This window comes from Mesoplodon densirostris, chromosome 11, assembly GCF_025265405.1.
Source record: "Mesoplodon densirostris isolate mMesDen1 chromosome 11, mMesDen1 primary haplotype, whole genome shotgun sequence".
Lineage (NCBI taxonomy): Eukaryota > Metazoa > Chordata > Mammalia > Artiodactyla > Ziphiidae > Mesoplodon > Mesoplodon densirostris.
In genome coordinates this window covers 102,431,089-102,719,446 of record NC_082671.1, presented here as the reverse complement: position 1 = coordinate 102,719,446, position 288,358 = coordinate 102,431,089, and the positions used below count along the sequence as shown (strand labels likewise).

Genomic DNA, 288,358 nt, shown 5'->3' with positions numbered 1-288,358 from the left:
CTTTGCACCTGGAAGAGGAAAGCTCCAGAAACTCTTATCAGTGGAAAAGGGGAAAAGGCAGGACTTAAAGCTGCATCATAATCATTCTTGTTCACTGTGCTTTTCCTGGTAACTTCCTGGTAACTGACTCTCCCCGCCCTCAACATCTTTTGTCCTTAGCTGAAGGTGGTATTTGCGGTGAGGCCTTCAGCCATTTGGGGGAGTTACTCAGTTTTCCTGGGTCTCTCACATGTAGACATGTTGTTAAACTTTGTTCGATTTTCTCCTGTTAATCTGTCTCATGTCAATTTAATTCTTAGACCAGCCAGAAGAACGTAGAAGGGAAGAAGAAAAATGTCTTCCTCCCCGACACCTTCACCCTACAAATACACACATACTCCTGCCAACACTGTTTTAAGGACAGTGCTTCTCAAACTCTCTGAGGTGAAGAACCAGTTTTTCTTTTCTCAAACCATCATGAACTCACATTTTATAAACCACAACAAAACAGAATAACTAGACAAATGGAAAAAAAGACATGCATAATGGGACTTCCCTGGCGGTCCAGTGGTTAAGACTCCACGCTTCCACTTCAGGGGGCACAGGTTCCAGCCCTGGCTGGGGAACTAAAATCCCGCATGCCACACGGTGTGGCCAAAAAAACCCAAAGAAACAAAAAACGGCATGCAAAATGCCTCAATAGGGACTTCCTGGTGATGCAGTGGTTAAGAATCCACCTGCCAATGCAGGGTACACAGGTTCAATCCCTGGTCCAGGAAGATGTCACATGCCACGGAGCAAATAAGCCCACGTGCCACAACTACTGAGCCCGCGTGCTGCAACTACTGAAGCCCGCATGCCTAGAGCCTGCGTTCCACAACAAGAGAAGCCATCGCAATGAGAAGCCAGTGCACCACAATGAAGAGTAGTCCCTGCTTGCTGCAACTAGAGAAAGCCCGCGCGCAGCAACGAAGACCCAACGCAGCCAAAAATAAATAAATTAATTAAAAAAAAAAAGACAACCCTCAGCATGGGAAAAAAATATTAAAAAAAAAAAATTCCTGTTAGTCACCAGCTTCTGTTAACGCTATGGGGCACGGTTCATCATTAAAAAAAAAAAAAAAAAAAAGCACATTGATACAGATAGAAAAATAGATAGATGATAGAAAGGAAAGAAAGAGAGGAAGGAAGGAAGGAGTGGGGGAGGAGGGCAGGCAAGCCAATGTGGCAAAATGTTGATAATACGCATATTTAAGCAGACCTCTTCCTATCCCTGCATGGCCTGGGTGCAAATGGAGACTCCTATACCATGTGCCCAGATATTTAAAGTTACACAAGTAATAAAATATGTTCTATCTTTTACTTTGCCAGTAGGTCTTCCTAATGACCTAGAAGCCAAGTTCAGATTTAGAATTCACAAACTCCTACAAGTTAGAGCGTGGCACTGTAAGGACAGCCAACCCCTAGTCTCCTGGCCTGCAGCCAGTCCCCTTCCCTTCCCCCCACGCCCCACGCCCATCTTGCACCATAAGGGACCCTATGCATATGCATGTGTGGCGCCTCAGTTCACGCATTCAAGCACCATCTGTGAGGTGGCAGAATATGCCACCCCCAAAATTTGCCACGTTGGCATAAGGATTATTTTGAGCTGAAGGCAATTTAGAAGAAGCAGATAGAAAATAAGCTCCCTACCCTTCCTCTATTTGCCTAAAAGCAGGACATAAATCTTCAAAGGTGTCCCTCTTCCCCTCTCTACCAGGAAGAACAAAAGTTAATCACCAGAGATAACTTTAGATCCTATATACCTGAAGATGGCACCACAGGAATCTACATAACAAACTTTACTAACCAGCTTTTATCTGCCCTTAGTTTCCTATATATTTGCTGTCCCTAGAGACTCAAGGTCCTTTTCCTTTTTTTTTGCAATACGCGGGCCTCTCACTGTTGTGGCCTCTCCCATTGCAGAGCACAGGCTCCGGACGCGCAGGCTCAGCGGCCATGGCTCACGGGCCCAGCTGCTCCGCGGCATGTGGGATCTTCCCGGACCGGGGCACGAACCCATGTCCCCTGCATCGGCAGGCGGACCCTCAACCACTGCGCCACCAGGGAAGCCCAGGTCCTTTTCCTTTATCTCATCACTTCTATAAAAATTTATCGTTCCTTTGCTAAGATACTATATAAACTCAAGTTCTAACTAAATCTTTGGATTATTCATTTTTCCCTGGGTACCTCCCATGTATACATGAAGTATACTTATTAGTACATTTGTTTTATTTTCTCTTATGAATCTGTCTTTTGTTGTGGGGGTCCTAGCCAAGGACTTAGAAGGGTAGCGGGAAACTGCTTTTTCCTCCCTATATATCCATGTCACAGCTCCTTCTTGGCCCAAGGGGTGTGCATAGTGGATGTGACCTAACATCAGGAAAGCAGATCCCAAAATAAATGAAAGTAGCAGGAATTCCAGGGTCTAGGATACCTGAAGCATATGGAATAAAAGTGAGGGGCTGGGGGTGGGAGATGAGCTCCAGATGGGGTGCCTTTTGACCTAGAACACTCCTCATCTCTTGGTGAGGAGTGAGGCTGGAGGAGTAAAGAGGCCTCCAAAGTGTGGGGCAGAATTGGATCTAGGTGAAGGGATATGTATTTTCAGTGAACTTATTCTCTCAGTTTTTAACATTGTGGCAAATGTTCCCCCACTTTTCTAAAAACACATTTGAGATGATTCAGGAAAAACAGTTTTGTATCCTGTTCTTTTTACATATCATTCTAACAATTATAGGGGAGAAGTTTTTAGCCAAGACCCCTGGAATAAAAGGGAGATTAACAAGAGAAAAACCAAAGAAGTTTATTAATATGTATACCTCATGTAGACATGGGAGATACCCAGGAGAAAATGAGTAACTCTCCAAGGTAGCTTAGAATTCAGGCTTAATTACCATTCTAATGGGGAAAGGGGAGGAGGAATGTAGGCCTCTTATGGGAGAATAAATGAATGTAGAAAAGATAAATTCTTAGAAGAATAGATGGGAGGTAGGATAGTTGGTGACAGAGTTTGGGGGTGGTGTTGACTTCTAGTATTTTCGGTGATAACAGTCAATTGTCCCTGGTTGATGAAACTCCTGGGGAGGGGATCTATGACAGTTGAGTTACCTTTGGAGGTTCCACCTTCAGGCAGATAAGGGGAGTTCAGAGAAAGCCCCTCCTTATATTTACTGTTTTTCCAGGGTCTACAGCTCAAAATAATCAATATACCAAAGTGTTATATTCTGAGGTGGCATGTCCTGAACTCAGTGTCAGTGTCCACTTGGAATTTCCAATTGACAAAACTCAGGCATGTGGTTACATCTGACTTCTAAGGGAGCTCAGAAATGCAGTCTGACAGTCTGCCCAGGAAAAGACAGAAATAATGTGACTCAACCTATCCAAACTCTTCTATATACTAACAGAGTAGATATCTGGAAGTTGTACAAGTAATTTATGGTTTCAGCTTGACAGTGGATGAAAGCATGAGGCCTCTAGGGGTCTCTGTGTCCTGGAGAACTCCATGAACCTCAACTTGGCTCAGTGTGGCCATGGAACTCTTAGAAGTCTCCTTCAGTCTCCAACCTCCATACATTCCTAAGAGATCGAAAACCCTTCTGAGGAGTCTATACTGCTACCCATCCCTTTCAAATGTACTTCATGACATCAGTTCTGTTAGACCTGGTGTTTTAGCCAATTTGGTGGGAATCACTGTATATGTCTCCAGGACTGTCACATATTCACTCAATTCTCCATTAATTCCAAAACATGATGGAGGAGTCCATTATTGTCTTCCTAAGGAAAGCCTCAGTGAAATCAGGTGGATTTCAGAGCATCCCCTCTGGCTAGGAAAACCCTTGGGTAAGCCCTTTGCATTCCCTCATCATCATCTCAGCAACCATCACTTAACTGGCATCCAATATTATGTATGTTAGATCAAACTAGATGGAATTGCTTTCAGGTTTGACAAGTCATTTTATTATGTGACTCTCTTTTTTTTTTTTTTTTTTGTGGTACGCGGGCCTCTCACCGCTGCGGCCTCTCCCACTGCGGAGGCTCCGGACGCGCAGGCTCAGCGGTCATGGCTCACGGGCCCAGCCGCTCCGCGGCATGTGGGATCCTCCCGGACCAGGGCACGAACCCGCGTCCCCTGCATTGGCAGGTGGACTCTCAACCACTGAGCCACCAGGGAAGCCCCTCTCTAACTTTTTAACTGAAGTTTTTATTGCAATAATTATAGATTCACATGCAGGTGTGAGCAATAATACAGAGAGTCCCTTGTGCACTCTTCCTAGTTTTTCCCAATGGTAACATTTTGCAAAACTATAGTGTAAATCACAGCCAGGAAGGACACTGACTTGAATGCAATCCACCAATCTATTCTCCTCATCCTGGGTCCTTAACCTCTAGCAACCACCAATCTGTCCTCCATTTATAAAATTTTATCTTTCAAAAGTGTTATATAAATAGAATCGTATAGTATGTAACCTTTTGGGGTTTTAATTTTTTTCCCTCAGGGTAATTCCCTGGCGATTCATACAAGTTTTTGAGTATATTAATAATTCCCTTTTTTATTGCTGAGTAGTACATTATGGTATGTATATACCAGTTTGTTTACTCACCTTTTGAAGGACATCTGGACTGACTACAGTTTTTAGCTATTACAAATAAAGCTGCTATGAACCTCCATGTACAGGCTTCTTCCATTTTTTATAGTTCTACTTTTTAGAGAAATATTGTGACTGAACCAATCTATTTACTCTCATACCCTGAAAAGTCCTGGTGCCCTTAATAACTACCTCCATTCCCACTTTTTTTTCAGCACCACCCTGGCATATAGCTTCACCTCTGAATACTGCTGGCTTTACCTTCTTCATGTCTTCTGTTGCCAGAAATTTATTCAGGAGTCCAGATTTACTCTGTGCCTAATACTCTTGGACTTGAATCTTGGATCTACGTTCTCTTTCTAGCCACCTTTTTGTAGATCTTGAAAATTTTTTGTCTTACCCACTCTAACCCTCAGTTCCTTGTGGACCCCCAAGGTCCTTACCCTGGGCTAGTTCTCCCCAGGGGAGGACGTTTACCTCACATTTGCTATGCAGAAATTTCCACTCTAGCCTATATATGGACACTCAGGAGACACCACTTTGCAACTGGAAGCAATACTGTCCCTTTCATGTGAGGTTACCATGCGCCCTCAGCAGACACTGAATCTGCTGGTGCCTTGATCTTAAGACTTCACAGCCTCCAGAACTGTGAGAAATAAATGTTTGTTGTTTATAAGCCACCCGATTTATGGTATTTTCTTATAGCTGCCTGAATGGACTAACACATCAAGAAAGAAAAGAAAGGAAAGGAATGGACTTGGACCTTTTTTCTATAGCCCAGAGCAGAGCTGATCTAAGCCACTCGAGGTCATTCCCTAGAAATCAACAATTACATTCTTCTAGGACATGGCCATCCGTAATCTATCATCCCAGGAGAAAACATTTGTGGTTTCTGTACTACTTTTCCTGAATTCCAAATGATAGCTTCCATCAGACCAAATCAAGAACGGAAGAAATTCGCTTTGTTAGAAGGGTATAAGTTTCTATTCTAAGTCATTTTTCACCTTATGCTCAAAGGACTTTCACTGGAAATGGGGTTTCTCTAATTTTTCTGAGAGAACATCTGGAAAGATAATTCAAAACCGAGACTGTCAAAATATCACTGCCAAAGTGTGCATCATTTTGGACAGCGTTTTAATTCACTGTAGTCGGCCTGTGCCCCTGGGAGCTGAGCTTTGTGCTCGAAGTCGTAATAAGATTATCTGCCTTTCTCAGTCCCTGTGTTATCAATCAATCCTGTGGTTGATGAAGTTACATAAAATAATCATATAAGCCTTTGATGCAATGATGATGATGACAGAAAAGCAGTGAAATAAAATAAGGCCAGCACAAATTAATCCCCCTGTGTAAAATTTAAAGCTAGAGAAGTTGTAAACTTAGGACACTGTCATTAAATATCAGGATTTATCACTTATACCCAAACACTGGATTATAGCCATTCTATAAGGCAAATATTTCAAGAATCTCAGGTTTAAAGTTATCTTAAACGTTATTAGTTGCAGAGATAATAAACTGACCATGGGCCAAATGTGCAGACATGTTGTGTGTCCCACAGTGTTTCCCCCCCACTGCCCCCCATGGAACTGGATAGCACATTTAAAAATCAGGAGGTCATACAAGTGAGAATTCCCAGCTTCTCTTGAAAAATAGAAAAATTTCTCAACACAGGACTCAGATTCCTGCATGGAAACTCTTGATGCGAATAACAACTGATTGTGCTCTATAGACGGAATATTCACAGATCCCATTACTCCCTATTATATCTCCAACTTGCGGGCCAAAAGCCTGCTACTGTTGATCACAATGCTGTAACTATTTCACCTGGAGGTAAGGGAGACGTGAAGTACTTCTTCCACTTGGCCTCTTCTTTTGGCCTAGCCTCTGTAGGCATCTGACTGTGGGAGCCTGATGTGGCTGACAGCCTCCTCCCTACTTGATGCTTGGGTCCTCACATAACCTCTTCAATCTATGTATAGTCATAGGGAATTCACCCTCCCTGAGGCAGCCAACTCCATCTTTAGTCAGCTCTGAACATTAGAAAGCTCTTAATATTGAACAGAAATGTATCTTCCTACAGTCTTCACTAGTCCTAGTGCAATTCCTGGAGCCGCACACCACACAGAACACTAACAAATACCAAATGATGCAATGAATTTTGCAAAGCACTTAGCCCAGAGCCTGGCATATAGTAGGTGCTCAGTAAGTGCTGGTGTCCTTCTCTGCTCCATTTTTATTTTTTATTTAATTTTTTAATAATATTTATTTATTTTATTTCATTTTTTGGCTGTGTTGGGTCTCAGTTGCGGCACGCAGGCTCTTTGTTGTGGCGCGGGGCTTCTCTCTAGTTGTGGCGCGCAGGCTCCAGAGCGCGTGGGCTCAGTAGTTGCGGCGCGTGGGCTTAGTTGCCCACCGCCCCACCCCCCGGCATGTGGGACCTTAGCTCCCCAACCAGGGATTGAACCCAAGTCCCCTGCATTAGAAGGTGTGTTCTTAACCACTGGACCCCTAGGGAAGTCCCTCTCTGCTCCATTTTTAAATTTAACAACTATTTGACAAACATTTGTTGAGTGCCTACTATATGTCAGGCACTCTACTGGGAGCCAACAATAAAAAGATGAATAAAACACAGTCCCTGAATCCTAGAAACTAACAACCTAGTAGGCTGAGATTGATCTGTGTGCATCCTTTTACAAAGCTGGGTTAGAAATATGTAAAGGACTCCCAAATTAGAGTAGGACATTCTACTTGATTTTTGTGGGGAAGTAGGGGTGTCCAGGTGTGTAGTTTGAAAATTATTTGTCTAGTACCTAAAGGCTGGCATGTACTTTGGGAGCAAAACCACACTGCCCCTGCCTCAGTGACAATATATAGTAAATTTGGCTTTGTATAGGAGAATTAAAGACCAAAGGAGTCTTAGTATCAGTTGGAACATGCCTCACTAATACTTTCATTTAAAAATCTTAGAAGGGCCTCCCTGGTGGCGTAGTGGTTGAGAGTCTGCCTGCCAATGCAGGGGACACGGGTTCGTGCCCGGTCCGGGAAGATCCCACATGCCGCGGAGCGGCTGGGCCTGTGGGCCATGGCCGTTGAGCCTGCGCGTCCGGAGCCTGTGCTCCGCAGCGGGAGAGGCCACAGCAGTGAGAGACCCGCGTACCACAAAAAAAAAAAAAAAAAGATTACCCTCAGTAATGTCAGTGGGTCTCATTCATGCAGTTGAAGGCCTCAGTGCAAAATCTGAGATTTTGGAATTGCCAGACCCCATAATCATGTGAGCCAAATCCTTAAAATAAATCTTTTTTACGTGTTTAAAAATATACAAAAAATAATACCCTATTGTTTCTGTTTCTCTGGAGAACCCTGACTAATACAGCAGCCTTCTGAATACTCACATTGATGTCATGCTCAATTTTTATAGTATATTAAAGTAGCTTGCTTCATGACCAACAAACTAGAAGTATATGTTCACTTCTGCACTGTCAAATCCATTTGATAAGCACACAGTCATGATCTACATTATCTGCCCTTTGCAATTAGTTCTTGATCATCACTGCATAGGAAATCTTCCACAACTTGCCATTCAGTTTTCAGTCACACATTGTTTAGATTCCAATATTCTATTTTTCATTAAGACAGACACCACGTTTTCTTCTGTAATAACTTTTCTTACTACATTATTGATTACAATGGATACTTCCTTTTCTTCTTTTCCCTGTTACTTACAAGGACAGCTTCTACTCTTTTCAAAGAGTGAAATTAAACCTAAATTTCAAAATAACAAAAATGCACACAGCAGATATGGTAGTGATGAGTGGGAGCTCCGAGACACATATAATGATCAGAACTGTCTTTGCCACCAAATGAGGTGTCTCTGCCCTTATAAAAAAGTGTTCTGTTTTTCAGAGCTCTTTGGATTTTGTAATTGCAGAGGAAGGACACTGGACCTGGACCTGCCTCCTGCTGAAAAGTCACACATTTTGAAACGTTCTTGTCCGTGTTTGACTGAGCTACAAGACAGAGTATTCTCTGGAAAGAGAACTCTCCCTGCCACCCCATTTGGTTACATATGGGACAGTAATAAGGCGGCGGTGATCTCATCCTCCTGGCTTGACTTCCTCGGCGGAGCTTCCAGAGCAGTGGAAGTCAGAGCCTTGGGATCCATCGGGCAGAGCTGACTGACGACTTGGCCTTGGCTCTCAGTTCTTTGCTGGCCCAGCATTTTAAATCCTGGTCCAGCTGGCACCCCAGAGGAATCCCTTGTTCTGCTAATATCAAACCCTACAAAAGCTTCCCTCACTCTGTGCGGGCGTCTACTCCCCAGCTGCTGGTCCCCAGGGAAGATGCTTTCTTGGTTCATCAAATCTATGCCACTTGTTGGGAACACGGGGAGATGGAGGAACTGATGGCCAAGGAAATCTGCACGCCTGAATTCTGCTCTAGAGTGAAATATATGCACAGAAAATGATGCTGGTCAATGAAGCCCGAGCCCAAGTGCACAGCCTTGTGACCCAGCATAGACCACATATAACTTGGTTGAATGTATTTTTGCCCAGACTAGCCTGAGTCCTTAGGCCTTTCGTCTTAGCCTCTGGCCCTATCAAGGAAAAGACATCCAGAGCCAACAGCTTGGACAGACTCTTTACTATTAGGGGTGAAATAAGGGGATGTGGGGGGAGTGAGAGGCGCTGTGAATATCTCCTGGTCAACAGCATCCCTGATTTTTATTCTTTGACCTGTTATCCCATAGACATAACTTCTAGATCCATCTTTCCCGGCCTTATGGGATGAAAAGTATCCAAAGAATCAGTGTCAGCAGAACATTTTCCCCCAAACAGACCAATTTAAACCCTTTCAAAAAGACTATACTTTCTAGAAACCTGCCTCAGTCACTCTTCTTGCCCTTGATCCTATTCTTGAGGGAAGAGCAAAGGTAGCAGTGATGGTGGAACTCTGAGATTCTCAGGGCCAGCATGGTGGATGTTTTACAAAGTGATGGTTGAATGAATGAAAATGGAACAAGATTTCTCATAATCACAGTCAGCCTCTACCTCAGAATTAGCATAGAGGTTGCTGCTCAAGCCATTTGCTTACTTACCACCCTGGAGGAAAATAGTAATCTTGGGCTAACGGCTACCTGAGGCAGAAAGAGATGTAAATGCAGTAGATATGGCACTTGGAAGCAAGGAGTCCAAACAAATCCCAACTTCCTCTCCACTTGTGTTTCTCTCTTCACTTTGGGAAGTGAATCAAAGAGGCTGATGACATCGGCACTGCCAAATACATATCAGATCTTAACACATACTCTGTAATAGAGGTCACCCTTTACTAAGGAGGAACAACCCTACAAAATATTTATTCTCATCCCCCTTTCTGAATTAAAATCTTGACCTGATGTACTTGGCTGCTTGTGTTGTTTTCAGAAGAGTCTAGACTGGAAATCTAATTATATTGCATATTAGAACACTAGCAAAACCTATCTTCCTTTATAGGCTATATCCTTATGGCCTAGATTCATCTTCATATCCATTACTTGACCCATCTTTTTTTTTTTTTTTTTTCTTTCCTTTTTTTTTATTTTACAAATTTAATCAGTTATACATATACATATGTTCCCATATCCCCTCCCTTTTGCGTCTCCCTCCCACCCTCCCTATCCCACCCCTCCAGGTGGTCAGAGAGAACCGAGCTGATCTCCCTGTGCTATGCGGCTGCTTCCCACTAGCTATCTACCTTACGTTTGGTAGTGTATATATGTCCATGCCGCTCTTTCACTTTGTCACAGCTTACCCTTCCCCCTCCCCATATCCTCAAGTCCATGCTCTAGTAGGTCTGTGTCTTTATTCCTGTCTTACCCCTATGTTCTTGATGACAATTTTTTCTTAAATTCCATATATATGTGTCAGCATACAGTATTTGTCTTTCTCTTTCTGACTTACTTCACTCTGTATGACAGACTCTAGGTCCATCCACCTCATTACAAATAGCTCAATTTCATTTCTTTTTATGGCTGAATAATATTCCATTGTATATATGTGCCACATCTTCTTTATCCATTCATCCGATGATGGACACTTAGGTTGTTTCCATCTCCGGGCTATTGTAAATAGGGCTGCTATGAACATTTTGGTACATGTCTCTTTTTGAATTATGGTTTTCTCAGGGTATATGCACAGTAGGGGGATTGCTGGGTCATATGGTAGTTCTATTTGTAGTTTTTTAAGGAACCTCCATACCGTTCTCCATAGTGGCTGTACCAATTCACATTCCCACCAGCAGTGCAAGAGTGTTCCCTTTTTTCCACACCCTCTCCAGCATTTATTGTTTCTAGATTTTTTGATGATGGCCATTCAGACTGGTGTGAGATGAAATCTCATTGTAGTTTTGATTTGCATTTCTCTAATGAGTAAAGATGTTGAGCATCCTTTCATGTGTTTGTTGGCTGTCTGTATATCTTCTGTGGAGAAATGTCTATTTAGGTCTTCTGCCCATTTTTGGATTGGGTTGTTTGTTTTTTTGCTATTGAGCTGCATGAGCTGCTTATAAATTTTGGAGATTAATCCTTTGTCAGTTGCTTCATTTGCAAATATTTTCTCCCATTCTGAGGGTTGTCTTTTCGTCTTGTTTATGGTTTCCTTTGCTGTGCAAAAGCTCTTAAGTTTCATTAGGTCCCATGTGTTTATTTTTGTCTTTATTTCCATTTCTCTAGGAGGTGGGTCAAAAAGGATCTTGCTGTGATTTATGTCATAGAGTGTTCTGCCTATGTTTTCCTCTAGGAGTTTGATAGTGTCTGGCCTTACATTTAGGTCTTTAATCCATTTTGAGCTAATTTTTGTGTATGGTGTTAGGGAGTGATCTAATCTCATACTTTTACATGTCCCTGTCCAATTTTCCCAGCACCACTTATTGAAGAGACTGTCCTTTCTCCACTGTACATTCCTGCCTCCTTTATCAAAGATAAGGTGACCATATGTCCGTGGGTTTATCTCTGGGCTTTCTATCCTGTTCCATTGATCTATCTTTCTGTTTTTGTGCCAGTACCATACTGTCTTGATTACTGTAGCTTTGTAGTATAGTCTGAAGTCAGGGAGCCTGATTCCTCCAGCTCCATTTTTCGTTCTCAAGATTGCTTTGGCTATTCGGGGTCTTTTGTGTTTCCATACAAATTGTGAAATTTTTTGTTCTAGTTCTGTGAAAAATGCCATTGGTAGTTTGATAGGAATTGCATTGAATCTGTAGATTGCTTTGGGTAATAGAGACATTTTCACAATGTTGATTCTTCCAATCCAAGAACATGGTACATCTCTCCATCTATTTGTATCATCTTTAATTTCTTTCATCAGTGTCTTATAATTTTCTGCATACAGGTCTTTTGTCTCCTTAGGTAGGTTTATTCCTAGATATTTTATTCTTTTTGTTGCAATGGTAAATGGGAGTATTTCCTTGATTTCACTTTCAGATTTTTCATCATTAGTATATAGGAATGCCAGAGATTTCTGTGCATTAATTTTGTATCCTGCAACTTTACCAAATTCATTGATTAGCTCTAGTAGTTTTCTGGTAGCATCTTTAGGATTCTCTATGTATAGTATCATGTCATCTGCAAACAGTGACAGCTTTACTTCTTGTTTTCCGATTTGGATTCCTTTTATTTCCTTTTCTTCCCTGATTGCTGTGGCTAAAACTTCCAAAACTATGTTGAATAAGAGTGGTGAGAGTGGGCAACCTTGTCTTGTTCCTGATCTTAGTGGAAATGGTTTCAGTTTTTCACCATTGAGGACGATGCTGGCTGTGGGTTTGTCATATATGGCCTTTATTATGTTGAGGAAAGTTCCCTCTATGCCTACTTTCTGCAGGGTTTTTATCAGAAATGGGTGTTGAATTTTGTCAAAAGCTTTCTCTGCATCTATTGAGATGATCATATGGTTTTTCTCCTTCAGTTTGTTAATATGGTGTATCACGTTGATTGATTTGCGTATATTGAAGAATCCTTGCATTCCTGGAATAAACCCCACTTGATCATGGTGTATGATCCTTTTAATGTGCTGTTGGATTCTGTTTGCTAGTATTTTGTTGAGGATTTTTGCATCTATGTTCATCAGTGATATTGGCCTGTAGTTTTCTTTCTTTGTGACATCCTTGTCTGGTTTTGGTATCAAGGTGATGGTGGCCTCGTAGAATGAGTTTGGGAGTGTTCCTCCCTCTGCTATATTTTGGAAGAGTTTGAGAAGGATAGGTGTTAGCTCTTCTCTAAATGTTTGATAGAATTCGCCTGTGAAGCCATCTGGTCCTGGGCTTTTGTTTGTTGGAAGATTTTTTATCACAGTTTCAATTTCAGTGCTTGTGATTGGTCTAATCATATATTCTATTTCTTCCTGATTCAGTCTTGGCAGGTTGTGCATTTCTAAGAATTTGTCCATTTCTACCAGGTTGTCCATTTTATTGGCATAGAGTTGCTTATAGTAATCTCTCATGATCTTTTGTATTTCTGCAGTGTCAGTTGTTACTTCTCCTTTTTCATTTCTAATTCTATTGATTTGAGTCTTCTCCCTTTTTTTCTTGATGAGTCTGGCTAATGGTTTATCAATTTTGTTTATCTTCTCAAAGAACCAGCTTTTAGTTTTATTGATCTTTGCTATCGTTTCCTTCATTTCTTTTTCATTTATTTCTGATCTGATTTTTATGATTTCTTTCCTTCTGCTAACTTTGGGATGTTTTTGTTCTTCTTTCTCTAATTGCTTTAGGTGCAAGGTTAGGTTGTTTATTCGAGATATTTCCTGTTTCTTAAGGTGGGATTGTATTGCCATAAACTTCCCTCTTAGAACTGCTTTTGCTGCATCCCATAGGTTTTGGGTCGTCGTGTCTCCATTGTCATTTGTTTCTAGGTATTTTTTAATTTCCTCTTTGATTTCTTCAGTGATCACTTCGTTATTAAGTAGTGTATTGTTTAGCCTCCATGTGTTTGTATGTTTTACAGCTCTTTTCCTGTAATTGATATCTAGTCTCATAGCATTGTGGTCGGAAAAGGTACTTGATACAATTTCAATTTTCTTAAATTTACCAAGGCTTGATTTGTGACCCAAGATATGATCTATCCTGGAGAATGTTCCATGAGCGCTTGAGAAAAATGTGTATTCTGTTGTTTTTGGATGGAATGTCCTATAAATATCAATTAAGTCCATCTTGTTTAATGTATCATTTAAAGCTTGTGTTTCCTTATTTATTTTCATTTTGGATGACCTGTCCATTGGTGAAAGTGGGGTGTTAAAGTCCCCTACTATGATTGTGTTACTGTCGATTTCTCCTTTTATGGCTGTTAATATTTCCCTTATGTATTGAGGTGCTCCTATGTTTGGTGCATAAATATTTACAATTGTTATATCTTCTTCTTGGATTGATCCCTTGATCATTATGTAGTGTCCTTCTTTGTCTCTTCTAGTAGTCTTTATTTTAAAGTCTATTTTGTCTGATATGAGAATTGCTACTCCAGCTTTCTTTTGGTTTCCATTTGCATGGAATATCTTTTTCCATCCCCTTACTTTCAGTCTGTATGTGTCTCTAGGTCTGAAGTGGGTCTCTTGTAGACAGCATATATATGGGTCTTATTTTTGTATCCATTCAGCCAGTCTGTGTCTTTTGGTGGGAGCATTTAGTCCATTTACATTTAAGGTAATTATTGATATGTATGTTCCTATTCCCATTTTCTTAATTGTTTTGGGTTCGTTATTGTAGTTCTTTTCCTTCTGTTGTGTTTCTTGCCTAGAGAAGTTCCTTTAGCATTTGTTGTAAAGCTGGTTTGGTGGTGCTGAACTCTCTCAGCTTTTGCTTGTCTGTAAACGTTTTAATTTCTCCATCAAATCTGAATGAGATCCTTGCTGGGTAGAGTAATCTTGGTTGCAGGTTTTTCTCCTTCATCACTTTAAGTATGTCCTGCCACTCCCTTCTGGCTTGTAGAGTTTCTGCTGAGAGATCAGCTGTTATCCTGATGGGGATTCCCTTGTGTGTTATTTGTTGTTTTTGCCTTGCTGCTTTTAATATGATTTCTTTGTGTTTAATTTTTGACAGTTTGATTAATATGTGTCTTGGTGTATTTCTCCTTGGGTTTATTCTGTATGGGACTCTCTGTGCCTCCTGGACTTGATTAACTATTTCCTTTCCCATATTAGGGAAGTTTTCAACTATAATCTCTTCAAATATTTTCTCAGTCCCTTTCTTTTTCTCTTCTTCTTCTGGAACCCCTATAATTCGAATGTTGGTGCGTTTAATGTTGTCCCAGAGGTCTCTGAGACTGTCCTCTGTTCTTTTCATTCTTTTTTCTTTATTTTGCTGTGCAGCAGTTATTTCCACTATTTTATCTTCCACCTCATTTATCCGTTCTTCTGCCTCAGTTATTCTGCTATTGATCCCATCTAGAGTATTTTTTATTTCATTTATTGTGTTTTTAATCGATGCTTGATTCGTCTTTAGTTCTTCTAGGTCCTTGTTAACTGTTTCTTGCATTTTGTCTATTCTATTTCCAAGATTTTGGATCATCTTTACCATCATTATTCTGAATTCTTTTTCAGATAGAGTGCCTATTACCTCTTCATTTGTTAGGTCTGGTGGGTTTTTATCTTGCTCCTTCTCCTGCTGTGTGTTTTTCTGTCTTCTCATTTTGCTTATGTTACTGTGTTTGGGGTCTCCTTTTTGCAGGCTGCAGGTTCGTAGTTCCCGTTGTTTTTGGTGTCTGTCCCCAGTGGCTAAGGTTGGTTTAGTGGGTTGTGTAGGCTTCTTGGTGGAGGGGACTACTGCCTGTGTTCTGGTGGATGAGGCTGGATCTTGTCTTTCTGGTGGGCAGGTCCACGTCTGGTGGTGTGTTTTGGGGTGTTTGCGGACTTTTTATGATTTGAGGCAGCCTCTCTGCTAATGGGTGGCGTTGTGTTCCTGTCTTGCTAGTTGTTTGGCAAAGGGTGTCCAGCACTGTAGCTTGCTGGTCGTTGAGTGAAGCTGGGTGCTGGTGTTGAGATGGAGATCTCTGGAAGATTTTCGCCGTTTGATATTATGTGGAGCTGGGAGGTCTCTTGTGGACCAGTGTCCTGAAGTTCGCTCTCCCCCCTCAGAGACACAGCACTGACTCCTGGCTACTCAATTTGGGATGATTTGTTGTCTATTCATGTATTCCACAGATGCAGGGTACATGAAGTTGATTGTGGAGCTTTAATCCGCTGCTTCTGAGGCTGCTGGGAGAGGTTTCCCTTTCTCTTCTTTGTTCTCACAGCTCCTGGGTCTCAGCTTTGGATTTGGCCCCGCCTCTGCGTGTAGGTCGCCGGAGGGCGTCTGTTCTTCGCTCAGACAGGACAGGGTTAAAGGAGCAGCCTCTTCGGGGACTCTGGCTCACTCAGGCCGGGCGGGAGGGAGGGGCACGGAGTGCGGGGCGAGCCTGCAGCGGCAGAGGTCGGCGTGACGTTGCACCAGCCCGAGGCGCGCCGTGCGTTCTCCCAGGGAAGCCGCCCCTGGATCCCGGGACCCCGGCAGTGGCGGGCTGCACAGGCTCCCGGAAGGGCGGTGTGGACAGTGACCTGCGCTCGCACACAGGCTTCTTGGCGGCGGCAGCAGCAGCCCCAGCGTCCCACGCCCGTCTCTGGGCTCCGCGCTTTCAGCCGCGACTCGCGCCCGTCTCTGGAGCTCCTTTACGCGGCGCTCTTAATCCCCTCTCCTCGCGCACCAGGAAACCAAGAGGGAAGAAAAAGTCTCCTGCCTCTTCGGCAGCTCCAGAGTTTTCCCGGACTCCCTCCCGGCTAGCTGTGGCACATCAGCCCCCTTCAGGCTGAGTTCTCGCCGCCAGCCCCAGTCCTCTCCCTGCGCTCTGACCAAAGCCCGAGCCTCAGCTCCAGCGCCGCCCGCCTCGGCGGGGGAGCAGACAAGCCTCTCGGGCTGGTGAGTGCCGCTCGGCACCGCTCCTCTGTGCGGGAATCTCTCTGCTTTGCCCTACCCAGGTATGTGGGGAGTTTCTTGCCTTTTGGGAGGTCTGGGGTCTTCTGCCAGCGTTCAGTAGGTGTTCTGTAGGAGTTGTTCCACGTGTAGCTGTATTTCTGGTGTATCTGAAATCCCCAGCCGGGGAGTAAGCAGGGAGCCTGCGATCCGGCGCTTTGAAGTTTTCCCCGGAGTAGAGTCGAGGCGGCGAGGAGGAGCGACGGGAGGTGGGGTGGGTGGGGAGAGGTGTGCGGGGTTGGAGGAAAGTGGGGTAGCGACGTTGGCGATGGGAGAAGGGGCCGGGCCGGGGAAGCGTGGCGAACTGCAAAGTTTGCCGTGCCCCGCTGCCCGCAACCCGCTCGCGGCGCCGCGCCCGCTCGCCTCCCTCGCCGTCTGCTGCCAGCCGGCTGCCCTCGGGGTCAGCCCCGCCGAGGGGTGGGCTCTGGGCCGGGTGGGGGCGGGGCGGGGCAGGGCGGGGCGGGCTCAAAGCTTCCGGGCAGGTGGCGACAGCCCCGCGCGATCCTCTGGGCTCCGGCGGCTGGGCCGGGCTCGGCCGGGCTCAGCAGCTCTCGCGTCGCCACTGCTGCCGCCCGCGCTCGGGCAGGAGCCCCAGCGCCTTGTTGACGATTAGCCGCGAGCGCCAGCTCGGGCTGGGTGTGTGAACGTGTGTGTGTGAGTGTGTTGGCCAAGTCTTCCCTGCGCGGCGACAGCGCGGCTTGGGCTCCCCGCCCGGCAGCTTGCGGGCTCCCCCTCCGCCGCCGCTGCCGCCTCGCTCCCGCTCTCGGTCGCGGTCTGGGCTCCGGCGCGTCTTCCCCGCTGCCGCCGAGCTCGGTTCGCGTTCAGCAAGGAGCGTAGCTCCGCCTCACCTCGCCGCTGGGAGCCCAGGCTCCGTCTGACGCCGCGCGCCGCGATCCCAACGCGCCCTCCGTCCCTGGTTCCCTCCTCTTCCTCCTCCCCCTCCCTCCGCCCTCTCGCTCGCCCTCTTGACCCATCTTAATGAAAGGCTCTGAATGAGTCTGGGAGAAAGTTCATTCTGATACGTAGTCTCATAGGTGTTCAGACTCAGACCTATTCTCAAGTCTCACTGGAAACTCACTGGTAACATGCAAAGCCATTTGTTGATTGAAATACTATCACTGAGTAGCCACTGTAATTAATGATTAGTACTATCACCAATTAGTGAAATACTACCACTGATACTCTTTTGTCAATTATCTCATGATAATAGTCTGAAACACCACCCTTTATACAGTTAATACAAAATCCATTTTTGGTATTTATGCAAGCAAAGGCTTAACACCTTCCACAAATTACAAGTTCAAAAAAGAAATGCTTTAATTTCAGTTCTTTACCTAGATGCAAAAAAAATTGCCAGAATTTGCTTAAGCTTAATTCAATATTGTTAAACCCGTTTTACAGATGAGGAAACTGTACAGATGAGACACAAAGAGGTACCATAAAATGCTCAAGGTCACATAAACAGTAAAGCTAGCATTTGAACTTAGAGAATTTGCTGACAGAAACTATGTTCTCAACTATTATGTAAAACTCCCTCTCACTAATACCCTCCCTTTCCAAGGCCCTAAGGCCTTCCATGATCTGGCCTAAGAGACCTCTCTGGTCTCATTTACTCCCATGCTCACTCCACTCCAGTCACACTGGCCTCCTTGCTGCTCCTTGAATATTTCTAATACACTCCCACCTCAGGGCCTTTGAAACTGCTGCTTTCCTCCACTCGCAATCCTGTGTCCCCACGTAGCCTCGTGGCTCTCCTCCTCACTTCATTTGGTGTCTATTCAAATGTTACCCCAACAAAGCAGCCTTCCCTGGACTCCCTTTTCATAAATGAATCCCCTTTGCCCCCTGCCTCTTCACTCTCTATTCTTTTAATCTGCCTTATGTACCTTCAGAGCACTTACTAAATATTATAGTTACCCGTTTATTTATTGTCTATCTTCCCCAGTCAGAATGTAAGCTCACAGGGCAGAGAATTTGATTGTTGTGTTCACTGCTGTGTTACTGGCCCCTAGAATGGGCCTGGCACACACTAAATACTCAATAAATATTTGCTGAGTGAAAGAATAAAGGAAGGAAAGACAGAGCGGAGGAAAACGAAGCAATTCATTAAGATTATGATGCTGGTTGTGTAATCAGTATTTCTAACCTCAATCATAGCACCATATGATGTTCATGATATTCTCACATGTAACTCAAAAGATTTCTTCGTGTCATTTCCCAAAGCAAATGAGGATTCCACCTCTAACTTTCAAAGTGCCTGGGAATGGGGATAATACAAATTAGTTCCTTGATTATCATTGTATTCACAAACTCTAATATTTATTAAGCACTTAATAGGGTCCAGACACTGAATTAAGCACTCTACATGGCTTATTTCATTTTATTGTCACAACAGGGCTTTTGATTTTTAGTATCGAAGTATGCACAGTGTTTACATATGTAAGCCCTGGGGTCAGCCTACCCAGATTTAAATCATGGATCCACCACTGACTTGCTGTTTGGCTTTTTTTATCATCAGTAAGAGGACATAATACAATATTAACTGTACATAACTATTAGGGTTGCCTTGAGGCTTATGTGAGATCATGCAGATGAAGCACTTGGCATAGATTCTGGCACATAGCAAACATTCCAACATCTTAGCTATTACTATCCCCATCTTCCAGATCAGAAAACCAAGGCTGAAAGCAATTAAGTAATTTGCCCATGGTCACAAACAGCTAAGAAGTTGCACTGGGATTTAAACTTGGCTCTGTTTAACAGGAAAGATTTTTTTTTTTGACAAACCATCTTTTCTGCCTCTCTTAGTCTAGCTCCGTGTTCGAAGGGCCCCAGTGAAGTAAGTGAAGTGTAGAAAACTTTATGAACTTGACTAACATTCTCTTTTAAGGTATTAGAGGTAGATATTTGAGAACTTACACAGGGCATTATTATGCGTTTGTAAGTATTGATGGAACTAGGCTGAGTGATGGTGACCTTGAGAGCTGTAGATATTTACACACCTGTCTAGAAAAAGTTGATCACGATTGACTGACTAGTTAACATGAAAAGGAAAATAATGCTTCTAGAAGAAAATTTAGGAGACTACCCTTATGATTTGGGACTAGGCAAAGATTTCTTGAGACACAGTAGCTGTAAATAAAATGATGAATTGGACTATATAAAATTAGGAATTTCTTTTCACCAAAAGACACCATTGAGAGAATGAAAAGAGAAGCCACAGAGTGGGAGAAGATATTTGCAATACTCACAGCTGACAAAGGGTTATTATCCAGAATGTGTAACCCTACAAACCAATATGAAAAAGCCAGGTGACTCAATAGAAAAGTGAGGAATAGACACAGAGAGGTACTCCACAAAAAGTGTCATCGCAATGGCCAATAAACCGATGTTTATTTGTTTCTACATCTACCAAGCATGTGGCATTCTCAACTAACATCCAAGGATCTGAAAATCCAGAAAAGACAAGTGTGGTGTGGATGCTGACAGAGAACAGAGTGTAAATAAGACAGGATTCGTGTCTACAGGGATTACTTCATTAAAATACACAACATAGTAAAGTGCAAGGCATCCTGCGTAAAGCTAAGATTTAAAGCTCATGGTGGTAGCATAGCTTAATTCTGAATAAAAGGAACAAGGAGGCTTCAGAGGAGGTGACACTGAACTGTGCCCTGGTGGATGCTCAGATGTGTGGGTTGAAGTGTCCTTCCCCACTTGAAGGCACCTTGCAGGTGGCGCTGTCAACAGTAGAGGGAGAAGGAGAACAATAGGACAAGTCTGAGCAATTCTCCCATAGTGGCGCCATTTCAAGGATCGGTAAGACGAGGGACTAAAACGACAGAGCTCGCTTTGCAAGCACTCAAAGAGCAAAGTGTTCAAAAGGCAGTTTCTCTTTCATTAACTGACTCCATCCACCAGTGGAAGAGACCCTGCCCCTGTTCTGGTTCCTACTCTCTGCAACCCTCTGACCAATTTCTAGCCAGGCTTCAGCTTGCAGGCCCCTGAGAGATTCCTCTCGGTTGTTCCACATTTTCTTCAGCGGTCAGGGTTGATCTGATAGCCCTACAACCCGTTTGGGTTTCATTTCTACATCTTTAGTGACGTCACTTTTGTAGGTCGTCAGCCTTTGGCCTCTGGAAGCTTCAGGAGAGGTAGAATGTGCACTATTTCAGTTAACTTACCCTGGGTGTGGGACACAAAGTCCTGCCCCTTTAAAAGGTTTCCAGTGTTAGGCTTCCAGAAATAATGAAAATACTGTCAACTGGTCGGCAGGAATTTCAAAGCAGCCCTTTTGTCTTTGGTGCAAAGGCACTAGGGTCGGCCTCCTGTGCTGCCAGTCATTCCAGCTTAAGGCACGAGAGCTTTACTGTTCTTCTCCAGAAAACAGTGAAACCCTCCTGGAGCCATCTGATAAAGGGATTTTGGAAGAAAAAACTGGATGACTTTCCAGTGAAAAGAAATCATTTCCAAGTGGGCCTTAAATGAGATTGCAGGGACACCATCCTTCACATAGAGCCAAGCACACGTATGGAGACTCACTGTCATGTTTCACTCCAATTCATTTGGTTGCAAGGATTTGGGTAGATTATTTTACTCTTTTGGTATTTCCTTTTCGGAGGAGTTATTATAAATTGTCTATAAATAACAACAACTCCCTTACCTAAAATTTCCTTATAGTCCTATGTAGGGCAGTTGGAAGCAGGGGAGAACTATAAGACTTAACAAAGATTTGAACTGAATTCCTGAGGAAAAAGGAAAACTGAAAAAGTTAAAGTGGCTTTAAGTTCAACGAACTTCCAAAGCCAATTAGAAAACAGCACGTGGGAAATATTAGTGGATGGCTACAATACTCACAGTAGAGTGAGCAGCAATTCAGACTTAAACCACCAGGCTGTGTGCACAGTCTTTAGATGTGTGGCTTCCAAACTGTGTTCCCTGGAGGCCTATCGTTTTCCTAGTGTTCCAGAGAGACAGAGGTGTCTCTGGGGTAGGGGTACTGAACTCAGCCATCAGCCCTGAGTTCAGTACCCCTGACTCTGAGCCCTTATGACCCACTTCAACCACCATGATGCAGGCTTGTATCTGTTTACATACTGCTGTTCCCTGTAAGAGCTGTTTGGAAAAAAAATATATATATATATAGATATATAGATATATATATATATATATATTCAAGAGAAGGGGACGGGGGAGAAGAGTTAGGAAATCATTATTATGGATCATTTCCCTTAGCTTCTTCTAAGAGTCTCTCAAATGAATCCCTAGCAATTCAATCCAGTGCCCCTTAAACTGTGAGCACCACCCTTAGACATGGGCAAGCAGGGCACCTTGCCACAAAGTGGGCCTCATGTTTTAGAGGGCTTTCCTCAAAAATTTCTAAGTCCCAGGGCTTCCCTGGTGGTGCAGTGGTGGAGAGTCCGCCTGTCAATGCAGGGGACATGGGTTCGAGCCCTGGTCCGGGAGGATCCCACATGCCATGGAGCAACTAAGCCCGTGCGCCACAACTACTGAGCCTGTGCTCTAGAGCCCGCGTGCCACAACTACTGAAGCCCGCACGCCTAGAGTCTGTGCTCCACAACAAGAAAGGCCGCCACAATGAGAGGCCCATGCGCTGCAGCAAAGAGTGGCCCCTGCTCCCTGCAGCTGGAGAGAGCCCACGTGCAGCAACGAAGACCCAACACAGCAAAAAATAAATAAATAAAATTTTAAAAAACATTTCTAAGTCCCCTTCAGTGCCTGGGACTAGCTGGGTCCAGCAGTGCCATCCAGGCAAGTTACTTCCTAGCCTGCATGGTTCCTGGTCCCTGTTTCTCCTCTTCAGAGTGCTCTCTGAAACTCTACCTGGTATGAGTGGTCAACCAGTTGTCCCAAGGAACTCTGAAGCTTGCCCCTGTGGGGTTTTTCTGGGATCACATGGCCAAGCCCCGGTTCCAGGAGTGCAGACTGACAAGCAGATGGTTCCTACTGGCCAATGCAGTATTTATTTCACAAGATAGCTTAGGATTGGGTTGTCAGAGTAGTGCTGACATTCTGATTTGGGGTTACTGACACTCACAAAAGACTTAAGAAAGAATCAGGGCTTTGGACAACTGATAGTCCACTGCTCATCTTTGGACTTGAGCTGCATCTGCGGGCCTGTGCATTGGCTCTTGAGTGTCCATGCTCCAACTACAGTGCCATCTCTGGTCTCGAGCACCCAAGGGTATTGACAGTGGTAGCAGAAATCCTTTACCTCTAACCTTTGCTGCTGGCAGCCACCCCACTCCTTTTGCAGGCGACGTGCCACATACCAGGGAGTCCTCAGGAGTGAGCACACCTGTCTCCTCCAAGGCCTTTGAGATCACTGCTGTGCAGTAGCAGCAGGCCTTCTGATCAATGCCCTTTCTTTCCTCTGATTGATATGGTGACATCGTGTTCTCCCAGGTAGGTCTTAAGGCCTGCCAGATGAGGGATGGACATTCCTTGAGTAAATGGATCTGGGCTCTTCCCACAGGCTCCACAGGCTCCTCTCCCATCCTCACTGAAGGGGATGGTGTGGAAGTTCAGAGTGTGTTCAATGTTAAAAGAGATAACATTCTAGGAATGCAGTGATTATGGCCTAAAGAGTTCAAAAGACGTCATGGTTGGAATACGAGCTATTTTACATTTAAGGTATAAAATCCTGAACAATAAATGTAACATGAGCAGACAATGAATTATTGTTCACATTTTCCTGCATCCCCTGGACAAGACTTGCATTTGTGATCATGATCAATGATAATGATCCCTGAGAGAATCCGAGAGGATCACGGGAAGCCAGTATGACAGGCAGCATGATGGACGCTGCCACAGCAGGAGGAATGATACAACCAGTGCGAAATAACTGATCTTAGGGAACTGCAGGAGCAAAAAGACCTATATTGTTTCTACAGAAATAGCTTGCGAAAGCCACGACATTTGAGTAACAACTGTGTTGCTACCTTTTTCTTGCAGTGGAAGATATAAATTAGCTGGGAACAGCATATTTAACGAGAAAGAGCATGAAGAGATAGTTCCTGGACCTCAACAGGAACAGATGGGGCCTGGATATTACAAAGAATCTTTCATCCACTGATTGGATAGAAGACAGTTATGAGTATCTCTACTCCGCCCATTTTCTAAATCGTCAGTTAATCATCTTTCATGGGCCCATGAGCTTTGCATCTTCCAAACTGCCAAAGAGTGCTCTTTCTAAAATGCAAATCGAATCAAGTTTTTCCTGCTTACAACCCTTCAATATCTAGGGAACCAAACTGAAATTTTTTGGCTTGACGCATAATTTCCTTCATAATTTGTCTCTTAGCCTCATCTTCTGTAAAACCCCAATAGCTACTCTATGTTCTAATCACACAATTGGCAATTTTCAAAATCCTCAGTGCTCTTAAACGTTCTACCCTTTCTTGGGATTCCCTTACCATTAACTGTCTTCCTAAATGATTCCTACATGTCTGGCAAGACCCACTCAGGCTCTCACCGCCCCCCACACGATGTCTCCTTTCCCCCCACCTCTCCCAGGCTGAAGGAAAGCAAGGGGCCAGTGTAGCTAGAGAGAAGTGGGGGAGGGAGGGAGGATGAGTTGAGGTCAGAGGGTGTGGGGTACAGTTCCCAAAGCTCCTTAGAGGATTTTATTCGGAGACAGATGTGAAGCCATCAGATGCCTGCCCCCCCAGTGAATTGCACCTCCCAATATTCACATCCTTAAGTAGTCCCTTCTCATCCTAAACGTAGGCTGGCTGTATGATTCAGTTTAACACAACAAGGCAGAAGTGACAGTGTGTCAGTTCTGAGCTTAAGTCACCAGAAAGCATGGAAGCTTTTGCTTTTGTGCTTTGGAAATCCCTGGGCACCGTGTAAGACATTCAGCTACCTGCTGGAGAGACCATGTGAGCAGGCCATATGAAAAATGGAGAGGCCGGAGACTGTATGGTGAGAGGAAGAGACCCAGCCATCAGTAGCCCAGCTGAGTCCAGCTTCCAGCTGTCCCTGCCAAGGAACCAGACATGTGAATGAAGCATCTTGGATATTCTAGCCCCATCCACAGATGAGTGAAGGTCCCAGTCAATCTATACAAGCATGGAAAAACAACAAAAAGGTTATACCAAGCCACTAAATTAACTGATAACTGAACCGGGACTCAACAGGTGAGAACGGGTCTTGGCATCAAGTATCGACGACAAGATGTTGCGTGGGGGGTGTGCAGCAAGTGTCACTGGCAAGCCCCACACCTGGCATCAGGAAGCAGGACTCTTGGACCCAATGGGCAGGTAAGGTGCAATCCTAGGCATCCAGCAAGACTGTACCCACGCTTGTTGTTGGCCGAGCCACACTTTCCCACTCCCTATCGTGCTCACCCCATCCATCCCATACTTGACCGAGAGAGGGGAGGCATCACACCAGTTCAGTGTGACATCTACCCACAGCTGTGCCAGGCGGCAAGGCAAGGCGACCATCCAGCTGGCAAGAAGCTGAGGACAGGAGGCCGATACCTGATTAGATGGTATGACAGAAATGGCTGAAGCTGATTACCAGTTAGTCCTTTGCTCTTCTGGTCAAGGGCACAGATTCTATCCCAGCTAGTTTGGCTCTATTCCATGGCCACTGGCTAAACCTTTCATCCCAGCCAGCTGTCCAAATTGGACTCCCTCCATTAGTCTTGGAAAAAATAGGACAAGACACCATATTTTTTTGTTTTGTTTTTTATAAATTTATTTATTTATTTTTGGCTGGATTGGGTCTTCGTTGCTGCGTGCAGCTTTCTCTAGTTGGGGCGAGCAGGGGCTACTCTTCGTTGCGGTGCACCGGCTTCTCATTGTGGTGGCTTCTCTTGTTGCAGAGCTCGGGCTCTAGGCACGTGGGCTTCAGTAGTTGTGACACACGGGCTCAGTAGTTGTGGCTCGCGGGCTCTAGAGCGCAGGCTCAGTAGTTGTGGCGCACAGGCTTAGTTGCTTCACAGCATGTGGGATCTTCCCGGACCAGGGCTCGAACCCGTGTTCCCTGCATTGGCAGGCGTATTCTTAACCACTGTACCACCAGGTAAGCCCAAGACACCATGTTTAACTCACAAGCTTTCTCAGGAAAATGCTGTGCTGTGAGTCCATATAACAGTAGCATCATCAGAAAAATAACTGGGTTCTGCAATTCATCCACTCATCTCCTTCCTTCCTACATCCAAGCCTAAAGCTGTTCCTCTATTTGAATTCCCTATATCTAGTAATGGGATTACCAGTCTTCACCCAGGCCCTCAGGTTTAAACTTTGACATTATTTTGAAGTCTCTCTTCTTTCCACCTACCACACCCAATCTACACCTTGGTATCACTTCTGCACAACTCTTAGCTCACTCTTTTTATTCCCATAGTCCTAGTTTAGGTCTATGTAACCTACGTGAAGGGTTCCAGGAACTTCTTAACTGGTATTGCAACTTCTACTTTTTCCTTCCCTCCAATCCGTCTTTTATATCTTTGCAAGAATAATCTTCCTAAAGTCTGTTCTGAGCATGTCATTTTTCAGCTCACAATCCATCAATGATTCTCTGATTCCTGCAACAGGGCTGCAAACTCAAACACCTTCAGGTGATTTAAGTGTAAGATGTGCCTGAATGTTTAGGTTGACAGGGAGCTGTGGAGGCTTGCTGCCAGGTGGAGAGAATGGATCCTGCTAAAGACATTTACATTCCATATTTCTAGAACAACTGCTCTGACCAAACGAACCACAAAATTCCACAAAATAAAGGGCGGGCTCTTTAGTCTGATATTTGAAGCTTTCCGTGACTAGATTCCAACCTACTTTTCTAGGCCCAGAGCATTACTGTCAGTGTGTAGTTCAGAGATGGTACTTATATGGCACAGGGCCGTTATTCTCCCAATCCTGGTCCATGGTAGATATTGCCACTGATCATGGTCCTCTTTCCTGCTGGGCTCAGATTCAGGCTCAGGATCCTCCTTAACACAACACTCCAGAGAGCAGCTATGAGCCAGGAGGGCTTAGTGTGCCATTTAAGACCTATATGCCATTGTGTGCAACTCATGTCTGATCAGTTCCAGCTCCGGCTGAATCCCCTTGTTCACTGTACCGTACTTATCATGCAGACTAGACAATTTGAGAATTTTGAAATAAACAGCCTGATCAGCTGTTTTCCTCTGGCCCACACTCTGGGTTACCTCAGAGGCTGACATGCTCTAGGCTCAATCCCATTTTAGGTGAGCTGCCCTCTGGTCACTACAGGTCATGGCAGGAGACCGGTTCTGATCCTGGTAGTTTGCTCTAGAGAGGTTTAGATGAGGACCCCATCTTAGCAAAAGCAGATTTCTTAGAAAGTCTCCCATCCCCATGCCCCACTTCTAGCCTTGCAGTGGCAGTTGATCTCAGAGACCCCCTCCCTGCTGACACTGTTGTTTCAGATGGACTTCCTCACAGCAAGGCTGGTCCACAGGATTTTGCCTGTTCATAGGTCATTTGTTAATGTTGTGTCTATAGATTCAGTCTCCCTAGAAGCATCGTAATCTAGGTTGCCCATTGGATTTAGATCAGTGGTATGTGTGGCTTGTGGGAGAAGTTTATGGGACAGTGTCCATACAGAGTCCAAGATTTCCCCACTGAAAAGTTTATTCTATTCTGTAACCCTTGCTTCTATGACTTGGGGTCTGCTTCCCCTTTTCCTATTTAATCGGGGCCTGTGTGTTCCAAAGAGCCCAATTTTCCTCTTTGTTTGACAAGATGTTTATATTTTCTTCTAAAGCAACTGACTTTATTCTTTGTCCTAAAGGAGAAAGTAAGACAGATGCTAATAATATCACACAGACTCACTCAAAAACCCAAGGGAGGAAAAGTAGAAGAACAATTTATTTTACAACATACTTAATGGAGCTAGTCTGTCTTCATTTATGATCCTCTTGAGAGGCCTTCAGCCTGGTACCTGCTGTAGTGGACATCACACGTATCGTGCTCTAACAACAGGCTTGGAAATAGCAAAATTGGACATGAAAAAGGAGTCCTGCCTCACACGTCACCCTAAATGCTACTCTGCTTGCCCAGATGGGCTAATATGCCTCCTGCAAAGCCTTCAAATTATTAGGTCCCTGGGGCAACCACAGCTAACAACGCAGAAGGTTTGAAGGTGAATGTGTAGGGTGGTCAAATTGCAACGGGGAGCCAGGACCCCCATTCTCCCCATGGCCTTAACCCACTGAGTGTCTTATGCTCTTCAAAGTTCCTGTTTTATTCTTTTCTTTTGTTCGTTTTTTCCTTAGGAATAAACTCTGATATGGATTGAATGTTTGTATCCCCCCGCCCCCTCCCCTGTCCATATGTTGATCCTCAGTGTGGTAGTAATTGGAGGTGGGGCCTTTGGGAGGTATTAGGTCATGTGGGTGGAGCCCTCAGGAATGGGGTTAGTGCCCTTACAAGAAGAGACACAAGAGAGATGATCCCTCTTTCTGCCATGTGAGGACACAGTACGAACACAACCACCTGCAAGGCAGGAGGAGTTGCCCTCCTGAGACACTGAATCTGCTAGCACCTTCATCTTGGACTCCCAGCCTCCAGAGCTGTGAGAAATAAACGTCTGTTGTTTATAAGCCACTCAACCTATGGCAACTTCTATAGCAGCCTGAGCTAAGACAAACTCCCACAAGAATTAGTTATATCTGAAGAGAAGAAAGAGGTAAAATCCATGCTAAGGACCACCTGCCAAAGTACCTCTCCCAGGGAGAGTGATTATTTCCTTCTATCCCACCCGTACAAAAGGAGGAAGGAGGCAATCCATGGTGAGGATTCCAACCCCACAACGCCCCCTGGAACAGGGATTTGTCAAAGTTGGGGTTTTATCGTTCATAAAGACAAAGGTGCTGTAACAGGGTGGGGTGGGGGTTTCTGGAGAAGGCAGAACTTGATGACCCCCTAGGAAAATGAACCCTCATAACCACTCACGTTTCACCAAAAGCTTGTCCACCACTGAGAATTCGCCTCAACTGTGACGAAAGGGTCAGTCCAGGCCTGGGTAGCTAGGCCTCCCATCTGATCCCTGCCCCAGCTCAGGGGACATACACTGTCCCCTGGGCCTGGGGCCAGGTGGAGAAGGTCCTTCAGCCTTGAGGTCTCCAGTGCACATGGAGTTGCATTTTATGAAAACTCATGGAGGATTTTAAATTTATTTTTTATTTTTTATTAACCATTTTATCAGTTTAATAGAGACAGTCGCTTTTTTGTGGAGAGGAAAATATAATTTTACCAAAAAAGGACACTTTGTCATCCTTACTCCCACCTAGCCACCCCCACAACTCTTTGTTTGATCATCAACCGGGTGACTCCAGATTAATGTAACGCACCACCCAGTGAGGAGCCATGCCTGAAATAGCCTCCCAGCTGAGAATCTGCGTGCGGGCTAAGGATGATGCCAGCGCTGGTAAGGGGTGACAGGGACCTGTGCTATGTAACAGAATGTTTCACGAAACAACGAACTAGTAACTGTGCTGGAAAACTGACAAAGTTATGTCCCTCTCCTAACCGTCCTAAGGATTTTAGGGTTTTTTCATAGTTAAAATTTTATTAGGAAATAGGAATACTCAGGAAGACTGAAAAAAATCACAAGATATGATGAAGAATTAATTAGGAAAAAGCAGACAGAGAAGCCTGTGACAAATAGTAGCATATACAACTTCTCTCATGGCACCAATAGTCAATCTCCTGATACTTCTAGTTTTCTCAAAGCCATGTTTTATTTCTATCATTGTTCAATGTATTTCTTGGCAAATATTTAGGTGTTTTACTCATTGTCTTATATAAAGTTAACAGTACATCTCCTGTGTTCTGTCTTGTCTTTTTCCTAGGTCCTGCTTTAAATGGCAGGCCAGGGTGTAGGGTGTTTGATGTTCTCTGAGTTACCAGGAGTTCTGGGCTGTAAATAAATCATGAATGCACCACATCATTCATGAATTATACATCTTTGCTTGTGCTTTCTATAGAACACTATGCATCAAAATCAAATCCAAAGTACTGAAATTTTAGGTGGTTTAGAACATTAAAATAGCTGGTTATTCAGCCTTGCAAAAAGATTTTTTAAGAAAAAATCTATGTCTACGTAAAAATTCTTACCAGCTGGAAAAAGCACAGCCTTCCCTACACTTACCAACACCACGGTGATGCATTAGGTCACAGAGGACATGAAGGGGTTTAAAAACACAGAGTCCTAACGTCACACGGTATATATTTCAATTTTTTAAATTAAAAATAGTACTTTCCGTAACGTGCATCCTTTTAAGTCTTTGGGCTTGCAGTCCAGTTACACGGCTAATACAATATTTTCTCCTCTTTCACAAATGGAGCACAGTCTGTCCCCAACTTACTAAGAACCCAACTTAGAAGTTCCAAAGCTTCATTCAGAGGTTGTTTGGTTGGAACAGATTAAACACATTTTCCCAGAAAAAGAAGATGAGTGGTTCTGTCCCCATGCAAGCTCACAACCTGTTAACTCACAAGATACCAGCAATATGGACCTAACGATAATCTAGAAAGTGATCAACAGATAGAAACATATTTCTATGGAAAACTGTGCTCAGTTATTCAACTTGGGATAGGAAGAACAGATTTCCTGTCATTCCTCCTTTGCTCCTGCTTTCCTTAGCTGTTATGTCACATAGACCTGAGGCTGTTCCACCCAGGCCAGGGCTGGGAAGAGTGGCAAAATGGCAAAAAGAGGGTCAGTATATAAGGGTGCACCCATGTGGAAGGTTGATTCTTAATTCTAGGGCTCTTTGAATTCAAAATTATGTTTCATGTGTGTTTCATGCATGTGTGCACGTACCAATGTGTGTTTTCTAGAAAGATAGTCTTTTCCTTTTGTTAGATTCTTAGAAGGATCTCAGACCCTCAGACTCAAAAAAAAAAAAAAAAAATTAAGAAGCACTACTCTAGCAGATATAAACAAAGAATGGAATGAGATTTCTTGCCAGCACTGTTCCTCCATCCTAGGTAATCTCCCAAGACATTTAGAGTAAGTGAAAAGGCTGGTAAATAACTCCTTCCCTAAGTACCCAAGTGCGCTCCATCCTCACTCCCAGCAAACCTGGGTGTCCCAGAAACCTTCCCCCAGCCCCACTCCCCCAGGTCCAATTACTTAAAGAGTTAATTCCTGGCCCAGTAGGGGACCTCCAGGGACCACTGTCTGTTCTCATTGGCTCATGCCTTGGCCACACCTGTGGTTAAATATTTTAATATCAACCCTGGCTCTCCCACTCACTCACAGTATTGACTTGGAGATAAACTGCTTTACTTAACAGCTTCAGTTTCCTTCTCGGTGAAATGAGGGATGCAAATACCACCTAGCTTGCTGATATGATATGAGGATTAAATAAGAGAGTGTAAATTAAGAGTAAGGGCCCCATAAAGATGAGGTACCATCACCTCCTTATTATTTAGTGGTTATTATTATTGACATGCTCTAGAAAATACTTCACTGACTGAGAGGTGAAAACTAATGACCTCAATCTACTAACTCAAAAATTCTGCGACTCTGTGGCAGACATATTTCCATGCCTCTGATATCAGAAATTGATGTGCCATCAGCTATTCCCTTCAGAAGGAAACATTCTCTGTAACCTATGCTTTTCCATTGCTAATAATTTCATATGCATTTGCACCTTAGGCAGGGTCGGCCAATTAGAAGACTCATGAATACTGTTCGTGCTCCAAGAGTGCAGGTTTGGGAATACCCTGATTGTGTCCAGATGGTTTTGGCTGTTCTATGGAATGATCTAGCTGATGAACTATGTCATCAGCATTGAAACAAGAAATTTTCAGCCGGGAAAAAGAGAACTCAAATCCTTCTTTCCATAGCTTTGTAATTTGCATACCCCAATCTGGGGGCTTCTATAGAAAACTGGAATGATCTTGTCCTCCAGCGCACTCCGTACGTTTGGCAATGTCCCCACTGCTGCGACTCCCATGCACTGCTGCCGGCAGCATTCCTGCATCAGCATCTACATTTCCTGATGGAACAACTGTCTCCGTTTAGGTGCCCTGTTTCTTATACAATTGCCCCCCCCCCAATTCTATATAATTCCATATCCAGGAAGCTCTAATTACCTTTCACAGCCTAAGTAAGGACCCTAGACAAACTCCCTCCTCCCTTGCGACAGGGTTCAACATATAACACCTTGACATATCATCTGTTTTTAAGCTGAAGGAGTTTGAGATATGGCATGTGCAAGAAAGACTTTTGACCTTCCCTTGAAGCAGGACATAAAACTCTACGTGAGGTGACCTCCCTAAACCCAGAGGAAAGGAACCTCCTTATCTCTAAGACACTAAGTGGAATCTGAACGAACAGGCCTTGTTGTTTCCCCAGTTGACTACATTTATTAGCTCATAGCTTTTTTATTCTGTCACATTTTCCCACCACTCTCCCGTCTTCATGAAACCTAGCATCAAAGCAAATGTGAGGGTGTGTGAGAAGGAGAGTGAGTGAGCTCGCAACTGCATGAGGCATCTTGCATGAGAAGAATAGAAACTATGTGTGAGAGGTGAAGACAGGAACAGAAAGGAAGGAAAGAAGGAAGAAGGGAAGGGAAGAGACGTCATTTCTACAGTATCTAGCATTCGAATAGAAGCAGCAGGCCATCACATTAGAGTGAGGACCACACCCGGTCTCGGGGCTCTGGGTTCCTTTGCCCTGCAGGGTTTCAGCTGGTGAAGGCTGAAGTACAATGCCATCTGGGTAGTGAGCCTGGACTCAGGTCTGTGGGGACGTCCTGGAATGCTCTCACTAGGCTTCAATGCCAGAAGAGCAGCTTGGTGAGCAAATGCTTCTTTCACAGGATCACAAGAGATTGGTCCGTCAGAATGATGCCAACAAGCTGATTTGGGAAGGCTCCAATTTTTTTTTTTTTCGGTACGCGGGCCTCTCACTGTTGCGGCCTCTCCCGTTGCGGAGCACAGGCTCTGGAGGCGCAGGCTCAGCGGCCATGGCTCACGGGCCCAGCCGCTCCATGGCATGTGCGATCTTCCCGGACTGGGGCACGAACCCGTGTCCCCTCCATCGGCAGGCGGACTCTCAACCACTGCGCCACCAGGGGAGCCCCCGTAGGCTCCAATTTTTTATATGGACAGCCCCCCCCCAAACACACACACACACACACACACACTTGGGGTAGCTTACCCATTAATTCTGCTCTTCCATGATCATGTTATTCCCAAGAAAGAAGGCAGGCAGAGCAAAGTCTATCTAACTAGTGGGGAAGGAATCATTGAAATAAAGGGATCATACTTCCCAGAAGATGTTGTAGGACTTGGAAACTATCTCAAGTTTGGGGCCAAAAGTATTCTTAAATTTTGCAGATGTGTAGTATATCTTAGGTTAACCTTGGTCAGAGTGTAACTCATTTAGAGAGAGACATGAGAGACAAACTGCAAAATTTCCCTAAAAATGGAAACTTAAAGATTCTGGTTAACTGAATAAAACTATGATCTCAATGAATAAGAATGGCAAAGTAGAAGACAAAAGAAAATGAAGAAAAAAGAGAAAAAGAATCAGGGACTAGTAGGGGACAAAGCACACCTGTATTTGGGGAAGACAGGTTGTCAGGAAGGAGAGGAAGTTGAAACTGGGGGCTTTGGTGGTTCTGCTTCAAGACGATGAATAGCCCTGAGCCTGACGCCTCTTCGGAGTGTCTGTGCCAATGAGGACAGTAGAGCCTACAGGGAGTCTCAAACTTGAGAGGTAGGTGGCTTACTGAAAATGTAAATTCTAGGGTCCCAAGGCTGTGGTCCTGATTTGTAGTCTTATGTGGGATCCAGGCATCTGCACTTAAACATGCTCTCCAAGCTGATTCTGATATAGATGGTCCATAGGTCACGTTCCAGGAAACACAGACAAAGTTCAGATTCTTTTTTAATGATTAAAAGAAAAACAAGTTACAAATGCAAACACAAGCACTTCCTCCAGGTCACAAGGTGAAATTCCAGGCCCCTTCAGGGCCTGTCTCTGGGTCCTACCCTAACTGTCCACCCATCCCTGTGACCTCTCCTTTTATGGGCTCCCCAAGCCTACTAGCTGCTTGGATGGTAAGGAAGGCTCTGCCTGAATCTGAAGACTATTTTCTCTCATGCAAACAGTTTTTCTAGAACACTGTATTACTATTCCTTTCCATGGAGGGGTAGGAAATCAGTGAATGTGATGGTCATTTTTCTAGGTTCAGAAAGGCAGAAACCAGTGGACCAGTACTCGAATATAAGCAGCAGCTTAATTTTTGTGCAAGAACTGCAACTTTTAAAAAACATTAAAAGAAAAAGTTCCCCAAGCAGTTGAAATGTAATTACTTATACCAACATTTTCCATGTAGTAAGTTAAAATGATGGAGAAAAGGTCACCATAATGATAAAGAAAGGCTATTCACAAGGCTGCAGGACACCCAAATGGCCCCTTTCCAATCCTAAGGGGACGGGAGACAGACAACCTGCCTAATGCAACTGGTGCTCAGAATGTGTTTGTAAGGATGAAGCCATTTCCCTTTTTTGTCAAGTCATTTTCTTTAATTACTATTTTTCATTTATATACCCAAAGAAATGAATGGGTCTGAAGGTTATTTAATTCCTCAGGTATTTCTGTTGCCTCAGAATTGCAGCTGAAATCCAAAGCTGAGACCGATAGCTAAGGAGTACTACAAGTTCTAAAAAGAGCGACGTTGGACACAGCTATTCAGGATTTGTTACGAGTGACCAAATGTGATTTTGTGGCCCTTAGCCTAACACCCACCTCCGGCTTGTCTAAGAGAAGGCCAGGGATTTGTTGGAGGAAAGAGGCTTTCTTTGAATAGATTTGTCAGGAGAATGGGCTCTGGAATATTCCTCTACCTCCAGTCAGGTGAAGGAAGCAGTCAAGAGTGTGGTGTCTGCCACAAAGGGAAAGGGACAGCTCACCTAGTCCCCAGCTAGATGCTCAACGAGGTGCCCCAGTTCTCCTACCAGAGCCGAGAACCTATATGTGACCACAGGAGTTTGGGTGTGTGCCTGATGAAGACAGAGGTGGCCCCTGTTGGCCTCTTGACGGCGGGGCAAGGAGAGTGGCCTGATCTTCTAGGTGTCAATGGGAGCAAGGGGGCGGGGGACAAGTGAGGGAAGACTGAATGGTGTTTTCTAGAGGGCCAAGTGGACACTAGGAAAAGCCGCTGAGCAGAAGAGCTGAGGGGGAACTACCCCAAGGGTGCATGACACGCAGCAGAGGACAGGGCAGAGTGGAATGACGGACGTGGGCACGGGGAGTGTCCTTCAAAGAGCTGACAGACGGTCCTCACAAGAAAACCGAGCCAGCATTTGGGCTTTTTTCCACGAGAGAAAAGGCACTCAACAGCCCAGAGAGGTCCTCAAACAGCACTGGAGAAAGAGCATTTCGCCCCTTGTCCTATCACCCTTCCTCCCTCCACCCTTTGCTCCAGATGTGGAAGAGTCGACAGCATCCTGGGGAGGACATGAAGCAAGGACCACAGTCCCCTCCCGAAATACAGGGTTCTGCACACAGGCTGGGCATGGGCAGGGGAGAGGGAAGGAGCTTTGAACTAGAGGAAGAGAGCAGAAGTTTGGTGTTTTAAAAATAAATTTATGGGCCTCCCTGGTGGCGCAGTGGTTAAGAGTCCGCCTGCCGATGCAGGGGATACGGGTTCGTGCCCCGGTCTGGGAGGATCCCATATGCCGCAGAGCGGCTGGGCCCGTGGGCCATGGCCGCTGGGCCTGCGCATCCGGAGCCTGTGCTCCGCAACGGGAGAGGCCACAACAGTGAGAGGCCCGCATACCGCAAAAAAAAAAGAAAAGAAAAAAAATAAATAAATAAATTTATTTATCTATTTTTGGCTGTGTTGGGTCTTCATTGCTGCTCATGGGCTTTCTCTAGTGGGTGCGAGAAGGGGCTACTCTTCATCACGGTGCACGGACTTCTCATTGCAGTGGCCTCTCGTTGCAGAGCACGGGCTCTAGAGCACAGGCTCAGTAATTGTGGTGCATGGGCTTAGTTGCTCTGTGGCATGTGGAATCCTCCTGGACCAGGGCTCGAACCCGTGTCCCCTGCACTGGCAGGAGGTTTCTTAACCACTGCGCCACCAGGGAAGCTCTCCCAGAGCTCTCCCACTGCTCTCCCAGAGAGCAGACGTTTGACACTAGATTGATCTGGATTTCCTAATTACTGAAATAATAGTGTCCTAATACTTGGAAGTGACAGGTAAAGCTAAGGGATCTGCCTGAGATATTGTCCAAATCAGAGAAAGGAGAACCAATAGGATGTTTGATGGTAGTAAGAGAGGAAAAACAAGACAAACAAACACTGGACATTTCCTGATGGAATTTTCTTGAGTCCTCCTTATTTATTAAGCCGGATACCTTTGCAATGTGCACAGGCTATAAGGGATAGAAACATGAGTAAGACTACTGCAGTCACCAGAAAACTTGGACAAGTGCGGCTGGATTCCTGACTGAGAGAAGAATTTGCGTTTGCCCTCCGTGACTTTGCAGCCTCCCCCAGGCTAAGAGGAGTGCTCCTTTGCCTCAGGGAGGTTTGTGTTTCAGGGCAGAAAGCAGAAATACAGGAAGGCAATCTGTCCTTCTGTCTTTTGCAAAAGGTGGTATGACTTGTGAAGATATTCGGTATCCATTAAGGAGAGGCAGAACAAAAGGAGGGTCTTTGAGGGTCAAGAGAGGGGAAGAATATCCCTCAAGTGGAAAGGAAATAGACTTCAGCTGGAGCCGTAGGTAGCAGGAGACTGCCGCTCCTCCAGCAGCACCATAAATGGGAGGACAGAGCTTCGAGGAGAAGAGTAGACCATGGAGAGAGGGTACGTCCCAGCCAGCAGGCTCCAGTCAAGGAATAGTGAAGACTTGGATAATGAAACCAAATGATGAGCTCAGTGGGATACCATGTGAGCTTCATAAATTCTCATTCATACCTAGGGAAGACTGAATTCTCTGCTGACCTGGAGGTATTGGGACTTGGAGTCCGATATAATATGATCTTTGAATTGCCATTTATTGATCATCAGTATTTGGAGTTGTAAATTCATATCCACTACATGAGGAAAAAAAAAAACCCCAACCTGTAAGTATCTAGATAAATGCCACAAGAGAGGTATATGGTAAGAGGCTGAGAAAAGATCCCTCAAGGAAGGGGTCACCAGCAAGTTACTTTATGGAGCAGATAAGATTTGAAATAAGCCTTGGATGATATGTAGGATTCAAATGACAACAGAGGCAAAGCACTTTACTGCAGTTATCCATAGAAGATGCTACATAGGGAGATCAGGGAGGAGAATCGGAATTGGGTGGGGCTTGAATGGGAATCTGAGGATTTGTATTTATTTTGGCAGCAACAGGGAAACACTGACAGTTTCAGAGCTGAGCTTTAGAAAAAAATCAACCTGGCAGAGAGATATGGGGTGGTAGCAGGAGAAAGTGATCGAGGTGGGATGGGAAACAGGAGGTTATTGCTGAAACCCAAGCGGGAGGTCATGAAGGCCCGTGGCACAGCAGACAGTAGGAACCTTCAATTATAGGAAGGGCTGTGTAAGATACTGAGGAGGTGGATCGTAGACCTGCATGGGCGTGAGACAGAAGATTTCTAAGCGTCAAGCCCAGCTGATAGGAAAATCATAACGCCATGGTGGGACCGGGAAATAGTAGGAGAGAGGTGATTTACAACTGACAAGTTCTGAACTTGAGTTTAACCTGAAAACTGAATTTACCATTAGGTAGAGACGTTAGGAGTGTAGAAGGGTTTAGAGGTGAAGGGTTAACGGTGCCTTCGTAGCACGGTGGCCTGTCTCCATGGCTGGGACTTCCCTCCGTGGAGATCTCAGAAGGATTTGCGGGAGGGGGTGGGGCAGCCCGTGGCAATGAAGGCACAGAACCCTGCAATGCAGAGCTGGGCCAAGAACGTGGCTCTGTCCAGAGAGTGGACCTGAGAAGCACTGGTTTTAAAGAATCGTTCGGTTGACTCGAGACTTTCTCCCATTTTCCCCAATGATCTTTCTACCTCTGGGCCCCTTTGACTTTCCCAGCACCTTTCAAGCTTTCTGTCCCATGGACTTTTCTCTAAAATAGGATACATATACATATACCTGACAGCCAAACAGACTTCCTAAGTTTGGAGAGGCTCTGCTACTTTCAACTGGGTGGACCTGGGGAGCATTTCTTAATCCCACTTGGTCTCAATTTGCTTTACCTCCCACCCCCCATGTTTTTAAATAGAAAAATACAAATTAGTAGGTTTTTTGGTAGAGAAGAAATGAGATAATGTATAATAAAGCACCAGATAGAGTGACTGGTAAATATTAAAGCCTCAACAAATGTTAGTTCCCTTCTCTTCTGCCCAGCACCTGTCAGTAGTAATTCCTAATAGAGATGAGGACCCCTGGTAGGGAGCACTGAATTCCACACAGAAGAATGCACGGAGACCCACACCCCTATTCAGCTCCATAAATGGCAACTCCGTCCTTTTAGTTGCTCAGGTCAAACCTTGAAATCATCGTGAATCCCTTTTTCCCTCTCACATCCAACATGCATCCCTGAGCAAGTTATATTTTATTGGTCTGTTTACTCTTTTAATGTCTGTCTCTCCGCTAGGAAATAAGCCCCATGAGGGCTGGAGCTGGTCTGCACACAGTGGCCTGCACCCCAGAGGCTCTTAAGACGAGGTGAATGAATGCATGTGAATGAAGTGGGAAGGGGAGACCGGCTGCTTCAAGCAAACAAAAGAAAATCTGGCTGTAGATGCCTCCAGCTTCTTATGACGTAGCATATTTCTTATCAGGGAAGAATAGACTTGTATATTGCTCCCTTCCAACTTAAGGAGACTGATGTGCCAAAGAGTTTGATCTTTTTCAAGGAAAGGCTAATTCCCCAGCTTCTATGGGTATTCTGTGCTACTAACGGGCAGATATACTTAGAGAATGGCCTTTTGTTTAGCAGAGAGCCTTAATGAGGTTAAGGATTTACCAAGGGAGGCTTGCGTGGGTTCAGAGCAGTGAAGTGGAGAATAAAACTGTTTACATTAAAAGGACCAGAGTATTAGTTTCCTAGGGCTGTCATAACGAAGTAAAAGAGACCCGGTGCCTTAAACAAAAGAAATTAAATTTCTCACAGTTCTGAAGGCTAGGAGTTCAAGATCAAGATGTCAGCAGGGTTGGTTTCTTCTGAAGCCTCTCTTTGGCTTGTAGATGGCCATTTTCTCCCTCTGTCATCACATGGTCCTTCCTTTGTGTTTGTGTCCTAATCTCCTCTTCTTATAAGGACACTAGTCATATTGGGTTAGGGCCCACTTTAATGACCTCATTTTAACTTAATTACCTCTTTAAAGACCCTATCTCCTTCTATGACTGGCTTATTTCACTTGCATGAGGTCCTCCAGTTTCATCCATATGAACCTGGATTTGGTCATTGCATGTGGTAGAATTTCCTTCTTTTTATTTATTTATCTAAAAAACTTTTTTTGGCTGCACCTCGCGGCTTGTGGGATCTTAGTTCCCCGACCAGGGATTGAACCTGGGCCCTTGGCAGTGAAAGCACAGAGTCCTAACCATTGGATCACCCGGGAATTCCCAGAATTTCCTTCTTTTTAAAGGCTGAATAATATTCCATTGTACGTGTACACTACATTTTCTTTATCTATTCATCCATCAATAGACATTTAGATTGCTTCTATATTTCGGATATTGTGAATAATGTTGCAATAGACATGGGAGTGCAGATATCTCTTTGAGATTCAGATGCCAATTCTTTTGGATATATACTCAGAAGTGAGATTGCTGGATCATATGGTAGTTCTATTTTTAATTTTTTTGAGGAGGCTCCATACTGTTTTCCATAACAGCTGCACCATTTTACATTCCCACCAACAACATACAAGGGTTTCAACTTCTCCACATCCTCATCAACACTTGTTGTCTTTTGTGTTTCTGATGATATCCATCCTAATAGGTGTGAAGTGATACCTCATTATGATCCCAAGCTCATAGAAGCAGAGAGTAGAATGGCACCAGGGGTTGGGGGGAGGAGGAAATGGGGAGTTGTTGCTCAATATGGGTATAAAGTTTCAGTCATGCAAGATGAATAAATTCCAGAGATCTGCTGTACAACACAGTGCCGGTAGCTACCAATACTGTAATGCACACTGAAACATTTGTTGAGTGTAGATCTCAGATTAAGTGTTCTACAGACACATACAAAAGGAAAGAGACAGGGGGAAACTGTGAGAGGTGATGGATATGTTTATTACCTGGCTTGTGGTGATGCTTTCATGCATATTGGCTTATGTTCAAACCCATCAAATTATCTACATTAAATATGTGCAGATTTTTTTAATATATATTGATTACTCAGGGTTAGGACTTCAACATATGAATTTTGGTGGGGGACACAATTCAGCCACAACAAACAGGTAGAACACAGAGGTTGGAAAGCTGGGAATGAGAGAGGGATGAGGGAACACAGAAGCCGCATCCCATGGAGGGAGGCCAGGGATCCTGCGGAAGGAGGCAGATGGTGTTGGGGAGTCTGCTAGGTGTCTGCCAAAAGCCATCTTCTCTTCTTCCAGAGGAACAGAGTTCAGTTGTGCATATGACTGCCTGGCTAGAAGCTGTGTTTCCTAGTCACCCTTGTGGCTAGGTGTGGTCCTCTGACGATGGAATGAGAGCAGAAGTGACCTACGCAGCTTCTGTTCACTTGTTTAGAAAGAATGGGACTGCCCTGCATTTCTACTCTGTCCTATCTGTGAATGGTAACACAGACTTGTCTACAGCCCAGCTTTGACTGCACAGTCAAGGACAAGGCCCTAGGGGAAGGCAGGGAAACAAGATGAAACAAGAGCTCGGAACCCTGTGTGACTGTGAGGAGTCAGCTGTTACAGGAGAGTGACATAAACGTCTACAGCATTAGCCTCTGTACTTTGGAGAACGATATAGCAGCTCTGCCTTTACCCTAAGTGACGCAGACAGCAAAGTATCTTCCATGGCCCCAGGACCAGTGCATTTTTTAAAACTCTTGTTATGAAAACTTTACAACAGATAAAAAACAGCAAAAATGGAAAAATTAACCCATGGATCCATCTAGTTTTAGACTTTATCAATTTTTTCCCACATTTACTTCATCTATTTTTGTCCAAAGGGTTTTAAGAAGAGTCATGGTTCATTTTAAATGTTTTGCTGTACTGTCCAGCATTGTAAAACTATTTCAAAAGTTATTTCAAACTTTTGTACATGTTTGCTACACAAGAACTTGTTGTATCAGTGAGGAAATCAAAGAAAAATGTGTGACTTTTTCCCTTGTAAGGTGCCAATGGATGGAGAAAGGCCAAGAACCATAGGAAGTGGAATGTGAGGTGGACTGACAGTTCAGCAGGACTAGGAAATCTGAGCAAGAAGCAAGCACAGCAGTCAAGCCCGCTGGGGTTTGCAGAAATCTTGGGAAAGGCACTGAACTCTCCATAGTATGTTGGATAGGTACTCAAGCCATTTTTGTTTAACCAGTAAATACGAAAGCAACTAAATACATAGACTAGAGGACTTAGGAACACCAAGATGACAATTGGCATATGCTTAGTATATACGTGAATGAAGAGATGAATGAGAGAATGAACCTAGTATATGAACTAGAGAGTGTCCTAGTGGGTACAATACCAACTTTGGTATTTAAACTGTAGAGGGCCATTTCAGACCAAGATGAAAGAAAAACATGGGGCAGATCTGTATGACTTCTCTCGGTCTTCAGACCCTTGATCAGAATTTTATCTGGTGCTCCATTATCTGGGCCTGAAATGAACCTTCCTTTGTCTTTGCCTTTGCAATCACTGACTCTCAGCTCTTGTCTCCATCCCTCTCACAATTAAAAAGGGGGGAAGATATCCAGGAGGCTGGTATTCCACTTGCTTGTGAGGTGTTCAATTTGCCTTATTTGACCATATTTTTTTCCCAATGAGGACTAAATAAATAATCTACCATTAGCTCTGAGAAGCAATCCCACCAGACCATGAGTGTTTTTATTTCTTGATCACTTACCAAACCAAAAGTGTGCATCTTGTCTCCGATGCAAAAAGCCAGGATGAAATATCCAAATGAAGTACAATGTGTCCAAGAGGCAAGTGGAGGCCAGATAACAAGGGTGCTGGTTTTTAAGTTTTTTCATCATGATTTTCAAGCTTTCCTAATTGGGGCTACAAGTCCATACTCAGGTGGTCTGTTTTATCCGATTTTGAAATCTTAAACCTATTTCCTCCTCTTACAGAAACCCTAGTTTCTGAGATAGCACTCATCTGCATATGCATCTCAAGGTGGGGATGCCAAAGGCTTGTGATGGGGTTTCCTAATGTGTGAGATAAGCTGCCCTAATGAAAATTAATGGTAAAAACTAAAAACTTAGATGGGTATTGTGTTGTCACCATGTCCATGAATTGGGTTGGGGGACTGTATGAAAATAGAATAGTTTTAGTTTGGCTGCAATTTATAGGTCATATTTGGCAGGAAGTTTCTCAAGTTCAGTTATTCAAATCTCACTTCTATTTAAACCAGTCTCTAGATCCTGTGTGGCAGATCAGAATAGTCTGAATTCTATTCACACAGAATTCTCGGTAAAAATCTCTGGAGAAAGGACCGTTTCAGGATTATCTGATTCTACAGGGATCTGTGTCTTTTATTGACCCTATTTTGCAAGTCTGTAGAAAATGAAGTTAAATTGTGAAAGGCTGATGGTGATGCAAATAATTCAAGTTTTAGAAATACCAGTGAACTTTATCCAATGAAGGTGCATCAATTTCCACTCTATGGAAGATGTGTTTTGTATCTATCAGCAAATTCAGTTCAGTGTTCCTGATTGCCTATATACGTGCTTTTCCTTTAGATTTTCCTTTGAACCAGATTTTGCTTCTCACTGGTTTCCTCATTAAAATAATGAGTGAAATAAAATCTTTGACACATATTTTATATTTGTATGAGAGTCATAATTTTTGAAAATTATCTTTTGGCACCCTGATTCTCTAGCAACTGAGTTCATCTCCAAAAGTGGGGCTGGCAAGGGGTGAGGGGAGAACCCTGAGTTTCTGACTGAGCATGTACCCAGAAGAGACTAGGTGAACGAGCTAATAAAAAGGGAAAAATAATGTTTACCCTCATTCCTGGACACAGAGGCTCTAGATTTGAGTTTATTTCAGTATAGTTATAAAATCATATGCTTGCACAGCTAAATTTGAGGACTGCTGTGATTATCCTTTTTTTTTTTTTTTTGGTTTTGTTTTTTGACCCTACATGTTTAATTCACTTATGTAAGAAAAACAATGGTAATAACAGATGTTGTGCTGGCCTCAGAGAAATAGGATGGAAAACTGAACACCACTGGATATCTCTCTTTCTCTGCCTCCACCACTCTCTTTCTCTCTTCTCCCAGAACTTATGTCTTTACCGGTTCCTATGTTAATTTCACTCTTAGGCTGGCTTCTCCACAAGTTGTGGACAGGCTGCTAGCAACCTAGCATCCCTTATTCAAACCCTTTGTGGAAAAAAACAAGAGTGCCATTAACATAAGTCTTTTTTCAAAACTGCCGGCAGGAGAAGGAGCGTTCTAACTTGGGAAGGAGGGTGGAATTTTTCACAGGGCTTCAGCAGGCAGGGTCAGCTGAAGTTCAGCTATTTTCAAGAATATTTGTTCAAAGATGGTTCTCAGGAAAGGGAGGAACTATTCCGACTAATTAGCAGCCATTGTCTGGACAATTTGGATTTTACCAAGAGGAGTGGGAGAACAGTGAGGGGCTGAGGTCACGTGCAAGCAGGGGTACAAGCTACAGTTGACAAGGACATTGAGGGCCATGGAGGGAACTTTTCAGTTCTTCAGAGCTCCTTTTTTCCTATAAAAATAAGACAGATCTGCCCTATGAACTTAGTTACTGATGAAAAAAATAAAGATTTAGGGGAAGGAAATATCTGTCCTTATCATTAATATTTTGCTCAAAGAACAAGTTGGCTACACACCATGAGCTTTAAAGTCAAAATCCACAGATCTGAACCCTGACTTCCCACTGACTTGCTCCGTGACCTTGGGCAAATACTTAACCTCAATAAGCCCCCGTTTTCTCATTTAGGAAATGAAGAACATCTACTTCAGAATTTAAACGGAGTGTGCGTATGAAGAGCACATCATTGTGTCTGGAATGTGTTCAATAATTATAATTTTTTGTGATGGAGATGAGGGTGATATTATGAAGGTACCAAAACTTACTCATATGTTTTAAACGCCCCCCCATTACTATTTTTAAAATAGAATTTTAGGATTAGAAGGGAACTCACAGGTCACCTCAGCCAGTGGTCAAGCCTCTCCAAAGAGATCGCAAGGACCCCAGAAGGAGGGGAGTGGGGTGGAGATTCATGGGTAGAACAGAGCGAACCTCTGCCCTGCAGAGGAGGGTAAGTGAACTAGGGATAAGGGAATCCTCGTTTTAGAGTTGGGTCCAGGCTCGCTCTTTGTCTCTGTGTGTGCGTGTGTGTGTGTGTGTTTCCATGTGCATCTGTGTGTCTGGATCTAAGTATGTTCATGGGATGTGATGAGTAAACAGTATGTGACATCAAGAAATTATCAACATTGACACTGATTACAGATGCTGGCGAATTAGCAATGTAGAAAGGGGAAATAAAATTTAGCTTAGCTGGGAAAAAGTAATGCTAATTACAGTCATTTACATGAGCCCCTTACCATTTATGCGAATTATCGTGCAACACAATCATAATTATGTGCATCATTAAATATGTGCCCAGTTAACTTTCATGTAAGTTGTCTTGATTAGAATCATCATCTCTGCTCTGCTTAGACATCTGTTCGGAGATACACTGTTTAAAGTCCTGCTACTTCAGGGGTATCCAGAGCGACCCGACTCCCTGGAGCTCCAGAACCGCCTGCCAGGTCCTACTGATAGTTACTCTCATTGGAGAAAACAGTTCTCTCCATCAGATCCCAGTGCAGGAGGAGGCACGAGATCTTTTCCCCTCTTCTTCCCCACCAGCAGGTCTTCAGAGGGCCCAGGGAGCTCACCTCTCACAGCTGAGGGGACCCACACAAGTGACGGAAACGCACACACACGGCAAGAGACGACAGATACAGAGAGAAACAAAGACACGCAGACCAAGACAAGAAGAGAGTCAGAGGGAGGCGGATATAAATAGTGGGGCAGAGGTACAAACAGTCTGTTCGGTGAGGAGAGTGGATTCAGAGACCTTCACAGGACAGGCTGTTTTTCTCTGATACTTCATGAGAAAAACATAGTTCCCACAAGCAGACCCAGCCAATTGTGGGACCTTTCATTGCCCTGGATGGTGAAGATGCAGGAAGAGGGGGATGAAAAGAAAAGGGGAGGCAGAGAGAAGAGAGGGAGATACAGCAACAGAGAGATGGGGAAAGACAGACATAGAGGAGTGGGAGAAGGGGAAAAGGGATGTGAGGAGTTGTACGTCTGTCGGACAGTGGGTCAGTACCCATCCGGTCAAAGGCTGTGGAGACAGAGAGACACAGGGGACACACTCATGTCCTCTTTTTGTTGTGATAAAATTCTCAAGTCCTTAATGAGCTCTGCAGATATAATCATTAACTGGGCATCTACCATGTAACTGGAACCTGGCTAAGAGCTTCTACCTGTATTGACACATTCAGTCCTCAAAATGACACCATCGTGATGCCATATTATGGAAAAGGAAGCTGAGGCATGTAACTTGCCCAGAGTCACCCAGGTAGTGAGTGAGACTCAAATCCTCCCATCTGGCTCCAGATCCTTTGTTCTCAACCACAACATAACACCAGCAAAGCCAGTTACATAATAAATCATAGTTAAGGGATCCCTGACTTAAAAGCATTCTTGTTTAATTAAAATTTATTTTAAATTTGCTTAATATGCAAGTCAATCAACATTCCCAGAATAAAATGTTTTAATTTCCATGAAGACTTCAACATTTTCTCAGTTCAGCAAGAGAAGCAAGGGCAGAATTCCAGTGTTGTGGTTGACAGAGAAATAGAAGCCTCCAGGGATTTAGTGACTTCATGATTTCCATATAGTGGGACGGGGCGGATTCCAGTGTCCCACCTCTGTACCTTTGGATTCTGTTGCTTTATTGAAAGACCTTGAAGGGACTGGAATTTGGTCCCTCAGTGACTCCAATTTCCCCCGTGGAAACTTATGCAAAATATCTCCATCAGATTCCAGCTTTCTAATCTGTTAATAAGTAATGATAATTTTTAAAAGAAATCATTTGGTTATCATCCTTGGAGATTAACTGGATAATTAATTTTAGCGAAGTGCTTATGAAATATAAAGTGCTTCAAAGTCTTAAGGATTTATGCTCCCATGTTCTCATTAGGCCTCTAGGGCAGAATGTCTCTGCAAAATGAGAAGCTGATTATGAATGCCCCTCATCAGGGCTGATTCTCACTAAATTGCACCAACCCCCAGCAGAGAACTCATCAGGTAGGCAGATGACTATCAGGGTCATTTTTACTTCGCAGACCGAAACTCTGAGCACTGAAATGCAAATCAAAGGGAACTGGCAAGAAAGGGAACTCGATTCTTGGTTACACAGTTGCAGGGCATCCATGCGCCACATTGATTTTTCAGTAGGGGAATCTTTGGGGGCCAGTAGTGGTGCAAAAGGCTTCTAATGTCCATAGAACACTTGCCAACACAAGGATGGGGGGATATTGGTACGACTTGAGCCCATGCTTCTTTTCGTAGCTGTTGACTTCTGCAACTTGACAAAATTAACATTTAAAAAGGGCAAGAAGGTGACAGCGCCTGTTACTGATTAAAAGCATGAACTTCGGAGTCATACAGCCTGGCTTTGAACCTGGAATAACTATTCACTAGCTGCATGTTCATGGCTTAGCCATTACTTCTATGCAAATAACTCCTAAATCCAACTTGTATTATTATGTAAAAATGACTAAGCTAGAACCTTTAGAGAACATGGTAACTGTAGGGACTGAGCCAGAAAGATATGTCCACATTCTAATCACCGGAACCTGTGAGTATTATCTTATCATGGCAAACACTGTAATTAAGTTAAGGATTTTGCAAGGAGGCATTTATCCTGGGTTATCCAGGTGGGTTCCACATCCATTGACAAGTGCCCTCGCTGAGTGAGGCAGACGGATATCTGGCAGATAGAAGAGGAGGTGGCGGCAATGTGAGCCTGGAGGCAGAGACTGGAGTAATATGGCCACAAACCAGGGAACTCCTGGACCCACCAGCAGCTGGAAGAAGCAAAGGACAGATTCTCCCCTAGAGTTTTCAGAGAGGGCACAGCCCTGCCAATACCTGGATTTCAGACTTCTTTCTGATCTCCAAAGCTGTGAGAGGACACATTTCTGTTGTTCTAAGCCACCCAGTTTATGGTAATTTGTTACAGCAGCTACAGGAAACTAATTCAGTGGTTAATTGGGATGAGGGGAGCAAGTAAGAGGGTAAAGCCTGAGATAGCTGTCAGGTTTTGCTCTGGGTGACTGTGATAGAAGATGGTATCCTTCACCTAGACTGGAAACAGAAAAGCAGGTCTTAAGGAAGTTGGTGAATTCAGTTTTGGACATTCAGACTGCTAGAACAATCTTCAATGGGGTCTCTTCCACTCCTACACGTTTTGCAGAGTATGCTAAGAATGCAAGGCCCTGACTGCTCTTTACCTGAGTCATTTTTCAGGCTTGTTTTTGCCCTGAGTAACCTTGAGGGAGTCTTTCCAGGACAAGGAGCAGGCTTGCTCACCGCTTGCAATAAAACAGCAGGTTCGGGCCTCCCTGGTGGCGCAGTGGTTGAGAGTCCGCCTGCCGATGCAGGGGATACGGGTTCGTGCCCCGGTCTGGGAGGATCCCGTATGCCGCGGAGCGGCTGGGCCCGTGAGCCATGGCCGCTGGGCCTGCGCATCCGGAGCCTGTGCTCCGCAACGGGAGAGGCCACAACAGTGAGAGGCCCGCATACCGCAAAAAAAAAAACAAAAACAAAAAAAACCCAGCAGGCTCCTCAAGCTCAGTGTCCCCTTCCTGTAGCGCCATCCACTGTGTGTGCAAGCCTCCATCTGGCCCTCTGTTTCACCCCGTGGGACTTGGGGTGCCAAGGGCAACGGACGTCAACATGCTGATGCTTATGCTGCTTGCTCTGCTATGAGGAATAAGAACTTCTGTCGCTGAACCAAGAGTCTTACTTCTTTTGCCTGCATCCATGAAACAGTAATAGGCTAATTTACTGGCTTGAAAGTAGGGTAAAACCAACCTCAACTGGAGCCCAAGTTAAGGGTCTGTGAGTCTTCCTGGAAATATCAGGTGGGGGTCTGCATCTCACCAAAGACACTTGCGCTACAGATAACAGATTTGGAAATCATTAGCTGAGAGGCCTTGGTCAAAGCTATAAATCAGAATCATGCCACTCAGGAAAACTGTATGAGGTGGGAGGTGAAGGGATGAGAACAACAGGAAAGGAAGGAAACCTGAAGGACACGGACACTTACGGGACAAGGAGGAGGACATTCGAAACGTAGACGGAAATGATGCAAGTGTCTTCCTGCTCACTCAGCCTCTGGATCTTAGTAACTGTTTACTCATCTTTGACTCCTTCCTCTGCATTCTTCTGCATCCACTCCATTGTCAATTTCAGTTAGTATTTTTTTTTTTTTTTTTTTTTTTGGCCCTGCTGTGTGGCATGTGGGATCTTAGTTCCCCAACCAGGGATCAAACCCATGCCCCCTGCAGTGGAAGCACAGAGTCTTAACCACCACTGGACAGCCAGGGAAGTCCCAATTCCAGTTAATCTTTGAATCGCACTTTGTCCCACACCCATCCATTTTTTTCCCATTCCTAGCTGACGTTCTAGTTTAGACTCCACATCTACTGCACACATTCTTTGCAATAACCTCCTAATTGGTCTCTGCTTTCTGTTATACCCACGACAATCCATCCTACAGTGCTGCTAGATTAATTTTCTTAAAATATCACTTGGATTGACTCCCTCTCACTGGTTAGAAACCGTCCATAGTTCCCCAGGATGTCTGAGATTCCTGTTTTCTCTACCCATTGTTCTGGGATTCTCATCACAGGAACAGGAATTGGTGTCAGAAGGAATAAAATTTAATTGTAGAGAGAAGAAGCAAAACGATAGAGGGAGTAAGAAAAATGAAAAGGACACAGGTGAGCAGGGATCATCTTTGTGGGGTATTGGATGTCTTGTTCAGGGGTAAGCAAGGTATGACCTGTGGGCCAAATCCAGCCTGCCACCTGTTATTATAATAAAAGTTTATTAGAACACAGCCACATCCATCATTTACACATTGTCTATGGCTGCTTTTGTGCAACAACTGCAGAGTTGAGTAGTTGTGACAAAGACTATCTGGCCTTCTATAGAAAAAGTTTGCCAACCCCTAGTCTAGTTACAGCTGCAATATGCGAGGGGTTTTAGACCTCAAGGAATGTAGAAAGGGATATTTTAAGAAGTAATGCTAAGGATTACCAATTGGATGAATCTCTGTGGACAGTCTTTCAAAGATTCCAGTAAAAATTTGCATGACTTTTAACACTGGATTTTTTCTTTCAATGTCTTCTCAGAGACTGAGCCACAAGACAGTCCCAATTAGATCCCCTTTGTGTACTGATTCCTTGGAATCTTTGTTTACACTGTTAATCTCGCTCCTGAAATTTCTCCCCACATTTCCAGGTCTACTTTATTCCTTTAAATTCCTTCCTTCAAATTCCAACTCAAGTTCTGTCTCCTTTGATAAGCTTTCTCTGTCCTTCATGGAACTCAGTAAATTTACCTCACATGCCAATAGCTGCCTTTGATTAATGCTCCCCCCAATTCAATCCTTACAGTATACACCTGTGTATTTTTGGTTAATCTTTTCATGGTTGGGCTATCTCCATGTTAAATCAATAACTTATTGAAGTCAAGGACTGTGTCTCATATATCATTCTATCACTCACAATTTCCGGAAAAGGGACTTGAATAAAGTTGTTTGATAAATTTGCTTATAAATAGTGAAATCATGAGAAACACCAGAAAACAGATTTTCCAACTTCCAAGTCCTACAGAAATGCTGTGCTCAAATATTTTCACACATTAATGTCTGGGTCATTTAAAAAGTTTTAACTGGATTTATTATGTAAAATCCTAGACCTTGTAATGAGAACGTGAGGGTGACTGGGCTATGAGCGTCACCTCACTTATTCCTAGGCTTGATCTGGTGTTCCTTTGCTTCTTAACCCCTACCTAAGCATCGCCTCCTGAAGCCACCTGCTCAACGAGGGGGCTTTTCTCAGACAGGAGGACGGTTCCATGGTCACATGTGTAGCAGCCTTCTATTACAACAATCTATGACCATGGTGAGTGTGGTCTAATGTTCTAATTTTCTGTGTTAGGGCACACATCTCCTATAGTTGTTCCATATATTTTTTTTATTTAAAAACCTTTCTTATTGGGTTTCCCTGGTGGCGCAGTGGTTGAGAGTCCGCCTGCTGATGCAGGGGACACGGGTTCGGGCCCCGGTCTGGGAAGATCCCACATGCCGCAGAGTGGCTAGGCCTGTGAGCCATGGCTGCTGAGCCTGCGTGTCCAGAGCCTGTGCTCTGCAATGGGAGAGGCCACAACAGTGAGAGGCCCGCATACCACAAAACAAACAAACAAACAAACAAAAAACCTTTCTTATTGAAGTAAAACATAATGTATAAAAATGCACATATCATAAATGTACAGCTCAGTGACTATCACACTGAACATCCTGTGTAACCAGCTCCCAGATCAAGAAATAGAATATTATCCATCCCCAAAAGACAGTCTCTTCAGCAAGTGGTGTTGGGAAAGTTGGACAGCTGCATGTGAATCAACGAAGTTAGAACATACCCTCTCAGCATACACAAAAATAAACTCAAAATGGCTTAAAGACTTAAACATAAGGCAGGACACCATAAATCTCCTAGAAGAGATGAGGCAAAACATTCTCTGATATAAATTGTACCAAAGTTTTCTTAGGTCAGTCTCCCAAGGCAATAGAAATAAAAATGAAAATAAACAGATGGGACCTAATCAAACTTACAAGTTTTGCACAGCAAAGGAAATCATAAACAAAACAAAAAGACAACCTACAGAATGGGAGAAAATATTTGCAAACAATGCGACTGACAAGGGCTTAATTTCCAAAATATACAAACAGCTCATACAACTCAACAACAAAAAAATAAACAACCCAATCAAGAAAAGGGCAGAAGACCTAAAACAGACATTTCTCCAAAGAAGGCAGACAGATGGCCAACAGGCACATGAAAAGATGCTCAACATCACTGATTATTAGAGAAATGCAAATGAAAACTACAATGAGGTACCACTTCACACCAGTCAGAATGGCTATCATTTAAAAGTCTACAAATAAATGCTGGAGAGGGTGTGGAGAAAAGTGAACCCTCCTACACTGTTGGTGGGAATGTAAGTTGGTGCAGCCATGATGGAAAACAGTATGGAGGGTCCTCAGAAAATTAAAAATAGAGTTGCCACAGGATCCAGCAATCCCACACCTCAGCATATATCTGGACAAAACTATAATTCAGAAAGATACACGCACCCCTATGTTCATAGCAGCACTATTTACAATAGCCAAGACATGGAAACAACCTAAATGTCCAAGAGATGAATGGATACAAAAGATGTGGTACATATATACAACAGAATACTACTCAGCCATAAAAAAGAATGAAATCATTCTACTTGCAGAAACATGGATGCAACTATAGATGATCATACTGAGTGAAGTCAGACAGAAAGAGAAAGACAAATGCCATACGATATCACCTACATGTGGAATCTAAAATATGGCACAAATGAACCTATCTATGAAATAGAAACAGACTCACAGACACAGAGAACAGACTGGTGGTTGCCAAGGGTGGGGAGGTTAGGGGAGGGATGGGGTCAGCAGATGTGAGCTGTTATATATGGAATGGATAAACAAGGTTACACTGCAGAGCACAGAGAACTATATTCAGTATCCTATGATAAACCATAATGGAAAAGAATATTAAAAAAAGAATATGTGTGTGTGTGTATATATATATATATATATGTATAACTGAATCACTTTTCTGTATAGCAGAAATTAACACAACATTGTCATCAACTATACTTCAAAAAAAGAAGCCAGAAGTAGCTGGCTTCTTTTGTCTGTGATTCATCCACAGTGTTGTGTGCATGTGGTAGGCTGTTTCTTCCCATTGCTTTGCAATGAATAAATCAATTGGGGTATATTTATACAATGGAATTCTACCCATTTCGTTTTCATTAACAATATTTTACACTGGAAATCTCAAGAGCTCAGCTGTTGAAAGTGAAGTCCAGTGCTGCACTGAACACAGTGTTATTGTGTGTGTCAAGACTCTTGAATCTTAAAATTCACAAAAGCTTAATGGCCTCAGTGTCTTGCATAAGGATAATATTATAGGCACTAGATCAGCTTCTGAGCCAGGAAAACTTGCTTTGCTTCATATCTGTTATTAGCTTTGTGACAAAATAACAGTCTCTTAAATTCCATTGTTAAACATCATTGCTGATCTTAGAACTGTATTCACATGGCAACATTTTTTCAAAATAAAAACAGAGCAAACAAAAACGTCAGCATTTACATTAAAGTGACTTGATTTATTACCTCTGAAATTTTTCTTCTCTTCATGCTTTACACAGCTGTGAAAACATGTTACTTTTAATGCCAAAAAGTGTACTACATTTAGTTTACTTTGATATGTGTTCAGTCCCCCTCCACCAGAACACACACACCCCTCACTCTCACTGACTGCGGGGTTTTAGCTACAGCACCACTAGGTAGGTTAAGCTTCACTGTGGCAGTCTTCTGTTGATACTGCAGGAATTAATACTGTTTGGAAGAAATCCAAAACCCATATTATAGGAGAATTCACGATGTTATGGTACCCCTTCATAACAGTGCTTGCATAAAAAGTACATTTTTAAAAACTCAGGGATACTGAGGTATAACTTACATATAGTAAAATTTACCGTCTTTAGTCTACAGCTGTATAAGTTCCAACCAGCACCACAATCAAGATAACAGAGCAGCCCATCATCCCCAAAAGTCCCTTCATGCCCCTCTGTACTCAACTCCTACACCTAGCTCTCATAATCTCTAGCACTCACTGATCTCATAAAAATATATAAAACACTTATTTTCCCCTCTTTTGTCAGACACAGATAAGCAGGGTAGGGGCTGGCTCCCTGTCACCTCCCCCATCTTGGCACACAGCCCTTCCCCTGCCCCAGCCACACTGCCTTATCCAGTGCCTTGTCCTCTCCATGCTCCCACCCACTAATCTTACCCCGTCGCTCCTTTTATCTAGAACCCTCTTCTCTTTCTTCTGCACCTAGTCAACTCCTACTCATCCTTGAGATCTCAGCTTCAACATCATTTCTTCAGAGAAGTCTTTCCTATCTAGTTTCAATCCCTCTGCATTGCACTGTGCACATGTGAAGCAGTGATTTTACATTTGTTTACGTACTATTTGATTAATGTCTACCTTGCCATTAAACTGTGCGTCCATGAGGGCAGGGGCTGGGTTTTACTCCTGACCGTATGCTGAGCGTACAGCGCATTAGTAAATACTCAATAAAGACTAAGGAAACGAGGACACACTTTGAAGCCAGCACTGTTCTACATGTTCACTTTTGATTCTTTCAAAGGTACAATAAGATCAATATTATTATTTGTTTTACTGATGTGAGGACCTTAAATCAAAAATCCTTTGACTTTCCTCCCTCCAAAGGGTGGCGCCTAATTCCCCTCCCACTAAACATAAGCTGACTCAGTGACTCACTTCTAATGAATAGAATACAGCAGAAGTGACAGTGTCATAAAAGGCATTGCACTTTCTCCATGCTCTCTCTGGTGTCGCTCCCTCTGGGGGGAGCCAGCTGCCATGTCATTCAGACACATCAGCAGCCCTACGGGGAGGCCCACACAGTGAGGAACTGAGGCCTCCTGCCAACAGCCGCATCAGTGAGTGAAGTGGACCCTTCAGCCCCAGTCAGTGAGTCTTCAGGTGACTGCAGCCCTGGCCAACATCTTCACTACAACCTTATGAAAGACCCTGAGCCAGAACCACCCAGCTAACCCACTCCCAGACTCCTGACCCACAGAAACTATATGAGAGAATAAATGTTTGCTGTTTCAAGTTACTAAGTTTGAGGATAATATTGTTGTCACACAACAATAGATAACTGAAAGAACCAAAGAGGGAAGTAAAGTACAGCAAGCTTAAGTAATTTGTTCAAGGTGATGTAACTAGTAAGTGGCAGATCCAGGAGCCAAACACAGGTGGTGGGGCTCTAAAGCCCCTGATCTCTGTACCACACCATGCTGCCTCCTAAAGATGCTTAGCGTGGCAAATGCAAAATCATCTGACTGTGCTATTATAAAATCTTTGCAGACTGGTTCATGTTACAGTTTCAGGAGGTTGCTTTCTGGATTTCCAAAGAAGCTGCTGACTGGAAGAATTTCTGAGAGAATGCTGGGTAAAAAGGCAATTCTAATGAAGAAGTGTACTGTACTATTTAAAGAATTTCTGTGAAGACATTTTGTTGGAAGAGTAGATTGAAGCAAGTTTGTTATAAAGTAACTTTTTAGAGATAAAAAACATTTTTCTTTAGCTCATTATTATAGTATTATAAAAGAGTTTTCAGAGTGTGAATGGATTATATACAGTGCTCAATTTAAAATATATTCAGTATATTTTTGTGTTCAATATTATGTATTATACAACTTTAATATATGTATATATTCAAATATTTATATTTAATATTTATGAAGGAATTACTGAAACGCATTATTTCTCTGAGATTTCTTAGTTACTATTCCAAAGGCCCAAATCTTGGAGTAGGCACAGATTTCTTCAACAGGACACAAAATGCACCAGTCTTAAACACACAACCTTCATTAGCTATCGTAAGCTATTTACATGCCTGGTGCCCAGAAGCCTTCCAGTCTCTGCTGATGAGACCTAATATCTCCATCCCCTCACCCTGGAACGACTCAATTCCCCTTCTCCTTCTGTTCCTTCCATTTTCCTAATCAAATTAATAAAACGGTCCTTTCATCTAGTCACTCCACTAAGCAGTATCATTAGTTCCCTCCTCAGGAATATTAGACTCCTTGAGCTAATTTAAGTAGGGGAATCTCCTGGCACCCAAAAGCAGGAATATTGCTGGGCCTTGGCAAGCTCTAACTGGAGAGCTCTCTCTCCATCTCTTGTCTATGATTCCAACTTCATGTCTGTGCAGTAGGTTTAATGGAAGAATCTCTATTCAGTGGCAAAGAACGTGGAACACTTTGGTTCTCCAAATAACTTTGCTTTTTTAGAGTCTCAGTTTACCCCGGAAGTAGAAAAAAATCTAATAATGTCAAGTAACAGCACTTGGGTCTCTCTGGATAAACTAACCCATTCCAGTGAGTGCTTTTAGAGCTGATTAGTAAAACCTCAGTCTCCTGTTCAGTTCACATACCTTCTTTCCAAGGACAGTTCAGCTGTTTGTGATGTGGAGGCATCGGCCTTTCCACTCCTCTTTGTGGGCCTGCTTCTTTGTTCATGGGGTGAGTGGATCCTGGGGAGAGGGTTCAGCCATGTGAGCATGCAAGCGCTGGCACACTGGTGGTAATGATAAGGATACCAGGCAGTTTCAGTTGGTCTTTGTTGCTACTTTACCTGACACTGGCGATAAAAGCTGGCAATGTCTGTGGTAGGGAACAAGTTTTAGGAGACCCAATAAATAACTCCCTTCCCATTGGGAGGCATACATGGGAGTCAGGCTGAAGGAGACAGAAACACCACAGTAACTCCCTATGATGCCTATACTTGACCCTAGGGCCTACAGTGCTAAATGGAACAGGCAGGTGAATGCTCCACCTTTGAATCAGACAGATGGACCCAGGCATGGTTCCTAACAGTGCTGATTCCTGTTCCAGGCCTGTGGGGAGATGCTGACCCTGCTTCCTTTCTCTTAACCAAGAGAAAGACAGGGAGTGCTGAGCCAGGCACACGCAGTTCCTCCACCCAAACTCACCAATCAGGTAAGTCCCTTTGCCTCCCTGGAGGGTAGTGAGTGAGACAAGAAGCCAAGAGAAATCTCAACCAAGGTAAAAAACAATCCAAATGTACAGATATGAATAGGAATATATTTTTATTTGATTTTATAAGCAGCATAATGAAAAATATGGAAGGATACCTGGTAGGTGATTCATAGGATTACCTGGTTTGGGGGGAAGCATCTGGGGGACAATGTGAAAGAAGTGGGGAAGAGAGTAGGGAGATAAGTAAGACAGGAAAAGAAAACTAACCACTAAATATAGTATGTATGCAGATGGTCGACAAGCACAGGACAAGACGCTCAACATGGCCAATTATTAGAGAAATGAAAATCAAAACTCCTGCTGCACACCGGTCAGAACGGCTCTCCTTAAAAAGTCTACAAATAAGAAATGCTGGAGAGGGTGTGGAGAACAGGGAACCCTCCTACACCGTGGGTGGGAATGTAAGTTGGTGCAGCCACTATGGAGAACAGTATGGAGGGTCCTCAGAAAACTAAGAAGAGAGCTGCCATAGGATCCAGCTATCCCACACCTCAGCATATATCTGGACAAAACTATAATTCAAAAAGGTATACACCCCTGTGTTCATAGCAGCACAATTCACAGTAGCCAAGACATGGAAACAACCCAAATGTCCATCGACAGATGAATGGATAAAGAAGATGTGGTACATATATACAATGGAATACTACTCGGCCATAAAAAAGAATGAAATCATTCTACTTGCAGAAACATAGAATGCAACTAGAGATTATCATACTGAGTGAAGTCAGTCAGAAAGAGAAGGACAAACACCACATGGTATCACTTATATATGGAATCTAAAATATGACACAAATGAACCTATCTATGAAATAGAAACAGACTCACAGACATAAAGACCAGACCCGTGGTTGCCAAGGGGGAGGCAGGTGGGGGAGGGACACAGTGGGAGTTCGGGGTTAGCAGACTATTATATATAGAATGGATAAACAACAAGGTCGTACTGTACAGCACAGGGAGCTATATTCAATATCCTGTGATAAACCATAATGGAAAAGAATATAAAAAAAAGAATGTATATATATGTATAACTGAATCACTTGGCTGTACAGCAGAAATTAACATAACACTGTAAATCAACTATACTCCAATAAATAGTATGTATGGTGTGATCACATTAATATATATTATTGCATTAAGGAGTGATATTCAAAGTACTTCAACCTCTGTAGCATGGTTAATACTTCACCAATTAAAGTGGACACCATAGAACTGGGGCAAGATCCCACCAAACTCCCCTGCTGAACCAGATATTAACCTGAATCCAAGGGCGCCTAGGATAGGGATTAGGAGACCAGGGTGGTAGGATGGGATGCGGGGGAGAGGGTAGTAGACTTGGGAGGCTGAAGACAGTAGCTATTTACCAAACCAATTCAGAAGAATGTCAAAGTGTTGACAACACGTGTAGCTCTATCAGTGCTTTCCAGTTGATAATATACTTACTCGTAAGTTAAGATCAAATTCTTAAAATATAACAGGAAAGTTTTCTTTCTATGGTATGTTATCTAATTCAGCTGGCAACAGGCACGATTCACATGAAGAAAACCTGCAAACAAACCCTGGGTATTGAAGGATCCACTTCAAAGGCTAGCGGAGGGGACTTCCCTGGTGGTCCAGTGGTTAAGACTCCGTGCTCCCAATGCAGGGGGCCTGGGTTTGATTGCTGCAGGGAACTAGATTCTGCATGCATGCCGCAACTAAGAGTCTGCATGCCACAACTAAGGAGTATGCATGCCACAACTAAGAGTTTGCATGCCACAACTAAGAAGTCCGCATGTCACAACTAAAGATCCTGCATGCTGCAACGAAGATCCCATGTGCTGCAACTAAGACCCGGAGCAGCCAATTCACCAAAGCTGTGGATTAGGGCCTTGGTTCTTCTCAGGCTGCTTGAGCTTCCTTACAGCACTGCTGGTTGGGTTCTAAGAGCAAGAGTTTCAAGAGAACCAGGAGGTTGCCTTTTATAATCTAAGAGGTCATACACAGTGTCACTCATTATAGTCTTCTGGGCAGGGCAGTCACAAGGCCTCATCCAGGTTTAAGGAGAGGAGACTTAGATTCTACCATTCCATCAGAGGAGTGTCAAGGTCATACTCAGAGAATATGACAAGGGAAATATGGGAGAAAATACAATCTGCCACAATGAATTTCTACTATATCTGTGATATCTGTGGTCCATGCTGGCATGAGTCCCAAAGGTTTCTGCTGTTTTTCCATGTAGGGAACAGGTTATCAAGTATAACTGAAGAACTGGAGGAAGGAGGGAAAAGTTTAAAATTTATGGGTGGGACGTCCCTGGTAGTCCAGTGGTTAAGGCTCCACGCTCCCAATGCAGGGGGCCTGGGTTCGATCCCTGGTCAGGGAACTAGATCCCACCTGTTGCAACTAAGAGGCTGCATGCCGCAAACAAAAGATTTCCGCATGCTGCAATTAAAAGATCCTGCATACCACAACTAAAGATCCTGCACGTGTCAACGAAGATCCTGTGTGCCGTAACTAAGACCCAGTGCAGCCAAATAAATAAATATTTTTTTAAAGTTTGTGGCAACCAAAGGAAGAAATAAAGCTAATATTTATTAAGTTCCTACTTAATAATGTGGCAGGCATTTGCGAGGCACTTCTCATCAGATGTCTTTACTGATCTTCACCACAGTTACATGAGGTAGGTTGTGTTATTACTACTTCATAGATGAGGACATTGAGGTAGAAGAGGTATTTAGCAACTTGTCCAAAGTTACACAAATAGTAACTGATAGAGCCAAGATGGCAATACTGGTCTGCTTGACTTCAAATACTATGTTCTTTCTACTACACTGTGCCTCAAAGTTTAGAACAGAAATACAATCTTCAAACTGTCCCAATTTTGTCTTCACTATATAGTTAATTTCGTTTCTTCTAATACATATATAAGAGATCTCCTTTTTCACTTCTCAAAAGGGTTAGAGTAAAATATTGCAAATAAGAGAAATATATAAATGGACTTTTTCCCCCTAAATAACCAACAAAGTCTTCTCAAAGAGCACATTAGATAACTTCCTTATCAAGTTATGCCCAAGGTATCATTTGATAATGATCTTGTAGGCATTACCATCTGGGGGATTGTATACGAAACCCTAACTAATTATTAAGACTAATTATATTGCGAGTTAATGTAAATTTTAAGACATACAGTACAAATTAGAAGAGATCAGTATGGGAGTTTATTAAGTACAAAATGATGTGTAAATTGTGACAGAAACACAAGTGAAGCCCAGGAAGTTTTGCACAAATGTACTTTAGAAATATGTATTAAGGCTAAATATACCATGGGGTCCCTTTTTTAAAGAAAATGGACATTTCTGTGGCCGCAGAAAGGATTTCCCTATAGTGGGGGACAGATAATGGAAACCTCCCTGAGTAGTTCAAGAAGCACAGCCAATTACTAACTAGGTGTGTTTAATCTGGGCACAAGAACCTTGGTTGCTATAATCAGGGAGGTTTTCACCCAGATCTTATTCATAATAAGATCTGGCATTGGTGATTGGTGATTTTACTTGGGGCTAAATATCAATACAAAAATCCAAAGGAGTTGGTGTAAATGACAGAGACTGCAAGAACTATGCATATTTACCATGTTGTTAACCTAAGCATAAATGCGATTCAACCATAATACAGCATGTCTACATAAGGCTATAGGGAGGCTTTCGGCACAGACTTGGGAATGAAATTTCCTACTGAGAGCTACTCTTTAAAATGAACAAATGATTGTTTAGAACAGGAACATGCTAAGTCACCTGAAGGAAAGAGAATGGCTTCCAGGCTGGTAGGACTCTGCAGTGATTTAGTATTTTAAGAAAAAACTGGGTTCATGGGAGCTTAGGTAGTGCTGGAAACAAACAAAAATGGAGTCACTGAGGCAAATGTTGGTTGGATCTATGTGATCACCGCTCAGGAGAAGGGAGCCTTAGTCAGTCTTTCCATTGGTTCATTCCTATTCATTCATTCACTCATTCATTTATTCACCGAGTGCCTACTTGGCCAGGTACTATCCCACATGCTGGAAATATGGAAGTGAAAAAGTCAAAGTCCTCATGGAGTTTACATTCTTGTGGGGAAAGCAGTCAATACAAAAAATAAACACACATACTAATAACATCAGATATGTGCTTCAAAAAGAGCTTAACAAGGTAGGCAGATAGAGAACAAGGGAGGTCATGGGGAAGGAATATGGTATTATTTTAGATTGAAAGGTCAAGAAAGGTTATCTCTAAGGAGGTGACATGAAAGCAGAAGTACCTGAATAAATTGAGGAAGTGAGCCATATGCAGGTCGGAGGGGAAGACTTTTATGCAGACAGAACAGCAAATGGAAAACTCAGAGGCTGGAATGAACTTGTGCGTTCACGGGACAGAAAGAAGGCCAGTTTGGGTACTCATTCGTGCTGTTTGCCAGATGTTCTGGTTCTCTCTCATTCCAGGCACAAGGTAGAACTGCACTACCTGGTTCTTCTGTGGATGGGTAGGACAATGTGACGAATTCTGGACAGTGAGTCATGAGCAGAAATGACACGTGCCAGTTCCGAACAGAGCCAATGCAAGACCCTCTAGATCTCTTTTTTCTCTCTCCCTGGTGTGATGATTGGTAACACTCAAGACAGTGACTGCTCCACCAGCCTTGAATTAGGAGTGAGGAAGAAAACAGTGTGGGATCAGAAGCCCGAGAAGCCTGACCTTTAATAGGCATGAATGTGAGCAAGAAATCAATTCGTACTGTGTCAAGGCTCTTGAGATCTGGAGTTATTTGTTACCTCAGTATGGCATAACTTGTCCTGACTGATAGTGTAACTGGTGGGGAGAAAGCTAGAGGGAGAGTATCAGGGGTAAGCAGGGGAACAGATCATGTACAGCCCCGTAGACTATGATAAATTTGGATTTCATTCTGTGTGAAGGAAAAACCTTCGGAAGACTTTGAGCAGAGGAATGACATGACAGGATTTGCATTTTAAAAAGAATCATTCAATTATGTAGGGGAAGTCCTTGTTCATGGTAAATACTTACTGAGGTATTTAGGGATACAACTTGCTTTCAAATGGTTCAGTAAAGTGTGTGTGTGTGTGTGTGTGTGTGCATGCGTGCGCATATGCACGCATGCACAAAGGGTAAAATGGTAATTGGTGAATCTAGATGAAGGATTTGTGGGCGTTTGTTGTGCTTTTTTTCCCAACTTTTTTTGTGGAGTTAAAAGATGTGAAATAAGAAGCTGGGGGAAATCACTCTAGGATAAAGTCCAAGGTGTGACAGAGGCAAAGAAGGCCATGAGGAGGCTGGAGCAGGTCAGAGATGAAGTGACTCGGGCTGGAAAGGCAACTGCGAGCAATGGGTGGGTTTGAAATCCACTTTATTTGTGGGGCCAGCGGGATTTGCCAATTGGCTGTGGGATGTGAAGGAAAGACTGGAGGCAAGATGTCTCTGAGGTTTTGGTTTTGAATGAGTGGGAGACTGGTGATACCATTAACTAAGATGGGACAGCGGGGGAAAGGCCAGGTTTAGGGGATGGGAACTAGGGATCCCGTTGTGGACACGTTAAGGGTAAGCATCCACATGGAGACTGGGTTGGCAGCTGGATAAACGAGCTGGGAGTTGAGAGAAGAGGTTGGCTGGAAATACAAAATCTGGAATCATCAGCATGTAGTGGAACCGTTATAGACCTGGACAGAATCCCACAGGAAGCAAGTGTACGTGTAGAAGGCCAGGACCGAGCACCGGGGAACTGCAGCATAACTGGCTGGGAGGAGTTAATTTGATTTCTCTTGTTCTGATTCCATGCTTACTGAGCAACCACCTGATTATTACTTCCCACAGGAAGTAATAACACAGGTCCATACATAAAGGAAAGACTGGTCAGATGGACTTGGAATATTCTAGTTCCTGGAACAGTTCTTATTGTAAATAAATTGATCACGCTCACAAGTTTGGTTTGACTCAGACCCTGAGACGGAGCCATTCTCAACGTGCTGACAAGATCTGATGGTGAGTCTGCATAAGAGGAAGCCAGACCCAGGACTGAAAATTCCATGAGGAAATGAATGCCACACTGCTTGCTGGCACTTCCTTGGCTCACAGTAGCCTGCTAAGGGAGAATGTTGCCAGAATTGTTGAGAAAACCCCTAGCCAATTATAGTTAAGAGAATATTCCCTCTTTTGACTGTATCCTTTCTTCCACTGTAAAAGCACGGATCCATCACTGTGTATCTCACATCATTTTTCTTCCATTCTGATCTTGTGTTTCCTTAGGCCAGGATCCTTATTACTTTATTACTATTTGGGGTGCAGTCTATGTGTTTGCTCTAAATCTATTTTTTAAAATTCTATCTCATTTGAATAGGTAGTATTCAAGTGGTTCAAAAATCAAAATGCCATAAGGTATACACTGAGAAATCACCTTTTCACCTCTTCCTATGCATGTTCCCCCCCAAAGTCACTGCCCCTATCCCATTTAGTTTGTGGATCCATCTAGAGTTTAGGTTGTTACCAATCTCTTGCTGTTTACAGAACTGCAAAGTATATATATATATACATATATATATATATACTTTTTCCAACTATATATATATATATATATATATATGGGGATATATATATATATATCCCTTTCCAACTGTAGTTTTTGTTTTCTCTGCTGTGCTGTGATGATAAGAAAAACATATATTCTATTCCTTTTGGGAGGAGATGAGTAATTTCTGATAAAAGTTCAGGCTCGGGACTTCCCTGATGGTACAGTGGTTAAGAATCGCCTGCCAATGCAGGAGACACGGGTTCGAGCCCTGGTCCGGGAAGATCCCACATGCATCCCACGGGCAGAGCAACTAAGCCTGTGCGCCACAACTACTGAGCCTGCACTCTAGAGCCTGCGAGCCACAACTACTGATTCTGTGTGTCACAACTACTGAAGCCCGCGCGCCTAGAGCCCGTGCTCCGCAACGAGAAGCCACCGCAATGAGAAGCTCACGCACCGCAACGAAGAGTAGCCCCTGCTCACCGCAACTAGAGAAAGCCCGCACACAGCAACAAAGACCCAATGCAGCCAAAAATAAATAAATAAATAAGTAAATTTATTAAAAAAAAAAAAGTTCAGGCTCAAATTGCATTCCTCTTCCCTGTCCCTTTTAGTCTAAAACATGCATACCCTAACATTTCCAGTGTAACATGGTTAAACAGCTCCCTGGCTAAAGCAGTTCAGAGATATTCAACTATTCAATGCCTATTGTTTTGGGAATAAAAATGGCTTGTGCTGGCCCAGTGAGAAAAAAACAAGGAGTTCATAAAAGTTATTGGGGAAAATGTGTTTGTGGGAGGTGGACTGACATGTAACTTCAGAAAACAATAATAAAAACCTCAGCTGAGAAGTTGTCCTCTTTTCTCTCCCATGGTGTTGCAGATTGTTTTCCAAAGATAGCTGCCTCAATATATCTCATCCCACATGCTCTTCTTATAATGTGTCATTGACACTTTCCATTGAGTGGTGGGGCCTGTGTTCCCTCCCCTTGAACTTCAGCTGACCTGCATGACTGCCTCACCCAACAGAATACAGGGAAGGCTGTTCAGCTAAATCCAGGCAACTCTCAGAACCATGAGAGGTAATAATACAGTGATTCCAATCAAGTAAATTTTGAGGTTATTCATTATGCAGGATAAAAACAGGAACATGGTCTTGACTTTTAATCATTCTTACATTTTCTTTGCTCTTGATTCTTTAATTTTTATTTAGATTTTACTTTAATTTCATCTATTTTTTGTCGCAGGTCACCTCAAATCCTTTGTGTAAGTGGGTTTAAGTATAACATAATTACATTTTTGAAGTGCTCTTTTATCTAACCCAGTAATATAAACTCCCTAGTGTTATTCTGTAAATGACAAGGATGACCCATGAAAGCTTTATCACCATTTTTGAGGATTTTTTTAATTAAAAGAAAAATGATTGCTTTGTGCAGATTTGTTCTACATTTTTTGCTTCTTTCCCCCTCAAACAGATCCTTTTCCATGAAAGTTTGATAGAAATAATTAGGACCTCATCCATGAGGACCAGAGTTTCTCAACAGACATTTATTGGCTACTACCGTGTGCCAGATATTAGATGAGGTGCCAAACACAAAAAGACCCACTCCCAGATTACAAAGTGGCTCCTGGGCTAGTGATTATTTACAGTTATAAAATGTCTACCATATGCAAGGCACAGGCATACATGGAAAAGTCTCTGAATGCCTTCAATGATGAAGTATTTAAAACAACAACAAAAAAATTAAGCAAAGCTATCAAGTGACCTGACAAGCAATTTAAAAAAGTGAATGGAAAAAATTATACAACAATTTTACAGTACGTTTATATATCTATGAAATCTGTATAAGAAATAGAGCTAATACATTCTCTCCATAGTCACAGAAGTGAAATAATGTTATCACATATGGCATAAACCTTACACAAATGAAATTATATTTAATATAAAAGATCATGAGATCTGCATGATGGAATATTACAGTTCTTAAATACATTATTAGTCATCGCTTTTTCAAGTTTAACTGTAATGAAATTTTAATCAGCTTTCCTAAATTTAATCTTGATCCAAGTGTTGTCACTATCTACTACCCATTAACCTTTGAGGAAAGGTGCATGAAGGTAGGAACCATATCTATTTGTTTACCATGGTATACTCAGCATCTGGCACATAGTAGGCACTCAATAAGAATCTGCTGAATTAGTAAACTGGAAACACATAATTAGATCAAAGATAACAGTTTTACTCAACAAGCACTTCCGAATACTTGGTATGAACACAGCACTGCCTGGGGTGTTACAGAGAACTACTAGAAGTAGAAGACACTGTGCTTATTCACAGCTAGGTGCACAGTATTATTTGCATTTATAAACCTTTAAGATAAAATATAAACGTTAAAAAATTCATATTAGAAATAAATACAGTCGTCTCTCGGGATCCAAGGGGGACTGGTTCCAGAACATTCCCCCCCTCCCGAGGATACCAAAATCCTCCTGTGGGTGCTCAAGTCCCTTATATAAAATGGCACAGTGTTTGCATGTAACCTGTGCACATGGTCTTGTGTACTTTAAATCATCTCTAGGTTACTTATAATACCTAATACAATGTAAATGCTATATAAATAGTTGCCAGTGCACCTGGCAAATTAAAGTTTTGCTTTTTGGAACTTTCTGGAATGTTTTTTCCTGAATATATTCAATCCACAGTTGGTTGAATCCACAGATGGAGAACCCAAGGACTGGAGAGCCAACTGTAATTCTCATATTATTATTATTACTTTTTAACATCTTTAGTGGAGTATAACTGCTTTACAGTGTTGTGTTAGTTTCTGCTGTATAACAAAGTGAATCAGCCATATGCATACGTATATCCCCATATCCCCTCCCTCTTGCATTACTACTGAACTCTGGCTACGCACCAAATACAAGAAAACTCAGCAAATACATGAATTAGTTTTGCAAGCTCTTAGAGGGCAGGAGAAAATGATAGTATGAATTTCATATCCTTTCTGGAATTAACTTTCAACTAAAGAAATGAAAATAAGTTTACAATGCACAAAGCCATATTTATGGTGACATACTCATTGGTATATGAATGGGGAAAAAAATCTATCCAAGCTCTAAACAAGGGGCCACAAAAAAGTAAAAACCGGGCCTCCCTGGTGGCTCAGTGGTTGAGAGTCCGCCTGCCGATGCAGGGGATACGGGTTCGTGCCCCGGTCTGGGAGGATCCCACATGCCGCGGAGCGGCTGGGCCCGTGAGCCATGGCCGCTGGGCCTGCGCGTCCGGAGCCTGCGCGTCCGGAGCCTGTGCTCCGCAACGGGGGAGGCCACAACAGTGAGAGGCCCGCGTACCGCAAAAAAAAAAAAAAAAAAAAAAAAGTAAAAACCAATTTTACTCACACACTGTTTGAGAAAAAGAAAATGAGCCTTTTACTCACTGCTATAGAAATTATGAGTAGGGAAAATAAATCATTTTAAATAAAGCAAATAATGTTTTATATTATAAACAATTAAAGTAGGATGGCATTTCAAGACCACATCCAAATCTGAGATTAAATTACTCTATTAACTAGGTACAGAAAGGCAAGGGAGAAGGGATGAAGAGTGAAAAAAGATACAGAAAAGTAAAAAGGGGCTATAAGGAAATACCTTCTCCCAAACGCAGAGACTAACACACAGCAGAGACACAGGGATACTGAGGGGGAAAAAAGATACACTTACTCAGATCTTGGCTTCACCCATCCAGGATTCCTCCTCAGAATTGTGCCATAATGTAGTCTCTAATATTTGTGTCTGAATGTGTGCTGGCCTTGTGTACTTCTAAAGACTTTTTAAGTTACGCTGTTTTCCTAACTAAACTGAATTAACTTGAAAATCAGTGGTCACATGCCTGCCTTGCTTTATGGCTTGAGCTGGATTAAAACTTTGGTTAATAAAAAGCGTCCAATTTTATAGTTCCTCTTCTGAATCTTGATCATAAATTTCCTGAGGTTGTCTCTTAATATTGATTACCAAGTCAATGGTTAAAATGTTTGTCAAACACTGAAGAACTGAAGTTAGTAACTGGTATTTACCAGCAACTGATTCCAAACCTGTCTGGTTGCTTATCATGGGTTGATTGGTTTGCAGTGCATGGAGAGCTCTTATATATATTTGTGGAAAGCTGTAATTTCCTTTCTTAGACTTACACAAGATTTTGGGAATGCCTAAAACTGCATTAGCTATTATCATACTAACCATGGTTTCTTCTGATTGCTGGCATTTTTTGGCATAGCTGAGAAGATAGTAATGCAACAAGATCTCAAAATTACCACCCACTGGCAAAACACAACCAGCTGGTACAGATGAGAAACAGTAACTCTGGGAAGTACACATCTCTAGTGACTTATCTCTCACTGGTAATATGCTCCCTTTTCTAGCATTTTTTGTGACCTGTAAATGTTCATAAGAAATTTCTTTTCTAGTATTTTCTGTTGAGTTAGCAGAATTCCTCTCAATAAATGGTTCATGGTCGTCCATTATCCTGGCTTTGTCTGGAGAGAAACATCTCAGTGTTGCATCTGTCTGGTATGTATCTGTTAGTGTCACTGTTGGTGTTGAACACAATATATTTGTTTCTAATTCTACACTTGGAACTACCAAATTTGAATATGCTTTTAAATATGTTTGAGTTTTTGCCAGTTCATCTTTGTTCTTTACAACTGTGTCCTGAGATGGCCTTTGTATTGAGCCATTAACAATTTCTGGTAAGTCATTACTTTCTCTACTATTCTTATAAATAAGAGGACTTGAAGTACAATTTTGGTCACTGGCTTGTGTCACATAATTTAGATCAAGGTCTTTAAATAATTGCCGAAGCATTTTAAATGCCCCACGTAAAGCATCCTCATGTTGTTCAACAAGACCCTGCACTGGACCACAAAGAACTACACAGTGTGGTGTAAACGAACATGTGCTAATCAAGCCAAGATGAACATACCTTTTGGATCTAAGAATAAAGGGCTTACAAAACTTCACCATAGCAGTGTTAGAGAGTTCATACTGAGAAGAGGCCTGTGGTAGTACAAAGGGAGCGAGACCAGTGACTCTCTGGATAAGAGAAAGTTCTTCAGATGATAAACACTCCACCACGGATATGCCATTCAGTCCTGCACAATAAATTACTAAGTCTGGTTGTTTCACAGTAGATAGGAGCAATTTTACATTCTGCTTCTGTAAATATTTCATTATTGCTTTTGTCCTTTCTGTAATCCAAAATTGAGATGTCCGAAACTGTGCTTCTGAATTTAGAATAAACTCTGACCCAGAAGTTGAAAAAAGAGGCTGAATGGTTTCTATTACTATCACTATTCTTATGTCACCGTCTGCTGGACAGTACACAGAAAAGTCTCTGGGAAGCACAAGCCCAGCTATGATCCTGGAATCGGAAACAGGAAGGCCGGTGACACCAACTTTCAACTCGACAAAACAGTCATCCACTAACTCAAGTACTTCTTCAAACCCACTTTCACAAGCTGTACACTTGAAAAAGTAGTCACACATCAACTGTGATACAAAGTTGTGATTATTTCTTCCCACTCTTCCACAAAAGTATGCTCCTAAGAGCATCTCTAAAGAGCTCCTACACAATGGTCTCTCTTTGGTGGATGAAGAAAAGATGGACAGAAAGTGTCTACTTAAGTAATGGTCCATAACGTAGTCTAATATTTGTGTCTGAAATGTTAGAAGAGCTTGGGAAATAAACTTCCACTGACAACACTTTTTCCAGTGCCTTCCATGGGTTTGAATATTTTCAGAAAAGAAAGAATCCTTTTCCTTGTCTGTGATTGCATGAAGTTCTCTGAGTAAATGGCAAAGATAGATAATAAATGTTTTAGCACCATCTCCTGTTTTTCTTAGATGACTGGAAACACATGCCACCATCATCCTGTACAAGAAAGAAATAAAGCAACTCAGATTCTCAGAGGGCTGCCTAAATCAAGTTGAAACCATGTTTTTACAGCTACAGGCATAAAACGAGAATACTGTCTCTGTGATATCCTTAGTTTTAGTTTTTTCCTTTTTAAAATTACTTTGTTCTACTTCAAGATTCTAGGGGTTGGGTCGAGCAGGAAGGAAAGGAGTAAGACATGCTCTCGGCAGTTGTTAATGATTCGACGTCTGGGAATGTTCCCGCGGGCAGCGGGCAGCGCGCTCTAACTCAGCGTACACTTGTCTCGTCCAAGGTCAGTTCTTCCAGGAGCATAACCTCAGGGACAAGATTCAGAGAGATGGCCTGAGGGCTGGAGTGCGGGACCTGAGTACCTGGTTATAGGATGCTCTAACGGTCTGGAGCGTGACACGCAAGTACCTGGCTATGGGATGCTCTAAGTGTAGCGCCTTCAGGAGGCGGCCGCCATCCCGGCTGAGCAGCACCTCGCCAGTGGGCTTGGTACACAGAACTTGCCGTCCTTCGGGCCCCAAGCAGCAGCTCACGACGGTTTCTAGCACTTCCGCCACCTGCAACGCCGCCCTCACAGATCCCGCAGCAGCCATGGCCCTTCAGCCTCCGACGGCTTCGGGTCGCCGCCTGTGGAAGCCCAGGACGACCAGGAGCGAGGCGCAGGCGGAAGCGGAAGAGGCGGGGAGGAGGGCGGAAGCCGGTGCCGCTCGGTTTCCTGGTTGGGTGAGGGTCTGCCTTCCCGCCCGCTCAGCGGGAGAGCCGCGCTGTTCTGCCAGTGGGAGCTAGCGGTCCAAAAGCCCGCGAAGATGGGAAAGAGGTCGGGGCTCCTCGGGAGCTGTCCCCGGACAAGGAAACCGCAAGCCCTTCTCCCCATCCTGGGTGAATTCATTCCTCTCTCTTGGAGGCTTCAGCTGCCACCAGATCCCTCCGTCTCCCAGGAACTCGGCACGAGAGCGGAGGGACTGGGCACCGCGGCTAGAGCTCGGTTCGTTCCCGACCGCCCTCAAAAGTTCACTGTTTCGTAACAAAAACCTCTGCCTTGGACTCGTGCATATCCTGGCCACACTCTGCATCAGTGGTTCTCTTTCGGGTTGCAGGACAGATGAGGAGGCCCTGGCCACGGTCACGAGCTGCAGGCTTCGTGCTTTCTGCTGGGGGCTTTGCCACATTTCCTGGGCTTAGGTATCACTATGAAACCCACCACAGTTTAATTTTTCTTTAGCAGAGGTGATAGATGTGAACACTTAGCCACATTGGTAATCAATAGGATGCTTTAAAAACACAGTGACCCAAGATTATTGGACACAATCCGACGGCAGAAAAAAACATACTATTAAGCAGAAACAACATACTGTTTCGTATACTGACACACACATACCCTCTCTCTTAAGGATGAAATGGTTAAGAGCATAGGCTTAATATTTAGACCTGGGTTTGCTGTGCCATGTACTTATCTGTGACATTCTTTTGTCTCCGCTTTTCTCATCTTAAAAAAAAATGGTGATAATAGATACGTAAAAAATAAAATAAAATCAAGGTTTTAAGGAGGGTGAGAATGTTTACAAGGCGGTTTGTTTTTGCATGGTGCCTCGTAGGTACTAAGCACTCAACAAGTACAACATACTCAACAAATTACTGTGACGTGTCACCACTGTAGGGGCCCACTATCTCCACAAGAAAGGGGTATTTTTCAAGGTGCAAGAGTTGATTATCATAACACAATACAGGACACCTATTAGAGTGTGGTCAACATTAGTAAAATTATTTACCTTATAGATGTTTCACTGAGGTTGAATGGTGAGGGCCTGTTTTCCCTACCCCTTATTCCTATGCATAGGACAGAGGAAGCCTGTCAGCCCTCCCCTTCCCCCCGCAGTAAGGCAGAACCAACTCACTATTAACCAGAAGGAACTGGATCCTGAGGGGTGCAAATATGGGAGGGGAGGATGATGGAGGAAAAGAGGAAAACTAAAGAGGAATGATTTCTTGGAACATATGTGATTTTGACTCAGTATGGACTAATAGGTCATTTGCGGGGGGAAAAACTTTTTCATGTGGGTTTTGTATATATGCTTGTGTAATGGCAAGTTTTTCTTTTTTTAGGCAGCACCACGCGGCTTGTGGGATCTTAGTTCCCCAACCAGGGATTGAACCCGGGCCCCAGCAGTGAAAGCACCAAGTCCTAACCACTGGACAGCAGGGAATTCCCAAGGTTCTTTCGTTTTTACCCATCACAAAGGGGTTACTTGATTCGAGCAGTGGACTATTACAAACATTTAGAAGTAAAGTCAGAGTTCTATTTAAGTGTACAGTGGAAAGATAATGGACATTGAAGTCAGACATGGATTCAAACTTGGGCTCACTGTCACTCTTACTATGTAGCTTTTAGAATCATTTAACTTCTCTGAGCCTCAGAATCTTCATCTATAAAATGTAACTTCCACTCATCTGAAGGTTATTATGAGTATTCAAGAAGAATGAATATGAAGCATCACGTAAAGCATACATTAAGGATTCTAGCTGTTAAATCCCTTCCAAGCCCTTCACCATCCTTCACAACTACCCCCCAAACAAAATTTTTAATTAAAGAATTAAGACGAAATAATCTAGTCGCCATGTTATACTCAGTCGTTTGATCAGTTTGCTCTTTTTAAAAATTTTATTTAGAATGCCTACTTGTCAAAGTTAGCATCATTTTACAGATTAGAAAAATTCAATTATTTTGTCTCTGCAAATGTTTATAATAGGTTAGGAATAACAGATTAGAAATGTAATATGTTACAAAACAGTTGCCTATGACTATCTGTACATTTACTATGCACCTTAAGGAAAAGAATTTGACAGTGTGCTGTACTTACACTGCAGATAACATCCTTTTATTCTATTTTACAAAACTGACCAGTGGTAGTATTTGAATTTATAAATGGCCATTAAATAGGATATTTAACTTAAATGAATAGTTAGCATGCTAAAAAGTGAAAATTTTCAACTGAAGTTCTGTGGCTCATCAGTTCAAATGTTTCATGGCATTTTTTCTTTAAATAAATTTCAATATTGTAATACTAAAATAATTTTACATAATAAATGCAGAAAGATAAAATTTTCTAAATATTTTAGAAAGTATATTCACATTCATTTTGTCATGGGTTTCTTGTGGTTCTTCTAAATATGTTAATCATATTAAGGAGACACTGGTCCTATACAATTTTAACAGTCCATCTTCAATTAAAAACTGTAACGAAACAAACAGTATGTTAAGAGTAACAAAAAGCAAATTAAATATACTAAATTCACACTACAGGTAAACACAATGAAAGCAAATTACATAATAGTGGCAGGTTATATACATTTTAAGGAATCTTTTTTTTTCATAAATTTATTTTTATTTATTTTTGGCTGCGTTGGGTCTTTGTTGCTGTGCACAGGCTTTCTCTAGTTGCAGCAAGTGGGGGCTACTCTTCGTTGCGGTGGCTTCTCTTGTTGCAGAGCATGGGCTCTAGGCGCATGGGCTTAGTTGCTCTGTGGCATGTGGGATCTTCCGGGACCAGGGCTTGAACCCGTGTCCCCTGCATTGGCAGGCAGATTCTTAACCACTGCGCCACCAGGGAAGCTGAAGAATCTCTTTTTCCATGTAGTCAAATAAGATAGAGGTTGAAATGTAAACTTAGTGATTTGTGTGGGGTTCCCCCCTGACCCCGCTATGGTTCAATTTGGAAAATTTGGTATAAATGCTAATTTTAATATTTTATTTCTATACATTTAACATAATTCAAAATAATCTGCAGCATCATGTATGGCTCATTATCAATGTATGTCAAACAAAAAAACCCCCAAATATATTCATTGCTCACTAGAAATGCTAAACACTGGAAAAAATGGAATTTTATACATTTTTCCTAAATATTTGACTAAGATATTCTTCAGAAAGTTAAAACTGCCTTCTCCACATAATTTTGTGTGTATATGGCACAAGTTGACACCCTAAAACAGTGTGAATTCCATCAAAAAGGCACTGTTTACAATACGCAGAATAATCTGACAAGTCTACTTCAATGATGTCTGAAAGTGAAGGATATATTTGAGAGAGGTGAATAGACAAACCCTTATAAAAGTACAGCATTACTGTTTAAATATGCTATAGCTATATAAAAGGAAATAAAGTGACAGAGAAATGACCCTTTTGTGATAATTAAGACTACAAACACTTTGAATCATATTATAGTTCTGTAACACAAAAATGACAAAAAGTATTTTCTTAAAGGCACAAAAGCGTGAATACTGAATGAGGGTTTTATTTTAAAAAGCCAATTGTTTCAATGGAATGGTAACGAAGATTACACTGTATAAGTAATACAAAAAAGTACTGACATGAAATATAAGTAAAATATCTATTGCTGAAACTTATTTCACATGCCCTATTTATCATCTTTTCCCAGGCCAGCTACGTCTCACTAAATGGTAGATAACTGAAGGCATAGTATATTTAACAACTAAAACAGAAATGCACACATCAATAATTATTACTCATTTAAATTTTCAAGTGAAAAAATAAAATTTTTGATCAAATGAAAAAAAAACTGGTCATAGGTCTTAAATCCTAAAAACCACCATGAGGCTCTCAGACAACTGGGAACTGTAAATCACAATTTTTATGAATCCATTGTGAAGGAAGATTAATCTCAGGTGGAGAACATTCAAAGTCAACTACATATATGGCTAAATACAAAGTTAATTATGTGTTTTAAAGTATTCACATACTAAGCCTAGTATAAGCACTGATCTAAAACTAAGCCACCAATTCCTGAGTTTTGTGTTCAATTCACAGAAAGGAACTCACACAAATAAAAGCATAAGAAGACTATTAGATTAGATATATGCTTTTAGTGTATAAGAAACAGTCATGAGTAGCCCTGCTCTTTCTCATGAAATAGTTTTTGACTCCTTGAGTAATAAGAGCCCATAACACATTTGCCCTAACAAGAAAATATACAAAAGTAAATAACTACCTCTCCAGTCTTAGAAGATAACCATACAAATAAAACACTGTTTAGACCAAATGAAAGTAACATACAAGTGGATAAGACTAAAGTCCCAAAGGGGAGTTGCCAACAAAAAATATAAGTTTTCAGGGTTTAATAATGAAATTATTTTGTGATCAGCCAATCAACTTATATAAATTAATACTAATTTAAACCATAATAAAGGATCAAGTCGTACAGTATTTACAAAATATATATCAATGAATAGGCAGTAGAGCATAACATTGGTAACAGAAAGTGAGTATAAAAATTATATCAACAAGTATGAAATACAAACAAAAACCCACCTATTCTAGTGTAGTCATATTATACCTATACTTATACTGGGTGTAGGTATATGTTATTTATGTATAATCTATTTAAAAAATGTTTTCACACATACATATGGAATACATTGTTTTGCCAAAAATACATGGGAAATAGCTCTTCATAAAATCTAAGGATGTTTAAGATAGCTATATTGGTTGGGTGGAAAAAAGCAGGCCCTTTTAATCATTTTCAATTTTCTTAATTTAGCAACCATTCCTTGATTTTATACTCACATGGCATAAACATTTGATTATATTTTTAGTTGTATCTCTCAGTCTCTTCTTAGTCGAAGGCAAGTGTAGCCAGAGCAATTATTCTCCCTGACCTTCATTTTCGTTTCAAAATCTACTTTCAGAATTCTAAGATGCATAAAGGAAAAACATTAAACTGAAAAAAATATTTAGGAAAAATGTTTGCCTGAGCCTGAACAAAAGGAATCTTGAGGAATTGTGGTTTTGCCACAGACTGCAGTTACTGAGAACAGAGGAGGATAACAGAGAATTAAACTTGAATTAAACTTGATGCTCTTCTTAGAGGCTCAACTTATTGCACATTTTGAAGAAACCACTTTTAACATACACATAAACACCACCACACGAAGTGTCTCCTCATCGTCCTTCTCTTTTTGGCTTTTGAAGTAAAATATTGGTTATATATATTTTTTCTATTCAACTGTTTCACTGAACACACTAGAATCTAAATGAAAGCTAAATTATGTTTTTCATAATGAAAAATCATGACTATCAGCATTTCATACGCCCTATAATTCCATCTCTAAAATTTGGCCTATGTTATTGGACCAACTGAGTTTTTAAAAAAAAAAAAAAAGAAAGAAGGACTGCAATCAAGTTTGACCACACTTTTTTCAGCAAGTGCTTAAGGGGGTGTTATACAGGTATGATAGGAAATATATAATCAGTAGATCCGAGTACCAGGGTTTTTTTTGTTGATATACACATACATATATTTATACCTGTATCTATAAATATTAAATTCTAGGGGTTAAAAAAAATCTTGTGTAAACTTTTGATAAAGCAGTTTGCCACCTTGTCTCTCAAATCAATTTTGACCACAATTTTTTTTTTTTTTGCTGTTTCTAAGAAGACAATTGAGTTGAATGCTTTAGAAATGATTTTTTTAACAGTACAGTGCATTGAACTATTTATGTCTATTATCCCATCATTTCCCATTCTGTAATTCCTTACTGACAGAAGTTTTGTGCCGGTTTTATGAAGAAAATAGATTGCTACACATATATTTATAAGATTGCTAGCATTTTTGTTATGAATGACATTAATGCTATATATTTCATAACACAAACATACCACAGACTACAAAGACTACTGTAAGGTATACATAAGACACAATTGTATATACATGTGGATTTATTATACTCACATGTAGACACACTCTCACAAAAGCTAGAAATGTTCTGGCACTTAACACATAGTTCACTTTAATAACCAAATAGAATAGCTCTTATTTCAGGGTTAAGGATAGAAGGTAGGAAAAGTCAACAGTTCTACATATATTTCTAAGGTTTTCTGTTTTAGAAATATTGTGATGTTTTAATAAAGACCAAAGCAACTTCCACATTGGTCCCAGGCCAAACATGATCATTCCAGTTCATTGATTCAATGGTAAAGAACTTCTACTTAAACATGAAGTTTATTATGACTTGAAGCAAAATCAGGAGAAAAATGATGAAGTAGTCTTTTTGTTGCAGAAAATAATCCGTGGCAGGTGTGCTTGAAATTAAATGATTTCGAAGAGCCATAATATTTCTACAAAAATAAGCAACAATAAATTTAATAATTATTTACCAAAAATGTTAGCAAAGAAATCACAATTTGATATATGGTCACAGAATTCATTGTATAAAATTCAATTGTATAAAGTTCAATCAATTACTACCACCTGAACAGGGAGCTGATTATGCTTTGTGGAAACACTATTAGGTCTTGCCTAATCTATACTCTGCACTGTACTAAATATATTACTTAATGATGTGTGTTACTCATAATTTTTAAAGTTTGATGACTTTAAAATATATCACTTTCTTTGTTATCACAGTGGTTTTAAAACAAAAATTTTGCTTCTTAGTTGGCCCACTAAGGTTCTTTTATCTTTCTTTAGGAGACAAAGGCAGAGTTGGAGAAAAATCCTTAATTCACCAGGAAAAAAATAATTAATACAACAAATTTTGTGACATTCCTAACTTGAAGAATGCTCTGTAGGCATTTCATATGCTAACAAAAATAAAATGTTAATTTAGTCATAAAATGAGCTTACATTATCCTCATGCCACTCTAAAACACTTTTGGCTAAAAAGAGCTGATTAGTGAAGACGTTTTTCTTTTTCTGACTTCTTCTATTAAAGTGTTTTACGAGTACAGAGAAAGAAAGGAGGCAAATATGAACAAGTAGGCTCGTTAATTTATAAATATAATTAAGTTAGGAAACTCGAGCACTTTATATAAGGGCTAATGATACCAAGATGCAGAAGACACGCTGCCTGCTCTAAAGAAGCTCATGGTCCAAGTGGGGCAGGGTGCAGTGAGGTAAACAGACACACACAATTAGCAACCCTGTAGCGCAGTAAGCACTCAAAAAGGCTATGTATAGGGAGCCATACAAGCCAAGTGGAAGGATTAATAACTACAGGGCAGAGTGATTAGAAATGTTACAAAAAGGGTGACATTTGAGTTATATTCTGGAGGATAAACAGGGATTTTCTTGAGGGGCAAGGTGGGAGGAAGGGCAATCTAAAAAGCGGATGCAGTGTGGGTAAAGACCCAAAGACGGGAGAGCACAGTATATTCTGGAGCTGTGAGGAGTTTCATAGGACTAGAGCATGGGTAAGTGTAGAGGAATGGCAGGAAATGAGGCTGTAGATGAAAACAGCAATTAAATGTAAGCCACAGATCACCAAGAACAGAAAAAAATATCTTAAAAAAAAATCCTCCACGACATCTAGCGCTGAGTGCTGAATACACAAAAGAAGGTTGGCTAATATTAAAAAAACTTAACATCTGATATAGCAATAAGAGACAACCGATCTGAACTCGTGCTAGCCTTACCAGTGGAGCAGGATCAGGACCCCTTCCCTCCCAAGGAACTTCCCTAGGTGTTATGACCGTTAGTTGCTGGATCTTGCAGAGGTGAGTGAGAGGATGGGTCTGGGAGTGCACAGGGAACACTTGAAGGTCTCAGGGGAGTGGCTATTTGCCCACTGTTATGGAAGTGTTTCAATATTTTAACAACTGGTGCATTCCAATTAAAATCAGCCATGTACAAAGGAGACTGGCTTTCTCAGGAACCACCCCACTTCCGCATTCAACCCAGCTACATTCCTAGTATGCTACAGCAGTAAGATGAAGAGATTCCAATTCCAGTCTCACAGATGAGACAAAACAACCTCCCCATCTCTCCCAAATATTTTAGTGCTGAAGGAATTTCCTAAGTTTCAGTAATCAGGTGACAGACACAAAGGTTCTATTTTAGCTTAGCAATGTTATAAAAATGTAAAGTTTGCATATGATTTCCTACATAACAGGATTCTTAACTCCTCTAGACTCAAATGAATAGTCACTGTCGTATATATTACCTTTTAATTTCTTCCTGTGTTTGTTTTATAGATTCAATGGAAGTTTGAATGTCTCCCAGTTCTATCCCTTTTTTTCTTCTTGCACTTGGTTTTACTGATTGAGCTAAAAAGACATTTAGAATAAACTTGGTGAAAACAGTGAACATATTTAATTATAAACAATCTAAATTTCAGATTAATGATTCTCATGTAATAATTTTCCTAGGCATTATTTTTATGGCTTAGAGACTAACATACTACTCCTAATACTTGGCATTTTTGAAGTTTCAATCACATTTCAAAACTAGAACACTATAGATATATTTAAAGTAACCACGAATTAGTTAAATTTTGGATTGAATCAGCTTTATTTTTTTAACCAATTAAAATAGACAAAAATATTTCTTTAAAAATACATATATTAACTTGGGGGAGGTATTACTCTCTTCTGCCTCTTGTCTATTTGCCTACATCTGAAGAAGTCAGCTTTTTAAGCTCCCTTTTCAGTTTTTTATTAATTGTTAATGTTACCTTTATTCCTATAGTCACCCAAACTTTAAACCTTTTCAATTGGTTTTAATATCTCTTCTACAAATTTTTATTGTCAACCAACAAAGTGTATGGTATTTTTTAAAATCCCTTCTCATACCCATTCCTTCCTTTCCATTTTTGTTCAGAGCTTAACCTCTCTCCAGATCTCAGCTTTCTCATTTGTAAACTTGGGCTAATAATACTACTCAAACTTCACATGGTTGTAGGAAGGTATGTTTAACCTCCAGTTAAATTAAATTAAATAAATTAAATACTCAGTAAATGTCAGCTGATACATTATAGGTAATATAGTGGAGTGGATAAGAGAATGAATTAAGGAGCCAAAATATCTGCATATATAACATATATATATATATATATATATATATATACTGCCTTATGGGGTATACGACCTTGGGCAGGTTAACCCGTGTCTCACTTTCCTCTTCTGTGAAATGGGAACAACAGTATAACTAATACTCCTTTTGAGCACAACAGTACCATGTGACTCCTACTTTTAGAACTTTATTCATTTTATTCCTCTTTTATTCCAGTATCTTGTCCACTCACCAGCATCCCTCAAGCCTAGATTGCTATAAACCATTAGAAATCCTCATAATTCATCAGGGTTCCTTTCCTCTAAGGACCTTCCCTCAAGCTGAATTCAGCCCCCTTTGCTTTCAACTCTTTACTATTTGTCAACTACTAGTTTCTTAGCATTTACCATTTATTCACCTCTAGTATTATCTCTGTAAACCTGAGTTCCCCAGCTTAGTGTGAACTTAGTAGAGACTACGGTTTTAAGAAAACTTTACTTTCTTATAATGTCTCAGACATTACCTTAATCCTTGACTATATCTCAGTGTAGTTCAAGACAGTTTATACATTATCTGACTTCAACAAGAATGGCACACTAGTAAATTTAGTTCATAATTTGATATAGTTATATTTTTACTTCTGTGACTTCTAAACACCACAATAATTTATTATGAAAATAAAACACTTTTCTGAAGCATGGAACTGAGACCAAAACTCAAGAACTGCTGCCTGCGTTGAATCTAGGAAACCATCAACAATTTTTCAGAAGCTAACAAGGCATAAGACCTAGCACGGCAGTGTGGCTCTTGATTTGCAGGTTTCCCCTTTTTTCATTTCCTACGCCTTTACCCTGTGGCCTGGTTTTGAAATTTATAATCTAAAATAGCTTTTCTTGTACATCATCCCTGCCCCCACCAAAACTTACAAATCTCCTTGAGTTAATACGAAAAACCATTTTCTTATATCAAACATAGTATAGTAATATACTTTTAAAAATTTAGACTCTTATACTCAATAGTCTACAATAAATATTTTTACCTTCACTTCCAGATGAGTCCTGAATATCAGGTTCTGGGGAGGAATAGCCTTTTGCCACTTTCTTCTGTTGCCTGGTTGGCTTATGTTTCATTTTTGGGACACTAACCTGAAAAAAAAAATCATGCTATTATGTGAATTTGCACTGAATTTTGTAATTAAAGACAATGCTGTACAACTGTCAAAACTGTTCATGGGCACAGTACTTAGAAATAAAAAAAAAGATGAAGTAGTCTAATTAAGACTTAACAAATATGACACACTTATACAAATTGTTTAATTTTAATAAGAAACATTAATTTGGCACAAACATCAAAGAGTATAAGAAAATATACAATGAAGAGTTTCCTTCCCACTCCTGACCCATATCCACCCAGTCTCTCCCCCACTAAAAAGGTACTCAATGCTATTAGTTTGTATATCCTTCAAGAGACATTTTTATGCACACACAAATAAGAATATAGATACCTCGCTTTTCTAACTGCATCTAGTTGAATGTTAAAAATAGTGCTCTTTTAAGATCATACTTATCTTGTTCCCAACATAAGAAACATTCTCAGTGAATGATGTTGGGTTTCCAATAAAATCATTTAGATTGCTTACTTTTAATAATATCTGGATAATGTAGAAAGCATCTTATAATAAATGGAAATGATGTTATTATCTTTTCAGAGCATAATTTAAACTTACTGAAAACATCTGAGTAAATGTACAAAATTCAAAAGTATATTTAACCGTCCATTAGGATTAAATTTTCCTTAGGGAAAAAAAACCAAATGCAAGAGAAGAAACTAGAAACAGAAGGGCAAGGTAATTTACATGCTTAGAAAAACAGGGAACCAGTGGTCATAAGTCTTTAACTCTGTTCTTACCTGTTTATTGTTCTAAATAGGAATTATCCCCAGTTAACTATTCCTTGAAATAATTTTGCAAAATCTTACTCATGGGCTTAAAATGAAAATTTGTATAATTTTATTACAGAAAGTAAATAAAAAGCCAGGTTCTAGATTCAGCCTACACTGTGCCCTGCTACTTCAAGTCATGGAAACTTAAGATTTTCTAACATTTAGAATCCAAATCCACATTCTTAGAACAGGTTCAAACTGGAGATTGATAAAGCCTGGTGAGAAGTTAGCTAAAATGAGAAGGGGAGTCGGTACACAAAGGTTTAATGTGATCAGTAAACTCTACTGTTAGGAGGAAATTTGGATGCCCTATGTGTCTCTATCATGATAGTGTTGTTAAAGGAAGAAACAAAATTTAAAAATTTTTTAAAGTTTCTAAATTGTGATAACGTGTGTATATGTATACACACACACAAGATAAATTTTGCCATTTTAACCATTTTAAGTGTACAATTCAGTTGTATTACATACATTCATAATATTTTGCAACCATCACCACTACTTCCAAAACACATCCATTATCCCAAAGACAGACTCTGTAACAATTAAGCAATAACTCCTTATTCGCTTCTCTCCTCAGTCCCTAGTAACCTCTAATCTTTCTATGAATTTGCTTATTCTAGATATTTTATATAAGTAGAATCAAACAGTATTTATCCTTTTGTGTTCCACTTATTTCACTTAGCATAATATTTTCAAAGTTAATCCATGTTGTAGCATGTAGCAGAACTTCATTCCTTATCATGGCTGCATAATAGTCCACTGTAAATATATACCACATTTTCTTTATCCATCTGTTGATGGACACTTGAATTGTTTCTACACTTTGGCCACTGGGAATAATGCTGCAATGATCACTGGTGTACAAGTATACATCTGACCCTGTTTTCAATTCTTCTGTAGTGGAATTGCTGGATCATATGGCAATTCTGTGTTTAGCTTTTTGAGGAACCACCAAATCATTCTCCACAGCAGCTGCACCATTTTATATTCCCACCAGCAATATACGAGGGTTTCAATTTCTCCACATCCTCACCAACACTTATTTTCTATTTTTAAAATTATTATCATTCTAGTAGGTGTGAAGTAGTACCTGACCTCCTTGTGGTTTTGATTTGCATTTCCCTTATGACTAATGATACTGAGCATCTTTTCATGTGTTTGTTGGACATGTGTGTATCTTCTCTGAAGAAATGTCTATTCAAGCCCTTTGTTCATTTTTTACTTGGAATGTTTGTCTTTGGTTGTTCAGTAAGGAGTTCTGTAGATATTCTGGATATTAAACCCTTACCAGATAAATGACTGCAAATATTCTCTCATGTTGTCTTTCACTTTGATAATGTCCTTTGATACACACAAGTGTTTAATTTTGATGACGTTCAATTTATCTATTTCTTCTTGTTGTGCCACATACCTTTAGTGTCATATCTAAGAATACGGTGCTAAATAAAGGGTCATGAAGATTTATCCCTGTTTTCTTCTAAGAGGTTTATGGTTTTAGCTCTTATTTCAGGCTGTGGGTCCCCTTGGAATTAATTTTTGTACACGGTTTGAGGTAGGGGATCCAACTTCATTCTTTTTTTTTTTTTTTGCGGTAAGCGGGCCTCTCACTGTTGTGGCCTCTCCCGTTGCGGAGCACAGGCTCCGGACGCGCAGGCTCAGCGGCCATGGCTCACGGGCCCAGCCGCTCCGCGGCATGTGGGATCCTCCCGGACCGGGGCACGAACCCGTATCCCCTGCATCGGCAGGCGGACTCTCAACCACTGCGCCACCAGGGAAGCCCCAACTTCATTCTTTTATGTGTGGAAATCCAGCACCATTTGTTAAAGAAGCTCTTCTTTTCCCATTGAGTAGACTCGACAACTCTGTCAATGGTATCATTTTTTCAGATTCCACATATAAGTGATATCATATGATATTTGTCTTTCTCTGTTTGACTTACTTCACTTAATAGGATTATCTCTAGGTCCATCCATGTTGCTTCAAATGGCATTATTTCATTCTTCTTGTGGCTAAGTAGTATTCCATTGTGTATATACACCATATCTTCTTTATCCATGTATCTGTTTTGTTTGGAGGTTTTTGATGACTGGTCCAATCTCTTCATTTGTTACAGGTCTGTTGAAATTTTCTATTTCTTTTTGAGTAAGGTTATGTAACATATGTGTTTCTAGAAATTTGTCGATTTCATCTAGGTTACCTAATTTGTTGGCATACAAATATTCATAATATTCTCTTATAATCCTTTTTATTTCTGTAAGGTCAGTAGTAATGTCCTCACTTTCATTTCTCCTTTTAGTTATTTTCGTCTTCTTGCTGTTTTTCTTTCTTAGTCTAGCTAAATGTTTGTCAACTTTGCTGACCTTTTCAAAGAACTAACTTTTAGTTTCATTGATTCTATGTTTTTCTATTCTCTATTTTGTTTATTTCCATTCCAAATTTCCTTCTGCTGGCTTTGGGTTTAGTTTTTCCCTTCTTTTTCTAGATCCTCATTGTTAAGTTAGGTTATTGACTGGACGTCTTTCTTCTTTTTTAATGTAGGTATTCACAGCTGTATATTTCCTTTTGAGCACTGCCTTTGCTGCATCTTATAAGTTTTGGTATGTTGTGGTTTTTGTTTTTGTTTTTTTCATTCATCTAAGTGTTTTCTAATTTCCCTTATGATTTCTTCTTTGATTCATTGGTTGTTTAGAGTGTCCTGTTTAATTTCCACATATTTGTAAATTTCCCAAGTTTCTTTCTGTTATTGATTTCTAGCTTCATTCCAATGTGGCTGGAAAAGATACTGTGCATGATTTTAATTTTTAAAAAATTTATTTAGATATGTTATGTGGCTTAACATATGTTCTATCCTGGAGAATGTTCCATGTTTACTTGAGAAGAATGTATATTTGTTGTTGTTGGGTAGAATATTCTATATATGTATCTGTTAGGATTAGTTGGTTTATTGTGTGGGTCAAGACTTCTGTTTCCTTATTGATCTTCTATCTAGATGTTCTATTCGTTATTGAGAGTGATACTGAAGTGTTCATCTATTGTTGTAGAATGGTCTATTTTTTCCTTCATTTGGTCAATGTTTGCATCATACATTTTGGGGCTTCATAGATTGGTACATATATAGTGATAAACTGACTCTTTTATCAATACATAATGTCTTTTTTTGTCTCTTGTAATAGTTTCTGACTTGAAGTCTATTTTGTCCAATATTAGTATAGCCATCCCAGCTCTCTTTTGGTTACTATTTGCATGGAGTAACTTTTTCTGTCCTTCCATTTTACTCTATTTGTGTCTTTGGATCTAAAGTGAATCTCTTGTAGACAGCATATAATTGGATCATGTTTGTCTTAATCCATTCTGCCAATCTGCCTTTTGAATAGAGAGTTTAATCAATTTACACTTAAGGTAATTACTGATAAGGAAGAAATTCTGCCATTTTGCTGTTTTCTGTATGTCCTATACCTTTTTATGACCTTCATTTTTTTCATTACTACTTTCGTGTTTAATTGGTATATTTTGGAATGAATTGTTTTGATTCCTTTCTTATTTCCTCTTGTATATGTGTTTTAGATATTTTCTTTGTGGTTATCATGAGAATGAGATTTATGCCTAAATTTATTACAATCTAGCTTGAATTGATACCAACTTAATTTCAATAGCACACAAAAACTTGGTTGCTAAACAGCTCCATTGTCCCTCCCTATATGTTTTTGTTGTCACAAATTACATCTTTATGCACCGTATGCTCAATAACATAGATTTATAATTATTTTTCATTCATTTAATCTTTCAAATTTTGTAAAAAATAAGAAGTGTAGTTGTAAACTAAAACTACAATAACACTGGCTTTTATATTTGCCCATCCATTTATCTCTACTGAAAATCTTTATTTCTTCATACAGGTTTGAGTTTCATTTCAACCTGAAGGACTATTTTAGCATTTCTTATATGGAAGGTCTACTGGAAATGACCTCACTCATCTGGAAATGTCTTAATTTCTCCCTCATTTTTGAAGGACAGTTTTGCCGTATATAGAATTCTTGTTTGACAAGTTTTTTCTTCCAGCACTTTAAATATGTCATCTCATGCCTTTGGCCTCCATGGTTTCTAGTGAGAAATTGGCTATTATTCCTATCAAGGATCGCTTATATGTGACAAGTTGCTTCTCTCTTGCTGCTTTCAAGATTCTTTTTGTCTTTGACTTTTGACAGTTTGCTTATAATGTCTTGATGTGGGGGTCTCTTTGAGTTTATCCTATTTAAGAGTTTGTTGAACTTCTTGGATTTATAGACTCATATCTCTCATTAAATTTGGGGATTTGGTGGACTTTCTTCTTTAAATATTCTTTTGCCTCTTTCTCTTCTTCTCTTTCTGGGACTCCCTTAATGTATATGATGATCCACTTGATGGTGCCCTATAGGTCCCTTAGGCTCTGTTCACTTTCTTCATTCCTTTCTTTCTGTTCCTCAGACTAGATAATTTCAATTGTCCAATCTCGGAGTTAGCTGATTCTTGCATTCCACCTTCTCCAAATCTGCTGTTGAATATCTTAGTGAATATTTCATTTCAGTTATTGTATTTTTGAGCTCCAGAATTTGTTTGGTTTCATTGTATAATTTCTCTTTATTGATATTCTGATTTTGTCTATATACCTTTTTCTTGATCTCCTTTAGTTCTTTGTCCCTGTTTTCTTTAACTCTTTAAACATACTTAAGATAATTGTTTTAAAGTCTTTGGTAAGTCTGGTATCTGGACTTTATCGGGAATGGTTTCTGTCAACTTACATTGTTCCTTTTAATGGGTTTGTATTTCCCTGTTTCTATGTATGCTTTTTTTTTTTTTTTTTTTTTTTTGCGGTATGTGGGCCTCTCACTGTTGTGGCCTCTCCCGTTGCAGAGCACAGGCTCCGGACGCACAGGCTCAGCGGCCATGGCTCACAGTCCCAGCCGCTCCGCAGAATGTGGGATCTTCCCAGACCGGGGCACAAACCCGTGTCCCCTGCATCGGCAGGCGGACTCTCAACCACTGCGCCACCAGGGGAGCCCTCTATGTATGCTTTTTAATTCTTTGTTGAAAACTACACATCTAAATATTATAAGGTGGTAACTCTGGAAATCAGATTTTCCACTTTCTCCAGGGTGTGCTGCTTTCTGTATTGTTGAAGGCTATTGTACTCCATCTGTTCAGTGAATTTCCCAAACTATATTTGCAAAGACTTTTCTCCTTGTTGTGCATGGTCACTGAAGCCTGTGTTCCTCAGCTTGTGTTTAGCTAGTATTTTGACATAGATTTCCTTGAACACCAGTAGCTAAACAAACAAGACACAAAAACACAAAAAAAAACCCCAAACCCAAACTCTCCTAGTCTTAGCAGACAGGCTCTGTGTAGGGGCACTCCTTCAACATTTCAAGCCTAGAAATTAGCTTAAGGTGAAAGGTGAGGGTTTTTGCAGGTCTTCTCTGAGCATAAGCATCTTGCTTTGGGCATTTTCATGGCTTTCTAGATTCTCCTGTATACATGGGGCTTTTCAACGTCCTAGTTTCCCAAAGAATCTCTCCCTAGCTTTTTCTCCTGGGCCTTACGTGGCCTATTGTGTGTTTTGCCCCAGGTATCTGCAGGTTGTTAGTTTGGCTTGTACTATTTTCAAGCAATGCCTGCAGCCTTTCTGGCTCAGCTCTGAGTTAGAAAAAAAAAAAAAGATGCACGCCCTGCATAAATCCTTCAGGTAGCCCCCAGACAGGTTACAAAAGACATACACAGCCCTGCGCACAACTTTCTGGAGGGGTCGACCTCAGTGCACCCCCCTTATGGAGAGGTCGGCTCCTGGCACTTCCCACTTCTGGAGAGGTCATTGGGGCTGAAGCCAGGCAGGACTTTGGGGGCACTCAGAAGCCTTCTGATGGAGCTCTGCATTTGAAGCCTGGATGCAGGAATTTTCAGAAGAGCATGGTGCTGTGCATGATGGCTATTTGGCTTGAAAGACAGACCCCTGAGTCACAAAGGACACTATGATGCCACCCATGGATTTCCCCATATGCTGCACTGACACACAGCACGGTGTCCTCCTTTACAGAGAGGAGAGTTCAGAGGATTCTTCTCTCGCTGCCATCACTGAGATGTTATAGGCCACTGCTTTCAAGTAGACTGAAGCTGGGGGCGCCTTCAAGATGGTGAAGGAGTAAGACATGGAGATCACCTTCCTCCCCACAAATACATCAAAACTACATCTACATGTGGAACAACTCCTATAGAAAACCTACGGAACGCTGGCAGAAGATCACAGACTTCCCAAAAGATGCCCTCAAGCGACCTACATGCAGAGGCGGGGCCAAATCCAAAGCTGAACCCCAGGAGCTGTGCAAATAAAGAAGAGAAATGGAAATTTCTCCCAGCAGCCTCAGGAGCAACAGATTAAATCTCCACAATCAACTTGATGTACCCTGCATCTGTGGAATACCTAAATAGGCAACGAATCATCCCAAAATTGAGGCGGTGGACTTCGGGAGCAACTGTAGACTTGGGGTTTGCTTTCTGCATCTAATTTGTTTCTGGTTTTATGTTTATCTTAGTTTAGTGTTTAGAGCTTATAATCATTGGTAGATTTGCTTACTGATTTGATTGATCTCTTCTGTGTTTTATTTTCTTATATATATATATATTTTTTTTTTCCTTTTTCTCTTTTTGTGAGTGTGTATGTGTATGCTTCTTTGTGTGATATTGTCTGTATAGCTTTCTTTTGCCATTTGTCCTAGGGTTCTGACTGTCCGTTTTTTGTTTGTTTGTTTTTTAGTGTAGTCTTCAGCACTTGTTATCATTGGAGGATCTGTTTTTTGGTTTGGTTGCTCTCTTTTCTTTCTCTCTCTTTTTAAAATTACTTTTAAATATTTAATATATTTTTTTAAATAACTTTATTTATTTATTTATTTATTTATTTATCTATCTATCTATCTACCTATCCCTTTTCTTCCGAGCCGTGGGGCTGATAGGGTCTTGGTGCTCTGGCCAGGTGTCAGAGCTGAGCCTCTGAGGTGGCAGAGCTGAGTTCAGGACATTGGTCCCCCAGAGACCTCCTGGCCCCACATAATATCAAGTGATGAAAACTCTCCCAGAGATCTCCATATCAGCGCTAAGACCCAGCTCCACTCAATGACCAGCAAGCTACAGTGCTGGACATGCTATATCAAACAACTATCAAGACGGGAACACAAACACATGCATTAGTAGAGAGGCTGCCTAAAATCATAAGTTCACAGACACCCTAAAACACACCACCAGATGTAGTCCTGCCCACCAGAAAGACAAAATCCAGCTTCATCCACCAGAACACAGGCACCAGTCCCCTCCACCAGGAAGCCTACACAACCCACTGAACCAACCTTACGTACTGGGAACAGACACCAAAAACAATGGGAACTACGAACCTGCAGCCTGCAAAATGGAGACCCCAAACACAGTAAGCTAAGCAAAATGAAAAGACAGAGAAACACACAGTACATGAAGGAGCAAGGTAAAAACCCACCAGACCAAACAACTGAAGAGGAAATAAGCAGTCTACCTGAAAAAGAATTCACAGTAATGATAGTAAACATAATCCAAAATCCTGGAAATAGAATGCGGAAAATAAAAGAACGTTTAACAAGGACCTAGATGAACTAAAGAGCAAATAAACAAGGATGAATAACACAATAAATGAAATTAAAAATTCTCTAGAAGGAATCAATAGCAGAATAACTGAGGCAGAAGAATGCATAAGTGACCTGGAACATAAAATAGTGGAAATAACTACCACAGAGCAGAAAAAAGAAAAAAGAATGAAAAGAATTGAGGACAGTCTCAGAGACCTCTGGGACAACATTAAACACACCAACATTCGAATTATAGGGGTTCCAGGAGAAGAAGAGAAAAAAAAGGGACTGAGAAAATATTTGAAGAGATTATAGTTGAAAACTTCCCTAATATGGGTAAGGAAATAATCATTCAAGTCCAGAAAGCGCAGAGAGTCCCATACAGGATAAATCCAAGGAGAAACAGGCCAAGACACATAATAATCAAACTATCAAAAATTAAATACAAAGAAAAAATATTGAAAGCAGCAAGGGAAAAGCAACAAATAACAAACAAGGGAATCCCCATAAGATTAAAAGCTGATTTCTCAGCAGAAACTCTACAAGCCAGAAGGGAGTGGCAGGACGTGTTTAAAGTGATGAAAGGGGAAAACCTACAATCAAGATTCCTCTACCCAGCAAGGATCTCATTCAGATTCGACGGAGAAATCAAAACCTTTATAGACAAGCAAAAGCTAAGAGAATTCAGCACCACCAAACCAGCTTTACAACAAATGCAAAAGGACCTTTTCTAGGCATAAAACACAAGACAAGGAAAATACCTACAAAAACAAACAGAAAAAAATTAAGAAAATGGTAATAGGAATATATATATCGATAATTACCTTCAATGTAAATGGATTAAATGCTCCAACCAAAAGATACAGACTGGCTGAATGGATACAAAAACAAGACCCATATATATACTGTCTACAAGGGACCCACTTCAGACCTAGAGACACATACAGACTGAAAGTGAGGGGATGGAAAAGGATATTCCATGCAAATGGAAATCAAAAGAAAGCTGGAGTAGCAATTCTTTTATCAGACAAAATAGACTTTAAAATAAAGACTATTACAAGAGACAAAGAAGGACACTACATAATGATCAAGGGATCAGTCCAAGAAGAAGATATAACAATTGTAAATATTTATGCATGCAACATAGAAGCACCTCAATACATAAGGCAAATGCTAACAGCCATAAAAGGGAATAACGACAGTAACACAATCATAGTAGGGGACTCTAACACCCCACTTTCACCAATGGACAGATCATCCAAATGAAAATAAATAAGGAAACACAAGCTTTAAATGATACATTAAACAAGATGGACTTAATTGATATTTATAGGACATTCCATCCGAAACAACAGAATACACATTTTTCTCAAGTGCTCATGGAACATTCTCCAGGATAGATCATATCTTGGTTCAAAAATCAAGCCTTGGTAAATTTAAGAAAATTGAAATTGTATCAAGTATCTTTTCCAACCACAACGTTATGACACTAGATATCAATTACAGGAAAACATCCGTAAAAAATACAAGGATATTCAGGCTAAACAACACACTACTAAATAACCAAGAGATCACTGAAGAAATCAAAGAAGAAATAAAAAAATACCTAGAAATAAATGACAATAAAAACACGATGACCCAAAACCTATAGGATAGAGCAAAAGCAGTTCTAAGAGGGAAGTTTATAGCAACACAACCCTACCTTAAGAAATATGAAACATCTCAAATAAACAACCTAACCTTACACATAAAGCAATTAGAGAAAGAAGAACAAAAAAACTCCAAAGTTAGCCGAAGGAAAGAAATCATACAGATCAGATCAGAAATAAATGAAAAAGAAATGAAGGAAACGATAGCAAAGATCAATAAAACTAAAAGCTGGTTCTTTGAGAAGATAAACAAAATTGATAAATCATTAGCCAGAGACATCAAGAAAAAAAGGGAGGGGCCTCCCTGGTGGCGCAGTGGTTGAGAGTCCGCCTGCCGATGCAGGGGATACGGGTTCGTGCCCCGGTCTGGGAGGATCCCATATGCCGCGGAGCTGCTGGGCCCGTGAGCCATGGCCGCTGGGCCTGCGCGTCCGGAGCCTGTGCTCCGCAACGGGAGAGGCCACAACAGTGAGAGGCCCGCATACCGCAAAAAAAAAAAAAGAAAAAAAGGGAGAAGATTCAAATCAACAGAATTAGAAATGAAAAAGGAGAAGTAACAACTGACACTGCAGAAATACAAAGGATACTGAGAGATTACTACAAGCAACTCTATGCCAATAAAATGGACAACCTGGAAGAAACGGACAAATTGTTAAGAAAGCACAACCATCCAAGACTGAACCAGGAAGAAGTAGAAAATACAAACAGACCAATCATAAGCACTGAAATTGAAACTGTGATTAAAAATTTTCCAACAAACAAAAGCCCAGGACCAGATGGCTTCAAAGGTGAATTCTATCAAACATTTAGAGAAGAGCTAACACCCATCCTCCTCAAACTCTTCCAAAATATAGCAGAGAGAGGAACACTCCCAAACTCATTCTATGAGGCCACCATAACCCTGATACCAAAACCAGACAACGATGCCAGAAAAAAAGAAAACTACAGGCCAATATCACTGATGAACATAGATGCAAAAATCCTCAATAAAATACTAGCAAACAGAATCCAACAGCACATTAAAAGGCTCATACACCACGATCAAGTGGGGTTTATCCCAGGAATGCAAGGATTCTTCAATACATGCAAATCAATCAATGTGATACACCACATTAACAAATTGAAGGAGAAAAACCATATGATCATCTCAATAGATGCAGAAAAAGCTTTCAACAAAATTCAACACCCATTTATGATAAAAACCCTCCAGAAAGTAGGCATAGAGGGAACTTACCTCAACATAATAAAGGCCATGTATGACAAACCCACAGCCCGCATTATTCTCAATGGCGAAAAACTGAAACCATTTCATCTAAGATCAGGAACAAGACAAGGTTTTCCACTCTCACCACTATTACTCAGTGGAAGTTTTAGCCACAGCAATCAGAGAAGAAAAAGATATAAAAGGAATCCAAATCGGAAGAAAAGAAGTAAAGCTGTCATTGTTTGCAGATGACATGATACTATTCATAGAAGATCCTAAAGATGTTACCAGAAAACTACTAGAGCTAATTAATGAATTTGGTAAAGTAGCAGGATACAAAATTAATGCCAAGAAATCTCTTGCTTTCCTATACACTAATGATGAAGAATCTGAAAGAGAAAATAAGGAAACACTCCCATTTACCATTGCAACAAAAAGAATAAAATACCTAGGAATAAACCTACCTAAGGAGACAAAAGACCTGTATGCAGAAACTATAAGACACTGATGAAAGAAATTAAAGATGATACAAACAGATGGAGAGATATACCTTGTTCTTGGATTGGAAGAATCAACATTGTGAAAATGACTATACTACCCAAAGCAATCTACAGATTCAAGGCAACCCCTATCAAACTACCAATGGCATTTTTCACAGAACTAGAACAGAAAAGTTCATAATTTGTATGGAAACACAAAAGACCCCGAATAGCCGAAGCAATCTTGAGAAAGAAAAACGCAGCTGGAGGAATAAGGCTCTCTGACTTCAGACTATACTACAAAGCTACAGTAATTAAGACAATATGGTACTGGCACAAAAACAGAAATACAGATCAATGGAACAGGATAGAAAGCCCAGAGATAAACCCAAGCACATATGATCACCTTATCTTTGATAAACGAGGCAAGAGTATATAATGGAGAAAAGACAGCCTCTTCAATAAGTGGTGCTGGGAAAACTGGACAGCTAAATGTAAAAGAATGAAAATAGAATATTCCCTAACACCATACACAAAAATAAACTCAAAATGGATTAAAGACCTAAACGTAAGGCAAGACACTGTAAAACTCTAGTGGAAAACATAAGAACACTCCATGACATAAATCACAGCAAGACCCTTTTTGACCCATCTCCTAGAGAAATGGAAATAAAAACAAAAATAAACAAACGGGACCTAATGAAACTTAAAAGATTTTGCACAGCAAAGGAAACCATAAACAAGACAAACAGACAACCCTTAGGATGGAAGAAAATATTTACAAACAAAGCAACCAACAAAGGATTAATCTCCAAAATATACAAGCAGCTCATGCAGCTCAATATCAAAAAACAAAAACAAATAACCCAATCCAAAAATGGGCAGAAGGGCCTCCCTGGTGGCGCAGTGGTTAAGAGTCCGCCTGCCGATGCAGGGGATACAGGTTCGTGCCCCGGTCTGGGAGGATCCCATATGCCGCGGAGCGGCTGGGCCCGTGAGCCATGGCCGCTGGGCCTGCGCATCCGGAGCCTGTGCTCCGCAACGGGAGAGGCCACAACAGTGAGAGGCCCGCATACCACAAAAAGAAAAAAAAAAAAAAATGGGCAGAAGACCTAAATAGACATTTCTCCAAAGAAGATATACAGATTGCCAACAAACACATGAAAAAATGCTCAAAATCACTAATCATTAGAGAATTGCAAATCAAAACTACAATGAGGTATCACCTCACACCGGTCAGAATGGCCATTATCAAAAAATCTACAAACAATAAATGCTGGAGAGGGTGTGGAGAAAAGGGAACCCTCTTTCACTGTTGGTGGGAATGTAAATTGATACAGCCACTATGGAGAACAGTACGAAGGTTCCTTAAAAAACTAAAAATAGAACTACCATATGACCCAGCAATCCCACTACTGGGCATATGCCCTGAGAAAACCATAATTCAAAAAGAGACATATACCACAATGTTCATTGCAGCACTATTTACAACAGCCAGGTCATCGAAGCAACCTAAATGCCCATCGACAGATGAATGGATAAAGAAGAAGTGGTACATATATACAATGGAATATTACTCAGCCATAAAAAGGAACGAAACAGAGTTATTTGTAGTGAGGTGGATGGACCTAGAGTCTGTCATACAGAGTGAAGTAAGTCAGAAAGAGAAAAACAAATACCGTATGCTAACACATATATATGGAATCTTAAAAAAAAAAAAAAAAAAGGTTTTGAAGAACCTAGGGGCAGGACAGGAATAAAGACGCAGACCTACAGAACAGACTTGAGGACACCGGTTGGGGGAAGGGTAAGCTGGGACGAAGTGAGAGAGTGGAATGGACTTATATATACTACCAAATGTAAAATAGATAGCTAGTGGGAAGCAGCTGCATAGCACAGGGAGATCAGCTTGGTGCTTTGTGTCCACCTGGAGGGGTGGGATAGGGAGGGTGGGAGGGAGATGCAAGTGGGAGGAGATATGGGGATTATGTATATGTATAGCTGATTCACTGTTATACAGCAGAAACTAACACACCATTGTAAAGCAATTATACTCCAATAAAGATGTTTTAAAAAAAGACATACACAACAATTTGTTAACAAGGTCTACTCTACTTCCTCTGGAACCAGGGCTCACACTGGGAATATGGGGACCCTTCAAGACTGCCACTGCACCAGGGAGGCATTAGGACAAGAGCAAGTAAAAATGCCATGAAGCCTTCTCGCTGCTTTGAAGTCACCTGATTCTTGATTCAGCTCTCACTTAGTTGCTGCAAACCTCTGACTCTTTTCCAGAGTTCAGGAAAATTTGGTTATGACAGTTTCTGCTTGATTTTTTATGCTTCTTTGGGGGCACAATAGCTTGGAGCTGCCTACTGTATCATTTTTCTGACCTGAAATTTTAAATTGTGGAGCCAAATTTTAAAGGTTGGTAACCAAAGATACTACGAATTTTAAAAATTCATATGCAGAGCAGGATCTAGTTACTTTTTTATTACATACCATTGGAGTGCGATGTTTCACTTTGGTCTGGATAACACCATCTTTTTCGTACTGTATCATATCGTTCAGTGGATCCCACGGTCGAGTACTACATAAATGAAAAAAGACCACTTGTTTAATGACTAAGCAAAATGCTCAGAAACTTTAAAAAAAACTTTCTACTCTATGATTAGATTTTCATTGGTAATTATAAACTTAGCTGTAAGATTAAGATATGTCATATATAATCTTCTGATCCTCAGCTTATTTTATAGGCTAACTACTATCATGGACTCTAATTTATAATGAATGGAACATCAAGGGTAAAATCTCACACATACTGCTTAATTTAAAAACTATTCATACTAACAATAAAAAAAAAGTAGAAATGAAGGCAAAAAACTATGAGATACTGTTTGTAATATAATTTTTAATTACTTACTCTGCAAACTTGTAATGCCATTCTCCTGTGAGTGAGTCAAGTTCAAATAACTTGCAAGTCCATTCTTCATTTTTTGTTTTCCGATCCCTGGCAGCTTGTCTTTGAGCTTCTTCTAAAACATACTTTTCTTGAGTAGCTTCTGTTTGGTCTTTGGCATTTATGGCTCGAGTTACCCGCTGCCAGAGTCTAATACATGTGAAAAAATAATATTGAAAAAAACAACAGAAAACCAAATCTGCATGGAATAGGCTTGACTCCCCTTGAGAGAAAATGATGCCCATGTGGGTTTTTGGCTTTGAGAAAGCTTATGCTTGGATGCTTAGAAACAAGTCAAGATATAAAAAGTGATGCCTTGAATAGAGTGAGACAGTGGAGAGCAATTTTTTTCTTGGCCAGAGAAATTCATTACATGGGTTCTTAAACATATGGAAGTGAATGTGCTGACCCACAATGGTAGAAATGTAATGAAGGCTCAAGAATCTACATTTTTAACAAGCTCCCCAGATGATTCTTGTACATACTGTTTAGGATCCACTGGCCTCAAAGATTCAGAAGTATACTGCCATAATTCTCAACCTTGGGTGTAGGATTTGTCAGGGAATTAAAAAAAATCAGAAGCTCCGGGAGTGGGCCCAAGTATTGCTTTTTTTTTTTTTTTTAAATGTTTCCCAGGTCATTTTAATGTGCAGCCAGTGTTGAGAACCATTGATTTAGCAGAAAAAAAATACTGAGGTAAAATCTTTTCCCCTACTAAAGTTTAGTTTTTTACTAGATATTTAAAAATATAGGGGCTTCCCTGGTGGCGCAGTGGTTGAGAGTCCGCCTGCCAATGCAGGGGACACGGGTTTGTGCCCCCGTCTGGGAAGATCCCACATGCTGCGGAGCGGCTGGGCCCGTGAGCCATGGCCACTGAGCCTGCGCGTACGGAGCCTGTGCTCCGCAATGGGAGAGGCCACAACAGTGAGAGGCCAGTGTACCGCAAAAAAAAAAAAAAAAAAAAAATATATATATATATATATATATATATATATATATATATATGTATGTGTGTATTCTACCCATCTGGGAAGATAGCATGTGGGGCTCAAAGAATAAAGGCCAGGGAATCAGATAGACTTGGGTTTAATCCTAGATCTGCCAGTTCTTGGCTGGTGAACTTAAAGTTACTTATCTTGTCTAAGACTCATTTTCCTCATCTTTAAAATACATTAAATTATACCCACATCTCAAAAACTGTCGTATGCCTTGGCAAAGTTTCACTCTGGATGGAGAGCATCACGTGGTTATAGCTGAAACAGAATTTTTAGAACTGGTGTGTACGTAATCTTCCATCTTTGAAAACCTCAATTTTGAGCATAGAAGGAAAGTGCACGTAGACTTGAATCCTCATGTGAAGAGAATGATATGCATGTGGAAACATGTAGTGAGAACTAAACTGCATAATGTGTATAAAGTACCTAGTAGAGTGTCTTTTACACAGCAACCCCTTTCTCCTAACACAAGGAAAGAAATAGAAGAATACGATTGGGCAATATGTATACAATATTTTTGGTGTGAAAGTATAGGAGATCCAGGAAGAATTTCATGATTTAAGAACATAAGTTATGGCCTTAATTAGTCCCCAACTAATATAAGTCCTCTAGAAGCCTGCACATCCAGTGGCGTGATTTCTGTATTTTAGAAAATAAAACAGAAGTAGATTTTGTACCACTTCGCCTAAAGTTCTACATGCCTAACCCAGGTTAGAAAACAGCTGCCAGATAAAAACCAAGAATCGTTAGTCCCACAATTTTATGCAAACAAAGAAGTTTTTCTTCTTCTTCTTCTCTCTCTCTCTTTTTTTTTTTTTTTAAATAAGCCCTGGAGCAGATAAGAAGAGAAAGGAAAAAATAGGAAGTTTTAGTTTAGAGCTGCAGAAGAGCAGCATGATTTGTGTTATAATTATTTGACATTCACATACACCAAAACAAAACCTTGTCACATCCCACAAATGTTGAACTATTTTGCTGAATTAAAAACAGAGAAAAGTGACCATACTGTTGAGGCATTACAAAAAATACTCTGATTTTCATGAAGTGAGCTGAAAAGTGGTATACTTACTTCTCTGATTCAAAATCTCCTTGCTCTTCAAATTTTACAGTGTGCCTTATTAATCTCCACTGCTTAATGTCTGGTGTTGGATTCCAGAAAACCTCTGAATTATCAGTCTTTTTGTCAATAATAAAAACTTCACTATCCTATATTTAAAGAAATTAAAAATTAATGTAGAGAATTATCTATATTTAAAATGGAATTTTGTAGTTTAGTAATATAATAATAATTTCTTCCTGACAATCCCACAGTGAAACACGTTTTTAAAACAAATATAACTAGCACTTTTCTAAAAGCCCCAAATCTCTTGTCATTCTTATAAAAACATTAAGATTAAATATCTAGTACTTTTCATTTAAAAACTTGGTTGAATGCAGAGGAAGTTTGTGAGATTTCAGAAGTTTCACTTAATAAACAAATTTTAGACAATTACATGCAAAAAGCCTCAACAACTGTCTCTGAATTGTCAAAGTAGAGCATAGTGTTTGCTATAGCTACAATGAGGGATGCTGTAGACCATCTACGTAGTCAATATATGTAGAAAAACCTAACAGCCTTTCTTAGCATTAAAAATCGTAGCACAATCTTATAAATTTCATGTTAAAAAATAGTTTTATCTTTTTTTCCAAATGATATTCAGATAGAAGTAAATTTAAAAAATAACAGAGCATTGTAGCCTCTTAACAGTTGAGTCTCTAGGCCCATCTTCATTTTCTCATCATATTTCTCATCGTTTTCTGATTATAATGCAGAAAAAAGCATATACCGGTGTTTACAGTGAGAGTGCATTTGGCAGTAGCATGATATGATCCTTTTTATTAACATAATAAGCTCCTCTTAACAAAATTATATAAATATGAATTTAGGTCAGCAGAGAAGTAAATAAAAGCCATTGCTCTCAAAAATCACTGTATCTTTTCCATGGTCCTCAAAAGGAAATATAACCCTAATTGGAAATGCCTCTCCTGGTGAGAGGCAGTATACTGTTGTGTGTAAAAGCACGGCATTGGAGCCAGAGTGCCTGGGCGGAAATCTTACTTCACTACTTTGAACAAATTATTTAAACTCTCTGTGCCTCAGTGTCCTCCTCTGTAAAATGGGGACAATAATAATGCTCATCTCATAGGGTTATTATACTAAATATTAAATGAGTTAATATGAGTAACATTTTTAAACAATGCAGTACATAGTAAGTGATATATAAGTGTTAGCTACTTTTACTGATTTAAAGTTTTGGAAAGATCAAATATTACATTAAACTAAATACTATTGATGCAGAGCAATACCAAAATATTTTTTAAATTGAAACTTATGTTGAATACTGGTGCTTTTAGAAATGGGATAAGTGAACTTATAAAATTTGATTTTTAATTTTTTCCCACAGAATAGAATTCTTTTTGTAAAGCTACAATATAAAAATACTTACCCAATGTCCTTCCAAAGTAGCTAGGACTTCTTTTCCCAATTTTAGTTTCCCTGATATTTGATTAACACAGTCACTACTACCTAGAAATGGCTTTTAAAAGAAAAAATGTTGAAGAAACATTTTACTTTTAACTTATATTTACATACAATGTAGACAAAAAAAAAACCCAAAAAAGTAACTGTATAGTTACAGTGCTGTTAAAAGCACAAATGGTGAAATGCTGACTCAAATTTTAGTCAGAAATATTCAATAAAAAGAAATTTAAATTTGTTGCTGTGGAAAAAATAGATAAAAATAGACTATGTGAAGCCCAAATAAACATATTAAGAAAGATCACACTGAAATAACTGACTGGTGTCCTGTTCTCTCTCCTGATTCAAGACGGCACTCTATCAATGTTGCAATATTTTAAGCAGTAACAACTCAGTAAACATAAGGGACTTAACTCATCTATTGAATAGCAACTCTTCCTTTTAAAACAAAACAATAAAACAATACCCAATCAAAAAAAACTTCTGAAAATTAAATTAGAAGAAATATATTTTGAGTTACTATATTGCCTTACTGATGTTTCTCCTCACTGACAAAATTCTGATGCTCCAATCTAATCTTTAAAGGTGTCATAAATTACTTAAGACCTCTTCAGTCATGATTTTCAAATATCATTATCACCACACAAGCAAAAAATCTGCTAAGAAGAAAAAAAAAATCAAAGGGCATTGAATCAAATAATACTTAAAGAGATCCTTTTTATTAGAGCAAAGTTGCTGATTAGCTGGATATCAACATAGGAGCAATTTAGTCATAAGTATTAAATAATTCATAGAAATATTTTTATCTAAACGTAATGTACTATCCTACACCAACAATGACACTGTGAAAAGGTCTTAAATTTCCCTTTTACGCTGAGGCAGACAGAATTTTCCAAAGATGGCCTCAATTATAGCTACCCTTCCTCCTTCAGCCCACATGTTCTTCCTCAATGAGACCTTGTCACCCTCTCACTGAGAAGTGGGGTCTGCATCCCTCCCCTTTGAATTTAGGTGGGTTTGTAACTCTTCAACTAGTAGAGAATGGTGGAAATGATGTAATTTGATTTCTGAGTCTAGGTCATGTACAGCAATGCAGCTTCTGCCTTGCTCACAAGGACACTTGTCCTTGGAACCCTGAGCTGCCAAGTAAGAAGTCTGACTACCTTAAAGTTCCCATGATGTGAGGAAGACAAACCACATGAAAAAGTCATGTTTACAGGTGCTCAGATCTGCAGTCCTAGTCTTTCAGTCATCCCAACATGTGATGACTTACATGTCATCAGACATGTAAGTGATGGCTTATATGTCATCAGACATGTAAGTGATGACCTACATGTCACCAGACATGTAAGTGATGACTTACATGTCATCAGATATGTAAGCGATGAGCCTTCAGATGTTTCCAGGCCCCAACTGTTGAGTCTCTCACAGCCTGAAAGTCTTCCTAACTGTTGCCCCAGCCATTATGTAGCAGAGATAAGCCATCCCCAATATGCTCTGTCCAAATTCCTGGCCCACAGGACTCCTAAGGAACAGAACGTAGCTGTTTCTAAGCTCGTGAGTTTTAGAGTAAATTGTTAGGCGGAAATAGTAAATAATAAAACTGTTAGTGTACACAGCATAGCTCAAGCTGATACATACTTTTCTTGGGGGGGGGTACATACTTTTTGGTATTCTATAAAGCAATGTTTCAATTTACTAAGAAATTTCCATTCATCCTCTTCTTACATCTCCTATTATAGTACCAACAGTTTTATTAATTAAAATTAAAAACAACAGATCATGGCTTTCTGTTGATTTGGATCTTCCAAGGCTCCCTTTCATGAATTCTATGCTCTTATATTTAGTTTTTAATTAGAAACTAAATCGTGCTTTTTGTTCAATATACATCGTATAGCTCTTCTTTACTTAGATGATACCTCCTATCATTCTCTACTAACCTTTAGTTTGAATTCAAGTATTGCACTGTATCCAGTTTTTTGACATGTAATATTGACTGTTCCACCAAGCTCCAGTGTCATTGTGCCATAAAGAATTCCTAAAGAAAAAAAACAAATTTGACAAAAGGTTAAAGAGAGAGAGAGAGAGACTGGCTAATAACAAGTAGAACTTTATAATCTAATCTTCTAGGAGAAACAAATAATTCAAGAGGATTCTGTCCTACTCAATTACAATCTATAATATATACATAAAGTTGGTTCTGTAGGATTTGAATAGATAACAGTTGATCCACATTTTTTCCAGAGTCTATATTTACAAATTAATATTATCACTAAAATATATTAGTAATCCCAAAATCAATACCCACAGCATTTTTGCAGTCATTCATGGACGTGTGCACATGTGCAGAGTGGTGAAATATTTGAGTTGTCCAATGTGCACACTGAAGCTGAAGTCAAACAAGGTGAGACTCTTGACTTCTGGCTTCATTACTCATGTAGTAAACAAGTGTCTTTTCTGCAGTATATTTAGTGCCACATTTTTGTGCTTTTTGTTGGTGATTTTACTATTTACAATGGCCCCCAAATAAGTGCTATCTGGTGTTCCTAAGCACAGAAGGTTGTGATGTACTTTATGGAGAAAATATGTATGTTAAAGCTTGGTTCAGGCATGAGTTATAGTGCTGTTGGCTGTTAGTTCAATGCTAATGAATCAAAAGTATATATGTAATATGGTGTCTTTAAAAAGAAACAAAGTTATGCTTTGATTGGTTGATGAAAATGCCATGACGAGAGGCTCACAGGAACCTAACCATGTGTTTCCTCTAGGAGCAACAGTTTAGTATTCATTAATTCAGTGTCTGTGGTGACTTTATAGGACATAAGTACTACAAATAACAAGAATCAACTGTATAAGTAAGATAAATTTAAAAATCTCTGTATTTTGGTTCTTGACTAAAAACAGTTGGGGAACTTCTGAGTTTGACGAATTAAACAGGCTGTGTGTGTGTGTGTGTGTGTGTGTGTGTGTGTGCGCGCGCGCGCGCGCGCGCGCACGCATATCTGTTCTTGGACTAAACTTTTTTTTCCCCAATGTTCATCATTCCCATAGTTTGTATATTTTTACTATGTATACATAGAAACCATATAAACTCATTTTGCACACAATCATACTATATATATCTTTCTCTAATTTGATTTTTAAACTCAACATTTTAGATAGGATTTAAAACTTTTTCAAATTTTTTAATATAATTTTTAAAGGTTACTTTCCATTTACAGTTATTACAAAATCTTGGCTATATTCCCCGTGTCATACAGTACACATCCTTGAGCCTTGAGCCTATCTTACCCATAGTTTGTACCTCCTAGTCCTCCACACATATAATGCACCCCCCTCCCCACTGGTAACCACTAGTGTGTTCTCTATATCTGTGAATCTGCTTTTTTGTTATATTCACAAGTTCATTGTATTTTTTAGATTCCATGTATTGAATATAAGTGAATCATACAGTATTTGTCTTTTTCTGACTTATTTCACTTAGCATAATGCCCTCCAAGTTGGACTAAAATCTTAAGGCAGCCTTTAATATGCAAATGCACAATGTTAATTTTCAAGAGAGGAACAGACTATGCAATGCTTCTCATATTTATTTGGCTATGGAATTCTTATTTTATAAAACAATTTGAGACTAGTGATTTGGAAAACACATCTTAGAAAATACACGAAGGTAGAACATAATCATTTCCTCATTCACAAGGGGTTATGATCTCTCCTTTTTTCCGTGCAATAAAAACACTGCTATGAAAAAAAAAATTTCCCTGTTGCTATTTGCATATGGCATTAGGCATCTCTCTACGTGAAATATCATTTTATTTATTCTAAATTATTTAAAATTTAAAAGTATATTTCTCATCAATTCATTTCAGGATTTCAGATATTTCACTTCATGTCTATTTCAAGAACCACACATGAAGCTCAAAGAATTACCTAGCCTGAGGCCACAAGTTGGCAGTCTTGCACAGTGGATGGGAGGCAACAAGCCTACAGTTTAGTCTCAGCATTCTTACTAACTAGCTGGTCTGGCTTTAGATAAGATTCTTAACCCTCCTGTTTTTTTCATCTGTGAAATGAGGTCATATTAAATAATTTCTATGTTTTCATAAATCAGTTCCTAAAATAGAGGATAATTACCCTAAAAAGTTATTTTTAAGAAATGGGTTGGAAAGAAGGGTAAAGATAATGACCAAGCTGAGTGTTTAAGATGATGCCATATAGCATAGCAGTGCAGACTGCAGAGCTGTGTGATCTCAGGCAAATTAACCTCTTTCTGCTTATCTTCCTCGTTCATAAAACAGGGAGAATATTACCTACTTTATAAGGCTGCTGGAATGATTAAATGAGTTTATAAATGTAAAGTGCACAGAATAGTTGGGTGCCTGGCCTGTTTTAAATGATAGTTATTATTTAATACCTTTATCTGTATACTAAATAATGGGGAAAAAGCATAATACATTAATTTTTAACAAACTGCCAAACTAGGATGAGAAAAAATTTAAGGAACTTGTTACAATGAAAAGCAGTGCATTAAAATTTTAAAAAGGGGTGGTGGTGCAAGAAGATAAAAATCACTTTTGAGGATTCTGAAATAGCGAGCAGTTTCACCAAATTTTACAACTCGCAGATAAGGCAAATGAAATTCCATTATTATAAATCAGCCTCTTCCAAATAAAGTATGTGTCACAAAAAAATCCACTGTGGTGAATTAATTCATCATAGAAATATTCAGCAGATGATAACAGTGATCTCAAGTATCTGTAAACCAAGGACACTTTCAAACAAAAGGCTGACTCCATCAATGTCAAAACATAAATTACAGTCAAATATACTTACTTAAAAAGAAGGTTTAAAAAAAACCTAACTCAAGTATGGAAAATATTTACCTTTACAATGAGCATATGGCATTGTCATTGAATAATCTTCGCCTCTATTCAAGAAAGTTAACCGTGCTTCTCCTTCTAATATTGCAGATAATGAGTTTCCTGAAATAAATATTGTTTTTTAAGTTTCACAAAAATAATTCAGCCAATTCAAAACAAACAAAACATATTTAGGACACTTATCAGATATCTACAGTGGAATGTCTTAAAAATGTCTCAGTCTCAATGTGTCCAAACATATATTTGTTGTCTTATACCCCAAACATATTCAATCCATGTTCCTATTCTTACAAAACGAGTACTTTTAAAAGGTACTCGTTATATGTTTGTTGTGTTATTTTACATGAGGCTCTTAAAAAAAATCTTAAACATATAGAACATGCAGTAAAACACTGTTTCACTGTATAGCTTAATATGCCCTTTTCTGAATAAAAACATTATTTCTTATCTGTAAGACACATTACTTCGTTAACTCCCAAGCTTTAAGTACATATAATTGATATAATACTATGGTTAATTTAGAAAAAATTTAAAATATGCATAACCCACCAAAATGCAATTGATGATAAAATTTCATGGTATTTTCTTCTAGCTTTTCACATACATATATATATATAAATATATATATTTCCCCCATTGAGAGCTTTATTGAAGTATAATTTACATACAGTAAGTGACCCATTTTAATGGTGCATTTTGATAGTCTTAGCAATTGTATCCAGTCACGTAACCTCCACCAGCACAATCCCTGCTCTTTGGCAGTCAATCCTTTCCTCCAGCCCAAGGAAACCACTGGTCTGGTTTCTATCACTATAGTTTGGCCTATTTTAGAATTTTGTATAGATGGCATCATAGAATATGTAGTTTACTGTGTCTGATTTCTTTCATTTAGCAAAATATTTTTCAGATTCATCCATGTTATTGTATCATTTCATGCCACTCTAACAATACTGAAAAATCTAATGTATGAACATAGTATATCTCTCCATTTACTTGTCTTCTTTAATTTTCCTCAGCAATGTTTTGTAGTTTTCAGTGTACAGGTCCTTTATATCTTTCATTAAATTTACTCTTAAATATTTTATTTTTAAGATACTATTGTAATCAGAGTTGTTTTTTAAATTCCATTCTGCAAGTGTTCATTTCTAGTATATAGAAATACAATTGATTTTTGTATTTTGATCATGTATCCTACAACCTTAAGAAATTCACTCCTTAGTTCTAGTAGTATGGTGGTATATTTTTGAGGATTTTCTATATAGATCAGGTATGTATGTGGTTTAACTTCTTCCTTTCTAATCTGTATGCTTGTCCTTTAACTTGCCTACTGAATTGGCTAGGACTTCTAACAGACTTTCATACAGAAGGGGTGAGAGTGAATATGCTTGCCTTGTACCTGACCTTAAGTAAAAATTATTCTATTTTCAACATAAGAGTATTAAGTTGGCTATTTATTTTTCATAGATACCTTTAATCTAGTCCTAGTTTGTTGAGAGCTTTTATCATGAATGGATATTGAATTTTGTCAAATGCTTTTTCTGAATCTATTAAAATGATATGATTTTCCTTTATTCTATTAATATGAATTACACTGATTGACTTTCAGATGATATGCCAACCTCTTATTTGTGAGATAAACCCTACTTGATCATGATATATTATCTTTTAAATATATTGATCATGACATGTATCATTTTTAGATATCCAGTTATGTGTGTGTATTACCGTTTATATATATTGATTCGTTACTAATTTGTTAAGGATTTTTGCAGGTATATTCAAGAAAGATATTGATCTACAGTTTTCTGACAATGTCTGGTTTGGGGATTAGTGTAATGCTGGCCTCATAAAACAGCTGAAAAGTGTTTCCTCCTCTTCTATCTTCTGTAAGAAGCTGTACAGAATTGGTATTATTTCTTCCTTAAATATTTACAAGAACTCAAAATATCTGGGCCTGGACTATATCTTTTTTATAATTTTTTAAAAAATTAACTTATTTTTGGCTGCATTAGGTCTTCGTTGCTGTGTGTGGGCTTTCTCTAGTTGCAGTGAGTGGGGGCTACTCTTTGTTGCAGTGCTCTGGCTTCTCATTGCAGCAGCTTGTTTTGTTGTGGAGCACGGGCTCTAGGTGTGCAGGCTTCAGTAGTTGTGGCTCGCGGGCTCTAGAGCACAGGCTCAGTAGTTGTGGTGCACGGGCTTAGTTGCTCCACGGCATGTGGGATCTTCCCAGACCAGGGCTAGAACCCGTGTCCCCTGCATTGGCAGGCGGATTCTTAACCACTGTGCCACCAGGGAAGCCCTGGACTATATCTTTGAAGGAAGATTTTAAATTACTAATTCAATTTCTTTCACTGATTTAAGGCTATTATAATTTTACATTTCTTCTTGGGTCGGTTTTGGTAATTTGTGTTTTTTAAGGGATTTGCCTGTTTCATCCAAGCTGCCAAATTTATTGTCATAAAATTATCCATAATATTTCCTTATCATCCTTTCAGTGTCTGTAGGATCCGTAGTGATTCTGCTCATTTTATTCCTGATTTGTATTCTTTATCTTGATCAGTCTAAAAGCAACTCTTGGGTTCCCTGATTTTCTCAATTGTTTGTCCACTTTCTACACTGATGTCTGCTCATTATTATTTCCTTTCTTCTACCTACTTGAAATTTGATTACCTTTTTCTAACTTCATAGGGTAAAAATTAGATCACTGATTTGGTTCTTTCTTTTTTTCTAATTTAAAGTTAAAAATCTCCCTCTAAGCACCCCTTTTGCTGTATCCCACAAATTTTGATATGCTGCATTTTCATATCATCTAGTCTTGAATATTTCCTAATTTCTCTTGTGATTTCTTCTTTGACCCATGAATTATTTAGCAGTGTGTTATTTAATTTCTAAATATTTGGAGTTTACCTCGATATCTTGTTATTAATTTCTAATTCTATTTCATTAAGGTTGCAGAACATATTCTGTATGATTTCCATCTTTTGAAATTTATGGAGAGTTGTTTTATGGTCAAACATGTGATCTATACCAGTGAAAAACCATATGTGTACTTGAACACAATGTGTATTCTGTAACCATTGCCTGTAATGTTCTAGAAATATCAGTTAAGGTAAGGTGTTGATAGTTTTTTTCAGGTCTATATGTCTTTGCTTATATTTCATCTAGTTGTCTTATCATCTGCTGAGGAGACAGTGTTAATCTAAATATGATTTTGGAATTGCCTATTTCTCCCCTTAATTCTGTTTTTGCTTCATGTATTTTGAGGTTCTATGATTTGATATACATTTGTGATTATTATGCTTTCCTGATGTACTAAACCTTTTATCATTATGAAATACTCCTTTTTTATCTCTTTAATACTTTTTGTCTTAAAATTTTATTAATATAGCCATTCAATCATACTTGAACTTAATGTTCACATAGTTAAGCTTTTAATTTTTCCTATCCATATACTTTCAACCTATTTGTGTCTTTACACTTAAAGTGGATCTATCCTTGCTGTTTTATTCAATCTGACGATCTGTCTTTAAATTGGATTATTTTGACCATTAACACTGATATAATTACGATGGGTTTTTTTATCTGCCATGTTACTGTGCATTTTCTATTGTTCCTCTCTGATTTTTATTCCTTGATCAAGCTTTCCTGCTACTTTAAAAAATAATTTGAATTTTTTTTTTAGAATTTCACTTCAATAATCTTATTGGCTTTTTACTTATGCTTGTCATTATTGTGTGGATGTGTGTATGCTCATGTGCACACGCACATGCTCTAAAATAGTGTTTCTCAACAGTGGCACTACTGCTATTTTGGGCTGGATAATTCTTTGTTGTGGTGGGTTGTCCTGTGCACTGTAGGATATTTAGCAGCACCCCTGGCCTCAACCTACTGGATATACCAGTTGGAAAACCAAAATGTCTCTGGCCATTGCCAAATGTCTCCTGGGCCCCTAAGTTGAAGACCAGTGCTTTAGGGGTTACAAATATTTATCTTTAAAATTTCACACACCACTTACAATTAAATTAACCACTTTTATAAAATGTAGAAACTTTGCAATCTGTATGTCCACTCTCCTTTAAGCCTTTATGCTATAGTTATATCTGCATATGCTAAAAAATTCACAAGACAATGTTAACATTTTTTGTTTTGAATAGTAATATATATTATAAACAAATTGAGAAGAAAAAGTAAGAAAAAATGTCTTTTGTATTTACTAGATACTTATCATTTCTTACAATCTTCTGTCCATCCTGAGGATCTGAGTTTTTATCTAGTATCATTTACCTTTAGCTTGAAGAACTTTATTTAGCTTTTCTTGTGGTATGACTCTTCTGGCAACAAATTCTTTTAGTTTTATTTTATCTGAAAATGACTTTATTCTTGAAGAATATTTTCCTTCAACACTATAGAGATGTTCCATTTTCCTGAGTTCTTCACAGATTCTAACAAGAAGTTGGCCATTACAGAATCATTATTTCCCTGAATGTATTATATTGCTTTTCTCTTTTTGTTTTCAAGATTTGTCTTTGATCTTTGGCTTTAAATAGTATGAGTACATTGTGTCTTGGCTTAGCCATCTTTTTTTTCCCCTAACCACTAGACTGCCAGGAAATTCCCTGTATTGCCTTCTCTAGGATATTGATGGATTCTCACTCCACCAGTTTTCTAGAACTCGAAGTTAAAGAAGTGGGAGTTGTCAACTTCCCTGGTGGTCCAGTGGTTAAGACTGCACTTCCACTACAGGGGGCATGGGCTCGATCCCTGGTTGGTGAACCAAGATCCCACATGCATTGGTTTAGCCATCTTAATGTTTATTCTGCTTGGTATTCTTTGAGCATCTTGAATGTGTAAATTTATACCTTTTGTTAAATTTGGAAAACTTTTGCATCAACTCATTTTTTTAACATCTTTATTGAAGTATAATTGCTTCACATGGTGTGTTAGTGTCTGCTTTATAACAAAGTGAATCAGCTATACATATACATATATCCCCATATCTCCTCCCTCTTGCGTCTCCCTCCCACTCTCCCTATCCCACCCCTCTAGGCGGTCACAAAGTACCAAGCTGATCTCCCTGTGCTATGTGGCTGCTTCCCACTAGCTATCTATTTTACATTTGGTAGTGTATATATGTCCATGCCACTCTCTCACTTCGTCCCAGCTTACCCTTCCCCCTCCCCGTGTCCTCAAGTCCATTCTCTACGTCTGCATCTTTATTCCTGTTCTGCCCCTAGTTTCTTCAGAACCAATTTTTTTTGTTTGTTTAGATTCCATATATATGTGTTAGCATATGGTATTTGTTTTTCTCTTTCTGACTTACTTCACTCTGTATGACAGACTCTAGGTCTATCCATCTCATTACAAATAACTCAATTTCATTTCTTTTTATGGTTGAGTAATATTCCATTGTATATATGTGCCACATCTTCTATATCCATTCATCTGTCGATGGACACTTAGGTTGCTTCCATGTCCTGGCTATTGTAAATAGAGCTGCAATGAACATTGTGGTACATGACTCTTTTTGAATTACGGTTTTCTCAGGGTATATGCCCAGTAGGGGGATTGCTGGGTTGTATGGTAGTTCTATTTTTAGTTTTTTAAGGAGCCTCCGTACTGTTCTCCATAGTGGCTGTATCAATTTACATTCCCACCAACAGTGCAAGAGGGTTCCCTTTCTCCACACACTCTCCAGCATTTATTGTTTGTAGATTTTTTGATGATGGCCATTCTGACTGGTGTGAGGTGATAGCTCATTGTAGTTCTGATTTGCATTTCTCTAATGATTAGTGATGTTGAGCATCATCAATTCATTTTTTTCCTGTTCCATTTTCTCTCCCCTTCTGGGACTCCAGTAACACATATGTTAGACCATGTAATATTATATAACAGATATCTGAGGCTCTGTTCATTTTTTTTTAATTAGTTTCTGCTTTATAACAAAGTGAATCAGTCATACATATACTCTGTTCATTTTTAAGAATAATTTTTCTCTGTGTTTTCCACATTGGATTTCTATTTATCTATTTACAAGTTCACTTATTTTCTTCTCTATCATCTCCACTCTGCTGTAAAGTTCACTCTATAAATTTTTAATTTAAAATACTGAATTCTTCAGTTCTAGAATTTCTATTTAATTTTTGAAATATATCTATTTCTACTTTTCTTCTAAGCTGTACAATTTTTTCATTCGCTGTGACCATATTTTCTTTTACTTATTTAAGGGCACTTATTTTAGCCACTTAAAAATCCTTGTGTGCTACTTCCAACAGTACATCCTGGGATTTGTCTCAGTTGATTTTCTTTTCCTTTGAGAATATGTTCAATTTTCCTGGGTCTTTAAGTTAGGTAATTTTATATTCGATTCTGGACATTATAAATGTTGAGTTGTAGAGACTCTGAATTCTATTATTTTTCTCCAATGAAAGTTGTTCTTTTGTCTTAGCATGCAATTATTCAGTTGGACTCAAATTACGAACTTTGGTTTTTTTTTTTTTTTGGGTGGCAGTTTTGTTCTGGATTTAGCCAGAGAGGTAGGCAGAGAGAATTCAGGATCCCCTCTCTGGCCCTTTTACTTTTCAGGTTCCTGTTCTTTGTCCAGTGGCCACAGTTTCTCCAAATTTAGTGTTTGGTTCCCCAGGTCAGAAAGGCTGCAACGTTTCCACCAGTTTACCCTGCTAACTGTACCTGACCTGAGGCTGAAAGTCATGGAAACGAGGATTCATTCTGTATAATTTCTGTTGTATGACTATGGACTTCCCACTAAATTGTCCTGCAATTGCTCTCTTTAATGTTCTCACGTATTAATAGCTGCTTTCTGTATTAGGGCCAGATGTCCAGAGGAGAAGGACTGGTCTAGTAGGACCTTATTCAGACATTGTTGTTTACATATATTTTTAACACAGTAAAACCACATAGATTTTTGTATCCAAATTTATACATGTATTGGTATACCATAAAATCATTTCTCTCTTATTATATAGTATTCATAACCATACTATATCTTAAAATAACTGAATGTTCTCTTATTTTAAAGGAAATACTTGCTCTTTGTGGGAAAGTTGAAAAATCCAACGATAATTACCCATAATTCCATCATTCAGGTTAATCATGAAATCTTGATATAATTCCTTGCATCTTTTTTTCCTATACATGAATGTATACACGTTTTAAAGCAGAGTTGACTCAGAGAATATATGTACTCTGCTTTTCACTTAACATTATATCATAAGCCATTTCAGATTTTAGTGTACATTAGAATTACCTGAGGAGATTGTAAAAATGTATATTCTTGGGCTTCCCTGGTGGCACAGTGGTTAAGAATCTGCCTGCCAATGCAGGGGACAGGGGTTCGAGCCCTGGTCTGGGAAGATCCCACATACCACAGAGCAACTAAGCCCATGCACCACAACTACTGAGTCTGCGTTCTAGAGCCCACGAGCCACAACTACTGAGCCTGCATGCCGCAACTACTGAAGCCTGTGTGCCTAGAGTCCGTGCTATGAAACAAGAGAGGCCACCACAGTGAGAAGCCCACGCGTCACAACAAAGAGTAGCCCCCGCTCACCACAACTAGAGAAAAGCCCGCGTGCAGCAACAAAGACCCAATGCAACCAAAAATAAAATAAATAATATAAATAAATTTATATTAAAAAAGAATATACTTGAGCCCAGTGATTTTGATTTGGTAAGTCAAGATTGGGATTCAGGATTCCAAAATTTTAACTGATACTCTGATTATGAAATTGATGGTTTATGCATACCATTTGAAAAACAAGAGCAGTTCTCCCAAATGATGATAAATTATTCAACCCATAGCAAAGTGACTAAGTACCTATATTTTATCTGCTCTGCAGAATATCAGAAAGCCATTTAAAAATGAATGGTTCTTAGGGCAAAGACTAGTGGTACAAGAAAAAAACAGATCCATAGATCCAAGAAGATAGCCCTTGAAATAGAAAATAATGGCATTAAAAACCAGTGATAAATACACCAAATACTAAGAAAATTTATTGACTTTTGGGAAGAGGAAGTTGTGATCTTGCTTTACTTCATACACACTATATACAAAGAAATAAATTTCAGGCAAACTAAAGAGCAGTGAAAGCATAAAAATATGAGAACATGTAAGTGAATTATCATATAAGCTGAAGTGAGAAAGGGTTTTCTAATTGTGACATCAAAAGCAAAAACCATCAAAGGAAAAACTGATAATTTAGTACATCAAAATGTCAAGAGACTATTTGTTAAGAGGAATAACTCTACCCAGATGTCATTAAATTTAACTTAATTTAGATTCAAGAAAATGAACTAATTCCTAAAACAATATAAACTATCAAACTCTCCTAGCAAGAAGTTTCTATATGGGCAAGTCAATAACCAAAGAAGAAATGAGGAAGTTACCAAAAAATTGTCCCTACAAAGTTTGAATTTAGTAAATTCTTTCAAATTATAAAGGAACAGATAGTTCTGATATACACAACTGTATGTACTATAACATAGAAAAAAGAAGGCCAGCTGCTGAAGTAATTGCAGAAGGTGAGCTATGTATCTGGTATTCAATAAAAATTCTACATGGGTAGAACACATATTCACAAAAGCCATTTAAACTACAGTCAGGGTAGGGGCATGGAGGGATGGAGGGTTCAGTGGGGAGGGAATAACCCAAATACACGTAACCTTCAGAAGAAAATGGTCACCCTCTGAAACAAGCAAAATATAAAACCAGGCAAAAAAATCAAAACCAAAACCCAAACAAAGCAAGCATCAACGGATGATTTGTTTGTTTGAATTGTCACAGATTTTAGATTAAGGTTTCCTACTATACATATTTATTTTCCCTTGTACTTAAAAAAGTTTTTGTTAGTATGTTACTTGATCCAAGGTTAAATATCATTACTGACTGACCCTGGACTAAGTATTCTAACTGTATTTGGATTCTTTCTCCTTTTTTCAAAGACTAAATAAAAAGATCAACCCCTTAGGTACTTTGAGATGAAACTAAAAGCCTTAGTAGAGTTAAAGGCAAAAAACAAAAAACAAAAAACTAAACATTATGGCCTAAAATGGTTAGCTGTAGTGGGCAATCATTATTCTGTCTTTTGATAAGTGGTGTTTGTGGTAAATTTACACGTACGTGATGAACACTTACATAACATGAATCATATCTCTGTTTATGAATGAGCAAAGAAAAACGACAGAAAAAGAAAGGTCATTATCCAAGTAAAAATGATAAAATGACACATAAATTCCTTGCTGAAAACAGCCCAAGACCTTGTCTGTATAAAAGCTCACCAGGAAATACTACCTCCCAGAAAAGCATATAGATTGAGACACGGGTAAACTCACCATAGAACTTGGACTTAGCCAGGATACTACCACTAAGGCAAAATCCATCTTTTCGGTTACTAACATAAAAGGCAGATATTGGTGGATGATGGGACACCTATTGAATATAGGAAAAATACATTAAAATATAATAATATAAGCATATTATTGTGATATTATCAAAAGTTCAAGTCTTAAAAGCATACTCTAATAATGAATTAAAAGAAACATTTGGTAAGTAGTAAAATTAAATATTGATGATTGTAGTAACCAATCTCCAAGATGTATCTGAAGGAAACCCACCTCCTGGTATTCACACCGTAAGGTGAGCTTCTCTTACACTGTACCAAAGTTAGTTTGTGTGGAAGTAATAGTATATCACTTCTGAAATTAGGTTGTAATGCAGCATGTACCTTGGTGTGTGTGTGTGTGTGTCTCTCTCTCGAAGATCATTAGCTCTGAAAGGCCAGCTTCCATGTTATGAACAACTCTGTGGAGAGGTCCATGTGACAAGGAACTGAGTTCTCTTGTCAAAAGCCATGTGATGAGCTTGGAAGCAGAATCCTCCAGCCCAGGTAAGCCTTCAGATGATTGCAAAGCTGGCTGACATCTTGACCTCAACCTCAGGAGAGATCCCGAGCCAGACCACCCAGCTAAACAGTTCTCAGATTCCTGAACATCACTGCATGAGATAATAAATGCTTTTTGTCTTAAGCCATTAAGTTTTTTTTTTTTTTTTTTTTTTTTTCTTTTTGCGGTATGCGGGCCTCTCACTGTTGTGGCCTCTCCCGTTGCGGAGCACAGGCTCCGGATGCGCAGGCCCAGCGGCCATGGCTCACGGGCCCAGCCGCTCCGCGGCATATGGGATCCTCCCAGACTGGGGCACGAACCCGTATCCCCTGCATCGGCAGGCGGACTCTCAACCACTGCGCCACCAGGGAGGCCCAGCCATTAAGTTTTGAATTTGTTATATAGCAAGGAATAACTAATACAGTGGCTATTCTTCATGTAGATTACTGAACAGACTGTAGGAAACTAACAAAAGCTTTAACAAATATTTTAATAATTAATATTGCAAAATGTATACATCATGTTTTCTGAAATGAGACAAAACTAAAATCAAACGACTCTCAAGCTTCTCAACTTAGTGAAGAATTATAGTGAACTAAAATAAAAGACAGTATAATCATTAATTTAAAAAAATTAATACAGATAAGTGGTTTCAATCTGAGGAGTATATCAAAATCTCTTGGGAAGAGGAAGGTTTTTCAAATAACGCATCGTCTTCTCATCCTCCTTACATTCTGTATATGAAAGGTAAGCAGGTCAGGATTTGTTTAGATGAAGAATAGCTGGGAAGATATAATAGGGTGGAAGAATTAAATTTAAAAATAATGAGGCAAAAAGTGCAATATCAGATTATCTAATTGTGAATCTGTGGAGGGCTTAAAAAGGCATGTAATCTGAGATAAATTTAGAAAGATATGGAGGACCCTGAATGTCAGAGAAATGGGTGTAAATTTGATTTAGGAACTGGGGAACCACTGAAGTATTTGGTCCAAAAAAAGGAGAGGGGGCGGAGCAATAAAAATAAAGATTTATTTTTTATTGTAGATTCCACGACTGTAGGAGAGTATGTAGCTTAAGAGTGTGGTATTTAGTAGTAGTCAGTACCAAGAGGTTAAAATCTTACCAAATGTTCGCTAATAAGAAAGGTTATAATCAACAGTGAGTTTACTGAGTTAACATTTTCTATAAAAAAATCTGAATAACTTCCAAATCAGTTTTATTTCTATAACATGGATTTCTAATACCTGTTCAGCAATATAAAAAGTTTTGCTGTTTGTTCTGGGATGAATCCACAAACAACGGAAAGTCTCACCAAGTATAGGATTATAAGGTTTCTTTAGTCCCTGGTAAAAAACATACAAGTTTCAAATTATAAACATGGAAAATTCAAAGTATTAACTTCAACCAGTCAAGATAGGCTTAACTGTATCATCTGGGAACTGTCCTTATAAAATTTCCCAGTAGTGACATGAAATAAAATTAAATGACTTCAATCATAATACAGGTCTAAATAACCAATATTTTGCAATTCTGCTAACTGAAAGAGGTCCTGCAATACAATTATTAATAAATAATCTAAAGATAATATAAAGAATAAAGAACACATATAAGGCTATAGAAAGTAAAACAAACATTACCTTTGGCTTTTTATAGAATCCTGACAAATACCATTTTACTACTTTCTTCAAACGGAAATAAGGATTTTCTTCAAGAGCAGCCCTAAAAAACAAAATGATATATGCAAAAATTTTACAGAATGTATCACAAATTCTCCCTCATATTAATCAAGTCAACAATTGAATATGAGATATGATTGGAAAACATAATTCATTTTCAAAATAGATGGCAAAAACAACCACATAAATCAGTTTGCAAGAATCACTTTTCATAATCCGGTTACTTTTCTCCCCATTTTTAACGCCATCTTTAGCCTTCAACCTCCCCTATGTGCTACCAACTGATTTTCCAGAGTGAACTAACTGTACAAATATAACAGATAATCAAAGAATAATTTTCATTTTAAAACAGGTGTTTTCAAAAGCCATGACTCACCTGTCCCCTTGCCCTTCTGCTAATGCTATGAACATTGCAAAACACTGATTGTGTTTTTCAGGTGAATTCTGAGTTTATATATATATATGTATATATGGCAATTTATTTATATTACTCCCTTCAAGCATGTCTGAAGGTCCAATGTGGTGATTTTTGAAGATGAAGTGTGAGATGGAAGAGGCTAGGCCTAGGCTCACCGACAACTGTGCCAAGTTGAAAATACTGAACTTTTCGGGAGTTAACATCCCTCTGATTGCTCTCTTCTTTTCTTGGTTTAAATTCTCTTACTACACAATTTATTTACAGTTTCACATGTATGTAGAATGCACAGTTCAAAACTCAAAGCAATATAAAGAAGTACACAGTCTTGCTATTGCCCCATCTCTCCATACTCTTCCTACTTAACCTCCCATAGGCAACTTTTTTTTTTAGCTGCTTCTTTTTTTTTTGGCCGCACCACGTGGCATATGGGATCTTAGTGCCCTGACCAGGGATCAACCAGGGATCTAACCCGCGCCCCCTGCAGTGGAAGCGCAGAGTATTAACCACTGGACTGCCAGGGAAGTCCCTAGTTGCTTCTGTTTATATAGTTTTCTTGAAGTATAAAGAATCAAATATAAATATGTAGTCTTTTTTTTCTTTGGCTGTGTTGGGTCTTCATTGTGGTGCATGGGCTTCTCAGTGCGATGGCTTCTCTTGTTGCGGAGCACGGGCTTTAAGCGCACGGACTTCAGTAGCTGCAGCACGGGGGCTCAGTAGTTGTGGCTCGTGGGCTCTCGAGCGCAGGCTCAGTAGCTGTGGCTCACAGGCTTAGTCGCTCTGCGGCATGTGGGATCTTCCTGGACCAGGGATCGAACCGTATCCTCTGCACTGGCAGGTGGATTCTTAACCACTGTGCCACCAGGGAAGTCCCAAATATGTAGTCTTTTTCTTAAAAAAAGGGGAACAAACTAAATGCATTCTTCTGTACCTTGCTTTTTTACACACACACACACACACACACACACACACACACACACACACACACTCCTGAAGATCCCTCCAAATCAGTTTATAGAGTTTTTCCTTAGTGTGGATGTACCATACATTACTTAACCAGTCAACTGTGGCTGGACACTTGAGTTATCTAACCTTTTGCTCTTCCAAACCCTGCTGCAACAATTTTGTATATATGTCATTTTGTACATGTGGAATTGTATCTGTAGGAGATATTCCCAGAAGCAGGATTACTGAATCAAAGGATTGAATGCATTTATAATTTTGGTAGATACTGCCAGATGCCTTTCTAATGCACTGTGCTAGTTTGTATGACCCAGCAGCAGTCTATGAGTGCCACACAACCTTGGCAACAGTGTGTGTTGCCAGAAGTGCAACCTTTCAACTTGGGAAAATGGTCATCTCTCAAGATCTTACCATGATTCACAGGAACCTGCCTCATATCCTGAGGGAAATACATTTCTAGATAGATAAAAGAAAGCAGAACTGGGGTATAAAAACATCTAGATTTTTGGTCAAAGTGATGGATGGAAAATAGATCTTATTGGTTTGAATTTGCACTTTTCTTATTTTAAGTGAAGTTTACATGTTTAAGGACTATTTTTATTACTTCATTTATTTATTTATTTATTTTATTAGTTTCTGCTTTATAACAAAGTGAATCAAATCAGTCATACATATACATCTGTTCCCACATCCCTTCCCTCATGCATCTCCCTCCCTTATTACTTCATTTTGAAACTGCTTGGTCATTTCCTCCACTCCTTTTTCTATTAGGTTATTGATCATTTTCATTCACTATGAATTTCTTTTCATTCACTAAAATAAAAAGAGCCCTTTTTATTTTAGGGAGCTTAACACTTCATTTATGACTTAATTTGCAAAAATCTCCCACAGTTTACGAATTATCCTTTGAATCAGCTTGTTTTTTCTTTTTTTTTTTTTTTGCAATGTTCATTAATGCAACTAATAGACTAATAATGCAACGAATAAACTGAATACAGGTATTTATGCAGAATCTAAAAATCAGGTCACAGGGCCGGAACCTAGTATCTTAGAAAACACAGCGCCTTGAAACTGCTGCTGGAATGGGGGCAGCCAGTGAAACCTGGAAAAGTATGATTGTCCAAGAAACTGCTGGGAAAGAGGTAGGCAGCTCCTCCTCCACCTCCCTTATGCCTGCCTTCTTCAGAATTACTCCCAGGATCAGCTGGCAGGAAGAAAAGCAAAGGTGAGAGTGGGGATTTATGCCATGTGCCAGCAATTAGTAGGATGTTCCAGTTGTGATAAGCTGCACACGCCTCACTGCATGCAGAGAGGATAAGCACAAACGAAAGCAGAAGCCCCAGGACGGGACCTGAAGGAGGACTTCGGTGGGGGAGAACCAAGAATGCCAGCCAGCTCTCCCTGTGCTAGGTCAATGCACAGGTCAGGGAGCCTGTGATGGTAGTGCTGCCAAGGCAGGGGCAGAATTCCTGTCTTCCTCAAGCTTGTGATTTCTCCAGTTGACCTCATAGATGGAAACAGTACAGCAAAGTATTAAACCTGCTTCTTATTAAGGTCAACTACAGAAGTGGTGGAGAAGAGAGAGTGCTATCTCATTTGAGCCTGATTTTGGTACAGCATTACCACTGAAATCAGCACTCTGGAAAAACTCGAAAACCAGGAAGTATCTTTTATGTTAAGAAATGAGAATTTACTTACTCAGATAGGAAATCTGCATGATAGTAGTAATCTGAAAGTTTATCCAGGAAAGAACGGGGTTCCAAAATAAATGTAGGCAGAACCACCCTGGATAGGTCCATGCCAGGACGGACTTGTTTCAGTAGTGTCCAGATAAGGCTTTTGTTTTCTTCTGACACAGTTTCTGTTTGAGAAGCCTCACCTGCCTTTAGCAATTAACAAAAAATACTGAAATACTATATTTATTTCAGACACATAAATATGTAGGTAAGACAGCTAATACTGAAAATATGAATCTTCTCTAAGACTATTCGAAGCAATCTTAAAATGTGAAAATAACCCATTAGGTAATAAGTCAACACCTATAAAATTTAGTAAAACGGTAGTCGCAAGAGACACTAAATAAAGTGAATGATATATACAAAGAATCCATTACAAAAAACATTATACTCTATTATTTTATACTATGTTTACTTCTATGCATTAGCAATAACAAGAAAGTTATAAATTCATGTTTCCCTACAATTTACTTTGTACCTGGCAATAACATCAAGGAGTATCTTATTTCAAAAGCAAACCTGAAGAAGATGTAAACTCTAAATTTAATAGAATATATTGGTATTTTGTGAGTATATGTGTTTGTTTATAAATCTTGATATATTCATGTGTATGCAACTTTTAAAATAAAATAGGTATTATATAAATACTATTCTCTTTCAGGAAAATAAGCAATAGGTCATACAAATATCTTCAATTTCATCTGTAAATTTCCAAGAATTAGAAAACCAAAATCTCTGAAAATCACAGACTGTTACCTCTCCGAGTTCTTCATGGCTCTGTTCAGTGTAGGTAGTCTCCTTTAAAGGCTCAACAGGCTCAGGTTCAATGTATGAGTCATCTTGCCTTTCTGATGTATCTGTGTCACTTTCTTCACTTTTCCCCATCACCTCATTGTCAGACTCATCATGCTCTTGATCATTTTCTTTATCAGATTTATCAGAATACATATCTTGGTCCTTAAAATGCTGTCGTTCAATTTCACTATCATTTAACCTTAAGAGAAAGAATTATTAGGAGGAAGGATAAAGGAGGTTAAGAATATTTAATTTATAAATAAGAAGGATATGTAACACTTACTGAGAATTTACTATGTGCAGGGTACCATTCTAAGTGTTTTATATAGTTTAACTCATTTAATCATAAAATAGCCCTATAAGTAAAATTATTACTCTCACTTCACAGATTAATAAATGGAGGCACAGAGAAATTAAATTAAAACCTAGAAAATGCTAAAAGATGACACTCTGAGCTCTTTGCCTCTCTATCCTTTAGGTCTAAAATTTTCCAAAAGCAAAACTTTAGACTATTTCTTGCTAGATTTTTTTCTTAGTTTTACAAACATCATCACTTGAATCAACCTAACACTTCTGGCCTAAAGAAAAACTTCAAGCCAAGACCACTAGATTCTCAAGTGAACGCAAATGAATTATGACTTTCTACCTGTAAAGGTCTCCAAAGTCACTCATAATAAGTCCAAAAATAAAAGGAGAAATGTATAAGGTAATTATATCGATTTAATATTGGACTGAGGACTTCCCTGGTGGCACAGTGGTTAGGAATCTGCCTGTCAATGCTGGAGACATGGGTTTGATCCCTGGTTCGGGGGTTCGGGAAGATCCCACATGCCACAGAGCAACGAAGCCTATGCGCCACAACTACTGAGCCTGCATTCTAGAGCCCGCGAGCCACAACTACTGAGCCCCTGTGCCACAACTACTGAGCCTGCACCCTAGAGCCCGTGCTCCGCAACTACTGAAGACTGCGCACCTAGAGCCCGTGCTCCGCAGCGAGAGGCCACCACAATGAGAAGCCTGCGCACCACAACGAAGAGCAGCCCCCGCTCACCGCAGCTAGAGAAGGCCCGCGCGCAGCAACGAAGACCCAATGGAGCCAAAAGGAAGAAAAAAAAACAACTGGATAGGCTTAACCTTGAAAAAAAAACTCTATGGAGAACTGGAAATGGAAATTTCAGCTTAAAGAAATGAACCTATGGCCTAAAATTGTTAAGCTGCCATACCCAACCTTATTCTTACTTACAAGACTAGGGTTACTAATCTGCACAAAAAGGAAACGATTTTTTTAAAAAAATCACTTCCAGAATCAAAAATTTTTTTAGAAATTTCTCATTTAAGAAAGTATCTGTGGGTTTCGTTTGGTATAAAAAATTTGTAAAGTACTTTACAAATGAATACATGGTGCCGTTATATATAATAATTGACATTTTAACAATGCTGAGATAAGTTTAATAAAGCAGAGTAGTCCTATTTGATTCTCTTTTAGTCTCTATTTTTCCAAAATCTTCTTATGTTTGGATTTTAATCAGAGAACTTGTAACAGATATTCATTTTTTAGAATACTTATTTTCTTTTTTTTTCCTTTACAATCATATATTGCTGTCTTTGCTTTCTTACCATCTAGTCTCTCCTTAATCCCTCACAATCTGGTTTTTATTTTCTATTTTATTTTGATTTATCCTCTCTCCCCTTTGGTAACCTGTCCAGTTTCAAGACTTCATCATCATTTCAATTTGATGATTTCTGTTTGATGATTTCCCATGCATGCAAGAATAAGCTTCAGATTCATGTTTTTAAATGCTTGGTTGACCACATCTATATATACTGGGACCACTGCATCCTCAACATGTCCAATATTTAATATATTATCTCCCAAATATGGTCCTTTTAAAAAATTTTTATCATCTTCCCAGTCACTCGGGCTTAAAACTTGGTAATCTTTTTTTAACTTTACCCGTTTCCTGTCTCTTACATCCAAGGAGATTCTAAGTCTGGAAGGTAGGCTCCCATCCTTCCTCATCTCTGCATCATCAGTTCCTAGCTCATTTTCTGTCATATATCCAAATGAACGTGTTGATATGTTGATTCTACTTAATGGTAAAATCTGTTATATTGATCCTCTCCCTGATTCCCTAGCTGGATATATGTTTTCATCCTCTAAATTCTCCTGATCCTATATTACCTTAAGACATCTCTCCTTTGGTTGTTTATGTCATTCTTTTCTTTCTACTATTTATAGTTGCCTGGCATTTTATCGCTTTCAAGCAAAGCAAAACAAAACATCTCTCTAGGATTACATAGCTAGTAAACTGTTATACTGGATTCAAATTTAGGATCATATCTGATTCATTTTCCTATTCACAATGTGGTGAATTACAAAGAAAAGTGTATGGTGTCTTACACAGAAAAGAGACTCAAAATTTTGTAATGAATAAATACGTGAAGCAGATGAATTTTAAGATCCCCAAATAAGAGCATTTTAGGATTACCTGGTATTCTATAATACCAGGGGAAAAGGCCCCAACAAAAATCCATTCCTATATCAGTGCACCTCCCTCCCCCTCATCCTATCTCATTCAGACTCCTACACTAGGATAAAATAAAGCTCCAGATTATAGATCTGCAAAGAAAGGATGTAAAAGATAAGGTAATGGTGGTTTTATTTATTTATTTATTTATTTGGGTGGTTTTAAAAGAGAGTAAAGAAAAAGAGTCAAACAAAAGGATAGGAAAAAAAAAAAAAGTTCAGCTCCGCTTACAGGGAAGCGAGGAGAGAAGCAATCTAACTTTGAGGAGGGTAACGTCAATGCTGACAGAAATAAGTGGCTGCAGAGAAGCTGAGGGCTGGAGCCAGGGAGGAAAAGGGGAAGTCTATTTTTCCTGCAAAGCAACAGAAGAGATCTGAACCTCAACCTTCGTTTCCTTGAAGAAAATTTTTTTTAGTATTAACTACAATGAATGCTTCAGGGGGAAAAAAAAAACCACAAATAGGATACAGTTCCAATTTGAAACACAATATAATAGGAGAATTCCACAAATACCAGGTAGAATAAGTCAGGTCCATTATAGAAAAAACAAAAAAGTGCTATAGAACAACAGTAGAAGGACGGATTACATCTCATTTTTATGAGGAAAAGAAAGGCTTCGCATATGATATAATACTTGAGATTGAGATTGGCCTTGAAGAAAACACAGGAGTATGACAGAAGAAGAGAGCAAGGAGGACTAGAGGTCATTCTTAATTGAGGGAACACCAGGCACAAAGACAAGGTAGTTAGCATGGTTGTATTTAGGAAAGAACAAATAATTCATATTAGCTGGAATCAAGGAAATAACTTTCTACACCTCACCATAGCAACTCAACAAATTTTAAACCAGGCCATAGGGGTGTAAAGACACCTAAGTTTCAATCCTAGATACAATACAAAAATTCTAGGCCTGCCAACTAACCTAGTGAATAACATAGTCTCGAAAATAATCACCAAATTAGTAGCAATATCTACTTACTGGAAGTTATCACCACTGTGGAGACTGTTAGCACGTAATAAGCCATACAAAGTCACATGTGTGCTCTCTGATGAGAAGCTCAGGTCATGTTCCTTTCCTTCCCTGATCATTGTACGTTTAAGAAGACTAGAACATTTCAAAGCCAACTCCAAAGCATCCATCCAGCACCTTCCTAGAAGAAGACAGATTCATAAACAGTATAATTCAATAAACTAGAAAAACTAGCATCTATCTTAATTTAACACTGTTAACTTTTAAACATCCTATTATTTCTCTCAGAAACATGCACTGTAAAAGTTAATTAGAATATAAAAATCTGCCAGGATGTCTTAATGCAATTTTTCAGTTTAATAAGTGCTTTTTACATTCTAAATATCTAGAAACCACTGGTAAATAAATAACATTGATGTACATTAGAAAATACATCTAATCTAAAATAAATGTACTTTATTTTTAAAAGCTTCAAACATTAACATGTAGAATAACTGAAGGTACCAAAAAGGTACATGAAATGTAACTAACGGATTATGTTTCTACTATAAACCAACTATCTAAAATAATATTTTGTTGTTGACAGGATATCTATCCCAGGTTTAGCACCCAAATTTTAAGTCAGAAAAATGCCTAATACTGTTATTAACTGCCATATTAATTAGTAGAAATATTAATAACTTAATTTTGTGTGTGTGTGGTTGACTCCCTCTATGTATTTTAATTTTTGTTTATATTCAACTATAGTTGATTTACAATGTTGTGTTTCAGGTGCACAGCAAAGTGATCCAGTTATACATATACATATATCTATTCTTTCTGAAATTTTTTTTCCCGTTTAGGTTATTACAGAATATTGAGCAGAGTTCCCTGTGCTCAACAGCGCTCAGCAGTAGGTCCTTGTTGGTTATCTATTGTAAATATAATCGTGTGTATATGTCAATCCCCAAACTCCCAATTTATCCCTCCCCCAATAACTTTATTTTTTTAATTAAGATTTAGAACAGTACTAGCAGAAAAAAAATGTTAATTGCTCTTAAAAGTCATATACATTTGTTTCAAGATATGGTGGCAATATCAGCCACATAAATCATTTTCATAATGAAAGCTCATGCCTATGATATTTTGATTTAAAAAATAATCATCTAGTGAAAGTAAAGTTTAGAAGGTTACATGATTCCCTAGGCTAAGCTAGTCTACACTATAAAACATAAAAGTGAAGAAAAAATCCATTATCAATTATTAAAGTTTTAAAGTTACCTTGCTTTCATACAAATTATACCCTCCCTATATTTATTTCAGGAATTAAGTATTAAGTAATAAAGTACAGAATAGAAGTTTGTGTTTGAATGTCTTATGCAAAAAAACAAAAACAAAATAATGTATACAGTGTCATGTTAATATTTAATGATAAAATATAAATAGTATTAAATGTACTTCTAAAATGACAAAACTTAATGAGTTACCACAGAGAATACTAATCAAGTCAAAAAGGTGTTAATATGTCAATAAAGGATGAAGTTTATCCAGGCTGCTAGTTTATCACTCAATTATATGATGCTTCCTTCCTATTAGATTTCCCCATTTGTCAACCAAGTTGATGATATATTTAGTGTTCTAGGCAATTTATGATTATAATACCTCTGCTGCAAATTCCATACTAAACGCAGATTTCCCAAAGGAAAATGCAGTGATCTATAAAAGTATAGATCTATAAAAATATATAGTATATTTTTAAGTGACCCTTAAAAATAAGGACCATAATTCAATCCATCATTTGTATTTACCATCTGACTCTGAAGTAGCTCGGATGATCAGATAACTGCTAGGTAAGGGCTGAGTTATGGATCCAACTGCTTCACCTTTTGGACCCTTAAAAGCAGAATAAACAAAATAAATGGTGTACAGTATTACGAGATCTCAATTTTATATTATTCATTATTATCTGTAATAATCGAAGTGAGGCGTGGATTATAATTTTTAAAAACAAACAAGCTTTAATTTCATGCTTCTTGAGAAAGCAAATGTTAAGTACTGAGGAAAGCTTTCCTCTTTCACAAAATTTACCTCCTTACCAGAAAACTGAACTTATAGTTAACATTAAGCATTATCTCTGCATATTGTTCACATATTAAAGAGAAACCTAAAATTTCCCATACGAGACCAAATTTTAATTTAACAGAGAATTTCCATACCACAGAAACTATTAGATAAGAAATACTAAATTTCTGGAAGCCTAAAGAAACAGCTGGAAACTTGTAAGAAAAAGAGAAATGAATTTTTACTAGGTCCAGGGAAAAATAATTTTTTAAGTTGTCAGATCAAAGAACAAAATGGATTTTAAAAAGCATAAACTTTAGGAAGTAACGATGAACATTTAAAGTGAAAAAAGTAGAAACAAATCAATACGATTTTAACAATCCTATAAAATCCCTTGGGTATTTTCAAATGGCTTTGTAATTTATGGTCTAGTTCCTAGAACCAGTATAGAGTAGGACCTTGAGTCAGACTGCCTGGGTTTCAATCTTGATTCCATACTAGAAAAATTACTTAAGTAACCTCTTTAGGCCTCAATCTCTTTATCTGGGTAATGGGGGAAATTTGTATCCTCCTTATCTCATACCTTACAGGTACGAGAATTAAAAAAAGGTTCCATATAACATGCTTTAAAGAGTCCCTGACACAAAGTAAAGATTTATAAACATTACTCTTTCCTAAGCATAGACACTGACTTTAAAGCTGCTTAAACAATGTCCTAAGTAGGTTTTGCTTGTGAAGATATTCTGATGTTTATATAATTGTACAAATTTCCCTCCCGCCAATATCTGGAATGAAATAACTTGACATTATAAGTATCTTCTAATGATTTAAAAATTCATTACAATTCTTACAATGCCTAAAAATAGTAGTAAAGAATAAATAATATACATATAAAAGATTTTGAAAGTAATTTTTTTTCACTTCAGAATGACATGATACAGAAATACCAGAGGTTTCATGGGTTAAATTCTTTCCCCTGTGGGAAGTATATAATCTCAGAATAAAACTAACTCTGTAATCCTAAATTTATGCCTGCTATGATTCCAGACTACTGAAATAAAGGTTAACAGTCCAGGTCTTTTCCTAGGTGTCTGTATATTGCCTAATTAAGCAATACCCAACAAATTAAAAAGCTGAAGCACTTTTAGTTCTAATCTCAATTAGGTTGTTTACCTAAAGGAGGAGTCCTAAAACTTTATTCAAGTGTAATTGACTTTAGAAACTAAAACAAGGATCACTTTGTAAAAACTTAAGCTAGATTCATTTATTCAGTTAGCATGTACTGCCTGTCTACTGTTTGTAGAATTCCTTAGTATAACAGTTTATCAAATAGAGCATTTCTATTTTCTTGATTGTTTGTTTTTAAAACAAGGAGTGACCACGGTAATGCTTTTTAGTTATAAAAGCGTTAGAGCTCCATCTTCAAAGAAAGCTGCCTCTCAAAAATATGTAGGACTGCTTCTGCTTATAGGCTTCCTATCACATATTTATATCACTACAGGAAAGGCCACCAAAATAAATGGAAGCTTCTGTTCTAGGGAGTCTGACCATTTGATAAAGAGAAAAACACTCACAGTAAACAGGATACAGTATTACAAAGCAAAGCTGGTAATTGCAAAGTAAAAGAACAGTACAAACAATCCCTACAGACAAGAGATAATAAGGTACAATATAAATTAGGGGAGGATTTTCTGGAGACGTTTTTAAGTTAGATCTTAAAGGTAAACTAAGCATTTTGGTGCACATTTCATCGTGGGTAGAAACAGAAAGAGGAATAATGTGATTGAAGACAAAAACAAATTTATAAGTTCCGGCAGAGGAGAGCCATCATTAATCATTCATTGATTTATCTCAGTTCTACTTACAGATTGTCCTCTTTACCTCTCACCTATATAACAAGTGCTTACTTACCTTCACTGCCCAAATGGACTGCTCCAAAGGATGGAAAAGTTTAAAACAAAAGCCATCCTTTTTTGATGGACGCTCAATGATCTCACAGGCATTCAGAAGGACTGTTCCTACCCATTGACCATTTTTTTGGGTTTTATAGATCAGTAGCACACCAGGTTTCAACACACACCACAATTTGGTCCAGCTCTTTAGAGTACCACGAATCTACAAAAATATAAGTTTATTTAAGAAATAAACCTTCGTTTCTCTGCTTCACAAGATACTAACCAAACAGAGGCAAATAGGGTATTTTAATCTAAAATTTCCATAAAGTGTACACTTTAAATTCACTAGATGTATGTTTGTTAAGCTACTAAATAGCAAGCACTGGAAATAAATGTGAAAACAGCATGACTCCTGTTTCTGAGGAACTTAAATTCTAGTGGGAGACTGCATCAACGATTTCAAAACAATGTACCAAGTAGAATGGTTTTCCTAACCTTCCTGGCCAGGTCAGGGGCCATTAAAATATACTTTCCTAGTACCAAGATCTGGAGCTTAAAGACTTAGTAAGTAGAGCCAATATAAGTCAGAAGGTGTTTTCAGAATTATATCGAAGAAGACCCCCGCATTACTTGAACTATCAAGGAAACTATCACTAGACTCCTATTTTAGTAAGAAAACTTCCATGACAGATCCCATAAGGATTTTAGGTTGGAGGTTGTACCTACCCTTGGGGAAGGTGAAAAGCTTTCAGTGCTGGGGTGATTTTTAGGTGAAAGCCAGGTACTAAAACTTCCTGGGAGTCAGGGTCTTACAAGACCGTTCTCAAAGGTAGCATTAGTCTAAAATATTCCTACCAAATATCCTACAGATAAGAATGATAAAGAGGATGGAGTGACTAAGATGATAGAAAATAAAAATAAGTGGAAATAACCAGAGGCTAAAAGCATAAGGAATAGAAATAGCAATATGTATGTTGTTCTGCAAATTAATGCTTTCCAAATGGTAACTTCTACACTAACTTCATATCTTCTCCAAAATGCAAATATACCAAGTCTACAATAATACTAAATGATAATTTGAACGGCAAACAAAATATTCCTTTACAGCACATCAATGAGACCAGCGGTCCCCAACCTTTCTGGCACCAGGGACTGGTTTCGTGGAAGACAATTTTTCCACAAGGAGGGGGGATGGTTCAGGTGATGGGGGAGCAGCAGATGAAGCTTCGCTCGCTGGCCCGCCGCTCACCTCCGGCTGTGCGGCCCGGTTCCTAACAGGCCGCCAACCGGTACTAGTCCGTGGTCTGGGGTTGAGGACCCCTGGATTAGACTATATCATGTCACACAAATCAAAATGCCTTTTTAAAAGAACTGCTATCCATATTTGATGTTACTGTCAAGAGAGACAACATTAAGGTTTCTTCTCTCCATTAAGACTGGAACATAGATCCTCTGGGATACAACTAATAGTTTCTTCATCAGTGAAAAACAATCAACCTAGGAGATGTTTTTGTCTTGCAGGCTTTTAGGTGCACTCTGGGCTTTCCTATTCCAGTTGGTAAATATCCAGCCTTTGAATTCAAGAGTCAATACAAACTGACCTTCAACCAATCAGCCATAACAATAACAGAGGGATCCGTGATTGTACTGAGTAACTCCTTTGTGGCTCTTTTCTTTTCTTCTCGGTAATTTTTCTTTTGTACCTATTTTACAGAAATAATAGAAAAATTAAAAATACATTAGAAATAGGCAATTTCTCTCCAATTTTTTAGCTCCATAGAATGTAAAAAATTTTACACTCTAAAATAAAATTCTAAACCTCTTTTAGAATTCTAGCATCTTAGGACAGACTTTTTTTTAAGAGCTGGTAGAAATTTTTAGAAAAGCAAGGTTAGAATCTAGTTTTTCTGATCACTAGTCCAATTCTCTGTATATTTTTAAAGAAGTTTACGTTTTTAAAATTACACAGTACATGAATACAAACTCATGGTAAAAATTTCAAACAACACAAAGCTAAAAGCCGTTTTTATTATACCCTCTCCTATTCCGATTCCCAGAATCGATCACTGTTAACCTTCAGGAAAACACTATCCTTTCAGGCCTCTTCTATGTACACAACCTATAGAAATATACAGCTTTTGTGTTTGTTTTTGTTTTTTTGAACACATAAAAAAGGTTCTCCTATTCAATATTTTTTGGAGCATTTCAATTCTCTTTCCATTCCATGTCTACCTCATTCTTTTAACTGCTACACAGGATTTCTAGTATGAATAAAATAATAAGGGGTAACATTTACGGGAGACACTCTGCGTACCAGTCACTGTTGTAAGCACTTTACATGTATTACCTCATTTAATACTCACAATAACCTTGGGAAGTAGGACTATCATTATCCTTATTTTACAGATGAGAAAACTGAGGCACAGAGAGTAAATTGCCCAGGATCACACAGTTAGTAATTCATGGAGGCAGAATTCAAGTAAAGGCAGCCTGGCTCTAAAACACATGCTTTTAAGCACCATGCTATACTGCTTCTATACTTTTTCTTAATATATTCTCTTACTGATGGAAATCTACTCTGTTGTCAGTTTTTCATATCCCAAACAATGCTGTAGTTATTTAGGACTGGCAATTTTTCTCTCTTTTCTGACACTAATATATAAGATATAAATAACTAAGAAACCACAACACTGAAACTAATTCATTCAAATTATCAAAGTTTTACCCTTCATAAGTCACTCCTGAGATAATTTGGGAAAGTAGCACTGAAAAATCTTATTACTTATTGCTTTGTTGTTGTTCACGAAGGGGAGAAGATAACCTATCAGTGACTTTTTATAAACTAAAACACAAAATTTTCCTAGTTGCATTTAATGGTGAAGAGACTACATACACACAAGAAATTTTAATAATTATACAGTCAAAAAGTTTTGACTTTGGTCTTTGTTAATATGCATATCTGAATTAACAGATTTCATATAGGATTGTAAATGCACATACGTATAGGATCAGATATGGAAAAAAAGAGGGGCAAAACAGACTATATGGGAATCAAGAATCAATTGGAAAGCATGTGTTCCTTAAACTCCAGGATCTGTGGCCATTCTGGAAGGCAGCCCCAGTATTATCTATTTCTTAGGAGAAGCTGGATATCTGGACTTATAATTGTTGGCTCAAATTTTTAAAACACTGTGTAGGTCAAACAAAATATATATTACCTGTGGGCCAAATTCAGCCCATGATTTAGCAGTCAGTAAACTCAAATTTCAAAGGGCAGCAGAATTTCCCGTTATGTTCCATAACACAGTGGCGTGCTTGACTCAAGTACAGCAGTGCAAAGATATCCAGTCCTCAGCACCCGCACCCCAGCTGAGGGCCAGAATAGCACTGGGACAGTCATCAAAGAGTCTCTTCAGTTGATTCCAGCATGCCATACAAACATTAACATTTTTTTTCTTCCTTTAGGATTACAAATATTTATTTCTTTATCTTATTTCATAACTGTGGAAACTAACCTTGAGAGATTCTTTTTTTGTAAGCTTGCTTGAAGCTGAACTATCCTTCTCCGAGCCATTATAAAGTTTAGATTCAGACTGAAATCACATGGAAATGAAGAAAAGAGAAATAATTAAAACCGTCACTTATTCTACACACACATACGGCACATAAAAACTAATGTTAAAACTATGTTTGTGACATTCTTCCCATTCATTGCTGTGATTTAGGCAAAGGTCAATTTTCAAATACCAATTTTCCCTTTACAGTATTTGGGTTTGAAAACTAATCCACATTAAAGCCACAAAAAGACAAAAAAAAAACACTTATCAATAAATTAATTTACAATGTGAGGTTAAATAAGATCATTTGTAAATCTTTGCATTCTATTTTTCAGGGTATTTCTGAAAAATACAATTATTTACTTATTCTTAGAACAAATGTATCCAAAGCAGTGTAATTTTTTAAGTTGAAATATTCTAAAAAACAAAAAACTTCTAGCAAGTTGCTGTACACATTGCCCTATTGCTACTCCTTCTCCAAAGGGAATAAATACAAACATCTTCAGAAACTAGTACTGAAACACCCTAAGTTGTACAGTGTTTAAAAATCAATATTCCTAGCACCTACTTCTTCCTAACTATCCAGTGCCCGTAAATTATTATTAATGTCTTAAACTTGTTTCCAGACTTTGTTTATACTTGATATTTCAATTTGATCCTCATAGCAACCTTGAAAAATAGGCATAACAAGTGGTTTTATCTCCATTTTACAAGTCATGAAAGGGAGGCTCAGGGATGTTGGTTTTCTAAACAATCCATCAACAGCAGGGATCAGAACCTGGGTCTCCTAATCCAGGACTCTTTCAAGGAGACTACTTTCTTCCACCAGAGTAGAAGAATATAGAACTATAAGCTGTTTCTATAATTCCTGGAACAATTAAATTAAACATATTCCTCCACTGTTCTATGATTTTCATTTTTACCTGTTGTTAGACATGGGAGAAGGTACTTAAAGTTTGTAGCATTACTCCCAGTGCCAGGAAAGTATATGGGGCTTGATCCAAATGGTAGCTTTCAAGTGTTTAATGGCCAGATCTACATAATATCACTAGATGTGATCAAGGATGAAAAACTTTGGGTACAAACTCCCTCACTCAATTTTAAGATCCATGAGGACAGGGACCATGTTTATTCATCAATTGTAGCCAGCTATCACCTAGGGAAAAGGAAGGGCTCAATAAGTACCTTTAGAATTAATAAAATGAAAATGAAACTAGCATTTGCAGCTCACCTCTCCTAAAAATGCCTCCGCTACTTAGTACAAAATACGAATTATTATGTTGATGGTAATAACTGGCTGAACTGGAAGGGAACTGCAAACTACACTCAATGTAGAAGGTGGGGATTAACCTAATTAAATTTTTGTTGAAGTTACTCCTTTGAGAACTGGACTTGAAACATCATATTGCTTACTCCCATGATGACAGGATATGTTGTGATACTAAAACCATTCCACAAAAGTCCTCAAGCCAAACAGGTCTCTGTCCTTTCCTTGCTGTTGGAAACTCAAAGGTGACATGGCTACTGTCAGAGGAATATAATGGTTTCTATTTCCCACAGCTTAATAGGAAAATGTGTATTATAATGTACTTTTTAGATACTATTAAGTTAAGAATGCTAATAATATTAGCTTAAAAGCTAATGAAAATGGGACTTCCCTGGTGGCGCAGTGGTTGAGAGTCCACCTGCCGATGCAGGGGACAAGGTTCGTGCCCTGGTCCGGAAAGATCCCACATGCCGCGGAGCAGCTGGACCCGTGAGCCATGGCCGAGCCTGTGCATCCGGAGCCTGTGCTCCGCAACGGGAGAGGCCACAACAGTGAGAGGCCCACGTACCGCCAAAAAAAAGTTAATGAAAATGAATGACTGTTTAACTCTTTACCAAGTACTATGTAAATACTTTATATGTTCTGCTTCATTTAATCCTCAAAGCAACCTTATGAGAGAGTTGTAGTTCCTCCTTTTGCTACTAAAGCAACTAAGACTAACAGATTAAATAACTTCCCAAAGTCAGTCATAAGTAGACGATCTGGGATTTGTACTCTGGTGTGCCTAATTCTCAGTCTCATGCTCTTAGCCATCTCATCACATTTATTTCTCACCTTTTAAAACTGTTCATATAGAATCTTAGACTCAAATTTAAGACTTATCTTTATGAACAACAGGAAATCTATTTCCCTAGACATGACAAGATCTGGCTTGGAGATTCCTAAACGATTCCAGTATATAAGGGACCAGCAGACCAGATGGCTGTCACATGAGCTTGGTAAACTACAGCACACATACTTCAAGGAATCCTTGCCATACTGTGCAGCTAGTTCTGAAAAAAAGAAAAAAAAAGGATCCAGTGACCAAGTTCTATAGTCTTTTTCATGAAATACTACCAAAGTTTTCTGAATCAACAAGTTACCTTTTAAATACCAAGAATCATAAACTGGTTTTTTGTTGGAAATATTTTACTAAACTAAGTTTCCTCCTTTTATAAACTTACTGACCACTATTTTAATGGTGATACCTTATGGGCTGTGCAACTATGGAAAGTTATTCAATCTCTTCCAGTCTTAATTGATCATTTATAAAATAAGGATATTCCTATCAAGTCATAAGGTCGCTTTGAGGGGTAAATGAGGTAGTGTGCATGATGTATTTAACACAGTACTTGGTATACTGTGTTTCAGGTTTGTGACTATCCTCTAGATTGCAAGTGTTGACAAAAATATGACCTTTAGGTAAATGGAACACTAACATATGAGAATACTTTTGACTTGCTTTGAAAACTATAAAATACTGCAGATATAAGGAATAGTAACAATAATGATAAGTTACTATGACTCTATCAGATATTTTGATTTGGAAAAAAAATTTTTTTTTAATGTCCAAGGAAATATATTTTTTACAGCAAGAGGTAGATGATTTAGCAAACCTACAGGTAAGCAGACTGATGGCTGGAGAATCAAGTCAAGATCTCGGCTCAGAAACCCCTTATCCTTGTAACAGCATTCCTTTTATCCCACTAGAAATACTATTCATGCTGGCAATTCCTTGCATTGAGATGGACAATTAAAACTATATTTAAAAATGCTAAAAGGAAGATGGGATGATCTGATTAACTGATTTCTCCAATTCACTCATTTACAGGATGCATGAGAAACAGGAACTGCCTTTATTTTTAGAGTGGCGGGGGTTGGGGGGAAAGAAGGATACTGCAAGTTCAGTGACCACCGTGACAGTACTGATACTTGCTGCATCAAATTCATAAAAGTACAAGGTTAACATTATTAATGGTTTCAGTTATGCAGATCGATCATAGAAGGAATAACAAGATTTTGCTTCCCAAAGTGACTGAGGTAAGAACAAAATCTTCAGAATTCCATGAGAATAAGGTTTGATGATAAATGTATAAATTTTAGGATTGTTCTGAAAAACAACAGAGTGGAATATATGCTAAAATTTATAAGGACAAACTAGTGACTATGTATCTCTTAAGCTAACAGAATAAACCAAGGTTAAACCTAAGGTAAGATAGAATCAATAAGATTCAGCTCTTGGAAAATAACACAATGAGTACAATTCTACTTACACCAAATAGTTACCATGTCAAGAAGCCTATTCATTCACTGTAGTTCTTTATTCAAAGTAAGAAAAACGAATTCTCAAACACCTATTATTAATCAAGTACTTCATGAGGCACTTAACAGCATCACAACCTGAGAGTTAGATCTTACCTCTTTTGTACAGATAAGAAAACTGAAGCCACTTTGAATTCTAGCTCTACCATTTTGACCCTTGAGAGTTATTTAACTTCTCTAAGCTTCGGTTTGTTCACTAATAAAATGGGGCCAATAATACCTGTCTTCTAGTATCCTTAAGAGAGTTAAAAAGACACTTAGCAAGCTCTTAGTACAAAATAGCTATTAATGTCATTATAATTAGCATCTAAGAAGTCACAGGTATTATATGACGGTCAAGATTCAAGCTCACTTTTTTGACTCTAAAGCAGTGGATGATTGCTGTGCAGTAGAACTTTCTGAATAACAGAAATATTCTACATCTGAGTAGTCCAATATGGTAGCCACTAGCTATAAGTGGCTAGTGAGCTATTGAGATGTGGCTAGTGTAAATGAGGAACCAAATTTCTAATTTTATTTAATTTTAATTTAAGGTTCATACACAACTAGGTGCTATTGTACTCAAGGTGCAGCCTGTGTTTCCTTTTATTTGTTAATGCACACTGCTTCATTAAGGTATGTAAACTTGCTTTTCAGGCTCCCTGCCCCCCCCCACCCCTCCTGCCCTCCCTCACCCTCCCATTTAGAGACTACATGTAGATGGCTGTGGTAGGTAGATCTGGAGTTTAGGGTTCTGAGTAGGAATACCACTGTTCCATACATTCACCAATTCTGGTATTAACTGCTTGAAAATAGGTTTTTTAAATTCCATAAATTTCATTGTATTTCTAACCATGGCAGAACCAAGATAAATCATCTCCTCATTAATTATGCATCTCATATGAAACGATAAAGGTATTTCTCATGCATACATTATATACATACAAAGTTCTACTAAATTTTCACCTTATGTACTTATATACATGTAACTACAGGATGGACCTTTATGTAATGAATACTTGAAAAGTTAAGTGTCAATAAAATCTGTGTAAAGCATATCACGGAATATGATAAAAAAATATATCATGGAATCCTCTCAACCACTCACAAGAACAGGAACAAAATATGTAGGGTTTTACAAGCCAAGCCTACTGCTGAGAATAGCAGAGAATTTACTAGCTTAAGAAATAGATTTTCGGACTTCCCTGGTGGCACAGTGGTTAAGAATCTGCCTGCCAGTACACGGGACACGGGTTTGAGTCCTGGTCTGGGAAGATCCCACATGCTGCAGAGCAACAAAGCCCGTGTGCCACAACTACTGAGCCTGCACTCTAGAGCCCACGAGCCACAACTACTGAGCCCATGAGCCACAACTACTGAAGCCCGCATGCCTAGAGCCTGTGCTCTGCAACGAGAAGCCACCGCAAGGAGAAGCCCACGCACCGCAACAAAGAGCAGCCCCCGCTCACCGCAACTAGAGAAAGCCTGCGCGCAGCAACAAAGACCCAATGCAGCCATAAATAAATTAATTAATTAACTAATTAATTAAAAAAAAGAAATAGATTTTCTTACAGTCATTGAAGTTTGATTCCACAAACATAAAAGCTTCTCCTGCTACTAAACCTGACCAGAAATAACAGTCAAAAGTCAAATCCATTGACGAATTATAGAAAATCTAGTGAATTACAAACCCATAGGAAAGTCAATGCATCATACAATGCTTTTCAAATTTGAATAGTACTCTTAAAGAAAAAATTCTCAACAGACATAAGAATATGTACAAGTATCTCATTTGAAAATTACTAATTTAGGGAACTATGTCTTATTCTAAGAAAGTGCCTTTCAATTGCACACTATTATAGCAAGAGATGTTCGGCCTTTAACTGGTAAAATGTACATGTTTTCATTGTCATTTGAATGAACCCAAAACACTTACAAATTAAAAAACAAAACAAAACAAAAAACCCAATGAACCCTGACTATCTCTATTTCTCTACATGGAACCCTCAGACTTCAGTCTGAGATATACTGCTATAGCAGACATACCAGAACAATATCACTCAGGAGAGAACCCTGGTTACCAATAGGCTATATTTCCAAGTAACCAACAGAATCTAAATCAGCCCCAGGGAACTTTCCTTTTTTCATATATACTACATGGTTTAGATATACCAACATAAAAACATCCCATAAAAATCTGATAGGATTTCAGTGTTAGTTCACTCGTCTTAAACATTAGAAAAATGTTGTGGTCTTAAATATTAGAAAAATGTTGTGATCATATATTTGAGGACAACAATATGCTTACCTTGCTCTTTGACATAGAAAGGGAAGATTCATCTTTGTTTTGAGAAATGTCTTCCTTTCCTCTTTCAAACCCTTTAAAAACATAGTCATTATTTCAGTATTCCACATTTGAACACATATAGGCATTAAAAAGCAAATGCACATAAGTTATTCAATTTCAAATATACACTATACAATATTTGATATACATCAGTGCAAGAAGCCTAGACTCAAAATACAGTTTTAAACTATTATAGTTTAAAGACTACTAAGGGATCATGTCTAGTATAGTAATTCTTTAGAATAAATCAAGGCTTACAGAGGCACTGGTGTCTTTCCCTGAACCCATCAACATAAGCTAAATATCTCTTTTCTCTGCTCATTCACTTGGCATGAATTCAGGACTCATGGAACTTTTATTTCAGTTAGCTGTTTTCTAACAAAGAACCAACCCAATATACTTTTCACACCTCTTGCCAAACTGGAAAACAACTCCAGAATGGGTGATAAAAGAATACTAGGGAAATAAATCTGAATTGAGGGACAGACTTTAAAAAAAATCTAATAATGTGTTTATTGTGAGAATTAAATGAGCATGCATAGAAAGCAATTAGCATAGTATTTGCAGACAGTATGTATTCAATTAACATTGACCCTTAATATTATCATTGTCACTGACTATTGTTATATAAATTCTAAAAGGATAAATCTAAAACATGAGTGCATTGGGATATATGCACAAATCTTTCCTATCATGTAACACATTAATATAGCACTATCAAAAGCAATTAACAAGTTAATGTTGTAAGGGTACAATTAGAGAAACGTTAATGCTGAGATTTGTGTGGCAGGCATAAGAGGGGCGGTACTCATTTTAATGAAGTTCTTTCTACTTTTGAGGACAAGTAATATTAACTCTTCCCTACAACTATTTGTTCTGAGTCCAATAAAAGCCTATATAAAAATATAATCATTCATAAAACAGCGTTTGAAAAGTTATCAGTAGTATCAGTGCCTGAAGCATTTAAAAATCATTTCTAGCATATCAATGAGACCATTTATTCTGTATTTGATTTATATTAGCTAAAACAAATCCATTCCATTTTCTTAATTCAGAGATTTTGCTAATTTTTTTTTTTTTTTTTTTTTGTAATATGAAGAAGGAATCTTTTTATTTTCTTTTCCATCTCTGGTAAGCAGAAAGATCAGGCAATCCTAAAACCAAGGAGGGAAAAAAAGAAACCTGTTTCATAAATCTAACATGGAATTTTAAAGGAAAACTTACCGAGATTTGAAACTTTAGTGTAAAGCAAACCAAAGTTACATAATTCAGTTTAAAAATTCTAAAATATTTATTCAGAGTAATAAACATTTTGTAATAAGTAATTCTTAATTCTAATGCATTAACACAAATTATTTCAAAGATCTTGTAAATACATGTACAAGAGAACAAAGATTTTCTAAAAGTATATATTATGAATGGAAAAAAGATGATGTTTTTCTTTATTCTCATAAGAACTGAATTTTACTTTAATTTCTCTAGTTTGGTTTTGGTTTCAGCTCCATCTAGGTCAATCCATTTATTAGACTAAGAAAAATGCCCACTTCACTGTGTCTACATTCACATATTATTTTAAAAACAGAACAGTAAATTAAAACAAAGTGGAAGTTACAAATCTGAATAGACTTTTTTTGAACATGCAAATATGTCCTGCAGAAAGTTTCAAATGTTGGAAAAGGACACATACGAAAGCAAGATGAAACTAAACAAAAAAACAAAAAAAAGGGCACTCATAAACATAGGTTGTATATTATGTCAGACCAATAAATGAATCCCATTTTAAAAGATTTTCTATACCTCAAACTGGCAAATCAAATCATTATTTTAAAAGCTGGCCCTGATGACTTCCAAGTTATTTAAAATTACAGCGGATAAAGCAAAAGGCTAAGTCTGGTCCAATACTTTTGAGTTTCAGCTAAGTGCAAATAAGCAGATGAGTAGCTTAAAGTGCAATGACCACATAAAAGTGTTCAAAAGCCTTAAACAGAAAATACTGCCATACTGTACACTAAGTTTTCAAGGCTAATTCCAAGGTAGGCAAAGCAAAAAGCAACACATGAAGGACTCTTTCTTTAGACTGGATAAAGGTGGCTTCCTAAAAACATGAAAAATAATCGTTATCTTAAAATGTCAGCAAAAGTATTATATTTGTTAGAAGCCAAAAAGGGCTCAGCCAAAATACTTCTTAGACTTTTATTTGTTTTCCATATATAGAGATTTAAAATTACTTAAAAATTACTCCTTTATTTCTTAAAAATGTGATATCATAGATAAAATCCTGACGCCTACAATACATTATTGACCATTTTCAATAATGCAGAACAGTTTCAGATCATGACTTTTTACCAAGTTTGCTTATTAGCGATATTAGGTAGTAAATTCTCTTCCCACTATCTTCCTCACTGCTACCATGAAATAGAAACCTACATTCCCCACCCAAATGGCTAAGATCAAAAGGACTAAGACCATGCAAATACAGGTTAGGTTAGAATACAGAACAACCGGAACACTATTCACTACTGGTGGGACTACAAATAGCATAGTCACTTTGGAAAACTATTTGACAGTATCTCCTAAAGCTGAAAGTACTCATATTCTAAGACAGAACACTTCTGATCCTAGTTATACCCAACAGAGATGAGTGTGTTCATGTTCATTAAAAGACAGGTACAAAAATGTTCACAGCAGTTTTATCCATAATAGCAAAATCTGGAGCCAACTCAAATGACTATTAATACTAGAATAAATGAATATATTATATTCACACAATGGAATGAAACACAGCAATGAAAAAGAACCAATTACCAATACACAAAACAACAAACAGAATAATGAGTAGAAAAAGCCACCTCTCCCCATCAAAAAAAAAAAGCACATAGGGCTTCCCTGGTGGCGCAGTGGTTGAGAGTCCGCCTGCCGATGCAGGGGACACGGGTTCATGCCCCAGTCCGGGAAGATCCCACATGCCGTGGAGCAGCTGGGCCCGTGAGCCATGGCCGCTGAGCCTGCACGTCCGGAGCCTGTGCTCCGCAACGGGAGAGGCCACAACAGTGAGAGGCCCACGTACCGCAAAAAAACAAAAAAAACAAAACAAAAACCAAAAAAACAACAACAAAAAGCACATATCATATACCATATGATTCTATTTATATAAAGATCAGGAACTAGCAAACCTAATCTATGGTGCTAGAGGTTGGAACAGTGATTTATCTTTTTTGTAGGAGGAACTGACTGGGGGGGGCATGAGAGGGTCTTCTGGGCAAGTGGGAAATGGTTACACATATCGATATATAACTAAAAATTCAAAAAGTTGTGTACTTAACTATGTGTAAGTTATGCCTCAATAAAAAAATTTTTTTAATTCAGATATCCTTCCCTATTCTTCTAGTTTATTAGACCTCTCCTGCTATGACATCCTTTCTTACTTAGTCTATATCCCATTAACATATCCTGCTCTGGGCTAATTCTGATTCATTCATCAACAATGATGATTATTATGGGGATAATTAACATAATAATATTTATGAAAACAACAATAAAGCAACCAATATCCACTTGTAGGAACACTTGTGATTTTAAGACACTAGGCTAGATGGTTTACTACTTCTAATCTTTAAAACAATGCACCCCGCTAACTATTAGGAATATTCTATATAATTGAAAAAATTGAGGCTCACAGGAATTAAGTAACTTGACAAATGTCAATAAGTGACAGTATCAGAGCTAATTCAAACCTAGGTCTAACTTTAAAATTCATGCTGTTTCTAGAATGCCAGGGTGTGTCTCAAGATCCAAGGCCAACGTCTTCTGGGAGCCTTGCTTAGATTGTGTAGGCATAGAGTTCAGCTGTCTCCTCTGAGACACAGCACTTGGTACATTTGTACTACCATATTTATCACAATGTATTTCAATTATTTGTTTTCATGTTCATGTCACATACTTGACTGTGAGTTCCTTAAAAGAAGGGTTTAATTCTTATTCATCCTTTCAAATACAAAGTTTGATAAACTGATCCAAAAATTAATAAAAAATGGACTCTTTTACTTGTAGTGGCTTTTTAAAATAGGTGAAATATAGCACACCTTCAGAAAAATGCATAAAATGTAAAGGCATAATTTAATGTATACAGTGACTATCTGCATAAGCGCCACCCAAATCAAGAAATACAGAATTGTCAACATCCCATAAGAATTACTCACCACCCGCCCCATGCCATTCTTGATCACAATCTATTCTTCTTTCCCTCAAAGGTAACTACCTTGACTTTTGCGATTATTATTTACCAGCATGTCACAGCAGGTATTTCATTCATTGTCATTGCTGATTAGAATCCTACTGCATGACTATATCACTATTTATCCATCCATTGTTTGGGCTGTTTCTAGCTTGTCCCTCTTACAAACACTGGTGATATGAATATTCTTGGAAATGTATCTTAGTAGACATATATATCCATGAATATCTCTAGGGTTTAAACCTAGAAGCAGAACTCCTAGGTCAGAGTATATGTGGGTCTTCAACTTTAAGAATACCATATTGTTTACCAATTTGCTTATTTTTCCATTAGCACTGTGTGTGAGTTCTCCTTTCTCCATATCCATGGTAACACATCAATATTGACAGATTTTTAATATCTTTGCCAATCTGTTGGGTGTGTGTATCAATAGTAAATCAATGAGATTTTAGTTTGTGTGTCCCTGATTACTAATGATATTGAGCACTATCTCATGTTAATTACCATTTTAATTTTCTCTTTGTGAAGAGCCCAGATCTTTTGCACATTAAAAAAAAAACTCATTGTCTATCTACATTAAAAAAAAACCTCATTGTCTATCTTTTTCTTAATTTATACAGGAATTCTTAATGTTTTCCAATTATTGGTTCTTTGCCAGTTATATTTATTACAAATATCTCCCCATTCTACGGCTTCTCTTTTAATTCTCTGCACAGTCTCTTTGATGAACAGCTCTTGATCTTAATGTTGTCAAATTTAGCAATCTCATTCTTTTAACAGTTAGTGCTTTTTGGTCTTAAGAAAGTCTCCCCTAAATCTGTGGTCATGAAGATATTTTCCAATAATGTAGTAGTAAACAGAGTTTACTTTCTCTTACTAATTCAGTGGACTATGATTCCTGAATAAATTAGCACTCTGCCCCTAATTCTAATTTGTTAACAGAATACAAGTGTTATCAGCATTGATAAGGTATAACCTTTTTATATACTTCAGTAAAATTTGGTTCATTAATGTTTAGATATAATACAGAAAGATTTATGCTGCTTTAATCTTGTTAAAATGAGATTATATACACATATCTACAAATGCAGATTGAATAAGTATTTACAAAATATAGAATTGCTACATAAACTATACTGAATACAGCCAAGAATCAAGAAATTGTATAAGAAAAAAATCTCCAAGAAGTCAAAACATACTAAACAGATCTATCTATGTACTAAAGCTTACAGAGTATCTATAAACATCTTTGTTCAGAGTTTATTTATTCCAATTTCTAGGTACATGGACAAAGGGTACCGTTTCTATTTTATAACTCATCATAAAGAAGAAGGCCATACCAATATATTCCTTAAGGTAGAAGTAACAAAAAAAAAAGGAGGGGGCTTCCCTGGTGGCGCAGTGGTTGAGAGTCCGCCTGCCGATGCAGGGGATACGGGTTCGTGCCCCGGTCTGGGAAGATCCCACATGCCGCGGAGAGGCTGGGCCCGTGAGCCATGGCCGCTGGGCCTGTGCGTCCGGAGCCTGTGCTCCGCAATGGGGGAGGCCACAACAGTGAGAGGCCCGCGTATAGCAAACAAAACAAAAAAAAAAAAAAAAAAAAGGAGGGGGGTAGATTTTCCTAAGGAAAACTAAAATGATAAAAGGGTTGTGGTCAAAGTGGTAAAACAAAGTTATCTTTAAATATCACTAATGTAGAACCTCTCTTTCTCTAATGATGTCAGATAAATCAATAAAATGTCCCAGAAAAAATTATATTTTTTACTTTTAACTTAAAAGAAATACATAAAAAGCCACTTCTTTGAAGTACCTAATTCTACTTCTTAGCTGATAAAATAAAACATGTTTTAAAAAGTTTTTTATCATGGCTGGTTGTAATAAAACTGTTGGTTGTATTAAGAGAAATATGGAAGCATCCCTATGAATATGATTTTCTCTATTTCAAGAATTAGAAAACAAAGCCAACTATTTACTTTTCCATTCAAACAAATCTATCTAGAATGACCTTCAATATTTTCTTTGAGAAGAGAAACCGACAATTCTGTCTTCAATTACCTAATGAAGTAAAAACCAAATGTCTAAACAGTGAAGTTTTCTATTGTTTAGTAAGGTAACCTGATTATTCTTTATATTAAGTAGACTCATAGCATGAAGGTCAGCAAACATGTGCTAGCAAGTCTGCTGGCTTAAAAAAAGAAAATCAAGAAGACAAAGACAAATACAGAAATGGAACCAAGTCACATTGTAAAAGCAAATAAGTACAGTATTTAACAACATTAAAAAATTTTCTGTGTGTTGTATTTTCAGAGCCACTTCTGAACATAGACAAATAGTAAAATTTACACCATTTTGAGAACATTAAGAAACAAGCATGATAGTAATCATGCTACACTAAGAAGACTAAATACGGACTATGAATGTTGTTTAAAGCTTATGCTACTTAGGCAACAGTTCAGGACTATGGTTTCCAATTCTTTTCAGAAACCCTGTTAGAAAAGAAAATGAAATCAGTGAATTTACAATAATTTACTTAACTGCCCAAGTAACACTTTCTACAAGTTGTTTCACTATCTCAAAAGAATGCATATACTGCCTGGCGGCATGAATATTCACAAAAAGCTAAGAATAAAGGTTAGTGTGAAAAATGAAAATATAATTTGAATTTCACAAAATGTGTGTCAGAAAAATATATAAACAATTAAAACAAGCACCATTTTCAGTCAATACTTCTTTACCATGAGTATTAAAAGAATATTTTTATTTTAAAAGAAAAAAACAACCTTAAAAGAGTAGATATGATTATGTAGCAGCTTAATATTTTGAAAACAAAACAGAGATTATTTATATTTTAAAATCTATAACTAAATATTTGCTACAATAAACCTTTTTCAAGCAATAAAAGATCAGCTTACATCTACAACTCATCGACCAGTTGTTTAATGTCTGAATCATAGCTGTCAATGCCTAATTTCATTTAATAAATACTACCATAAAAATAACATTTTTAAGCAAAAACTTATCATACATACCCAAACACATCTAACAACATAAAGTAAGGCATTTCAAAAATTATATTTAGGTAGAAAACTTCACGTTAGTCAGAACTTAAGCTATTAAGGTTTAAACTAAACATCAATTTTCACATAGCTACTATTTTGCTTGAAATAGTCTAACAAGTATCAATATTAAATATGTGGGTTTCATTTGCAATTGGTTTATCTATAGAATTTTATCTGAAGTCTAGAAAGGGCTTTATTTTTATCAAAGGGTTATAACATTTATTTCAATAATTAAAGCAAAAATTTATGCTATCAGCACTCAAGATTCATACTTCACTGAATCATTAGTTTTCAAGTTCAAGCTCAAAGAGACTGTAAAAGAAAATACGGAAAAGCCAAGCCATATAGCAGCAGTTACTAAAATCTAACCTTTCACTATAGAATTGTTTTGTTTAAACAAAAGCAGTTTTAAGATGTTAAAACATCTAGTTTATTTTAATAAAAAATCTATAAGAAATTAAGAAAAGAATGCAAGATTAAACAAACAAACCTGGCAACGAAGGAGAAAGTTCATTGTATCCTCCAAATGAAGCATTCCGGACCAGCTTTCGGCCATCAATTCGTGGAGGAAATAAAACAGGCGAAACCACAGTACAGGAAGAAAATCTGCGTTGCTGTGAGCTCTCTTCCTTCATGGTTTAGAAAGTCTATTTAATGTATATGCTCACCCAGAAGCCTAATTAGACGAGTATGGCAATGACAGGCTTTTCTCTCACATCCAAATATAGCAAAACCCACCAGCACAAACAAAGGACACACACATTTAACAGCAAAGGAGAAGGACCAGAGACTGTCAAATCAGCAATAAACAGATAGAGAAAGAGACTGACAGAAAAGGCACTAAGTCATGCTGCTGGGTTTTTTTTAAAAAATGAACTGATAAACAAGAAAGGCTATTCCACCGTTTCACCTTTTTATCAAACCAGTAATGCCCTGGGTTGAATTGCTGCTTTAGGAAAACAAAGCAAGATCAATACTTAGAGATTCAGGCTGAAGTAATAAGATCAGTTTCTCTTTTCCCAAAAAACGCAATCCTCTTCTCATATCCATTACGTTTTTATAGTATCTGCCACACTTCCCACCTCTTCCAATTCTTTCCTTTCCAATTTTTGCTTACTTTAAAAATGGATATACACATAACACTGTTTATCTTTCCTGAAGCTTCTAGATTTATATCTAATCTACTGCTTGCTTCAGCCATGATTAAGAATTCATAAGGAAAGATATTCTTTCACGTTCAGTTCTGATGGATTCCAGCGGCTAACGCAGAGAACAAACATTTAAGTTTTACCTCTAGTAGGGATATATGCATCATTAAGACAGTGTTAATGCAAACCAATCAACAGAAAAGATTAAAAGGATACCATTAATAATGCTGCATGCCCCAATATATGTTTCTTTGAAACAGCTGCTGTAGTTCCTCTTCATTACATTTAAACTTTTCAAAATATATAATCTACCAACAAGTATTTTCCACTTAAAACTCTCTTATTAAAAAAGTGTAACTTTATTATCACAGTAACAAATGGAAATATCTTTCTTTTCTAGGTTAAAACTAAGTGACTGGTATGATCCCACATCATTAAATCTAACAGGAAAGACCCATAGCCAAAATGATACGCTATGTCGTCTCTTTATTCCTAATCTTTAAAACTCCAGAGAATTCTTTCCTACTTACATTAAAATCCATTTGCCTCACTCTACACCTTAACTAAAATTAAAAACTCTAAGTCAATTACTTTCTCTATATACTCTAGACTGCTTTTTCTGATCACAGTTCTTTCAACCCAGAAATACACCTCCTTAGCTAGACAACAACAATTCAATTACAACTGATTTAGTGGTTCATTTTATAGACCTTAGTATAAGATCTGTTTCCTTCCTTACTATGCATACACTTCAAGGCTGGTTCTCCACTCATATACAACAGCATCCCATATAATCTCAGATTGTTTCTCTTCACAAGAAAGGACACTTAAAAATAAACAAACTCAATATATACATAACATATTATTTCTTTGACGAAGGTATTTCAAAATCAATTAGTAGTAAAAACAGTTTATGGTTGATACCTACAACTATAACAGGTTTTGTGTGTTTGTTTTTGGGTTGTTTTTTTCTCTTTTCTCCATGCCATGAAACATAGATTACCATTTAATATAGGCAAAAGAGAAATAATTATAATTAATTCATGCAATGGTACTTGGCTCTCAAGACATGAAGAATATAACATCACAAAAGGCATTTATAGTATAATGGTTAAACAGGATTTGAAATTAACACTGCCTGGGTTCAAATCCTAGCTCTATCCCAGCTGGATGCATTTGAGCAATTGACTTAATTTCTCTGGGTCTCTGTTTCCTCATCTATAAAATGCTAATAATATTCCCTATATTACAGGATTGTTATAAGGATCAAATTGGAAAATATATATGTAAAATCAAGAAAGGTTCCAGGTTAAAAAAGATACTGACCTAATGTATTCCCTCCTAAAACTTGACAAAAATGACAGGAAACGAGTATTTTTTAAAAAATATAAGCAGGTATGGGTATGTATCCCACAAGTATGTATCCAGGAGAAGATACATCAACAACATAAGTTTGACAGTGGAGAGCATGAAATGAACTTGTAGTCACTGTCCTGCAGATTCAGGAAAGCTTAACCACAAACCAGCAGTGGTAAAAACTGAGAACTAATCCTACCCATGGCGAAGAATCCTTGTGCATATAATTTACAGCACCAAGATCAGGAATGAGACAAGTTACTGACATCAACAATACTGAAATCAAGACAAAAATACAGGCAAGGCCTTCAAAATTAGAAGGAAATGACTTCCAATTTAGAATTCCATACCCAGTCAAATCATCAATTACATATTAGGGTAAAATAAAGATATTTTTAGATATGCAAGGTCTTAAAATTTTACTTTCCATGAATGTTTTTAAAGAATTTACTAGAGTAGCCATTCTCACCTGGGGTTCTACAATAGAATTAGGCCTAATGCACTAAAACATCCACTCTTCAGAATGAATTAACTTTTTTCTCCCATGCATCTATAATGGCTCTAATTATGTACCATATACTTGGGACAATTGAGAAAATATTCACCTATATTATTTTCCACAGGCCTTCCTTACTTCCCTCTAAGGAACTTCCTTGAGAAAGGCTATACAAAAATATATGCTCTAGGGCTTCCCTGGTGGCGCAGTGGTTAAGAATCCGCCTGCCAATGCAGGAGACACGGGTTCGAGCCCTGGTCCAGGAAGATCCCACATGCCGCGGAGCAACTAAGTCCGTGCGCCACAACTACTGAGCCTGCGCTCTAGGGCCCGAGAGCCACAACTGCTGAAGCCCATGCTCCTAGAGCCCATGCTCCACAACAAGAGAAGCCACCGCAATGAGAGGCCCACGCACTGCAATGAAGAGTAGCCCCTGCTCGCCGCAACTAGAGAAAGCCCACGCAGCAATAAAGACCCAATGCAGCCAAAAACAAAATAAATAAATTTTAAAATATATATATATGCTCTACCAAAAAGTGATGGCAAATTAAGAATGCATGGAATACAGGAAACAGGATACTGAACTTAAAAAACTGTCATCACCAAATGTCTCCTACTATCTCTTTTTGACCCAAAAGACAAATTCTGTGGGTGAGCTTTGCCCAAATTCTTTTCTGACCTTGGCTGGTCTTGACAATATGCTGATGAAGCTTTTTCTCTTTCTCTCAGCCCCTGATGCAGCTGGATAAACTGAGGATACTTCAAATATGTTGAAATGTTTTTTCTTAAAGACTTTATTTTTAGAGCAGTTTTAGATTCACAGCAACATTAAGAGGAAGGTACAGGGCTTCCCTGGTGGCGCAGTGGTTGAGAATCCGCCTGCCGATGCAGGGGACACGGGTTCGGGCCCCGGTCTGGGAAGATCCCACATGCCGCGGAGCAGCTGGGCCCGTGAGCCATGGCCGCTGAGCCTGCGCGTCCGGAGCCTGTGCTCCGCAACAGGAGAGGCCACAACAGTGAGAGGCCCGCGTACCGCAAAAAAAAAAAGAGGAAGGTACAGATATTTCCCATATATCCCCTGCCTCCACACATGCATGGCCTCTGCCATGATCAATTTCCCACACCAGAGTAGAACATTTGTTACAACTGATCAATCTGTATTAACACATCATCACCCAAAGTCCACAGCATACTCTAGGGCAGCAGTACCCAACCTTTCTGGCACCAGGGACCAGTTTTGCAGAAGACAATTTTTCCACAGACCGGGGCGGGGGGCGGGGGGATGGCTCAGGCGGTAACGTGAGCAAGGGGGAGCCGCAGATGTGGCTTTGCTCGCTCGCCCGCCGCTCACCTCCTGCTCTGTGGCCTGGTTCCTAACAGGTTCCTAACAGTGAAAATGGAGTATTTTCACTGCCCTAAAAATCTTCTGTGCTTCAAGTATTCACTCCTCCCTCCTCTCTAACTCCTGGAAACCACGAATCTTTACTGTGTCCATAATTCTGCCTCGACCATAATGTCAGGTAACTGGTATCATACAGTCTGAAGCCTTTTCAGGTCGGCTTCCTTCACTTAGCAATATGCATTTTAGGTTCCTCTATGGCTTGATATCTCATTTCTTTATTTTTTTTGTTAATTTATTTATTAATTTTTGGCTGCGTCAGGTCTTAGTTGCGCATGCAGGATCTTTCATTGTAGCATGCAGGCTCTTTGCTGCGGTGCATGCAGGTCTCTCTCTAGTTGTGGCACGCAGGCTCCAGAGCACGTGCGCTCAGCTGTTGTGGCACACGGGCTCTCCAGTTGTGGCGCATAGGCTCAATAGTTGTATCGCAAGAGCCCAGTTGCCCCGCGGCATGAGGGATTGTAGTACCCCCACCAGGGATCAAACCCACGTCCCCTGCATTGGAAGGTGGATTCTTAACCACTGGACCACCAGGGAAGTCCCAATATCTCATTTCTTTTTAGCTCTAAACAATATTCCACTGTCTGGATGTATCACAGTTTATTTATCCTTTCACCTACAGAAGGACAAAACTTGGTTGCTTCCAAGTTTTGGCAATTATAAAATAAAGTTGTTATAAACATCTTTGTGTAGGTTTTGTGAGGACATAAGTTCTCAACCCCTTTGGATAAATATCAAGCAGTGTGACTGCTTGACCATATGGTAAGAATATGATTTAGTTTTGTAAGAAACCTCCAAACGATCCTCTGAAATGACTGTACCGTTGTGCAGTCCCACCAACAATGAACAAGAGTTCCTGCTGTTCCACATCCTTGCCAGCATTTCATGATGTCAATGTTCCAGATTTTGGCCATCCTAATAGGTGTGCAGTGGTTATATCTTGTTGTTTTAATTTGCACTTCCCTGATGACATATGACATGGAACATCTTTTCATATGCTTACTTGTTATCTGTATACCTTCTTTGGTGAGGTGTCTGTTAAGGTCTTTGGCCCATTTTTTAATCGAGTTGTTTGTTTTCTTATTGTTGAGTTTTCAGAACTCTTTGTATATCATTGGATAGGTCCTTTCTAGGTGTGCTTTTTGGAAATATTTTCTCCCAGTCTTTGGCTTGTGAGCTCATTCTCTTGTAACTTTCTTTCACAAAGCAAAAGTTTTTAATTTAAATGTTCTATTTTCTACCTATTCTTGGTAGGACATGGTGAACTAAAAGGCAGAAAATACCTTTCATGACCATATTACTGTCAGGTATCTAGTACCTAAACTGCAAGCTATGATGAACCCTATGTATCCCAGGGCTCACTTGCCCAGTGCTTTCCAAAGAAGAGATTCCTGTTAAACTCTCAAATAAATCAAAGCCAAACTATAACCCAGAGACTCTGTTCAGCTTATCTTTTCCTGGGAATCGTTATGACTGACAAGGGCCTAATTTCCAAAACATACAAATAGCTCATACAACTCAGTAACAACAACAACAAAAACCCAATTAAAAAATAGGTAGAAGAGCAAAGAAGACATACAAATGGCCAACAGGCACATGAAAAGATGCTCAACATTGCTAATTACTAGAGAAATGCAAATCAAAACTACAATGAGGTATCACCTCACACTGGCCAGAATGGCCATCATTAAAAAGTCTACAAATAACAAATGCTGGAGAGGGTGTGGAGAAAAGGGAACCCTCCTACACTGTTGCTGAGAATGTAAATTGGTGCAGCCACTATGGAAAACAGTATGGAGGTTCCTTAAAAAACTAAAAAGAGAGTTGCCATATGATCCAGCAATACCACTTGCAGGCATATATCCAGAGAAAACGCTAATTTGAAAAGATACACACACCCCTATGTTCATAGCAGCACTATTTATAATAGCCACGGCATGGAAGCAAGCTAAATGTCCATCGACAGATGAATGGATAAAGAAGATGTGGTATATATACACAATGGAACACTACTTAGCCATAAAAAAGAATGAAATAATGCCATTTGCAGCAACATGGATGGACCTAGAGATTATCATACTAAGTAAGTCAGACAAAGAAAGACAAAAATCATATGATATCACTTATAAAAATATGACACAAATGAACTTATTTACAAAAACAGAAATAGACTCACAGACATAGAAAACAAACTTATGGTTACCAAACGGAAAAGGGGGTGGGGAAGGGATAAATTAGGAGTTTGGGATTAGCAGATACAAACATATATATATATATGTATGTATGTACAGCTGAATCATTTTGCTGCACTATACCAAAACTAACACAGCATTGCAAATCAACTATACTTCAATAAAAAATCTTTAGGACTTCCCTGGTGGCACAGTGGTTAAGAATCCGCTGCCAATGCAAGGGACATGGGTTTGATCCCTAGTCCGGGAAGATCCCACATGCTGCAGAGCAATTAAGCCCGTGAGCCACAACTAATGAGCCCACGCGCCACAACTATCGAAGCCCACACGCCAAAACTACTGAGGCTGCATGCTGCAACTACTGAAGCCCGCGCACCCTGAGCCTGTGCTCCTCAACAAGAGAAGCCACCACATTGAGAAGCCCGCGCACTGCAGCAAAGAGTAGCCCCTGCTCACCACAACTAGAGAGAAAGCCACGCAGCAACGAAGGACCCAAACGCAGCCAAAAAAAAAAAAAAAAAAAAAAATTAATTAAAAAAAATTTTTTTAAAGACCTGCAGCATAATCACATTTTTTTTTTTTTTGGTTGGTTGGTTTTGGGTTTTTTTTGCAGTACGCGGGCCTCTCACTGTTGTGGCCTCTCCCGTTGCGGAGCACAGGCTCTGGACGCACAGGCTCAGCGGCCATGACTCACGGGCCCAGCCGCTCCGCGGCATGCGGGATCTTCCCAGCCCGGGGCATGAACCCGTGTCCCCTGCATCAGCAGGCGGACTCCCAACCACTGCGCCACCAGGGAAGCCGCCCATAATCACATTTACTGTGCCTTGCTGGCTAGATTCAACTACTGTAAAACTTATAGCAAAGCTGAACATTCTTCAAACATATCTGGGTTAACATTTGAATTTATCATCTCTCTCATTTTACACTACATTATCTATGTATGAAAACAAGAAAAATTACAAAAAAAGAATGTTGTAGGATCATTAAAATAGTTTTGAAAGTCATGTGAAACACTTATATTAGAAATAGATTTTGACCTATGGATAAACTTACTTATTTTGAAAATGCTTCTCAAAATTCAAGTTACCACTCATTGGTAAGTTGAAAATCAATTTAGTGACTCACAAATAGCATTTAAAAAAATGAAACAGAATAAGCCAAGATAGGAAATATTAGAGTGCATCATACTCTGATATTAAAAGGCGAGCTGTTTCATCAATCATTTAAGACTTTTTATATAAGTACACACACACACATTATGTTTTGGGTAGTGACATAAAATGTATTTCTTACATGGATCACTGTCAAAATAGGAAAACACTGACATAAATGATATTATTCCTTTTGAAATTCCCTAACACTAAAAAGAACTAATACCTCTCCTTGCCACTAGAGACCAACTACATATGTTATCTTTGGTCTAGGGACTCTTTCCATATTAAAATGGCAGACATTTGAGCAGAGGAAAAAACCACAAAAGGCCATAATAAGAAGATCTTTAGATGTTCCTGCTATATGCCCAAAGAAAATGCCCAGCTTCAACTTCTTTCTATAGAGCCAGAAGATTAGGACTGGAGAAGGCATCTCACTGTAATAACAGAACGCCAATGAGTTCCCTGGACAAATTCCAGACCATCTTTATTTAAAAAACAGATAAAGCAAACATAGCTGATATTCTGAAATAATCTAATTTGGTAGTTGGAAAATCCATCTAAACTCTATATAAAGTTCCATATGCACACTCATGATAAAATATATTGATTTAAATTATGATGAAAGTATTATAAGAGCTATATACTTTATCTTGAATCCCAAATAATAAACTTAGGCTTTAAGAGATTTTAAAATCCTTAAAGCAGCAAGAAGAGTTGGGAAAAGATCTAAATACTGAAAACAAAAATCAACCAATAAGAATTTAAGAAAGTATTATGTCCAAACATGAAGAGAACCACTGCCCTAAAAAATGAACTAAATATCTGAAGGTGGTACTATACAAATTCAGCAGTAAGTTTCCTTACAGAGCATGAAATTAAAAAATAATATAGTTATTTACTATTATTTAAGCAGCACAGGCTTAGCAAAAAAGTCTATTAATAACCTTTCAAAGAACATATAAATTAAGATGGTTGATAATAACCTTTGCTTTAAAATATAAAACACAACAATAAAGTTCTCAGTCAACTTCCATCCTCCAATATGATAATTAATTTCTTAGCTGTAATTAGTAAAATTTCATTGATGATTATACGGTTTGAAAATTATACAAAGCAATCTTATTATCCCACATTACCTCAGAAAATAACTGTAGCTTCTCAGCATTAAATACGTTCTCAACTTAACAGCACATGCAAATGCACATACAAAATTAAAAGGATGGCTTAGTATAATTTTAGACTGGATAGCATTCCTGTCTATATATCCATATGCACAGCAATAAGTGTAAGACAGTACTTTCCTTTGGATGAAAAGTTCTTTGTAATTATATTTGTATATTAGATATTCATTCATTCAATAAAAATTTAATAAGCACCTACTTTGTGTTAGGAATTATGTTAAGCACAAGAGAGTTATGAACATAACAGTCCCTAATTTCTGCTCTTACTGAGCTTTCAACATATGTGAGTACATGTTCATTAAAAGTTGATTGAAACTCGGAGAGTCTATTTCCACAAAGTAAATGTTAAATGAAGTACTTAGGTTTCTTTCTAAGACTGTTCACAAGAATCTAACTGAAGATGTACTAAGAGTACCTATGAATGTAACCATCATAATACTACCTAATAATTATATAGTAATAAGCTTTCAAAAGTGTTTTCACATGTGTTCTCAATAGATTCAAAGAACAACAATATGACATACAAAAGGAGTAGTATCCTGGTTTTACAGGTAATCAAGCTCTGAGGCACATAGGCTCAAAGTCACAGGCTCAAAGTCACACAGTAAACAAGCAATAGAGCCAAGATTAGAATCCAGCCATGAGAGAGAGTAGTGTTTACTTTCCCCCCGTCTCCTCTTTCTGCTTTCCCTAAGCCTGCCAACACAGATGCCAGCATCAAACCATTTTGTGGTAAGGCGAGACTCAAAGATGGGGGATAAAAAACACGATCCCAGGCTACAATAGGGTCTGAGGTGGGAAGGGGTAAAATGAGAAAAATCTTAATGATAGTGAAGAAGAAAGGGGAGCCTATAGGACAGAGACCACTCAACTGGATCATCTTTCACATATAGGGACAGTTTGTAAATCAGGGACTTAATTAAAAACTTTTTAAAAATCTATGTTTCAAAAATTCTTCCACTAGAAAGCTGTGCAAGTATCATGTTAGAAAAAAGCTACTACACTCTTTCCTTCCATACAACTGAGTTCTCAAAACATAACAGATAAAGAAAATCCCACTCCCCACTGTACCCATTTAAATGTTAGTGTTCCACAAGTAACTAGTCTTCCAGCTCTTCTCTCCAAGCATGGGAACCAAGTTATAAGACAATATTGCTTGTTTTAGGACAGCAAGAATGGATACTGATCTCTCCATTCCCTCTTAGCTGATGTTCAAATATTGGTGCCAATGCTCACATCTTTTTACTTACCCATCAGAGACTCAATCCAACTCTATGCAAGCTTTGGAGTTGGATATGAATTAAATAGGCTGGCACACTCCAGAAATTTCCTAATGATGAGCCTAACAAGGTCCTGAAGAAGCTATTTTGATTCCACAGTTGTAACCACATATCTAACTAACTTCATGGTCCACTACTCCATCCAAAATACAAGGATTTCCTTATCTTTTTACCCTATACCCACAATCTCCTCACATAGGCAAATGACATAAACCTATGGTTCACAGAGTTTGAATTTGGGGACCAGTAAAATTTCCCCCCAAAACGGTAGCACTGCTATCAGGGTTCTCATCTTGATAAGACATAATATTTTTTTAAACCTATAATTCACAATCTTCATCAATTCACAAAGGGATATTAAATATCATACAGCAGGAAGACTATAATCTCATAATAAAGGATGGTCCTTTACAGTGAAGGAATTTTACTTAGTGAAAAATCATAATAGTGTATTTATCTTTCTCATCTACTTACAGAACTAGGAAAGAACCACATGCACCAGCACTAGCCCACAGACTATACCATTAAAAAAAGAGAGATGCATTTATTCTAAGGACGTATACACAAGAGTGAATACAACATGTACATTTTAAACATTAATAAAAATGAAAAAATAGGTAATGACCACTAACTTAAGAAAGAGAGCATTTCAAGTGTCTTTGATGGCTCCCATGTATGCTTGATTGTACACACCTCCCTTCTAATCAGAGTTAACCCTTATCCCAAATTCTATTTTACTCCTTCTATTGTTCTATCATGTACCTATCCCTACACAATGCATTGATTCTCTTTTTTGGCCACACGGCGCGGCTTGCAGGATATTACTTCCCCAACCAGGGATCGAACGCATGCTCCCTGCAGTGGAAGTGTACAGTCTTAACCACTGGACTGCTAGGGAAGTCCCTTGATTCACTTTTTTCTTTTTTCTTTCTCTCTCTCTCTTTTTTTTTTTTTTTGGCTACACCATGCAGCATGCAGAATCTTAGTTCCCCAACCAGAACCTGTGCCCCCTACAGTGGGACCACTTAACTGCCAGGGAGGTCCCATGCATTCATTCATTTTACTTATTTTTAAACTTTACATAAATGTCATCATACTGCATGAACTTTAATTTGTTTTGTATATGCTTCCACACTGATGCCTGTAGCTTTAAATCATTCATTTCATTGTTGTATACTATTCTACTGTATGAATATAACTGTGATATTTACTCATTCCACTGATGATAGACATTTGGGTTTTCCCCATTTCTTTTTTTTTCTATTACAGACAATTTGCTGGTACACATTTGTGAGAGTTTCACTAGGTCTAGGATACACTAAGGAGTATGCTCATCTTCAACTTTACTATGTAATATGCCAAACTGTTTTCCAAAATCACCAACATATGCATTCATTACTAGTAAATGAGAGTTTCTGTTGTTTCACGTCCCCACTGACACTTGTACTTGTTGGACTTTGAATCTAGTGGGTATAAAATGGAAATCCACTGTAGTATTAATTCACTTTTGCCAGTTTCCTAATGTTAAACATCCTTTCACACTTACTGGCCTTTTGTGTTATCTCTTCTGTAAATAGCTATTCATGTCTTTTGTATATTTTTCTAGTGGGTTTTGGTCTTTTGGGTTGATACATAGGAGTATCTTATTTTTCCTAGATATTAATTCATTGTCAGTTATATGCATAGCCATTTGTTTCTTCACTATTTTTGTGGTATCTTTAGATAAACAGATATTCTTAAACTCAACAAGGTAGAATGGGTCAATCTTCAGTTTGAGAGGTGTGTGTGTGTGTGTCTTGTTAAATCCTTCTTTACCTCAAGGATATACAAATATTTTTCTATGTTTTGTAAAGTTTAATAGCTTTATCTTTCACATTTAATCTGGGTTTGATTTTGTATTTAGTGGAAGAGATCTATTTTCATTTTTCTCATACAGATAACTAATTTCCCCAAAACAGTTTCTTGAGTAAACTGTCATACACTGAGTTTCCATATATGCTTGAGCCTGTTTGAAGTCTGCTGTGTTCCATTCATCTCGTTGTCTCTATCAGCAGGAATACCACCCATCTTATTTACTAGAGCGTTAGGTTAAGGACTAAGGAAGCCCTGACCCTTGTCTGGCTCTGCTTCTTCTGGAATGTCTCGTCTCTTCTTTGCCCTTTGCTCTCCCTAGAGAGTTATGGACAACCTTATCAAGTACCATGAAAAAAATCCTGTTGAGATATGAATTCAAAACACATCGAACACACACAATCAATCTGAGAAGTGACATGCTAATAACATTGCATTTTCCTATCAGAAACATGGTATGTCTCTCCATTTCTTAAGAATACATACTCATAGTATTATACTTTTCTACTTAAAGGTATTTCACACCTCTTGTTAGATTTATTGCTATGTACCTTATTTTCTGTTATTTTAAGTGGTTATTATTTAAATTGGCTCCCTTCTCTCAATAACTCTTACTAACTCCCTTACTTTACCGACAGGTCAGTCACACTCTAAAAATAAATTTTTACAACACCATGACCAGCATTCTGATGTTCTTACTAGGAAGGTTTTCTCTGAACATTTAGTTTGCCATGTTACTGGAAGTGAAAGTTCAGCTACATGTTTTCATGTTTTCTTATGTTTCCCTACTTCTTGTCCCTAAACTTCGTAATCACAAATTAAACTCTTGAAGGCAGAAGCTACGAATATCATTTTTTGTTTGTTCTTGCTCTCTAGTACAGAGGTAGGTACCAAGCAGGCTAAATAAAGGCCAGATTGATAGAGGAGACCCTTGGAAAATCCTGTACTCCTCAGGTGGTATTTGTCCTTCTGTTACAAACATCCTTCCTCCACCTGGGAAAAGATGAGTTTGCTAAACTTTCAGTGTTTCATCCTTAAATAAAATTTAATATACGTTCAAAGTTACCACAAAGAAATGGAAACAGGGCTTCCCTGATGGCGCAGTGGTTGAGAGTCCGCCTGCCAATGCAGGGGACATGGGTTCGTGCCCTGGTCCGGGGGGATCCCGCATGCTGCAGAGCGGCTGGGCCCGTGAGCCATGGCCGCTGAGCCTGTGCGTCCGGAGACTATGCTCCGCAACGGGAGAGGCCACAACAGTGAGAGGCCCGCGTACCGCAAAAAAAAAAAAAAAAAAAGAAAAAAAAGAAATGGAAACAGAAAAGTTTCTATTAAACTACTGTTTATCTTCTCTCAGAAATTATGCAAATATTACTTGGTAAATTAAATTGATATTATCTTGCTATATATTCATTAAAAATACAGAAAGCTTGCCTCCACATGCCTCAAATAAGGAAAGGAAAATTGTAGCAGCTAACTCTACAAATGAAACTCTTTTACCATTCTTGCTAAGAGGGATATCTCAACCTCTCAGACTGTGAAGACAATTGGGGGGGAAATCCCACCAGAAAAGAGCTGAGAAACTAGTGCAGGTATTTTGTGACAATCCTTCACTGTTATCTTAATAAATAAATAAATTGGGGGTGGAGGAATATATGAATGTATATGTTTATGGGGAGAAAAGCATCCTTTAGCGTTCTTAATGTTCATCTTACTGCTTTGTTAAAGAAGCAGTTAGTAAGGACTGGCAAGGATAAGACAGACTCTCTCATCTTTGTGAAGATGCTTAAAACAAAGCTAAATTATTCATTCTCACTTTTCAATAAATGATTTCAAAGTATTTGTTTCTCCTGTAGCAACAGCCGAAGAATACAGATATTGTAACATTTCACAAGAGAGATTTAGAAACGTATTTTATTCTTATTTTCTTAACTTGCCAAATATTATATTCCCTTTCATTACTTAATAGGTACTTTCATAACTCTATGAAGCAACTCCCCAAACACAAGGAATTTCAAAACAGAAAACAACCATGTCTTAAGAAATAACTTCAGGGCCTCCCTGGTGGCGCAGTGGTTGAGAGTCCGCCTGCCGATGCAGGGGATACGGGTTCGTGCCCCGGTCTGGGAGGATCCCATATGCCGCGGAGCGGATGGGCCCGTGAGCCATGGCCGCTGAGCCTGCGCGTCCGGAGCCTGTGCTCCGCAACGGGAGAGGCCACAACAGTGAGAGGCCCGCGTACAGCAAAAAAAAAAAAAAAAAGAAATAACTTCAGAAATCTAACTTATTGAGGGCTCAGAAACTTAGAAGAAAATCAACATAATCTCTAACTTATACTATTTCTAAAGAAAACAATCTACCATAGCACAACATCTAGGGAAAAAAAGAGAGTGGGGGTGGGGAATAAATTCAAGTTTTCTTTTAGGTAAAACAATTTTCATGAAATATAACACATGTATTCAAGAACACACTTGTTAATGTGTGTATGGTCTCATATATGTTCAGAATTGACCCTAGAAATGTCTTGCCAAGGAAGGAAGAATTGCTTCGGTTCAGGGAGGAAACTGACTTCTAGGTCTCCTTTGGTCTGTGAGCCACTCTACTGAAGGTACTCAGCAGTAGTCACCTGAGATTTTATTAAGAATGTCTAAAATTGTCACCCTGGGGAATCTGGTACGATATCTTCACAACAGTACACTCTCTGTTAAAGAAAATCCCCCTTTAAAGTTTTCTGTTAAGTTAGAAGTATGAGATATAGACCCATCACTCCACGTTTAGTGCTGCCAGAGCATTCAAGGTGAAGGGACTTCACAGGTTTAAGAGAATTTACTAAAGGATAAGAGAAACACAATACTAAGTGTAGACATTTTAATTCAAGCCTAGATAAACCAAACATGGCTTAAATTAACTTTGATAAAACTGATTGAGCAGGTAAAACTTTTAGTTTTCAAAGTTTTTAAATTTTAAACACAAAAGTTACTTTGAAATGGATTCATAAAAGTTTTGGCACGGCAACATTTTACATTCTCTCACAAAGCACTACAGTTGAAAGATGGTTTTTAAAAAATAAAACCGTGAAAATAGCTTTTTATGACCAGAGAAAGAAAGGGTAGCTACAAGATAAAATTTAGCAATTCATCAAGCTTTGATAATAATCTCAAATGTGATCCAGAGGGAATAGAGCATCTGTCTGTGAGATGAGCTATAATTTAGTCTCTAGGCTGCCTTAGCATTGTCCTTATTCAAAAGTACAGGGAAAACGGAGACAACAAGCCTAATCTACAAGTCTTTCTTTCTTGATAAAAAACTGAAATATAGTACATTCAAACAAGTCAGCCTAAAACAAATACCATCCTACTTAAGAGATTGTAATCATACTTAAGTTAAAACTACTTTGAAGTAAACTGGTACTTATTCTTCAAACAGGGAAAAAAATCTGGCAAATACACAATTTTTGGAATAATCCAAATAATTCATCATCATAATCTAAACAGATAACAAATGAAAGATTATCTTGATGTGTGTGGGGTGGGCTTTAGTGAGGAGAGCCAGAGTCAGAGAGCCAGAGGACAGAATTGCAATAAGACACTTGAGTTCAAAAGCTGTAGGGAATAGGGAGTTACACTGAAGGCACATATCAGTGCCATAGCAATTGTGAAATCTGCTAGGGACATGTCATCACCTACTTGACTAGAACAACAGTTCTGCTCCCTGAAAAGAGTCCTCTGTCACTGGTGACTCTACCCTCTGGGCTCCGAGCTCAGAGCTCCATTCTCGGGTCACTCTTCCTATTTCATAAGAAATGGTCCACGTTTGCAACAGTGTAGCTTTCTCAGCTTGCTTCCTGCCCATGTAAGACTGGGATTCCCCACACATACAAAGGTTCTTTTTAGTTGAACTTTGTCTGTCCTTTTCTGTCTAAGCTGGTGGAGCTTTGATTAGTACCATCCTTGTAAAAACTTTGTGGATTTCCTATGAATTTTATTGGAAATAACTCCATTAAACAGACATCACACCCACTAATCTCTGAGATAGGCCACTCTCTTCTTTGATTTAGCTTTTTTTTTTTTTTTGCCACTCTCTTCTTTGGTATGTCTGTCATGGTACTGTAGGAAAGCAGATTTATGAGCCTTGAAGCTCTTTGGACTAGCTGAGACATTCTTATAAGGTATGCCTTTAAGACTCTTTTCAATGCTTTTGTCTAGCTGAAAGGCTCTAAGAGGCATTGTCTTAAATCTTTCTGAGGTCTCAACCAAAAAAATCTTACAGAAGAACTCTTGATCTGATCCTTATTTTGAGGTCATTTTTTTTGCACCCCGGGATTTGAGAAGAATTAGATAAGCAGAGGGAAGGGAGAGAATGTTCCACAATGGAGAATGAGAATAAATAAAAGCACAGTCTTATGGGGAACAGGGAAGAAAGTCATCTAGCTAGGTTCATGATGGGGGAAAATATAAAATGAAATTGGAAGGGAAGAATAAAGTCAGAAATACTAACAGCTCTAACTACAAGATTATGAAATCTGTAATTTACGCTCTTTATTGCTGGTTTCTGCTTGCTGATCCAAATGTTGCTACATCAGATACACTTGGAGAGCTTCATAAATACACAGACTCACCCTAGAGATTTTGAAAGGCTGGAGAAGAAGCTACATCTAAGCAAAGAAAGCTCCCAGGTGATTCTCAGATACAGCCAGACTTAGGAGGCACTGCTCTAGGCAACAGTCAACCACTGGCTTTTTGAGAATGGGAGTGTCATAAATGTAGATACCTAATGAAGTTTTCAGTGATAAGCTTGAATAATAAAAATCTGTATTTTCATTTATAATTTTCTATTTCTCTTTATTCATATAATTTCCCTAAGAGACCTACTTCATAGGATCCATGTTTTCTCTGACCATATACATCTATAAGAACCCCAGTCCCATCACAGTCTCACCTTAACATGTAACAATGATTTTCTGTTTGGTTGTCTTGTTAAGAAAGATGAGCCTGGTATATTGGAAGGCAAGGTCCTAAGAGGAGTTAGGATACTATGGTACTAAGTAATGTATGTATGGAATAATAAGGACCTGACCTAAGACGATGATAGTTAAGAAGGAAAATGAAGATAAACACCAGAGCTGTGACACTTTAAACTTCTAGAAGAAATCACAAAAAGTGTTCTTTGCAACTTTAGGGTTCACAAAGATTTCTTTAATGGGGGAAAAAAGAGTTCGAGTCATAGGGAAAAACTGATAAATTGGATTTCATCAAAATTAAAAACATCTGTTCTTTGAAAGAAATCATTTAGACAATGAAAAGGCATGCCAAGACTGGAAGAAAATACAACATATACAGCTAGCAAAGGATGATATTGAAATATATTTTAAAATTCTTAAAACTCAATAAGACAAGCCAAATTTTTAAATGGGCAAAAACATCTGAACTGACACTTCAGATATACAAGTGGCCAATGAGCATATGAAAAGATGCTCAACATTATTAGTCATCAGGGAAATGGAAATTAAAACCACAATGTGATATTACTATATACCCACTAGAATGGCTAAACTAAAAGAAATCAAGGTTACAGAGCAACTGAAATGTTCATTCACTGCTGACAAATGTAAAATGGTATAACTACTTTGGAATACAGTTTTGGCCATTTCTTATAAAGTAAAACATACACTCATCATATGATTTCACAACTGTACTCCTAGATATTACTCAAAGAAAGAAAGAAAAAAAACCCAACTCCACATAAAGCATTGTACACATTATGGGGTTATATCAAAAGACACAGGAGCCAGAGTTAAGGTTTGGAAAATTTGAGCCTCAAAAATCTAATGACTAGGGCTTCCCTGGTGGCGCAGTGGTTGAGAGTCCACCTGCCGATGCAGGGGACGCGGGTTCGTACCCCGGTCCGGGAAGATCCCACATGTTGTGAGATCCCTCTCACAACAGTGAGAGGCCTGCGTATGGCAAAAAAAAAAAAAAAAAATCTAATGACTAAATTGATCAAAACTTTAAAAATATAAACCTCTGGAGTCATAACTATGTTCAAATTTTAGCTCTATCACATATTAACTGTGTAAACTACATTAAGGAAATTACCCTTATCAACTGCTCAGTTTCTTCATTTGTGAAACAGGGAGAATGATTTATATACCATAAGGCTCTTATAAGAATTCCAGGAGCTAATAATACATGTAAAAAGCACTTAAGAGACACAGGGAACTTTAAATGTTAGTCATTATTACTATCAATAAGGTTTTGGAATTCTAATTCTTTCCACTCAGAAGTTGAAATACTGATCTAGCTAGAGTACTTGAGTTACGGCAGACCTATCAAAGAGGTTTTCTAGATATTTGTTAATCTCCGATAATTTATCTTCACCATAATCAAGAGTTAATGGATTTATCTTATTTCAAACACACCTCTGACACCTGAAAACTATGATGTGGAATTTCAGTAGGTAAACCAGAGGGAGATATTATACATTACAAAAACCCAATAGGTTGACTTTAACAAAGAAGTATGTTCAGTATGTAATTCACTCTACAACTATTAATTTACCCATAAATTACCCAGGAACATTTAGGTGTAAATCAAGATATAACTAACACTACAGCCGCTGTAAATGCAAAAGTTAGAGGTTGTACATGGCCATCCATACTAAAAGAATTTCCAAATGAGCCTCAATAAGATGCTGAAGTACAGCAAAAGTCGAAATATCAGCCTTCAACTCAAATAGAATCATTTATTTAAAACAATAATAATAGTAATAATATTGTCGTGGTTATTATTATTATTAATCAGCTATCATGAGTGGTTATCATTTACCAGGCTATGTTCTAAGCTTTTTATATGTATTAACGCATTTTAAGCCTTATAAAAATCTTATGTGCTGGATAGATACTATTATTGTCTTCAATGCATGAGTTCTTTACATTAAAATATTTTTAAGCCAAAAAAAATATGTCACCACCGGAAGTAGACTTTATGTCTTCTTTTTAATCTAAAAAACTGGTACTTAGGAGGCAATAACCATTTATCCTGACTTTCCTATAGGAACTATGTTTCAGTGGTTATTAGGTAGCCTTAAGATAATTAAGATCTCTTTCTTACAGAAGAACTTCAAGTGTAAAAAGAATGACAGAATTAGAAAATCACCATTTTTTCCACCCTAATGTTGTTTTCCACCCTAATTGATCTTGATCATCAAAGAGTGCTTACACCTTTAGGTGAAACGTTGATGGGGAACAGAATATTTACTAGGTGCCAACTGTCTTTTACTTTCAGGTTATAAGGGGAGAAAAGATGCAACTTTCAGTTGAAGAGGATCAGGCTGCCACCACCTGAACCTACTGATCAATCTCACATCACTAATAGTGGGACAATCGTATGATGAGTGAATTCTCATGTGAGGCAGTATGAAGTGGTACACATCCCCTAGAAAACAATCTCGCCAACAATGTTCAACCTGAATGTAGTCAAGCCTTTGCATTGAACTTCCAGTTCACAGAAAATACACAAGACAGGGGAAACAAATAAAACAATACTGCAAGGAGGCAATCAAATCCAAAAGGTCCAACACTCTGTAGGGACACTGACCTAGTTTCTTAAAAAAGTCAAAGGCACAAGAGAAAATAAAATAAGAGTAAACAAGGAGGCTCTCTGGGATTAAAGGAGATATAATTCTATAACAACCAGAAGCAATGCATGAACTTTTTTTGGATCCTGGTTTCAAGAAGCTTATTGCAAAAAACTTGGGGACAATTGGGGAAATTTAAATTTGAGCTAGGTGTTAGCTTATATTAAATAATTATCATTAACTTTGTTAGATCTAATAAAGGTTTTATGGTTATATAAGAAAATGTTCTTAATTTTTAGAGATGGATTAAGTATTTGGGGGTACAACATCATGAGGTCTATGATTTACTCCAAATATTCCAGCCCCACCCCCAAATAAATAAAATAAATCCAACAAAAGGTTAATAATTTCTTACATCTACTTGATGGATTTATTAGTGTTCATTGTACTATTCTCTCAAATTCCTTGTTTGCCGGAAAATGTTTGTGATACATGAAAGTACTTTTAATGATTAGTAACTAACCTTTTTGTTACTTCATTAAATTCCAAGTTAAAGAATTCCTCTAAATATTCTAGTACACAGATATATCAATCAGATGAACCATATTTATTACAGTCAAAATTCTGGTGCACAGAACAAAAAAATCACGTAAGCTGCATCCTTTCAGAATTTTATCTTAATGAAGCTTATGTATATACCATTGTGTACCATACATCCATTTTCAAAAAAGCATTTAGAAACAAAAATGCTAACTTTACAAAATATATTCAACAACCAAGCAATAAATTTTAGCATAGTAGTAATTGTTTTTATCTTGCTAAAGTTTTTCCAATTCCTGCAATGCTATATAAAAATGTCTCCATCTAACACTTGACTAGAAAAACATTTTCCACTGGAATAAATTAGAAAATGATCATGTAACTTACTATTAACCAGTTAATATTCATTTAAAAAGAAGTAACTAAAGCCTACTTCAAGGAATAATTCATAAAGTAACAACACTAAAACCTGACTAACTATACAGACAGTATAACATAATTGTTAAGACTCTAAATTTTTAAAAATACTTGATAACCTAAGTACATATTAGCTTTCAAACACCAAATTTAAGTTCTTAGTTTTAAAAGCAGAAGTCTTTCGAACACAGTTACCAGTAGTACCACAGGAAAGTTCAAAGCATTTGATCAAATAAACTTTAGCTAAGAAGCAGAATCGAATATACAAAAGGTATCAATTATGAATTAGGAATTCCATAATCCCTGGAAGTCCCCAAGACTCTTTTAAAGGGTCTGCAAGGTCAAAACTAGTTTCATAATACTTTTTCACTGTGTTGACATTTTCACTGATAGTGCAAAAGCAATGCTGGGTAATACCACTGGCACTTCGGCACATATCAAAGCAGAGGCACCAGACTGCAGTAGTAGTCACTGATTTCTTCACTGCCTTGCACTTGCAGTAAAAGAAGGCCAGTTTCACTTACAAATGTCCTTGATAAAGCTAGACATAAATTAAAGAGATTTGCAAAAACTGTAAAACAGTAGTTCTCAGCCAGAGACAATTTTGTCCTGCAAGGGACATCTGTCAAGATCTAGAGCTGTTTCTAGTTGTCACAATCAGGAAAAATACTATTGGCATCTAGTGCACAGTGGCCAAGGATGCTGCTAAATATCCTACAATGCATGGGATATCTCCCCTCAACAAAGAATTATCCAGCCCCCAATGACAACAGGGCCAAGGCTGAGGGACCCTGAAGGAAAAGAATACTACTCTTCTCATTCTCACTCAACTTTTTTTTGGTGGGGGAGAGGGGGTCAGTTATTTTTCATAAAAATATTTTAATCATATTAACCTGTGATAGGTTTATTATTTAATTTTAAATGAATTAAGAGCAAACATTTTAAACAAACTATTACATATAAAATAAGCTACAGGATTTATTATATGACACAGGGAATGTAGCCAATATTTTATAATAAATATAAATGGAGTATAACCTTTAAAAATTGTGAATCACTATATTGTAAACCTGTAATGTGCATAATATTGTACGTACATCAACTATACTTCAATTAAAAAAACAGTAAACATTTTTTTAAGGTTTTAGTTTTAATTTACAATACAGTAAGTATCAAGAGGTTACCTAACCCACATAAACGAAAGTTCTTTGGGGGCTTCAGTAATCTTTGACAGTACAAAGGAGTCCTGAGACCAAAAAGTTTGAGAATCACTGAATTAGAAGAATGATACAACTAACCAAATATGTTGGAGAATATAAGGGGAATTAAAGGACTCCAAAGGAAAATGCACTAATTTCAAGAGTATTATGAACGATCATAACAAACATAAACCTTTATAAAACCAAACAGTCCAAAAGAAAAGTCATGATAGACCCCCCAAATGTAATTTTCTCCCTAAACACACACACACACACACACACACACACACACACACACACACCCCACACACACCATCAAAAACAACAAAAAACATTAAAAGTACAACTCCTTACCCTGGCTATGAGGACTTGCTGGACTAAAAGATGGCTGATACAAATCTTTGGTTGGCGTTGGAAAAGCTTCTTTCCCTTGGCGCTGACTCATCTTTCCTGGTGTCAGGTGTTGAGTATCGTCACTGTTTGCTAACACAGCTCAAGGAAAGAAGGGAAAAAGAATTAGTACTTAATTCATAGATTTACATAACCGCATAGTTAATAACATGGAATAGAACTACGACTGAAATGGCCTCAGTGGTTATATTCATTTTACCAACTCAATACTTTAATAAAAAATTAACATAATTGTTTTATTTTTAGTTTGTTATCAATTCAAGAGGAATTTATAGGTATCAAATTATACAAATTATAGACCTCATAAAAATGAAAGTACATATTCTGATAATGAAAGTACTCCAAGGTTTACTGTCAACCTTTCATTGTGTTATTAACTCTATATATTTGTCAATAGAGCAGTAAGCAAAAGACAATGTCATTTCACAGAAGAAATACAAATGGTCAGTAAACATGAAAAGATAGTCAACCTCATTAGTAATGAGAAAAAAATACAAATTAATAGCAGTATAAAATAGTATTTTATATTCATTAGAACTTCTACTCTAATTTCTGATTTTCATGGAAAGTAGGTGTGATTCTTGTTTTATAGATGGGGAAACTTTAGGTTCAGAGATTGTCTTGCCTAAGACTAAGTAATAGAGGTAAGATTCTAACTCAGAACCACTTGGTTCAAAGTCTGGTCTCAAAAGCTTGCTGTCCCAACAATCAATCTAGTGTTTAAGGCTGCTATTCGCCCATTTGACCAAGCTACTAATAGAGGAGACCAATGCCCGGTTCCAGAGCGGGCAGAAAAGAGAAAAATACTCATTGGAGGCGTAGGGCAGATCGTGAGCAGATGCACGGTGCCCCAGGATCTCCACCCTTTCATTTTATACAACTGCTTTTCAGTCTATGGAAACTTGAGTTTTATCTTGAGAGAGGATGATTCTGTCTTCAGTCTACATGTAATTTTAAACTTAATGAGAACTTAATAGTCACCTTTTTAATCACCATATCTTTTAAATCTAATTGTTTTAACATGTTTTCAAATTGTGCTAAAGTTATCAAAATTATATTTTAGCTCCTTAAATTTTAAAGTAAAAACTCAAAAATACTTTCACTTATCATCCAAGTAAAGATATAAAAAATTTATTTTCCCATCAAGTCCATAAAAAAGAATCCTTATACTGATAAATACTAAATTTTTATCTCCTCCTAAACTCAAAGACTCACATATCCAACTACCTGCCTTATAATCACCTCTATTATTTTACAGACATCTCAAATTTATCCAGAACCGTTCTGGCCTTTCCTTATCCTCCAAACCTGCCTCTCTTCCATCTGTTAATGGAATCACTATTCCCCTCCCCCACTTTCTCAGGCCAAAAACCTTAGATGTATTCTTTGATTTTTTTTCTTTCTTTCACATTTCATATCCAATTCATCTGTGAGATCTTTATACTCTATCTTCAAAATTTATCTGGAATCCTCCTACTTCTCCTCACTTCCACAACTACCACCCTGTTCCAAGCCAGCATTACCACCATTATCACAGCAGCAGATTTCTACTTGGTCTCCAGACTTAGCATCTTGCTCCCTGCCTTGTGTAGAGTTCATTCTCTATACAGAAGCCTGAGTAATCTTTGTAAACCGTAGATCAGATTTGTATTAAGGAGAAATATCCACAATGGCTTTCCATTACATTTGCAATAAATTCCATGGCCTAAAGGTTCAACAGTCTGGCCCCTGCTTATCTTTCCAACCTCATTCTCTACTATTCTCCTCTTTATTCGCTTGGCTCCAGCCATAATGCCCTTCTTGGTATTCCTCAAACATGCCATCTTGCCCCAGTCACAGCCCTTATATCTTTTTTCCCTTCTACCTGGAATACTTCTACCCCAGACCTTCATATTATTGACCACTCTCATCATCTGTTGTCTGTGTTCAAATGTCATCTCTTTAGAAAAGCCCCTCATTGTGTTTTTTGATAAGTCAGTTCCTAATTTTAATATAATACAATTTATCAATTCTGGTTTTGTTTTTTTTTTGTTTTGGTTAGTGCCCATTCTACCACAATTATATTCTATCACTTTACCCTACGTGATTTTCAGTGTAGCTCTTATCAGTATCTGAAATTATATCATTTATTTGTCTATTATCTGCCTTCTACATGAGACCATAAATTCCATGAGAAGGGAGTTTTGTCTGCCTTATTTTTCCATAAATCCTCAAGTCCCAGTGTGATTCTGGCATACTGAAGGTGTTCAAAAGAATCTTGTTAAAGGAATCAAATCAACAAATTCTATATTTTTATGAAACTTCATTATCATAAAGTATACGGTGGCTTATTCAGTTACTAAATCCAATATCCATTTAATACCTAAAAATTATTACTGAAATTTAAAATGTATGGTACTGATATAGAGAGAGACAAATTGATCTAAAGACCTTAACAGAGAGCTCTCAGAGACAAACCCATGCATATGTGGAGCATGTATATATGCTAGAGGTAGGAAAGACTATGCAATTAATAATATTGATACTAGGAAAATTGGTCATCCATGTTGGAAAAATAGGTTCCACTCTCATACCACACACAAAGAATATTTTTTATGCAATTAAAAACATAAATGCAAAAAGCAAAACTTGAAAGCTTTTTAAAGAAAATTTAAGAGAAAATCTTTATAAATTTGGGGTAGGAAATGATTCCTTTAAAACCCACGTACCTATGGTCAACTAATCTATGACAAAGGAGGCAAGGATATACAATGGAGAAATGACAGTCTCTTCAACAAGTGGTGCTGAGAAAACTGGACAGCTACATGTAAAAGAATGAAATTAGAACACTCCTAACACCATACACAAAAATAAACTCAAAATGGATTAGAGAAAAAAATGTAAGACCAGATGCTGGAAAACTCTTAGAAGAAAACATAGGAAGAACACTCTTTGACATAAATCACAGCAAGATCTTTTTTGATCCACCTCCTAGAGTAATGGAAATAAAAACAAAAATAAACAAATGGGACCTAATGAAACTTAAAAGCTTGTGCACAGCAAAGGAAACCATAAACAAGATGAAAAGACAACCCTCAGAATGGGAGAAACTATTTGCAAATGAATCAACAGACAAAGGATTAATTTCCAAAATATATAAACAGCTCATGCAGCTCAATATTAAAGGAACAAACAACCCAATCCAAAAATGGGCAGAAGACCTAAATAGACATTTCTCCAAAGAAGACATACAGATGGCCAAGAAGCACATGAAAAGCTGTTCAACATCACTAATTATTAGAGAAATGCAAATCAAAACTACAATGAGGTATCACCTCACACAGTTAGAATGGGCTTCATCAGAAAATCTACAAACAACAAATGCTGGAGAGGGTGTGGAGAAAAGGGAACCCTCTTGCACTGTTGGTGGGAATGTAAATTGATACAGCACTATGGAGAACAGTATGGAGGTTCCTTAAAAAACTAAAAATAGAATTACCATATGATCCTATAATCCCACTACTGGGCACATACTCAGAGAAAACCATAATTCAAAAAGACACATGCACCCCAATGTTCACTGCAGCACTATTTACAATAGCCAGGTCATGGAAGCAACCTAAATGCCCATCGACAGACGAATGGCTAAAGAAGATGTGGTACATCTATACAATGGAATATTACTCAGCCATAAAAACGAATGAAATTGGGTCATTTGTTGAGACGTGGATGGATCTAGAGACTGTCATACAGAGTGAAGTAAGTCAGAAAGAGAAAAACAAATATCTTATATTAACGCATATATGTGGAACCTAGAAAAATGGTACCGATGAACTGGTTGGCAGGGCAGAAACTGAGACACAGATGTAGAGAACAAACGTATGGACACCAAGGGGGGAAAGCGGCAGAGGGGTGGGGGTGGGGGGGTGATGAATTGGGCGATTGGGACTGACATGTATACACTGATGTGTATAAAACTGATGACTAATAAGAACTTGCTGTATAAAAAAATAAAATTAAATTAAAAAATTAAAAAAAAGACACAACAAAGCACTAACCAAAAAAGAAAGAAAAAAAAATAAGAATTAATCTAATCAAAAGATAAAAAGAAATCAAAAAAAACAAGAGAAGATATTTGCAACACATATAATTAACAAAGAGCTGGTATCCAGAATATGTTAAAAAAAAAACTCCTATAAATCAATTAGAAAAAGATGAAAAATGCAAAAGAAAAATGGGAGGATGCATCGAAAGAATGCCTGAGAATAAACTTAACCAAGGAGGTGAAAGACCAGTACACTGAAGACTGTAAAACACTGAGGAAAGAAATTGAAGAAGACACACACAAATGGAGAGATATACCATGCTATGGATTGGAGGGATAGTATTAAAATGTCCATACTATCCAAAGCAATCTATAGACAATGCAATCCCTCTCAAAATTCCAATGGAATTTGTGTGGAACCACACAAGACCCCGAGCAGCCAAAGCCATCTTAAGAAAGAACAAAGCTGGAGGCATCACACTCCCTGATCTCAAATTATATTACAAAGCTACAGTAATCAAAACACTGTGGTATTGACATAAAAAAGGACACATAGATCAATGGCACAGAATAGAGAGCCCAGAAATAAACCTACACATATATGGTCAATTAATTTATGACAAAGAAGCCAAAAATATATAATGGGGAAAAGGCCAGTCTCTTTAATAAATGGTGTTGGGAAAACTAGACAGCTACATGCAAAAGGATGAAACTGGACCACTTACTTTCTGACAAAAAAATTAACTCAAAATGGATTAAAGACTCAAATTTAAAACCTGAAACTATAAAACTCCTAGAAGAAAACTGGAAGTGACCCTTTTTTTTTTTTTTTTTTTTTTTTTCTTTTTGCGGTATGCGGGCCTCTCACTGTTGTGGCCTCTCCCGTTGCGGAGCACAGGCTCCGGATGCGCAGGCCCAGCGGCCATGGCTCACGGGCCCAGCCGCTTCGCGGCATATGGGATCCTCCCAGACCGGGGCACGAACCCGTATCCCCTGCATCGGCAGGCGGACTCTTAACCACTGCGCCACCAGGGAGGCCCAGAAGTGACCCTTTTTAAAAAAAATTAATTTATTTATTTTTGGCTGTGTTGGGCCTTCATGGTTGCGCGCAGGCTTTCTCTAGTTGCGGCGAGTGGGGGCTGCTCTTCACTGCGGTGCATGGGCTTCTCATTGCGGTGAGCGGGTTTCTCATTGCAGTGGCTTCTCTTGTTGCAGAGCACAGGCTCTAGGTGCACGGGCTTCAGTAGTTGCAGCACGCAGGCTCAGTAGTTGTGGCTCGTGGGCTCGAGAGCGTAGGCTCATTAGTTGTGGCGCACAGGCTTAGTTATCCACAGCATGTGGGATCCTCCCAGACCAGGGCTTGAACCCATGTCCCCTTCATTGGCAGGTGGATTCTTAGCCACTGCGCCACCAGGGAAGTCCCTGGAAGTGAGCTTCCTGACATCAGTCTTGGCAATGATTTTTTAGATTTGACAGCAAAAGTAAAGGCAATAAAAGCAAAAATAAACAAGTGAAACTACATCAAACTAAAAAGCTTCTGCACAGCAAAGGAAACCATCAATACAATGAATGGAATAAAATGCTTGCAAATCATATCTCTGATAAGGGGTTAATATCCAAAATATATAAAGAACTCATATAGCTCAATAGCCAAAAGGTACATGAAAAGATGCTCAACATCACTAATCATCAGGGAAATGCAAATCAGAACCGCAATGAGGCATCACCTCACACCTGTTAGAATTGCTATTATCAAAAAGACAAGAAATAACAAGTATTGATGAGGATGTGGAGAAAAGGGAACCCTTGTGCACTGTTGGTGGGAATGTAAATTGGTGCAGCCATTATGGAAAACAGTATGTATGTAGGTTCCTCAAAAAGTAAACCTATATAGAACTACCATATGATCCAGCAATTCCACTTCTGGGTATTTATCCAAAGAAAATGAAAACCCTAATTTGAAAAGATATACGCATTCCATGTTCACTGCAGCATTATTTACAATAGCCAAGATATGGAAACAACCTAAGTGTCCATCAATGGAAGAATGAAATCTTTTCATTTTTGACAACATGGATGGAACTTCAGAGCATTATGCTAACTGAGATAAGTCAGAGGAAGACAAATACCATATGATCTCCTTTATATGTGGCAGCTAAACAAATAATCAAGAACAACAACAAAAACTGAACTCACAGATATAGATAACAAATTGGCGGTTTGCCAGAGAGGGGTCGGGGTTGTGTTTGTGCAAAACGGGTCAAAAGGTACAAACTTCCAGTTATAAAATAAATAAGTCATGCGGATGTAATGTACAGCATGGTGACTAGAGTTAATAATACTGTACTGCATATTTGAAATTTGCTAAGAGAGTAAATCTTTTTTAAAATTGAAGTACAGTTGATTTATAATGTTTCAGGTATACAGCAAAGTGATTCAATTACATATCTATATGTATATAGATATCTACCTATCTATCTATATTCTTTTTCAGATTCTTCTCCATTATAGTTTATCACAAGAGTAAATCTTAAAGCTGTCATCGCAAGAAAAAAAATTCTGTAACAATGTATGGTGATGGATGTTAGGTGGATTTATTGTGGTTATCACTTCAAAATATATACAAATATGGAATCATTATGTTGCACACTTGAAACTAATACAATGTTGTATGTCAATTATACCTCAATTAAAAATTTTTTTAATTAAAAAAAAGAAAAATGGTGGGAAAACGTGAACAGTTAGTTCATGCAAGAAGAAATGCAAATGGTCAATAAATGTACAAAAAGATTTTCATCCTCTTTAGCAGTCAGGAAAAAACAAATCAAGATCACAATGAAATAAATATTTTACACTCAGTAAAGCTGAAAAAAATTAGTAAGTCTGATAATGCCAAATACTGGTTAAGGATGGGATCAGTGAGCCATCTTAAGCATTGCTGGCAGAATATAAACTGATATAAGCACTTTGGAAAACCATTTAGAGCTTATAAAATTGAATTTCACATATCCTATGGGTCCAAAAATTCCACTCCTAGCTTTATACGTAGAAATACTCTTACATGTGTGTACCAAGAGACAAAAATAAGATTCGTTTATAGCAACGCTGTTCAAAATAGCAAAAATCAAAACAACTTAAATATTCATCAATTGAAAACAATATGGATTAATATATTGTGGTATAGGCATATAATGGAATAGTATGTAGCACTAAAAACAGATGGTCTTTATCTATACCCAGTAACATGGCTGAATCTTGGAAATCCAATGTTAACTACAAAAAACAAGTCCAAGAAGATGACATATAGCATGATACCATTCTTATAAAATTACAAACCTAGCAAACCTTAGTGATACATATGTAACCTAAAAATAACCCAAAAAATCTATTTTTGAAAAAGCAAAGAATAATAAACAAAAAAATACAAATTAGTCATCACCCCTGGGGGGGTAGGCACAGGGAGAGGAAAGAGAAGAAGCACATAGATAGACATGAGGCATTTGTAGGATTCAAGTTCTTTAATTGAATGGTAGGTTCAATATGTACTCACTGTATGATTATGCTTTATAATTTACATATGCTTCATATATTCTTTTATAGTATTAGTACATTTAAGGCTAATTTAAATACATTATAAGAACAGCTAAAAGAATTAAAGTATGCTTTAGTATTCCATAAGAAAGACATACATATCTAAGTCTTGAATAACTTCACTATATAAAAAAGGAAAAGTGTAAACTTAGTTCTATTCACCCCTTTCTAACTCCTTATTGATTGAGGTGTTACTGTTTATGATTTTGTTAACCTTGAAATGAGAGGACTTGTAGAAATAGCAATACACAGAGTATATTTCCTTAAAAACAGAAAGCATTTTTAAATTTTTCTCTCACCCCATTCACAAACATTAACTATACAGAAAATCTGTGTAATATAAAAATCATTTTGATGTCCTATATCACTTGCACAACAGTAGACTAGTCACATATAAACTCAAGAAGGGCAGTGACATTATTTCCACTTGTATCCTTTGGCATAAAACTGACAATAAATACTTACTAAATGCTTGGATCGATATTTGACCAATGAATCACTGCAGGATTCCAAAACAGTTTCTGGTAATTCAATCAACTGACTCACCTTCTAAAGATATTAGCATTATAGTGCCCTCTCCTGGTTCTACTTTGTAGTCAAAGTAAAGCAAAGCAACCTACTTTGCTATTCATATTATTTTTAAATATGGTAAAAACTAATCACACTGGAATAATTAATAGTAATATAATTAACATACTGTAACTTCTAAGAGAATATGATTCTATAACTACCATTCTTTCTGAATTGAACTCATCAATACAAAATCTGAAGAATATTACAAGCCTCAAAAAGTCTGGTGTTTGCTTTTAATCTAAATGAAAACTAAGAAGTAAAGTAATTGTTTAAAGTCATACAAATCTCTATGAAAATCCTAAATATCCCCTTACAGAGGGTATACCTTTTCTCAAATACATAAGTAATTTGAATATGATCTTCATAGTTTTTTCATTCAATTGTACAGATCCTAATGAAGTACTATGTGAAATTACTTTTCACTCAAAAAGATATATGGTCTGCAGTAAATAATTATACAGCCTCGGTCTTTAAACAGTTGGCAGAGTACAATATAAACTCATCTCTACTATATGTTGTATATTTTAATTTACATATGCTTAAAATATAGAACCACAATAAATTTCTAAAAATGCAATTCTATTTGTAAAGTTCAGCAGTGCCAGTCAGTTCACCTGAGCCAACATCTAAATATATGAGGTAATTAAAGTAACTGAAAAATGCATTGAAAATATCTACCAGGTATCACAAGTAAGGCTGAACAAGAAAGCATAAAAATGTTCTGGGATTTGTATACTTTTTCTACTTTTAAATTTTACTATTCTAATAATGCTAGATTATAATAAACAATATATTTAAAATACTATGAATTCTTGCAATTAGAATAAAAAAGGAATTTTAGCATATCACTTTAAATTACCTCTCTTTTTAGAAAACAAAATCACAAACATACTATAACCATTATTAGAGACAAACAGCAACTGATCTAGACCAAAGTATTTTACAACTAGAAGAAGGTTGCCATTATCTTGCTCAGTCCCCTTCTTTAGCCAATAAAAAAAATGAGCCCCAAAGTGGTGAACTGACTTACAACAGTCAATTATTTAGGAATAAATACTAAAACATCCTAAATTGATATAATTTCCACATTGGTCTTGAATAAAGTTAAAATCTTTGTCTGATTTATGATGCAGTAATATCTTAATTATTTGGTTAGACTTGAATTCAGTAAAATGAAAGTTTCATTCTGATTTCTGAAAACCAGAAGATGACATATTGAACTAGCAACCAATTCTAACTCCTTAGATATTTAAGTTCTTAGCTTCAGGCTCTTCATCTACAAAATTAATGCTTTATTAAATGATCTCTGAAGTTTCATTCACCTCAGTAATTCTATGACTTTTAATATGTCACAAAGCCTTGAAATTATGTATTCATGGGTCTAACTCCCCTACTAGTATATAATGATCTTAAGGGCATGGCACATGTTTTATTCATTGTGTATCCCCTGAAGCTAGCACAGCGTCTGGTCAAGAAAAAATTTTTTGGACATAAATTTAAAGGGTGCATCTTCTAAATCCCTAGATAAAACAGGTCACTTATGAAATCACCAAAGTATACATAAAAACTTTTCATAACCAAATTATCTATTATGTAAAAATTCTGACAAAATAAGACAGTATTTCTCAGTTTCATATGGCAGTGAATTTGTTGTACTATATCCAGCCTCAGAGTACTCTGATCTATGCTTTGTGATGATTGTAGAAAGGATACTATAAAGAAGTATTAATTCATAATTTAGGAATTATGAATTTAGAAATTATGAATTAGATAACTGGCTAAATAAATAATCCATATTCAGATAATCAAGATGTAAATATACAAACACTATCAATCTCAGACGGACACTGACAACAGATGGGTACTGAATGATCATTTATATTCTTTGCTTTATATTTCAATGCCTGGAAAGAAAAGTAGAAGACTTAATAACCAAAATGGAAACACCACATGCCTTTTCTAAGTACACATCAAAATATTATCATGTCTCCAAACATGCCATTCAAACTTTAGCTACTTACTTGATGGCCCAAGGACATCTTTGCTATCACCAAGAAGCTTTTAATGCAGGGTAATTGAGCAGCAAACAAATACAATCCAAACCAGGAAGAAGCAAAATGTATCAGGATTGAAGCAGCAGTGAAACAAAAGGACAAGGAAAATAGCATTAGTTTATAAGTAGAAAGCACATGCATATCAATTCTAATAATCATAATTTGCAAGGAATTTTCTTTTCCACACATAAAAAGACCTTGGCTTAGGCATTATGTTTGTTTTAATTCTGGAAAATGAAGGTGGAAAGAGAAAAATGAAATCACCCAAGTATTTTGTTTTGAAAATTACTCAAGTGAAAAATTACTTTCAACTATAATTCAAGGTATGGGTTAGGAGTGATAAAAAATTATTTAGAAATGTAAAGGACAGCCAAAACGTTATTCATTCTTTAAATTCAAGTGGCTTAAAAATATATAACACCCATGCACTATTAAATATTAGTTCTGCATGCCATGAAAGCACTTAACACTACATAGAAATTCAGGATGCTTCTTCTACATAAAGAAAGGAGTTTACTGAATGCTTATATTATGCCAAGCATGTGCAAAGAGCTTTCACAGAGACATCAACAAGGTGGAACACATTTTTTTCTCAAATGGCAAAAAAACAAAGAGTATTGATTAGAAGAACAATAAATTTTATTAAGTTAGACAAAACTTTCTTAGGACCCACTAATATCAAGCCTATAATCTAGAGCTGCTAGTCTCTAGGAAGTCAGAAGATCCAATTCTTAAATGATTAACTTGCAATCAACTAAAAGAAACAGGAAAAAGACTGCTGATCTTTGTCTAGTAACTATTTTAATAAACAGCATTACACTAAATGTCACCTATAGACAAGTGTTTTGGTCTCCCTTGGCAGGAACAGAGTCCTTAGCTCTCTCCTTCATTTCAAATACCAAACATGGAAACGTATCAGAAGTGAAGAAACAAACAAAAAGTTCCCACCACTAATGACATTATTGTTTGGTCTTATTTAAAGGGAATGGGAAATCTTAATTGGTTTTGACCAAAAAAAAAAAAAAAAAAAAAAAAAAGTAGCAGTTGTTTGCTTTGGGGCTTCTGTTGTCTCCTAGGGGGGAAAAAAAAATCTTGGCTCTGTTACTTCCCTAAAGTGATGGTTATTTCACAATGCTTAAAATTATGTTCTAATGCCTTTAAAGGCATTTGCTCTATTCATTTTTTCTATAGGTGTCCATTTAAACTCATTCTTCTATAAACTGATTTCAGTTTCACAGATAAACTAAAAAAAATACAGCTTTAGTGACAACGAAATAATTGTGCTCAAATCCATTACAGCTAGCAAGCATGTGGGAAGAGATTAAAGTATTTGTGGCAGGCAACCTCTAAAATGGCCCCAGGGATCCCCACTTTTTGGTGTATAATTCCCTCTCTTTGAGCATATACTGGACTTGCTGAATCACTTCTAATGAACAGAAAATGGCAGAGGTGAAAGGATGTCATTTCCAAAATTAGACTGTAACAAGACTATGACTTCAACCTTGTTTGTGGTCTCTTGCTCTCTCCTAGACAGATCATCCTGGGGAAAGCCAGCTGCTGCATCATGAGGCAACCCTGTAGAAAGGCCCATGAGGCAAAGGAACTGAGGTCTGCCCACGAACCCCAAGTGACCTTGGAAATGGCTCTCCCGTCTCCCCTGACCCCCTCAGCGGCAGCTCCCACCCTCCAGTAGCTTGGCTGCAACCATATGAAAGATTTTGAGCTAGAGACACCTAGCAAAGCTGCTCTTAAATTCCCAACTCACTGAAACTGTAAGATAATAAATGCTTGTTTTCTACCATTTAATTTTGGGATGATTTGTTATATATCAATAAATAACTAATACAATATCGGAAAACTGAAGCAAGTTTGGAACCTGCCAGAGGCAAGTATGGCAAACTTCACAACTCCTTCAAGGACGTCTTTTAGAAACATCTTCCTGTACTGATATGAATAACTACCAGTTTCCCTAGATACACCTGTAACTTCCTAAAGGAAAGCAATGATTCTAACCATATTTACACAGTTAAGAGTATTTAATTTCACAAGGGCCAGTCACATGTGAAGCTTCTGAGCTGGTCTTCTACTTAGGATAAAAGATCAAGTTCACTTTCACTGTACAGTTCTGTATGGTATAATTCTCAGATTTTGTTGATTAAAAGCACTATGCCATCTTCTGTGCAGCTGTACTCCTTATATATTTACTCCCAGAAAATAATCCCTAGCATATACAACAGCTTCTGAACATTTATTTCAAATTATGCTTTCAACATTATATCCTCAGGCATATTGGTGTCATGTAAATCTGAATGTACTGTATTAATCCAATATTTTTCTCAGACTGAGACACTGGAGAATAATCAAAGTAAACACTGTCTATTCTTTCTTTCTTTTTTTTTTTTTTTTTTTTTTTTTTTTTGGCTGTACATGGGCCTCTCACTGTTGTGGCCTCTCCCGTTGCAGAGCACAGGCTCTGGACGCGCAGGCTCAGCGGCCGTGGCTCACGGGCCCAGCCGCTCTGCGGCATGTGGGATCTTCCCGGACCAGGGCACGAACCTGTGTCCCCTGAATCGGCCGGCGGACTCTCAACCACTGCGCCACCAGGGAAGCCCAACACTGTCTATTCTTATAATTGATCTATCATCCATCCATCCATCCATCCAAATATTCATTGAGTACCTACTATATAGACAGGTATCATTTTAGGCACTGAGAAATATAGCAGTGAACACAACAGACAAAAATCCTGTCCTTGTGGTAGTTATGTTCTAGTAGGGAAGATAAACAATAACATAATAAACAAGTAAAATTTTGATGTATATTATACAGTATAAATACTAAGGAAACATAAGCAGAAAATGAAGACATAAAATCTTAGGGAAGATGAGGAGTTAAAGTGTTAGATAGGGTGGCCTAAGAAGGCTTCACCACCAAGCTGACTGAACAAAACGAGGGAACTGAACCATAAGGACTCAGAGCGGATGAGCACTCCAGGGAGAGTGGCAACAAGGCAAGGAGGAGAGCAGCAGTGAAGTCAAAGAAGTAAACAGCTGTAGAACGGTACAGGACCTAGTCAAGGCTTCTGTCTTATTCTGGATGAAACAGGGAGCCATTGGGTGGTTCTGAGAAAAGCAGTAACATACATGAAATATGTTTTAATAGGACTGCTCTGGCTGCCATGTTGAGAATAGACCAGAGGGACGAGGGTATTATCAGTTCAGAGGTTATTGCAATAATCTAGGGGAGAGATGAAGGAGACTTGGACCAAGACGGGAGCAGTGACAATGATGAGAAGTAGTTAAGTTCTAAATATATTTGGAAGGTAAAAGGTCAACAGGGTTTCCAAACAGGCCAAGCATGAGGTAATTCTAAAAAAAGGAATCAAAATGATGTCAAGGGTTGGAGTCTGAGCACCTGGAAGGATGAACTGCCATAATCTGAGATGGAAAAGACAGGGAGACAAGCTAGTTTACAGGGAGAAATATAGGTACAATCATCCCTTGGTATCCAGAGAGAACTGGTTCCAAGACACCTCCCACCCCCACCCCACCCCACCACAATACCAAAATCTGTGGATGCTCAAGTCCCTTATATAAAATGGTGTAGTATCTGTATACAACCCATGTATATCCTCCTATATACTTTATATCATCTCTAGATTACGTATAATATCTAATTCAAAGTAAATGCTATGCAAATAGTTGTAAATACAATGAAAATGCTATGTAAATAGCTTATAGCATGTGGTAAATCCAAGTTTTGCTTTTGGGAACTTTCTGGAATTTTTTTCCCCAAAATATTTTCCATCTGCAGTTGGCTAAATCTGTGGATGCAGAACCCTCAGATATGGAGGACCAACTGTAGCTCAGTTTGGAATAGGTTAAGTTTGAAATGCCTGTCAGACATCTAAATCAAAATGTCAAGTAGGCAGCTAGACACACAGACCTGTACAGGGAAAGGGTTAGGTTGGTAAGAAAATAGTATAAATTATGGTATGTGTGATAGTTAGGGTATATGATCTGAATGGCTTCATCACAGGAGACTGAAAAATGCCACAGGATAAAAGAACAGCCCCCAGAAAATGTATATTATAATGGAACAACAGAACTAAGAATTAAAGCTGAAACACTACAAATAGAAGCAGAAACACAATGAAAAATAAGCTTCACTTCAGAAACCTTTCCCAGAAGGATGTGGATAAAAAGGCATTAAGTTGAGATGCAAGTGAAATCATCCTCCCAGAATTATTTGCAAGTGATGCTAACTGGGAAACAAGATATAATTAATTGAAGATTACATATTAATTTTACCAAGTAACTGACATCACTGAAGTCTTCTACACACTGCTGAACTGCACACTACACTGCCTATTCTTACTGCTTTTAGGATCGGGCCTAATTTGTGCAGTTCCATGTTGTATAACCCATGAATAAAGATGATGTGGAAGTATTGATGTGGAAATGCTCTATGCAAGTACCTTTTAAGATATTTAAAAAAATAAAAAGCTAGCCACTCTTCTTGGCTTTTGTTAGAGAACCAAAATACTCCTAGAATTTCAAAGAATCCGAAGTCTTCTCCTCAGCTTGTTCAGAAAAAGAGCATTTAAGATATGACAGAAACATTTTCTCTCTCTGAGCAACTTACCATGTTTACAATTATCCCTTGAACAATGTCCATACAGTCATCTCAAATTTTTTATCATATAAATAAATTCTCTACTTTGGCAGAAAGCATGAGCTGAAAAATAATAAAATAGTAACATGCCTGGAATTTTTCTACTTAGTATTCAATAGCATACTGCCAGTACTTTAAATAAAAGCATGAAATATAGCCATTATCTAAATCTTTACTGATTTTAGTCTACAAATATCAGGAAAAGAGCATAATACAAAAAATGTGATTTTACTATCATGTACTTCTAAATATTTGCCATGCCATCTATAATTAGCATAAAACTTGTGACCTTTAAGAAATGTAAAGGAAGAGTTAGAAGTTCATAATCACACCCTTCAACCTGAGAAGCCCCTCAGTCCTGAGCAATCCAGGACAGATGGCCACCCTATATACATAATACAGAAACAATACCATGAGGTCTATAGCTTGATTTCATTGCCTTCAGCACGGCACCTCCCTGTTTTATTGATTTGACTTACCTGTTGAGCTTAAGAAAAGTACAAATAGCTTATCAAGCACTGATATGAGTAGAGCTTAAAAATAAAATTTCAAGCAGATGGCACCTCTTCCCCCAATACAGTTGATCAAGTTGTACTCAGAGAAGCACTCCTACTTCAGTGGGCTCTCAGAAGCCACAATTCTGAGAATCCACCTGCCAATGCAGGGGACACGGGTTCAAGCCCTGGTCCAGGAAGATCCCACATGCTGCGGAGCAACTAAGCCCGTGTGCCACAACTACTGAAGCCCATGCACCTAGAGCCCATGCTCCGCAACAAGAGAAGCCACCGCAGTGAGAAGCCCGCACACCAACACGAAGAGTAGTCCCGGCTTGCTGCAACTAGAGAAAGCCAGCACACAGCAGCACAGACCCAGTGCAGCCAAAAATTAAAAATAAAAAAAAAAAAAAAATAAGTAGAATAAATTTTTTAAAAAACAGAAAATTTTTTAAAAAAAGAATGTTCTACTTAGTGTTGTCTTTGGCTCTTAGAGTAAGGAACTTCAATGAGGGATATACAGCATAGCTGAGATCTGTTTGTTCTTTAAACAGGAGTCATCATTCTATACTTAAATGAATTTTTTCATATTCCTGCAATCATTTGCAAAACACACATGTGCACATTTTATCCCTGAGTTTTACAGGAGAGATTTTAAGGGAATATTTTTCTGGGACTAGAGTTTATTGCTGTTAGAGAATATGATCTCATCTGCCAGGCAGTTACATTTTCGATACAGCAATTCCACCGCTAGGAATGTATACTAAAAGATGTGTTCAAGTATATTTATCACATCATTTATAGTAATCTACTTAAAACAGAGAATTAAATAAATAATAATACATTCACATAATAAAATACTATGTAGTCATTATAGTTTGGTTTTTTTTTCAGGGACTGAAAAACATTCATTATATATTGGCTTTTAAGAGTGTTATACTGAATCACTTTGCTATACAGCAGAAATTAACACAACATTGTAAATCAACTATACTTCAGTAAAATAAAAATTTTTTAAAGTAGGTTATAAAGAAGTTTGTATGATATGACTCCATTTTTATGAAATTTCATGTGTAAGATATACACATATGAACACATATATGCCACCAAAATAAAAACAGTGGTTACCTCTAGAAGGTAGAATTTTATTTATTATATTTTTCTTTACTGTTTAAATATGCCACATTGGTATACATTACTTTTATAGTAAAAAAAGATTAAATCTATTTACATATTGGAAAAATGAAAACGCAATTTTCAGAGTGATCTTTTTGATCTATATTAGCTACATTTTATAATGGCATAATCATCTATGATTAAACATAGTGGAAAATATATTTTAAGAATCTAACCTAAAAAAAACCCCAAAAATGTTAACATTTTGAACATAATACCATATATTACTCTCTGTCTCTTGAACTTCAGCAACTTCTGTAAATGGCAAGATCTAAAAAAAAAGACAAATTTTCTCAGGAGTGATTTAATTTCGTATACCTGAATCTGAATCTAGAGAGCACGTACAGTTTATCAAATGAATTAAGTGGTGCATTAATCTTTTAAAAAGTAGCAAAAAAAAACAGTGCAATAGTATGTTTACCAGCATCTATACACTGGAAACTAAATCCTTAAAAAAAAATCCCTTCAGGAAATGACAATCCATCTGCCAACCCATGAAGTCTTCTCAGACACGTTCTGGGGCTTCTTCACAGTTCTTATCCTCCTTGCATATATTTAATTATACCAGCCCGTCCACCATGCAAGCCCTCTCCTCCTTTAGTTTCTAAAATACGCCACTGCTCTGGCTTCCTTTCTCCTAATTTCCTACCTCCACTTGGTCCTCCAATTCAATAAGTGAGTGACCTTAACCAATGCTCAATCCTCAACTATTTGTTGTGTTCTTTCTACCTGCTCTCTTCCTGCAGATTCCATTCTTAATCAAGGCTCATTTGCTACCTTTATTCAGACAACTTTCAAGTTTCTTCTTCAGACCTAGCCTATCTCCAAAACTTCATCCCAACACATTCCTACCTGTATGTTTGGACATTATTGCAAATTAACTTCTGGTTCTAAAATTCTGTTAACAGGCCCTGAACCAAGATGGCGGAGTAGAAGGACGTGCTCTCACTCCCTCTTGTGAGAACACCAGAATCACAGCTAGCTGCTGGACAATCATAGACAGGAAGACACTGGAACTCACCAAAAAAGATACCCCACATCCAAAGACAAAGGATAAGCCACAATGAGACGGTAGGAGGGGCGCAATGACAGTAAAATCAAATCCCATAACTGCTGGGTGGGTGACTCACAGACTGGAGGACACTTATACCACAGAAGTCCACCCACTGGAGTGAAGATTCTGAGCCGCACGTCAGGCTTCCCAACCTGGGGGTGCGGCAACGGGAGGAGGAATTCCTAGAGAATCAGACTTTGAAGTCTAGCGGGATTTGATTGCAGGACTTCGACGGGATTGGGGGAAACAGAGACTCCACTCTAGAGGGCACACACAAAGTAGTGTGCGCATCGGGACCCAGGGGAAGAAGCAGAGACCCCGGGGAGCAGAGACCCCAGGGGAGACTCAAGCAGACCTACCTGCTAGTCTTGGAGGGTCTCCTGCAGAGGCAGGGGGTGGCTGTGGCTCACTGTGGGGACAAGGACACTGGCAGCAGAGGTTCTGGGAAGTACTCCTTGGCGTGAGCCCTCCCAGAGTCTGCCATTAGCCCCACCAAAGAGCCCAGGTAGGCTCCAGTGTTGGGTTGCCTCAGGCCAAACAACCAACAGGGAGGGAACCCAGCCCCACCTATCAGCAGTCAAGCGGATTAAAGTTTTACTGAGCTCTGCCCACCAGAGCAACAGTCAGCTCTACCCACCACCAGTCTCTCCCATCAGGAAACTTGCACAAGCCTCTTAGATAGCCTCATCCACCAGAGGGCAAACAGCAGAAGCAAGAAGAACTACAATCCTGCAGCCTGTGGAACTAAAACCACATTCACAGAAAGATAGACAAGATGAAAAGGCAGAGGGCTATGTACCAGATGAAGGAACAAGATAAAACCCCAGAAAAACAACTAAATGAAATGGAGATAGGCAACATTCCAGAAAAAGAATTCAGAATAATGATAGTGAAGATGATCCAGGACCTCAGAAAAAGAATGGAGGCAAAGATCGAGAAGATGCAAGAAATGTTTAACAAAGACCTAGGAGAATTAAAGAACACACAAACACAGATGAACAATACAATAACTGAAATGAAAAATACACTAGAAGGATTCAATAGCAGAAAAACTGAGGCAGAAGAACGGATAAGTGACCTGGAAGACAGAATGGTGGAATTCACTGCTGCAGAACAGAATAAAGAAAAAAAAGAATGAAAAGAAATGAAGACAGCCTAAGAGACCTCTGGGACAACATTAAACGCAACAACATTCGCTTTATAGGGGTCCCAGAAGGAGAAGAGAGAGAGGAAGGACCAGAGAAAATATCTGAAGAGATTATAGTCAAAAACTTCCCTAACATGGGAAAGGAAATAGCCACCCAAGTCCAGGAAGCACAGAGAGTCCCATACAGGATAAACCCACGGAGAAACACGCCGAGACACATAGTAATCAAATTGGCAAAAATTAAAGACAAAGAAAAATTATTGAAAGCAGAAAGGGAAAAACAACAAATAACATACAAGGGAACTCCCGTAAGGTTAACAGCTGATTTCCCAGCAAAAACTCTACAAGCCAGAAGGGAGTGATATACTTAAGTATATCATGATATACATGATATACTTAAAGTGATGAAAGGGAAGAACCTATAACCAAGATTACTCTACCCAGCAAGGATCTCATTCAGATTTGATGGAGAAATCAAAAGCTTTACAGACAAGCAAAAGCTAAGAGAATTCAGCACCACCAAACCAGCTCTACAACAAATGCTAAACGAACTTCTCTAAGTGGGAAACACAAGAGAAGAAAAGGACCTACAGAAACAAACCCAAAACAATTAAGAAAATGGTCAGAGGAACATACATATCGATAATTACCTTAAACGTGAATGGATTAAATGCTCCAACCAAAAGACACAGGTTTGCTGAATGGATACAAAAACAAACCCATATATATTCTGTCTACAAGAGACCCACTTCAGACCTAGGGACACATACAGACTGAAAATGAGGGGATGGAAAAAGATATCCCATACAAATGGAAATCAAAACAAAGCTGGAGTAGCAATACTCATATCAGATAAAATAGACCTTAAAATAAAGAATGTTACAAGAGGCAAGGAAGGACACTACATAACGATCGGAGAATGAATCCAAGAAGAACATATAACATTTATAAATATATATGCACCCAACATAGGAGCACCTCAATACACAAGGCAACTGCTAACAGCTCTAAAAGAGGAAAGCGACAGTAACACAATAAGAGTGGGGGACTTTAACACCTCACTTACACCAATGGACAGACCATCCAAAATGAAAACAAATAAGGAAACACATGCTTTAAATGACACAATAGACCAGATAGATTTAATTGATATTTATAGGACATTCCATCCAAAAACAGCAGATTACACTTTATTCTCAAGTGCACACAGAACATTCTCCAGGATAGATCACATCTTGGGTCACATATCAAGCCTCAGTAAATTCAAGAAAATTGAAATCATATCAAGCATCTTTTCTGACCACAACGCTATGAGATTAGAAATGAATTACAGGGAAAAAAACGTAAAAAACACAAACACATGGAGGCTAAACAATACGTTACTAAATAACCAAGAGATCACTGAAGAAATCAAAGAGGAAATCAAAAAATACCTAGAGACAAATGACAATGAAAACATGATGATCCAAAACCTACGGGATGTAGCAAAAGCAGTTCTAAGAGGGAAGTTTATAGCTATACAAGCCTACCTCAAGAAACAAGAAAAATCTCAAACAATCTAATGTTACACCTAAAGGAACTAGAGAAAGAAGAACAAACAAAACCCAAAGTTAGCAGAAGGAAAGAAATCATAAAGATCAGAGCAGAAATAAATGAAACAGAAACAAAAAAAAATAGCAAAGATCAATAAAACTAAAAGCTGGTTCTTTGAGAAAATAAACAAAATTGATAAACCATTAGCCAGACTCATCAAGAAAAAGAGGGAGAGGACTCAAATCAATTAGAAATGAAAAAGGAGAAAGATCAGGAACAAGACAAGGTTGCCCACTCTCACCACTATTATTCAACATAGCTTTGGAAGTCCTAGCTATGACAATCAGAGAAGAAAAAGAAATAAAAGGAATACAAATTGGAAAAGAAGAAGTATAACTGTCATTGTTTGCAGATGACATGATAGTATACATAGAGAATCCTAAAGATGCCACCAGAAAACTACTAGAGCTAATCAGTGAATTTGGTAAAGTTGCAGGATACAAAATTAATGCACAGAAATCTCTAGCATTCCTATACACTAATGATGAAAAATCTGAAAGAGAAATTAAGGACACACTCCCATTTACCTTTGCCACAAAAAGAATAAAATATCTAGGAATAAACCTACCTAGGGAGACAAAAGACCTGTATGCAGAAAACTATAAGACACTGATGAAAGAAATTAAAGATGATACCAACAGACAGAGAGATATACCATGTTCTTGGATTGGAAGAATCAATATTGTGAAAATGAGTATACCACCCAAAGCAATCTACAGATTCAATGCAATTCCTATCAAATTACCAATGGCATTTTTATGGAACTAGAACAAAAAGTCTTAAAATTTGTATGGAGACACAAAAGACCCCAAACAGCCAAAGCAGTCTTGAGGGAAAAAAACAGCTGGAGGAATCAGACTCCCTGACTTCAGACTATACTACAAAGCTACAGTAATCAAGACAATATGGTACGGGCACAAAAACAGAAACATAGATCAATGGAACAAGATAGAAAGCCCAGAGATAAACCCACGCACCTATGATCAACTAATCTATGACAAAGGAGGTAAGGATATACAATGGAGAAAAGACAGTCTCTTCAATAAGTGGTGCTGGGAAAACTGGACAGCTACATGTAAGAGAATGAAATTAGAACACTCCCTAACGCCATACACAAAAATAAACTCAAAATGGATTAGAGACTTAAATGTATGACTGGACACTATAAAACTCTTAGAGGAAAACATAGGAAGAACATTCTTTGACATAAATCACAGCAAGATCTTTTTTGATCCACTTCCTAGAGTAATGGAAAGAAAAACAAAAATAAACAAATGGGACCTAATGAAACTTAAAAGCTTTTGCACAGCAAAGGAAACCATAAACAAGACGAAAAGACAACCCTCAGAATGGGAAAAACTATTTGCAAATGAATCAACAGACAAAGGATTAATCTCCAAAATATACAAACAGCTCATGCTGCTCAATATTAAAAAAATAAACAACCCAATCCAAAAATGGGCAGAAGACCTAAATAGACATTTCTCCAAAGAAGACATACAGATGGCCAAGAAGCACATGAAAAGCTGTTCAACATCACTAATTATTAGAGAAATGCAAATCAAAACTACAATGAGGTATCACCTCACACAGTTAGAATGGGCATCATCAGAGAATCTACAAACAACAAATGCTGGAGAGGGTGTGGAGAAAAGGGAACCCTCTTGCACTGTTGGTGGGAATGTAAATTGATACAGCCACTATGGAGAACAGTATGGAGGTTCCTTAAAAAACTAAAAATAGAACTACCACATGATCCTGTAATCCCACTACTGGGCACATACTCAGAGAAAACCATAATTCAAAAAGACACATGCACCCCAATGTTCACTGCAGCACTATTTACAATAGCCAGGTCATGGAAGCTACCTAAATGCCCATCGACAGACGAATGGATAAAGAAGATGTGGTACATATATACAATGGAGTATTACTCAGCCATAAAAACGAACGAAATTGGGTCATTTGTTGAGACGTGGGTGGATCTAGAGACTGTCATACAGAGTGAAGTAAGTCAGAAAGAGAAAAACAAATATCTTATATTAACGCATATATGTGGATCCTAGAAAAATGGTACCGATGAACCGGTCTGCAGGGCAGAAGTTGAGACACAGATTATAGGACAAACGTATGGACACCAAGGGGGGAAAGCCGCAGTGGCGTGGGGATGGTGGTGTGATGAATTGGGCGATTGGGAGTGACATGTATACACTGATATGTATAAAATTGATGACTAATAAGAACCTGCTGTATAAAAAAATAAATTAAATTAAAAAATTAAAAAAGAAAAAAAATTCTGTTAACAAAGAAAAGGCTTAAACTTGTTTTAGAAGCATCTTTATGTCAAAAATCATACTCAGTAGCTTCCCTCGGAAACCAACTTCCATGCCAACGTTCTCAATTCTTTCAACGGTACCATCTTTCTTTCAATCACTCAGACCTAAACCCTTGAGTCACTGAGACTCTATTTTCCCCCTAACATCTGATTAAGTCATTAAATTCTAATTAATTTTACCTAGACAATATCTATCTCACATCTAGTCCTTTCTTTCAATTCCCATTAATACTAACCAGGCCAGACCCACATCACCACATTTCTGAGCTTTTGCATCTTCCTTCTAATAGATGTCCCTGCACTCAGTCTTACCTTACTCATTTACCTACTACACTAAATACTGAAGTTCAAACACACAATAAAGACCTGGTCCCTGTTGCTAAGAATATCACCATATATTGAAGACTGTATATACTGTAGTACAGTAATTCATCTGACTTTAAGGTAAGTTATCTCCACCCAATCTACCCAATATTACTCATTATTCAAGCCAGACCTATCATTAGCAAGTCATTTAGCTGTTCTGAAGTTTATTTTCTCCTCTGTGAGTACACAATTATTAAACCTTACAACTTTCCAAAGTTGTTGTGAGGCTTAATAATAGTTTACATGAGTGTACTTTATAAATTTTTGTTAAAGCATTATACAGACATAAGGCAGAATTACTGAGTGGTACAATAAATGACAAAGACTAAGAAAGGACCAAGAAGGGAATGATTAATTTACCAAGTTAATTCCCTAACCTATCACTTGGGCCATGTTGCTCCTCCACTTAAAAATATTTGATAGCACCCATTCTTTAGGAAAAAAAGCCCCAACCCTGATATTTAAATCGTCTACAATTTGACCCATTATTCATTCCACAGAAATGTTTTGATCTCCTATGAGACAGCCTTGCAACTCCAAAATTTCACTTATCCAAATTATCTGTCTAGTAAAACTGATTGCTCAGAGCAATCTGCAATATTCTCCCTACATTGTTTTTGCTTCCCTGTTCAATAGCTCCAAAGTTCCCTGCCTTGAAGGCTCAACTCAAATTGCCAATTCTGCTACCAAAGTTCAAGATGAAGTTTATCTTTCCCCAACACTGACTTTCTAATACCAGTTCTTTAACAATGCATAGTTATCTCATAGTATTTCCTCTACTGCTACCATAAATAGGTAAAAATTAATTTGTTATTTAATTTTTTCCTAATATTACAATGGTCTAGTTACAGTGTTGTCAAACTGAACCATTGGACAATTCAAGTCTAGCACAACCTTAGCTCTCCCCAGCTCAACCCACTGACCACTCTCTAGCATTTGTCATTGTTGACCACTGCTTTTCTCAAAACTCTCCCCCCTTCCTTAATTTCCAAGCTATTTTCTCTCCTTTCTCTCCTTTCCTCTTTCTGCCTGGCCCCCTTCCCCTTCTTCTCCCTTAGGATAGTTATTTCCCAAGGTTGCGGCCTAGAATCTCTTTTGTCCCCATGCAACATGCTTTCCATGAATGATTCCACTGACTTGATTTTTATGGATTCTATTCACTGACAACTCCCCAAATTAGTTTCCCACCTTAACCTCTCCTGAACTCCAGCCCCTTAGGGCCATCCCAATCACTCTCCTGGTACACTCATTCTTATTATCCCAGAAAAAACAGCACATCCTTGGTAAGGGTATTCCTGACTTCCTACGCCAGGCATAACAAAGGGATACTCACTCCATCTGTTTTGTCACTGCATCCTTCTATCAGGCAGAGGTGCAGCGGGCAGCCATAGAGCTCCATGTGTTCCTAGGGACCTGTACTTCCATCTTCCTGAGTGAGGAGGTAGAAAGACCCTTCATTCACCTTTCCCCTAAACCTCAATACTTACAGCCCAACCACCAGTCTGCATGAAAGATTTGTGAGCTTCACACTTGGCTCTTACCTCTGCCTAGAAAGCTACCTTTAGGACTCTGTTTAAAAGTCACTTCATCAGAAGACTTCCATGATATTCCTAGAAAATAGCAACACCTATCTCCAATTCTGGTACTCTTTATCCTCCTTACCCTGCTTTATTTTTCATCACAACAATCATCACACAGCACAGTATATATTTATGTATATTTTTGGTCCTTCTCCAATGGAATGTTAACTCCACTAGAGTAGGAACTTTGTCTATTCTGTTCACTGTCGAATCCTTTAAGATTAGAACAGAGCCTGGCACATGGAAGACACTCAACAAACACTGAATGAATGAATGAATAAATGCATGAATGAAAAAAAGGCTCAGTCAGTATTATAACCCTAATACCTAGCAAAGAATTTATTATACATATGTAGTTCGTTGAGTTCCTCTATTAAAGGAAGTAGTTTCAATTCTCCTATGACAAAAAACAAGTCTTGCTCATCTTTGTATTTTCCAAAATTTAACATTCTGCATGCTTAAAATAGATATGCAAAGAACTAATATGGGCTAGAACCATGAAATCTGAGTTCTAAACCTATTCTAAACCTAAGTCAATCAGTATTTCCTAAGTAAACTTGAATAAATATTTTGAATTTAGTTTTCTTATTTGCTCATGACATCTGTTACAGTACTAAAATTCTGTTATACTAACAATTCAACATAGAAAATTACCTCAATCCTAAGAACATCCTTAGCTGTAATTTGAAGTATATTTGTCTTTTCTTCCACTATTAGCCTTTGGCCATCATATGCCCGAAGTCCATTGCTAGAAATTCTCCCGTGCCTTTTCTTCAATAATTCTATCCTTCATAAGTGACACTGTTACAGATTCACCACCGGTTTTTGGTAATGGAGCATAAATTATATTTCTTCTGGTACTAGTGGTCTCTTGCCAGGTTTAAACCAACCTCCTTCATCAAGACCTTCACATACAAAGGAAGTTCAAAATCAATCAATGTGATGTCAGTTGTAACTAATGTGAGACTGCTGGTGAAGTCTGTATTTATAAAATAAGAAAAAAGTTAACTGTCCACTAAAAGAATTAAACCGATGACCTTGGCATTTGACCTCATTAACATGTTCCTCTATATCTGACCTAACCATCCATAGTTACCTGAAAAGGTTATGGAATAACAGCTCAACAGAAACCATGTTATCCCATCACTATCATGCCAGGCTAGGTATGATAGCTGGTTATATGGGGCAGCTCACGTACATAAATATTTCAGTTTATGATGCTTAATCTTATGATCTGTTTACATAATTTCGAGTTTCAGTTTGAAATAAGAGCTTACATTACCTGCAATTTCATTTTGACCAATTCTTTTTTTTTTTTTTTTTTTTTTTTTGCGGTACGCAGGCCTCTCACTGTTGTGGCCTCTCCCGTTGCGGAGCACAGGCTCCGGACGCGCAGGCTCAGCGGCCATGGCTCACGGGCCCAGCTGCTCCGTGGCATGTGGGATCTTCCCGGACCGGAGCACGAACCCACGTCCCCTGCGTCGGCAGGCGGACTCTCAACCACTGCGCCACCAGGGAAGCCCTGACCAATTCTTTACACAGATACATGAGCCTATATTCTATAATGAATCATGACCAGAAATTGAATTAAGACATAAGAACTGTATAACAAATACCTTCTTTCCTTCTGAAGTTCTATTCTAACAAATCATTCATTAGTAAATTATGTTGATCAAGCCACAGGCAAGACTGCTAATGATAATATGGAAATGTCACCCTCCATGACTCATAATATCTACCACATATAAAAATGCAGTCAGCAACTCCTCTCCATGTGTCAGCAACTATGTGGTGCCGAAATGCCAAAAAATTCACTCTGGATAGAAAAGTCAAAATTAGTTACAGGAGAACAAAACTTTGGGTAAAATAAAATACATCATGGATTGCATATTTATCAAAGTATACATTATTTTAGGTAATGTATGTAAAAACTTTAAAGGGATGCTTAAAAGGCTAGGTGTAATACAGATCAGTTTACAACATAAAAATATTAGCCTTACATTCAATGACATGAATAACAGAGTATCTGTATTTGAATCCTAACATGGCCCACTGACTAGCTTATGTGACTTAGAAAAATTACTAACCCCTTTAGAGCCTCAGTTTCTTCATCTCTAAAAACAGAGTAATATCTACTTCACAGTACTATGGAGGGAATTAAATGAGAAAGTGTGTGAGACATCAAGCCCTGGTGAGGGCACACAGTAAGACTGCAAAAAATAATGTTTTTTCTCTATACAAATACAGTAACCCAAATAGGGAAAGTGCAGATTTTAGAAATCTAGGGGGAAAAGGAAAATCCAGATGGGACATACTGTCTGTTTTGCTACTATGACCCGACAGGTTTTAACTGTCTTTTACCTAGTTGACAAAACTGTATGCTAACTTGTTCCATGGGCTAACCATCTCTATTTCTATGGTTCTCAGCCTTAGTTGGGCATTGAAATCACCTAGGAGACTTTAAAAAGTACTGATGTCTGTGTCTCACCCTCTAAGATTCTAATTCAATTGAACAGCCTGAGCACTGGGATTTTTCAGAACAACCCAGATAACTCTAATGTTCAGTTGGTTGCCCCTCCCTCCAATATCCATAATTCTGTCAAGATAATTTTCCTAAGCCACACTCTGAACAGGTTGTTTCCCTACTCAAAAAGAAAGAAAAAAAATTCAATGGTTTGACATTACATTAAAAACAAAAATCCCAAACTGTAAAAATAGTATTCAAGGCTCTGTATAATCTGATTCTAACATCACAGGTGAGATGCAATACAGGAAAAAGATTAAAGCTTAGCCTCTGGAGACAAAATGTATCCCAGTTCTGCCACTTACTAGTTGTGTGACCCTGAGCAACTTTCTTAACTCTCTGTGTCCTCATCTATTTACTACTGAGATAGTAAATTATATTATCTCATAGGGTTATGTGAAGATTACATGAGTTTATCTACAAAGTACTTAGAACAGCTCTGGCACATTATAGAAATTTTAAAAATGTTAGTTGTTATTCATTTCCTCTAGCTTTATTTTCTACTAATTCCCCTAAAGCAGCAAGCAATATTGCCTCTGAGACCTAAAATATGCTCCAAACATGGTATAGTCATAAACCTGGCGAGGTACTATGTGTATAGATATGTTCAATGATGGTAGGCTAGTTTTCTAGACTCAATATATGTTCGGCTAAAATTAAATTTCACGTGTGTGTGTGGGTATACATGTACATACACACATACAAATATAAATTCATATACATATATGTAAATTCATTCCCTCTCTCAAGCTCTTTCTTGCTCCACTGCTGTTGTTTTCACCATGTTAAACTTAAGGTGACTTCTGAAGTAGTCACAAGTTAATGAAAACCTACTGAGGTGAGGTCTGGATAAATATCCCTTCATTGCTCTATTCTCACTAGACAGTTGGACAGGTAGAGATTTTCTTGAACTTTTAATCAAATTTTATCTTTATGTATCTCTGACATGCTGAAATTCTAATCCTTCACATGTCTTTCTGAGGTTTTGTGGGACTCTCATTTTATTTTTTTAAAAAGTAGGAAAAATTTAAGATTCTTAATGCACATAATTTTAATTAAGAGTTAAAGGTAGAGCTATGGATGTCTTGGCTTTTACTGTATCCTGTTTATAAGAAGCATCTGCATGTCTCAAAACTTAGGAGAAACAGCAAATGATAATGCTTATGAAAAACCTTCAAACCATACTTTCAAAATTTGAATGACTGCAATGTTATGGATATTGAAAGAAATAATAAATCTTTAAAACCATGTTTCCACCTTAAGTCTAATTTAGCAAAACAAATAACTTTCTATTGGGTAAATGACATAATCTATTTACTTGGGAGTTAGCCACCTTAACAGACTTCTGATTTTTAAACTGTGGGCATGTCACAGCTGACAAAGATCTTAATATAGATGAACTGTCCAACAGGGCTGCTGTTCTTTTGGTGTTTTTGGTCCCCTTTCAGCCACCACCTCAGCCAGCCTTCACACAGGGAACACAAAGCCAAAAAGAAAGTAACCAACTTTTTTTACAAATGGGAACTGAGTTACTTACCAGTGAAGTAACTAACACCCTCCCTGAACCCATCACTGAGATGGATGGATGGGGAGCAAGCTTCAAGCAGACAGAGAGTACAGTACCACAGATGGAGGAAAGGCCAGGGGGCCAGAGTAGGAGGAAGACCTGGGAGCCATCTTTCTGGGCCTTTCTCTCTATAATACTGGACAGATCACTGCCCACTCTGTCCTTACTACCATGGCAGAACACGATTTAATACCAACCAGAGGCATTAAACAAAGTTTTAAACACTTTTGTTTCTAAATTGTTTTTAAATCAGTTGCAGTATGCACACAACAAGTGCAGGCAAAGATGCTGACCACTACCTTCCACTGTTCTTTCCCCCAAATGAGCTAACTGATTACAACTAGGGAGGCAGCTTGTCGAAAAGAATTATGCCCAAAGCAGAAATACAGAAAAATTCTCTAAGAAACAGAATATATGAGTGGAAGGAGCAAATGAGGAATAATGAAACAATGATTTTAACAAGAGATTCTTCACCCTAAGACATGTATTCCCTAGACAGACCAAAAAAGTCCCTGGGTTCTTACCTTTCTATCTAGGACAGTATCAGATAAGGCAATTAATATTCCTAGGAGAATATTATTTCCAAGAAAGTACAAGCTCACAAACAAAAAAAATTAATATACTAAGAAGCCCAAGTACTGAGAAGGAAAACTGAACAATCTCAGTAGAAGGAAAGAAAATTAGTAAATAAAAGCCATCAAAAACTTAAAACAACCACAATAAATATGTTCAAAATGATACTGGAGGATATTGTAAAAAAATGAAGCATGACCAAGCAATCACAAAAAAACAGCTAGTAATACTGGGTATAAAAATATTACGGTGAAATAAAGTATACAGCAGATTTGAACAGCAAAACAAATATGATACAATAATAAATTAGTGAGTCAGAGGAGTGGTAAAGGAATTCAACAAAAAGGCACAAAGAAAGGAAAAGTTGCAAAATATAGAAGTTAAGAGAGATGAAAGAAGCAAAAGTGCTATATTCACAAAATAGGAAACCCAAACAGATAATTTTTTAAATAAAAAATATTAAATCTTAAATAATTTTGAAACCTCCACAAAATGGATAAATTTCTGGAAAAATATAAAAGGCTTTAAAAACTCCTCCACCTCTCACCCTCCACCTCTCACCTCTAGACATACCTACACAAAACCACAGGCTCAGTTGTATAAGGATTGAAAAGAAAAAAAATAACTATTATTTGCAGATGATATGAATCAGATAAAATAATAAATCTAATAAAACAAAATACATAAGCATTCAACCAATATTTCTTAAATATAAAAATGAAAAAAGAAACAAAAACAAACAAAAAAACTCCTTGATATAGATCATGTCTGAATGCTAGGTACAATTATGAAATAGGCAAATTTTATCTCGATCATCACTCCCTCATTCCTAAAGGCTCTATCATAATTCTTCCTTCCAACCTCAACTCCCCCTGCATCTCCAACACACCCAATCAACTACTGGGTCCCTGTTTTCACATCACGTAGTTGTCAATTATTTGTCTTTAAAGTGTTAGTTACTGAATGTTTAAATGAACAATTCTCAAACTTTGGGTCTCCAGACCCCTTTCCACTCCTAGAAAGTACCAAAGACTCCAAAGAGTTGTTGCTTATGTGGATTATATTTATTGATATTTGCTGAATTAGAAATTAAAAGTGAGAAATTCACTATCTTTGTCAGGTGATCACAATCAACATCAAAAGTGGTAAGTCATGTTGATAGTGTATACTTTTCCATAATAATGTGATGAAATGGCATTTTACCTTTGTGGTCTCCTCCCAAAAACCCAGTCTAATCATGAGAAAAACATCAGACAAATTCCAGTTGAGGGACACTGCAAAATATCTGACCAGAACTCCTCAAAACTGTCAAGGTCATCAAAAACAAGTCTTAAGAAATTATAACTGCCCTAAAACTCTTAGAGGAAAAACATAGGCAGAACACTCTTTGACATAAATCGCAGCAAGCTCTTTTTTGACCCACCTACTAGAGTAATGAAAACAAACATAAACAAATGGGACCTAATGAACCACAGAAGCTTTTGCACAGCAAAGGAAACCATGATGCAAAGACAACCCTCAGAATGGGAGATAATATTTGCAACAAAACAACTGACAAAGGATTAATCTCCAAAATATACAAGCAGCTCATGCAGCTCAATATCAAAAAACAAACAATCCAATCAAAAAATGGGCAGAAGACCTAAATAGACATTTCTCCAAAGAAGACATACAGATGGCCAACAAACACATAAAAAGATGCTCACTAATTATTAGAGAAATGCAAATCAAAACTACAATGAGGTATCACCTCACACCAGTTAGAATGGGCATCATCAGAAAATCTACAAACAACAAATGCTGGAGAGGGTGTGGAGAAAAAGGAACCCTCTTGCACTGTTGGTGGGAATGTAAATTGATACAACCACTATGGAGAACAGTATGGAGGTTCCTTAAAAAACTAAAAATAGAACTAGCAATCCCACTACTGGGCATATACCCAGAGAAAACCATAATTCAAAAAGACACATGCACCCCAATGTTCATAGCAGCACTATTTACAATAGCCAGGACATGGAAGCAACCTAAATGTCCATCAACAGAGGAATGGATAAAGAAGATGTGGTACATATATACAATGGAATGTTACTCAGCCATAAAAATGAACGAAATTGGGTCATTTGTAGAGATGCAGGTGGACCTAGAGAGTGTCATAGAGTGAAGTAAGTCAGAAAGAGAAAAAAATATATTGTATATTAGTGCATATATGTGGAATCTAGAAAAATGTTTTAGATGATCTTATTTGCAAAGCAAAAATAGAGACACAGACGTAGAGAACAAATATATGGATACCAAGGGGGAGGGGGTGGTGGGAGGAATTGGGAGATTGGGATTGACACATATACACTAGTGATACTATGTATAAAATAGACAACTAATGAGAACATATTGTATAGCACAGGGAACTCTACTTAATGCACTGTGGTGACCTAAATTGGAAGAAAATCCAAAAAAGAGGGGATGTATGTATATGTATAGCTGATTCACTTTGCTGTACAGTAGAAACTAACACAACATTGTAAAGCAACTATACTCCAATAAAAATTTAAAATTTAATTTAAAATTAATTAATTTAATTAATTAAAAAAATAAAATAAAGTTAATAGTAGGTTTTTTATAGATTATTTTATCATGTGAGGAAGTTCACCTCTATTCCTATTTTTCCAAGAATTTCTGTTGTGAATAAATGTTGAATTTTATCATTTAAAAAAAAAAAAAGAAAGAAATTACAACTGCCAAGAGGGCCTTAAGGAGATGTGATGACTAAATGTAAAGTGCTACCCTGATGGGATTCTGGAATAGAAAAAGGACATTAGGTAAAAACTAAGGAAATCTGAGACAAAGTATGGACTTCAGTTAATAATGTATCAATATGGATTCATTAATTGTATCAAATGTACCATACTAATATGTTAATAATAGGGGAAAGTGGGTACAAGCTACACAGAACTCTGTACTATGTTCAGAATTTTTCTGTAAACCTAAAAATTGTTCACAATATTTCTGTAAAACTCTTCCAAAAAATGAAGTTTATTTAAATTTAAAAAAAAAACACTGCTTAGGAAAAAATTAAACTAAGAAAATTTGAAAACACAAGAATATACAAGCATACACTCCATTAGCCAGCAGAGCAATGGCATAATCACAGCACATACAGTCTTGGGCAAAGTGCACTGTATGTTCACGAAAGAATGAGAAACAAAGCAAATAACATCAAGTACCACGGTATTACTACGAAAATAATTTCGACCTCACAGATTCTCTGAAAAGACCTTGAGTTCCATAGTCCTGGGAACACACTCCGAAACGCCCCAAGCATAATGGAAATACAAAAGATTTCTGGCTTGGAATTCTACTGATATAATGTGCAGACCACTGGCTGTTTCTTTTACTTTTCAAAGCTAACCCTTTCTCTAATTTAGCTCCCCAAACTTATTAAAGAGTCCCATTATATACCTGCAAAATGTTTACATTATATTATTCAAGGCTCTAATAGAATCAAGAACAACTTTTAACAAGTACAAAAAAAAAAAAGAAGAAGATACAATAAGAATCTAAGTGCTCAAATAATAGGAAATACTGAGTGATATTTTCCCACTTGGGAAGTTCAAACATTACAAATATTTAAGTACTGCTGTTAATTTATACTCCTACTGAATTAACAGATCTAAGCAACGATCATCAATGGCCGCTATTATCACAAGAACAGAGACAATCAGACATTATGTGCCTCCTGATGGTAATACAGAACACCATCAATGAAGTATTCTTGTCATAAAAAATTGAACCTGAATCTGAGCAAGTCTCAGATTAGAACTGCCTACTGACCAATTTGCAAGAAATATAAGTAACTGAAGAACACATTAAACAATCACCATGGGGGCAAATCCAGATTGTGGGAAACGCTATAGGACAAACTACCTTATTTCCTCAATAAATTGAAAAAGGAAAATTAAAAATTGAAAAGGAAAAATCAAAAATAGATACAGGAGAGGGCTTCCCTGGTGGCGCAGTGGTTGAGAGTCCGCCGGCCGATGCAGGGGACGCGGGCTCGTGCCCTGCGGAGCGGCTGGGCCCGTGAGCCATGGCCGCTGAGCCTGTGCATCCGGAGCCTGTGCTCCGCAAAGGGAGAGGCCACAACAGTGAGAGGCCCGCGTACCGCAAAAAAAAAAAAAAAAAAAAAAAAAGATACAGGAGAGACTTAAAAGATTAAAAAAGACTTAAGTGACTTAGGAGCCAAGTCCAACACAAAGACAATAAAAAGAGATTTACAAGACAATTAGGGACGTTTAAGCAATCTAGTTATTTGACTACATTAACGAATTCCTCATTTTTAGAGTAATAATGATATTTATGGTTAAAGTTTTAAAGAAAAGTCTTTATATTTTAGAGAGATATACTGAAACACTTATGAAGAAAATGATGTATATGGGATTTTCTCAAAAAAATATGGGTTGGGAAGGCAGGAGTATACATGAAACAAGACTGACCTGAGTTGATAATGCTGAAGATGGTGATGGGTACATGAGAATTCATTATACTAGTTCATCTTATTTATAAAAAATATATTTGAAATTTTATATAATAAAGACTGTAATAAAGATATTTATTAACATTCTTGAATGTGTAATTAATGTAAACTGTTACAGTTAGCAAGCAGCTATCAGGAAGATGAAGTTTTTTAATATAAAAGACAATAAGTATGTAGGTAATAAATTGGTAACTAAAATTTCTAGTTATTTTATTATTTTACATAAGAAGGTCTCTGCAACCTAAGAATTTACATAATTTAGGACCTTAATCTGACTGGCAACTCCCCAGGTGAGTTGCCCTAGAAGACTACCCAATTTTGGATTATTTGGCAATAGGACCCACTTCTCTAGACTGGGATGCACCAGAGGTTAGTACAATGACTGTGGTAGGCAGAATAATGGCCTCCCAAAGATCCTGGAACCTGTGAATGTTACCTTACTTGATACAAGGGACTCTGCAGATGTGATTAAGTTAAAAATCTTGAGACAGGGCAGTTATTCCGAATTATCTGAGTGGGCCCAAAGTAATCACAAGGGCCCTTATAAGAAGGAAACAAGGGGCTTCCCTGGGGGCGCAGTGGTTGAGAGTCCGCCTGCCGATGCAGGGGACACGGGTTCGTGCCCCGGTCCGGGAAGATCCCACATGCCGCGGAGCTCCTGGGCCCGTGAGCCATGGCCGCTGGGCCTGCGCGTCCGGAGCCTGTGCTCCGCAACGGGAGAGGCCACAACAGTGAGAGGCCCGCGTACCGCAAGAAAAAAAAAAAAAGAAGGAAACAAGAAGATGAGTGAGCAGTAGATGTGACAACAAAAGCCAGAGGTTGAAGTAATAGGACCAAGTAGCCATGAGCCAATGAAAGATTGCAACCTCCAGACACTGATAAAAAGGAATGAATTCTCCCATAAGAGCCTCCAGAATGAACACAACACCTTGCTTTTAGACTTTTGATATCCAGAACTGTAAGATAATAAATTTCTGTTGTTTTAAGCCACTAAATTTGTAGTAACTTGTAGCAACAAGGAAACTAGCATACTGACCAATGGTAAAATTTAATAGAAAAGTCTATCTTAGTTCAAGTATAATGACTTGAGCTGCCTTTTGAGAAAATGAGTTACCTATAAACTACATGTGTTCATACTGAGGCTGGATGACCTGCTGTCAGGGGATACTGTAGGTAGAATCCTTACATTAGGCAGATTGTTAGACTAAATGATCTCTAAGTTTCCCACAAAGACTAAGGGAAAAAGTAGTCACAGGACTCAGAGGTTTGAAAAAGGCTCTGCTGGTAGAATAATCTTTGTTAAAGATGAAAAGGCCTCTACTAGGCAATCCTGAAGTATACAGCATTAGCCAAACACTTAGCAGGCAGGTCTCAAAGGATATTCAAATGTCAGATGAGCATATGTACCAAAATTGTTGACCCATTTATAATAGATGAGATAAGAAACTTCACAGCCCTTCTCCATCCATTCCCACTTTAGGGTGGGGAAGGGGTATCTAATAAGAACAACCAAGTGCCATTGTGTAAGAATACTTTAAGAGGATTAGTAATTGGCATATAGATAATTTATCATTGAACTTGAATGCATAAATGTCTTAAAGGTCAGTTATTGAGAAACTGTACACCAAAAATACTGTCCTTATAAATATGCTATCACTAAAAACATACAATATACTAAGTCAATAATGATAAAGATGAAGCTAAACTAATAGTACAGTTAACCCTTTAACAATGAGGGTCTGAACTGCACAGGTCCACTTATAGGTGGATATTTTTCAACAGTAAATACTACAGTGCTATATACAGATCAGTGGTTGGCTGAATTGCAGATATCGAGGAACCACAGCTCTGCATCGAGGGTCAGAGACTCTACCCCACCCCACTCCCACTAATCATTCAAGGGTCAACTATATTTAAACAAGAGAATAAAAATAGCAACATTTAAAATCTGTGACCCGCTGAAAAAATAATACTTGATGTTACCAAAAATTAGGCAATTGTATTAATTTACATGCCTAAATACACAAGCTGTATGATGTTGTCAAATGCTATATATAGTAGCCATACTTCTTAGAATATGATTTAAAGCTCTCAGTAAACTCTAATAATATACCAATTTTACTTGACGAGCACTAAATCACAGTAATCATGAAAAATTCACTTAGTAAGTAAGTAAAAATCAAAGTTTCAGGAAGTTGGGTCATCTCTAGGCCCATCAAGAAGATACTCATTTACTACATTCTGAGAATTACTAAACTAAATAACCTTTGCAGTTCCTTCCATTTCAGAAAGCATCTGATTCGAAGTACCCAATTTAAATTATAATCTTAAGCAAGAGTTCCTCAATTAAGAGTCCCTTATAATACTATAAAGATTTATACGTATTTAAAAAAATTTTATTCTCCTAAAAAGTCAGTTATATAATCAATTTTTAATACAACAAAAGATTTTGACCTCTAATAGACCTCATAAAGTAGATTCCTCTGGTAACAGAAATAATTTATAAGATATTCAAAAGATATGACTTTCCTTAAGGTAAGGAACATATTCAATTTTTTTTAATCTAAAGGTATATTTCACTTATTTAGTTTACCTCAACCTATCAATAAAAATTTGACCCCTACACTTAAAGGATTTCTTAGTGGTTAATTTCCAAAGTGATATGAGTTCTGGACTTTTACACAGTTTTTTAAGACATATATTATAAGACATATATTAAATGTACACTTGTGTTCTGAAGTATATAAGTACAGTATAAAAATTCAATTCATATTTTTCAGTATTTACTACCTAAGACAAAAAACACTACCACAAAAATAGAACTAAACACAACTGGAATAATAAATGAGCAAATGAATTTTTTTAAAAATAGAAAGCATAATCTCATATAAAAGAAGAAAACTGAATAAATGGACCTAAAGTCAATTGAGTCCAAGCTTCCACTACCTCACACCAAGACTACCATAGTAGTCTCTTAATTAATATCTTTCTCTCTCACTCCTCTAAATCACCTTATATCCTGCTTCCAGATTCATCTTGTCCACTTTTATAAAAATATTCAATGACAGACCACTGTCTACAGAATCAAGTTCAAAATCCCTGGTCTGGCACTCAAAGCCTTCCCTAAGTTTGGTCTCTATCTGCCAAGTTGATCATTATTCTTGTAAACAACATTCCCTTCCGATCTACCTTCATCAATTTTTCTACTCATTTTCCCCTAAATAAACCCTGAACAATTAATTCCCTATTTAGCCTTGCCTCTTGCCATCCTCCCTTCTTAGAATGCTCTCCTTGCTCATTCTCAATCTTATGATCCCTATTACCTATGCTATTCAGAGTTTGTGTTCTCTTAAGAAAGCTTCTCTAACTACCCCAGTGTATAACAACCGCCCAATTGTCACAACTTGTATAACGATGCCTTGTTTATGTTCCTCATTTAACACTTATTAAATGCTATGATTGCCTTATCTATCCATCCCTCTCTGTAGTCTTCTCAAACATAAACATAATTCAGACACACCCTACTGTATGTCTCTTAGCATCCCCTTCACTGGGCACAGCACTTTGCACAAAGACTGCATCCCAAACAAGCTTACTAATAAATTCTAAACACTAGTGCCTGCAATCGGATTTTCTACAACACTGCTACCGCATACTGACACACTGCTTTCTATTCTCAAAGAACGTTCTGGCTTCACTAGATCATATTGTCCCTCTCAAGGAAGAAGGATGAGTATTCTTGCTTATACATTTTGTATTGAAGTAGCGTATCTGCCTCAATATTTTAGGTAGCAAAAATGATATTCAGAGAAAGTGTAAAGCCAAAATTACCCAACAGTGTCGGGCTTTTTTAAATGTGTTTTATTGCTTCTCCTGCCTCTTAACTTTATCTTTTTGGAGAGAAGGCTGAATGTTAATAATTATATTAACAATAACAATAGTGGCTTTTACTTATTGGATATTTACAATGTGCACAGATGTGTAATAGGCATTTTATAGACATATTATCTCAAATAAAACTCAACAACTCTGGGAGGTAGATATTACTATTATCTTTATTTAATAGATGAGGAAAACTGGAAACCCTGAGAACTTAATTAATTATGCAGGTCATACGACTAAGTGACGGAGCTCAGATTTTAACACACAGCCAAATGTCTATGGAGCCCATGTTCTTATCCACCTCTCCTAGATCTAAACAGTAACTAGCTTTTAGGCCATGCAGTTCAAAGGTGATATTTTATAAATAGATAACTCAAAGGTGGACCTCAAGATTAGTTTCAAATACAGAATATTTCAGTAGTTCAATTTTTGGTATTATTGTCTCTAAAATGAGCTACAATATTTCACAGAAGAAGCTTAATGAACAACAAGAAGAAAACCGCTCTCGTTGCTTTTTTTTTTTTTAACATCTTTATTGGAGTATAATTGCTTTACAATGGTGTGTTAATTTCTGCTTTATAACAAAGTGAATCAGCTATACATATACATATATCCCCATATCCCCTCCCTCTTGCGTCTCCCTCTCTCCCATCCTCCCTATCCCACCCCTCTAGGTGGTCACAAAGCACCGAGCTGATCTCCCTGGGCTATGGTCTCGCTGCTTTTTAAATAACTTGCTCTAACCTTTCAATATCAACAGAATTTAGAATAAAAAATGATTAAAACTTTATCAATATAGATATTCTGATACAGAATTTAATACTATCTACTTAGATATTTACTCTAAAATGTAACAATAAATTTTAAGCAACTCTATTCAGAAAGACAGATACATAGTCAACATGTTAGTAGCAAAGGACAGACCTCAGTTCCATCACTTACACTGTGAGCTTTTAGAGGAGATAATTAACCTCCCTAAGCTATTTCCCTATCTTTAAAAGTGAGGATAAACAAACATCTACCTTTAATGGCTGTTGTGAGGACAGTCTGAAAAAGTATACACTTAGAAAACGGCAGTTGTTATTACTGGTATTTTTACTACCACCAAAAGATTTTAAATATTTTAGCTAAAAAAACTTAAGAAAGTCCATTAGCATTAAATAAGAAAATATTTATGGTAAAGTAAATATCATGTTCCAAGACAAGGCTTAATCTGAACTTTTTTCCTGAATATATAGTGAAAACAAAATAACCTACCATCGGTTTTCCATTTAAAATCGCCGTTACAATAACCTTCTTCATAAACCAATCTACATTCATGTCCATTTTATTCTCTATTAACAAGTTATCATTTTAAAGTTTAACTTTTCTTTGACCATTAAAGAAACAAGTTTGAACCAGAAATTCAAAAAAGGTTGGGACCAAGTTAACACAAGTAAACAAAACTGCATTTTGCTATCAATCATTAGACTGATCCTACATTTCAGCCTGAACAAAGGACATTCACTAAATTAAAATTCACAAACACCTCAATTTAGTAGTGACTCTCAACTTCATAGCAGTATGAAAGACAGAAAAGTTGGCCTCTGCATTAGTCCAATAATGTAAATTTGTCACATAATCTACCATCTAACAAATCATAGAGCTATCACCTGGCTACATTTTACCCACTGGCACCTTTACTTTAGGTAATACAAACATCCCTAATAATCTATAAATCAATATTTAATGGAATCTTTAAAAAAGGAGAATTGAAAATCAAATGATCCTAGAGCAAAATGTTTTCGTACAGTGACAAATCATCATTTAATCCACACCCTACTGGTGAATTTTTATTTTTTTTTTAAACTTATTGGATAAGGTACACTTAACCAGTACCCCTACCTATTTGTTTTAATTTCAGAATACAATTCAATCACAACACAAGGCAGCAATATTTATTAAATCCTTATACTTTTATATAAAGAATATATGTGGCAACTGCTCTTAATTCTGAATTATTTTTACTGTTTCATTCTATCTACAACTGCACATGATGTGAGATTTACAGGCATTTAATTTCCTTAACTGTTAACAACCTCTTGATTTCAGTAAGGCAAAACGTTTCTTGAGGAAAACAAACAAAAACTATTACATCAGTATGTCTTACACTATATGGCTGGGAAAGCAAGGGAAAAGAGGTAGGAGATAAGGTAGAAATAGCAGAAAACTGGGTTATGCCTTAACAAGCTTTAAACTATCTGTAATTTTCATATCAACAGAGGAATTAAAGTATTATTTTAAAATACTTTTTTTTAAGTTTGTTTTAAATACATTTTTAAAATAAAATGATGGCTTACATCAAACACTTTCCAGCTGTAGATGATAGTACCTTATTATGCTGTATTTGAACCACTCACCAAAGTTCGGTCAGGTTCTCCATCTGCCAAACCAGCCTCCATAGTGAAAGAAGATAGGTTTACACTTCTCTTTCCATTAATATTTAGTCATCCTGTAAATCCTAGAAGAAGAAAATCATATGTATTAGCTCTGGTATAAAACTGTGATAAGTGGGAAATAAAGCATTCAGTATATAAGGAGAGAGAAATCATTTTAGGCTGAGGTTATTGGGAAATCCAATAATGGAAAAAAAAAAAGATTTTGCCATGCACCTTGAAGAATGGTAAAAGTTCAGCAAAAATGAAAGAAAATATTCCAAGTGAAGAGGAATAGCAAGAGCAAGGTTAAAGATATGAGACTGTTCAAAATGTGAAAAGATGATTGAATCTACTTATAACTAAGGAAATAAAATTAGATTTTTTTCATTATTACATTGGCAAAAACTAAAAAGTGTGCTACCATCCAATGTTGGTGAGAACATAGGAAAATAGATGTTCTCATGCACTTTTGTGATAAGAACATAAATCAGAACAATTGGGGAGAGGACAATTTAAAATATACATGCTTTAATCCAGCAATTGCAAGGCTAGGAATTATTCCACAAATATATTATACAAACGCACAAAGACATAAATAAACACATCCAACGAAGTAATAGGTGAGAAAAACTGGAACCAGCCTTAATGTCAATCATTAGGAGCTTGCTTAAATTATACTACATACATACAATTGAAGAGCACGCTGCAATTTTTAAAAATGACTTAATATCTGTATATACTAAGCTAGAAAGAAGACCACAACACATTAGGTGGAAAAAACAAAATGACAGCACATAATATATAAAATACTCTTTTTGTTTCTGAATTTTTCATTTTTACAATGAACCATGTATTACTTTTATACTTCTTTTTATTTTGAAAAGTCTTAGAAGTAGGTCTTCATCACTTTCCTTTTGAGCTTTTTTTTTTTTTCGGTACACGGGCCTCTCACTGCTGTGGCCTCTCCCGTTGCGGAGCACAGGCTCCAGACGCGCAGGCTCAGCGGCCATGGCTCATGGGCCCAGCCGCTCCGCGGCATGTGGGATCTTCCTGGACCGGGGCACGAACCTGCGTCCCCTGCATTGGCAGGCGGACTCTCAACCACTGCGCCACCAGGGAAGCCCTCTTTTGAGCTTTTAAACTAACAAAGCCTCCAAGATGAACTCCTATAGTAATTATATATATTCAGAAGTCTCTAATAATCTCTCTAATAATTCTTCCTTAAAACAGCTAACAAAATTAAAACCAAGAAATAGGTAGACTTCTAGTCATTTCCTGGAGTTCCAAATCATTTTCTTGTCTTTGCAAGTGTGAAAGGCTGCACTGAAATATAAATACAGGATGACCCATCCTGCCGATACGAGTCAGCCTCTTTCCCCAGCCAATCCTGTCATTGTCCAATGGGCTCATGAACAAAGTAGCCACCATGGTAGGGATGCAGGTTATGCATGGGTTCAGCAACATGGACCTCCACTCACCAAGACCAACCTGGCTACTGCCACTGCTGAGTGCCAAATCTGCCAGCAGCAGAGACCAACACTGAGTCCCCAGTATGACACTATTCCCTGAGGTCATCAGCCAGCTACCTGGTGACAGGTTGATTACACTGGACTGCTTCTATCATTGAAGAGGTAGTACTTTACTCTTACTGAAATAGATACTTAGTCTGTATACAGATTTGCCTTCCCTGCACAAAATGCTTCTGCCAAAACTACTATCCGTGGACTTACAGAATGCCTTACTCTATCCCTCCTATTGTTCTACAAAACACTGCTGCTGATCAAGGAACTCATTTCACAGCAAAAAAAAAAAATGTGGCAATGGGCTAGTGAATTCGCTAGTCTTACCATACCATCCTGAAACAGCTGGCTTGATAGAACAGTGGAATGGGCTTTTGAGGACTCAGTGAGAGCACCAGCCAGATGGCAATACCTTGGGCGAGGACCTCCAAAAGGCTGTATATGCTCTGAATGTCCGATATATGGTGCTGTTTCTTGCATAGCCAAGATTCACAGGTTAGGACTCAGAGGAAGGAAATGGAAGTGGCACCAACTGACTATTTATTGACCCACAAGCAAAAATTTTTGTTTATTTTTATTGAAGTATAGTTGGTTTACAATGTTGTGTTAGTTTCTGGTGTACAGCAAAGTGATTCAGTTATACATATATATATACATATTCTTTTCCCTTATGGTTTACTACAGGATACTGAATATAGTTCCCTGTGCTATACAGTAGGACCTTGTTGTTTATCTATGTTATATATAGTAGTTTGTATCTGCTAACTCCAAACTCCTAATTTATCCCTCTCCCACCCCCTTTTCCCTTTGGTAACTGTAAGTTTGTTTTCTATGTCTGTGAGTCTGTTTCTGTTTCATAAATAAGTTCATTTGTGTCATATTTTAGATTCCACATATAGGTGGTATCATAAAGTATTTGTCCTTCTTTTTCTGACTTACTTCACTTAATATGATAATTTCTAGGTCCATCCATGTTGCTGCAATGGCATTATTTCATATTTTTTTATGGCTAAGTAGTGTTCCATTGTGTATATATACCACATCTTCTTTACCCATTCATCTGTCAATGGACATTTAAGATTGTTTCCATGTCTTGGCTGTTGTAAATTGTAATTGGAGTTTTCTCTGGATATGTGCCCAGGAATGGGATTGCTGGATCATATAGCAACTCTATTTTTAGTTTTTTAAGGAACCTCCATGCTGTTTTCTATAGTGGCTGCACCAATTTACATTCCCATCAACTGTGCAGGAGGGTTCCCTTTTCTCCACACACTCTCCAGCATTTGTTATTTGTAGACATTTAAATGATGGCCAGTCTGACCAGTGTGAAGTGGTACCTCATTGTATTTTTGATTTGCGTTTCTCATACTTAGCGATGTTGAGCATCTTCTCATGTGCCTATTTGCCATCTGTATGCCTTCTTTGGAGAAACGTCTATTTATGTCTTCGGTCCATTTTTTGATTTGGTTGGTTTTTTGTTATTGAGTTGTCATGAACTGTTTGTATATTTTGGAAAGTAAGCCCTTGTTGGTCACATTGTTCACAAATATTTTCTCCCAGTCCATATGTTGTCTTTTCATTTTGGTTATGGTTTCCTTTGTTATGCAAAAGCTTACAAGTTTGATTAGGTCTCGGTTGTTTATTTTTGCTTTTATTTCTATTGTCTTGGGAGAGTGACCTAAGAAAACATTGGTACAATTTATGTCAGAGAATGTTTTGCCTATGTTCTCTTCCGGGAGTTTTATGGTGTCACGTCTTACATTGAAGTCTTTAAGCTATTTTGAGTTTATTTTTGTGTATGGTGTGAGAATGTGTTCTAACCTCATTGATTTACATGCAGCTATCCAGCTTTCCCAACACCACTACTAGCAAAAATTTTTGTTTCCTGTCCCCACGACCTTATGCTTTGCTGGTCTAGAGGTCTTAGTTCCAAAGGGAGGAATGCTTCCATCAGGAGACACAACAGTGATTCCACTGAGCTGGAAGTTAAGCCTGCCACCTGCCCACTTTAAGCTCCCCATGCCTTGGAATCAGTAGGCAAAGAAGGAACTTACTGTGCTGGCTTAGGTAATTGATTCTAATTACCAAGGGGAAATTGGACTACTATTCCACAATGGTGGTAAGAAAGAAAATGTCTGGTTATCAGAGATCCCTAAGAGCATCTCTTAGGACTACCGTGCCTTAGGATTATATTCAATGGAAAACTACAATAGCCCAACCAAGGCAGGACTACTTCTGACTCAAACCCTTCAGAAACAAAAGTTTGGGTCACTCCACCAGGTGAAGAAAGAACTATGGCTATCTGAGGTGCTTGCTGAGGGCAAAGGGAATACAAAATGGGTAGTGGAAGAAGGCATTTATAAATACCAGCTACCACTACATGACCAGTTACAGAAATGAGAATTATAATTAGTTATGAGTACTTTTTCCTAATTTTGTTATGAATATGTTTCTGTGTATATGCATCAAATAACTGTTTTCTTCCCTCTCTTATCTCCTTGTCATATAACATAAGATACACTGACTTTACATTATAGTATTTAAGTACTGTTAAATATTTAAGTTATAGGGTATCAAGGAGAGTGAACATCACCCAACGACTTTGCAGCCTGCCCTGCAATTTCAGGCTTGCCAGCCCCCACAATCACGGGAGCCAATTCCTTAAAATAAAGCCACTCTTTCTTTCCCTCTCTCTTTCCGTATACGTGTATATCCTATTGGTTCTGTTTCTCTGGAGAACCCTGACGAATACAATATGTAAGTGTGCATTCATATCTTGTCCATATAAATATAGATATATTTATCTCATCGTTCATTCTCACTGCCTTCTGTGCTCTCCTTTGTATCCTCTGTATCACAAAAGCTAAAAGTATGAGAACTCCATTTTGCAAATATCTTTGCCCCTGGAATTTATGTGATTTACATTCAGCAAATGCAATGCATTTGCACAGTATTTGGAAGGCAGAAGAGAGACAGAAACAAGGACATTTTTCTTCTGAATGCAGTAGACACCTGGACTTTAACAGACATGAGGTTTTACAGTAATCACCAAATGCTCCCCTGCCAGTTCCCTATGTTGGTACTACCAGGCAGCCATAATCAGCAGTAGCAGTGACTAATCTGAAAGCTTAGAACAGCCTTCCAGGCTCCATACCTCCAGCTTCTCCAAAACGTTTTAAGAATCTAATTCCCCTTTTGCTCTAAGTACCTACAGTGATGTGTTGTCCTCAATGAACCCGGCCTGACCAATTTTTTAAAAACTAAATATTTAAAATATATTGTACGGGCTTCCCTGCTGGCGCAGTGGTTGAGAGTCTGCCAGTGCAGGGGACACGGGTTCGTGCCCCAGTCCAGGAAGATCCCACATGCCGTGGAGCGGCTGGGCCCGTGAGCCATGGCCGCTGAGCCTGCGCATCTGGAGCCTGTGCTCCGCAACGGGAGAGGCCACAACAGTGAGAGGCCCGCGTACCGCAAAAAAAAAACAAAAACATATAGATGTACCAATGGAATGTAGAATTGCTTACTGTCAATGATAGTGAGACAAAGGAAGAACCCCAACTGCTCATTACTTCCAGCCAGCTGAAAGTAGTTAACATCTTCCATAATACAAACAATATCTGCCCTGGAAAATACCAAGCACATAGCCCCTGCTATGGCAATATCTTTGAAAGCAGAAACTAACAAAAACAAATGAAAAACAAAAATCAACAACACATACACAACACAAGCAGTGAGGGCAAGGGAGTAAATTATGTAAGGATGGACTTCCCTGGTGGCACAGTGGTTAAGAATCCACCTGCCGCTCTATTTACAATAGCCAGGACATGGAAGCAACCTAAGTGTCTATCGACAGATGAGTGGATAAAGAAGATGTGGCACATATATACAATGGAATATTACTCAGCCATAAAAAGAAACAAAATTGAGTTATTTGTAGTGAGGTGGATGGACCTAGAGTCTGTCATACAGAGTGAAGTCAGAAAGAGAAAAACAAATACCGTGTGCTAACACATATATATGGAATCTGAAAAAAAGACAAAAAGGTTCTGAAGAACCTCGGGGCAGGACAGGAATAAAGACACAGACGTAGAGAATGGACTTGAGGACACGAGGAGGGGGAAGGGTAAGCTGGGATGAAGTGAGAAAGTGGGATGGACATATATACACTACCAAATGTAAAATAGATAGCTAGTGGGAAGCAGCCGCATAGCACAGGGAGATCAGCTCCGTGCTTTGTGATCACCTAGAGAGGTGATCACCTAGATAGGGAGGATGGGAGGGAGACATAAGAGGGAGGAGACATGGGAATATATGTATATGTATAGCTGATTCACTCTGTTATAAAGCAGAGACTAACACAGCATTGTAAAGCAATTATACTCCAATAAAGGTGTTAAAAATAAATAAATAATAAAAGTGAAGATTAAAAAGAAAAAAAAAAGAATACGCCTACCAGTGTGGGGGACATGGGTTTGAGCCCTGGTCTGGGAAGATCCCACATGCCAAGGAGCAACTAAGCCCACGCACCACAACTACTGAGCCTACGCTCTAGAGCCCGTGAGCCACAACTACCGAAGCCCATGCACCTGGAGACTGTGCTCCACAACAAGAACAGCCACTGCAATAAGAAGCTCGTGCCCCACAATGAAGAGTAGCCCCAGCTCACCACAACTAGAGAAAGACCACGTGCAGCAACAAAGACTCAATGCAGCCAAAAAAAAAAAAAAAAAAATAGGCAAAGATTTTTTTTTTTTATTTTCAAAATGATGTTGGGTTGGGGGATTTATACTACCTCTAAAAATTACAAAAATAAAGTAAGAGTATGATACTGGAATACCACATATATATCAATGGAACAGAATAAGAAGTCCAGAAATGGATCACATGTACATGTTCAATTACTTTTTTTTTTTTTTTTTTTTTTTGCGGTACGCGGGCCTCCCACTGCTGTGGCCTCTCCCATTGCGGAGCGCAGGCTCCGGACGCGCAGGCTCAGCGGCCATGGCTCACGGGCCCAGCCGCTCCGCGGCATGTGGGATCTTCCCAGACCGGGGCACGAACCCATGTCCCCTGCATCGGCAGGCGGACTCTCAACCACTGCGCCACCAGGGAAGCCCCTCAATTACTTTTCAACAAAGGTGCTGAGAAAATCCAATGTTACATTAAACATAAAAATTAACTCAAAATGAAACAGAGACTTAAATATAGAAAACAACACTATAAAACTTCTAGAATAAAACACAAGAGAAAATCTTCACAACTTTGGGGTGGGCAAAAATTTCTTAGGAGACCTAAAGCACAAACCATGAAAGAAAAAATTGATATGCTGAACTTCATAAAAATTAAAAGCTTCCCCTCTCCAAAAACAGTTAAGAAAATGAAAAGGCAAGGCACAGACTGGGAAAAAATATGCACAAAACATATAACTGACAAAGAACTAAGATCCTGACTATATAAAAAAGTCTTAAAAGTCAGTAAGAAGAAGAAAACACCAATTTTTAAATACACAAAAAATTTTAATTTACCAAAAAAAGATACAATGACCAATAAACCTATGAAAAGGTGTTCAATACCACTGGTCACCAGTGAAATACAAATGAAATACTATAAGACACTACGACACAATAACTAGAATGGCTAAAAAATTTTAAACTGACAGTATAAGTGTTGATGAGGATGGAGGGCAACTGGAACACTCATATATTGCTGGTGGGAATGCAAAATGGTACAGCCACTCCTAGACAGTTACAGAGGAAAAATGGAAATATGTCCACTCAATGACCTATACATGGATTTTTCATAGCAGCCTTATTTTTAATAGCCAAAATCTAGAAACAGGTCAAATTGTCTATCAACAGGTGAATGGTTAAACAAAGTTGTGTTATATTCCATTCTATAAAACTGAACACAATCTAGCAATAAAAAGAAACAATTTTAAAGACATGCTGAGCAGAAGAAGTCAGACGAGCATATATTCTGTGATTCCATTTATGTGAAATTCTAGAACAAACAAAAAATCTATAGTGGACAGAACCCAGATGAGTTATTGCCTGGGGGAGAGTGGGGAAGAAGAGACATTAGTGGGAGAGGGCAGAAGGGATTTGGGGGACTGATGAAAATGTGGTTGTTACATGGGTGTATACATTTGTCAAAACGCAGACTATATTCTTCAAATGGGTGTATTTTAGTCTATGTAAATTATACCTGAATTTTAAAAAAATTTAAGTGCTGTTGGTGAGTTAAATTGTAGACAGCAGGAAAGGAAAGACTACAGAAAAAAAGAAAGGCAGAATGACATTGTAAAAAGCTATATTTTTAAAAATCACAAAAAACATTCAAATTATGGCATAGCTAAAACTAGGAATATAACAGGGAATTTATTTAATTTCACCTGTAAAATGGGAATAACTATACCTGGTACATCACAGAAACACAGCTCAGAATAGTTGAAACTATATCTACCCATGTTAAGTGTTAAGGTGAAACCAAGAAAATAAGTGATAGTTACATGGAGTAAAGAGTCTCTAGACGAAATAATTTTAGATGCCAGTTTTCAAAGCAGAAAAGGAAGTGGATGAAAGGATGCAGGTGGAGGGAATGGTAATGTGCAAAAGAATGGAGGCGGAAAGGAGCAAGTCGCATGTAGGAGATGGCAAAATTAGCATGCCTGTGGCAGCAAGTCCATATACGGGAGTAACAAAAAAACCAGGGTAATCTTCCCATCTGACGCAAATATTCATTTAAATTTTACAGTAGGACCCAGGATAGAAACTTCATGCACTTGATGCTATGATACAAATAAATATATTCAACTATTTAAAATAGGATAAAAAAGACAAGTTCTTTCAGTTGAGAAAATATGAATACTTACAATCATCAGATTCATTCTCTTGGAGGTTAGCCATAGTTCTTCCTCCAAAGAAAAAGTAATTATTAAAATGTAATTATAGCTAAGCAACATATGGACTTGCTGTGTAGCTGTCATTGTGCTCCTGAAATTATGAAAGCCTTCACATTTTTCAGACTCTGAACTCTGTAAGTGACTGTTATTTTGGAAAACAATACAAACAAATCTCCCCAAAGAACTATCAACTACAAGAATTATCTCACGACATACTACTTAAAAGGTATCAGAATGCTATAATTATACTTTAAGAGGCCTAATGTGACCAAGATTAAGATTCTTGGGTATTTATAATTTTGAAGTATTTTTACATGTATACATTTTAAAGTGTTTAACAAAAGAATGCAGGGCTTGCATTCTTATGGCATTTAAACTAAAATATTTATTAAGATTTTACATATGTGGCAGAATAATTCCTTTCTATATTTTATATACACATTAAAGTATTTTTTCAGTGCTTTGTATCTGGAAAGACACAGCCAAAATAGTAATAATTTGAGCTAATTTAGTTGCCAGAATGAGAGAAACGTTCAGATATGCTGAATGAGAATGAGATGCACAATGAGAAATGTAATATTAAAGGGCAACAATGCTGACCTTTAAACAAAGTAGCAGCAATGTAGCTATGGTGAGGACAACAAAGCTACAGGACTGAATCAACTGAAGTCTCTTACTGAGAAAGGATGTTATATAGTGACAGTCAGCTAACAAACAAGGTTTTATCTGCTCCACTTACATCAGAGCAATATCCAGTTAGAGGCCTTGGCCCAGAGTAGAACATATAGAGAATAAAGAATGACCTTATCTACCTTTGCTTTCTTGAGCCCATATGTTATACATCAAAGTAATAGCTGAAGTATCTATGAAGACATAAAAAAATTATTGGTATGTTATATCATTCAGAATCACAAATGCTTTTTTCCTTAAAAGTTACTTTTTATGATAATAGTATTTTATACTATAAAATACTTTTCAAAGCATTTCCTATATGTACACTAAAAAAGGAGGTTCCTATTTTAAGAAATATAAATTAGAAAACAAAGTTTTTAATAATAAGATTAACAATAAAATATAATTAAAATCCACCGTTTTTTGTTTGTGTTTATTTATTTATTTATTTATGGGGTATATGCCCAGTAGTGGGATTGCTGGACCATATGGTCATTCTATTTTTAGTTTTTTTTTGTTTGTGTTTATTATTGAAAAGCAGATTCTGGGAGGCTGACACTGTTAAAGATTGTTTATTGTTTTTAAAATGAGGATTGTGAAACTTTTTATTTTTATATTTTTTTAACATCTTAGAGTATAATTGCTTTACAATGTTGTGTTAGTTTCTGCTGTATAACAAAGTGAATCAGCTATATGTATACATATATCCCCATATCCCCTCCCTCTTGCATCTCCCTCCCACCCTCCCTATCCCACCCTTCTAGGTCATCACAAAGCACCGAGCTGATCTCCCTGTGCTATGCAGCTGCTTCCCACTAGCCATCTAGTTTACATTTGGTAGTGTATATATGTCCATGCCACTCTCTCACTTCGTCCCAGCTTACCCTTCCCCCTCCCTGTGTCCTCAAGTCCATTGTCTACATCGGCATCTTTATTCCTGTCCTGCCCCTAGGTTCTTCAGAACCATTTCTTTTTTAGATTCCATATATATGTGTTAGCATACGGTATTTGTTTTTCTCTTTCTGACTTACTTCACTTTGTCTGACAGACTGTAGGTCCATCCACCTCACCACAAATAGTTTAATTTCATGTGAAACTTTTAAAATCAAACACCTTCAACATAATTAAAGGTATGACAGGAAACATGAGAGCAGTCCTTTTAAGTATAGTTCAAAGGCTTTATCACTGTAAATAAACTTATTTTACTTAGAGGTGGGAAATTTGCCCATGGTGCATCTGCATTACTCAGATTAAAGCTACGAGGAAGTGGTTCAAAATTTAAAGGAATAAGAAAGTCTCTTATGAGAAGCCCTAAGAGCTACTATTGGATAAGTGGAGGGGAAAAAAGTTATCCTGAATCTCTTGCTTAGAGTGTGAAGTATATTTGGGGCTATCCACATTAGAACCATACCACCCAGCAGCCAGGTATATAGAAAAAAGAATACATGTATCAGTAAAAATAAACTAAAGCTCTCCCTGGGCAAGCCACTGTTGGAGTCATTCGTTTTTCTCAATTATTCTTCTTTATACTTATTTGTGTCTCTACCTTAATAAAATCCTATTTGGAAAAATATAGCTAAATTTTTAAAAAGAGTTTAAGCACAAAAATCAAATGAAAAGGGCAGAGAAGTTCAAAATCTATAAAGGTGACAAGAAAATATTAGAAAAATACAAGCTAAAGATTAGGAATAAGAAAAGAGGCCCTAAAAGTTTAATGGACAAAGAACACCATGGATTAAAAAAGATGAAAACAATTTAAAAAAATAATGAAAAGGAAATAAAATCAGCAACCTGAGACATTGAAAGCAGGGAAATAAAAACCATCTTTTTTTTTTTTTTTTTTTTTTTTTCTTTTTGCGGTATGTGAGCCTCTCACTGTTGTGGCCTCTCCCGTTGCGGAGCACAGGCTCCGGACGCGCAGGCCCAGCGGCCATGGCTCACGGGCCCAGCCGCTCCGCGGCATATGGGATCCTCCCAGACCGGGGCACGAACCCGTATCCCCTGCATCGGCAGGCGGACTCTTAACCACTTGCGCCACCAGGGAGGCCCTAAAAACCATCTTTTAATCAACATAATATTAATAATAAGAACAGAGCAATGCTAATTCAAAAGCCGAACACCTTCACTCAGAGATTCTTCAAACTAAGACTGCTTTGCCTTCTCAAGTTTTTTGTGAAAATTTTACTTAGCAAATAATTGCGAAGTAGAAAGCTAAAGAACAGAAAGCACAGCTCCTGGCCTCATACCAATGGCTCCTATCCCTAGTGCCCTGGCTTTTCTAAGGCACGTATGTGAGAAGGTGACACAATTCCTTAAAGAATGCTGAGCAGTCCCAGTTGTCTTATCTGGGAGCATGAACAATCGATGGGCAAAACCAAACAAAGACCCAACAGACCCACCCACATCCCACACCCTGCAAAAAAAAGTGGTGTGAATTTGCAGTCAAAAATTTAATCAGCTCTCTAAGAAAGCTCTTCTTTTTTTTTTTTTAGGGGTCGGTGCTTATCCTAAAAGCAGCAGGTATGCCTACTAAGAACACAAGTAAATGACAGGAAATCATCTTTCTGAATCTTGTTTCTAACATGCTTCCCCCCCCCCACCTATTGTGTTTTTAATTGGGCAAGAACTTAACCCTTTAAGTATTCACAGGTGGGTTAAGATAATCACTTTCTATATAAAATTCCAGGAAATGTCTGCCCTTTGAAATCCTAGCATTCCTAAATAAACTTTAGAGCTATTAGAAACCTTCAAATCAATAACTCACTATCTCTAAATTTTACAGATGAAGAAACTAAACACAGAGGGATTAAGTGACTTGCCCAAGATCATGGAGCAAAAAGAGACCAGAACCCAAGTCTCTTTAAGTCTCAGTTCAATGTTCAAAGAACAAAATATAAATTCAATGGGAGGAATTACTAGGATTCAGCCTTTTAGAAGTAATATGTATTGACTGGCAAAAAAAATGCAAAACAGCATTACATTATAATCCCAGTTCTATTTTTCAAAAAGTTATACATACACTTACATATATATATATATATATATATATATATATATATATATATATATATATACACACACACACACACAGACATATATATATACACAAAGAGAGAGAGAGAAAGGGAGAGAGGGTGGGCGGAAGGAGGAAGAAAGGGAAGAACGTCTGGAAGAACACCAAATTGGTACTATGTGGACTATCTGGGGTCTAGTGGCAGCAGAAACTAACTTTATCAGCTTCTGTACTGTTGAACTTTATAGCACAGCATATGTTGATGGAATAATCATGTTTTTGCTTTTTAAAAAATTTAAACAAAAAATTTTCACTGAGAAAATGCATCTCAAAATGGCTTGTCTCCCCCTCCCCTCCCTTGTGCGTGTGTGCGAGCACACACACACACACACAATTTGAAAGACATTACTTTGTAATTGGGGTTGACCTTGAAATTATCTTAATTTGGCTTCACATTAAATGTGGTCTTCCTTAAGAATAGCATAACATTAACATGTTACAATAATTCTAACAAGTTGTGGTAATTAAAGAAATTAAAAGTTGGAATTTGAATTATAAAATGCATTTAAAGAATTTTCCTTTATACACCTGAAACTAACACAACATTGTAAATCAACTACACTTCAATTTTTTTTCTTTTTCGGTACGCAGGCCTCTCACTGTTGTGGCCTCTCTCGTTGCGGAGCACAGGCTCCGGGCGCGCAGGCTCAGCGGCCATGGCTCACGGGCCCAGCCGCTCCGCGGCATGTGGGATCTTCCCGGACCGGGGCACGAACCCGTGTTCCCTGCATCGGCAGGCGGACTCTCAACCACTGCGCCACCAGGGAAGCCCTAATTTTTTTTTAATTTTTAATTTAAAAAAGTCTTCCTTTAAATACATAATAGTAATAGAAAATGAATTAATACTTTTGTAATGAAAAAGAGTATGTATAATTTAAAAATTACTTTCATATAAATGCATACTGCTAAAGTGGTTTCAATCATGTTAAAAAACAAAAACAAAACCCCAGCATTCTTGGTAGGCTAACCATCCCTCCCATAAGTTTATTATTATACTACAGCATTCCTTGCAAAGTGGTAAAGACAATGATAAACTTGAGCTCAGTCCTCTATGTAGATTATAAGTTTCAAAATCAATAGGTCCAAACAATGAGTTTACCATACAGTTCTCAATAGAATCTTATGCTGGTTAGCTGCCCATCAAGGTTATTTAGTTTACTTCTCCCATATTTTGGAATTTTAAATATCTGTCCAAAGAGTAAGGGATGTCTTAAATGAGTAAATTGTATTTTCTTCACTCCTCTCTCCAGTTCCTTCTCAACCCGTTGAAATCTGGTGCCTACCTCTGTATTCCCACTACAGTTATTCACACAAAGACCCTTCACTGCCAAGTTTAATGCTTCCTTCGCCCATGCTATTATGCAAAGACGCTCCTGATTTTCTAGTTCCTCTAACCAATCCTTTTCTGAGTCTTTCACTAGCTCGCCTCACTCTGTACAGGACTTGGGCAGTAAAGTCTCTCAAGGTTTCATTCTATTAGAGCTTCTTCAACTACCATCTTCATGCAGTTATTCCCTATTCATATCACCAACCTAGAACTTTCTCCTACACCAAAACCACATATCTAATGACCTGCAGCAGAGGTTCAAAAACTTTAGGAAGCATCAGAATCACCTGGAAGGCTTGTTCAAAAAGATATTTCTAAGCTCCACCCCCCAAAGCTTCTGATTTAATAGGTCTCAGTAGAACCCAAGAATCTGCATTTCTAATAAGTTCCCAGGTGACACACTTTGAGACCCACAGGCCTGCAGGAATCTCCCTTGGATAAGCCATAGGTACCTTAATTTCAACACGACCTAATGAGTCTCCCAGTGTCTACCCTGGTTCCCTCCAAACCATTCTTACACAGCACCCAGAGTGATCATTCTAAACTTGATCATTTCATGATCCTTTGTTTAAAATATTCTAATGGTTTCCAAGACGCCTTAAGACAAAAATCAAAATCCTTAACAAGGTCTATCAAGCCTCGCATGACCTGGCCCTTGCCTACTGCGTCACGTTGTTATCACTCTTTTTTTTTTTTTTTTTAACACTCCAGTCACAGGGGACTCTTTCAATCAATTCCTAGCAAAAGCCAAGTTCCTTGCTGTTCCAGAATATTTAAACAAGATGTTCTGACAGAATATTCTTCTTTTTTCCCTCAGCTTAAGTCACCTTCCTTGGCTCCCCTCTCCACCCACTAGGTCAGCAAAATCTTCTATCACCCTCTATTTCCTCCTCTTAGCACTGTCCACAATGGTGATTACACAGTGTACAACTGTACAATCAGTAGTTTACTGTCTGTTCCCCACCCTTCCCACACACACAAACTCAAAGAAGTCGCTTGTCTATCTAGTTCCCACTAAATTTTCTGCCCCTGCATAGTGACTTACCCTCAAATATCTGTTGAATTAAAGGTCTTGTAACATTAAATTATTTTGAAACCTCAAAAGGAAAAGTATTATTAAAAAGGGACTAGAGGCATTTTTTAGTATCCTTTAATACTCACAAATGAGGAAGCTTCTTTAAACTCTACCATCTAGGAGTTTAAATTAAGAAAAATAATGCCTTCAAAAGATAAAATGAAATCTTCCTATCACAAGTTCTTCTGCAACAAGATATATAGGTATATTATGGCTTAGTATCTGTACCAGTAGAGTACAACACTGATATACAAAACCATTCAGTAATATAAATATGTTTATAATGAAGCCTAGTATAATTTTTGCAAAAAAGTTATTTTACGTGTAAACCTGCATCAGAGAGTACACTCACGCTTAGCAACAGAAGTGGTTTTAGTGCATGCTAGGAAATGGGATGGGGTAGCTGACTGGAATTAAACCTAAATACGGATAACCACAAATTATATAATAAATATGAATATAACTGAGAATTAAATTATTATGCAAACAAATGTTATATAGATTCTCTGTTTTTTTTGTTATATAGACTCTGATCTCCTTTAAATGGAAAGAATATCTGCCATGTATAATTCATTCACCAACTCTTTCTCTGAAGCACATGCTAAATCAGCATAGCACTGGCTTAAGTCGCAAACAGAGAACAAGTGTAACTATCTTAAGATGTAACTTCAACTAATATAGAAGAATTTACATCCAAATAAAGGTTATCTCCATTCAGAGTAGTCATCTTTAGAGACCATTTCAACTTGCCATCATACAAAACAATTCTCAAACGCCTCTCCTCTAATCACTTTCTTAGCTACCATATAAATGACACAAGAATAATAGGTTTCATCCTTTTGGTCACTGATTTTTTTTTTTTTGCGGTACGCAGGCCTCTCACTGTTGTGGCCTCTCCCGTTGTGGAGCACAGGCTCCAGACGCACAGGCTCAGTGGCCATGGCTCACGGGCCCAGCCGCTCCACGGCATGTGGGATCTTCCCGGACCGGGGTACGAACCCGTGTCCCCTGCGTCGGCAGGCGGACTCTCAACCCCTGCGCTACCAGGGAAGCCCCAGTCACTGATTATTTTTAACGAAAAATGACATTTCTCATTTTGATCCCTAATTTTATGTATGAGACCCTGTTCAGAATTACTTCCCACTTTTTCCAAATATCAAATCCATTCTCAAGAGATGTTATTTGCCACCACAGAATATAGGTAAAAGACTGAGGCTGAAGGTACCAAAGAAATGCCGAAATAGTTTCAAAAGTGTTTCTGAAAAACTGACATTACTGAAATAAATTCAAGATAACTTTGAACACATCAATCATCTCTTAGACATATAAGTTTTAATATGCTTATTTAAAAGCTGGTCACACATTTCTACTTTGGGCACAACTCACAGACAGGCCTGATCCCTGACTTCTGGTTTCCCTGAATAACAAATGATATAATGCAAAAGCACATTTACTATGAAGTACAGATTAAGAAACGGAACAAATTCTAACAGTAAAATCTGGTGGTCTACTCTAACAACATGGCTTGGAAAGGTAGTACTGTATACCAAAAAGAACATGGCTACAGGATGACATAGGCCGAAGTTCAACTTCTTGCTTGGCCCCTTAGTACCTACATGACTGAGCATGTTACTTGAACATGGAGTCTGTACAACATCAATAATTCTATCTGTAAAATGGGAATAATACCATCTATTTCAGAGCTATTATAAGGACTATATTACATAATATATCATCTGATTGTAATTCTACCCCCTAGCATCATCAAGGAATCCTCAAAAGAACCTAACAGGCTATCTGTTCCAACTCTCCATTTTACTAAGACCCACAGAGACTAAGTGGTTTGCCAAGGTCACAAAGTTATTTAGCAGGAAAGACAATACTTCTGGCAGGCTTCTTATTTTCCCAGTGCATCTGTTTACTAAATCAGTTGGTGTTTGTAATGCTAGGTTGCACAAGCCTGTGACATAGGGTCTCAAAGGGGGTTTCTAAGACAGCAATATATCAAGGCCTCTTAAGGACAGTATTTGGAAATATTTCCCTGTCAATCAAGTATTAATAACTTAGTCCTATATATTAAATGTCTCCCTTGGATTTTAAGTCTTTGTTTTTAAACTTAGATATTTTAAATTACAGCTAAAACTACCTCATTCTGCGCAAATTTTCACTATTTTCTTAAAAGGTTCTTTTCTAAGGAAAATATGAACCTAGTTTTAAATCAAGATACTAGAAAAAAGTGAATGTGTTTCTCATTAATTATGGTAACTGGTTATAATCAACCAAGAGACTTACCCCAGTTTCCTACAAGTAAATTCATGCCCATACTTAAGGTGATGGTTCTTCATTAAGGATCAAAGCTTGAAATGCAAGATCTAAAGTTAATTCAAGATAATCCCAAGGAATTTTATTACCGATTTTCTTATTCAATCCCAAAAGCAATTTCTTCATATTTTGATACAGCTGAGGTTGGCTTTTTGTCTTGGGCATGAAAGAAAAATGAGTGTCTGAGTACCTAACTCTGGCCTAGATGCTTCTGGGTTTTGAATCCAAGGTATAAATTACCACAACCAAAGTACTGATCATCTTTAATTTATCATGTAAGTAACCAAGACACATAATTACACTTCCACATGCCAACTCAAAAAGGATCTATGAGAACCAACACAATTTTTAATACTTCAATTAAAAGTGACTACCGGGCTTCCCTGGTGGCGCAGTGGTTGAGAGTCTGCCTGCCGATGCAGGGGACACGGGTTCGTGCCCCGGTCCGGGAAGATCCCACATGCTGCGGAGCGGCTGGGCCCGTGAGCCATGGCCGCTGGGCCTGCGCGTCCGGAGCCTGTGCTCCGCAACGGGAGAGGCCACAACAGTGAGAGGCCCGCGTACCACAAAAAAAAAAAAAAAAAAATGACTACCAAAAATGAGAAACTATGGAAATAACTCATATTCAAAGACTGTTCCTAAAAGAAAACTGATCATATATGGTGACAATGAAAAAATTCTTGGAGAATCCAAAAAAAAGCATATATTTGCTGAATTTAATTAAAATCATTATTTGTCTCATAGCCACAAAATGTATCACTGGTTAATTTCAACTTATAAGTTTGAAGAGGCTAATTACTACTACTGTAAATTAAGAAGCCCCAAAATAACCAAATAAGACCTTGCTAGTTAAAACACTAAATATGTTAAGCAATCAACCTCTTAAAATGAGTCTCTGTTTTCACAGAGGAATTTTTCCTCAGTAATGACAGAGTATTATTTTTTTAAATTCCTACACTCTAATCATAAATTCCTGGGAAAATAAAGACATAAAAACCATAATTTCCCAAGTAATCAAACCTTTGAAAAACAGTCACAGTACTATCCATATAATGCTGAAGGTTCTATTTTAAAATTCAGGAAAAGTGAGAAAAAGTACCAAAACTATAAACCTAAGAGAAGCAATAAAGGATACTGTAATGAGGCAGACAAAAAGGATAGTAATTATGACAGGTATCTAAAAGGAAAAATGCTTAGAATACGTGAAAAAGGTAAAGCAAAAGACATACAACCATGATCTAATCAAACCTCTGGATTGTAAAACCAGGAGTTCCACAGAATAAGAGAAAGTTCACAAAATAATCAGTAAATAGACATCAACGTTAGGGAATATTTACAACTTTGACTTCCCCTACAGTGGGCAAATAAAGAAACTACAAAACAGCCAGTTTCTTTTCTAAGCTACTTTAAATTTCAAATAAGCATGTACTATGTAGGTTCCACAGTATCTTACATAATCAGGCCAAATCTAGGGGTTTAAGCCTTCCAAATCACAGCCCTTCTGACAGGATCTCAACTCCAAAGTAGTCAGCATTTTAAAAATCTGGATTACATAAATTTCTGATTGCAAGAGAATTATAACTCCAATCATAAAAGACACACGTTCCAGCAGTCAAAACCATAGCCGTAGAAGAAAGAACTACAAAGTCTCATGAGAGAAGGCCTGAACAAGATTAACAGAGAAATGCAGCAATATCATGGAAGAGAGGGACGTAAACAGACAAATTTAAATTTATTTGCCCAGGATAAATTATAATCAATCAATTTTCCTAAAGATTCAGGAAAGGAGACTGGGAAATAAAAAAGAGAATAAGGTATAAAAAATTTAGAACAGGGCTTCCCTGGTGGCTCAGTGGTTGAGAGTTCGCCTGCCGATGCAGGGGACACGGATTCGTGCCCCGGTCCGGAAAGATCCCACATGCCGCGGAGCGGCTGGGCCTGTGAGCCATGGCCGCTGAGCCTGCGCGTCCGGAGCCTGTGCTCCGCAACGGGAGAGGCCACAGCAGTGAGAGGCTCGCGTACCACAAAAAAAAAAAAAAAAAAAAAAAAATTTAGAACAGTGCTGAGAAATTTTTTTGAGTATAAAATGAGAGGAGGAGATGAAAATTACGGCCTTCATGAACCAGCTAGGCAATCTAAGCTGAACATTTAAAGTACCAAAGATAATTAGGTAGAAGAGACAGAAAAGTTATAGAGAAAAAGATCAATAACTAAGGAACCAAAGCAGATATCACAATTAAGGCAGAGAAGTAAATGAAAAAGAATAACACCTCACCTGCCTGGACACAGTTGAGAAACAGAAAATAAGTAATGAATAATCAAAATGTGACAAGAGTCATGGGCTTACAGCTGACATGCCATTCTCTGGAGAAAAGTCACTATTTTGTGCACAATTCTAAATGGTCTCATTCAGTTTCCAAGGAACAAACTAGAAATGGCAAGAGAATCATAATGACATGTACAAGTTGGGGCAGATGACAAAAGAAGAGGAAACAGAAAAACTAAGAAGCAAACAAGAATTCAAAAGCATACAAATTTTAGGACCAACTGGCATAAAGATACAAAATACCTATACAAATCAATAGTGAAGAAATATCACTGTATTTCAACACAGTATCATGATCACAACTTTTATAATCATTGCATTAACAAAAAAAATAGGAAAGATCTCCAATTAAAGATGATGGACTGAATACAAATTTTCCCTCCAGTTACTTCAGATCTCCCACTGAAACAAAAACAATTCATACAGAAAAAAAATAAAACCGTAAGAGCAAAGAAATTAAAAGTGGGGATGGGGTAACATAGGGGTGGGGGAATGGGAGGTACAAATTATTGGGTGTAAGATAGGCTCAAGGATGTACTGTACAACACAGGGAATACAGCTAATATTTTGTAATAACTGTAAATAGAAAGTAACCTTTATATAATAAATTAAAAATTAAAAATTTTAATTATAATAAAAATTAAAATTATAATAAAATAGGGCTTCCCTGGTGGCGCAGTGGTTGAGAGTCGGCCTGCCGATGCAGGGGACACGGGTTCGTGACCCGGTCCGGGAAGATCCCACATGCCGCGGAGCGGCTGGGCCCGTGAGCCATGGCCGCTGGGCCTGCACGTCCAGAGCCTGTGCTCCGCAGCGGGAGAGGCCACAGCAGTGAGAGGCCAGCGTACCACAAAAAATAAATAAATAAATAAATAAAATAAATAAAAATAAGACACACACACAAAAAGTGGGTACAGAGAGAGTAGAGAGAGAAGTCCATAAATTTCTGAAAGATGAAAGTAGATGTGAAATTGATTGATATCACAAGCAGAGAGAGCCACAGCCTCGTCATACCCTTTAAGAGTGATGCAAAAGGTTGGGAACCAATACATCTGACAGAACCCCCAGAGAAGCATGATTGCAAAGTAAACGGTTAGCAAAGGGTGGGAATGAATAGTGGGGCTAAAGACAGAAGAATTATATATTACCTGACTGACTGTATAAGGGACTACATTTTCCATCCCCCATCTCCAAGCAGCACCTAAACAACTGACATTTACTCCCTGGCAAAAGCACAGTCAGCTTTTCGCTAAAGAAAGTGAATAACTGTCTAGGGGATGCTGGCACAGAGTAATAAACCCTTCTTATCTGGCATTTAGAGGGCCCACAGCCTGGAAGCTGGCTCCCCTCCCTCTTACCCTAAAATGCTTGTCAATATATAGGCCCCACCCTATACTGTTCTGCCCTAAAGTGCTGTGCCCAGAATTCCTACTCAAAAAAAAAACACCTAATAGGGAAAACAGTCCAAGGAACAGGGTGGGAGGGGAACATCCAGACCAGGAAGCCAGTCCTTCTTTCTGAAACATGAAGAGACAACCAATCCAGGCACATAAGGAAAACTAAGTATGGGAAAAAAAAAAAATTACAGAAACAAACATAAAAGCTGGCCAGAGGGGAAAAGGAAATAATTGAGGAAACACGAAATGTCTTTTAAAAATCTACTTTGCATTTTCTGAGACTAAAGGGAGTACTACAACATAAAACAATAAAAGAATGGCAGAAAAATAGAACAAGAAAATTCATGGATTACCCTCCCCTCAACAAACCAGCCAAAAAACTAGGGGAAAAAAATCCCACGAACACAGAGCAAAGAGAATCACAAAATATGAAAGTAAAAATGAGATGAGGACCAGTCCAAGACTGAAAACATCCACCTACTGAAGAACAAACAAGCAAACAAGAAAATGAAGGGAAGAAAATATCATAGACAGGAGAGAATTTCTTAGAGCTGAAGAATCTGATTCAAATAATAAGGGCAACTGAGTGCCTAAAACAAATATAACCAAAACAAAACAAAACAACATGTACAGCTCATTATGAGTTTGCAGCAGAAAGATAAAACAGAGATGATCCTAAAAGTTTTCAGACAGAATAAAGAACAAATCATCTTAAAAGGGTAGTGAATTAGATGACATCTGATTTCGAATCAGCATCCCTAGCACTGGAAGACAACCAAGCAATGCTTTCAGAGTTCCAAAGGAAAATTATTTGCAACCTACAATATTGTGCCCAAACTATCAGTCAAATATGAGAACAGAATGAAGATATTTTTATACATAGAATAATTCAGAAAACTTGCCTCTCAAACACACTTTTTTTGGAAGTTGTACTCCAAAAAAAAGATCAAGTAAATTTAGTAAAAAAGGAAGATCTATAATAGAATGGACCCAATTCAAGAGGACAGTGAAAGGAAGTTCCAGAAAGAGACCTAAAAGGCAACTAGTCCAAATTGAAGCAGAATTACAATTACACCAGATAAATAGGGGACACAATACAACAGGTAGTCTAATGAAGAGTTGGTGGAGACTATGATAAAGGCATACAATACCAGAAAAGGGGGCAATTAGAAACACCAAGAAAATAGGAAGTCATGTCCATCGTTTTTAATTCAATGGCTAGATTTTGAGCAACTGATAAAATAAAATAAAATACACTGGACCTTGATGGTATCAAGGTATTTTTCTTCAAGTGGCCCAAGGACTGCTTAATAGGATCTGTAGAAAAGAAATCATAATCTGAGCATACTACCTGGCCTAGGATTAAATGATATTTACCTAGTCATAGTATCGAAACTATATCCTGGGTTTTGTCATTTAGTGCTGGACATATGGGTGTGGCAGCTGGGGTGGGGGGGTGGGGGCAATGTGTTTATCTGGGCAAGAAGAAGTATAGCTACCAGTCTAGAAAGAAAAGGAAAGAAGGAAAAGAAAGCAGAACATCCAGACAATGTCTAAACTGGTAAATTAGCCAAAGTGTCGATCGACATTCAATAGAAACTAGCATGTTTTATAAAGGCAGCATAGCTTCCTTTGTTGCACATTCGTAAGCCAACCTCCCCCATGAACTCCACCCATCTCCTAAAGGGAGAAAAAGTCCATGGATTAAATGTAAGTTTCTTTCAGTTTAAAATAATTTCTTTCAGGTTAACTCCGTTTTTAAGGCAGCGGTTCTCTGCTGGGGGTGATTTGCCCCCCAAGGGACATTTGGCAACGTCTAGAGACCTATTTGGTTGTACTTTAGTGGAGGTGCTACTGGCATCTAACGGGTAGAGGACAGGGATGCTGCTCTACAGTCTACAATACATGGGACAGCCCTCACCACAACAAAGAGTTGTCCAGGCCAAAATGTCAATAAAGCCAAGTTGGAGAAACCCTGCTTTACGGGAACTCTTCAGACTTTTACAGAAAAACGTTTAGAGTTTCTCTGTTCCTTATTCTTATCATGGTATCTGGATGTAGAGAAAAGCTTCCATGGGCACAGGGAATGTTACGGATGGTCTGAATGTGGACCCATGGACTGGCCTCTGGGTCCTCACGGGCCTCTGAGGTTTGATAAGAGTCGTAATGGCATATACTGATGAGGACGCTGCAGCGGCATCCAGTGACCTCCTAACCTGGCCCCTCAGCTCCTGTTGGTATGGATATTCTGAGGGCCATCAGTAACTTCACACAACTAAAATGTTTCCTTAAAATTATACAGTCTGTCGTGAGTGCTCCTGTTTGGTGCACAGCTTTCTTCCACATGGTAATCTGAGGGACTGGAGATCTTCCCAATCTTATTATCACACCTGAAGAGGCCCAGCCCCTGCATTGGGCCCTTGGATTGGAAAAGAGAAGGTGGAGAAACACAGCTGCTTTTCTCCCACCTCAGTTCAGAAGGGACAGTGCATCACTTGCATTCACATTCCCCTGGTGAAAAGCCATCTTCTGGTCCCACCTAGATGCAGGGAAGGAGGATGGGGATAGAGGAGAGAATGACGGAGAAACGTGCTCCTGTCTGGGCAGCCACCTCCCAGTGTTAACTGAACTAAGGCAAGAGAGTGAACAAATTCTGGTGGGCACTGAGCTGAACCTGCCACAGCCGCCCCTCCACAACGTCTATAACCTGGTTCTTCCCCTCACAACAGTACCCTCATGACAGGCTTGCTAGCGCTCATTCTGTTAACTTCTATTTCCTTCTCTAGGATGATGTGAGAACTTCCAGATCTCTTTCATACCACATAAGACCAGGAAAATCACAGGGTGCATCTCTGGGCCTTGCTTTGCCTAAATACACCATATTCTTCCCCTGAAGCCATCTCATGTCAGCATAGGGCCCGTACAGGGCAATAAGCTAATTAAGTGGTTGTGCAGGTTCTGAACGTAAGCACCCTGGCCCCAGAGCCTGTGCTAGTCTGCCTGCCTAGATTTCTAAAATAATAGGGAGTAAGGGAGTCCTTCCCTGATCATCAGGGACTATTTATAAAGCATCCACATCTTGCGAAAGAGCCTAGGGAACTATTACAAACTCCCCACTATGATACACAGCACTGTTTTTCTTTACCTCTGGATCGCTGATCTTGAATGTTATTATAGGCAAAACAACAGGCAAACTTATACAGTAAGCAACACTTGTCTTCAGACGTCCCTCACCCTACTCCCTACGTGAACACCGTACCTGTGCCTTCATGTCCACGGACTCCCACCTCAGTGTTCTTACCCAATAACAGTGTTACGTAGACTGAACCGCTGTCTCCCCAGATCTACCATACTCTAACCCCATTAAAAAGCACGTACACGGGACTGCCCTGGTGGTCCAGTGGTTAAGAATCTGCCTTCCAATGCAGGGGACGCAGGTTCGATCCCTGGTCGGGGAACTAAAATCCCACACGTCTCGGGGCAGCTAAGCCCCTGCGCTGCAACTACTGAGCCGGTGCACTCTGGAGACTGCGTGCCACAACTAGAGAGAAGCCCGTGCGTCGCAACGAAGACCCGACGCAGCCAAATTAAATTAATTAAAATTTTTTTTAATTTTGGAAAAAAAAAGTACTTAAACAGACTTCGTAATTTTCACAGGGGCCTGAGCCTCCTTTGTAAGAAGCTATGTAATCTGATAAACTACTCCTGCTAATAGTGGCATCCGGCAGCCGAAAAACTAGTTACTTTAATGGTGGACATTTGAAAAGGATGGATTTTAATTATACAGATTTGTGTCCCTCAAATATCACTCATAGGGCCTCCCTGGTGGCGCAAGTGGTTGAGAGTCCGCCTGCCGATGTAGGGGATACGGGTTCGTGCCCCGGTGTGGGAGGATCCCATATGCCGCGGAGCGGCTGGGCCCGTGAGCCATGGCCGCTGAGCCTGCGCGTCCGGAGCCTGCGCGTCCGGAGCCTGCGCGTCCGGAGCCTGTGCTCCGCGACGGGGGAGGCCACAACAGTGAGAGGCCCGCATACCACACACACACAAAAAAAAAAAAAAAAAAAAAAAAAATCACCACTCATAAAAATCATCCATACCGGGCTTCCCTGGTGGCGCAGAGGTTGAGAGTCCGCCTGCCGATGCAGAGGACGCAGGTTCGTGCCCCGGTCCGGGAAGATCCCACATGCCGCGGAGCGGCTGGGCCCGTGAGCCATGGCCACTGAGCCTGCGCGCCCGGAGCCTGTGCTCCGCAACGAGAGAGGCCACAACAGTGAGAGGCCCGCGTACCGCAAAAAAAAAAAAAAAAAAAAAAAAAAAAAATCATCCATACCAATTCTGTGCATCAGTTTTACTCTTTTAAAAAAAAGCATGAATTTTAAAAATTGTAACAAGTCACCTTAAAATACTGTATCTACTGTACTATATGTCCTTATAGTTCCAGTTTAGTCTGGAATTTCCTAGTGAGAAAATGGCAACTGAATGAACAATAAATAATTATTTGCTTTACTCCAAGTAAAACATAGGATGTCAGTCAAAACACATGAAATGAAAAAAACTGAGGCCATCTTATTACAAACTGTATTTTCATCAAATCATAAAGTCAAAATAGACTGAGAAAGATCATAAAGGTCAAGACCTGTCACAAGGGGCAACTGCAAATAAACTATACAAGGCATTATAATGTGACAGTTAAAAGGACAGGTTCTGATGTCAAAGGTCAGGTTAAACCTCAAATTCAAATCCTTTTGGTAAGCTCCACCACCTGCTGCTTAGCCTCCCTGTGACTCAGGTTTAGTTCAAATCCTGGCTCTGCGGCCTACTACTTAATCTCCCAGTGCTTGAGGTTTAAAACAGGACAAGAAAATAGTCTGATTTGGGGGGGGGTCATTGTCAAGTACATATGTCAAGTACCTGATACATAGTTAGCAGTCAACACGTATAAGCTATTATTATTATTATGACCAACCACTCCTACTAAGACACCTTCGGGAGCTATCAATCTCCCTCTGAATCTATCATGTTTTTAACAACCCTGAATCAAACAGTTTCTCCTTTTTATCTGAAAAGAGTCTTGAAGCTCAAAAAACATTTCCTCTTTTTTTTTTTTTCAGGCCTTTGTGAATATGGAAGGTGGCAGGTAACTAACTTATCGTTTGAAGATTCAAGACTCTTTTTTAGTCTTTTTATAGTATAATTCCCTTCCAAATATTACACAAAGGACAGCCTGCTCCATGGATTTAAACACTGCAAAGAGTTCACAAAGTATAACGAAATTTTGAGATTCATAAAAGAACAAACAGCTACTGGAGCAAAAAGCTTAGATAGGTTGATGCAGAAGTCTATTAGCCTGCTCACAAAATACTGAATTCTAACGTAAAGCACAGCGGATAGAGATCCCTCATGGTTTACAGTCACTCAGACCACTAAAAACATATAAAGGATATTTTTGGTAACTTTTTTCCTTAATAGCAGGAAAATGCTCTGTTTTATCACAAGAATGAAGGCACAGATTGCATGATAGGCAAGGGCAATTTCTTCAAAAGCAAATTCTGTAGAGAACAAAGCCTAAAGGCTCAGATTTTTCAGTAACACATATCCCTTAAAGCTTTACAAGTTCGAGGTATCTAGCATTCCTTGCGGTTTATAACATTAAGAAGTAACACAATTAAGCCTCATTTATATCAGAAAGCATTATGCCTAATTGAAAGAAAACGAAGCATCTAGAATTTTGATACTGATAAATTTAAAGGTTAACACCATAGATCAATGCAAAGGTCAAGTAGATATTAGAGTTCGTGATAAATACACCAAAATATTTTTTAAAGATCTAAAGACAAAGAAATGTTTTTAAAAATTTTGATGTTTGTTGATTTCTCCTATGTGTTAATATTGAAATATGCACTTTCATATACATTATGTAATCTCATTCCTCCAACAACCTTGTGGGATAAGGATTATTATCCTCCTTTTACAAATGAGAAAACTAAGGCCCAGTGATTTGCCTAAGGATACCTGCTTGTATAAAATGCAATCAGAAATCCAATTCAAATTTTCTAACTCCCAGATCAATGCTCTTGCTTTCACTGTACCATTGTCTCTTCCAAAACTCAAGTACTCTAAATTTTAGCTCTTATAAAGTGTGCCAATCTTTTTATCTGGGAGAGGTAACAGTTATGAGGGAAGAAGAAAAATTCTTCATAATGTTACCAAAAAAGACTCACTGTGCTTAATCTGACATGACTACCCAGTCCAATTTAAATGCTTTGGTTCATGCTGTCTATCCCTCTTAGAACACCTGCTTATCATCAGATATACAGCTTTCAGAAGACTTAAATGAAGAATCACAGGCTTCCCTGGTGGCGCAGTGGTTGAGAGTCCGCCTGCCGATGCAGGGGACATGGGTTTGTGCCCCGGTCCGGGAAGATCCCACATGCCGCAGAGCGGCTGGGCCCGTGAGCCATGGCTGCTGAGCCTGCGCGTCCGGAGCCTGTGCTCTGCAACGGGAGAGGCCACAACAGTGAGAGGCCCGCGTACCGCAAAAAAAAAAAAAAATCACCTCCTCCAAGAAAGGTCCCCAGATTAAATGACCTGCTTCCCTCCTGCCAAGCCAACATCATTTCTTTGTCACCTCACTGCTTGTATCTAATTTGAACTACATTATCACATACTCCTCTTTGTTCTCCAGTCATACATCGGGAACTACATTTTTTCATTCGATGACTATTAAGCATTTGGAAAGTCAATGGTCCTTGCTATCATGGAGAGCTTACATTGCTTCCAATTTTAATAAAAGTAAGAATAACATAGGGTAGAAGAATTTGATGTTTCAGAACAAGAACTCCTTTCCTACAAGGTCTCTGAAGAAAGCTCTCTCCTTGCAAACTTGATAACATTTTTCAGGGAGGAAAAAAAATCCCTTCTATCATGTGTTCCAGATGAGACCTTCAACTTCATGCCTTTGAGAGGATATATGAGAGGGTGGGGACCAAGGTGGAAGGAAGATCTAAAATCTTTCAGGGATTTCCTGAAAGAAAATATTGACATGAAGTCTTCACACGTTAGTCCAGACACCTCTTCCTGTGTCCCAACCACAAGGAAACTATACTTCAATCTCCTTGCACGCAGGCACCTTCATTAATGAAGTATGTACAGACTTTTTAATTCAAGTTGCATTTATGTATTATTTGTAGGTCATATTCATAAGAATAAGATAGCACCTATGTCTTCTACTTTTAAATCACCCAATGCTCCAAAATCACTATAAATGTGTTCAGCTTTGGATAACATAGATATTAAAATATAAAACTTCAAGTATTATTAGGATAAGGATTTTCCAAAATAATATTAGAAAACTACATCTAAGTATCAATTCTTTATTTTGTCATTCATGCTTCAATTCAAGTAACATGCTCTTGGAGGATTATTTATAAACCAAGTTTAAATGTACTAAGGGCTCTCAGTAGTTAAATTATGCAATTAGTCCTTTAAAAAGAAAGATCTTTTTATAATGCAAATTTTGTTAATTTTACCACTTTTTCTTATCAAAACTAAAACATAATTTCATTACAAACAGTATGTGTACTTACTCCAAAGTATATTTTAAGGCTTTTCAATTCAAAAGAAACCTAAAAACTAGATATTGCCAAATTTATAGGTGCCATAAATGTTTTGTAAGAAACATATTTGATTGCCTCTAAAATGTAATAATATTCTAACTGAAAAAAAATGTAGCAGCACCTTTTCATAGATCACAGCTACAACAAATATTATGATTCAATGAAAGAGAAATAAACCATGACCATTTTTAATTAAACAGGCACTTCTAAGCACCTGTGTACAATGTATTGTAGCTCAAATGGTTCAGATGGAATTTGACCACAACAACTTAAGCTCCATAATTAAAGACCTAAAAGGTAGTTCTTATGTTTCATCTACTCCCTTTCCCAATACTTTAAACAGGCATATTGTAGTCATTCTATACATAGTTACTATCAAAAAAGGGGTAACAAATATTTGAAATTCTCTGTACTTTTAATAGAGGACAAATTGCATGCCTTTACTCTTCCTTCCCCAACCTGTTTCATAAAACTAGCATGATCTTAATAATTTCACTGCAAAACAGGTTCTATCTAGCAAGCACAGGAATTGATCCTAGTCTCTCAGCACGATCAAGTTTAGATGACACTTGATGGGATGGAAGGAGGAAACCTAACAAGCATTCCACCCATGTTCCTCCACAATCCTTGGAATCCTAAGGGAGGGACTAGAAAAAAAAACAAAAAAACGCCTTTTAAATGATTATTTGAAAAGACCTAAAGTAGCACTAATTTGAGGTTAACTTTCAGGGGAAGTTCATTAAAAACGAATAACCCTACCATACACAGTGCATTCTAATACTACGTAGAAGTCATTTACGTCTTCCAGCATCAGAAAGGCAAAAACTTCATTAAATTATTTAAAGTAAACATGCGTATATCATCAGTTGGGTAAATTTCCCCATCTGTTTAAGTAGGAGCCCAAGTTACCTATTATTTCAGGCAGCATTTAGATAAAATGAAATTAAGTATGTTCCCCAACTGCACATGTCTCTCATAAAGAAGGGTGTTAAATGACTTTTGTGAATGGAAAATCTGCGTATACTGTTGCTTCGCATCGGCCGGTCTTGAGCGGACGCCTCAATGAACCAAACGCACGCTCTTTGTGATGCCATTCTTGAGAAGGGGCTGAGAAACAAACATTACATTTAAAAGTAGAGCAAAGGCTTCGCCTTCCTCCTACGCTACAAGAAGGCCACAGGAACTGAGGTTTAGAAGAACACCACCATGGCCCTCGGCTCTGCAAGGGCGGGTGAGGTCTGCGATGCGCGGCACAGCCTCCTCTGGGGCTGTCACAGGAAAACGGGAGCCTCGCCTTAACGGCACCAAGTGACAAAGCGCTAGCTCTCCAGGGCGCCGGGGCTTCCGGCGAGACCCCGCCGTCCGCCCAGTCAAACTTCGGGAGGAGGCACACACTCAGAGCCAACAAAAAGCTCGTACCGGCCCCTGCCCCTGCCGCGGCTTTGGAAGGTTGCAGACGCATTTACCGTGGGCCCCAAAACACTCCATCCCCGCCAGCCTTTGGAATTTCCCACTTCAAAAGGGGACAAAGGAGCCAAAGAAAAACTCCCCGGCGCGGGGGCCCGGAGTGCCCGCCCGCCCCGGCTCAGAACGTGGGAGTCAGCGGGTGCAGTCGCCCGTGGGGGTGCGAACCCGCCACCCCCCAACTCGGGGACCAGCTCGACACTCACCGGTGTGGAGCCCCCGGAGAGGCGGGGCGCAGGCAGCCGGTTCCTCTGGGGCCCTGCACGCGTCCAATCGAACCCCAACTTCTCTCGGCCGCTGTCGCCGGCGGCAGCTGGGGCGCGAGCCCAGACCAAGAGCGCTGCCTGGCCGCCACGGAGGCACTGCCCGTTCGGCCCGCTAGGAGGGCGGGAACTCCGGCCCTGCGGTCTACCAGCCAGGGCGGGCCCCCACTTTCCTTCCGTCTGCGGGCTACCGGCGGCGGCTACCGCCCCGGCGAAAGCTAACGCTGCAGCCGTCCGGGCTGCCGCTACCACCACCGCCCGGCCGGGAATGCGTCGCGGCCTAATGCTGTCATCGGCCGAGCCGCCACCTCTTTGGGCATCCAGAGCCTCCGAGATCCTTCACATTCGAGGACCCGCCCCCGGACCCGCCCCCTACTAGCGGGCTCCGGTCGCACCCCCTTCCCGTCACGTGACGACGCGCGGAGGCGGCCTTGAAGAGCCTTCCTCTGCCTGGCCGGAGACAGCCGGGCTGGAGCAACTGTCAACACCTTGTTCCGGCAGAGTCTGACCGCCGCCGAAATGCCTCTGCAGCCCCTGGGGCGGTCTCGGGAGGCGAAACTGCCGCCGCCCGCCCCGCGCCCGTTGAGGCGAGCTCTTCGGGACCGGTCGTGCAGGGCCCTGCCGCATCTGAGGAGGCTGCACCGCAGAGCTCCCGGGTAGGGCTCAGGGGCGCCCGCGTCCCCAGCCTGGGGCTTGACTGAAGTTTTAGTCAAACAAAGAAAAGCAGAAGGCATCGTGGTGTCTGGCTTGGAAAGCAGTAACTTCGTCTTCCTATTTCTAGTAGCACGTTAATTGTGGCATTTAATGTACTGGTTTCTTCATGGGAGCTTTTTATGTTTGAGGAGAGGATGGTGCATTTTCTTCACGCTGGGATGTAAATAGCCTAGAAATTTTATTTGGGGTCCTAGTCCTGTTCAGCATCCTTCGTGCCAGTTTTACAGTCATTAAGTTTTACAATGTGTTAGGTTGGTGGCAGTTTAAACAGCTACACAAGAATTTGACAGTTCGTTCCATTTTAAAAAATAAAGCCTAATTCTTGATTTTTTTCTCAGGTATCTTAACCTTGGACATAACCTTGTGCCTTCCTTTTTAACGGTAGTCCAAGGAACGCTCCCCCCAACCCTGTTATTGAGAGGAAGAGTAAAATGGGAGTGACCAAAAGAAAGATAGTAACAATACAAAAATAAGGAAGGTAGAAAAGCAGAAGGATCCTAATCAAATTCTGCTAACAATGAAGGCACATGAAAAAGCTTTATATAATAACCAAACTCAGTTTGTAACTCATTTTTCCTTCTAACCCAGAACTAAGTTTTTTTCTTAAGTGATTGTCATCTCCTCATTACATTTTCTTAAGACGGCGAAAAGCATTCTGATCAGCTGGATACTTTGAACTGAATAAGCAATAGAGTTTGGCCTATATAATCCTTATGAACTAAGCTATTTCATAGAAACTCTAAGAAATCATGGACTTTTAAGTCTTACCGTTATTTCATGTTACCCAAGAAAGAAAAGAAATACTGCCAATTAAACTATGCCATGCCACTGATTTTTTAAAGACACATCTTGAACTCAGGGATGTTAAAATATGAAAAACAATGAGTCTTAGAATCTATGAGATATTGTAATGAACTGGTGTTCCAGTGAGGAAAAGATTCTATAGGCTCTGTTCTGAAGTTTGAGAGATTGTACTTGTAGTTCAAATACATATGAAGGAAGTTTAGTATTCTGGGAATGACACAATTTCAGCAAAGCTAGTAATTTTGGAGTTTGTCAGCAGATTGAAGCCTGCCTTCTATTTTCTAGAGCAGGGGTTTTCAAACTGGCTTAAAAGTCAATTTTTTTTTAATGAAATAGGCTAGACTGGAATCAAAAATGAAAGATCAGAGTGCATATATAATAAGGGGAAGAATTCTTTGTGAAACTTCTGTTTCAGTTACGGGGGAGGGTGCCTATGTCCTGTGTTGTGATTTAAACTGTACTTCTTATTGTGAGTTGCAATCAAATAGATTTCAAAAAGAATGTTCCTAGAGCATAGATAACATGCAAAATATACCATCTGGGCTCTGTTTCTCTGGTGCTTTTCCTTTACTTTGGGAACTAAGACTAAAGATTAGATGTAGATGAATTGCCTTGCCTAATCCTCTAATGCCTCAACCCCACTCTCTTATACTGTCTGACGAAAACAAATGGTCATTTATTGAAGTGGAAAGCACTGTACTGGAATCAGGGAGGCCTAGGTTATAGACTTAGCTACCTAGATATGTGGCTAGATAAATGACTCTCTGCATTTCAAGTTCTAATAAAAGTAGGAAGTTGACTGCATGCTCTTTAAGGAATGATGCTTAGTCTTTTTTTCCAGGGGATGATGTTCACATTTGAAACAAGTAGCCATGGTGTACCCAGAATTATGCAAATTCTTTTCAAACTAGCTATAACTCCTTTCAGACACACACACACACACACACACACAATCAGAATGCAAGTAAGTGAAAGTGAAGATATTATAGGAAGACAAATGTAAGTATATTGCAGAATCAAACTTGGGTGCCCTTGCTGGCACACAGTAAAGCCACTCATTAACACCAAGGTGTGGTGAAAGAAAGTACAGAGTTTACTGCAAGACGCCCAATATGAGACCAAGCAAAGAGAAGGAGGAGCTCATGCTGAAAAGACCCAAGTATATCTTTCACAATGGCTTTCAGGGAAGGGTTTTTAAAGGCAAGGTGAGGGAGAGGGTCTCAGGGTGCCTGATCAGCTTGTGGACATCCTTCTGATTGGTTGGTGGTGAGGTAACAGGGTGGCATTTTGGGAGTCAACACATCATCCTTTTGGTTCCAACCAGTCTGGGGTCTGTGTGCTGGTGGTCAGCAGTTAACTTCTTCCACCTGTGTGCTGGTGGTCAGCAGTTAACTTCTTCCACCTGGTACACGCTTTAGTTTCTGCAAAACAACTCAAGGATATGGCTCAGGATATTATCTATAGCCCTTGAGGAGGAACTAAAGGCCCTTGACTTTGTTTTATGACTAAACAATTATTATTTTGTTGTGCTTGACTCTTTTCCTTTGTTTCTGCATTTTCTCACTTCTCTGATTAAATTTGCTCTTTGGAACTTGGGGAAGGCCTAGGAGGCAAAAGCTTTTCTATAAACAAGAGTGGGGGAAGGGACTCGGGGGTCTGTCCCTGGGAAGGCCCCACAGGGCTCTGCTGGGTTTCAAGTATATCTTTAATAATATTCTGTATTTTAACTGTTGCTAGTAATAGTTACCTTTCATGAATAACTAATGATTTTAACATACTTCACAATTGATTGCAGCAAAATGGCATATCAATACACTACAGCTGAAAAATATATGCTTCTCAGATCCTTTCAAATCTGGTATTCTATGATTCCAGGAAATAATCATTCAGTCTAGCATTTTCAATGTAATCACAACATAAGCAGAAATTGTAATATGTGATCTTGCACTGTAACTGAAAAATATTCAATAACTTCCATTTGTTATGTGAAGAGAGGCCCTGCAAGTTTGCTACTCTTAAATGATTTTAAGAATAGCATTTTAAACTAAAACTTTTTATTATAACTATCCAATTTAAACTCCAGTGAAAATTCATCTCTTTGCCTGGTGTTTAATTAATTATACATTTCTAAGAATGAAAAGTTCTTTTTTCCAAATCAGTTTAAGCACTGACAGGCGTGATAATCTTTCCCACAGAAAACTCTGACCTAGAATGTAAGAAATTTGGCTTAAGGGTTTTTGGGGTTTTGTTTTTTGTTTTTTTTCCTTTAGCCTTCCGTTTAGACACTTACATTGCCAAAGATTGCTGATGAGGATTTTAGGTTAAAATCCTCATTTGTTCTAAGAAGACTGAAATTGAGAGCAACCTCAAACATAAATAAGGTACTTAACATAATTTTGAAGACTATGGTAGATTGTTTTATTATTCTTGGTCATACGACTTGCTCTAGCCAATTGTTTGTGAGCAGATGTGACACATGCTAACATCTTTAAGTTTTAGTGCAACATTCAGGCCAATCTGTTAGTCTTGTGCTGCCTGCCATGAGAAAAGCATGTTCCAAATAGGGTCTCAGAATAAGAAAATATGTGGAGCAGACCTGAAACTGACCTTTACCCTGGAGCAGTACTGCAGCAACTGACCTGCAGCTACTAACACGAAACAAGAGTAAAACATAAATATTTGTTGTTTTAAATCACAGAGATTTTTGAAATTGTTATATTGTATAACCTGGCAGATCACCTAAAGCAGATAAGTGGTTCAAAGACTAAATGCACTATAGAACAGTATTCAAACTTCTATTTAATAAAACAAAATAATACACATCTACAAAACAGTCAACCAGATATTTGATAAACATTCAACTAAAATTTATATTAAAAAGAAACTCTTTATAAAATCTACAGATTTGCTTGCAAAATATTTGCATATTGATTTTAAGCATTTTTGTTTACTATTATTTATCTTAACCAAATATCCCTCCAGAAAAATTTGGATAATAAACTTTAAAGAAGAATACAAGCTTTGTTTCTGGCAATATCATGGACTAGGTACCTCAGTCAGTGATCACACTGAAAACAAATAAATACCTGGAAAAATATTTTTTAACCTTATTAAATATATTGATTAACTAGCAATAAAGTAAGAAATTATTAAGTCAAGAAAATTAAGTGAAGACAGAAACAGAGAGAGTTGAGCAGATCCTAAAGCCAGCCTTTACCCCATGGGCATTTGCCAAACCCAGTTAACATGAAGTTTTCGTGGTCTTATAAGAGACAAAACCCATGACCTGCCCTACACAGAGTGTGGCGTGGGGGGAGAAAGCTTTGGTTCCAAGGATTATTCATTCAGAATAAAGATGTTAGAAATAAGCTTGCCCCTTGCTAGCATACACACCCATCCCCAAGTCTACAAAGAAAATTTACTGTCTTACATGTTAGCACCTATGATCAAGGGAAAAGCAAAATAATATCTCAGAATTTGGACTCAATCCAGCTCTCACACAAAAACGTAACTTGAATTCATACTATCTGGGTGATCCCAAACCGCCTTAAGCTGATAAGTTAATTAAGAATAATTTTGAATTATTGTGCTCTCAGACACCTGGCAGAAGCAAATGCCAATCCTCTCTGAAGGAATCCATCTTCATCTTAAGCCTTAAAGAATGATTATAAATAAAATTCTGAGGAAAATTAGCAGCTCACATTTTAAAGAATAACAAGCACAGAAGAAAAACACCATTAGTGAGAAACAGTAGAAATATAAGACAGCAGAAACAGATTAAAAAGGGCTTCAGATACTGAAATTACCAGCCACAGACTATAAAATATATAAAATATGAATAAAGGAATAAAAAACAAGCTTGAAAATATGTAAAGAAAACAAGAATGAGTGAAGATATTTGAAAAAATTGAACTTAATGAATTTAAAAAAATAAATTATTAAAATTTAAAATTCAGTGGGCAAGTTTAATAGTCTATTTGACACAGCAGAAATACAATCTAGTGAACTGGGAGATAGAGATGAAAAAATTATCCCAAATGCAATAGAAAAAGAAAAATAAATGAAAAATATAAAAGAGACTTTAAGTGACATGGAAGACATTGTGAGAAGATCTAAAATAATTCTAATTATAGCTCCAGAAGAATAGGAAAGAGAAAATGGGCCAGAGGCAATATTTGACAAGATAGTGGATGAGAACTTTACAGAACTTATGAAAGACTCCAATCCACAGACTTAGGAAGTCTCTCAAATCCCAAGCAAGTTAAAGAATAATAAATCCACACTTAGATACATTATAGTGAAAGTCTAGAAAAACAAAAACAAAAGAGAAAACCTTAAAAGTAGCAGAGGAAAAAACCACAGATTATCCTCAAAAGTGATAAGTGATTTTCATCAGTAACAATAGAAACCAAAAGACAATGGAATAATATATTCAATGGGCTAAAAGAAAATGACTGTCAGCCTAGAATTCAATACCCAGTGAAAAGATCTTTCAAGAATGGGGCAAAAATAAAGGCATCTTCAGGCAAGAGCAGAGTTCCCTGCTAATAGATTCTCACTAACAAAGTCTAAAGAAATTTCTTTCTTCAGACAAAAATAAAATGATTCTAAGTCGGAGGTCTGAGGGCTGAGACTAAAGGAAAGACATTGAAAGTGGCAAATATTTACATAAATCTAAAAACTATTGGGCTTCCCTGGTGGCGCAGTGGTTAAGAGTCCGCCTGCCGATGCAGGGGACATGGGTTCGTGCCCCGGTCTGGGAAGATCCCACATGCCGCGGAGCGGCTAGGCCCATGAGCCATGGCCGCTGAGCCTGCGCGTCCGGAGCCTGTGCTCCGCAACGGGAGAGGCCACAACAGTGAGAGGCCCACGTACTGCAAAAAATAAAAAATAATAAAAAATAAATTTAAAAAAATAAACACTATTGACTATGCAAAACAATAAGAATTGTTAAAATTATTTATATATATATATATATATATATATATATATATATATATATATATAGGCGGACTCTCAACCACTGTGCCACCAGGGAAGCCCAATATATATATATATATATATATATATTTTTTTTTAAATAAATAAATTTATTTATTTATTTATTTTTGGCTGCATTGGGTCTTCGTTGTGGTGCACAGGCTTCTCATTGCAGTGGCTTCTCTTGTTGCAGAGCACGGGCTCTATGTGCACGGGCTTCAGTAGTTGTGGCACGTGGGATCAGTAGTTGTGGCTCGTGGACTCTAAAGCACAGGCTCAGTAGTTGTGGTGCACGGGCTTAGTTGCTCCGCGGCATGTGGGATCTTCCCAGAAGACCAGGGCTCGAACCCATGTCCCCAGCATTGGCAGGCGGATTCTTAACCACTGCACCACCGGGGAAGTCCTATTTCAATATTTTTAAAAGAAAAATAATAATCATTCAGATGCCTAACAGCAGAATAAGTCTAACCAAATTCTCACTTTACTATTAAACAGACCTACTATTAAACAGACCTCATCAGACCAAGTATGTCACCCATTTGTATTATTATCTCCATCTAATATATGCCCTTAAAAGCAAAAACACTAAACATTTCCATTTTTTTCCTCTGTTCTCATCCATATAGGCAAAACTGTATTAATATTTTGTTGGTATTCTCTTTTTAAATAACTGTACTGGTGCAGCATTTTAAGTGTTTTTCTTCATAATGACATTCTTAGTTCAAATTTGCATAATGTACCAATGAAGATATTTCATTAATAATCAGACTAAGACATTAACGTATATTTAGGAGATCATGATTTAGAATAATAAAAAAACAGAATTATATACTTTATTCGCATAACTATGAAGAATTAATGATTCCCACCACAGAACTTTCGCACATGAAAGTTCATCATAATGAATTATGTAATTATGTATTCACAGGTTAAGGACAATTAAGTCTTAGTGAAAAGCTCTGCCTACTCTTTCCACCCACATTGCCTATTCATGCTGACTTTTAACATCATCTCTGGAAATAGTTATAAATTTATGCTCAGGTGTAAGGATTGACTCCTGAGTTTTAATTCAGCTCAGAAGGCACCCTAAACTCCAAATAAATTTTTAAAAGAAGCCATTTCTTTCTGATGGCTACCTAGACTATGCTTTCCAGGTTGTAAATATGTTTTTCATTTCAATTTTAGGAGAGTGTATAAAAGGCTGTTATCACAATTATGTAAACATGGGAAACATAGAACACATAATCCCTTAAATTTCTAAAATTGTGGTAACTGTAATGCAAAGAAATAACTTTTTTTAACCAAAGCTTTACTATCTTTCTTTCCCTCAACCTCATGATAATATTCAAAATATACTTCCTTCTATAGTACTTTCTTGATAAAACTATTATTTCACTGCAGAATGTTCAAATGACTTTTATTTCTTTGTATCTTTTAACATATAAAAGATTATATATTACTAGTATAGATTATTCCAGTTAACTTTGTTCAACCTGTATTTATATATCTATAAACTTTCTGAGAGGTCACAAGTAATTCAATTTGTTTAAACCAAATTGTACCTTAATTCTTCAACTTAATAAGTTATCATTTTTACTGGGACTGAGGCCCATCCTATTTACAAAGAAAAAAATTATTAAGAATCTATAGGTTACTCCACCTCTTTCCTGAAATGAATGTGAAGCTGGCAAGAGGCCCCGCCCTATAAACTAACAGTGTTTCAAAACTGTCCTTCCTGCTGGTCTCTGCTGGCAGTGAAGGTGCCATACTCCAGCATTATCAGGTAGCAGCCATCTACCTACGCCTCCCAACAAGGACAGGTCCTACTTATCTAGATGCCTGCTACCAGATATCCTAGGTATTGGGTGTCTCTTCTACCCTCCTCAAACATTGGTACCCAGAGGTGACAAGGGGGAGAAAAAAGGCACCTACTCTATGTTCCAATAACATCCACCTAGTGTGTTCCAGTCAGGTTTATCCCTCTGTTCTGGGCCTTGTTGATATTCTTCCCTAGTTGTTTTCAGTCAATTCCTGTGTGAGCTTTACTTTTTCCTAGTATTCTTACATGTACTGCTAAGACCAGGCTCCCACTCACGTTCCCCCAGTCCTTTCCTTTAACCACTAATCTCTGTAACCCCCTCTGGAAATGGACTGGAGTTGGCACAACTCCATTTAAGACTTTGTCTTTGAATGTCAACTCCTTTCTAGAGATGGCCAAAGACTTCACCCCTGGTGGTCCCTCATTGTTGATTACTTCCCCCTAACTTCCTATTGCTGTCAGCCAATAGTCTTGGACCTGACATCATTTGCATTCTAACTCTCCCCACCTTCCTTAACTTATTACAAAAGTAGTATACTATATAAATACAAGAATCTAAACTAAGAACAGGGAAAATTCTAGAAGGTAATTACCTTTATTCACAAATAAAGGCAAGAAATAAAAGGTGGGCACTGTTACAGATTAAAATAGACTCATCAGACATATCAACTGAATGCAATGTATGGACCTTTTTTAGATTCTGATTCAAACAAACAACTTTTATAAAAAAAATTAGTGGGATAATGGGGAAATTTTAATACTGCATGTTACATGATATTAAGGAATTATTGATTATAATAATGATATGTGATTATGTTTTTTTAAATGTCTCATTTCTTAGGGACACATATTCTCAACTATAACTGTGCCCCTGCTTAATAAATAAAAAAAAAAGACCTTCAAAACATGTTACTTTCTTTTCTCTACCCATAGGTCATGCTAATGGAAATGTACTCTACAATTATTATTTATTTTCTACCCTTAACCAAATATAGTAATCATTTCCTCCTTATCATGTCTATGATTATTTTGAGTAAAAGTATTCAAATCAAAAGCAGCTCATGCTACCTATTATTTGCTCCAAACCTTTTTTAAACTACTGTGAAAAGCCTAACATCATATAACCTGTGGTAAATAAATCTGATTGAGCATGTTAACATGTTTAAATTTATATAAGGCATTTTGCAAATACAGATTACTCTAGAGATGCTAAGAAGCAGATGTACTGATCTTGGCATTCACATGATTTAACTACAAATAGAATTTGAACGGATTCCAAATGCACAACTGTCAAATTCATAAAAAGTAGCAAAAAATGTCAAGTAAAAGTTTAGGCTTTGCCTTGAATAGCACTGACATCTAAAAAAAATCAAAAGTATTCTGTTAATGTTTTATTTCTTTAGTGCTAATATTTGATAAGAACTAAGTATTGATACTTCCATTTCATGCATAAATGTTCCCATTAGGTTAGTAGTTTTAATTTAGAAACTGTTATGAGTTAGTATTACTATTAGGTCCAGAAAAATCTCAAAAATCACTTCAATCAATATTACAAAGTTTATTAATATAAATTTGACTCACTGAAGTAGTGTAGTATAGAGGGGTTGAGCTCCAACTCTATATAAAGTCAGACAGATCTCGGTTTTAATCCCAACCATATCATTTATTAGTTGTGTGACCTCACCAAGGCTCTTTTCCTCATCTCTAATGTGGAGTTTTAAAAAAAATCTATTTTACCATATTGTTATAGGAATTATAGAACTCAAGAAATATAAACTGTTATGATTACTACCTTTAGGAAATACTGCATTCTGCACAATATTTCTAACTGTATTTTCACTCTACTCAGTTGGAAGAAAATAATACACAGACTACACACGCTACCAACTTTCTGTGGATACCAAACCTTTTCCTTCAACTGGCCTAATTCTGAAAATTACAAAAAATACATAGATGAGCATAACCTCAGGCCATGCGAGCAGTTTTATTTAAGAATCTGGACAATCCCCAATTCAAATATCAGGATCTCACATATAATGTAAGAATGAAAGCCACTTCGTTAGCAACCAGGAGGTTGACTCAATTTCAGAGTTGTGTTTTTCATTCAAGTAAGACTTCCAACCAGACCTCTACTTACCATACATGGAGTCAACACTCTAAGCCAGTCACCTCTTGCCAAGCTTATTTCTTAAGTACGGTGAATCATAGTAAAACAAAATTTATCTCTAAGCACAATGCATACATTTCCTTATTTTTCTCCTTCCCAGTGACTTAGCAAACGAGCACATGATTTTTGATAGTTGTAAAAATGGCTTTTTGAACTCCTTCTTTAAAAGATATTAAATGTGAAGACTTGATCAATTCAAGATAAACATTTTGGGCTAGAATACTTGTAGGTGATGTAGTATATTTTTATACAGCATCTTTCACGCTATTTGATGACAATTATTGATGCTTAGACTGATAACTGAATTAATGATATGGCAGTCTTATCCCTACTTTATAAACTTGTGACTAGGAAGTAATTTGTATGACATTACTTTGATAGTATAGAGATGTCCACTTCCCCTTCAAACATAAAGCTCATCCTTTAACACCCATTAAAAACCCTTACATGAGCCAATAATTTCAATAAGAATTGCAAAATTAATTCTAATTTCATCATTCCTACTATATTCTAACATTCTTTAGTAAACTAGAGCTTGCCTTTATTACTTGGAACACTTTGGTTACCCTGAAATACGGTTCCTACAGGAAATGAAAAATAAATAATAATTCTTTACTTTTAATTACTATTCTCAAAGTAAAGATATTTTGGAGACTAATGAGGAAATCTGAATTTGAGTTTTAGATAAGATGAAAGTGTATTGACTTGGGAAGGTAAAGTTAGAAGTTGTTAATTTTAAAAAGGTAACTAAGTTACGAAACTGCACATCAAGTATGATACCACTTTGTTTAAAAAATGCATATTTATATAAATATATGCATATGTAGGGGTAAATAAAGGTATACAATAAACTGTTAACAGTGGTAAACTCTATATAGGGAATATGGTTGTTTTTATTTTCCTATTTTGCTTATAGTTCCAACTTTCTACATTGCATATAATGCTTTTATAATAACAAAAGCTTATTTTTTTAAAAAAAAATCGCTATTTCCTACTTAGCCCACATATCAACACGAGTCTGTACATTCCAGCTTGGGAGGTTGCCAGGGCACCAGCCTAGCTGGTAACTTCTTCAAAGCCTCTCTTTGCCTGCTGATTTCCTTGGCCCATGCATCTTACCTATGGCTCGGGAGGGCTACATTAGCGGCAGATCCACACAGCCTTTTCACTTTAGCAGTCATGGCTAATTCGCAACTTCTTTGTCTCTTGTTTGTCTTTGGGCAGAAATTCTCTTTAGTTTTTATGTTATCATATTCTCTTAGTTTTCATCCTATCTTTCTGACTCTTCCTGAGCCTGCTTTGCAACTTTGTCTTTCTCTGCTCTGTTTATCTTTCTTTAATTGCTCCCAAATTCCTTACTGAACCCTCTTCTTTTTTCATTGGAGAAAGGCTTAATTTTGATGTTAGCTTGATTTGGGGGTTGAAGAAGAAGGGAAGATCAATAATAACTTTCAGGTTCTGGCTTCAGAAATGGAGAAGATTGGAGAGAGGAGCTGAATAGACATTTTTAAAAAGAAGACATACTGATAGCCAACATGTACATGAAAAGATGTTCAACATCAGTAATCGTCAGGGAACTACAAATCAAAACCATAATAAGATATCACCTCACACCTGTTAGAATGGCTATTATCAAAAAACCAAGAAATAACAAGTGTTGGCATGGATGTGGAGAAAAGGGAACCCTTGTGCACCTTTAGTGGGAATGTAAATTGATGCAGCTACTATGGAAAACAGTATGGAGGGTCCTCAAAAAATTAAAAATAGAACTACCATGTGATCCAGCAGTTTCACTTCTGGGTATTTATCTGAAAGAAATGAAAAACAAACTCAAATGATATCTGCACTTACTTGTTTATTGCAGCATTATTTACAATAGCCAAGACATGGAAGCAACCTAAGTGCCCACTGATAAATGAATAGATCAAGAAAATGTAATATATATGTACTTTTCAGCCATGAAAAAGACGGAAATTCTGACATTTGCAACAACATGGATGGATCTTGAGGACATTATGCTAAGTGAAATAAGTCAGGTGGAGAAAGATAAATACCATATGATCTCACATGTAGAATCTAAAAAACAAAAACAGGGACTTCCCTGGTGGCATAGTGGTTAAGAATCCACCTGCCAATACAGGGGACACAGGTTTGAGCCCTGGTCTGGGAAGATCCCTCATGCCATGGAGCAACTAAGCCCACGCACCACAACTACTGAAGCCTGCATGCCACAACTACTGAAGCCCACATGCCTAGAGTTCATTCCCTGCAACAAGAGAAAGCCCACACACAGCAATGAAGACCCAATGAAGCCAAAAATAAATAAAAATTTAAAAATTAAATTAAATTAAAAACAAAAACAACAAACAAAAAAACTCCAAACTCGTAAATAGAGCAAATTGGTAGTTGCCAGATGCAGGGGGTGAGGATGGGCAAAATGTGTGGTGGTGGTCAAAACGTACAAACTTCTAGTTATAAAATAAATAAGTCCAGGGGATGTAATGTACAGCATGGTGACTGTAGTTAACCATACTCTATTGTATATTTAGAAGTTGCTAAGAGAGTAGATCTTAAAAGTTCTCATCACAAGGAAAAAAATTGAAACTGTGTGTGGTGATCGATGTTATTGTGGTTATTTTTGCAATATATCCAAATGTCGAATCATTATGTTGTACACCTGAAACTAATATAATGTTATATGTAAATTATATCTCCATTAAAAAAAAACCTCTTAGTTTCATTGATCTTTTCTATTGTCTTTTTAGTCTATATATCATTTATTTCGACTCTGATCTTTGTTATTTCCTTCCTTCTACTAATTTTGGGCTTAGTTTGTTTTTCTTTTTCCAGTTCCTTGAGGTGTAAAGTTAGGTTATTTATTTGAGATCTTTCAGGACTTCCCTGGCAATCTAGTGGTTAAGACTCCGTGCTTCCAATGCAAGGGGTGCAGGTTCGAGCCCTGGTCAGGGAACTAAGATTCCACATGCAGTGCAACCAAAATATATATATATATATATATTTGAGATCTTTCTTGTTTCTTAATGTAGACATTTGTTGCTATGAACTTCCCTCTTAGAACTGCTTTTCCTACATTCCATAAGTTTCAGTATGTTCTATTTCTACTTCCATTTTTCTCAAGATATATTTTAATTTCTCTTGATTTCTTCTTTGACCCATTGGTTGTTCAGTAGCATGTTTTTAATCCCCATATGTTTGTGAATTTTCCAGTTTTCTACCTGTAATTGATTTCTAGTTTCATACCATTGTGATTAGAAAAGATGTTTGATATGATTTCAGTCTTCTTAAATTTATTATTTGTGGTCTGGCATGTGATCTGTCCTGGAAAATGTTCCAGGTGTGCTTGAGGCGAATGGCATTCTGTTGCTTTTGGATGGAATGTTCTATATATGTCTATTAGCTCAATCTAATGTAACATGTCATGTAAGGCCAGTGTCTCCTTATTGATTTTCTGTCTGGATCATCTATTCATTGATGAAAGTAGGCTATTAAAGTCCACTACTATTATTGTATTGCTTTCTATTTCTCCCTTTAGATTTGTTAATATTTGTTTTATATGTTTAGGTGCTCCCTTACCTGGCTCTTAAAATATTAACATGCTTCTTTTAGAACTTTAGTGAAGAGTAACTTCCATTTTTATTTCTGCCACCTTCTATAAGTAGAAAGAGTGTTTTATTTTTATTTTTTTATTTTTTTTTATTTTTATTTTTTTGCTGTACGCGGGCCTCTCACTGCTGTGGCCTCTCCCGTTGCGGAGCACAGGCTCCGGACACACAGGCTCCGCGGCCATGGCTCGCGGGCCCAGCCGCTCCGCGGCATGTGGGATCTTCCAGGATCGGGGCACGAACCCGTGTCCCCTGCATCGGCAGGCGGACTCTCAACCACTGCGCCACCATGGAAGCCCAAGAGTGTTTTATTTAATTGGTGATTTGGGGAGATGAAAATAAGATCCACTCCCTTTCTTGCCATATTTTTCAAATCTACCTACCCACAACAGATTATGTTCTGATCTGTTCCTCATTCTGTGTAATAAACTAAACTCACATGGATCAGGGTTCAGGCTTACCCTCTAGAGCAGGCGTGAGGCCTAATTCTCCTTCTTCCTACTGTTGACCTCACTGAGTGTAAAACAGTGACTGTGCCTTAGTTTATCTGTCCTGCAAACCTAAATTTTCCTTTGGTATGTCGTCTCCCATTTGGACTTGGGAAGGAGTATTGAAAATCCTTGTTGTGGCTGTATGTTGAAGTCATATTGTCCAAGCAGCTTTATCAGTAAGAAGGTGTTTTGTTTTGCTTTGTTTTGTTTTCTCTGTCTGGAGCCCTGTGAATTGGTTCTGAATTCAGAAGAGAGTTAAGACATGTAAGCAGCTATCACTGCCTAATTCCCATTATTGATAGGACAACTCTATCCAAAAATGGTTGTTTAATAAGAACTATGGTCTCATAAAAGAAATGTAAAATGAAATTTTAGCAGCCTGACAATAAGGGAATAAAAGATCCCAGAAAAGAATGATAGCATTTATTAGAGGTTCACTGAAATAGGAACTTGTTCTTTATTTATGAATGCCTATTGTGTGTTAGGCAGTGTTCTAAGTAAAAGTTGGAAGAGTTGGAATACTTTAAATAAAATTTCCCAGGTACTTGGATTTGTTCGACTTTTGAATTGTTACAATGATCAACAGAAGAGCAGTGTTTTATATTCAAAGCCAATATGATTCATTTAATGTAATAATAACATTTGAGTGCTAATTACTTATCAATCAAGCAATTCCCATACAATATCTGGTTGAATCATCAAAACACGTCTGTGAGACAGAATAGAATAGTCTAGGTTACAATGCAGTTGAAACAAAAAAGTCAGTGGTTTAACTGAATGCAGATTTATTTCTTGTTCCAAAAAGTTGGCTCTGACTGCAGACAACTGTCCTCCACATGGTGACACAATAACCCAGGCTCTTTCAAACTTGTGGTGTCACCATCTTAACATGAGTCTTCTTCTGTGGTTGCCCCAGTCAGGGAAGAAAGACTGGGGAATTTCATATGGGCCTTTCATGCCCTCATTCTGGAATTGATACATTTCAATTCCACAATATTTCATTGGCCAGACCGAGTTACATGGCCCCATCCAGTTGCAGGGTTGCTGATAAATAGTCAATCCACTGAGTACCCAGAAGGGAAAGAGAACTGAATGTTGATTAACACTAGCAATGTATACCATTAATAGCTATTATTCCTATTCCCTTTGTATAGATGAGGAAATGGAGACTCAGCAAAGTTAACTCATCCAAGATTACACAGAAAGTAAGCAGAGGCACCATTATGTGAACCTAGATAATCTGACTCCAGAGCTTGTGCCTAACCTCTATCCTATATGATCTCCCAGCGTCACACTGGAAGCCTGGCAGAACCTAGCCATCGCTAGGGATATTTAATTCGATTCACTGAAATTCAGTTAAATTCAAATCAGCATACATTTACTGAATGCTCTCTTTGTGTCAGGCATTGCTGTTCCATCTGGAGAAGGTTTGGATTATTTGACTGTATAGATCTATTCCTATAGATATAAACAAATAGGACAACTGTGATGCTTAATATTATATGTCAACTTGGCTGGGCCGCCGTGCCCAGATATTTTGTCAAACTTAATTCTAGATGTTTCTGTGAAGGTGTTTTTGGATGAGATTAACATTTAAATTGGTGGACTTTGAGGAAAGCAGATTGCCCTCCATAATGTGGGTGGACTTCATCCAATCAGTTGAGGGCCTTAACAGAACAAAGACTGACCTTCTCCAAGTGAGAAGGAATTCTGACAGCAGACTCTTTTTGGACTTGAACTTCAACTCTCCTCTGAGTCTTCACTATTGCATGAACCAATTTCTTAAAATATCTCTCTCTCTCTGTCTCTCTCTCTGTCTCTCTCTGTCTCTCTGTCTCTGTCTCTGTCTCTGTCTCTGTCTCTCTCTCTCTCTCTCTCTCTCTATATATATATATATAATATGAAACAAGATCCTGTGCAAATTTTATATATTTTGAATTTAGAATGTCAGGCACTGTACTGTAGCCCTATAGTATAGTTTGAAGGCAGGGAGCCTGATTCCTCCAGCTCCATTTCGTTTTTTTTTTTTTTTTTTCTCAAGATTTCTTTGGCTATTTTAGGTCTTTTGTGTTTCCATACAAATTGTAAAATTTTTTGTTCTAGTTCTGTGAAAAATGCCATTGGTAATTTGATAGGGATTACATTGGATCTGTAGATTGCTATGGGTAATGTAGTCATTTTCACAATATTGTTTCTTCCAATCCAAGAACATGGTATATCTCACCATCTGTTTGTGTCGTCTTTGGTGTCTTTCATCAGTATCTTAAAGTTTTCTGCATACAGGTCTTTTGCCTCCTTAGGTAGGTTTATTCCTAGGTATTTTATTCTTTTTGTTGCAATGGTAAATGGGATTGTTTCCTTAATTTTTTTTCTGATCTTTCGTTGTTAGTGTATAGGAATGCAAGAGACTTCTGTGTATTAATTTTGTATCCTGCGACTTTACTAAATTCTTCTCTAGTAGCTTTCTGGTGGCATCTTTAGCATTTTCTATGTATAGTATCATGTCATCTGAAAACAGTGACAGTTTTACTTCTTCTTTTCCAGTTTGGATTCCTTTTATTTCTTTTTCTTCTCTGATTGCTGTAGCTAGAACTTCCAAAGCTATGTTGAATAATAGTGGTGAGAGTGGGCACCCTTGTCTTCTTCCTGATTTTAGAGGAAATGCTTTCAGTTTTTTAACATTGAGAATAATGTTTGCTGTGGGTTTGTCATATATGGCATTTATTATGTTGAGGTAGGTTCCCTCTATGCCCACTTTCTGGAGAGTTTTTTATCATAAATGGGTGTTGAATTTTGTTGGAAACTTTTTCTGCATCTATTGAGATGATCGTATGGTTTTCATTCTTCAATTTGTTAGTATGGTGTATCACACTGATTAATTTACATATATTGAAGAATCCTTGCATCACTGGGATAAATCCCACTTGACCATGGTATATAGTTCTTTTAATGTGGTGTTAGACTCAGTTTGCTAGTATTTTGTTAAGGATTTTTGCATCTGTGCTATACTTCAGGGTTACAGTAGTCAAGACAGTATGGTACTGGCACAAAAATAGAAATATAGATCAATGGAACAGGATAGAAAGCCCAGAGACAAACCCATGTACCTATGGTCACCTAATCTGTGACAAAGGAGACCAGAATATACAATGGAGCAAAGACAGCCTCTTCAATAAGTGGTGCTGGGAGAAATGGACAGCTGCATGTAAAAGAATGAAATTAGAACACTCTCTAACACCATATAGAAAAATAAACTCAAAATGGATTAAAGACCTAAATGTAAGGCCAGGCACTATAAAACTCTTAGAGGAAAACATGGGCAGAACACTCTTTGACATAAATCACAGCAAGATCTTTTTTGACCCACCTCCTAGATTAATGAGAGTAAAAACAAAACAAAACAAATGGGACCTAATTAAACTTAAAAGCTTTTGCACAGCAAAGGAAACCACAAACAAAATGAAAAGACAACCCTCAGAATGGGAGACAATATTTGCAAATGAAGCAAATGACAAAGAATTAATCTCTAAAATATACAAGCAGCTCATGCAGCTCAACATCAAAAAAACAAACAACCAATATAAAAAAAAAGAAAGAAAAAAGAACAGAACAAAAAAAGAAACAACCCAATCCAAAAAATGGGCAGAAGACCTAAATAGACATTTCTCCAAAGAAGACATACAGATGGCCAACACAAACACATGAAAAGCTGCTCAACATCACTAATTATTAGAGAGAAATGCAAATCAAAACTACAATGAGGTATCACCTCACACCAGTCAGAATGGTCACCATCACAAAATCTACAAACAATAAATTCTGGAGAGGGTGTGGAGAAAAGGGAACCCTCTTGCATTGTTGGTGGGCATGTAAATTGATACAGCCACTATGGAGAGCAGTATGGAGGTTCCTTAAAAAACTAAAAATAGAACTACCATATGACCCAGCAATCCCACTACTGGGCATATGCCCTGAGAAAACCATAATTCAAAAAGAGACATATACCACAGTGTTCATTGCAGCACTGTTTACAATAGCCAGTACATGGAAGCAACCTAAAGGTCCATCAACAGAGGAATGGATAAAGAAGATGTGGTACATATATACAATGGAATATTACTTGCCATAAAAAGGAATGAAATCGGGTCATTTGCAGAGATGTGATTCGACGTAGAGATTCATATAGAGTGAAGTTAAGTCAGAAAGAGAAAACAAATATCATATATTGACACATATATGTGGAATATGAAAAAATTGGTATAGACGATCTTATTTACAAAGCAGAAATAGAGACACAAACATAGAGAACAAACGTATGTATACCAAGGGGGAAAGGGTGGGTAGGATGAACTGGGAGATTGGGATTGACATATATACACTATTGATACTATGTATAAAATAGATAACTAATGAGAACCTACTATGTAGCACAGGGAACTCTACTCAGTGCTCTGTGGTGACCTAAATGGGAAGGAAATCCAAAACAGAGGGGATCTATGTACACATATATTTGATTCACTTTGCTGTACAGTAGAAACTAACACAACATTGTAAAACAACTATACTCCAATAAAAATTTTAAAAAAACTACAATGAGATAATACTGCAAAAAAAAGTCAAGTAAAATAGCAGAATTCTAGAATAACTTACAGAAATCAGTCAGTGTTTATTATATTTTCTTTTCTTTTTTTGGCCACACCACACAGCTTTCAGGATCTTTTTTTTTTTTTTTTTTTTTTGCGGTATGTGGGCCTCTCACTGTTGTGGCCTCTCCCGTTGCGGAGCACAGGCTCCGGACGCGCAGGCCCAGCGGCCATGGCTCACGGGCCCAGCCGCTCCGCGGCATATGGGATCCTCCCAGACCGGGGCACGAACCCATATCCCCTGCATCGGCAGGCGGACTCTCAACCACTTGCGCCACCAGGGAGGCCCAGCTTTCAGGATCTTAGTTCCCCAACGAGGGATTGAACCTGGGCCCCAGCAGTGAAAGCGCCAAGTCCTAACCACTGGACCACCAGGGAATTCCCTATATTTTCTATAATACAAGAAGTTTTTAAAAACTATATTATAAAACACATAGATTTTTGCAAAGAACCTTGTAGATGGAAAAAAACAGCCAAAACAATCTGCTACATATAGGCCTTAGTATGTGGTTTTATAGTCTGTCTACTTAGGGGAGTGTTCTAACTATCTTCACAAATTCGGTGTTACGAGAATATGTGGCTAGGTGTTAATTATCATTTTAAAAGAAATTTAGTTCTCCTACACAGCTGAGAATGTTAACAGTCTCCGATTTTAATTTGTTCTCCTGTACAAGATGCTGTTTCTGAAGTATTTAGTTGCCTCCTGCTGGTCACACAAACTTTAGGCTTCCTAAAATATGTATTTCTCAGTAAATTGCATATGATGACAAACTTCTAAAGAGATGCATTGAACTCTTTCATCAAATGAATTCACAGTGGATTTCCAGTCTCAATTGAGATAAGTAAGTTAGCCCATAGGTCTTCTTAAGCATGATCCTCTTCTTTCTTTTATGTCATATTTTATGTCTCTTCAAATCCTTTTTGAAACCAGACGGGAATAACATCAAATCGAAATGCAAAAAGCACTTGTTCAAGAATCTTAGAAGCTGTATTTTTATTGTCTCTACTACCATCTCTCTGGCTAATCTTGGACAAGATACTTTAACTTCTTGATACTGACTTCCTCATCTACAATTTGAAGTATAATTGACATGCAGTAAACTGTACATATTTAAAGTATAATTTGATAAGTTTTGACATATGTATACAGTCATGGAACTATCATTATAATCAAGATAACAAACATATTTATTACTCCCAAAAGTTTTTTCGTGCCACTTTGTATTTCCTTCCTCCTTCCTCCTGCCCCTTCCAGCCTTCTCCTATCCTCAAGTGCTGATGTGTGTTTTCTGTCACCATAGATTAGTTTGCATTTTTCAGAGAAAAACAGAAATTTTAAGCTCATTAGTTTAAGTGACTAAAATGAGATATGGAAAAACTTAAATTCTTTAAAATATATATATATATATACATATATATGTTTTGTGTGTGTGTGTGTGGTATGCGGGCCTCTCACCGCTGTGGCCTCTCCCGTTGTGGAGCACAGGCTCTGGACGCGCAGGCCCAGCGGCCATGGCTCACAGGCCCAGCTGCTCCGCGGCATGTGGGATCTTCCCGGACCGGGGCACAAACCCGTGTCCCCTGCATCGGCAGGTAGACTCTCAACCACTGCGCCACCAGGGAAGCCCTTAAAATATTTTTCAAAAATTGAGATTTCCTATCTTGAAACCTGAGGAAGCAGTGTGATGCAGTGGTGAAAACCCTTAACTTTAGAGTAAGCGGACATGAGTTTTGGGTCTTGGCTTTGTCATTCACTAGCTGTTATGACCTTGGGCAAATTACTCAATATCCTGAGGTTAACAGTTTCCCCATACTTAGGGGAAAGAATAATAATAGCTTCTATGCTCAAAAAGATGTTGTGAAATTACATGCAAAGCAATTAGCTCAGTGCTGGGCCTGTTCATACAATATACTCAACCAACGGTAGTCACCTATCTTTAGACATTTTAAAGAGTCCTAACCCATATTTTAAGGAAAGGAAATGAGAACTCTGATCATGCAGACAGTATAATCTTAAGGCAACTATTTTCAAAGTTTTATGTGAAGATTACAGTAATTCACTGTGCTAGACATGGTGTCCATATGATTCTGACTCAAGTCCTTTTTGTAAGTACCTCATTGGTTTTTCTTCCTCATAGCTCTTACCCTGAGCATCATGGGTCCCCTTTTTGTAATTCTATCTATACCCTCCCCAAACATATGACCTGACAGTCATTGATTTGACGAATGCCTTGGCCAAAGTGGAGTGAATGGTAGTCACCACTTCAGAGGACAGGCACCATGAAAATAGAGATAACTAAAGAAAACTAGTCCTTTTTTGGTGATAAATGTTCTTTAATAGTTTTCTTCTCTATATTTAAATACGTCTGTCATTCTTTTGTGCCGTTAAGCTTTGCCAGGTTCATACTTGATAGAACTCTCTCTCTACAACAGAAACTAATTAAGCTCCACTTGCTAGCCTAGCCCAGTCTAGCATCCAGGGTAAGTTCTCGCTTTGTGGAGAAGAGAGGTTAGATACTGTATCTAGGAAAACTCTCTTGTGCTTTCTTTCTTGAAGTTTTAGCATTGCTTTACTAAAGATAGTCCAGAGAAATTATATGGGGTTGTGGGAGGAGGTTCATAATTCTTCTGTGGGAAGGAGGATCTCCTGCTTAACATCCCTTCTATTTTGTAATGTACCATCTATACAGGTTTATTTACTCCTACCTTAACCTAGCTTCCTCCCAGAAATTAGTCTATAACAATGACTTACGTGCAGGTAGTTGATTTTGGAAAGAGATCCCAGCAAATGAGTGAAAAACTGGGAAACTAAAACATGGAAGGAAGGAAAGCCAATTCAAGACTAGATGATCAGTCTAGACATTTCTGTAGGCAACTAGGGTTCATTTTTCTAGATCTTTGAATAGTTGTCTAGAATTCATCTAGAACTGTCTGCCTGAGTGAAGAAGAGGGAAGCATTTATCTACTAGTTTCCACCCCTCATTGCTCATTGTGGCAGATAGACCCTAAGGTAACTACCAATAATCCCTGCCTTTTAATGCCCTTCTTTAAGCTCCTATCCCTGAATGTAGGTGGAGCCTGTGAATTGCTTCCAACCAATAGAATATGGCAAAAGTTATAGGGTGTTACTCCCATAATTACATTGTATGGCAGATGTGATGGGATACATCACTCCCATCATTATGTTACATTACACAAGAATTCATCTTATTAGCAGAATTGCCCTTTGTCACTTTGCTGCTGTCTTTGAAGAAGCAAGCTGCTATGTTATGAACTGCCTATGGCGAGAACCATGTGGCAAGGAACTCAGATGGCCTCTAGAAGTGGAGGACCGCCTCTGGCTGACAGCCAGCAAAAATGTCTGAAGCTCTCAGTCCTACAGCTGCAAGGAAATGAATTCTGCCAACAACCTGAGAGTTTGGAAGAAGATTCTTCTTCATTTGAGCTTCCAGATGGGAACACAACACAGTCAACACGTTCAGTGGGAGACCCAACAGTGGAAACCCCAACTAAGCTGTGCCTGAACTCCTGACCCACAGAAACAGAGATAATAAATATGTGTTGTTTTAAGCTGATAAGTTTATGGGATTCGTTACACAGAAATAGAAAACTAATACATATTTTGGTACCTAGAAGTGGAGTGCTGTTTTAACAGGTACCTGAAAATATGTCTGTGGTTTTGGAACTGAGTGATGGGTGGAGGCTGGAAGAATGTTGAAGAGCATAATAGAGAAATTTAAGCACCATGACTAGAATCACCATGACTATCAGTAGAAATATGGACACTGAGGACACTGCTATGAAGTTCTCAGAAGGAAGTGAGGAGCATGTTATTGGAAACTAGAGGAAGGAGAATCCTTGTTATGTAGTGACAAAAAAGCTTAGTGAAATTGTCTGCTGCAGTTATGTTGAAAGCAAAACTTGTAAGTGATGGAACTTTGTTATATAGTTACAGTGATTTCTAAGCAAAATGTTGAAGGTGACACCTTTATTCTTGATACATATAGCAAAATGTCAAAGAGAGAGAGAGAGAGAATTTAGGGGCAATACTGTTAAATAAAAAGGGATCAGGATGGGCTTCCCTGGTGGCGCAGTGGTTAAGAATCTGCCTGCCAATGCAGGGGACACGAGTTCGAGCCCTGGTCTGGGAAGATCCCACATGCCACGGAGCAACTAAGCCCATGTGCCACAACTACTGAGCCTGTGCTCTAGAGCCCATGAGCCACAACTACTGAGCCTGCGCGTCTAGAGCCCGTGCTCTGTAACAAGAGAAACCACCACAATGAGAAGCCCGCGCATTGCAAAGAAGAGTAGCCCCCACTCTCCGCACCTAGAGAGAGCCCACCTGCAGCCCGCACGTAGCAACAAAGACCCAACTCAGCCAAAAATAAAAATGAATGAATTAATTAAGTTTTTAAAAAGGGATCAGGACTTGATGATTTTGAAAATCTTCATCTTCCCCAGATGGTAAAAAATATTGTTAGGAGATGGCTTCTGAACACTGTCTGGAAAGCCTGCTCTATAGAAAAATGCCCAGGGAGTAACACTACAACCTTTTGTTAAAACCACAAAGAGATCAAAAGGTCACGGTACCTTCCTCTGTTAACTTTTTCTGATTGCAACTAGACTGGGGATTCTAGTGCCATTAAGCCCATGCTTTAGACTGTCTTCTAGAGGCTACCTTGGGATGGGGGCATCAGAATTCTAACCAAATAAAGCTAAAGTTTAGATCAGACATCAGTAAACCAGGGGACGTGGGTAATCTTAACTTCATCAGACTCAGATTTTCTGCTACTTCAACTCAAGATAGATTTGAACAATTTCTGGACCAAGGAAATATAGCCATTTACGTAGAGGAGCTACCGTTCCCTAACTTCTGTTTTCCAATAGACCTAAAAGGTCCTGGGGTGGGGCTGCTGAGGACAGCAGTTCTTAAGCATTTGGTCTCAAAACCCATTTACACCTTTAAAAATTATGGAGAATTCCAAAGAGCTTTTGTTTATATCTGTTGATATTTACCATATTAGATATTAAAACTAGTAATTTTTAAGGTTTAGTGATTCCTTTAAAAAAGACAATAAGCCCATTATATTTTAAGATAAATAATATATTTCATGAAAATTAACTGTATTTTCCAAAATATTTAGTGATAAAAGTGGTATTGGTTTTACATTTTTTGCAGATCTCTTTAATGTCCAGCTTAATAGAAGACAGTTCAATTCTTATGTCTACTTCTGTATTCCATATGTTCTGATATGTCTTTTTGGTTGAAATAAATGAAGAAAATCCAGCCTCGCACACATATGTAATTGGAAAAGTATTTAATAGTTTTTAAAAAAGTTAATTGTGAGTATAATTCTTTGCTTTCACACCACCAAAACCTTAAAAGTGATAGTTTCTTAAAGGTTAGTAGCAATGTGGAACCTGAAACTATATGAATGAACATTTGTATACTGTAACATTAAAATCCATTGGTGTATTATGGTGTGTCTTGAACTTTGAATGGATCTTTTAGTCCCACATTGTTTTGTAATGTCATTCATTGGTCATTTGGAAAATAGTGGTTCACTGAGTTATGCATATATTCCAAATCCTGACACGTATCATTTTGAAATATCAAAAGCTCAACATTCATTAATATAACTACTCATCAGAAAAGTCCTTAAGAATTAGGAAATTGTCAAACTCACAGGGTGGATATAAGTTTTCCAAAATTCTAATTTTTGAAATCTCAAATTTTATTCTTAACAAAAAATGCTGTAAGTTGTTTTCATTGAAATTACAGACTTCATTAAATTTTGAGACAATGTCTGCCAAATACCCAAGTCTGAATGACTATAGGTTGTCTGTCAGTCTTTCAAGCAAAAATGGTGTTTCATATAAAGAGTGGCTTGTTCAGCTCACAACTCAATCACATAAATCCTTTTCCTCGAGACGACCATTGTTCTTTGGTATGCAGCAGAAATGCTCTATGCATTCTGCCTCACATAACTTTTAAAAGACGTGATCAAGGGTTCAGATTTGATAAAATTAATAATTATTACTATGTTATCAAGCATAATCTTAAATTTTCTCTTTTTTTTCCTGTGAGTACACTCATCCCTTGGTATCCACGGGGGATTGGTTTCAGGATCCCCTGCAGTTGCCAGAATACTACGGTGCTCATGTCTCATACTAAATGGCACCGTATTTGCATACAATCTATGGAATATTCTCCTGTATAATTTAAATCATCTCTATGTTACTTATAACACCTAATACAATGTAAATGCAATGAAATAGTTCATAAATGCTATGTAAATATTTGCTGGAGCAGCAAATTCAAGTTTTGCTTTTTTCGAACTTTTCAAAAGAAAAAATCAAAAAAATAATTTCAGTTCATGGTTGGTTGAATCTGCGGGAATACAGAGGGCCGGCTGTATATAGCAATGAAGAATACAATGACTACTAGTACAGTTTGGTATCACTGCTTTGATTTCTGTTAAGGAACTAGCAATTTTACCCACCATTGCCTTTGTATCATAGTACAAATAATCAACACAGTGAGGGAGGCAAATTATGTCTTAGCATTACTGTGAAAATATTTTTGACCTTGCAGATAGCTTCGCAGGGACTCCATGGAGTCTGAAGATCACATTTTGAGAACCACCGATCAAGAACAAATCTAAACTTTAAGTGGTGGCAATCCATTTTTCACACAATTTGCCCTTCTGAGTAGAGTCTGTGCTGTTATAACCAATCCTGGCCTAACTTCTCTCTCATCAACTTTTTCTGCTTGCTGATAAGCATGACTCATCGTATTCAGTTCTTGGTTCCAGCTCAATTCCCCATTTCTAACCCTCCATTCTTCTTGCCAAAGTAAAGATTTCTTGCCTCTATTTTTATCTGCCTAATCAAACCCTACACCAGTCTTCTAATGATTCCATTTTAATTTTTTTTTTTTTTTTTTTTTTTTTTGCTCTACGCGGGCCTCTCACTGTTGTGGCCTCTCCCATTGCGGAGCACAGGCTCCGGACGCGCAGGCTCAGCGGCCATGGCTCACGAGCCCAGCCGCTCCGCGGCATGTGGGATTCTCCCGGACCGGGGCACGAACCCGTGTCCCCTGCATCGGCAGGCGGATTCTCAACCACTGCGCCACCAGGGAAGCCCCCATTTTAATTCTTGATCTCATTCTAGGAATCAACCTAACCCTTCAGGGTAGAATTTTATTCATTCATTTTTTATTTCATTTATACATTCATTGATTAATTCATTTAATCAGTGAATTAAATAAGTTCATTAATTTTAAAATGAATTTTCTGCAAATCTACTATTTCATTTGTTAGAGAGATGACATTTTCTTTTGGCCTTAAAGGGTGACATAATTTGAACAGATGAATGAAAGTGTAGGTTTTTCAAAGTATAATAAATAATAATAGCTTTATGGAGGTAAAAAAGTCTTCCTCCTTGCTTGGGGAAAGGCAAGGAGGATGCAGATAGTAGAGTAATTAAAGACAAGGCCAAAAATTTAGTATAGGGTCATCTCATGGAGGTACTGACTGCATGAAGTTCATTTGGTAAACAATGGGGAACTACCAGAGATGTCTCAGCAGAGGCAGAGGTAATGGGGTGAAACAGTCTCAGTAAAGCATTATTTGCTTAGGATTTGTTTGGCAACTATAGATGAAAAGAATTTGGTGGCAAAAAGACACTTGAGGCCAGAAAAACAGGTTGGAGACCTGAACTAGGGTGGTGGCCCTAGAAATGGAGATGAGTGGAGATAGATTTTGAGAACAATGAGGAAGTAAGTTCAATAGGTGGTGGTGAGGGAGAAGTGGTTGTCAAAAATGACTAGAGTTTCAAGCATGAGCTACTGGGAGAATGGTGATGCTATTCAAAGAAATCAGGAAGTCAAAAAAAGGAACGGTTTGTGTGAAGCAAGATGTTGAGCTCAGTTCTTTACCTGTTAGGCATGTAAGTGGCTATACTCAAGGAGGAACTAACTAATTTTATAGCACTTACAAGAACTGGAGCCTAACGAATAGAAGATTGTGGTTATAGCTGGACTGGCTTTACACTGTCTCTTTGCAATATAAACATAAAGGGGAAAATGAAAAATGCAGTCAGTATTTTAATTTGCTGTAGTTTCTCTCTAGACAAATCTAGCAGGAATCTGTAGCTTTTCTGTAGTCCATATATCACAAAGATAGCTCTTTTAAAATGATATATATTTATTAAACGATTTGTATGTGTTATTTATTATGCTAAATTGTATGTCAGTTAATCCTGGCAACAGCACTTAGATATTATTATACGGATTTTCATAAGAGAAATCAAGGTGCAAAGAGGTTAAGTAACTTTTCCAAGTTCAAATAGGAAGTGATGGAATGACATTTGAAACCAGGTTCTGTGTGGTTTCAAAGTCCTTGTTTCATCTACTCTATATAACTAAAGTATTTATGTGCCTTTCCTCCCTTTTCCTTTTCACAGAATGAAAAGGGAATAGTGCCTTTTAGCATGGACTATTGGTCTTTACTCTATGATGGTATCCAGAGGTTCATTAATACCGTCTCAGGAGATCTGTCTTAGGAAAGGCTACTGCTCAGGGGCCTCTCCCTTTTTATTTTCCTTCCAGTTTTATTGAGATATAACTGACATACATCACTGAATAAGTTTAAGGTATACAGCAAAATGGTTTGACTTACATATATTGTGGTAATGTTTAGTTAGTGTCCATCATCTCATATAGATAAAAAAGAAAGAAAAAGAAAAAAATTTTTCCTTGTGATGAGAACTTTTAAGATTTACTCTCAACAACTTTTTATATATCGTACAACAGTGTTAACTATAGTTATCATGCTGTACCTTACAGCCCTAGTACTTACTTATCTTGTAACTGGAAGTTTGTACCTTTTTAAAATTTTTTTATTTTGTTTTTAATTGAAGTATAGTTGATGTACAATGTTGTGTTAGTTTCAGGTGTACAGCAAAGTTATTCAGTTATATATATATATTCAGTTTTTATATATATACAAAACTTTTATTTTTCAGGTTATTCTCCCATATAGGTTATTACAAAATATTGAGTATAGTTCCCTGTGCTATACAGTAGGTCCTTGTTTTTTATCTACTTTGTATATAGTAGTGTGTATATGTTACTCCTAAATTCCTGATTTATCCCTCTCTTCTCCCTTTCCCCTTTGGTAACTGTAAGTTTGTTATTCTATATCTGTTTCTGTTTTGTAAATAAGTTCATTTGTATCATTTTTTTAGATTCCACATATAAGTGATATCGTATGATATTTGTCTTTGTCTGACTTACTTCACTTAGTATGATAATCTCTAGATGTATCCAGGTTGCTGAAAATGGCATTATTTCATCCTTTTTGTGGCTAATATTCCATTGTATGTATATATACCACATCTTCTTTAACCTTTCATCTATCGATGGACATTTAGGTTGTAGAAGTTTGTACCTTTTGACAACCTTCCTCCAATTCCTCCTCCCCTGAACTGCACCCCCCCACCCGTAACCGCAAATCTGATCTCATTTTCTATGAGTTTAGTGTTTTGTTTTGTTTTTCAAGATTCTTCATTTAAGTGAGATCATATAGTATTTGTCTTTTTCTGTCTGATTTAGCATAATGCCCTCAAGGTCCATCCATGCTGTTGTAGATGGCAGGGTTCCCTCATTTTTTAATGGCTGAATAATATTCTTTTGTATGTATATACTGCAACTTCTTTATCCATGCACTTATGGACAGACACTTAGGTTTTTTCCATGTCTCAGCTATTGTAAATAATGCTGCTATGAACATGGGGATGCAGATATCTTCCTGAGTTAGTGCTTTTGTTTCCTTTGGATATATTCCCAGAAATGGAATAGCTGGATTGTATTGTAGTTCTATTTTTAATTTTTTGAGGATCCTCCATACTGTTTTCCTTGTGTCTGTACCTGTTTACTATCTCACCAGCAGTGCATAAGGGTTCCCTTTTCTCCACATCCTCACCAGCATTTTTACCACTTATCTTTTGGATGATGGCTACTTTAACAGGCATAAGGTGATATCACATTGTGGTTTTAATTTGCATTTCCCTAATGACTAGTGATGTTGAACATCTTTTCATGTACCTATTGGCCTTTTGTATATCTTTTTTTGGAAAAATGTCTATTCAGATCTTTTGCCCATCTTTTAATTGAATTATTTGGTTTTTTCATTATGGTTTTTTGTTTTGGGGGGATTTTTGGCTATTGGGTTGTATGAGTTCTTCATATATTTTGGATAATAACCCTTTATCAGATATCTGGTTTGCAAATATTTTTTTCCCATTCCATGGTTGCCTTTTTATTTTGTTGATTGTTTCTTTTACTATGAAGAAGCTTTTTAGTTTTATGTCGTCCAACTTGTTTATTTTTGCTTTTGGTGACATATCCAAAAAATCATTGCCAAGACTGATGTCAAGGAACATTTTTCCTATGTTTTCTTCTAGGAGTTTCATGGTTCAGGTCCCATGTTTAAGTCTTCAATTCATTTTCAGTTAATTTTTGTAAGTGGTGTAAGATAGGAGTCTATTTTCATTATTTTACATGTGAATATCCAATTTTACCAACACCATTTATCAAACAGTCTTTTCTCCACTGAGGCACTCTCTTTCAACTACTATAATGGGCAACTACTTTCCCTATTGGAATGATAATTCCTGTCCCTTACTTAAGACTGAGAACACTATTAAGTAACAAAATTAATTTAACTGAAATACCACAACTTAAGAAGAGCAGATATAATAGTTTTAAATGTAGCTATAGTAAATACTGTCATTAAAAATAATAAAGAGCTAGGTAAGTTCCTCTGAAACCACTTTTTTATTTTTTTTAAATTTTTATTGGAGTATAGTTGATTTACTATGTTGTGTTAGTTTCTGCTGTACAGCAAAGTGAATCAGTTATACATAAACATATATCCACTCTTTTTTAGATTCTTTTCCCATATAGGTATTACAGGGTATTGAGTAGAGTTCCCTGTGCTACACAGTAGGTCCTTATTAGTTATCTGTTTTGTATATAGTAGTGTGTATATGTCAATCCCAATCTCTCAGTTTATCGCCCCTCTTTTTCCCCGTGATAACCATAAGTTTGCTTTTTACATCTGTGACTCTATTTCTGTTTTGTAAATAACAAAACATTTGTTATTGGGGGGGATTGTTTCATTTGTACCATTTTTTTAGATTCCACATATAAGCGATATCATATGATATTTGTCTTTCTCTGTCTGACTTATTTCACTCAGTATGACAATCTCTAGTTCCATCCATGTTGCTGCAAATGGCATTATTTTGTCCTTTTTTATGGCTGAGTAATATTCCATTGTATATATGTACCACATCTTTATCCATTCCTCTGTTGACGGACATTTAGGTTGCTTCCATGTCCTGGCTATTGTAAATGGTGCTGCACTGAACACGGGGGTGCATGTATTTTTTCGAATTATGTGAAACCAGTTTAAATTTAGACAAATAGCAGAGAATAACCTTAACAGCAAGTCTGAGCATTCAAGTATGGAGGTGTTTCTCTACATAAGGGAAGATAGAGGATGACTAGTCTTGGAAATTAACGTTATGGTTGAATGCTCCCCCAGAGTGTAATGAGCAGAGAACCAAGAAATACAGGCCTATGCTACATCTGTTACACACACGGCCTGGCACTTGATGAGTGTTCAATGAATGTAAGTCCCTTTCCCTTTTGCATCTTACAAAATATTTCCACACATCTCATTTTGTTTACTCTATATATTGAAAAGAAAATTCCAAGGAATAAACTGTTATCATTCTCATTGTACTGGTACGTAAGAATCTTTACATGTTGAAGCTGAAAATGACTAGACGATTCTGCAGTTTGGTCTCTCTAGCCTGAATGTTCTGGGTTTGCACTCTCCCTGTAGGAAGTGATCATGTGTTCCTCTGGCCATTGAGCTGTGATAAGAAAGATTTTACTGCTTGGAGTCCAAACTGAGCATGGATCCCACATAAATAAAGACCCATGACACTTTTTTTTTGGTTGGTTTTGTATGTTTGTTTGTTTGTTTTTGGCCACACCACACGGCTTGTGGGATCTTAGTTCCCTGACCAGGGATCAAATCCGTGCCCGCTGCAAAGAAATCACAGAGTCCTAACCACTGGACCACCAGGGAATCCCCCCATGACACTTTTTGCCATTGAACTGAGCTGAGGACCCTACTGACTGTTAATCCCTTTATCCCAGGGTTGAGTGGGTGACATTTTGTATTACAAAGGTATACATACCGGTGCTTAATTTGAGAGAGTTTCAAAGAAAGTCTATGGAAAGGCTCAGACATGAGGTGGAGTTTCTAGACCTGACATCGTTGTATTAATATAAGTGAAAAAGAGCTTTGAAGACATGAAGAAAGCAAAAGCATGACACGACCATGTCGCACAAAAGAGATGGGTCTGCCAACAGAGTGAAGAGAAACTGGAAGGAGACAAATTTAACTAGATTTTCAAAGTTCAGATGAAAGGGGATGTTGACCAGGAAGATTATAAATTTTGACTATAACCTATTTAAGAAGCATTTGGTTCTTAAGAAGGGAGAAACTATCTACAAGTAAAACCAACATAATCTTGCCTAAGACATGGTTTTGTGCCTTTACTTCAGGTTCCTTCATTTTGCGAAAAGGAAAGGGTGTTTCAGGAAAGAGAGTGGGGCACGAGAGGATGGCCATGTCCCAGGTCTCAGATGAGTCCCGAGATGGCCACCAGGTGTGGGTTCTTGGCTTCGCGCAAGAAAGAATTCAAGAATGAGCCACAGTAAAGAGAAAGAAGATTCATTCAGGTAGAAACACACTCCACAGACAGAATGTGGGCCATCTCGGAAGGTGAGAAAGGCACCAGGATATGGGGTTGTCAGTTTTTATAGGGGTGGGTAATTTCATAGGCTAATGAGTGGGAGGAGTATTCCAGCTATTTGGGGGAAGGGGTGAGGATTTCCAGGAATTGGGCCACCACCCACTTTTGACCTTTTGTGGTTGGCCTTGGAACTGTCATGGTGCCTGTAACTGTGTCGTTTAGCTTGTTGATGTGTTACAATGAGCATATACTGAGGCTCAAGGTCTACTGGAAGTCGACCCATCTGGGACCTATTTGGTTCTAATCAGTTTATGTCTTGTCCTCAGGCTATGTCATTCTTTCAAAGGTTGTGCCCTTGCCCCCCTTCCTGTCTCAAGGGGCAGAAAGCATAATGACTAAGTAACTCGGGAGAATCGCAGACCTCATATTCTCTAAAGCAAAGTAGGAAGAGTGACCCCCAAAACAGTACAAGTGAATTGTTCTTCCCTTGACTAGTGTTTGACAAGAATCCTAGAAACCAGGAAACTTTCCTTACTGTATTAAATTCAGACCCTTAACAATCAGAATAATTAACCTGAGTATCATGAGATGGTTGAGTAAAGCCCCCTAATCTCCTTTATATAATCACCTATAAAAAACAGAATGGCATTTTGGGTGAGCCAGAATACCTGCAACACAAATTTAAATACACCTGTATTAGATCCAGTACCTAATATTATCGCTAATATCTATATTCTATTTGTTCATTCAATAAATATTTATGAGTTCCCTAGCATATGCCAGACACTGAGGATACAGTATTTACAAGACAGATATGATCCCTGACCCCATGGAACTTGCAGTCCCCTGGGGAAAACAGGCATTAAATCAATAATTGCATTTATTTTTACCTTTATAACTTTGTAAAAAATGAACAAATATTTTTTGAAGTTTTATGCTGGGTGTAGGAGATATAAAGATAGCTGTCTACAAGGAAGTTTATAGAACCCATAAGATCTGAAAATCCTATTTTAGAATATGGCATGGTGAAGGACTGAACATAAAGACCCTGATCCAATAGTTCTATGTCTCGGACTTGTCCTTATGTGTTAACACGAGATCTGGATTTTAAAAAAAGAATTCCCTTGCATTATGGTTTAAGCCTCTTTAAGGCAATGTAACTAGAGGCAAAGGTAAACTGATCATACTGCCCTCAGACAACATCAGAGGAACTATTTCTGAGTCATCAGATAAATACAATAAGAACATATCCCTCTCAAGTCCATCTTTCTAAAAATAGACCAGGACAGTCTCAAAGCTCATATTCCTCCATTGATATGTACTTAGAACTTTTAGATTTCTGATCCCAATTTTGGAACTATATGGTCATTCATTGCAACTATTAGCTGACAATCATCATTTCAAGAAATCCAAATGCCAGAACTGGTAATGGTCCTACTAGGACTGCAATGATGTGAGATATAATATTTTTATGTAATAATTTTAATCATAAATAACCTAAAAATTCACTCTGGGCTCCTCCAATTAAAAGAAAAGTATAAAACTCAAATAATATTTCCTAAAAGATTCCATGGTCTCCCAAATTTGGAAATGTGTATTTAAATAAAATAAAAAATTTTAAACAAATGTTCCATGGAATGCTTTTGTTAAAAATTGGTGGAATCAAGAGAGAAAAGTGATATGTGCATAGTGTGCCAATAAACTGGCTTTCTGAAAACAAATACAAAGGCAAAATTCTGATTTGAAGTCTTTGTTGACTTTTTTAGTATGAGTACTCCCACCATGGCCAACTTCAAGCTACCAACCTGAAATCACAGAACCTACAGTTGGGGAGAGATGTGCACAATCAGCTCTCCAGAGCCTGGGTAAGCCAGCTCCAGCACCCACTGGCTGTTACCTGAGGGAAAAAATAAATATTAATTTATTTTCTGTCAAAGAGGCCAAAGACTCCATCGTTTCTGATGTAGTTCCTAGAAAATCCAATTTGGGGAATTATACTTAATGTTGGTTCTAATACTTTATAAAACTAAAGATTCCTTTTATAAACCTTTTCAATGCTGCACACTTTGATGTGATTTAGGTTTAAACATAGCAACCAATTTTCCCTAATGAGAAATATAGATAAAGATGTGAATGTTTATTAGTAAGACAAAGACATTAAAAAGATTTGTGCTGGGCTTCCCTGGTGGTGCAGTGGTTGAGAGTCCGCCTGCAGATGCAGGGGACACGGGTTCGTGACCCGGTCCGGGAAGATCCCGCATGCCGCGGGGCGGCTGGGCCCGTGAGCCATGGCCGCTGAGCCTGCGCGTCCGGAGCCTGTGCTCCGCAACGGGAGAGGCCACAACAGTGAGAGGCCTGCGTACCGCCAAAAAAAAAAAAAAAAAAAAAAGATTTGTGCTACTTGGCTGTAAAAGCATTTCTATTCCTTTGGTTGAAGTAAATTTATAGCGCTCTCCATGACTGTCCACCAGATGGCAGACATTTCACAGCAAATTTACAAATAAGGCACATCTGCATTTCTGCAAGGCTGAACAATAATTTTTGAAGATGCTAAAGGAAATAACGAGCACATTTGGATAAACAACAATACATGCAGGAGCACATTTGCAACTTGGATTTATTTATACTCTTATTTTTCCCCTTCCAGCCCACACCTCTCTTTGGGGTTCCAGAGGGTATTATCCAACTGATCTTTCCTGATATTTTCATTCACGGAAACCTCTGAACTTGGCTAAAACTGAACTTTTGATCTTTCCCTCGCCTCCAATTCCACTTCTCTTTCAGCCTTTTCTTCCAGCTGCTCATTCCAGAAACCTGGAAATCATCCTTGATAATTTCACTTTTGTTATCTTCCATATCTAATCTGGCATCAAATTCTACTGATTCTTATCGATCTTATCTATCGATCTTATCTATCTATAGCCTCCTAACTCATCTTTTCTTCTATCCTCCACACAACAGAAACAGCATTGTTTTTAAATTAATTTATTTAATTTATTTTCTTTTTGGCCGCGTTGGGTCTTCGTTGCGGTGCACGGGCTTCTCATTGCGGTGGCTTCTCTTCTCTTCTCTTCTCTTCTCATCAAGACAGTATGGTACTGGCACAAAAACAGAAATATACATCAATGTAACAGGATAGAAAGCCCAGAGATAAACACACGCACCTATGGTCAATTAATCTATGACACAGGAGGCAAGGATATACAATGGAGAAAAGACAGTCTCCTCAATAAGTGGTGCTGGGAAAACTGGACAGCTACATGTAAAAGAATAAGATTAGAACACTCCCTAACACCATAGACACAAATAAATTCAAAATGGATTAGAGACCTAAATGTAAGAGCGGACACTATAAAACTCTTAGAGGAAAACATAGGAAGAACACTCTTTGACATAAATCACAGCAAGATCTTTTTTGATCCACCTTCTAGAGTACTGGAAATAAAAACAAAAATAAACAAATGGGACCTAATGAAACTTAAAAGCTTTTGCATAGCAAAGGAAACCATAAACCAGATGAAAAGACAACCCTCAGAATGGGAGAAACTATTTGCAAATGAATCAACAGACAAAGGATTAATTTCCAAAATATATAAACAGCTCATGCAGCTCAATATTAAAGAAACAAACAACCCAATCCAAAAATGGGCAGAAGACCTAAATAGACATTTCTCCAAAGAAGACATACAGATGACCAAGAAGCACATGAAAAGCTGCTCAACAACACTAATTATTAGAGAAATACAAATCAAAACTACAATGAGGTATCACCTCATACCAGTTAGAATGGGCATCATCAGAAAATCTACAAACAACAAATGCTGGAGAGGGTGTGGAGAAAAGGGAACCCTCTTGCACTGTTGGTGGGAATGTAAATTGTTACAGCCACTAAGGAGAACAGTATGGAAGTTCTTTACAAAATTAAAAATAAAATTACCATATGATCCAGCAATCCCACTACTGGGCATATACCCAGAGAAAAGCATAATTCAAAAAGACACATGCACTCCAATGTTCATTTCAGCACTATTTACAATAGCCAGGTCATGGAAGCAGCCTAAATGCCCATCGACAGATGAATGGATAAAGAAGATGTGGTACATATATACAATGGAATATTACTGAGCCATAAAAAGGAATGAAATTGAGTCATTTGTTGAGGTGTGGATGGATCTAGAAACTGTCATACAGAGTGAAGTAAGACAGAAAGAGAAAAACAAATATCGTACATTAACACATGTATGTGGAACCTAGAAAAATGATACAGATGAACCGGTTTGCAGGGCAGAAGTTGAGACACAGATGTAGAGAACAAACGTATGGACACCAAGGGGGGAAAGTGGGGGTTGGGATGGTGGTGTGCTGAACTGGGCGATTGGGATTGACATGTATACACTGATGTGTTTAAAATTGATGACTAATAAGGACCTGCTCTATAAAAAAAAAAAGTGACGCCTACTTCATAGTGTTATTGTGAGCAATGATAGGTTGATCATGTACACATAACCATGCAGATTACAGGGTGAATTCTCCGTAAACGTCAGTGATTAGGACTCTGCACAGTGATCATGAGGCACATAGTATCAACAGGTATTAGTGGACACACAATTGCACAGGATGCTCACAAGCCTGATATTTATAACTCAGAGACTGTCTAGCACTAAAATATGCATAGTACAGATTGGTAAGGGAATAATCATTTACACTGGTAATGAGACGCTTTACTTTAAAAAATGTATAGCCTCAGGAGTTCATTGAAATTGTATTTCTCTGAGTATCATTTAGAGTTTATATATATATGTTGATGAGTCTTTCCAGAGAGGTGTATAAATATTACAAAGCCAGACAAACTTCTTTTGATTTATTCCTTAGGTAAGAATTGTCAGTCCCTACCATGTTCAGCTCTGCCCAGACACAAGTATGTTGCTTTATGAGCTCAGTTCCATCATTACCTACAAGGCCACATAGAGAAAGAGGCTGGGATTAGTCTTGCTGTTCTAAGCTTGATATTCAGGAGACCAAAGGGGAACTCTGGAATACTTGCTCAGACCTCAAGCTGCATTTTCCCTTCTTAACTTTGACCCTGAGTTCAGATCCTAGGAGGCAGCTTCTACCTGGCCTCCTGGTTTTCATGTCAGTTTTTTTTTGAGACTGTAGCTCAGCCCTGGAGCCCAGCCATTGCCTTACGACCTGCCCATACATTTCTCCCCTCTTATCCTGATACCCAAACTATGCCACTGTCTCTCAGATGTTGATGAGATTCTGCTTTAAACCCCTGGACCAACAATAGATCCCTCTGGAACAACTATCACTGGCCCTCTGACAAATATCGCTACAGTCAGGAAGGCAGTAATAATTGCCACATTCGTTCTTTAATGTGGACCCCAGCCTAGATTAACCCTACATTCCCCACATCACTTCAGACCCTGTTATTGGGACTACTGACCAGGCCAGCAAAATCTGGCCAAACTGCTGGGTTATCCTTCCCTTCACTTGCTTATTTCCACCTTCCTTTCCTTCTTTTCCTCCTGGTTCAGAAAGCCTCGTTCATGGCTGACAGGAAGAGAAGATTGGCATGGAATAAGAGAAAAGCAGATATTATAAAGAAGATGAGTGATAAGAATACCTTAGCCCTGGAGTTGCAAATGCTATGAATAGGAAAAGGAAAATAAGTGATTCTGAAAGTCTAGCATGAGGGGGAAATATAATTTCATAGAGGCACTATGGAAATTAAATGGGATTTAGCTATGCTTGAGTCCTGCCTCTTCCACTTACAGGTTAAATGACTTTGTGCAAGCTTAAGTTCTCTGGGTCTCAGTTTCCTCATGTATGAATTGGGGTTATAAAAATGTTTATTTCGGGCTTCCCTGGTGGCGCAGTGGTTGAGAGTCTGCCTGCCGATGCAGGGGACACGGATTCGTGCCCTGGTCCGGGAAGATCCCACATGCCGCGGAGCGGCTGGGCCTGTGAGCCATGGCCGCTGAGCCTGCGCGTCCAGAGCCTGTGCTCCGCAACGGGAAAAAATGTTTATTTCATAGTGTTGTAATGATTAAATGACATAAGCCATGCAAAAATGCTCTGTTTTGGGGTGATAGCTGTACTGCCCATGACCATTCTTAGATTAGAGGTTGAAAAGTAACACCCTGTAGGCTGGACTTGGCTTAAAGATGTTTTGTTTGGCCTTGTATTGGGGGTACTCAAGACAACCCCCAGGAGGATTCACTAGGAGGAATTATAGGACTAAGCATATAGTCATACTCATGGCTATGACTTTTTATCACAAAGGATACACAGCCAAATCAGCAAAGGAAAAATTACATGGGGTGGGCTTCCCTGGTGGCACAGTGGTTAAGAATCCCCCTGCCAATGCAGGGGACACGGGTTCGAGCCCTGGTCTGGGAAGATCCCACATGCCACGGAGCAACTAGGTCCGTGCACCACAACTACTGAGCCTGCGCTCTAGAGCCCGCAAGCCCCAACTACTGAAGCCCGTGTGTCACAACTACTGAAGCCCGTGTGCCTAGAGCCTGTGCTCTGCAACAAGAGAAGCCACCACCATGAGAAGCCCCCGCACCGCAACAAAGAGTAGCCCCTGTAACTAGAGAAAACCCACGTGCAAGTGAAGACACAATGCAGCCAAAAAAGAAAAAAAAATCACATGGGGCAAAGTCCAGCTAAACCAGACACAGCTTTGAAGGGTCCTCTCCCATGGAGTCATACAGGACATGCTCAACTGCCCCAGCAATAAATGATGACAACACACGTGAAATGCTGCCAACCAAAAAGCTCACTGGAGACTCGGTGCTCAAGTTTTTATTGGGGACAGGTCATGTAGGCAGTCTCTGCCAGGCACATACCAAAATTTCAGACTCCCAGAATGAAAGCAGGTGCTTGGCATAAGCCATATTGTTTGTACAAACAGTTTAGCCCAGTGAGTCCTTCTTATCAGTTCTGAGAATGCTGGGAACCAAATTCAAGTTCCCAGATGCCAGCCAAGGGCCAACCGTGTAGGTAGGAGGCCTTTCTAAGGAAAAGCAGTTAGTCCTGCTATGTTAACTCTTTTTTTGCACAAGCCTGCACAGGGTTTGCCCATGTGGTATTCTTTCTTTCTTTCTCTCTCTCTTTCTTTCTCTCTCTCTTTCTCTCTCTCCCTCCCTCCCTCCCTCCCTCCTTCCTCCCTTCCTTCCTTTCTTCCTTCCTTGCCATCCTTCAAAAATTAAGAAATTTTACTTAGGATTTCCAGCTTCTTGTGAAAAGTCAGATATTGTGGTAAGAATAGATCCATATGCCCACATGGCAATAATTGTTACTCCCCTTTAAATAAGGCTTAAATTAACCCCAGTCTTCACCACTGTCAATAGTCTTTCCTACAACTGAGTGCCAATTGCCATTTAATGCCATGCTTTTGTGACTCTGGCTATGGGCTGCTTAAACCAAGAGTGGCCAGTTGACCAGAGTACAAGAAAAAAGAGAGGCATGTGGAATACCACTGAGTCATGATAATGAACAATAATGCAAAAGAGTCAAATTCATGAATTCCTGCTGTTGAGGTCCCCACAAATGTCTCAAATCCAGAACTCCTCTCTGGTAGTTCCTATTACAGCAATTACTTATGGGTATTTTTGAATTGATAGGACAACCTTTTCATTGTTATTTACAATAAGCCCCTTTAATTTAACTTGAATCAGTCTTTGTTCCTATCCACCTACAGATTACTGACTGGAATAGTGATAATATAAAGAAGATATTACAGATGTTTTCAGTTACTACTTTGTAAACTGATGTCATTATTATCATTAGTGCCAAGACTTGTTAGAGTGGACTAACATATATCAACAGGAAGGTAATAGATCCAGTGAATATTCAAGTAGTTCTAGTTATCAATGTATCCACTTATTTACTAACTTAACAAAGGTCTACTGAACACCTACCATGTGACAAGATAATGCTAGATATCAAAATAAAATTTACCATTACATTCTAACACCTAGAAAAGTACCAGGCATGTAGTTTGGATTTAATAAATGTCTCCTGACTTCATAAATAAAGTTCACCTATAAGGAGATCAAGAAACCCAAGAATAGAAATAATGAAAATAATTTTGTTTGGTATAAAAACGGGAAACGGCAAGTGATATTTTTACAGGTGTATGCTGCATGCCACCTAACTAGACAGATGTTCTAGATGGTGCTTTTTAAATTCTAGCTATAAAACTGGTACAGAGGCTAGTTACAGAGGACGAACTGAAACTATTCCAAGGTTCCATTTTACCAAAATCAGAGAATTTGAAAAATTCTTTACTTACCTCCATGATAATTTTATTCCTCAGTAGACTGAGGAAGCAATTAGGGGAACTTATGCTCTAATAAGTTAACTACTTATTACTAATAAGGAAAAACTGGTTAGTGAAGTATGTAAAAGCTACAAGAATATCAAGAAAACGTAGAGTCGTATTAGAGTTGGCCACTGAGAGTTTGAATTTATTAGTATTCTTTTAGTTGTAAGTGACAGGAATCCAACTGAAATTGACCTCAGGCACAGTTGGATGCAGGTTTTCAAATGAAGTCATCAGGAACCAATATTTCTCTTTTGGTATTAATTGCTTTCCTGTGTGCTGACTTCATTCTCAAGACAGGGTCACCTCTCATAGTGGCAAGATGACCTCTAATAGCTCTGAGCTTACGTCCTACAAGGCTAGCAACCTCATTAGAAAGAGAGCATCTCTTCCCAAATAGTTTCCAAAAAGTCAATTTGAGAATCATTAGACAGGCTTGTGTCATGGGCCCATCCCTAAACCAATTATGTGACCTGTATAGGGGCTGGGAATAGGTATATACCAGGAATATACTACGTCTGAAACTGAGGAGGTAAAGTCAGCACAAATAGACTGAAAAGGAACAGTTCCATGAAGGAAAATTAAGGGTCCACTCTAAGAATTGGAGGTTCTGGGGATTCATTCATTCATTCATTCAACAACTATTTACTGAGTGCCTAATATGTGTATGCCTATTTTAGATTCCAGGTATATATTCCAGTGAATAATATACACAAAAATTCTTGCTCTATTGGACCTTGCATTCCAGTTGGGGTGAGGGAGAGAAGCAATAAACAGCTACATTAATAAACTATGTCCTATTTCAGGTGGTTATATGTGCTGTGAAGGAAAATATCAGGGAAGCAGAATAGAGATTGCTGGGAAGAAAGGGTGCTGCAATTTTATGTAGGATTATCAGAGAAGGCCTCATCTGAGCCAAAGCAGATGAGGGAATGAGCTCTGTGAATATCTGCATAGAGAGGGGTATGTGTGGGTTTGTACCTGGCACAGTGAGCCAGGGGAGAGTAGATGATGTCAAAGATTGTAAAACATCTTGTAGGCTATTGACTCTGATTTTACTCCACTGGAGAGCTTGAGCAGGGTAGTGACATGATCTAGCTGACATTTAAAAAGGTTGATCAAAGGGAGAGAGCTGGAGATTAGGTAGGAGATTAGTGCAATAATCCAGATTAGAGGTATTAATGGTTTAGAACAAAATGATAACAGTGGACCTGGTTTAAAGAGGTCAGATGCTGGAAATAGTTTGATGGCAGTGAAGTGGGGGGAGGGAGATGTGAGAGAAAGTATCAAGGATAACTGAGATTTTTGACTAGAGTGATTGGAAGGCTGGAATTACCATTAACTGAAATGCAGAAAACTGTGGGAGCAATAGGTTTGTAGGAGAACAGGAGTTCCACTGTAGACATATTAAATTTGAGATACTTTCATGATTCAAAGTGGAGATGTTGATAGGCAGTTAACGTATGAGTGTGGGATTCAAGTGAGAGTCCCTGGCTGCAGACTTATTAGTATATAGATGGTATTTAACACCATGAGACTGGATGAGACCTCTTAAGGAGAGAGAGTAGGAAGATAAGAGTTCCAAGAATCAGGTGCTACTTCAATGTTTAGATGTCAGGGTAATGATAAGGAATCAGCAAAAGAGACTGAGGCTGAGAAGAAGCAGCCAGTCTAGGTAAGAGGCAATCTAAGAGAATGAGATATCCTGGAAGCAAAGGGAATAAAATGCTTCAAGAAGAAAGAGATCACTCTGTCAAATGAAGGGAGGTCAAGGGAAAATAAGGATTGACCTTTGGATTTAACTACATGGATGCCTTGACATAAGCAGTTTAAATGGTGTAAAGGTGAAAAAACCCTACTGGAGTCTGTTCAAGAGAGAATGAGAAGAAAGGAATTTGGAGACTACAAATATTAAAAACAACAACACAGTTTATTTCTATGTGTTTTGCAATAAGAAGGAGCGGAGGAATGGGGTAGTAGCTAGAAGAAGATATCGAGGTTTTTTTTTTTTTAGGAGAGAAATTTATATGTTGATAGAATGATCCAGTGGGGAGAGGAAACCGATGATGTAGGAGAGTGAAGGCAGAATTGATGGAGCAGTGTTCTTGAGGAGACTTGCAAAAACAACAGATGTCTACTACAAAAACATATGGGAGATTTCAGAAAAACAGATTTCTAAAAACCCAGAGTAAAGATAACTATGATTTTATGACCAACATCATTTAAAATGGACAACAGATTAAGAAGATTGAGAATGCCTGAGGGGTGGAATTCTGATGGAATGGAGAATTCTGGCTTGAATCTAAATTTTGATAAGCACTGGCATTCAGACATGCTTACACGTGTAGTATCAGGGCCCAAGTCCTCCATTACTGTGCACGAGGGGAAAAAGCATCTCCTGGGAAAGAATTCATTCTAAAGGAAGAGAAAGTAGGGCTCTTAAGTTTGGACCCCAAACTGGCCAGATGGGCGGGAAAATCAGTACAGCGTGGTGTCTGTCTCTCTGATTTAGCTTCTAGCCCAGCCTCTATAAAGCCATGTTAGAGTCCTAGGGAGAGGGGAATACAGGAAATGAAAGCTCTGTTTCAATAAATTATGTAAGATACTAGGATCACAAGACAAACCTATTCTGTGGCTCATCTGTTGATGCTAACACACAAAGCAGAAAAGCCTTGATCCTGCTCTGGTGCAGCCTGGCCTCAGTGATTTAAGGACTCTAAAAACTGTCCCGCCCCGCAACTTTAACATTCAGTAAGCCTGCAGTGGAGACCAGCCCTGACGGTTGTGGTAACAACAGAGGCCTCATCACTCTGCAACAGTGGGGACCAGTCTTAAGAGCGGGAGAGATTTTAATTGTTTGTAGCTTTGGAAAACAATACCCCTAGCGTGGATATCACCTGCCACTGTGGCAGTGGTTGGGCACTATCAAGTAACTTCATGGGAAGCAGACGCTTTGGCAGCAGGTATCACCAAAGGGGGCCAGGGTAGGAGAGAATCATGGCAGACACAGGTGGTAACGGACATGACTTGTTTATGAGTGCATGTGTCATACCACCTATGAGCTTCCTAAAGAGAACTGGATGATACTTTGAGAGTAGCTAGAAGTCCCACAATAGAGAGGTAGGGTGAAATCAGAAAAAATACTGTTTATTATTGTTAATATGGTTTCGTTTGATCCAAAGATAGGTGTGCCTAGGGAAACATAGGTTAGAAGAAATTACAATCACATATAAAGCTGATGAGGAAGAAAAAAAAAACCAACGAAACACGTGTGTCTGAAGAGAATGGGCTCTGTTGAGTTATATGCTGATGATAGAAAGAGGTATGCACAACCACCACGCATATGAAGGAAAAGACTCAGGAAGGAGAAAGACCAGAACCAGCTGAAGTGGAGGATAACAAAAACAATTCAGTTAAAAAAACAACAACATGTTTGGAGTAAGAAAATGATGTAATGCTGACAGATGCCAGAGAAAGTATAACTACTTAACTGTTGCTTTACTTCTTCTTCTTCTTTTTTTAATAAAGAAAATGGCCCTCAAAGGGGGAGGTGGAAAACATAACTAAGCAGGAGCTGATTGGATGGTATGACTATGAGAGATCCTCCTCATTATTCCTACTTTTCTATTTTCTGAAAATTTTAGAATGAGTATTACTTTTTTTTTTTTTTTGCAGTACGCGGGCCTCTCAGTGTTGTGGCCTCTCCCGTCGCGGAGCACAGGCTCCGGACGCGCAGGCTCAGCGGCCATGGCTCACGGGCCCAGCCTCTCCGTGGCATGTGGGATCTTCCCGGACTGGGGCACAAACCCGTGTCCCCTGCATCGGGAGGCAGACTCTCAACCACTGCGTCACCAGGGAAGCCCCTTGTAGACTTTTTAATGATGGCCATTCTGACCAGTGTGAGGTGGTACCTCATTGTAGTTTTGATTTGCATTTCTCTAATCATTAGTGATGTTGAGCATCTTTTCATGTGTCTACTGGCCATCTGTATGTCTTCTTTGGAGAAATGTCTATTAAGGTCTTCTGCCCATTTTTCAATTGGGTTGTGCAAAGCCCACACTTTTTATACCACACCATAGTGCTAGAAGACTAGGAAGATGGCCAGATGTTTCACTTTTTTTTTTTTTTTTTTTTTTTTAGTGGAGAAAAGAGTACTCTAGAAATTGTGTTCTGGTGAGTTTCATTTTAAATTTCAGAAAACATTTTAAATAAATTGCTAAAAGAGTGGCTATAAAAGGAAAAGAAAATATTCACTGAGAATACATTCCTGCTTTGATCATATTTTTTTAATATAAAACGTTTCAGATAATATTTATGTATTAAGGTATAAGAGAAATCAAATTATAAAGAAGGGTTCTTATTTTTGCATACTGCTTTACAGTTTGTTGAAGCACCTTTACATGTACTATTTTATCTGAGACCACAACTCTGTCCATTTAGCAAGGCAGTGATTGCGAGCCCCATTTTGCAGATGAAGCTCAGAAAGGTTAAAGGGCTTGTCTCAAGTCATAAAAGTGATCAGTGACAGAGCTAGGGCTTGAAGCCAGGTCTTCTGACTTCCAGTTTGGTGTTCAGGACATAATAACATAGCTAATGCCTACTGCATTCTTAATTTGTGCCAGGAACTGCTCTGAATACATTACCCATATTCACTTATTTGAGTTTCGCAATGACACTGTGAAACATATTCTATTAGTACTACTCCCATTTTATGGATGAGAAAACTGAGGCACAGAGTGATCTAGTCACTTGCTCAAGACCACAGTGTATGGTAGGTGGTAGAGCCAGGAGTTGGCTTTAGAGCCACAGGGCTTAACCACTGCTCAATTTCCTCCTGGGGCATCTGACACTGTCCTATGATATCACTCTGGACCAATAGCAAACCTGCGTGCTGGATGAAAATGCAGTTAGGTACTACATTGTCTGCAGAATAACAATACTAAGAGTAGTGATTAAAGGTTTGTAGTATCCTGAATGGGAGTTCCTCAGAGGAAAGGGATTTGTAGTGAAGCCTTAAATTGTCTGTTCCTTTTTTGCCTATCGTGTTGTATTGCAGGTTACAAATACAGGAAGTCGGTTTACAGGTTGTATTATCTGATTTTTTTTATTTTACCTGTGGTACGTGGGCCTCTCACTGCTGTGGCCTCTCCCGTTGCAGAGCACAGGCTCCAAACGCACAGGCTCAGCGGCCATGGCTCACGGGCCCAGCCTCTCCGTGGCATGTGGGATCTTCCCGGACCGGGGCACGAACCCGTGTCCCCCACATCAGCAGGCAGACTCTCAACCACTGCGCAACCAGGGAAGCCCGTATTATCTGATTTTAGCTAAGTAATCCTCTCAAAATAAGAGGGTTGCCTGAAAGGATCCATACAAAGAAACTGTGTGTGTTGAGCCGTTTATACTAATAGATACATGTGCATATTTTGCATATTCTAATAATGCAAGCACAATCAATTAATAAGATGATGGCAGGGCCACTACTTGTAATCCTTTGTGAGCTGAAGTGAGATAAAGCAATTGATAATCTAAGCAGATCTATCATAGGTAGTCTCGTTGCTCTCTCTAGAAATATAATTAATATTATACAAAATGATAGAAAATCATTAATAATAAAAATAATTTTGGAGTCAAAACAGTTGGTGACCACTGACCTACACATACAAAGTCAAGCTGAACCCTTGGGCAATGAGCTGGATGACTGAGTTCAGTAAATACCAGGAACATTCAAACAGTCACATGTCTGAGGCTTGTTCATATGATCCATACAATTTCTATTGTCCTGTTTGTTTTGCAAGCGTAACACAATGTGTAATTCAGGTATTGTAAGCAACTCCCTAGAAGTTATTTGCAATCATTCTAAGCCAGTGGTTCACAGAGTATGGTCCCAGGACCACCAGCATTGGCATCACCCGGGTACTAGTTAGAAAGGCAAATTTTCAGACCCCACCCCAGATTCACCAAGAGACAAGCTCTGGGTGTGGCAACAATCTATGGTTAAACAAGCTGTCCAGGTGATTTTGTTTATAATTTGAGAACTGTGTATTGTATGTATCTAGAACAGTTAAATTAGAAATAGTTGGAAGGATAGGGAAGCCTTTCTTAACGCTCAAAGCTAATGAGTATTGGACAAAGGCCACTTAAAGTGAATCTATTTAAATCACAGTTTTACAGTCTTGGTGTTCAAAGTAAGGTCCAGAGACTAACCGTACCAGCACTTGTGGGAGCTCGTTAGAAATGCAGAAGCTGGGCCCCCTCCTCCGATCTAACTGAGTCATAACCTGCAGTTTAGCAAGACTTTCAGGTCATTGCTATGCACATTAATATTTCAGCAGCTGTGTTACAGGAAATAGTTTTTTATATGTTTGATTGGGAATTAACTTTTAAAATGTTGATATTTTGGCTTGTCTTTTGGACAAAAGTTGTAGGACAGTATGATACAGCCTTCTTCCCCGCTTTATGTCTGACTTTTGTCGTACTATCATAACTTCTGTAACAAAAATAATTTGAGGGCTTCATTATTTTCCAAAGGCTTCTTTTAGTCTTTGATAATCAAATCATTCTCTTTTGAAGTGCTTATCATCATCCCTGCTTATTTTCTCTCAGTACATGCATATCAGGTCTAATGTCTCCCTTTTCCATGGCTTTTATGTGACCCAGCAGTTTTCCAACATTATGTTCACTGGCTTTATGAAACATACCTTGTTTTAAAACAATTCACAGTCCACTTTCGATTTGATTTCCATTACATTTGTGGATGTTTACATCCAATATTCAGGGAAGAGCTGCCTGACAAGCTCTTTGACAGGATGGGTGGGGATGGAAGCTACTGTAAAGCTGAGGAAGTTTGGGTGAGGATGAACTTTATAAGCAGCCAGGTCATTAGCTGATTATGTCCATATCATGATAACTATTGCTTTCTCCGATAACCTCATAACTGGGATGGTGGGATAATGGAAAACCAGATAACAATGATCTGGATGTTAAGGGTGATTATCTCTGGGCAGTAAAAGTCCAGGTAATTTTTATTTCCTTCTTTGTGCTTATCTGTATTTTCTAAAATTTATGCAATGAATGCATGTTATTTTTGCAACCAGAAAAACTGTTTTTTAAAAAAATTATGTATACTTGCTACTTTGCAATATTTTAACATAAATTTATTTATTTATTTATTTATTTATGGCCGTGTTGAGTCTTCGTTGCTGTGCGTGGGCTTTCTGTAGTTGTGGTGAGCGGGGGCTACTCTTCAATGCAGCGGTGCATGGGCTTCTCATTGTGGTGGCTTCTCTTGTTGCAGAGCAAGGGCTCTAGGTGCATGGGCTTCAGTAGTTGTGGCACAAGGGCTCAGTAGTTGTGGTTCGTGGGCTCTAGAGCACAGGCTCAGTAGTTGTGGCACACGGGCTTAGTTGCTCTGTGGCATGTGGGATCTCCCGGACCAATGATCGAACCCATGTCCCTTGCATTGGTGGGTGGATTCTAAACCACTGTGCCACCAGGGAAGTCCCAGAAAAACTCTTGTTATTTAACATTTTAAACTGAGGTATAATTTACATTCAGTAAAATGCACAGAGATCTTAAGTGTTCAGTTTGAATTGTTCAGTAAAATTGTATACACCCATGTAATCACCACTCCAAACAAGATAGGTAGGAACTATTTCCGTCACCCAAAATGTTCCTTTGTGCCCTTTCAAACCAGAAATTAACCTCATATAGCACTCCTCCTGTAATATACACACTGCCTCTAAGGCCGTCTAACCTCTAGAGTGGTTTCAATGTGCTACTCTGGAACAGCACACTATATCCAGGTTTTAGCAATTACACATTTTTGTTGACCTCAAGCATAGAACTTAAGTATATAGAGGTAGTCAATGCTGCATTCTGCATTTCTTTCCATAAACTCTCCTTTATGTGTTTCTAACTCATACTCTAAGTAGAAAACGAGAAAAAATGTTTTCCTCCCATAATTTCCCCTCCCCCACAGTCATTCCATTTTCTTTTTCTTCCTGCTTTGAAACAGCTACATAACTGCCCTGCCATCAGAAGGTTCCGTTATGATGAAAGCTTTGTCCTTGCCAAGGCAGAATTAGCTAGAGCCTGTTTGCCAGTGTCTAGGAGAGGAAGAGGTGTGGCACACCCCTCTCTCCCATACCAGGCCCCACCAGTGCCCACACCTGCCTCTCAAACATCTCTTTCTTATTGTGCTTGTTTATGGTAACAATAAAAACAGTAAAAGGAATGAGATTAAACGATGCTAAAGTTCAAAACACGCAGAGGACTTTCATACCAGTTACCTCATTTTGTTGGGCTCCCTTGAGATACCCCTTGAGTTCTGTGGGGAAATACCAGTATTCATTAATTAATTCTTTTGTTTATTCCAAAACTCATATCTATATATGTAAGATACTATGTGCCAGGTGAAATACTAGGCACTAAGTAAGAGTGGCAAAAAAGGAATAGTCTCTCACAAAGCTTATTGTCCACTGGGGAAAACAGATGAGTAAATAGTCAGTTATGACTCAGGAGCATATTGAGCAATTTATGTAGAAGCATATTGAGCCCAGGCTAATTATGATACTGCAAAGTTGGAAACAACCTGTCTCAACCATAAGAAGATGTTAAATTACTGTGCAGCTGCTTAATGGAATGTTTTGTGGCCATTAAAAGTTATTTTTTGGAAGATACATTTGAGGATATATATTAACAGGCATGTGTTACTTTTATAATCAGATTTTTAAAACTGTAAGCTAAAAAACACAAGATTGTTACAAGCGTGCTAGGGTACTAGCCAGCAGCTAGGAATGGTAATAATTTACCTACAACTACATCTTAAGTTAAAGTATACTTTCTAAAAAATGTTTAAAATGCTCCCTTATAATTTTTCTTTTAATAGGTTGTCTATAGTTAGCTTTTTTGTTTTAAAACCTAATATTTAAAAAGAGTTTAAAAATATATACCTATTCATGTATACATATTCATATAGCGGTTTATAGGGCTTTCATATATTATTTCACTTCATCTCAAGAATAATCCCGTGAGTTCAGTTATTTCCCCCTTTTTACAGGGGGAAACCAAGGCTCATCGATGTTGAAGAACTTAACCAACATTACCGAGTTAGCAGGCAGCAGAGCCAGAACTCCAATCTAGTTTTTTTTTAAACTCCAAATCCAGAGTTCCCTGCATTTTACATAGGTACCTTACTCATATTATTTACATCCCAGTGGTCCCCAGACATTTCTATTTGAACTACCATAATATAACTACTCATGCTCTTTTTTTTAAATTAATTAATTAATTTTATTTTTGGCTGCATTGGGTCTTAGTTGCGACACACAGGATCTTCGTTGCAGCATGCGGGATCCTCTGCTGTGGCGCGGGCTTCTCTCTAGTTGTGGCATACGGGCTCCAGAGCTGGTGGGCTCTGTAGTTGCGGACCGCAGGCTCTCTAGTTGTGGCCCACGTGCTCAGTAGTTGGGGCGCATGGGCTTAGTTGTCCCACAGCATGTGAGATCTTAGTTCCCTGACCAGGGATCGAATCTGTGTCCCCTGCATTAGAAGGCAGATTATTAACCACTGGACTACCAGGGAAATCCTAGTAGGATTTATTTTCATTGTTGCTTTTAAGAACTAATTATTGAAATAATTTCAAATACTTAAGTGCACAATGTAGAACCAACATATCAGTGATTCTACCTCATCTTTTCTTTCTTTATTTTTTAAAGTATTTTCTTGATTATAATAGTAAAAACTATTTGTGTAGAACTTTTAAAAATGAGTATTATTCTGTCATACCAGTTTTTAAAACCTTTTCCCCCTTAATGTGATGGGTCTGCCATATAGTTTTTTCAAATTAAATGTTTAAATTTTTATCAAAATAATACATGCATGCAGATTGAAATAGTCCAATAGTATGATTAAGCCTATATGAAAAAGGGCAGTCCCTCGTCTATTCCCCCCAGTCCTGATTACCATTTCCCAACAGATAACTTCTTTTATCTAGTATATCCCTTGATAATCTGAAATAACACGTGAATAATATTTTTTTCCTTCTTTCTTTCCTTCCTTCCTTCTTCCCTCCCTCCCTTCTCCCTCTTTCTCTCTCTCTTTTTCTTTCCCTCTCCCTTTCTTTCTTTCTCTTCCTTCCTTCCTTCCTTCCTTTCTTTCTTTCTTTCTCTCTCTCTCTTTCTCTCTCTTCCTTCCTTCCTTTTTCTTTCTTTCCTTCCTCCATCCCTCTTTCTCTCTCTTTCCCTCCCTTCCTCTCTTCCTTCCTTCCTTCCTTTCCCTTTCTTTCTTTCTTCCTTTCTTTCTTTTATCTTTCTTCCTTTCTTTTTTCTTTCTTTCTTTCTTCTTTCTGTCTTTCTTCTCTTTCCTGGTGATCTAAGTTACACATGTTATCATCCCTCTTCAGCCTTGAGAACCTCCTTTAGTATCTCTTTAGTATTTCATTTAGTCCTTAAAACAACTCTAAATGGTAAGAACCAATTATATCCCCATTTCAGAGATGGAAAAATTGAGGCACAAAGATTTACTCAAGTTCAATTAGCTAGTATATAGTAGAGTTGGGTATTAACAGAGTCTGGAGATCTTAAAGAGTATGTTATGCTGCAGGTGAAAATGTTAAATAACAGATGAAGAAAGTAATTTTCTAGAGTCAGCTAGTAGATAAGGGGGTCAGAGTAAAACTTTGATCCCAAGTTGTTTTTTTTTTAACTCCATGTCTAAAATGTTCTTCAGATTACTACACAAGATGGCTGTCAGCCCTGAAGTTCATAGTAGACCAGTTAGACACCTCAGGAGCATCTGCTAGGGATCCTGCTCTGCTGACATGGCCGTGATCAATGCATTTGTATGTAAATCTTCAATTCCGTCTGCAACTGTTTTCTTAGAATAGATTTTTAGAAGCTATATTATTGGATTAAAAAGATATGAAGAAATAACATTTTTAAGGATTTTATACAATTTCCTGAACAATTTGTCAGAAAGATTGTTTCAATTTAAACTCACCCATGGAATAGGAACCACACCACTGAAACCACTGATGTGCTCTCTCTCTCTCTCTTGTTTTTAATTCACAGGTGGAAAATCGAAGTTTACCTTTTACAAATTTTGCAAAAATTATATAGAACACTTATTTGGCACTTATCATTCATTAGTACTTCTTGTTTTAAAAATATCTTTCATAGTTTTTATAAGTAAGAAATTAAAAATAAACCAGAACAAATACTAAAATGTTTCTCTGGCTCACAGAAAAGGCTTTCTTCTGAATTGTGTTTATCTAAAGACTTCTAAGGCTTTGCAAACTGAAGTCAAGATAATGCAGTAAAATATAAAAGCATGAAAATCCTCCAATTCAGCCAACTTAAGATTTCCCCTTTTTCTTCTAGCAGATTCCAATGTTTATAGTCTATATTTCTTTTAAAGTATAAATTCCCATGAAATGTTTCTTACTACAATAATTACTACCAAGTATCCTGTAAAATTTCTGGACTTCTGACTGCTAATAGTTTATTAGGTAAAACCCAGTGTTTATTGGTAAAAAAAATTCTTTGGCAAAGCAGCCACGGGTGGCTTAAACAAAAGGGAGCAAGTATTTGACTTGAACGAATAAAAGTTACCTGAGTAACTTCTGGCAGTTCCATAAATGGTTATTTTTGAATTGTTAAGACCTGACCAGAAGGTCAAGAAACAGCTGGAGGCACTAAAAGGATTTTTCCAGAAGGAGGGTCCTTAAGGAGAATATTGTCCATGGGTGAATGCCACTTTTCCAAACAGTGAGCAATCTGAGTCTGATTAGTAGGATCCAGATTTTCCCCCAGTGACTTGACCTAGTGGTCTCCCACCTCTTAAGAGATCCTGGAGATGTGTATTGTAGGGTGTGTCTTAGGCATCACCGAGACAAAGCCCCCTTCAGCTCGTCACCCTGGTGACTTCAGCCAGACTCATAAATGCAGCAGGTGTGGCTGCATTTATGAAACTGACCCCCAGAAAAGACTTTTCTTCTTGCTAAAAATAACTTTTCTTGCACTAATCAGCGCATGGAGGATGCTTAGTAAATATAAACAGCGTATTCTTTTTTTTTTAAATAGATTTTTATTGGAGTATAATTGCTTCAGAATACTGTGTTAGTTTCTGTTGCACAACAAAGCGAATCAGCCATGTGCATACACATGTCCCCATATCCCCTCCCTCTTGTGTCTCCCTCCCACCCTCCTTATCCCACCCCTCTAGGTCATCGCAAAGCACCGAGCCGATCTCCCTGTGCTATGCGGCTGCTTCCCACCAGCCAACTATTTTACATTCAGTATTGTGTATATGTCGATGCTACTCTCGCTTTGCCCTCCCACCCCATGTCATCAAGTCCATTCTATGTCTACCTCTTTATTCCTGCCCTGCAACTAGGTTCATCAGTACCATTTTTTTTTTTAGATTCCTTATATATGCGTTAGCATACGGTATTTGTTTTTCTCTTTCTGACTGACTTCACTCTGTATGACAGACTCTAGGTCCATCCACCTCACTACAAATAACTCAATTTCATTCCTTTTTATGGCCGAGTACTATTCCATTGTATATATGTGCCACGTCTTCTTTATCCACTCATCTGTCGATGGACACTTAGGTTGGTTCCATGTCGTGGCTATTGTAAACAGCATATTCTGAAAGGATTTCAAGACACAGAGAGTATCAAGAAAAGTAGCTTGGACTACATTTTTTAAATAGGTGGATAGAGGGCTTCAATGCATTGCTATTAACCAAGTATTTCAGCAGTATTTGCCAGTGGCCTGCCTGGGTTATTGAGAAAGTTCCCTGATAATTGAAAACAGAGGGTTAAGAACTTGAGCTCTGGAATCTGACAGACATGGATTGAATTCCAGTTCCACCATGTACCAGCAGCAGGCTCTTCAGTAAATTGCTCAGTCACTTTGTTTATTTTGTTCATTCATATAAAATGGGGCCTATAGGTATGAATACCTCACAGAGTCTTTGTTAAGATCAAATGAGAGAAAGTATGTAAATGTTTAACATACTGCCTGGCAAGTAGTGGGCTCAGTAAGTGTTTGGTGCAATTATCTCAGCCAAATCTAAGTCATTATGTCTGTCAGTCTACATCCATTTATGAAGATTGCTATATGATTACTCAAAACTATAGTCTTCTTAAAAATTGAAGTATAGTTGATTTACAATATTGTGTTGGTTTCAGTTGGACAGCAAAGTGATTCAGTTTTATATATATTATGTATTTTCAGATTTTATTGTATTGTCCATTATAGGTTATTACAAGATATTGAATATAGTTCCCCATGCTATACAGTGAATCCTTGTTGCTTATCTATTTCATATATAGTAGTGTGTATCTGTTAACCCCATACTCCTAATTTATCCCTCCCCTACCCCACTTTCCCTGTTACTCAACCATAAAAAAGAATGAAATAATGCCATTTGCAGTGACATGGATGGACCTAGAGAATATCATACTAAGTGAAGTAAGTCAGACAGAGAAAGACAAATATTATATGATATCACTTATATGTAGAATCAGAAAAATAATACAAATGAATCTATTTAAGAAACAGAAACAGACTCACAGACATAGAAAACTATGGTCTTTTAAATACCAAGAGAGACATGGGAGTGACTCAGATGACTTCCTGAGAGAAATGACAGAAATAAATATTTTTTGC

General features: G+C 38.3%; 2 protein-coding genes across 6 annotated transcripts; both read right to left on the bottom strand.

Annotated features, from left to right (window-relative positions):
- Positions 1-45,566: 45,566 nt before the first annotated feature.
- Positions 45,567-68,863, bottom strand: BBS10 (Bardet-Biedl syndrome 10). Of its 2 annotated transcripts, XM_060113688.1 has the most exons (3): positions 68,620-68,863; positions 55,113-55,211; positions 45,567-45,800 (listed from the first exon to the last, which is right to left on the bottom strand). In XM_060113688.1, the coding sequence occupies exons 1-3, from the start codon at positions 68,802-68,804 to the stop codon at positions 45,734-45,736; spliced, it is 351 nt and encodes a 116-aa protein (XP_059969671.1). In that variant the 5' UTR covers positions 68,805-68,863; the 3' UTR covers positions 45,567-45,733. The 2 variants fall into 2 exon arrangements, with proteins under 2 accessions (XP_059969671.1, XP_059969670.1); XM_060113687.1 differs by lacking the exons at positions 45,567-45,800; positions 55,113-55,211 and adding an exon at positions 65,654-68,196.
- Positions 68,864-75,208: 6,345 nt separating this feature from the next.
- OSBPL8 (oxysterol binding protein like 8) lies at positions 75,209-234,614 on the bottom strand. Of its 4 annotated transcripts, XM_060112295.1 has the most exons (24): positions 234,210-234,614; positions 204,293-204,393; positions 174,365-174,401; positions 164,099-164,236; positions 134,628-134,698; positions 128,671-128,748; positions 126,757-126,858; positions 125,172-125,375; positions 123,008-123,092; positions 121,230-121,401; positions 117,684-117,921; positions 116,890-117,074; positions 113,775-113,856; positions 113,382-113,480; positions 111,589-111,685; positions 102,244-102,342; positions 99,301-99,398; positions 97,329-97,418; positions 95,912-96,048; positions 93,812-93,997; positions 93,391-93,478; positions 79,033-79,138; positions 77,167-77,269; positions 75,209-75,343 (listed from the first exon to the last, which is right to left on the bottom strand). In XM_060112295.1, the coding sequence occupies exons 2-24, from the start codon at positions 204,332-204,334 to the stop codon at positions 75,211-75,213; spliced, it is 2,670 nt and encodes an 889-aa protein (XP_059968278.1). In that variant the 5' UTR covers positions 204,335-204,393; positions 234,210-234,614; the 3' UTR covers positions 75,209-75,210. The 4 variants fall into 4 exon arrangements, with proteins under 4 accessions (XP_059968278.1, XP_059968279.1, XP_059968281.1 ...); XM_060112296.1 differs by lacking the exons at positions 174,365-174,401; positions 234,210-234,614 and having other exon boundaries at positions 204,293-204,382; XM_060112298.1 differs by lacking the exons at positions 174,365-174,401; positions 234,210-234,614 and having other exon boundaries at positions 164,099-164,227; positions 204,293-204,381.
- Between the last annotated feature and the right edge of the window lie 53,744 nt (positions 234,615-288,358).

Bases quoted from the DNA above. Each gene is read 5' to 3' on its own strand.
- BBS10 (XM_060113687.1), bottom strand. From the start codon at position 68,804: ATGGCTGCTGCGGGATCTGTGAGGGCGGCGTTGCAGGTGGCGGAAGTG. The intron at 68,197-68,619 runs GTACTTGCGTGT...TTTCTTGTACAG, and splicing joins TTAGAGCATCCCATAGCCAG to GATGATGGTGGCATGTGTTT.
- OSBPL8 (XM_060112295.1), bottom strand. From the start codon at position 204,334: ATGGAGGCTGGTTTGGCAGATGGAGAACCTGACCGAACTTTG. The intron at 174,402-204,292 runs GTGAGTGGTTCA...CTGCATTAAAAG, and splicing joins GAGAACCTGACCGAACTTTG to CTTCTTGGTGATAGCAAAGA. The intron at 111,686-113,381 runs GTATTAGAAATC...TATATTCAATAG, and splicing joins CTTTTTATATTGCTGAACAG to GTGTCCCATCATCCACCAAT.